The 288,358-nt window shown below is 46.4% G+C and overlaps 2 protein-coding genes and 1 long non-coding RNA gene across 3 annotated transcripts; 1 reads left to right on the top strand and 2 right to left on the bottom strand.

Moving 5' to 3' along the window:
• Positions 1 to 70,295: 70,295 nt before the first annotated feature.
• On the bottom strand, positions 70,296 to 179,115 carry PID1 (phosphotyrosine interaction domain containing 1). The gene is made up of 5 exons (XM_068117340.2): positions 179,011 to 179,115; positions 166,894 to 167,249; positions 94,667 to 94,748; positions 90,641 to 90,778; positions 70,296 to 71,978 (listed from the first exon to the last, which is right to left on the bottom strand). Exons 3-5 carry the CDS (start codon positions 94,706 to 94,708, stop codon positions 71,448 to 71,450), a joined length of 711 nt encoding a protein of 236 aa, XP_067973441.1. The 5' UTR covers positions 94,709 to 94,748; positions 166,894 to 167,249; positions 179,011 to 179,115; the 3' UTR covers positions 70,296 to 71,447.
• LOC144892252 (uncharacterized) lies at positions 82,697 to 83,414 on the bottom strand. Its single transcript, XR_013623460.1, has 2 exons — positions 83,353 to 83,414; positions 82,697 to 83,135 (listed from the first exon to the last, which is right to left on the bottom strand). It is a non-coding gene; the product is annotated as an uncharacterized LOC144892252 (long non-coding RNA).
• A 390-nt stretch (positions 179,116 to 179,505) lies between the features above and the next one.
• Positions 179,506 to 253,032, top strand: GCC2 (GRIP and coiled-coil domain containing 2). Its single transcript, XM_078777053.1, has 24 exons — positions 179,506 to 179,653; positions 180,302 to 180,340; positions 181,652 to 181,736; positions 183,830 to 183,891; positions 200,040 to 200,135; positions 200,436 to 202,221; positions 203,605 to 203,804; positions 204,621 to 204,936; positions 207,349 to 207,449; positions 207,561 to 207,659; positions 207,791 to 207,880; positions 207,987 to 208,130; positions 214,675 to 214,758; positions 215,926 to 216,088; positions 226,725 to 226,825; positions 229,039 to 229,116; positions 229,225 to 229,362; positions 233,778 to 233,899; positions 234,046 to 234,243; positions 234,874 to 235,112; positions 235,204 to 235,398; positions 239,080 to 239,219; positions 250,354 to 250,561; positions 252,711 to 253,032. Exons 1-24 carry the CDS (start codon positions 179,648 to 179,650, stop codon positions 252,779 to 252,781), a joined length of 4,761 nt encoding a protein of 1,586 aa, XP_078633179.1. The 5' UTR covers positions 179,506 to 179,647; the 3' UTR covers positions 252,782 to 253,032.
• The last annotated feature ends 35,326 nt before the right edge of the window (positions 253,033 to 288,358 follow it).

Below are 288,358 nucleotides of genomic sequence, written 5' to 3'. Positions count from 1 at the left end.
AGGGAAGGTGGGACGATGCCTGTAGACAGGGAGGAGTTTATTGTTGCAATGATAAGTGGAGAGAGAGCAGGGAGGGAGGCTTTGACAAAGCTGGAGGGGATGGGGTCAAGAGTGCAGGTGGCAGTTTTCATTCCTATGAGGAGTTCAGAGAGGTCAGTAGGGGAGATTGGGGAGAACCGAGACAGGGGATGGCAGGACAAGGGGGGGGCAGGTGGTTGGAGGGGGAGCGGGTGCGGCGGTGGTCAAGCTGTTGTAGATGTTGTCAATTTTGCGTTGGAAGAAAGAGAGGAAGGAGATGCAGTTGTCTACTGTGAATGACTGGGTGGTGGTGTTCAGGGGGCGGAGGAGTTTGTTTATTGTCGAGAAGAGTGCTTTTGGGTTTCCGGAGCCAGAGTGGATAATTTGAGAGTAGTAGGCAGAGCGGGCGCGGGAGAGGGCATCTTTGTAGTGTTGTAGGTGGTCCTTGTAGGCTTGGGAGTGAACTGTGAGACCCGTTTTATTGCGGAGACTTTCAAGTTGGCGAGCACGAGTTTTCATCAGGTGGAGTTCAGGGGTAAACCAGGGAGCAGAATGGGTGAAAGAAACTGTTTTGGTTTTTACAGGCGCAAGCTGGTCAAGGCAGGAGGAGAGAGTGTGGTTGTAGTAGTCAGTGAGGTCGGAAGGGGTATGGAGGTCAATGAAGGGAGAAGTGGACATTTTTTCAGAGAGGGTGGATGAGAATGAGGTAGGTGAAAGAGCGTTTAGCTTACGGAAGTTGATTGTGCGATAATGCCTTGGTGTTGGGGCGGGGATGTTGATGGTCAGAGTGATGGCTAAGTGGTCAGAGAGGGTGAGGTCGGAGCCATAGAGATGGTGCAAATTTAATCCAGTGGAGCAGACAAGGTCCAAAATGTGACCACGGATATGGGTAGGAAAGTCGACATGTTGAGTGAGGTTAAAGCAGGTGAGTAAATCAGTGAAGTCAGTGGTTATTGTGGAGTCAGTGGAGTCCATGTGGATATTGAAATCACCAAGGAGGAGGATTGAGGGGGAGAGGGAACATAGCTGGGTCAGAAAGTAGGAAAAGTCAGACAGGAATGATGGGTGTGGTTTGGGAGGGCGGTAGACGACAGCCATGACTGACTGCGTGCGACCAGAGAGTTTTAAAGCCAGGTGTTCAAATGATGGAGCAGATGAGATGGAGATGAGGTTGGTCTTGATGTCTTGACGGTGGATAACGGCAATTCCACCACCTCGGCCCTCCGAGCGTGGTTTATTGACGTAGGAATATCCATTGGGTGTGGTGAGGTTAAGTGTGTAGTAGTCCAGAGGTTGTTGCCAGGTTTCGGTGAGACAGAGAAAGTCCAGTTTGTTATCCAGGATGTATTCGTTCAGGATGAGGCATTTGTTGTTGAGGGACCGGGTGTTGAACAGGGTGAGCTTGATGTTGTTTTGAACAGCAGGGATGAATTCAGGTGATTTAGCCAGGGTTCGTAGGCAGGAGGTGCGATCGTGTGCGTTGCTGTGACCAGGTGCGCTGGGACGAAGAGTGAGAGTGCGCTGAGCCGACCAGAGGACGGGGATGGAGTGACCTGATTGCAAATAAACAAACTTACGACCGGAGCCACGGTGAATGTACCTGGGTCGTCGGAGGAGTCCATTTGATTTAATGGCAGAGATGCATGATGTGGTGGAGCGGGTACCGAGCAGAAGAAGCCCTGTGGCGGAGTACCTCAGAGCCATGCCAGGCAGGAGCGAAGGGACGAGTACGAGGCCAAGGTCGAGGAGGCAAAGCGGCAAACGCAGCGGCAAACGACTGCAGCCGCTAATCAAGACCACAGCGGCAAACAGCCACCGCCGCAAACAACGGGAGCGGGCCTGAGGAAACAGTGGAGGAGCCGGGCAGGCGAAGCCAGGAGCAGAGCCGGGACCGAGCAGAGGGCAGACCCAACGGTCAAAAATCCGCCACGACCACCAGAAAAGCAAACTACGTACAATGGCCCAGTCGGAGAAGCGGCGAACAAGTAACGCCAGCGTCCTCTCCAGACCGGACCGGAAGCAGAAGCCAGTTACCGATAGACTCCGAAACGGAGAGGCTCACGTGCTTGATATTTGGCATAGACATGGCCATTGTGCCTGGGACGAACATGGCCGAAACAATATTTGACGAGATCCATATTTTTTATTCATATTTACCTCAGCGCATTTCAGCGAAGTACCTGCTAATCTCAGCCAGTGCGACCAGCTCGCTGATTCGCTCAGAGCGATCACGTGATGTTCCATCCCGTCACACGTCACACGTTTGCACGTAATTCAGGGCGAAAAGCGATTGCGTTTTTTCACCTTTATGCGATCGTGTTTTGTGTCGATTTTGTGCGATATGAATTAAATTTTAATTCATATTTCGTGTTTACGAATTCGAATACGAAGGATTTCCCCTTTCGATTTCGAATACGAATCGAATACGAGCTTGAGTCGAGAGGGCGAATGTACGGGTTGGGAATGTGCGGGTCTCCCTTCCCCCACCCGGCAACGCCGGTACTGGAGGACGTGGGTCACAGGATCGGTGAGTCTCCAAAAGCCGCTTCGTGCTCTTTCGAAGATGCAGGACGATGTCGCGATTGTTGTGCTGCTCTCCGACCATGAGAACTGCAACGTCATTGTTGACTGGCCCTCCCCCTTCCCCCTCCCCCATCCGTCCTCCCCCTCCCTTCCCCCTCCCCCTACCCCTTCTCCCCTCTCCCATCCCCCTCCCTTTTCCCCCTCCCTTTCCCCCCCTCCCCTTTCCCCCTCCCCCTCCCTTTTCCCCCTCCCTTTTCCCCCCCTCCCCTTTCCCCCTCCCCCTCCCCCTTCCCCCCTTTTTGTTCGTCATGGGTATGCGATTCTGCCTGCAAAGTTTGGCCTTGATCTGTTCAGTCGTTTAGGAGAAAATTGGATTTTAGTGGTTTTTCACTCAAAACAATATGGCGTCCGAACCACGTGACCTACGACGTCATTATAACTTTATTTCTGCATCAATTTATACCGAGAAGATGCTCAAGAAATTTCATCCTGATCGGATAAAGTTTTTTACTTGTCGAATTATGACGTCATAACGGCGGCACCTATGACGCCATCATTCACATATGTTCCGCATGGAGAGTTCTTTGCAATGAGACCTGTCTCAATTATTTATGTGCAGCGGTTTTTGAGATATAGAGGTGCAAATTTTTTGTTTTTTCCAAGATGGCGCCCGTACCACGTGACCTGTGACGTCATAATATTCACTAAAATATTCTACAGGAGGAGTCCCTCCTATGGTGAAAATTTTATGTCAATCGGACCAACTGTTGCCGAGAAAATTAATTTTTAAAATGCAGACACGCACATACGTACGTACGGCGTACGGATGGACCCGAATGCTTAACCCTGCCTTTCGCTTGGCGAACGCAGGGTAACAATGCGGAACCAGGAAGAGGGGTACTCGAGCCGGTGCCTTGGTTCGACCACAAACCGAGGTCCGTAGCTCCCAGCAATGACATTAGTCTTCCTGACAGCATTAATGATTTTTATTGCCACTTTGATGTACCTGCACCTGCCCCCCAGAGGGAACTTTCAGCAGTGGACCACCTGGACCCTCCTTTTGTGATACAGGAACACACAGTCAGAGCCCTGCTGCATAAACAGAACTGCAGGAAAGCAGCTGGCCCTGATCTAGTAACAACAGCCACCCTGAAAGAGTGTGCTAACGAGCCTGTCTTGACTGACATTTTCAACAGGTCTCTGAGGCTCTGTAAGGTTCCTGTATGTTTCAAATCTGCAGTGCTAATCCCTGTACCTAACATATCCAATGTGTGCTGTTTCAATGATTACAGGCCTGTTGCACTGACCTCTGCCATTATGAAGATATTTGAGCGGCTGATATGTAACCACCTGTCTAATGTTGTATTGGACACCTACCAGTTCGCATACAGAGCTGGTAGGTCTGTTTATGATGCTGTCTCCCTTTGCCTGCCTACCATCCGACAACACCTTGAGGCTCATGCTACCTATCCACGTGTTCTGTTTGTTGATTATAGCTCTGCTTTCAACTGTATTCTGCCTTCTAGATTGTTCGACTGCCTCCTCAACCTATGTTAATCAATCTCTGGCCCTTTGGGTCCTTGACTTCTTACAGAATAGAACTCAGGTGGTTAAAATCAATAACAGATACTCTAAACCCCTAAGTATTAGCACAGGAGCACCTCAAGGATGTGTGCTGTCTCCTCTTCTGTACTCTATGCATACAAATGACTGCATCTCCCATCAGGACTCTGTCAGAATGTTCAAGTTTGCAGATGACACGACAGTTGTGGGCCTCATCTCCTCTGGTGATGAATCAGTCTACCGTGCCGAAATCTCCCTCATGGTCACCTGGTGTCACAACAACAATCTACAGCTGTCTATCACAAAAACCAAAGAGATGGTTGTGGACTTCAGGAGGGACAGGATGGAGCTTTCGCCTCTGGTCATCAACGGCCAGGTGGTGGAGCAGGTGTGCAACTTTAAGTTTCTCGGCACCACCATCTCCTCCTCTCTGAAGTGGGAGGATAACACCATCTCCGTCATAAAAAGGGCCCACCAGAGACTATTCTTTCTGAGGCAACTCAGGAAGTTCAGGGTGTCAAGGGAGGGCATGCTCCAGTTTTATCGTGCTGTCATTGACTCCACACTTACCTTCTCAATAACTGTTTGGTTCAGCAGTATTACGGCCCAGGAAAAAAGGAGCTGGACAAAGTCATACGTACAGCCTCAAAAATCATTGGAACTGACCTGCCCTCTCTCTCCTATATCCACGAGTCCCGAATGCAGAGGGTTGGCCTGAATATCCTTAGGGATGCTTCTCATCCAGCCAACCCCCCTGTTCGAACTCCTACCCTCAGGGAAAAGACTCGAGCCCTCAAGGTCAGAACCTCTAGGTTCAGGAACGGTACCTATGCTACTGCCATCCGCATTCTGAATGCACAGTACCACTCCTATAACTATTAACTACTCATGAGATTATAATGCACAGTACCACTCCTATAACTATTAACTACTCATGAGCTTATAATGCACAGTACCACTCCTATAACTATTAACTACTCATGAGCTTATAATGCACAGTACCACTCCTATAACTATTAACTACTCATGAGATTATAATGCACTTGGCACTTTAGCTACAGGCCATTTAAAATGCTCTTATACGCACCTTATAATGTATACGATGACCACTGAATGTTTGGATGTTTACCATGCCTTATGTATGTTTTTTTTGTTGCACTTTATAATGTGTACAACGACCACTGAATGTTTGGAGATTTTCCATGCCCCATTAATGTATGGTTTTTTTTTTTGTCTTTAAGAGCACACTACCTCAAATTCCTAACAACTGTCAAGTTGATGTTGAAATAAAGTATTGAATCTTGAATCTTGAAGACAGAAAGACCACCAACCTGCCTGCGGTGAGTGAGTGAAAGGCCCTCAGAGGTCGCTTCATCGCCGGAGATACCAATGATTCTGAAAACTTTGGTTTAAACTTGATTTTGCTTTGCTTTTGCAAATTTTGCTTGAAAACCTTTGGTTTTGGCTGAAGGGATTTAAATTAAAACTCGGTGCAGGTATGTATAATGATGTTGGGGTCAAGAGATCAAAGGTCAGAGGTCATGTCAGGTAAAAATGTGATAACTTGAGAACAGCTGAATGGATTTAAAGCAGACTTGGTACAAGTATTATAATGATGTAAATATGTGGGCAGAGGCGTATTGGTCGACGTCGTGACATCGAAGAGTGTCGTTCTAATTTCTGGAGTCATCTCAGGGTAATTGTACATATTATAACAGAAGTCCCTCAAAGGCATGACTTTTTCATATAGATACAGTGTCTTCAGAAAGTATTCACACCCCTTGACTTTTTCACATTTTATTGTGTTACAGCCTGAATTTAAAATGGATTAAATTGAGATATTTTGTCACTGAACTACACATAATTCCCCATAATGTCAAAGTGGATTTTTAAAAAAGAATTTTTTACAAAACTATTCAAAATGAAATAGAGAAATATCTAATTTACATAAGTATCATAATACTTAATAAAGTATCATAATACCCTGAGTCAATACTTCATAGAAACACCTTTGGCAGTGATTACAGATTCGAGTCGTCTTGGGTATGTCTGTATCAGCTTTGCACATCTGGATTTGGGGAGCTTCTCCCATTCGTCCTTGCAGATTTGCTCAAGCTCTGTCAAGTTTGATGGGGAGCATCGGTGAACAGCAATCTTCAAGTCTTTCCACAGATTCTCAATAGGATTTAAGTCTGGGCTTTGGCTGGGCCACTCAAGGACTTTCACGCTCTTGTTCTGAAGCATTCTAGTGTTGTTTTGGCTGTATTATTGGGGGTCATTATCCTATTGGAAGGTAAATCTTCACCACAGTTTAAGGTCTTTGCACTTTGAAGCAGGTTCTACTCAAGGATTTGCTTGTATTTGGCTCCATTCATTGTTCTTACCAATCTTCCAGTCCCTGCCACTGAAAAGCATCCCCATAGCATGATGCTGCCATCACCATGCTTCACTATAGGGATGGTATTAGATGGGTGATGGGCTGTGCTCGGTTTCTGCCAGACGCTTTTCATTCAGGCCAAAGAGTTCAATTTCATCTCATCAGACCACAGAATCATTGGCCTAATGCTCAGAGTCTTTCACGTGCCTTTTTTGCAAACTTGAGGTGCGTTGTCATGTACCTTTTTCTCATGAGTGACTACCGTCTGGCCACTCTCCAATAAAGTCTAGATTTGTGAAGTGCCGCAGACACTGTTGTCCTTGCGGCAGGTTCTCTCATCTCAGCCAAGGAAGTCTGTAGTTCTGTTAGAGTGGCCATTGGGTTATTGGTCACCCACCTGACCAAGGTCCTTCCTGCCCAGTTGTTCAGATTCGTCAGATGGCCAGCTCTAGGAAGAGTCTGAGTAGTGCCATATTCTTTCCATTTCCTAATGATGGAGCTCACTGTGCTCTTGGGAATCTTCAACACTCTAGAAATTGTTTTAAACCATCTCCAGATCTATGCCTCCTCAACATTCCATCTCAGAGTTCAACAGACAGTTTATTGGACTTCATGGTGGAGTTTCTCCTCTGACATGCACTGTCATCTCTTATCTGTGGGGACCTTGTATAGAAAGGTGTGTTTCTTTCTAAATAATGTCCAAATCAATTGAATTGACCACAGGTGAACTCCAATCAAGTCGTGGAGACTCTCAAGGATGGTCAAAGGAAATTGGATGCACCTGAGCTCAATTTGGAGAGTCATAGCAGAGGTGTGTGTGTACCGGTGTGTACCCTGGTTAGAATAGGTACACCGTATCCCTGCGTGTCGTAAGAGGCGACTAAGAAGGTTGGTGTCAGGAAGGGCATCCGGCCATAAAAACATTGCCTCAAAAAGAGAACCATGACAATTACAACTACATATGGGCAGGGTACAGTTCGAAGTGGAGATCGGTTTCTGAGGTTTGGGACATGGAATGTAGGGACAATGACAGGGAGATCAGGAGAAGTGGTGGAAGTATTGATCAGAAGAAGAGTGGACATATGTTGTGTGCAAGAGACGAGATGGAAGGAAAGTGGTGTGAGAATGGTGAAGGGTAGGCAGGGACAGAAATACAAGTTTGTGTGACAAGTGTGTCCAGAGGGCGTGAATGGTGTTGGTGTCCTGTTTTCTGAGGAGTTTGTAGACAGTGTGGTGAGTGTGACTAAAGTGAGTGATAGGTTGATGATGGTGAAAATGATGATTGGAAAACTCTTGGTGAACATCATCTCGGGATATGCTCCGCAGGTTGGTCGAAGCGATGAAGAGAAGGACAAGTTCTGGTGTACGATAGAGAAGCTGATGGAAAACGTGAAAGATGAGGAAGTTGTTGTGGTAGGAGGAGACCTAAATGGACATGTGGGAAGGAGTATGGATGGTTTTGAGGGAGTTCATGGGGGTTACGGATATGGTGTGAGAAATGGAGAAGGTGAAAGGATTTTGGAGTTTTCTGATGGAGCTGGTTTGTTGATTTGTAATACTCATTTGCAGAAAGAGGATAATAAGCTTGTTACATACACGTCAGGTGGGTCGACGACAACCGTTGACCACCTGATGGTGCGTAGGCGAGATAGGGGCACCTCCGGGACACAAAGGTGATCCCGGGGGAGGAGGCTGTTTCACAGCACCACTTGGTTGTCTGCGACATAAGGGTGAAAGATGCGAGGAGAGCTCGGCGGGTGAAGTACCAACCGAGAATGAAGGTGTGGAGGTTGAAAGAGGTGACAGTAAGGGAGGCATTAAAAGAGAGGCTGAGTTGGGTAGAGGATGATGTGGTTGAGCTTGAACGTGGTTGGATGTCAATGAAAGATAGTCTGTTGGAAGCCGTTGGTGAGGTATGTGGATGGACAAAAGGACCACCGAGGCACTCGGAAACATGGTGGTGGGATGAGGAAGTTGGAAAGAGGATTGTCGAGAAGAGGAAGAAGTTCAAGGAGTGGCAGAAGGCGAAGGGTACGGGAGCAGAAAAAGCAGAGCATGAAAGTTATAAGGCAGCCAAGAAGGCTGCAAAGAAAGAGGTAGCAAAGGAGCAGGAGGCATGTAGGAAAATGTTCGGAGAAAGCTTGGATTCGGAAGAGGGTCAGAGAGCGGTATTCAGGATTGCAAAGCAGATAGCGAAAGAGAGGTGTGATGTGATGGGGGAGGGTTGCTTGAAGGATGAAGTGGGACAAATCGTTGTGGACCCAGATGGAATTGAACGAAGATGGAAGAGATGTATGGAAATACTGTTGAATGCAGAGAATGAATGGGATGGCAACATAGAGAGTAACCCAGTTTTAGGACCGGCAGAGAAGATAACCGAGAAGGAAGTTGAGGAAGCGATAAAAGCAATGAAGAGTAGAAAAGCGGGAGGGCCGACGGGAGTTGTGGGAGATATGTTGAAGGCAGCAGGAATTTGGGGTGTGAAGAGAATGACAGAGATCTGCAATCTGGTGGTGAAAGAAGGCCGCATTCCAGTGGATTGGGAACTGAGTACCCTCGTCCCTCTATACAAGGGGAAAGGTGACCCTCTGGAGTGTGGCTCGTACCGAGCGATAAAGTTATTGGAGCATGGAATGAAGGTATTGGAAAGTGTGTTGGAGAGGAGGATAAGGAAGAAGGTGAAGATCGACGAAATGCAGTTTGGATTTATGCCAGGAAGAGGAATGACAGACGCGCTCTTTATTGTGAGGCAGTTGCAGGAGAAGTAAATGGAGAAGAGGAAGAAGTTGTTTTTTGGGTTTGTTGATCTGGAGAAAGCATTCGATAGGGTTCCACGTGAAGTAGTGACATGGGCATTGAGGAAGTTAGGAGTGTAGGAATGGTTGATCAGAGTCGTGATGGCAATGTACAAAAGAGCGCGCACAGCTGTAAGGATGAAGGACGGGAACAGTGGTGCGTTTGAGGTGAAGGTGGGAGTGCATCAGGGGTCGGTACGAAGTCCACTACTATTTGTAGCTGTGATGGAGGTGCTGGCTCAGAACGTAAAGGAGGGTTTCCCGTGGGAGTTGTTGTAATTGTTGTTTGCAGATGATCTGGTGTTGATTGCGGAAAGTATGGATGGACTGAAGGAAAAGATGAACAAGTGGAAGGAATGTATGGAGACAAAAGGTCTGAAGGTGAATATAGGAAAGACGAAGGTGATGGCAAGTGGTAAAGCATGTAGTGAGGTGGAAATAACTGGGAAGTGGCCATGTGCTGTGTGCAGGAAGGGTGTCGGAGTGAACTCCATTCAATTTACAATGTGCGCTGAGTGGGTTCATCAAAATTGTAGTGGTCTGAGAGGGTCATTAACCAGTGTGGAAGCTACATTCAAGTGTAAGATGTGCACAGAGGGAGCTGCAGATGGAGGAAATGTTGAGTTGGATCTTGGAGACGGCATGAAGCTGGAAGGTGTGAAAACATTTTGCTACCTCGGAGACATTCTGAATGGAGAAGGTGGATCAGACTCGGCAACGGTTGCAAGAGTGAGATGTGCATGGAAGAGGTTTCGGGAAATGAGTGGCGTGCTGATGAGGAGGGGAGTGTCGTTGAAGCTGAAGGGCAAGGTGTATGCTGCATGTGTGAGAAGTGTTATGATTTATGGGAGCGAGACATGGGTAATGAACGTGGAGCAGCAACGAAGGCTGGAAAGGGTGGAAATGCGAATGGTTCGGTGGATGTGTGGAGTATCGTTGAGAGAGAGGAAGACAAATGATGAATTGCGAAAGATGATGGGAATAGAGCCTGTGGTTGATGCTGTGAAGAGAAACAGGTTGAGATGGTTTGGTCATGTGTTGAGGAAGGATGAAAGTGACTGGTTGAGAAGAGTGATGGAAATGAATGTAGAAGGTAGTATAGAGGACGGGGAAGACCGAGAAAGACTTGGCTGAAGATGGTGGAAGAAGAAATGCGGGCAAGGGGGTTAACAAGGAGAGATGCAGAAAATAGGGCAAAATGGAGAAGATTGTCATGGGGACCGCAAGGCTAACCCCCGCTCTAGCAGGGAAAATGGCCTTAAAATGCATGTTGTTGTTGTTGTTGTTGTATAGCAGAGGGGTTGAATACTTATTGACTCAATAAATTTCAGATTTTCATTTTTAATTAATTTGTAAAACTCTCTTCGAAAAAATATATTTTACTTTATGGGGTACTAGCAGAAGTACCCGGCGTTGCCGGGCGGGTAGGAGGGTAACAATCCCTTAGTTTCCCATTACAGTAGAGCAAATGAGCCTGAAAAAAAAAATGACCTGATACAATGTTTTGTGTCCATCTGAAAGGCCAGATCAGGTTCCAGATGTTCACCAAATCAATTGATTCATTCTTGTCACACACCCAACATGTCCACCAGGTTTCACCCGAACCCATCCATAACGTTTTGAGATATCTTGCTCACAGACAAACAAACAGACAACAGTGGTGAACACATAGCCTTCGTCCACCTCAGGTGGCGGAGGTAAAAGCATGAGATGGAGGAGAAACTGACCTCAGAGGAGGAAATGAGGCCATTTGGCCCAACATTGCTGTGATGCACACCAGGGCTTAAAACATCAATCCTCATGATGGTTTACTTATGTCTAAATACAGTAATGTAACCCCATGTTGGTCAAGCGACTCAACTTGTAGTCATGAGGGTGACATTACATGACTGCTTCTGCTAATAGTAGAGGAAAGGAAAGTGAAAAAGTGGCTTAGAAATTGATTTGAAAATCATTGCATGTTAGAGACAGGCATCCAGTGGGACGAGTTAGGGCATGGGGTGGTGCATTGGGGGAGGGTGGATGCCAGCTGAATGTTTCTCGAAAAGTCATTTTTAACCCTTTTTTTGCTAAATCAGTATTTCCGAAGTGTTGAAAAACAGAAGAGATGTTTGTAACAATATCCCATTTGTTTGCCCGGCCATTTTACTCTACATGGGGTTTTTATACATCATTTTGTTGCTGATGATATTGCCTACAAAATGCATCTCAGTATTTTTAAATATATATGTATAATTAAGGGGTTACCATGGTTACAGTGGGGGTCAAAGGTCAACCTATGGCAAAAATACATAATTTTCTCACACTTTCTAATAGATCGGCAAAATGCCATATAAAACTAAATTTACTGGTCCTAATTGCTTTTATTTATCAATCTTCACATAGAAGAGCAGTTTTTAGTGAGGGAAGATTGATGTAATACCCCTCTGTGGGCAATTAGTGAAGGGTGAAAATTACCTTTTCTTCAAAAATACATAGAAATTGTGAAAAAAAACCTCTGTTTTGTATTTACCGGTACATGGAATTGTTAAGTGTGATGTTATAGCGTACAGTATGCATTTGGAAAATGTCTCCAAACCACCATGGTCAAGATTGAGCCATACTATCTCCTTGGCCTTGCAGTAAAGGGCTTGGTCAAAAGTCACCCGTGTACTGCTGTCCCACCGTGCTGATGTACTTGCATCTTGAGAAGACGGTGTCGACTGTATCTGGATCGTCTGCTTTAGCTGGAATTATGGGCATGCTGGCAACTGTAACTAACCCTGATGTCGTGTGTTCAGGCGAGACGATCTGATTAAAACTTGTCCAAGCAGGGACAACTTGGCCGTCTTCCATGTTGTTACCAGCTATTCTGCTAAGAATCCATGACAAGTATGCTGTGTTAGATTACACCTGGATTACACAGGATTACACCTGGCTTGAATGACCGACTCGTCGGTTTCATCAAACTTGAACCAGTGGTAGTCCACCAAGGGAACGATTGGACTGGGCCGTCTACCGTTAGAGTATCCAGAATCCAGGATTTCATGAAAATCAGGGGGGATTGAAGCAGTGATTGGTCGATCCTTACCAATGGTAGTGTTGCTTGGAGTGCTAGGCCTTGATACGTCATCAACACTGATATTAGCATTTTGGAACGCGACAATCTGAGTTGCATTGAACTGCCCCTTGCCATCAAGTGTTTCCTCAAGAATGTTGATATTGTCGCCAACAAACTGGACAAACTTACCAGGGATCAGATTTTGGGGTACGACAAAGGTATCATTTGCCTTGCAACGTTCTATCTCTGTGTTTGCAATACTAGTATCTACCCTCTGTACCATTGCATAGCTAGCACAATGACCTGCAGCATGAAGTAGCTCTACTAGGGATTTGCTTCTTGTAGCATGGTGCGCTGCCACCCCAATACCGAGATGTTTGGGTGTTATGACACAGCCCTTGGATGAAACAGATATAATATCTTGTGCTATACTAAGACAACATCATATTCAGTGTCGCTGATGGTTTCTTGAATATCTGACCGTATGCGACTCACTAAATGATACATAGACCGACCAAGATTGGTGTCATCATCTACAAGAAATACACTCTTAAGATTCTTCCCAGCCTGTTTTGTCTCACTAGTGTAGCAGCATAGCAAACCTGTTGTGCATTTTGTGATACAAGCACCAAATTTGGCACAAATGTACATTAATATGTTGCGAACATTTTCAGATATTGGGCCACTTGAAATTCCGTAATTTTTTTTTTCAAATTTTTTCAAATTTCGTAATTTCAAATTTTTCGGGTGACACCGTCACAATTTCGGTCTTCGAGGCCGGCCGATATAGTGGGGCGGCTTAGCCCAAATATTCAAAAGAATTGTGCATTTTGTGATACAAGCACCAAATTTGGCACAAATGTACATTAATATGTTGCGAACATTGTGTGGTCAGCAATGAAGACGAGAGTCTGAATTACATGTATGCAAAAGACCTTGTGAACCAGTGAAGCAAATACACGGGTAAGCATGAATTAAATCTAGGGCATGATATAATTTCCATGATGTTTACCTCTACACTCAATGGTGGAAGGAGGTAATGTTTTGATCCCAGCTTGTCTGTATGTCTGTTTGTCTGTTAGTCCACAAAATTCCAGACAAAGCTTGTAGTAGTGGTAGTTGTAGTGGTAGTGGTGATAACAGAAATTGTTATATAGAACTGAACTTATATTATTATTATATGCAGAAAATAACTTCATTTCTATATGTCCTGCAGTGGACAGGTTAATTGGTTTATGCACTGAAGGGGTCACCCTGGTGTGCACTGCTGTGTTCTGCCTCACTGAGTTGTTCAGGTATGATGTACTCAGCACAAGCTTCCGGTCGGCCCGGAGATGGGGGTGCGGGGCCTGTCACGGAACGTCAAAACAAACGGCCTGCCGGGGCCGCCCAAAAGTCGGGCGTGAGGGGCGCGTCCACTAATGGAACGCCTCTCGCTTCCCAGATCGAGGGCCACGTGGTCAGGAGAACCTCGTCCCTTCCGGTCACACTTTGCCTATCGGCCGGCCTCGAAGACCGAAATTGTGACGGTGTCACCCGAAAAATTTGAAATTACGAAATTTGAAAAAATTTGAAAAAAAAAATTACGGAATTTCAAGTGGCCCAATATCTGAAAATGTTCGCAACATATTAATGTACATTTGTGCCAAATTTGGTGCTTGTATCACAAAATGCACAATTCTTTTGAATATTTGGGCTAAGCCGCCCCACTACACTCTCTTGTGAAATGTCAATGAGGTTTTTTACCAATATCTGTTTCGACAACTTTGGAAGTATTAGGAGTGAATGTTGCTTTCTCTCATTTGCAACGATTTCAACTCTTTCACCAAAATGAGCCTTCAGTCTATTTCTGAATGCCCTCAGAATATTTGAGTCGGGATTAGGATTGCAGTGAGAACGACATGGGCTGCCATCTGAGGACAGCGGTTCGCAGTACCGATTTCAAACACTTCTCACAGAAAATATATTTCCTGCTTTCAGTTCAACATCAAGTTCCCTCATAAGTTCGTGTAAGCAAGGTTGGTCAAAGACATCACCAGTCTCCTTCTCGGTGTCGAGCTTTTCAGCATTTCTGAAGAATGTTACATAACATTTCAAATGGTATTTAGCTTCAGACGCAACAAGATCTGCCACACCCGCCACACGATATGAGAGCATTGGGTCCATTTCCATGGCACGCTCCATCGCTTTCGTCGATGTTGGCAAAGTGCGAATTTGGTGAAGACTGTCCGGTGTGTTCTCTTGGCAGAATATGCACTTCTCCCACTGCATGACACCTACACTTCTGCGGGTTGTGGTGGGTTGGGGCCTATCTTCATTCTCTGGTGTAACATGAGGTCCTTGCTAGTAAAGCTTGAAAAGCAGTCCTTATGCCAGACTACCTTTTCGAAATCAAGCGTTTCATCTTGCAGCCTGTCGAGGGCTTCTAGATACTTTGCACAGTTGTGTGATATACGTGTTGCCAGGGCACTCCTCAATGACTCGATGCCACGTGGGGTTTACTGACGCACGGCAGCTCCCGCTCTGTCCTTTTGGCAAATGATGCATTTGCCAAGGGACGGCGTCGATGGTCGCTTACGTTTTTGGTTTGAAATACTGGCAGCAGCCTCCATTGCCTGGAATACAAAACAAATGGTATTAACCGTTTTGCTACTGTAACTGCACAACCATGCAGTAGTGAAAGGGTTAAAAAAGTGACTGTCATAAAATTGGGACAGCTAGGCTAGGCCTACTTCTGTTTATAGCTTTGGGACACCATGTAACTTTGCACTGTCATCTTTTCATCTGGAAGATTTCTTTCGAGCACCAAAACAGGCCTAGTATTAGTAAAATCCAATTAATTGTCTCTCACTCATCGGAGATACATGTAGCTCAGCAGGTGTATGCATGCCAAGCTGTGTTCACCATGTATGTTCACTGTGCAGAGCACAAGTTAGGCTGGGCCCCGCCCTTTGCTACTTTCACTTTCGTTTTCAGTTTGTTATAGTTTAAAAGAAGTAACAATTACAAAGACCTTCATCTGCATGCATTACTTACCTCACATTACAAGAATTCTATTGATGAATTATCATGACTTCTTGAAAATTTGGAAATTTCAAAAATGTCATAATCCGCCATCTTAAGACGATGGATTATTCAGCTGCACCGCTGCTACTACCTTTATGGAAGTATCGGAACTAAAATGACAGGGATGGAATCTAGCTGCTGTGTACATGGTAAAAGGGGTATGACATCACAAGCTTTGAAATGAGGTATTGGAAACTTATAACAAATAAAATATATCAAATATTATTGCAAGGTATATCTGAAAACTACCTCCAAAGTTACAAAATCTTTGAAAATAACAATTTGGCAAAAAAGGGGTTAAAATGACCCTTTTCGGGAATATCTCAGCTGGCATCCACCCTCCCCCAATGCACCACCCCATGCCCTAACTCTTCCCACTGGATGCCTGTCTCTAACATGCAATGATTTTCAAATCAATTTCTAAGCCACTTTTTCACTTTCCTTTCCTCTACTATTAGCAGAAGCAGTCATGTAATGTCACCCTCATGACTACAAGTTGAGTCGCTTGACCAACATGGGGTTACATTACTGTATTTAGACATAAGTAAACCATCATGAGGATTGATGTTTTAAGCCCTGTTGTGCATCACAGCAATGTTGGGCCAAATGGCCTCATTTCCTCCTCTGAGGTCAGTTTCTCCTCCATCTCATGCTTTTACCTCCGCCACCTGAGGTGGACGAAGGCTATGTGTTCACCACTGTTGTCTGTTTGTTTGTCTGCGAGCAAGATATCTCAAAAAGTTATGGATGGGTTCGGGTGAAACTTGGTGGACATGTTGGGTGTGTGACAAGAATGAATCAATTGATTTGGTGAACATCTGGAACCTGATCTGGCCTTTCAGATGGACACAAAACATAAATTATTCAACCTTGCAGAGGTATGCCCTCTACCGAGTGCCGTTCCAGTTACTCTCGCCAGATGACAGGGTATTGCATTTGAGTCCAGTTGTTTGTCTGTTTGTCCGCACAGAATAAATATCATTTTCTCTGCAACCGTTGGTTGGTTGACAGCCATATTGGATTTAAAGAAACCCTTCGAAATCATTCTCTTGAACCACTTAATCGATTAAAGCAAAACTTCATACATATCGTCGACGAGCTGTGCTGAATATTACTTGAAAATATAAACACCATCAGCCACGTGGTCTGGCAGCCACGTTGGATTGAAGGTAAAATCTTTGGCTCTCAAACCGCTGAACCAATGGATGTGAACCTTCATGTATGTCATGCACTCACACTGTTGAAACGAAAGCTTTCAGAATCATTAGAATCTCCCGCGATGAAGCTGATTGTGAGGGCCTTTCACTTACTCACCGCAGGCAGGTTGGTGGTCTTTCTGTCTTCTACCGACTCCTCCCTGGCCTTGCTCCCCCAGCTCTGTCTGTGCTCTGTCCCCCAAATATTCCTACAGGTCGCACAAGATCTGTCAGCAACCCTCTTATGGTTAAACTGCCAAAATCAAGACTCTCTGCTCACCTTCACTCTTTCATTCCTCTTTTCTCCCGCCTCTGGAACAAACTCCCTCACTCTCTTCAATCCCACTACTCCCTCCAGATCTTTAAAACAGCTGTTCACCACCATCTCTTATCGTCCCCCATCTAAAACCTTGATCTTTTCTACCCCCGTTAATTTACCCCAGATCCACTTTTTTGAAATACCAACTTCTTTCCTTGAAGTCCTATCAGTATCCATTTGTTTTTACCTCTCCCTGCCCCACCCCCCAAGCCCTCTCCCTTCCACAGATCTCCCGATCTCCCTGTTCTCTGCTGTTGTACTTGTGTACTTCCCTCTCTCTCCCCATCTTGTCTCGCGCTCCCTTCATTGTATGTTTTATGAGTTTTACTTTATTATTATTATTATTATTATTTTATTTTTTAAAATTAATTTTATTTTATTAGTTTATTTTATGAGTTCACCTGCTCACAGATCTTTCCCCCTCATTTCTGATTGGTGTTCCTGTACACTGACCCCCTAGTGACACCTGGAAAAATTGGCCCTTACATTTCTGGTGTGTTGTCTCCCTTGAGATCAGTCCCAGGTGTCAGTAGCAGACTGGGTCTTAAAACCGGCCCGGGCATCCTTCACCTAGGTCGGCCCATTATTCATTTATATGTTGCCTATCTGAGAAAATAGACGAAATGCTTGAAAAAAAAACAACTAAATAAAATCCACTAAAAATTAAATTTATTTTCAGTAACACAAGCACATGTCATGTCTAAGAGAGTAGGTGCCTGCGCAGTTCGCTGCTTCTGGCAGCCACACCATCAATGATATCCTTAGTGTCAAGTTTGGCCAGGATCCCTCTTTCCAGACATCAATATGAACGCCTCAAGATGTTCTCGTGTCATTGTACTTCGCAGACGGCCTTTGGTTCTCTTCAAAGCAGAGAAAGACCGTTCACATGCCACTTGTGACACAGGCAGCGTTAGCAGCAGCTTGTAGGCAAGCCCAATGCTCTTGTAGGCATTAGTGAAGAGGTTCAACTTGAGGAGCACCTTGTAGCAGCAGAGAGGACAGGCTTTACATGACTTACATGTACTTGACAGAGTCTTCCTGTCCTGTTCAGACTCGCTGTCCGCCTGCACTGTATAAGCATCTGCTACTGATTGTTTCAGTGTTGACCGTTGTTCTCCAAGGCTTCGCAGTTCTTTTCGTAGTTGTTCCGCAGTGACACCATCATCAAATCTCAGCAAATGTTTATGCAGCTCTTCAGTAGCTCCCGATGGCACTTGATCAAAGTTCCTTGGGTGAAAAAGTGAGAGATCAGCATACAATGTTGATGTTGCTGATCTGTCAAACCGCTGCTCAATGCTGCTCACAATAGTGTCCACTATTCGGTTGTACACTTCAATGCGATACTTCTTTACTGGGTCAGAAGCTGATGTAGCCTCATCTATGGACAGTTCGCCATCAATGCGTTTGTGCCGTCTTTGCCGTTTTATAGGAAGGGACTTTTCCATAACAAGATTTACATCCATTTCATCCAGCTGGTCATTAGCCCATTGAACAAACTTTGCAGCTGCATCATGACAAGCTTGGAAGTCATCCCGTAGCATCTGCATATTCTCTAGCAATTCATCCACCATCCGGTGCACAGTCAGCAGATCCAATTGCACAGTTTGTAGATAATTGGAGAGCGCTGTAGTGCGGGAGAATACTTGCCGATATACTTGTGCAGTCAGAATTGTTTCAAACTTCAGGAGACTGTGAATGTATCCCTTTACCTTGGCCTTAACAGCTGCTTGGATCTGGTCAGCAACTAGTATGGCATTAAGAGTGGTGATAACTTCCATGAAAAGCACTCCAGTTGGGTTGTTAAATGAACCAAAAACCTTCTTCAAGGCGGCATCCTTTGACCACCATCTAGTTTCTCCGATAGCTCCCATTCGTTTCACAGTAGTGGAGTGTTGACTCCAGATGTTCATTCGCTGATAAGATTCCCGAAAGAATACTGCAATGTCATTCAGTAGTGAGAACAGTGATGCGCTAGTCACCACATCACTTGTAGCTTCGGTCACAACGAGATTTAACACATGTGCGACTGTGCGTGGCACCAAACATGGATCTGCATTGGAGCTTCCTTTGATAGCAGAGTACTGAAGCCTTTGTAGTGCCCCTGCATGTTTGCTGCACCATCAGTTGAGTTTCCAACACAGTGCTTGAGGCCAAGATTCAGTCCTAACAAGACTTCAGAAACAAGTTGCACAAAAGCTTCGCCAGTAGATTCCTCACATTTCATCACACTCACTAATCTTTCTTGGATAGTGCCAGTGCTATCAACATATCTAGGAACAACAGAGCACTGGTCTTGTGTTGAGATGTCTTGAGTGGTATCAATTTCCACAGCAAACATATCTGTTACTTCTTCAGAAATCCACTGACTTATCTTATCCCGGATAACTGTGATAACAGAATTCACTGTAGTTTTAGACAGCAAAATTACCAAGGAGCCTCGACCTCGTGAACTCTTTGCCTTCTCGTGTTGCTTCTTGCTGTTCTGGACAATGTGAGAGAGATGATCGGCTGTGCAGGAATCATACTTCCAAAGTAGTTTTACAACTTCCAGAAATGTACCATGGTCGATCTCCTCATTGTCAAGTGTGTATGCTGCTTCTTCATTACTTCCTCTGTAGCTCAGTCCCCTCTTACCAATGAGTTTGACCACATCCACAACTCTTTCCATCACTTGTCATCTCTTTATAACCTCATCCTGATGGCTACGTGTGAGCAGGTGAGAAACGCTGGACTGTTGGCGATCTACCAGGTATGCTGTAGAGCATCTCAAATGAAAAGAAGAGCATTCATGTTCTTCAACACGTGTATGTACATGTCGCCAGTCAGTCATTCTCATTCCTTCGATGAACGTGGACCAGTCTGAGGTGCTGGAAAACGCCAAGCACACTGAACAGTGAAGAGAATGATTGTCCTTGTTGTATGACAACCACCATCTGTTTGTACCATCTTTTCGCAGGAAACACCTCTTGACCACTCGGTTGTCAGTTTTTTGATTAGGGTGGTAATTCCAAAACAGCAAACAATCTTCATCACTACATGGTTTCTTAAAGTAGTTAATCGAGGGGTATACCTCCTCTGCAAGTGGAGCAGCTACAGCAGGTACATCTCTCTCAGCTGACCGCACCTGTTCGTGTTCACCAATTTGCACCAATTCTGCCAATTCAGCTGCCAATTGGTCATCTACTGATTCAGCTGCCAATTGATCAGCTACCAATTCAGCTGCTGATGGTCCAGCTACCGATTCAGTATCCTTATCCCCATGTTCACTGACTTCACCAGGCCCAGTATTAGTACTCTTGAACAGATCGAAAAGGTTTCTGCACTTTGAAGCACTATCTGACAGTTTATTTTTCTTTCGATCACGCTCCTTCTCAGCACCTCCTTTTCTTCTCTTCTGGTTTGCTTTATCCATTGTTGGTTACAGATGCAGATGCTGAAATAAAAAGAATTTTTTTAGCATCGTAAGTCAGTTCGCGACATTGTTATCAATACTATATCAGTAGTCAGTGGACCTATCTAAACTTACGAGGCCTATCGGCTCAAAATCCTTTTTACTGTTGATTTGGTAGTTTTTACAATGAAGGAAACACGTATCGGGAGTACATACGACATAGCGATTGTGAATGTAACAGCTCTGAGGCATCTTTCGCTTCGCATCGCAGCGACAGTGAGCACCAACATGGCGGCTGTAAGACGAAAATCTGGCTTAAAACCCCCTCACCTCACAGCCCACAGCCTTAAACCAGACATATTAACATGCTCCTCCCCCTTCATTCCCGTTCTTCAAAGCAAAGCGGTAAAAATTGTTGTGTCGCCATAAAAATGACGAGCAACGGTGCCCGCCCGAAGGGCGGGGCTTCAATTAGGAGGCGCGATTTATTTTAACATCCGTTAAATATCACACGCAAATCATCAAAATCTAAACAGTGTTTTTAGAATTTCAATTAAAAAAACCACATCACTGTTCATATCGGTAAATATTATTCCATCGTGTTTCAAATCGTGATTAGTGATATCAACTGTACGCTTTTTAGACAACTCTTGTATGGTGCTGTTCTCTATTGCGTTCTCATCTTGTGTAATACTGCGCATTGTCATTTGCATATTCTGTATCTATTATCTTATTCTAATATCTACCATCGCTTTCTTTGTCTTGCAGATTGATTGTTCATCGTTGTTGCTAATAAACCTGCATTCAATCGATACATTCTTGTTTATGAACAATCAATACGACTGGGGAATGAAGGCAGGAACGATTGGCTGGAAGGAGAGGAAGGTCCAACTGGAACCGGAGCACGGTCGGGCCGGGAGTGAGCAGCCGCCACCCCCTTCTCGATCGGCACGTTCTGGTGTCGCCGTTCTTCGTGGCCACGGTCGAAACTGCCGTCGAAGCTCAAAGCTGTGGTGGTTTAAAGCTGCGGTGGTTCAAAGCTGCGGTGGTTCAAAGCTCATGGGACATCCCTCTCTCCTCTCCTGGATCACGCAGCTCGTCTCAGGTGCGTCGCGTGCTTCCCAAGGGCTTATCCTCTGTCTCTCATCTGACCTGGTCGAAGGATGGGATTGGCTTCTGGCTCCTCCAAAAACACTGCAGATGCCATGGTGAAACCCCACAGTGCTGCCCCGATGGCTGGAAAATCACTCTTGCTGGAGGCCGCTTCACCCATGCAGCGGAGTCGCGCTATGCTCCGATAGAGGGTGAAGCTCTAGCAGTGGCGGACAGCCTGGAAAAAGTAAAGTATTTTGTGTTGGGATGCAAGAACCTGATTATTGCCGTCGATCACAAGCCCTTAATCAAGCTTCTTGGCGACAGACGATTAGAGGACATCCATAACACGTGGCTTGCCAACTTGAAAGAAAGGACTCTAGCATATCGTTTCCGAATTATCCACATCCCGGGAAAACGACACTGCGTACCAGATGCGATTTCACGACATCCATCGGGTGCCAGACCATCGGAACGACTGCCACTGGTGGATGACATTTCCTCCATTATGGATGTGGCCACATCGACTACACTACGACAGCACACCTTGACTGGGCTGTGGACCACAGATGACGACACTGGCATGGAAATGGCTATTTCTATGGCAGCCATCAAGACGCTCGATTCTGTGCGGTTCGTCACTTGGGACGATGTTCGGGACGAAACAGCAAGTGACACTCAGATGCTGCAGTTACTCAATTCTATTGAGCAGGGTCTACCTGTCAGTCGGGACGATTTCCCTGTGTCCATTTTGGAATACTTTCCCTTCCGTGAACACCTCTACACTATTGATGACATAGTGGTATACAAGGGGAGGATTATCATCCCACCGAAGCTACGGAAGCTTGTCCTTGAGAATCTTCATGCTGCTCACCAAGGAGTCACGGCTATGACCACCTGGGCCAGCAGCTCGATCTTTTGGCCTGGAATCACTCCCCAGATTCATGAGATGCGCAATCGCTGCTCACACTGCAATCGGATGGCCCCATCGCAACCAAGCGCTCCACCTACAGCCTCAGCTGAACCTGCCTACCCTTTCCAGTACGTTTGTTCAGATTACTTTCATCACAAGGGCAGAGTTATTTGGTCACCGTTGATCGTTACTCTAATTGGCCAATCATTCAGCTAGAGGCTATCGTGAAGGCTAGTCAACGTGGAGGATGATGAAACCCTGGTGTTGGGCTAGCGGCTAGGGTGCCGGCTTAGGATCCTAGGATCCTGGGTTTGAATCCCGGTCGATCGCTGAATTAACGCCAGGGGGGTTGACTCAGCCTGTCATCCTTCTGAGGTCGGCTAATTGAGTACCAGTTCACTGGTAATTCCCTGTTTGTCGTTAAAGGCGGCAAAAAGGGTTGGCGTCAGGAAGGGCATCCGGCCGTAAAACATTGCTTCAAAAAGGGGACCAAAAAAACAACAACAACCACGGTTCCCGAAAAAGGCCAACCCCCGCTTTGCGGGGAAAAATGGCCTCTAAAGGTGGTTATTTATATATATTTTATTCAGCTAACAACTGGCGGGGCACAAGGCCTAGTGAAATGTCTGCGGTCGAACTTCGCCACTTATGGTATCCCCGACGAATTGGCATCTGACGGTGGGCCAGAATTCACGGCACATGACACCCAAGACTTCTTGCGTCGGTGGGGCGTTAACCATCGATTGTCATCCACTGCCTTCCCACACAGCAACTGTCGTGCCGAGATCGCAGTCAAAACATCGAAAAGAATGATCACCGATAACACTGGTTCCAATGGTGAACTAGACACTGATCGGTTCCAACGTGCAATACTCCAGTACCAGAATGCACCGGATCAGGACACTAGGTTGTCTCCAGCCATGATCATCTTCAAGAGGCCAGTCAAGGACTTCATACCCATCATCCCAGTAGACTGTGGGCCCAGAGACCAATATCGTTTTAGTTTTTTGATTTAGTGACCTACCTCTGGGGTGGGGGCAAACATGCTGGTAAATGAAAGGCTATAGTACCACGAGCAACATACTTTTTTTCACAAGCGTAAATGTTGCACATAAACGAGAACCGCTGGCCCAAAATGTCATTATCGATCAAGTATACGTTATTTTAAAAAAACACATACAGAGTTCAAATATCAACACAAAGTGTGTGTAATTGAGTTGAAAATAGTATTAACATAAATATGTATTGATTCTGATTTTAAAAATATAAAAAAATGAGTGACACAAAGGTTTGCATGAAATTTTATTTCCTAAATTGCAGTGATCTAATATTGATGTCACTTTATACAAGTATGCCATCTTTCAAGATGAGAAATGCTTTTGGACCAAGAGCACAAAATAATTCTTCACAGCAGTGAGGAAATCTTTCACGATGTGAATCAATTGCATGTTCCTGGTATTAAATTTCCGAGCCTAAAATGGACCACACACACTAAACTCATTCATTTTCTGTGTCAGGTTCCTCTACTTCCCCATCACTGCCATCATCAGAATCACTATCCTCACTATCATCGTCTAAGTCATTGTGTCCAGTGATATTGCAAAAGTTATTTCGAGCACACTTGCACAGATCTGTACATGGAACATTGTTTTGAAGACAGGTACAAATATCAGCATCACCACATTTACTTTTCTTGCAGTTACCAGTGCAGTAAGCGAACTCCATAACACTGTCTGGAGCAGGAGGAAGGTTCATCCAGTTGATGACTAGCTCACCGCTTTCCATCTTCCACCCATGCCCATCAGGAACGGGTATCTCTGCATTTGGTTGTAGGCTCCTCTTGTAAATACCTGAAAATATTGAAAAGGTGAAAAGAAAATTCAGCCTCAGTTGTTGCCTTCCAATGTTATGTTATGCTGCAATGAAGGTATTGAACAGTAACATTAAATTGTGGAGTCTGCCTCATAATGAGATCTGCTTCATTCCTTTTTCAGCCTTGTGTACATAGTAAAATGCATTTTGATCATGGAATATAAGATATCTCTGAATTAAACACATATTCATATTTTGGTTTTTTTCACAATATTTGATCGTTGATTTGATGTTTAAAAAACACTAACAAAAGGATATGAGCAAGGCATTTATTTCCTTACTGACTCCCAAAATATAGTATTATTTTTGCACCTGATTAACTTTACACATAATTATGACAGGTTTACATGTTGCACACAAGTCTTACAAATTATATCTTTCAATGAAACTGGAAACGTTATGGAAGACACATACCTGCTTGGTAGTTGGCCCTGTAGTGAAATCGTATCCGTACTGAACCCGGGTGGGGATGCTCGCTGCTCGCTGTCATTGTTGTCACCGCTAGGGGCGTGACTATAAGACCCGTTGCTGTGTCAGTGCTCCGAGACTTCTCCCTTGTGACATGTTACATCAGTAGCCTCGTTTATGGTACGCCTTTATAGAATAACTAGCTTGCTTGCATTGACTGATATGAATGGCTTTATGAGATGTCGCATCGTATGCTTATTGTGTATTTCTACTTACAGGAATGATGTGATGATCTAAATGCAATTAAACCAAACCGTTGGACTAAAGTTGTGTGGACCTGAATGGTTTTCCACAACACTTAATTGCATTTAAGATCTGCTGACATGGCTGGCAACAAGACGTTGACGGTGTCCATTTTCAGCGCCGACCCACAAGCCACGGACGGAGGCTTGCAACTCAAGCACTGGCTCCGACAACTGGAGCATCTCTTTGACGAGCCTGAGACCGCTCCGACGCCTGCCGCGAAGCTGGCGATATTACACTCAAAAATCGACTACCGGGTCTACCACGCAGTCGCTCAATGCACGACGTATGATCTTACCATCGCGGAGCTCAAGCGGCTTTACATAAAAGAAAAAAGCCCTGTGTATGCGCGTTATTTGCTGCAGACGCGACGGCAGCAGCCCAACGAGCCTATGGATCATTACGCCCAGGAGCTCCGGCAGCTCATGCTGGACAGCGTCAAGGAGCCACGGACTCCCGAGCAAGCTAAAGATGATCGACTTTTAGATGCCTTCATAGCAGGGGTCTCCTCCCAGGAACTACGTCTCAAACTCTTGGAGAAGACCGACCTGACCTTCGCTACGGCGGTTGAGCAGGCGACGGTGTATACCGAAGCGCGGATGCAATCGAACGCCTATGATCGCACGCGCCTTTTGGCGGGCACCTCACTACACGCCCGGCCGGAGAGTACCACTGACGAGGACGTGGATCCGCCTGCTGAACTCCGGGATGCTCCGGAGGATGACCCTACCCTGACAGCTGCCGTTACGACCAGCAGACCCAAGGCCTTGCGCGGGGCCGCATGTTTTTTTTGTGGAGGGCCTCGTCATGCCCGAGTCGTGTGTCCGGCACGTGACGCTATTTGCCATTTGTGCTCGCTAAAGGGACATTACGCGAAAGTGTGCAAGAAATCGGCACGCGGCTCGCGGCCCTTCGACTCGCGCAGCCGCGGCCGCGCGGGCGCAGCAACCTTGAACGGGCTCGTAGCAGAACCCACGAGCCCAGCACCTTACCCGACTTCGAAGGGGAGGGCCGCTCTCTGCGGCCCGCTGGGCGCTCAGACGACCTTGATTGGCGCCACCGGACAGCCACCACCGTCTCATTCTCCATCGGGGACAAAGGCCGCGTCCTTGGCCAAACCACGGGCCACACTTCACCAAGCCCCTCGTACTCCTCGAGTCGCCCACGAGCTAACGGCGGCCCCCGCCCCGTCAAAAGAGTTAAGGCAACTTTCGAATACTACGGAAGCCTTTGTAAAATGTAAAAAGGCAATTTCGAATACTACGGAAGCCTCTTGTCAAAGCGACCAAAAATGTAAAAAGGCGATTTCGGATACTACGGAAGCCTTTATCTGCCAGGAGTGTCAAAAGGCAATGTCAAATACTACGGAGGCCTTTTCTCGTCGGATTTTGAATCGCGAAACACCGGAATGCTGGGGAAAGCCCTCTGAAGACGATAATGGGATCCCCATGGCCAACACAGCCTCCGGCCACGCTCGCAAAACTGCTGCTGGTGTAGGATCCACCCGCGAGGCTGGACCGACCCATTCGGGGGGCTCAGTCCCGCTCCCAGCTGCCTCGTCTGGCCTGGCTCAAGCCCTTATTCCCCTTATGGTTGAGGGCCATTGTGTTCAGGCCTTGGTGGATACCGGATCTACGGATAGTTTTATCGACCAACGACTTGTGCTCAGGCATGGATGGCGGATCGGGCGGTCTACGAGACGGATCTTCATGGCTTCCCAGGGACTGCGGCTCAGCACGAAAGGGGAATGCCGATTGAAACTCGTGCTAAAGGGACGGGTTTTCCCTGATGTACACCTTATGGTTTTACCCGCATTATGTGCTGATATTCTGCTAGGACACGATTTTCTTAAGCTGCATGGACGTCTGGTAATGGAGTTCGGTGGGCCTGACACTCTTGTTGTGGGGCCGGACGACGCGCTAACGGTGTGTGCCCTAGCGCAAATGGACGTCCGGCCGCTTTCGCTGTTCCCCAATCTAACCTCCGACTGTACCCCCGTCGCGGTAAAATTGCGACGCTACTCTCGCGCGGACATGCAATTCATTGCGGACGAAACGGCTCAGCTCTTGAAGGACGGCATCATAGAACCTAGCAGGTCGCCGTGGCGCGCTCAGGTCTTAGTGGTGCGCAGCGAGGCCCATCGCAAACGCATGGTAATCGACTATTCCCAAACGATTAACCGCTTTACACAGCTGGATGCCTACCCCCTTCCGGGGATGGACGCGCTAGTGCAACAGGTATCCCAGTATTCGGTCTATAGTACTCTCGATCTCCGTAGTGCGTACCACCAGATCCCTATCTCTAGGGCGGATCGTATCTATACCGCTTTCGAGTCGGGGCAGCGGTTGTACCAATTTACACGATTGCCCTTTGGGGTGACGAACGGGGTCGCTTGTTTCCAGAGGGCCATGGATGACCTCGTTGCGCGGGAGCACTTAACCGATGTTTTCGTCTACCTCGATAACCTTACGGTTTGTGGATATGACCAAGGGCACCATGACGCTAATCTGAAGCGCTTCCTTGAGGTCGCGCAACGGTATCACTTAACTATGAACGAGGATAAGTGCCGATACTCCCTACGCACCATAGATCTTCTGGGGTACACCGTGACCCATGGCTCTGTCTCTCCGGATAAGGAACGTCTGCGACCTTTGCTCGACATGGCCCCTCCCTGCGATCGGGCGTCCCTGAAACGCGCCCTTGGGCTGTTCGCCCATTACTCCAAATGGGTGCAAAATTTCTCCGCGAAACTTCGCCCCCTTGTGGCCTGCGACACTTTTCCCCTGAGTTCGGCCGCATTGACGGCCTTTGAAGGTCTTAAGACCGACATCGCCCGAGCCGCCGTAGCGACCATCGACGAGAGCGGCTCGTTCGTCCTCGAAAGTGACGCCTCGGATCAGGCCATCGCGGCGACCCTCTCCCAAGGGGGACGTCCCGTGGCTTTCTTTTCACGGACTCTTACCTCCGCTGAGCGGAGGCACTCGTCCGTTGAAAAGGAAGCGTATGCGATCGTCGAGTCTATTCGGCGATGGCACCCGTACCTACTCGGGCGGAGCTTCCAAATCATCACGGACCAGCAAAGCGTTGCGTTCATGTACGACACCTTACACGCCCAGCGCATTAAGAACGAGAAAATCACTCGCTGGCGTATCGAACTCGCCGACTTCTGTTACACCATCAAATATCGCCCAGGGAAGGATAACCAGGCCGCCGATGCCTTATCACGCCCGACTACATGTGCTGGTATCACCTCGTTGGAGGGCCTACGGGTGCTGCATGCTACTGCGGGCCATCCCGGCGTAACGCGTTTCGCTCATTTCGTGCGGAGTGGGAATCTCCCTTACTCGATTGACGATATCCGCCGTATCTGTCGCGACTGCGCTATCTGCGCGGAAATCAAACCGCGTTTCTATAACCCTCCTATGGGGACTCTGGTGAAGGCTACACGCCCGTGGGAACGCTTGGCGATGGATTTCAAGGGCCCTTTGCCGGTGTCGAGCGGCTCTCGCTATCTGCTCACTATCGTTGATGAGTACTCACGATTCCCCTTTGCTTATATGTGCGCGGACATGACTGCTGTCACGGTGATGCGATGCTTACAGAACTTGTTCTCAATGTTCGGTTACCCGGCCTATGTCCATACCGACCGGGGTGCAGTCTTCTTGTCTCAGGAGGTGCGTGGCTATCTGCTCCAAAACAACATTGCGTCTAGTTACACCACGCCGTACAGACCCCAGGCTAATGGGCAGATCGAACGCTTCAACGGGATTATCTGGAGGGCCGTCATGCTCCATCTCCGGACCCACGGCCGGGGCCTCGATAAATGGGCTTGGTCGCTACCTGCGGCGTTGAACTCAATCCGGGCACTCCTGAGTACGGCAACTAACCAAACTCCCCACGAGCGACTTTTCCACCACCCCAGGAGCTCGGGGTGTATACGGTCTTTGCCCAGTTGGCTCGCTGGGCCCGGGCCGGCCTACCTTAAACGGGCGGTTCGCGCGAGCAAGTACGACCCCCTTGTGGACAAAGTGCAGATTCTCCAGGCTAATCCTGAGCATGCTCGTGTGATGACGTCTGATGGTCGTGAGACTACTGTCTCCGTTCGTCATCTTGCCCCTTGCGGGGTCGACGACCTTAGTAGGGAATCGGACGAACCGGTCGAACCCATCTATGAGACTATGGCCTCTCCCGACGCTCCCATCGCCGACAGTCCACCGACCCTCCCCCCGTCGAGACTGCCCGGGTCCGACGACTTGGCGTTACCCCCTTCATCACCCGACCCTGTTGACGCCTCTGACACCGGGGATACAGGGTTACGAGACGCCGTACCCGGGGAGTTTCGAACGCGTGCTGGCAGAGAAATTCGCCGCCCGGCCCGCTACGGTTGGGCCGACTGATACTCCGCGCCCTATTCATGCTGACGCTCACTCGCTTTTAGCCACGCGGCCGTATAATTCTGACGGGGGGGGGGGGTGAATGTAGTGAAATCGTATCCGTACTGAACCCGGGTGGGGATGCTCGCTGCTCGCTGTCATTGTTGTCACCGCTAGGGGCGTGACTATAAGACCCGTTGCTGTGTCAGTGCTCCGAGACTTCTCCCTTGTGACATGTTACATCAGTAGCCTCGTTTATGGTACGCCTTTATAGAATAACTAGCTTGCTTGCATTGACTGATATGAATGGCTTTATGAGATGTCGCATCGTATGCTTATTGTGTATTTCTACTTACAGGAATGATGTGATGATCTAAATGCAATTAAACCAAACCGTTGGACTAAAGTTGTGTGGACCTGAATGGTTTTCCACAACAGGCCCGTTTCATGTGTTCCCTCAGAGCATCTTGGTTGAGAGGCATTGTGATTTCAGATTTCCTTGCCAGTTGGAACATGTTGTACCTGGCCTCGTTGACGGTTGTGACACTGTGTTGTCAATACAATTTGCAAACAAATACCTCCAGTGCTGCTACTAAGTCAAGCTGTATGTCAAAATGCTCGCCAAGGTCCTTCAAAGCATTGCACAGCTCCCTCTCCTTAAGAAGAAGATTAAAGGCTTTCTTCTTTCCCTTGCCGTAAATGAGCTTACGCTGTCACACCCAGTGAAGCAATGTAGGCCTATTAATGCCTGGCTGACCTCATCTCTGATACGATCACGAACAGACTGCAGGGCATGGAGCAAGTTGGCTTTGTTGGTCTTGACCAGAGACCCTTGAGAATTTGCGAGTGAGAGTGGTAACGGACCCAAGGAATACGTCAGTAGCTCCTGCAGATTAATATTCCTGTACCGTCCAATCACGACCAGTCTTGCTAGCAGATTTCTGTCGGCTTTCAGGGAGACATGCTTTCCATGTACTCTGCGTTTTACATTCTTAGACATACTGGTAAATGTCTTCAGCTTCATTTGTTTCATGCTGACAAACAAGTCCACTTCTCCTGTTTGTAGACGCTCTCTGGACAACTTGGTGAATTCTGTTTCACCCCTTTCAGATGCAGTCTGCATATCAGTTTGGACATCTTGTGTCGCTACTGCACCTGACGTGATGTGTATCAGCTCATCTTGTTCATAGTCGAAAGGATTGACCATACTGTTGTATCCACAATTTTCTTAACATCTGCCTTATCCCTTTTCATACAGCTTTGCAGGAGATCTGATCATGTTGTGCTCTGCTCTTCTTTGCCTGCCATGGCCTCACATTCTCGAGCGATTAAGCCTCTTGCATGATGGGACCATATCCACCTGTTTACAGTTCGTTTACTGGTTGTAAAACCTGTCATACCTCCTTTTATTTTTGAGTCACGGTTTGCTGTCTGTTCAATAGTTTGGTCATAAGCAAGTTTGGCGAAGGCATTATTGCTCCTCTGAACAGCAAAGTCACCTTCCAGACATTGCTGATGTATTGTTGGGTGGGTAGTTGCAAGATCAGACATTTCATGCCAGTACACTGGAAGGTATCTACTATAATTGAGGTGGTCATATGCAAACACCCATGGTAGCATACGTCTTACACTTGCCAAGTGAAGTTCCCAATTTGCTTCACGAGTACCTCTCAGGAAGAGCAGGAGAACTTCTACCATCTCAATATACGAACTCCAGAATCCAAAGGTCTGCTTCTTGTTGCAAGCTTCTATGAATTGACTAAGATGTCTCAAACTGATGAAATCTTTCTCCATTCATGATTTCTTGATATTCAGGTTTGGGGAAGGCTTGGGCCAAGTCTGCCATCAGCTGTTTTACTCTGTTTGCCTCTTCAGGAATGGTGTCCAGATAAGCATTGAGTCGCATTTGATGCATTGCCTCCACCACCAGCTTGTGCGCTCTGACTGCTCTGTTGTAGTGCTTACCAGTCATCACCCCATTTACCGAGCCTGTCGCAACAATCTCCGATTCTATCACGATATCTTGAAGGCCAGCATCTCTAAAGCGCTTTCCCAAACAACAAAGAAAGGACATAGCTGTGTGAAAACCACCAAGTCGTATGACCAGCCTCTTCATAAACTGCGCATTTCTCCACCTAATCAGTTGTGCCTTCGCATAGATTGCTTGATCCATCACAACAACAACCATCTCCAAGCTTAGATGATCGGCAATCTCGACACTTCTCTGCAGAATTGTAAGGACTGTGTCCATTTCTGTGGGGCTCCCATCAATGACAGGTCAATAGCCTATTACAGACTTTGGTGGAACCTCAACTTGGGAAAGGAGCTGGTTGAACCCAGTCCAAGAGGGCAAGATCTTGTCTGTTCTGAATTTTGTAATGTAGTAGGCTAGGTCGACCTTCATAGGATTTTGCAGCAAGGGTGCATTAGCAGACTGAAGGAGTGAAACATGCTCTGCAAACGGCACTGGACCTTCCTTTTTTCCCCCGTAGTATGTAGCTAAATTCACCACTGGCGGCTGCATTGACCTGTTTCTTGTTCTTTTCACAGCTGGATCTTTAGTGCTAGAGGACCTAGGTTGATTAGTTCTTGGACTGATATTACTCTGGACAACAATGCCATTTGTGTTGTGGGTAGTTCCACGTCCAGATAACGTTTCTTCTCCAAAGTCATTGTTATCCCATACTAACGTGGTTGGAATCCCTGGCTGTATGGTGGATGGAAGGGAATCTTCACCACGACTAACCTCTTGTGTAGCAAGTGCTGTATCATGATTTAAAATCACAGAGTTTGAAACAGAGTGTCCCAAACCATTTAACAGTCCTATCAACTGGGCTGATCCTGATAGATGACGCACTGTCATACAACAACAGGCATTTTAAGGCCATTTTCTCTGCAAGAGCGGGGGTTAGCCTTGTGGTCCCCATGACATGTCATAGCAAGTGACATATGCTTAGGCATCAGTTTCTGTCCTTTAGAAGCCAGAGAAATTATATCCTGTGATATGGACAGGAGTTTTCTATGGATTGGTGCAGATACGTCTACCATCTTCTCCGTGTCTGGTTCATCAGATGCGCCAACTGCCCATGCTAAAAAATTGTATAGGCTGCAGGGCACAATTGCTTCTGCCTCTTTAAAATTCAGATGTTCTGCTGTCGGTGGCCATGGCATAGTAGGTTTGACTTCTCTGATTGTTTGCCTGAGATCTAATGCTGTCATGTAAGTATTGCGCAGTGCATTTGGATCAGCATACACATAGCCTATTTGTGATTGGTGGCCTGCTTGTGATGGTGCTTCTGTGTCATCTGTTGTCGAATCCATTTCACTGTGGGTCGTGCTTTGCGTGGCTTCTTGAAGGTTTGTCTGCTTTTCCACAAGAGTAGCTGTAGAAATGTCATTAACATAGACGATGTCTCCTTGTGATTCATGTGAGGTGTTATAAAACATAGCTGTGGAAATTTCTTTGATAACCTGTGCTTCAAGTATCCAGACTTATATGAATTTGCCTCAACTCCATGGCTTATCTTCATTTGTTTGATGAATAAGTCATTCACTTTTTTAAGTCTCATGATCTCTTTGTTGTCAATGATGCGAGTTTTCACTGTCTTGCTGAAAACTTCAAATGCTTCTGAACAAGAAGTATCACTTCCTGTTTGTGTGTTGGCTGGCCTGGTCAGGTAAGGTGTAAAGTCCCTGCAGCATGAGCTGTGGTACCTAACTTCGATTGCCACACAATCCTTGTCTTTAATCTACATGAGAAGTGACACATTTCCACTGTCTTCTGCTGCTTGCTGTAAATGGACAGCATCTATGGTTGAACATGTGACGAGGAGTTCCTCTTTTCTCTTGCGGGTGGATCTGCATCTTATAGTTTTTTCTTTCTGGCATAGGATACATATGTTTGGTAGAACATGCTGTGATCTTGCTGGCACTGGAGGTCTACCAAAGCTGGAACAAAGAGCCCGTCTCTTTGTTGGTTTTGTATTTTCTGCTTCAACTTTTTCTCCACCGACATCAGCTTGGGGCACGGTTGCTGAAAAAAAGAAAACACACACACACACACACAAAGAAACAAAAATTAATGTGGAAAACCCATAAAACCAGTAATATAAGAACATTGGAGAATAATTGATTTTTAACAAATTTTAACCTTATAAAGTGCAAGTTTTAAACCTACCCGTAGAGGCTAAGTCATCGGCTTTCTTTTTCATGCTTTTCATCACCCTTTCAACATGTTGGGAGTCTGTAAAGCATGCGTAACACGGCTGATGGAATCCTCCGAGAAGTGGTATTGTTGGCGACAGCGCTGTGTTGGAATCTGCACTGAATCCTGCCGAGTGTTGAGCAACGTAATCTCTCGCAATTTTTGCTTGAGGACCATCCAAAGACTTCCATTTGTTGACATATTCGAAGAAACGGGACCATGTTTTGTCTGAAAATTGGACAATTTTGCACTTTTTGGACGGGAAGATGCACATAAAACACTCTTTTTCTTGCGTATTTTCGTCACTCGAAGACAACACGTCCTCATCACTAGAGGCCGCCATGTTGTCTCAAGGCCTTACCGCACCGTTCCGGTTCGGCGGTTGTCATTGGCCAATTGCCGATGATATATTGAACATGTCTTCCGATTGGTTATTTTCCGGGATTTTCCGTTCGAGGATACGCGCACATTTTAAACATGTAAATAATTAATTAAAATCTAAATTACTCATTAACGTACCAAAATCTTTCGTGTTAAAAGTGACAGAATGTTTCCTATAATATTCTCAAGAAATTCATACCAAAATCGTGTCCACCCGTTTTGTAGGTCATGCAAGAAAGCAATATATTGCAATGGCTGTGTGCCTACAGGCAGATACTTGCCATCGGACACCTGGCTGGAAACACGCAACAATCGTGAGGAAGCTTTGCGCATTCGGCATGCCAGGGAGATCGAAAGACTCTCTGAACGCACGACAAAACTACCTCCACTGGCCGTTGGGGACCATGTCCGGATCCAGAACCAGACCGGCCTGGAACCACGAAAATGGGACCGGACCGGAACCGTGATTGAGGTAAAACAATTCGATCAATACGTTGTCAAGGTGGATGGCTCCGGAAGAATCACTCTCCGGAATCGTAAGTTCCTGCGACGTTTTACGCCTTTCAGCATGACAACTCCCACTACGACTGGCAAAAGTGGCATGCTGCCAAGCGTTATGCCAAGTGTTATGCCAATCGTACCGAAATACTTAATGTCTGGTACCCAACCCATCGCCGCTCCAAGTGTCTGTCTCAATCCTGTTACCACTCCCCAGAAGGGTGAACCCCAACATGTCATTGCACCGGGCTTACCATCACAGACATTCCGCTCCACTACCGCGATGACACCACCCTCGAGAGTCGCTAACCAACCACATGTGCAGACCACCGCCACACCTCCACAGTCACTGCCTATTTCTGCCCCCTTGACGGTTCGCGTGATGATGGACAAGCTGGAGGGGACTCCGGCGTCGGACAGGGCGATAGTGAACCACCCACCGGAGACTCCCACAATGGACCAGGAAATTACGAACTGCCCTCAGAGGACTCCGACGATTGATCGGGTGGTGACGGGCCACCCGAAGCGAATTATCAAACCACCAGCCCGATTCAATTCAGAAGAATATTGTTGTGGATATGAGAATTGTGTTTTTTTTATTGTTGTGTAAATTGTTGTAAAAATATCGCCCTCCTTCTCCAGTTGTGTATAAAGGTCAAAGTGCGTCCCGTAATTAGGTCATAAACAATCACGTTAGCCAATCATAGATTTCCTCCTTGTTGGTTGTTTATTTCCTTATTCTATGTAGGTTAAGGCTGTGTCTTCCATTAATTGACACTCCATTGCACCGAATTCAAATAGATAGATCCCCTTTCATTCCCAAAGCCCCATTCACAAAGCCTCGATTGCCAACTGCATTCGCCGCCATTGCCATGTGCTCCGTGCTCTGTTTGAACAGGAGGGGCGGGGTCGCCGGGAAGAGGCAAGCCCAGGGCGCGCCACGAGGGGCGGGGCTGTTCAGCCCCATGCCCAAATAAGGGAACAAGCCCGTAGCTCGCCACGAGGGGCGCGCCGTTCGGCGCCATGTCCAAATAAGGAGGCAAGCCCGTGGCATTGCCATATAAGGTCACAGAGCACGGGGGGAGGGCGGTACCGAAACCGAGGAGGGCGTGTTACACCGGCGCTTGAGGATGAGATATGCATGCGAAGATCGCGCAACGGCAGATGAGTCCTGAAAAAGCACACGACGTCCCCACGGCAGCACGGAGAGCGAACCATTGAGCAAGACTGAGAGAGAGAAACGTGAGGGGGTGCCTGTATTGCGGCAATAGGCCGATACCCTCCAGGCCCTATTGCCGGTCGGTGAGACGCGAGGCTGTGTTTGCCGGGTTTTCGCCTCGACCCCAAAGCGTGGATCGGAGCGCGCGCTTGGAGCCGGACCTCGACGCCTACCATCTGCCTGGACCCTCCTCTGCCGTCCCAAACCATCCCTGCCATTCCATCCTTCTTGTGTACGTGAGTTTGTTCTGTGTGTCTTGTCCTGGGGTATAAGTTAAGCCTGTTTAGTTAAGCTAGAGTTTCACTGTGTCCTTCTGGTCCGTCCCTCTTTCTGCATTATTTTATTATCCTTCCTTCGCCTTGGTTCCTTTCATTGTGTAAATAATAGTAATAAATACAGTAGCATTTCCAACCCTTTTGCCTTCGTCTTCCTCTTCTTCACATCCTTGTCGTCTTTGTCTTTTCCCAATTGAATACCGGTGTCACGATTTGGCCAACGTTTGAGAATCGGGTCTAGTCTTTGTTAACGGTTCGGGCCGCGGCTGCCATCCGCTCGGCAATCCATTAACATCTTATCCGCGGTCGCGAACGAAGCTGCTCACCGGTCACCGGTCTCCATGGTGCAGCTTCAGGGACCACGTCGGTCAGCGATAATCGAGGGGACTAATCCCCCCTCAAAGGGGAACCATAGGCCGACGTTGGGTTCCGTAACAATTGGTGCCAGGAGCGAGATACGGACCTGAAGCGCTTGGTGCGCTCAAATTACGGGTGGCCCGAGATTGTATTTTAAAATTCCAAATTTAAAAATCGTGCCATGGATAGTCAAGGCGGCGGGATGCCGGTGGGGGAACTAGAAGAGGGGTTAGGGGTAACCCAGGACCAGAGGGAAGAAATGGAGGAGAGCAATGAAGAGGTGGTTGAGGAGGTGTCAGGTGCACAAAATGGCACCCTCGCGCACGTTGTTGAAGGGACACAAAATGGCGGCTCGCACATGGTTGAGGGGGCCACGGCCGCGGCACCAATGGGCATGGTCCAAATGCAAGCCTTCATGGCCCAATTCATGGTGGAAATACAGAAAGAGAACGACAGTATGGAACAAATGGAAAACAGAATGAGGGCTAATAGTGAGCAATTGGAAGCAATAACAAACGAAATGAGGGCCGATAAGGAGGGGTTGGAGAGGGACAGAGACCGCAGGTGGGGCGAGCAGGTCCCACGGGTGCACGAGGAGGTAACGCGGGTCGAGGAGCACTGGTTGGGCGAAGTGGAGGAAAGCACGGGTACAATGACGGGTATAGAGATCGCGACCCGGGGTATGGGGCAGCCGGCGACCGCTGAGGTAGGAGAGAAAATTTTATTAAAGCCAGCGGTCGTCGAGGTGAATAAAGAAAAAGCAATAGTGGGTATAATTGAAATTGAAAAGACGACGGAGGTAGCCCGGGAATTGTAGGAAGGAATGGATAATGCTCAAAGTCCCTGCTCACATCACGATGCTGTGCTTAACCCAAATGGAAGTTTGCAGGTGCGCGTGGAGAAAAGGATCCCCCAGGTGAGTCGTGCTGTGTATTGTGCGGGGAGATTTTGTGGAAGGATGTTTGGCGACAACAGGATTGTCGCGCGATTGGGATCGATATGGCACCCGGGCGTTGGTGAAGGGTCCCGTGTGAGTAAAAATGGCACGCGTGTGAGGAAAAAGTGTGCGTCAAAGAGTGAGCGTGTTATAAAGTGTGGGAGTGATACCGAGTGCGAGCGAGAATGCACGTCGGGGTGTACGGAGTGTGACACAGGGAGTGAGAGCGATACGGAGTGTACGTGCGAGGGTGGGTGTGACACGGAGAGTAAGGTGGTGGTGGAACGTGTGTGAGGAAGCACACCTGAGTTGGTTGTGGCGCGGGTGTGGGAGAGCCCATCTGAGCGCGTTAGTGGGTGGATGCAAGAGTGCACGCCCATGGTGAGTGGTACGGGGTACGTACCGAGTGGGGAGAGTGCGCAAGACGATGCGCGAGGTGTGTTAAGGAAGTGTGCGAATGGCGAGTGTGTGCAAGAGGGTGTGCGAGAGGTGTGGTGTGTAACAGGGAGTGTGGTGGTGGAATGGACGGAGAGTGTGGGATGCACTGGAGGCGCCGAGACGCCAGGTTTTGTGAGTGTGAAACGGGTCGCGTATGCAAGTGAAGCATCGACGTTGACCGGGTTAGCAGTTAGGGCGACGGATAGCGGGCGCTCGATGCGCGGCGCCCTTTGTTGGATGCTGGGCCTCGCACGGTCGAGTCCGGGCCTTGTCGGGCGAGGTGACCGGTCCGGTTCAGGGGCGAGTGGGAGGAAGCGGAACGGTGCCCCCTCGCGGGGGCGGGGTTCCGACCGGGCGAGATTGAGTCATCGGGCCCGGGACCGCAAGGTTCCGAGCCGCGATGATGCGTGGAACCTTGGCCCGAGCATGCCTCCTCCCCAGAGTCGTGAATGCCGGACGGATCCAACTGCAGGCGACCAAACCACCCGAATTCATTGCTCGGCTTTGCGAAGCCGAGTTTTAATGATGTGACGACGCACCGAGGCTCAGATAAAGCGGACTGTGATGATGATGATAGTGTTTTTGATCCGAAATTTAGAAAAGTGAATAGAATTGGCAGTAATTGGAAAATACTTGATTGGTTGCAATTGGATGAGCCAAATTGGTAGTGAGAGATGCCCGATGTGGTGGGATGGCAACTCTGCCATCTCTCACAACGGGGGCAAAGGAGCACTAGTCTTATGGGGTTTGGCAGTGAAAACTAGCCCGGGAGGGTTAGGATATCGTGTGTAGGGACTTAGAGATTGACAATAGGTAACGGTAAGGTTTAGGTAGTGACAATGATACCGGTAGTGGGGACGCAGGTAGATTAGTTGGATGATAATGACGAGGGAGCGCAGTAGTTTAAAGGGGCGACTGGGAAGCGCAAGTTCCAGAGGGGAGTAGTTAGATGAGATGATGCCGTGTGTGTGTGTAAAAATGTATTGTGAATTATATTGAGGATCGAAAGTGTATTGAGCAGGGTATGAGTAAATGATTGTGATTGTGAGTTGTATTGAGATTGCACAGGTGTGCAACTGAACAGGTGGATGGAGCAGTGTATGAGGGAGTGATGGTGATGTGTGTTGTGTTGACCAAATGGTCCAGGGAGGAAGGAGGGTGCAGGTGGCACCAGGTAAGATTGCACAGGTGTGCAACTGCAGGTGAATGGAGAATGGTTGTGTGGAATACATGGAGTATGGAATGGATGGTCGTGGAGTGAGTATGGTGGAAACTGTGGAGTGGAGTGGATGGTGCGAAGGTGTGAATGGGGGAAGAGTGGACCCCCATCATGAATACCCGGGGAGGGTAGTGTAAGTGTTAGGTAGAGGGTACAGGTAAATTGTGGTTGGATATTGGCATCTGTGGTGCGTGTGGAAGAATGGAGTTTGGATGGGTGCATTAGTGACGTGGAAATGGCTGGGCGTGTGGCCTGTTAGTGTGTGTAGTTGAATGGGCACTCCACCACTGTGAGGATGTCGGCCAGGTGAGGCCGCAGGTGGGCTCTGGGAGCCGTTAGAGTTGTTGTGGATGGGGCCCGAGGATCCGGAGGATGGACCCGGGTAGCCCAGTGCCAGAGAGGGCACCGAGGGGTGACAGAGCCAGGAGGGGCCTTCCCCAATTAGATAGGTTAGGGTGAGGAGCTAGGTAAGCTCGGGTGGCAACTACAGTGGTGGAGGTGTGCAGGTGGGTAGACCTGCTGGGAGAGCTACACGACTCAGCCCGGAAATTGTGCAAGGGCACCGGGAGATGAATCGGGGGAGTGAGACCCCAAATTGAGAAGCACCACAGTTTGGTCAATGGGAATTTGGTTCTTAAAACCGCATAGAGTGTAAGATGGCCAATGGTTTGGCAGGGAAAGACCCCGGGTAGTGTAAAGTGTGTTAAAGTCATTTAGAAGGTAGTTAGGATGGAGATCTCCTCGCACCATCTACATCCACTCACCTGAGGTGACAAGACTCCACACCATGCCATGTTTTATTATTTTTATTGTGCAGATGTTTGGAATGTGCGACGCATCATGACGTGGGTGTGACATTGTGCTGTTGTTCCATCTCTCCCTCCTTATGAGGATTGATGATGAATTGGTGATGGCAAATTTTGGTTAGAGGGATTGTGGGAACGAATTTGGTATAGGGGAAATATGGGGAAGACGACACATTAGTGACGAATTTGTAATGTGTAGATTGTTGTACATATGGGGTAAGGGCAAGGGTAGAGTAGGTGACAGGGGGGGTGACGTATGGTAAAGACGAGCTTTTCTCCGCTCCGTCTCCATACGCACCTCGCCTTGCATTGCCTTTATTGAAGCGTACCCTTGTGACCTTACCCCTCGCTCACCTGTCTTCCCCCCCCCCCTTGTCTCCCACACAAGGACTGTGCGCCACTGGGCGCCGAGGGGAGCGTGCGTGAGCGTGCGTGAGTCCGCCATTGTGTGCCCGAAACTCTCGCAACCACAGCTGTCTGCATCGATGCACCACCTTATGGACCACATGTCTGTGGCTGAGCACCACTGATGGACCCCATGGGTTGGGGCATGGCCCCTCTGCTGGAACCGGCCATGAAGGCCCGAGATCTTGCTGGCGGACCTTGGTCACAGGGCACCTATGCCCCACAGGTGAACCACACAGTCGGCCCTGTGGGCCATAAATAAATAAAAATGGATACGTTCTGTGCAGGTTTCATTTTATGTCCAAATAGGCCACCAGCAAAGAAGATGACAACACCAGGAAGATAACAAGAGCCAGCAGAGGGATCCGAAGAGGAAGACCAGCAACAAGGGTTTGTTTGGTTATTTTTATTATTGAACAGTGATGACTGTGCACCGATTGGTGCTTGAGGGTGCTTTGGTGCGTTTTGGGTGCTTTCTGGTGCATCGATGCAGGGCAGACTGTCTCCCCCCCAAAAGAACAATCACAGGTCCTGGGTTGCGTTTGTAAATAAAGTAGCGTCATTGTAAATAATACTCCCCCACCATAAATGTATAGTTTGAAGACCATTCCGCAATTCGGTTAGCTGTGGGCGTGAATCTGTTAGGCAGGGTGCAATGGAGCAGCGGGAAATATTTATTTATGTTTTAAAACTGTCACACTCAGGGTCAGGTTAAATGTAGAGGGAACTACACCTACGTGCCACACTAAACGTAAAGGTAATAGGCCCGGGACGTGCCTAAGAGGAGGAGGGTGCAGTGTTGTGGATATGAGAATTGTGTTTTTTTTATTGTTGTGTAAATTGTTGTAAAAATATCGCCCTCCTTCCTCCAGTTGTGTATAAAGGTCAAAGTGCGTCCTGTAATTAGGTCATAAACAATCACGTTAGCCAATCATAGATTTCCTCCTTGTTGGTAGTTTATTTCCTTATTCTATGTGTGAGGTAGTGAGTTCCAGATGGTGGGAGCAGCGATGGAGAAGGCCCTGTCCCCCTAGGATCTGAATTTGGTCTGGATGGGGGGGCGGGGGGGGGGGGGGGGACAGGAGGTTGGTGCCAGCAGAGCGGAGGTTGCGGGTGGGAGTGTTTCTGGCGAGGAGGTTAGTCAGGTAGGATGGGGCCAGGTTATGGAGGGCTTTGTAGGTCAAGAGGAGGATTTTGTACTGGATTCTCTGGGGGATGGGGAGCCAGTGAAGCTTATAAAGGACGGGGGTGATGTGGTCACGGGTCCGGGAATGGGTGAGTAGACGGGCAGCGGAGTTCTGAATGTATTGGAGTTTATTGATGATTATTGAGGGTGAACCATAGAGGAGGCTGTTGCAGTAGTCCAGACGGGAGGTGATGAAGGCGTGGATGAGGGTTTCTGCAGCCATGGAGGAGAGGGATGGACGGAGACGGGCGATGTTTTTCAGGTGAAAGAAGGCTGTCTTTGTGATTTGTTTAGTGTATTTGTCGAAGGAGAGGGTTTGATGAAAGATGATGCCAAGATGCCGGATGTGAGGGGAGGCGGATACTGGGAAACCGTCAATGTTGAGGGCGAAGTTATGGGTGGATTTGGTGAGCATTTTTGGGCCAATGATGATTATTTCAGATTTATCATAGTTAAGTTTGAGGAAGTTGATTTGAAGCCAGGATTTTATTTCAGTGATGCAGTTTGTCAGGATAGAGTGGGTGGCGGTGGAGATTGACTTGGTGGAGATGAAAAGCTGGATGTCATCGGCGAAGCAGTGGAATTGGAGACCATGACGGCGGATTAAGTGACCAAGGGGGGACAGGTACAGGATGAAGAGGAGGGGGCCGAGAACTGAACCTTGGGGGACATCTTGGGGGAGGGGAGCAGTGGGGGATTTGCAGTTATTGATGGAGATGAACTGGTGTCTGTCAGAGAGGTAAGATTTGATCCAAGAGAGGGCAGTGCCAGTAATGTTAAAGGTGGTTTCAAGTCGGGTGAGGAGGATGGTGTGATTGATGGTGTCAAAGGTGGCGCTGAGGTCGAGGAGGATGATAATGTTGAGGTTGCCAGCGTCAGAGGAGAGGAGAAGGTCGTTGGTGATTTTGAGGAGAGCAGTTTCAGTACTGTGGTTGGAGCGGAATCCGGATTGGAATGTTTCATACAGGTTATTGGCAGAGAGGTGATGTTTGAGTTGAGTGGCTACAGCGCGTTCCAAAACTTTTGACAGAAAGGGTAGGTTGGAGATGGGTCTGAAGTTGTTTAGGGTGTCAGGGTTGAGTCCAGGTTTTTTCAGAATGGGGGTAAGAGCAGCAATTTTGAGGGATGGTGGGACGATGCCTGTAGACAGGGAGGAGTTTATTGTTGCAGTGATAAGTGGAGAGAGAGCAGGAAGGGAGGCCTTGACAAAGCTAGAGGGCTTTGGCTTTTAGTGGGGCAGATATGTGAAAAAGATGTTCATTTCCGGCAGAAAGTGTGAAATTTCGCATACAGGGGTATTTTGGGGCGCTGATTTCAAAAATTGGCGGATCCAAGAGATCTAACCAATGGACCGGCCGCCATCTTGAATTCCAATATGGCCGCCAAGGCAAAATGTTGAAATTCCCTATCTTGGGTTCTAAATGACCTGTGGCGCTGAAATTTGGTACACAAGGGTATGTTGACATGCTGAGTTCAATAATGCAATAATTTGAAATGTCTGACAAACGGTATGGCCGCCATTTTAAATTCCAATATGGCCGCCAAGACAAACATCGATGTTTTCATTACTTTAATAGCACAGTGTACGGTAATGTCATAATGTTAAATCATTTGAGCATTATTATGATAACTGGAAAATTGTTGCTTCTCAAATCTACTGATGGGTTTGTAATTTTGTCGAAGGCAGTAGAAATTTGGGAAATTCAGTGCCCCAAAATACCCCTGTATGTGAAATTTAACACTTTCTGCCGGAACTGAACATTCACATGACATTCCAATAATTTATTTTTTTAATGTTTTTTCTCTTTCAGATCCAATGTCGAAATCAAAGAAAACATCGTCAACAATTCCAATGCCAACAGACTGGAACATTTGCGCTCTTTGCCAGAAACGTTCTGAAAATGAACCACTAAGAGATGCACGTAAGGGCAGCAATCAGTCGTGTCTAGACGTCTACGAGAATCTTGCTCAAAATCTCAAGGCATTGAATGATTTAGGTGCCTTGCCTTGCGGGATAAACATTTCCCGACTAGATGATGGTTGCGGTATTGCAGAAACCCTAGCTGCGCATGCTGCCAAATGGCACAAAAACTGTTATGTGCAGTGCAGCAGCTCTCGTGTGGCCAGGGCTGAATCAAGGGAAAGAAAGCAAAGTTCAGACCTTAAACTTGGTGAAGAAACTTACTCGCCTGTTAAGAAAAGACTCAGAACAAGTTTCAAATCTCCATCCGTTGAACAGAGTACTGCTAGCACATGTTTCTTTTGTGATAGCATTATCAGTAATGAAGAAATAGTCCACAGAGCGGCAACAAAAAATGTAGATTCCAATGTTCGATTGATGGCAACAGAATTGAGGGATACAAAACTCCTGGCTAGATTGTCTATAAGTGATATGACGGCATCAGATGCTGTTTATCACAAGAAGTGCATGACTGTTCTCCACACTCGATACAGATCATTTGTAAGAAAGAATGAGGAAGCCAGTTCAAGTGAAAATATGCCACCAGAATCAGTAGCTTTGGCCGAATTGATAGCCTATTTGGAAGAAATGAAGTGTACAGATGACAGTTACACTTTCAAGTTAGCCGATCTCACAAAGCTTTATACAGAACGTCTGGCACAACTGGGAGGTGATATCTCAAAGAGGATTAATTCAACTCACCTTAAGGACAAGCTTCTCAGACACCTTCCGCAACTTGAGGCACATAAGAGCAACCATGAAGTGGCACTGTCATTCAAAGAGGACATTGGTGAAGCTTTATTGCATGCTTGTAGACAAAGCTCTGACAACGACGCGGTCATTCTCATGAGAGCTGCCCAGATTGTGCGCAAAGATATTTTGCAAAAGCAATACCAATTCAATGGATCCCTAGTAAACGAATCATATAACAACTCACCACCATCATTGGCAGCGTTGATGGAAATGATTCTTGCTGGTACAAACATACAAAAACAAAACGCAAACAACAAGGGAGGCGTCTCTGTGCAATCCTTAACTCAACTTGTAACATTCAACACTATGAAACGAGGAAGGTTGGAAACTACAGCAGTACGTCACAATTTGAAACGTGAAACATCACTGCCACTTTACCTGGGTCTTCTCATTCATAGCAAAACAAGGAAACGGGATCTCGTTGACGTTCTTTTTCAACATGGTTTGTGTGTTTCCTATGATCGCATACTGGAGGTATCCACAGATGAGGCCAACAGAGTCATAGAAATATACAAACATGACGGCGTTGTGTGTCCAACAAAATTGCGAAGTGGAATATTCACAACAGGCAACCTAGACAACATAGATCACAACCCATCATCAGCATCAGCACAAAGTTCATTTCATGGAACCGCGTTATCACTGACACAACATGTTTCACATGACAAAAGTGGCAGCATTCGAAATCATGAGAATGTCACTGAGAATGAGAACAAACAGCGCTCCAAAACCATAGCCGCCCTTCCTGCATCTTACAGTGATGTGCCTCCTGAAACATTTCCAACTAATAATCCCATTCCAAGAAAACCAAAAGGTCCATCCACTCCAAGTGTGTCCTCCGGAATACAGGACAAAGAAAGTCAGTGGCTTTCGTTTGTACAAAGTCTGCAGGAGAAGGAAGGTCTTGAGAGTGAAGATAATATCTCCTGGTCAGCATACATGGCAAATCTGCAGGTTGAAGTTCCTCGGCCTCCTGCAATTACAGGACTGCTACCTCTGTTCCGCGAGAGTGCTCACACATTGGCAATGGTGAAGCATGGAATGAATTTAATCAAGCAGGCGACAGAACTAGTAAACCCCGGACAAGTTCCAGTTCTGACCGTTGATCAACCACTCTATGCAATTGCAAAGAAGATTCAATGGACTTGGCCAGGTATATATGGTGAAGACAAGTTTGTTGTGATGATGGGAGGACTTCATGTAGAGATGGCCTTGTTGAAAGCGATCGGCAGCTTCCTGGAGGGGAGTGGCTGGGCAAGTGTAATGACCAGTGCTGGTGTAACAACAGAGGGAAGAGCAGATAGTCTTCACAAAGGTTCGCAAATATCGAGGTCACAATGGGCACACCAAGTCACAGTAGCGGCGTTGTACGCTCTGCAGCGAAAGGCATACGATGACTACCGGAAAACATGTGAAACTGAAGATTTACAATCATTTGATCTTTGGAGCAAGAAGATGGCTACAAAGTACCCCCAGTTTTGCTACTGGAATAAAGTCCTGCAGTTGGAGTGTCTTCTCTTGGCATTCATAAGATCACAACGGGAAGCCAACTACACGCTCTATGTGGAGACTCTCACGGCGATCATTCTGTGGATGTTTGCCATGGACCATTACCATTACGCCAGATGGTTGACAGTGCATGTAACAGACCTTCAGGAACTTTCAAACGATTCCATGGATATCCATCGTGAATTTGTCAAGGGGAACTTTGTCACTCAGAAGTCATCACACAAGTTCTCTGCTATGGCACACGATCAGATAAACGAACAGCAGAACGCTTATGTGAAAGGTGATGGTGGAGTCATTGGAATTACTGAGAATGAAGGGGCTCTTCGCCGGTGGATGGTAGCTGGTGCAGAAATAGCCAGAATCCTGAATGAGTTTGAGGACCAGTTTCAAAGACAGAGGCAAACTGATGTCCGCCACCACGAACAATTGCCTAGTGTCCAGAAATCCTTTGCATCAGATCTCAATAATGCAATCAGTTCCTTTGAAAAACTTGGAAACCCGTTTGCGGAAGACAGTAATGACTTGTATGTGCTTGACACAAAGGTCATCATGCCTGATGAAGTGATAGCCGCAGTGCGATCCATGGAGGACACTGGCAAAACACAATTTGACGGATTTGTGGGGCAGCGAATCAAGGATCCTTCTGACAATTTCTATGATAGCATTTCAAAGAACAATCTGCCACTGTTGAAATCGAAGCCCAAGAAAACACCTGGAAAGTCTGAGGCGAAGATTACACGTATGAAAAGTAATGTGGAGCTCTTCTCACGAATGTACATTTCTTGCCAAACTAGAGATGGTGATCTTAACACATTTTATGAATATGAGTGTCATGGGTGGCCACCTGCATTGGCTGAAGGTATCAATACAATGCGGCCACCAACCGGCAAGGCTGATCTTTTGCCCTGTTTGGAAGCTTTAGCACAACGTCCTCGTGATGCGCCCAAAGGAGAAGTTCGTATTTTCGATGGGGCTGCCTTAGTCCATCATTTGGAGCCTAAGAAGTGCAACAGTGTGATCAGGACATTTGGTGACTATGCACAGAAACAGGTCCTTCCGTACATTGCCCGAAAGTTAAATGAGGGGACTGTGATGCGTGTTGATGTGGTGTGGGACACCTACAGAACGGACAGTCTCAAAGAAGGCACCAGGCTTGGTCGTGGCACTGGCATACCACTCCATGTGACTGAACAGACATCCGTGCCACGAAACTGGAGCAGCTTCCTTCGTGTAGATTCCAACAAAAAGACATTATTCAGTTTCCTTGCTGATTCCCTGCAAACGATGCCTATTCCAGAGGGAAAAACACTTCTTACAACCTTAGAAGAAGAGGTTAAATCAAAGCCCCCTTCTGATGTTTCTCAAATTCAACCATGTACGCATGAAGAGGCTGATTCACGAATGATGCTACATGCTTGGCATGCATATCAGCAGGGGTACAGAAGTATCGTCATTCATGCAACAGACACGGATGTGGTTGTGTTGGCTATCGCAATGGCAAGCATTATGGACGGTTGTGCAATGTGGTTGGCATTTGGACATGGAAACTATTTCAGGCACATTGCTGCTCACACTATTGCGACTCACATTGGCCCTGAACGCTCATGGGGGGGCTTCTATTCCTGCATACTGTTTCCGGATGCGATACTGTTTCTGCCATATGTGGGATTGGCAAAAAGACTGTGTGGAGCATATGGAATTCCATGCCAAACTTGGGGGAGGTCTTCAATCATCTCTCACATGCACCAGCGGAAGTAACAGATGATGACATGGACAACATAGAGAGGTTGTTCGTTGTTCTGTACAGTAGAACTTCCCCTCTGAAGAAAGTGAACGAAGCACGCAAGCAGCTGTTTGCTCAGGGAAATCGGCAATCGGAAAATATTTCACCGACAAAAGAGGCACTGCATCAACATGTGAAGAGGGCAGTCTTTCAGGCCGGTCACATCTGGGGACAGTCCCAAATTGCTAACCCAGAGCTGCCTTCACCTGCAGATTGGGGATGGGCTAAAAATGCAGATGATGTCTGGCATCCATTTTGGACAGTAATGCCAGAGGCGTCAAAAGGGTGCCGAGAGCTGATCAAGTGCAAGTGTAAAAAACGGTGTGCTGGAAATTGCAAATGTTTTGCTGCTAATCTACCATGCACAGAACTATGTTTCTGCTCTGGACAATGCTTCCGAGATGAGCAGTAGGAGAAGTAAAACGGATGGAAAAAAGCTTGCAGCATGTTACGGCTGCCAACTGGTACGAAATATACTTTGAAATGAGCTCTTTGACTTGTTATATGATTTGTCAACAAGGGATCCATTGAATTGGTATTGCTTTTGCAAAGAACCCGGGATTTTCAACATTTCGTCTTGGCGGCCATATTGGAATTCAAAATGGCGGCCATACCATTTGTCAGACATTTCAAATTATTGCCTTATTGAACTCAGCATGTCAACATACCCTTGTGTACAAAATTTGAGCACCACAGGTCATTTAGAACCCAAGATAGGGATTATCAACATTTCGTCTTGGCAGCCATATTGGAATTCAAGATGGCGGCCTGTCCATTGGTCAGACCTCTTGGATCCGCCAATTTTTGAACTCAGCATGTCAAAATACCCCTGTATGCAAAATTTCAAACTTTCTGCCGGATGTGAACATCTCGTGCAATTTTTGTTACATATCTGCCCCACTATTTGTTTTTGACAAAGTTTGTTTTTTTGTTTTTTGTTTTTTGACGACAATACAATGGCTTTGTTTTGAGATCAATAGATATTGTAGACATTTACCATGGAGAGTTCTGTTCACTTTAGGTCTCTCTCTGTCCTTTCTATGCATGATGAGACCACACCTTTAAGGGCATTTCATTGGCCTCTGGGCTCTGTCTTAACATGTTGAAACCATTATTTCTGTGCTTGTGCCAACTCACTCCAGAGATTGCAATAAAAGTGACATATGGCATCAAAATATCTGATTCCTTTCTCGTTTCCTACGAATATGTAACATACTCTGTTAAATGTCATGCAGAGGCCTCATGTGCCACTTTGCCCCAATGACAACATTCATTTTCTAGTTCAGTGGGCCAAAATCATACAGAATACCCCCATTTCAAGTAGATCCATGACATGAGTAACAAAACACGTTTTGTCGGCGAGATAGACCTGGATGTGCGACGGCCTACTACGAATTGCTTCTGTAACACGACACACCAGTGAGATGATAGATGTGTTATGTAGCTATGTGTTTCCTTGATAATCTTACGATAATTCACCAAATGTCTGTTCGAAGGTACCGTAAAAACTGCTGAACTGATCGCAAAGATATTTCCGGTGGATAATCCTGGGATCCCCAGGAGTAAAATAGGCTATTTAGTTTTCCCAATTTCAGCTTTGGTCTCCAGCATTCTCAGGTTTGGACGCCCGCCTAACATTCGCGTTCGCATAACGTCCATTGTGACGTCTTCTTACGTCGAGCAACGGTACCCTCCCTATGGGCGGGGCTTCAATTGGGAGGCCCAAATGAAAAGGCTAAATATCGGAAATTGAAGGCTTTTTAATCTTTTAAACGATTTGTATAAACATCCGGTGTGGCACCCGGGAAAATAACGTCATGCGGGAGCAAGTATCAGCAGGATGTGACAGTGTGGGAGTCCACGTTTGCACCGATCGCTGCACCGTGTGCCGCACAAACGGCTGCACCGATCGCTGCACCGTGTGCCGCACAAACGACTGCACCGATCGCTGCACAGCTGCATCGATCGGATGTGGCATGAAGGAGGATCTGCACTTCGGCATGAAGGAGGATCAGATCTAACAGATCGCTGTCTCCATCGATCTTGCCAAGGCCGTAACACCTATCGGCTCAAAATCCTTTTAACTGTTGATTTGGTACAGTTACACGTTTCAGGAATTTGGTACACGTTTCGGGAGTACATACGACATAGCGATTGTGAACACGATTATCGATCACGATTCATGATCATCACGATCATAGTGTATCGATCACGATTTGAAACACGATGGAATAATATTTATCGATATTAACAGTGATGTGGCTTTTGTAGAAATTCTAAAGATAATGTTTAGATTTTGATGATTTGCGTGTGATATGATTCAACGAATGTTTATATGAATCTTTTAAAATAAAATAAAACCTTCAATTTCTGATATTTTCCCATCGCCATATGCAGATTCGCCACGGACCCACGATCGATGTTTCTCCACGTGAACGTACCCGTTTGTTTGCGAAATGGTACGTTTTTCATCGAAGTCCTTCACGAACTTGCTGTCCATGTCTGACGTGCGACTGAAGGTGCTACAGGAATGTGAAATTTATTGGTTTCATGCTTTAGCATTCACCGTATCTGCATGGCCTGTTTGCTTCTGGCCTCCCACCCGTGCATAGCACGGGTATTTCTCTAGTTAATTAAAAAGGAAAGAGTATGCTTGGTCATGACAAGTGGAGTAGGGAAGAAGGTTCTGTAATTGTGAACTAAAGTCTAAAAGCAATATTTAGGGGCAAATTGAGAAGAGGTTCCTGCAAGATAAAACGTAAAAAATTTTTTTTTTTAAAGGAAACAAGTGCAAAGTGATAGGGAGGCCCACGACATGTTGTGACTCCACTGTTGTCAAGACAACAAACAAAACCAGTACTAGCAGAGGTGTGTTCAGTTACCAAGTTTGTTGTGGAGCATTCAGCAAGTGGCGTAAGCACCCAAGCAAGCACTCCAACAAAACCGTTGAAAAGGCCGGCTGGCTTGGCGAGCGACAGCAAGCTGATTCGGTGATGCGACGCACCTCAAATGTGCTAGACAGACGGAGTACTCTTTTCTGGTTCTGCCACTTGTGCAACGAAACAAGACCGATAGAGTCTAACAACGGCGTAGCCGGGCTTGGATCTGCTGAGTTGAGGATCTGCTATCCCCCTGTCATGTGATCAGATCCTTAGCTCTGATTGGTGAATGTTTGTGAGAGACATACATACACTGGACGGACAGACAAACGCTGGTCCAGACGGCATTGTCCTGCAGGATATGCCGTAAAAAGTTAACTTTGAGTGATTTTCAACACTTTCCCCTTTTTGTTGAGCTATGTTTCGCTTTTCAACATCGCTGGGGTTGTTTTGTTTCATCCCTGGGGCATGTGCTCTGATATTAAAAACAAGAACGTTCCACCATACGCATGGGTAAGTCCATTTACTAATGAGGGGTTGTTTTACGATTATACAATAAATTGAAGTGTGGATTTGCGAAACAATATCGATATGTATTAACATTAGGAATTATACAATTTTTATTGTGATTATATTATTATTCTGTTCGTATATATTAAGCGTAGTTACTTTTTCACTTAACCTGCTTTCTTTACTAATACTGAACTCACCCCCTAATTTTGTAGTAGTTCTCGGGGCTCCAGGAAGTTGCATGGGTTGCCTGACTCTAATGCCACTTCTGCCCTGGGCCCTCATTGAGGTTGGGGCCCTGGGCACAGGCCCTGCATGCCCATGTGTTAATCCACCACTGGTGTTCCAAGTCTCAGAACTGACCAAACTATATATGTCCAGGCGATATCAGCTAGAAGAGGATACACCATCAAGCATCCATGCGACCATACAGTGAGCGGCGTCACATTCTACTAGTACCAAGTGGAACTGCTGGCAAATCTATTAGGAAAACTTGTCAACTCAATGGAGAAACTGAGACAGTCATGATGTTACGTGCCACAGCAGCTCTGTGCACACTGGCTGAGATGCAAACCACACAGAATGTCCTGAATGGTCTTCCCACAATTGAGAGATTAGTGGTGATCATGTAGGCCATGGAAGAGCCCCAAGAGTAGCGTGGATAGTGAAAGGCAGATGTTAATTACTCCGAAAGGGAGCAGGGAAATTGCAAACATTCCACCAACACAAGACGCACTAGCCCAGCAGGATACGAGGCAGGCCATGTATGGGGTCAAGCAATGAGCAAAGCACCACAGTTGCCAAGTCCAGCAGACTTCAGGTGGTCTTGGAAGAAGTCCAGTGCTCAGTGGAAGATGAAATGGATGACTCTTCCACCTGCTGGCGAGCAGGCTGCACAGTCATCAAATGTGGATGCACCAGGGGATACAGTGGACAGTTCAAATGCAAGAGGTCAGACTTGACATGCACAACACTAAGTGTGGTGGATGTGAATGAACATTTGACAATGTTTCCCACAGAAAAAGCACTTTTGTTGCTTTCCAGCAGCAGCGACTACTTGAGTCATCTGGACTAGTAGGTCGGCAAGTCCTCGTTTCGGCTTCGGCAGTAGGTCTATCGACCGAAGAACTTGTAACCGTGTTCAGGGGTGTTACAGGTGCCGTATATGACTCAGAACACCACTGAGCTTGATCGAGAGCCTGAGCCTGGTCAAAAGCTGTGGCGAGATCCAACGTTTTATTCTCGAGGAGCCGTTGGCGAATGACATGGGACTGCAATCCACTTATGAAGGCATCCCAGATGGACTCCTCCTTATGTTTCTCAGCAGTGACAGCCTTGTAGTTACAGTCTCCACTCAAATGCTACAATACCTGCAGGTATTCATCAAGAGTTTCTCCCGGTTGCTGTCGATGACTTGCCAATAGGTGCCGTGCATAGACTTTATTCTTCGGTCTTACGTACAGTGCATTCAGAAAGTATTCAGACCCCTTCACTTTTTTCACATTTTGTAATGTTGCAGCCTTATGCTGAAATCGTTTAAATTCATTTTTTCCTCTCATCAATCTCCACTCGATACCCCATAATGACAAAGAGAAAACAGAATTTTAGAAAGTTTTGCAAATTTATTAAAAAGAAAACACTGAAATATCACATTGACATAAGTATTCAGACCCTTTGCTATGGCACTTGAAATTTAGCTCAGGTGCCTCCCATTTCTCTTGATAATCTCTGAGATGATTCTACACCTTGATTGGAGTCCACCTGTGGTAGAATTCAATTGATTGGACATGATTTGGAAAGGCACACACCTGTCTATATAAGGTCTCACAGCTGATGATGCATATCAGAGCAAAAACCAAGCCATGAGGTCGAAGGAACTGCCTGCAGAGCTCAGAGACAGGATTGTGTCGAGGCACAGATCTGGGGAAGCCTACAAGAAAAATGCTGCTGCATTGAAGGTTCCCAAGAGCACAGTGGCCTCCATAATTCTTAAATGGAGGAGGTTTGGAACAACCACGACTCTTCCTAGAGCTGGCCGCCCGGCCAAACTGAACAATCGGGGGAGAAGGGCCTTGGTAAGAGAGGTGACCAAGAACCCGATGGTCACTCTGGCTGAGCTCCAGAGATCCTGTGTGGAGATGGGAGAAACTTCCAGAAGGACAAACATCACTGCAACACTCCACCGCTCTGGGCTTTATGGCAGAGTGGCCAGACAGAAGCCTCTCCTCAGTGAAAGACACATGAAAGCCCGCTTGGAGTTTGCAAAAAAGCACGTGAAGGACTCTCAGACTGTGAGAAACAAGATTCTGTGGTCTGATGAAACCAAGATTGAACTGTTTGGCCTTAATTCTAAGCATCATGTCTGGAGGAAACCAGGCACCGCTCATCACCTGCTCAATACCATCCCAACGGTGAAGCATGGTGGTGTGGCAGCATCATGCTGTGGGGGTGTTTTTCAGCAGCAGGGACTGGGGGACTGGTCAGGATTGAGGGAACAACGAACGGAGCAAAGTACAGAAATATCCTCAATGAAAACCTGAAACAGAGCGCTCAGGACCTCAGACTGGGCCGAAGGTTCACTTTCCAACAGGACAATAACCCGAAGCACACAACCAAGACAATGCAGGAGTGGCTTAGGGACAACTCTGTGTAGGTCCTTGAGTGGCCCAGCCAGAGCCCTGACTTGAACCAAATCGAACATCTCTGGAAAGACCTGAAAATGGCTGTCCACCGACGGTCCCCATCCAACCTGACAGAGCTTGAGAAGATCTGCAGAGAAGAATGGCAGAAATCCCCAAATCCAGGTGTGCAAAGCTTGTCACGTCATACCCAAGAAGACTCGAGGCTCTAATCGCTGCCAAAGGTGCTTCAACTAAGTACTGAGTTATGGGTCTGAATACTTATGGTCAATGTGATATTTCAGTTTTTTCTTTTTAATAAATTTGCAAAACTTTATAAAATCCTGTTTTCTCTTTGTCATTATGGGGTATTGAGTGTAGATTGATGAGGGAAAAAATGAATTTAAACGATTTCAGCATAAGGCTGCAACGTAACAAAATGTGAAAAAGGTGAAGGGGTCTGAATACTTTCTGAATACACTGTACAGTACATGTTTCATAAGGTCTGTATGGCAGTCATAGTCTTCACAGTCAGCGATAAACTCGTACACACTTGGAGCAACATTGTTTATGAGCATAGTTATCTTCTCTGGTCCAAGATGCTCAATTGCTCTCAATAAGTTGTCGAACATCTTGTACCAGTGGTTCCATTCCTTTGCAGCACTGCTCGAGTTAGCATAAGAATTTGTCCATCATGAAATTTTTGCTGAGTAAATTATAATAAACCATAGGGAGTATAGAGAGGCTTGACTCGATTGAAATCATTCAAGTAGGCTCTACTCAGCAAGAACTGAACAACCTGTAACAACAGATGTAAAGATAGGGCCTAGGCCTGTCGCATTTGACAAGCATAATAATTCAACAAGCATAACATGCATAATAATTAATAGGCCTACCGTAATTATCACACACGTCTCCAGTAGCCATCTTGAAAATCGTAATGATTATGGGTAATGGGGGGGGGGGGGGGGGGAACCCGGAAATATATAGCACGTGACGCTGTTGTTGTTGTTAAAAGGGGAAGGTCGAGGGCTTACAGTACATGGGATTTGAATGACAATCTATGACAGTTGTGTTCCGCGAAATCGCTGTTTCTTTTTTTTTCCCCCTATTCGCGGCCGTGTTCCGCGAATTTGTGGGGCTTTTTTTCCTATTCACGGCCATGTTCCGCGAGTTTGTGGGGTTTTTTTTCCTATTCGTGGCCGTGTTCCGCGAATTTGTGGTGCTTTTTTTCCTATTCGCGGCCGTGTTCTGTGAGTTTGTGGGGTTTTTGTTCCTATTCACGGCCTTGTTCCGCGAGTTTGTGGGGTTTTTTTTTCCTACTAATGGCCTTGTTCCACGAGTTTGTGGGGTTTTTTTTCCTATTCACAGCCTTGTTCCGCGAGTTTGTGGGGTTTTTTTCCTATTCACAGCCGTGTTCTGTGAAATCTCGGATTTTCATCGACATTCGTGGGTTTTGCCTCGCCATTCGCGGTTTGTTCCTTTCTATTTGCGGGTTTTCGCAACTCGGGAACCTATCCCCCTTTTTCCGTTTCAACAATGCCCCGCTATTCGCGGTTTCTCCAGGAATGTATCCCACACGAATAGCGGGGTCCGAGGTTGTATCGTTTTGGCCCTGTCTCCCCATGGTGAAGAATCACTTTGTGAAAATTTAACAAGACCGATAGTCTAACAACTTTGTAGCCAGGTTTGTTTGATACTTTAGTTTAAGAGGATAGTATGCCCTGGGTGGGATACCAGCTAGCAGTTAGAAAATAATTTAAGTATTAATTTTTTTTGAATAAACGGGTACTGTAAGTCTCTAAGCTGTTTGTCACCATGGAAGTGAGAATCTCTCAACATCTCCTCTGTAAATTGAGATATTATCAAACCAGCGAGCTATCGTCATCTGTTCACTTCCGGATTCGGGAGCAAGGTCCATGTTGATCGCATTTCAAAATCATAATTGCATTGAGAAATTTCTGAAACCTCCTATCTACCCCTTATGAAAACTGCTGGGACCCCAAAAACGTTCCACAGAAGGTTAGTACATTTCTTTTTAGTAAAATATGCAACTGTAATGGTTACGAAACGCTGTGCCCCTGTCATGTGACCAGATCCTCAGCTCTGATTGGTGGATGTTTGTGAGAGACATACATACATACACCAGACGGACAGACAAACGCTGCTCCAGATGGCATTTTCCTACGAGCTACGCCATTAAAAACTCTCATATCCGGTTCCGAACCCGGATCTTCACCAAAATCTAATCATTTCGTCCTTGTCACATACACTACCTCTCTGCCAAATTTCTGCTGAATCCGTTCACAACTTTTTGCGATATCCTGCTCACAGACATCATTGGAATCTCCCGCAATGAAACTGATTGTGAGGGTCTTTCACTCACTCACCGCAGGCAGGTAGGTGGTCTTTCTGTCTTCTACCGACTCCTTTCCGGCGCAGCTCCCCCAGCTCTGTCTGTGCTGTCCCCCAAATATTCCTACAGGTCGCACAAGATCTGCCAGCAACCCTCTTATGGTTAAACTGCCAAAATCAAGACTCTCCGCTCACCTTCACTCCTTCATTCCTCTTTTCTCCCACCTCTGGAACAAACTCCCTCACTCTCTTCAATCCCACTCCTCCCTCCAGGTCTTTAAAACAGCTGTTCACCACCATCTCTTATCTTCCCCCAGGCAAAACCTTGATATTTTCTACCCCCGTTAATTCACCCAAAATCCACTTTTTTGAAATACCGACTTCTTTCCTGGAAGTCCTTGCAGTGTCCACGTGTTTTATACCTCTCCCACTCCCCCTCCCCCATTCCCACGCCTCCTCCCCCCAAGCCCTCTCCCTCCCACAGATCTCCCGATGTCCCTGCTCTCAAATGTTGTGTTTGTGTGCTTCCCCCTCTGTCCCCATCTTGTCTACCGCTCCCATTATTATATGTTTTATGTGTCCGTTTTTTTTTTTGTGATTAATGTTAACTCTTTCACGAGCCTCCATCTTGTATACACAAAAACAACAACAATAACAACAAAAAAACCAGACACACAGGGATGAAAACAAAACCTCCATCCACCTTCAGTGGCGGATGTAACAAGAAAAGACAATTTCTACGCATTTTAATGTTGTATTACATTCCATGGCATTATATTCAGGTTAAAATGAAGTGGTTGGGCAGAAATACAAAGATCTATCTCATATCAACATGTTAACAACAATTGTTGAGTAATCTTGGGTGTAGGAGGTGAGAAAATGAAAATTCCGCCGATTTTCCAGATTTGTGCCCAAATAAAAACTAGGCTGCCATTTATTGTTGCCTCCACCATTCAACTGTTCATCATGGCTAGAAATGTTCAAGAGGCATCCCCTAAGCAGCCTGAAGTGACAAGCCAACTGTGTCGTGGGTGTTGCGCAAATCCAATTTGCTAGGTCTCTTTAGAGAATTGGCCCCTGGACTATAAGAGAATCTTCAGAATCTTTTGGCCTGCCATGGCTAGTGAGAAAAAGAATGAAAGGTTAAGAGGGAGGAAAAACATCATAGAAGAGATCAAAATTATAAGGTGGAGATGGATTGGTCACTTGTTAAGTATGGAGGATCAAGATATACTGAAAAGAGCTGGAAAAAGTACTGAAAAAATCTGAAAAATAAATAAATAAATAAATAAATATAAATATTAATAATTAAAAATACTGAAAAGATATTGTTGTGGATTTGAGAATGGTGTTGTAGTTTTTATTATCGTTGTAAGTGTAATGAAATTGTTGTAATATCACCCTCCTTCCTCCATTTGGTGTGTAAAGGTTAAAGGTCGTCCCCGTAGTTATTCCATATACAATCACATAGCCAATCATAGATCTCCTTGTTCAGCAGTTATCTCCTTATTATGTGTATTAGATTAAGGCTTTGTCTTCCATTAATTGACACTCCATTGCACCGAATTCAAATAAGGTAGATTCCCTTCGCATTCCCCTTTTGTCATCAATTGCCAATTGCATTGGGCGGTTTTCTGCATTCGCCGCTGCTGCTTTGGGACCGTGTTTTTCGCTGCAAGACTCCATTGAGCACGAGGTCATCTCGGAGCAGAAGGTGGGAGGAGTCAGCCCAGCGCCAGGAACAAGGCGTGGCCTTGCCAACGCCTCCTCTGGGGGCGGGATCGGTGGGCCCTCGCGGCCAATCAGGGCCGAGGCGAGCTCGCCGATGGGCGTGTCCTGGAGGCCGTCGGCTTGATCGCCCCAGGCGCAATAAAAGCGCGCGCGCAAGCCTTTTGAGAGAGACGCGCAGGAAGATCTTTAAGAAGTCGGCAGATGCGTCAGAGAGCGAGCCCATCACGCAACGCCCCCACAAGAGAGATGAGCTTTGACTCCACGCAGCTTTGACTCCACCACGCAGCTTTGACTCCACCATGCAGCTTTGACTCCACCATGCAGCTTTGACTCCACCACGCAGCTTTGACTCCACCACGCAGCTTCGACTCGCTGCTACGCGGGAACCAGTTTGCGGTGGCATCGGTGGCTGTCGAGGTCCAGGCCGACGTCCCGTGCGGGATCAAGCCCCAGCCAGCGTCCAGCTGAACCTTCCTCTCCCTCCAGCCATCCACCTCCTGCCATTCCTGTCATCATCCCCCGTGTAAGTGTGCTTGTAGTCTGTCTTTTGTCTTGTCCCTGGGAATAAGTTAAGCTTGTATAAGTAGAATTGCACTGTCTTCTTCTTCTTCTTCTGTAAATTGCTTTCGTTTTCTTTCCTTCTCCTTGGTTACTTTTGACTTGTACATAATTAGTTAGTAATAAATTATATTTGTTCCTCCTTACTCTGCCTTCTTTCCTTTACATCCGTTTCGTCCTTGTCTTTTCCCAATTGAATACCTGTGGCACGATTTGGCCAACGTTTCGGAATCGGGTTAGTGAATGCTAATGACTCGAACTTCGGGTTGCTAAAAACCGCTCGGCCACTAGACCATCTAAAACCGGGGTTCGAGCGGGAGTCCCTCCCCTGCTTCACGGTCAGGAGTGGCACTCAGGTCCTTGGGACTTTTTGTAGACCAAATACCCTGGCTGCTCCCGACCGGAAGGAGCGTTGGGACCCCCAGGACTCACGTCGGTCAGTCACGGACAAGGGGATTAATCCCCCCTTCTTAAGGGGGAAAGGCTGACGTAGAGATCCGTAACAATATACTGGTCACCTGATCAGAAAGAGAAGGGTTGGATGGTCAAGAGACACCTGGCGACGTACCCTCGAGAAGGAAATGAAAGGACCTGGACTGGAATACCTGGAATAAAATTGTAATGTGGGTCTAAGACCAATGAAAGTGACGAAAGTTCATAAGAAGCTCCACATGCCAGGTGGCATAATTGGATAATAAGCAAGTAAACAGTGGGAATCCCATTGGGCTAATTTTCTCCAATTGGATGATGTTTCGCAATAGCTAATTCCAATGCCCGTGTCATTGGAAGGGAGCAAAATGGAAAGGGGGATACAGCAAAGCAGAAGAGAAGTGAGTGGTATCAAAGGTAGATAAGACCATGAGTATGGATGGGGGATGACCCAAGGTAGTCCACAGCCACGGAATCTCACTCAAAATGCATTTGATGTAATCCAAATGTCTTTTATGGTGAATTCAAATATGGCATTGATTTTTTGCTATATTCACTCTGAAACATTAAAAATGAAAGAAAACCGAACCACTTGGGAACGCCCCTAAAAATTCTGCCCCATACCTCAAAGCCGATGGCGTAATCCATGTGACGTCACCTCCAGAACGCAGCTCGCTCGCAAGCACGCTCCACGTACATTTGCTTGATACAATTCAAACACTTATTTTAACTCCAATTTACATTCTGTTTCCACTTTTAGTGAGAAGTAGTGGTCTGTGCAACCATTCATAAACTTTATTTGGTGCAAATCGGATAATTTTTAGAAGAGTTACCTCAGACCATGAGTTGGTAATTATATAATTCACACATAGTGCAATACGTGCAGGCTGCTCCACGGAGCGACCTTGCGGGCTTATCAACGAGGCGAGGCGTGACACACATGTGTCTCAGATACCTCATACCTCAGCATACTTCAGCATACCTCAGATCAAGATCAAGCAAATCAAAAGTAGAGTACGTACAAATTACACGGAACGGATCGCGGGCAGAAGCATAGCGAATCGAGATAGCATGGACTTCGTTCTGGAGGTGACGTCATACGTCATGTGATCTGGTAGCAGTGAAATTCTGGGTTTTTTTTAGGGCGGGGCTTAGCAGGGTGCAAGAGCGCTAAAAAGGAAAGGAAAAAAAATTATATAAAATAAAATTAACTATTACTTATTACAAGAAATCGATTTCTATTTTAAAAAAACTGATACTCATACAAATAAGTCAAAAATGTTCTGCATTTCTGTGGACCTTTAACAGCTGTCTCGAAGCCTAGAGGGAAGAATGGGACTGAACGGACTGGGGAAGTTGATTCAGAAGGTGAGAGAAAAGAGGAATTAATTATAGTCAGGTTCACTATGTTGACAAATATAATTTCGTTCAAAATTTTGGGAGATTAGCAAACCTGTACATTTTTGGAATCATCAGAGCATGGAGAATCAGAAAATCGATGTTGGCATTTGCACAGACAGATTTTGGATTTTCGAAATGGCCGCCATAAAATACATATTTTGAGCTATCTCAGCTTCTAGTCAACCTAGAAACTTAATTAAATATGCTAATCCTATGTTTTCTGGGTCAAGGAATCCAATAAAGGTCTCAAAATAGTGCTCAGGATTACAGAAAAGCAACAAACAAAGGTAATTGAAAACCATTGTCTTTATATTTGTGATATAACTGTATTACATAATACATGATATTGCAAGTCCTTTGAAGTTATAGGTATGGGTTTATAAAGCAAGGAAGCAGCCTTGTTAGTATCAGATTGAACTATAAGTCCTATACACAGGATCTACGAGGTCTATACCGTTCAGGAATATGCTTTTACAGATCTTCATCACTGTCCTGAGTGTCATTTTCGCAAAGGTGTCTACGCAAATGTAAACATTAATTTTTGGATTTCTCATGCTCTGAATATTCCAGAAATGTATAGTTTTGCTAATCTCGAAAATTTTTGAACGAAAAAACATGGTGAATCTGACTATTAGTGGAAGTGAACAGTGAGTGGAGGTGAGTAGTGAGTCTGGGAATTTTGAGAGTTCAACGACAACGGGGATACTTGCAGACCGTGTGCGCCCATTATTAGCCCCCATTGGACTTAGTTCGAAACGGGGACTTATGGATTGGGTCTCGTCCGTGCGTCCGCCATCATATCGCCGAGATGTATTGACCGATTTTGTTCATACTTGGTGTTTGTGAACAAGTTATATCTCAAAACGTTGAGGACGGATTCGGACGAAATTTGGAAGAGATGTAGCGAATGTTACAAGGACGAAATGATTAGCTTTTGGTGAAGATCCGGATTCGGATCCGGCTACTAGAAATTTTTAAGTGATTCGTCACCATTGAGGGATAGGGCCAAAAACGACACATATCGGGATATCTGAAAAAGTTATGGACGGATTTGGACGAAACTTGGTGGAGAGGTTGTGTGTTTGACAAGGAAGAATCGACTCCATTTTGGTGAAGATCCGGATCCGGCTACTAGAAAATTTTAAGTGATACGTCACCAATGGGAGATAGGGCCAAAAACGATACATAGCGGGATATCTGAAAAAGTTATGGATGGATTTGGACGAAACTTGGTGGACAGGTTGGGTGTCTGACAAGGACAAATAGATTCGATTTTGGTGAAGATCTGATTATGAATTCGGATATGATAATTATATAATTTTAAAAGTGATTCTTCACCATTGAGTGAAAGGGCTAAAACCAACATATAGCACGATGTTTCAAAAAGTTATGGGCAGATTTGGACGAAACTTGGTGGACAGGTTGTGTGTGTGACAAGGAAGAATCGATTCCATTTTGGTGAAGATCCGGATCCGGATCTGGCTAGTATAATTTTTAAAGTCATTCTTCACCATTGGGAGATAGGGCCAAAAACGATACAGAGCAGGATATCTCAAAAAGTTATGAACGGATTTGGACGAAACTTGGTGGACAGGTTGTGTGTGTGACAAGGAAGAATCGATTCCATTTTGGTGAAGATCTGGATCTGTATCCGGCTAGTATAATTTCTTAAGTGAATCTTCACCATTGGGAGAAAGGGCCAAAAACGATACAGAGCAGGATATCTCAAAAGGTTATGGATGGATTTGGACGAAACTTGGTGGACAGGTTGTGTGTGTGGCAAGGAAGAATCGATTCAATTTTGGTGAAGATCCGGATCCGGCTAGTATAATTCTTTTAAGTGATTCGTCACCATTGGGAGAAAGGGCCAAAAACGATACATAGCGGGATATCTGAAAAGGTTATGGACGGATTTGGACGAAACTTGGTGGAGAGGTTGTGTGTTTGACAAGGAAGAATCGGTTCGATTTTGGTGAAGATCTGAATATGGATTCCGATATGATAATTATTTAATTCTTTAAGTGATTCTTCACCATTGAGAGATCAGGCTAAAACCAACATATAGTGGGATATCTCAAAAAGTTAAGGATGGATTTGGACGAAACTTGGGAGACAAGTTGTGTGTGTGACAAGGAAGAATCCATTCCATTTTGGTGAAGATCCGGATCCGGCTCGTATAATCTTTTAAGTGATTCGTCACCATTGGGAGATAGGGCCAAAAACGATACATAGTGGGATATCTGAAAACGTTATGGACGGATTTGGACGAAACTTGGTGGAGAGGTTGTGTGTTTGACAAGGAAGAATCGATTCGATTTTGGTGAAGATCTGAATATGGATTCGGATATGCTAATTATTTAATTCTTTAAATGATTCTTCACCATCGAGAGATCAGGCTAAAACCAACATAGCGGGATATCTCAAAACGTTATGGACGGATTTGGACTAAACTTGGTGCAAAGGTTGTGTGTGTGACAAGGAAGAATCTATTCGATTTTGGTGAAGATCTGAATATGGATTCGGATATGCTAATTATTTAATTCTTTAAATGATTCTTCACCATCGAGAGATCAGGCTAAAACCAACACAGCGGGATATCTGAAAAAGTTATGGATGGATTTGGACGAAACTTGGTGGAAAGGTTGGGTGTGTGACAAGGAAGAATCGATTCCATTTTGGTGAAGTTCCGGATCCGGATCCGGCTAGTAGAATTTTTTAAGTGAATCTTCACCATTGGGAGATACGGCCAAAAACGATACAGAGCAGGATATCTCAAAAAGTTGTGGACGGATTTAGACGAAACTTGGTGGACAGGTTGGGCGTCGGACAAGGACAAATAGATTCGATTTTGGTGAAGATCCGGTTCTGTATCCGGCTTGTAGAATTTTTTAAGTGAACCTTCACCATTGGGAGATCGGGCCAAAAACGATACAGAGCAGGATATCTGAAAAAGTTGTGGACGGATTTGGACGAAACGTGGTGGACCGGTTGGGTGTCTGACAAGGAAGAATCTATTCGATTTTGGTGAAGATCCGGATCCGGCTAGTATAATTTGTTAAAGTGATTCTTCACCATTGGGAGATAGGGCCTAAAACGATACGTAGCAGGATATCTCAAAAAGTTGTGGACGGACGATTTTTTTTTTCTTCTTGTTTCCTTTGTCCGACGGAATTTTTTCGGTTAACCTCATGCAGCTCACCCTATTCAAGAGCGTACTATCGGGCTTCCCGTGCACCGATCCTGCGGAAATTTGAGTGTGCCAGATAAACTGCCTTAAAACCGGTTTGCTCAATCTGGTTCCCCAGGATTGCTGTCGGGCAAAAAGCCAGCAACGCAAAAGAAATGCGCAGTGGATTAAAGCCCAGAATTTGTTATTCAGTGGATGAAGGCAAACATTAACCAGGGCAGAGGTGAAATTCGCTGATGATGTAGCTCTCCTCTCGCGAAGAATGAAGATGCGATGCAGAAAACGACAAACAAAGCCGTCACAGCATGCTGATGCTGCATGATGATGCTGGCGGAACAAAAAGTGATGATAACAGAAAGTCAAAAAACAGTTACCGCAAAGGATTGCGAAAAGTGGTTTTTGCGAAATTGCGAAAAAATTGCGAAAATCCCTGGTGTTGGGCTAGCGGCTAGGGTGCCGGCTTAGGATCCAAGGATCCTGGGTTCGAATCCCGGTCGATCGCTGAATTAACGCCAGGGGGTTTACTCAGCCTGTCATCCTTCCGAGGTCCGCAAATTGAGTACCAGTTCACTGGTAATTCCCTGTTTGTCGTTAAAGGCGGCAAAAAGGGTTGGCGTCAGGAAGGGCATCCGGCCGTAAAACATTGCTTCAAAAAGGGGACCGAAAAACAACAACAACCACGGTCCCCGAAAAAGGCCAACCCCCGCTTTGCGGGGAAAAATGGCCTCTAAAGGTGGTTATTTATTATTTTTTATAAAGGATTCATCTGGACGTAATTCCCTGTGTGTCGCAAGAGGCGACTAACAGGGTTGGTGGCAGGAATGGCATCCGGCCATAAAACATTGCTTCAAAAAAGGGGACCACGGTACCCGAAAAAGGCCAACCCCTGCTCTGCGGGGAAAAAAGGTGGTTCAAAGGATTCATCGAGAGCAAAATTATATTGACAATGTTGATTGAGTCATACACTCAGGTAGCCTAGTGTGATGGAGGAATTGAAAAAGAAATCGATGGACGAATTGGAAAATGTGGAAGCAAATGATAAATTTCGATAAAATGTGGAACAAGAAAGTCAATGGAAGGGTAAGAATTCGATTGTACAAATCGATTGTTCTGCCTTTGCCTTTATATGGAAACAAAACTTACCTTTTGGTAAAACTTCCAGATTCCACAATCAGTGCTCACCTGTACTCATTTGCTCTTCTTTTCCCCCTCCTGTGGAATCAAATTCCACATTCTGGGTTGTACCCCACAATGCAAGTCTGAGGCCAAATCTTCCCCATTCTTCCCTGCTGCCCGGATTCGTCAGGACAGCGGTTTCCATGGACCAGCGTTTCCTCTCTTGTCTATCTCACTCTCCCTCTCTCTAAGTCTACTGTGGCCCTGACTTTGTGAAGGCGGATGTACACCAACCTAGATGTGGGGGATCTCTGGGTCACTCTTGGGGAACCAATTGTCTGTCTCCGTGCCGCGGGCTTGTTCAAAAGAACTGTCCGGGGCTATAAACAACAACAACAACTTCCACATTCTCTCCAATCTCATTATTCCCTCCAGGTCTTCAAGACATCTGTCCACCACCATCTCAACTCATCCCCCATCCAAAACCATGATCTTTTCTATCCTCGTTAACCTCTGCACCACCCCAAATTCCTAGTTTTTCTTTCCTGAGACTTTGCTTCTTTATCCATCTTGATTGTCCCCTACCGCTCATCCTTACCCGCGTCCCTTATTTGTCCGTCTCCTTCTATTTTGTCCCTCAGCCCTGCAGTTCGTGGCCCCCCTCTCTCTACTGTTCCTTTGGTTACGCTGTGTCCTGATCCGTTCTGTGTTCTAGCTCTTCCACGAGCCTTGACTCTATCCATAGCAAAAAAAAAAAAAGGCCAACTGACAAAAATCAGGGTAAGAGCTATCTGGACAGAATAAGAAATACTAACGTGTGTGGTACCAAAGAGCAAACACCGAACTAATCAGTGTTACAATAATTGAACACCGTCTCCGATGAATGGGGTACCTGCTCAGAATGGATGATTCAAGAATTCTAAAAACAAACTGTTACGGACACCGAAAAATAGAAACAGATGCACAAGAAGACCACGGTCACTCATAAAGGGAGCGGGTGTGGGAAGACGTGCGATACCTGGCAAGCATTGGACAATTTTGGCGACAATGGGCTGCCCAATATGCTGATGAGCACAGGATGGAGAGTAGGACAGGGAATGTGGAGTTATGTCTGTGTAAATTTTTAATGAATAGTGTAAATTTCCTCTCCATCTCAGACAAATGCACAGTAATCATATTGTGCACAATTGCACAGTAATCATAATGTCTGTCCATTGAGAACCAATTGTCCCATGTTCTTGGAACATACTTTGTACATGCCCATATAAAAATCGTCTGATTAGGTCGAGTGCAAATGATGAAAACAGTTTTTTTTGCCATTTTATTTCTTCAATGCTAGCAAAGGTACACTTCGTTCACGGGAATATTAAGAGAGTGGGGGAGAGAGAAGAGGGGGGGGGGAAAGGGAGGGGATAGAGAAAGGAGGGGAGGAGGAGAGAGGAGGGGAGGGGAGAGAGGAGGGGAGTGGGAGAGAAAGTAGGGGAAGTGGAGAAAGGACGTGAGAGGAGGAAGGGAGGGGAGGGAGGGCAGGTTGAGGTAGAGGAGACGGAGGGGAGCAGGAGGAAGCAGGGATCAGGAAGAGGGGTGAGCAGGGATCAGGGAGAGGGGTGAGCGGGGAGCAGGAGGAGTGAGCGGGGAGCAGGAGTGAACGGGGAGCAGGAGGAGTGAGCGGGGAGCAGTAGGAGTGAGCGGGGAGCAGTACGAGTGAGTGGGGAACAGGAGAGTGAGAGTGGAGCAGGAGGAGGGGTTTGCGGGGATCAGGCCAAGGTGTGAGAGGGGAGCAGAAGGAGGAGTGAGCGGGCAGCAGGTGGATTAGGAGATGGAGCAGGAGGAGTTGGCAGAGCAAGAGGAGGGAGCAGGGGTGTTCCATTACCAGGCAGCTTGTAGAGTGCTCACCAAGTAGCTTAACCACTCAAGCAAGCACTCCAACAAAACGGTTGATCAGGAAATGCTGGCTTGGAAAGAGATTCATACTTATGAAGATCAGGCATTCGATGATTCGTACTTGTAGTTAATTTGTCTTGTTGCTTTATGCATTGTAATCCTCCCATTATGGTAATCATTCTTTTAATTTGATGCTTTATTTGATTTATTTTGCCTTCTGAACTCCGGACATTTCCCCCACAGAGTATCCAAGCACGACTGCGGCAGCCTTCACGGCCATCCTGCTGATTAATTATATTCGTTGCACTCAAAAAAGTTGCACTTTTGGACAGATTCCTTATTCTTTTCTTCACTCAATATAATTGTTGCAACAGGAGGAAAAGTTATGTTTAATGCTTTGGTAATATGGAGGAGGAGGAAGGACAGCCCTGCTTAAAGCTTGGTTATAAGACATGCACTTAGTTATAACTTATAAGACTCGCTAATGTCTTTAAATTTTTGAGATTCCAGTCCAGATTTTGATACTTATTTAGTTTATGGGATTCGATACTCAAATTTGAATCCAGATTTCGATTATATACTTTAATTAGATCGTGTTTACAAAGCAAGGCGAATTTAAATACACTGAAACAAAATGGCGGCTTAAGAGGTCCGAACAAGATGTCGCACCACCATTTTGGTAAGGCTTATTTTTATTTTTATTTTTTTGTAATTAGCACCCACTAAATCATCTTCAAAAAGGTTGTTTAAAAATCCAAACACCCAATTTTCATTCAAGTCATCCCTTGGAGTTCAAGAAGTGTGCATGCAAAGTTTGGGGTTGCTAGGTTTCATGCTTTTGGAGTTATGGAGGAGACACACACACACTAACTGACTAACGCAAACTGCCTTTTATTATTATTATTATTATTATTTTAGAATGTTTCGTGGCAACGAAAGTGAAATGAGAAATTCCAAGTGAAACATAATCAACTTTAGTAATTAAATAGAAACCCCAAAATAGTCAACTTAAATCTAAGGGTTAGAATTTGATCCAGTGATAGGTAGTAAAGGCTGGCAGGATGGCCACACTTGTCTCCAAGTCTAAGCTGTCTAGCTTGGGTTTGAATTCCAGCCCAGGTATAAACTGTCAACCTGGTGTTTCACAAACAGGAAAGCAGTTTCTCGTCCAGGGCCCAGGGATCATGCTGGGTGGTGTACCATCGATCTCCCAGAAGTAACTTTGGCAGGAATTTGGAATCAATTTGGATTTTATTGACTTTATCGTGTAAGAATGGTGCCGCATCCCTCCTGCAGAATTCCAGACGCTTATGGACTCCATGCCACGGCGCATACAGGCCGCACGTGGTGGCCTAACTCCCTATTAAGTGACTTCACATGGGTATTACCAGTTTTTTGTCCACTTCCTGTATATATTTTGGTGAGCTTACAAGAATCATAACAGAAGTCGTTTCAACTGTTGTGACAGTATTGCATTTTTTTTTTTTTTGAAGGAAGACTCGTGCTTTCTTGAAATTGAACTCACTTTCAAAGGAATTGAGTACCAGTTCACTGGTAATTCCCTGGTTGTCGTTAAAAAAGGCGGCAAAAAGGGTTGGCGTCAGGAAGGGCATCCGGCCGTAAAACATTGCTTCAAAAAGGGGACCAAAAAACAACAACTACCACGGTCCCCGAAAAGGCCAACCCCCGCTTTGCGGGGAAAAATGGCCTCTAAAGGTGGTTGGTTTTTTTTTTCAAAGAAAACGAGTTCAACAAAAGGCCAATACTACTTTTGTGCTTGCCTGAGATACCACAAAATGTATCATATGGTAAATTTAGTTTTTTCCATTTTATTCATATCGTGACATATTAGTGACATGAATGCAATTTTATTTGATTTTGAGATTAAAAAAAAGAACATCCATAATATAACATTCAATGCAAAAAATAGATACTGGTAGTGGTTTTATGAGTAATAAGTAGAGGCATTTAACAATTCCTTCCTGATAATCACTGAATAATATAGATGAAGTACATGAACATAATTGTCATAAAATTACCATTCATTAAGGAAATGTTATTTAAAACAAAAAAAAATTCGGAGCATATGCTCCGAATTGCATCTTCTCACGCTAAACCATATCTCATTCCAACCTTTACTCCTTCCTCATTCAACAACCCCCTCCAACACCACCTATCTCTCGTACCACATTTTTATTTACCAACCTCCCTCCCACTTCCACTTCTTCCACTTTACCACGTCTATATCTCAATCCCTACACACTTCCCTCCCTAGAACCATCCTTTGCAACTCAAAATAGGTCGATGGCCTTTATATTGTAAAAGGAAGCAATGCAGTTGTGCAAAATAACTGCCAATAGACTTCCTTTTTCACAGTTTTCTTTTCTTACTTAACAGCAGAGGATGCACACGCTATAATGTCTGGATATTATGCAACACGGTGTATAGAGAAGAGATAAATTGCCATTTTGTCTGACTGGCCACTCTAGCATAAGGCCCAGATCGGTGGAGTGTTTCAGTGATACTTGTCCTTCTGGAAGTTTCTCCCATCTCCACACAGGATATCTGGAACTCAGCCAGAGTTACCATCGGGTTCTTGGTCACCTCTCTTACCAAGGCCCTTCTCCCCCGATTGCTCAGTTTGGCCAGGCGGCCAGCTCGAGGAAGAGTCCTGGTTTTCCAAACTTCTTCCATTTAAGAATTATGGAGGCCACTGTGCTCTTGGGAACCTTCAATGCAGCAGAAATTTATTGTAGTTTTGTAGTAGAACAGAACCCCAGATCTGTGCCTCGACACAATCCTGTCTCTGAGCTCTGCAGGCAGTTCCTTCGACCTCATGGCTTGGTTTTTGCTCCGATATGCATTGTCAGCTGTGAGACCTTATATAGACAGGTGTGTGCCTTTCCAAATCATGTCCAATCAATTGAATTTACCACAGGTTGACTCCAATCAAGGTGTAGAAACATCTCAAAGATGATCAAGAGAAATGGGAGGCACCTGAGCTAGATTTCAAGTGGCATAGCAAAGGGTCTGAATACTTATGTAAATGTGATATTTCAGTTTTTTCTTTTTAATAAATTTGCAAAAGTTTCTAAAAACCTGTTTCCTTTTTGTTATTATGGGGTATTGAGTGTAGATCGATGAGGGAAAAAATGAATTTAAACGATTTCAGCATAAGGCTGCAACATAACAAAATGTGAAAAAAAGTGAAGGGGTCTGGATACTTTCTGAATGCATGTATATGTATGTATGTATGTATTTGGGGCTACTCAGCACTGTACGGTTGTGGGGGTGAGAGGGTACCTTTCTCGGACAGAACTTTCTTTACCATTTGAGCTTTTGCTATCAAACTTTCAACAAACCTTTATGATGAGAATATGGAGAACTCTAATTAATAATTGGGCTAAATAACAAAGTGCAAAGTCACAGCAACCCAGATAGCTCACCGCCATTAGCCCAACGTTACAACTCACCATTCCAACCTTTGCCAAAGTGAGTATGCAACAGGGAAGTACAAATAGCCCTTATTAGGCCATCCATTGCTGCAAAACGCAACACGACCAGGCTTTGAAATAGCTTCCGTGTTTCTTTAGTTTGCATTTAGAGATGCTTTCTAGTTACCTTTTTGGTTGGATGAGCCTTTTCTTAAAAAAACAAACATTTGTGTGAAATGTGCTCTTATAGGACATGTAACAATGTATTACTCTACAATGTGAAAATTTAGGAACCAGTGCCAAGTGTTCACTTACAACTTACAAGTCAAACCATTGAAGATGATCAATGTCTGTTCATTATCAAACTACAACTCAGAATAATTTGGCTTCTGAAAGCAACTCGAGACCATGTGGTCACAAACCCACCAGGAACTAATGAAATAACATACTGAACGGGAAGTTATCTTACTATAATTCACGAAATGTCCGTCTGTCTGTTCGAAGGTACCGTAAAAACTGCTGAACCGATCGCAAAGATATTTTGGGTGGGTAATCCTGGGATCTCCAGGAGTAAAATAGGCTATTTAGTTTCCCCAATTTCAGCTTTGGTCTCCAGCATTCTCAGGTTTTGACTCCCGCATAACATTCGCGTTCGCATAACGTTCATTGTGACGATGTATGTGTTCACGGTAGTGTTTGACGTGACGGTGTGAACGTAATTTCGTAATGTTTTTCGTTTCGTAATCCTTTAATGAACGTTTAATGCCCTTCGATGTCCGGGGCCGCACGCGCGCTACACTGGACGGGCCAGCGTGTACCTTGCCCTTCGCCGTCATGCTCGGGTAAACCGCTGAGCCCCATCCGTGATGGGGACTGGGGCTTGAGACAGTGTCCCACGAACGAGGAATTCCCAGTAAGCGTGCGTCATCAGCTCGCATTGATTAAGTCCCTGCCCTTTGTACACACCGCCCGTCGCTACTACCGATCGGACGGTTTGGTGAGATCCTCGATCTCGGCTTGTGCCGGTGCACCGAAAAGATGAGCGAACTGACTGTCTAGAGGAAGTAAAAGTCGTAACAAGGTTTCCGTCGGTGAACCTGCAGAAGGATCATTATCGGGACAACATGAGAGCGAGTGAGACGCGAGACGTACGTGGTACGTGATCGTCCATGTAATGTTTAGCCATGTACTGTTTAGATTTTGATGATTTGCATGTGATATGATTCAACGGATGTTTATATGAATCGTTTAAAATAAAAAAGCCTTCAATTTCTGATATTTTACCTTTTCATTTGGGCTTCCCACTTGAAGCCCCGCCCGTAGGGCGGGTACTGTTGCGAGTATATATAACATACTAAACACTCACACTGGAAAATATGGTTATCAGTATTTCCTTTAGCAAAAAAAAAAAATCACAGAAGAAATAGTTGAGATGTAAAATTCTGTTGAACGCAAGTCTCTTGTGCCCTGGATGGCTTACCATGTCAATGCAATAACCTTTTTCAAACACCTATGGGCAGGTGACAAAAACTATTTTGCCTCAACGCTACAACTTTATTGCATCTATCTATAATTCCAGTAATCTCTGTACGTCTGTACGTTTGTACGTTTGTTTGTTTGTCTGTGACCGCTGTTTCTCGACAACTACCGGTCCGATATACTTGAAACTTGCCAGGTATATTGCTGGGGACCCGAGGATGTGCCTTTTCAAGGTTTCATATTAATCGGACAATTACTTACCGAGCTATGTCCAAAAAACGATTCAACCAATCAGAGAGCAGCGAACGATCGCGTGTGCCGAACGTGGAGGACACACTCTGCCTCGGATGGCACATTTGACAGCGTATTCATTTATTTCACGTTTGCAAACTATGTTGGCGTTAAACTATGTTTTAAAACTAATAAAACCGAATTTGCGATTCATTCGCTTTCCTGCGCGTTTGTGCACGCGATGGCGATTTCTTTACCAAACTCCGGAAGCCGTTCGCTTTGGACCAAACCATTGCATGTAAATAGAGGGGGGGGATTGTCACCGTACTCGCAAGCCGTTCGCTTTGGACCAAACCATTTCATGTAAATAGAGGGGGGGGATATAATTTTAGATATAGATATAGTACGGGCAATGCCCTAGTATTATCAATTTCAAGTCAAGTAGATTGGTAGATGTCACAATGGCAAACTTGCTCCAACTTCAGGAATAGCTTTATCTGAAACCGGGCCTTCTTCCACACGCTTACTTTCCTGTCCAGCCATCAGCATCACTGATGGAAGCCGTTCCTTGCTCTTGAGGCCTCGGAGAGTGCACTGGAAAGCCTTCATCATGGTGTGGGCAAGACGGCGTGCGGCAATCGGGCACTCGCACTCCACTGCATGACACCAAAGCTGTGGATCGACACCCGGTCCAGTTTCACGGTACACCCAGGCAAGAATTTCTGGGTGCTCAAGATGCTCCGCTGAGCAGAATGCAATGCGGGACACTTCAAAAGTGAGCGCGGGCTGCTGGATGGAGGTATCGGACTTCACTACATTAGTAGTGGGTTCTGTTGCAACTGGCCTGAGGCGCAGAATGAAGGGGCGGAGATTGAGATAAGAAGGAGTCGTAATGCCTCGTGTACAGAGTGCGTCTACAGCTGTTGATGTGCAGCCAGGAGTGAAGGTTGTGAGAATAGGTAGGCGCTCCTTGCCCAGATAGGAGACCTACCAGGCAAGAAGATGAAAACCCCGGTTGTTAGTGAGGCTTCACTCACAATATACACATCAATTCAAATCCAAGGCAAAAAGCACCTGAAAACATGGATGAGGTAGTTACAGCTGTTCATAAGCATGCCTCAGCTTGTAGAGAAGCAAACGCGTGGAAAGTTCTGCTATGGAGGCAAAGCCTCATTTATTGCTTGCAAATTGCAGAAATATGAGGAACTTTAGATAGAGGCATAATTGTCTTCTCAGCTTAATTGTTCTGCTGTCCTTGTTTACACATACTCATGGGAAAAAGGGAATTGGGTTGGGATGAGGGAATTCAAACTGTTGCATGCATGGTACAGTACATTACATACAGGAGTGAGAAAATGTGGATCTCAAGAAATACACAAGGCATACAACAATAAAAATACAAGGGCATAGGCACGTCAGGATGGAAAATGGGCCACGGCAGTCATTATAATGTACGTATATATATACACTGTATATACAGTATATATACAATACTAGCTTGGCTCGGCTCGCTACGCTCGCCTCACCCAAGCGTCGATACTGAGGAACAGACTTATTTTAGCTGAGGATAATGACTGTACCTGAGTTGCTGTGTTGTCATGATTTTCACCAATCATAATACAAACAATTATTTTGCACAAATGTATTTGTTGTGTTTGTGATATTACATTTTTATAGGCAATTTAGGTTGAAGATTCAGCTTGAATGTTTTTTTTTCAAGAAAGAACCCCTCAGCACATATATAGGGGAGGGGTAGGTGCAGACTGGAAGTTTCGGACGATTACACCTCACCACCACGTAATTCAAAACACCTCACCACCAAGTAATTCAAAACACCTCACCACCACGTAATTAAAAACACCTCACCACCAAGTAATTCAAAACACCTCACCACCACGTAATTCAAAACACCTCACCACCATGTAATTCAAAACACCTCACCACCACGTAATTAAAAATACCTCACCACCAAGTAATTCAAAACACCTCACCACCAAGTAATTCAAAACACCACACCACCATGTAATTCAAAACACCTCACCACCACGTAATTCAAAACACCTCACCACCACGTAATTCAAAACACCTCACCACCATGTAATTCAAAACACCTCACCACCGCGTAATTCAAAACACCTCACCACCACGTAATTCAAAACACCTCACCACCACGTAATTCAAAACACCTCACCACCACGTAATTCAAAACACCTCACCACCATGTAATTCAAAACACCTCACCACCACGTAATTCAAAACACCTCACCACCATGTAATTCAAAACACCTCACCACCACGTAATTCAAAACACCTCACCACCAAGTAATTCAAAACACCACACCACCATGTAATTCAAAACGCCTCACCACCACGTAATTAAAAATACCTCACCACCAAGTAATTCAAAACACCACACCACCATGTAATTCAAAACACCTCACCACCGCGTAATTCAAAACACCTCACCACCACGTAATTCAAAACACCTCACCACCATGTAATTCAAAACACCTCACCACCGCGTAATTCAAAACACCTCACCACCACGTAATTCAAAACACTTCACCACCGCGTAATTCAAAACACCTCACCACCACGTAATTCAAAACACCTCACCACCACGTAATTCAAAACACCTCACCACCACGTAATTCAAAACACCTCACCACCACGTAATTCAAAACACCTCAACACCATGTAATTCAAAACACCTCAACACCACATAATTCAAAACATCTCACCACCAAGTAATTCAAAACACCTCACAACACATAATTTAAAACACCTCACCACCACGTAATTCAAAACACCTCACCACCACGTAATTCAAAACACCTCACCACCACGTAATTCAAAACACCTCACCACCACGTAATTCAAAACACCTCACCACCAAAAAATTTAAAACACCTCACCACCACGGAATTCAAAGCACCTCACCACCAAGTAATTTAAAACACCTCACCACCAATTAAATCAAAGCACCTCACCACCAAGTAATTTAAAACACCTCACCACCAAGTAATTCAAAGCACCTCACCACCACGGTATTCAAAACACCTCACCACCAAGTAATTCAAAGCACCTCACCACCACGGTATTCAAAACACCTCACCACCAAGTAAATCAAAGCACCTCACCACCAAGTAATTTAAAACACCTCACCACCAAGTAATTCAAATCACCTCACCACCACGGTATTCAAAACACCTCACCACCAAGTAATTCAAAACACCTCACCACCACGGTATTCAAAACACCTCACCACCAAGTAATTCAAAACACCTCACCACCAAGTAATTTAAAACACCTCACCACCACGTAATTCAAAGCACCTCACCACCAAGTAATTCAAAACACCTCACCACCACGTAATTCAAAGCACCTCACCACCAAGTAATTCAAAACACCTCACCACCACGGAATTCAAAGCACCTCACCACCAAGTAATTTAAAACACCTCACCACCAAGTAATTCAAAGCACCTCACCACCAAGTAATTTAAAGCACCTCACCACCAAGTAATTCAAAAAACCTCACCACCACGGAATTCAAAACACCTCACCACCAAGTAATTCAAAACACCTCACCACCAAGTAATTTAAAACACCTCACCACCAATTCAAAACACCTCATCACCAACTAATTCAAAACACCTCACCACCACGAAATTAAAAACACCTCACAGCCATAAAACACGTAATAAAAACACTTCACCACCACGAAATTAAAAACACCTCACAGCCATAAAACACGTAATAAAAACACCTCACCACCACGAAATTAAAAACACCTCACAACCATAAAACACGTAATAAAAACACCTCACCACCACGAAATTAAAAACACCTCACAGCCATAAAACACGTAATAAAAACACCTCACAGCCACTAAATTAAAAACCCCTCAACCATAAAACACGTAATAAAAACACCTCACAGCCACGAAATTAAAAACACCTCACAGCCATAAAACACGTAATAAAAACACCTCATCACCAACTAATTCAGAACACCTCACCACCACGTGATTCAAAACACCTCACCACCACGTAATTCAAAACACCTCATCACCAACTAATTCAAAACACCTAACCACCACATAATTCAAAATACCTCACCACCACGTGATTCAAAACCACCACCACGTCATTAAAAACACTTCACAACCACGGAAACAAACGTTTGAGGGAGTCGTTAAGTGACAACAGACACTGCCCAGATGTGTAGATATAGAGATAAATGACTGTACCCGAGTTGCCGTTTTGTCATGGCTTAAACCAATCATAATTCAAACAATTATTTTGCACAAATGTATTTGTAATATTCGTGATATCACATTTTATAAACAATTGAAGTTGGGAAAAAAAAATTTCCCCAAAAAATTCCCCCCCAAAAAAAAAAATTTGGAAATTTTTTCAAAAAGATACCCTTAGGACGTACCAACGGGTGAGGTATGTGCATTCCAGAAGTTTGGTACGATTTCACAAAAGTTTGAGAAAGTAGTTCAGTGACAAGTCAACACAGGACAACACAACACAAGACAGACGCTGCACAGATATATATATATATATATATATATAAGCTTCCCCTCTCTCTATACTCCCCATAGCTTTGATTTCAGCAATTTCCCACAGTATTTCATTCTGGTTTCCCATTCGATGATTGTTACGTGGTCCCCTCGGTGAATACCTGGTCTCGGTGACCCCCGGACCGTGAGAGGAACTTCGCCAGAAAGCTGTATTATATATGCGCTTTCGCCACGCAATCCATATGAATTTCACCCAAGAGACCACTGATGTTCAAGGATATATTTCTATGGTAAGGATACCATACAATTTCAATGACACAACCACGGAGATTTTCCCCGAGCAATCAACAATACACAACCATTAACAATTCCCAATCCACAATCAATTCCCTATGATTAAGATGGCCATCTTATATATGTGTGTCCCGGTGAGTACTCACGACCCCCTTTTGGTCTCGGTCCCGCACAATGTCTCTGGGCCCCTCCTGACCAAGATGATGGTCGGCGTCGCCGCACTCGGGCGGTTGAACGAACCCCGGGTGGACGTGTTTCCACCGGGCAGGTATCGTACCGCTACCAGGCACTCCGGCTGCAGCCCCTCGTGGCCACGCGAAGCGGGTACGGGAAAGCAAGCCAAACCCCACGCCGCTTGCAAGGCGTGTTAGGCCCCAACGGGCGACCCGTACGCGTCTTTTTTGACGGTGTCGCGAACGGCGCCAAACGCTGGGTCGGTGCACGGCCACACGACAGTTTGACGTCCACCGGGCAGGTATCCGTCCCGGTAACTCCTCTCGCCAGACAGGCTCGGGAACGCCGCTTTTCCACACGGCTCAATCAATCCCCCCTTTCGTCGGAGCGGGGCGAGGAGGAAGAATACTCGTCCTTTTTCCTCGTGTCTTTTCCTCTTCCGTTTCCGGTCACTTCCGTTTCCGGCCACTTTTTCCGAAGGGCTCCTGACCCTCCAACCACAACAACCCTTAATATACTACACACGGATAAGCAAAGACCTGAATGGTAATTCACATACATTCACATAAATATGTAACACTCCCCCCCTTCAAGAAAGAAAGTTTGAACCCAGCGAAAACTTTCTTTGCCGGCCAATTTGGAGAAACAAACCAGATAACTCAACCCCCCCACATTATCAGTTCCCCCCGGGCACAGTTATCACTTAAAAATAAAGCAACCAAAATTTCACCACAACCCCTCCAGATTACTCACTCTGGACTAAGCACCAGCAACGACATTGTCCCTGCCAAATCAAACTCCATCTCATGACCCTCTGACTTTGACCGTCAGTTTCTTGTGAATGAAGGTTAAGGGGTTGATCAAAGATCCAAAGTTAAGCCACTCGATAGCACTTTTTCCGGGAGGCCAAGCCGAGTATTCACTACATGGATGCCTTTAGGAACGTGAAGTTCACGGTTAGTCCGTGCAGGAAAGTTTTCTACATGGGCGCCTTGAGGAACGTGGAGTTCACGGTTAGTCCGTGCATGAAAGTTCACTACATGGACGCCTTGAGGAACGTGGCGTTCACGGTTAATCCGTGTAGGAATCTCGGCGGCTCCGCCGCATTCAGTGCTTCCGCTTTTCAGAACTTCCCTAATAATTATGGGGGGACCGCTTGTCACTGTAGTCCCATGAATAGCGATCTCCTTCTCGGCCACTACTTTGACAATCCTTCCTTCGGGAGCTGCCGTAACTCAGGGAGCCTCCATAATAATATTGATTGCGGCCACCACCAAAACTACCGCCCCGTTGTACTCTCCTGTAGACCCCTCGACGCCTACGAAATGCCTTCCCTACTGTTATGGTCCGACCCTCCAAATCCTTGCCATTCCAATTCTTCTCTGCCTCTCTGGCGTCTTTTGTGCTGGCAAACGTGACAAAGCCGAACCCTCTTGACTGTTGTGTTTCCCAGTCTCTTACCAACCGCACTTCCACCAGCGGCCCATATCTGTTGAAGACAGAGGTCAGAACTTCTTCCTCTGTTTTGAAGTTCAGTCCCCCTACAAATAACTTGGCCCTTTTGTCGCCATCCCGAGCTGGTGTGGCGTTATTTTCCCTGCTGGGCTCTTTACCAACCCTCAGGTTACCATAAACTTGACCCCCGGCCAAATCATTCCCGATAACCACAGATACACCCTCTACAGGAAGCGTGGCTTGTAAACCGACGGTGACCGGTCCCGACACCAAATCGGACTCCAAATGGATGACATGAAGGGGAGCACTAACACCGCCCCCGATCCCCTGTAAACGAACACTATCCCCCGTTGCCGTCTCCTCGGACCATGGCAAAATGCCTTCAAGCATTAAAGATTGATGTGCCCCTGTGTCCCTCAATATCCTAACCGGTTTCCGGTTAGTCGAGGCTCCATCCCGTGACACAAACCCCTCTGAAATAAATGGTTGGTAACCCTTTTGATGGCGATTTCTCACAATGGCCATTGCGTTTGGAGTCGTAGTAGTCGGACTCCGCTCTGGGTCTTCGCTTTTCATGCGGTAACAACTGGACATCAAGTGTCCAGGTTTCTTGCAAAAAGCGCAAGTAGGCCCGGAGGAAAAACTCGTGGTCTGCCTCGGGCCCCCCGAACTATAAGTTTGTCTTGGGCCCGCATCCCTCTGATTTCGAACAGGTGGGGTATCATAGTTGTCCCCATAATCATCTCGAGGCCGCCGCCATGTATGGTCGTTCTCCGCACCTGCTGTTCCCCACCTCCCCTGCGGAGATCTAGGCGAGGAGTTAGGTTCGTGGACCCCTATTCGGTGGGTTAAGGCATAATCATCTGCCATGGTGGCTGCGTCCCACAACTTTGGCACTTTCTTTTCCTGCAGGTACACTTTGATGTCCTCGTGGACACACTGCTGGAATTCCTCCACCAGGATCAAGTCCCGCAATGTTTCGAAGTCTTTCCCGACTCCTTTTGACTCACACCACCGATCAAACATGTTTTCTTTCACTCTGGCAAACTCCACATGGGTCTCACTCTCCCTCTTCCTGGCATTCCTGAATTTTTGCCTGTAAGCTTCCGGAACCAACTCATACGCTTTGAGGATGTGCGTCTTCAGTACCTCATAATCTGCACATTGGTCCATTGGTAGCGCCGAATAAATTTCCTGAGCTTTCCCCACCAGCACACTTTGCACGAGTATGGTCCAGGCCTCCTCCGGCCAGTTTAATTGTCGAGCCACTTTCTCAAAGTGTGGAAAAAATTTCGCGACTTCCTTTTCACTGAACGGTGGAACCAGCCTCACATGTCTGCCCACATCCCAGGTTCTCTGGTTAGGTGTCGACCCCGTCAGCGAGGGTGGTGCCTCTCCCCGTTCTCTCATTAACTCCAGCTCCTTGAATTTGATTTCTTGCTGAAGCTCCATGTCACGTTCCTTTAATTCCCTTTCCGCTTTTCTCTCCTCTGCTTCGAGGTCCCTTGCAGCTCTCCTCTCCTCTGCTTTTCTCCCTTCTAACCTTTCCTGGAGTTCTCGTTCCACTCTCCTTTCCTCTGCTTGTTTCTCTTCTCTCCTCGCTTCTGCTTTCCTTTCTTCTTCTGCTAACCTTTCCTGGAGTTCTCGTTCCACTCTCCTTTCCTCTGCTTGTTTCTCTTCTCTCCTCGCTTCTGCTTTCTTTTCTTCTTCTGCTCTTTCCTTTTCTGCTTTCCTTTCTTCTTCTTTTAACCTTTCCTGGAGTTCTCGTTCCACTCTCCTTTCCTCTGCTTGTTTCTCTTCTCTCCTCGCTTCTGCTTTCCTTTCTTCTTCTTTTAACCTTTCCTGGAGTTCTCGTTCCACTCTCCTTTCCTCTGCTTGCTTCTCTGCCTTCCTCAAATTAGTTCGGACCTCCAAGTTAAAATGTTTGGCCAATTTCAAGAGGTCCGACTTTAGCAACGCTCGGAACTGTGCCTCACTCGGGGTTACCCCAAAGTTCTGTGCCACAAACGCCATGGTGTCTATCGTTAACACCTGTTAACCTTCACCCAAGACTTTACCCCAATTTCTCAAATTTTTTTTACCAATTAATAATTAATTAATAAATTTTAATTAATAAAATATTATTATTTTATTATGTTATACAATTTTAGATCCCGGACGTAGACCCAATTGCGAAACCGCAAATCGTAATTTGGACGAGCCCCCAATTCTGTTACGTGGTCCCCTCAGTGAATACCTGGTCTCGGTGACCCCCGGACCGTGAGAGGAACTTCGCCAGAAAGCTGTATTATATATGCGCTTTCGCCACGCAATCCATATGAATTTCACCCAAGAGACCACTGATGTTCAAGGATATATTTCTATGGTAAGGATACCATACAATTTCAATGACACAACCACGGAGATTTTCCCCGAGCAATCAACAATACACAACCATTAACAATTCCCAATCCACAATCAATTCCCTATGATTAAGATGGCCATCTTATATATGTGTGTCCCGGTGAGTACTCATGACCCCCTTTTGGTCTCGGTCCCGCACAATGTCTCTGGGCCCCTCCTGACCAAGATGATGGTCGGCGTCGCCGCACTCGGGCGGTTGAACGAACCCCGGGTGGACGTGTTTCCACCGGGCAGGTATCGTACCGCTACCAGGCACCCCGGCTGCAGCCCCTCGTGGCCACGCGAAGCGGGTACGGGAAAGCAAGCCAAACCCCACGCCGCTTGCAAGGCGTGTTAGGCCCCAACGGGCGACCCGTACGCGTCTTTTTTGACGGTGTCGCGAACGGCGCCAAACGCTGGGTCGGTGCACGGCCACACGACAGTTTGACGTCCACCGGGCAGGTATCCGTCCCGGTAACTCCTCTCGCCAGACAGGCTCGGGAAAGCCGCTTTTCCACACGGCTCAATCAATCCCCCCTTTCGTCGGAGCGGGGCGAGGAGGAAGAATACTCGTCCTTTTTCCTCGTGTCTTTTCCTCTTCCGTTTCCGGTCACTTCCGTTTCCGGCCACTTTTTCCGAAGGGCTCCTGACCCTCCAACCACAACAACCCTTAATATACTACACACGGATAAGCAAAGACCTGAATGGTAATTCACATACATTCACATAAATATGTAACAATGATCCAGTAGTTTCAGTTTCACGTTTCAACATCAGTTTTGCTTTGAGATATCAGTTTAGATTCGTCATTGCAACTTGTAATGCGATGTGAATAGTGCACGGAAAAGGTCGGCAAAACCGATTTTGGGAGGAAATTTTTTCGAATTTTCTAAGGGATCCAAAGTGTTTTTAGGGTCATAAAAGAGACTAAAGTGTTTAAAGAATCAAGGCTCTTAAAAGGGCCAAATGGGGTCTAAAGGTGTGTCAGGACAAAAGAGCAAAAGGGGTCAAAAGTGTCCAAATGGTCTTAAATTGTCCAGAGGGTCTTAAAAAGTCAATCGGTCTGAAAAATCTCGAAAAAGGTGTATATGTCTCAAAAGGTTCGAAATGGGTATGAAAGGGTCTAAAGGGTGTAAAGGTCTAACTCTAAGGGGTGTAAAAGGAGTCTAAGGGGTCTAAAGGTGTTCTAAGGGGTGTAAAGGGTCTAAGGGGTGTAAAGGGTCAAAGGTATCTAAGGGGGTGTAAAGGGCCAAAGGGGTGTAAGGGGTCTAACGGGTGTAAAGGATCTAAAGGAGTCTCAGGGGTGTAAAGGGTCAAATGGAGTCTAAGGGGTCGAACAGAGTTTAAGGGGTGTAAAGGGTCAAAGGGGTGTAAAGGGTCAAAGGGATCTAAGGGGGTGTAAATGGTCAAAGGAGTCCAATGGGTGTAAAAGGCCAAAGGAGTCTAATGGGTGTAAAGGGTCAAAGGAGTATAAGGGGGATAAAGGGTCTAAAGGGGCCTAAGGGGTTTAAAGGGCCTAAGGTATGTAGTGTAAGGGGTCTAAAGGGGTATAAGGGGTGTATCGGGTCGGGGGGGGGGGGGCAAGGGGTGTAAAGGGTCAAAAGGGTGCAAGTGTGAAGCTGTAGAAAAGAAATTACCTTGGATTCGTAAATAAATTAACTTTGGAGTGCAACGCGACAATAATGGGCCAAATGACCTCATCACGGTCTAAAACCCCTATTCAGGTACATCATGGTGAAAAATCTGACGGTAGAAAGTTCCGTTGTGATTAACCTTGGGAGCTCAAAGCAGGATGATCCCAAACAAAGCAAAACAACAACTCTCCTTGTTGTAAGGATGAGGTAATCATTGGAGGTTCTTCCCCATTGGCAAGTGGCGGTTTGTAGTTGGTGTCACGTGGGTCCTTTTTTCTACAATCTATTTTTTCACCCTTGGGAGTGATGTTGTTAGATGAGAAGTAAAATTATCTTTAAAATGATGTATAGGTTGTGTTTGTACTATCTTCAGTTTTTTAATATTTAGTGCATTTCAGAGGTAATGTGACTCATTATTTGCCGAACTTACCGATCATGGTAACATCTTAATTAAGAGTTGCTTCTCACATGTGATAACATATTTTATGATCGGAGCTCACCATCAAACTAATTATATCGATATCCTTGTTGAAATCCGAAAAATTGGGCTTTTTATGAAGAGTTGTAGATGTGGATCGACCCTCGGAGATCATGGCGACAGGTGGTGGCTCGGATAGTTTTAAGTTATGAATTGTGAGAAAATAACTGTTTTAAAACCCCTACTTAGGTGCAGGGTGGTAAAAGATGTCATCCGATAAAGTTTTCTGCCGATTAATTTTGGGAGCTCAGAGGAGTAGGTTCACAAACAAACAAACAAACAAACAGACATTTTGTATATACAGTCACGTGAAAAAGTAAGTACACCCCATGTAATGTTTTGACTTTTTCAACATATTTCAACATACAGCTATTTGATCTTCATTTCAGCAATATTGATAGATAAAGGTGATATAATATAACAAATATCATGAAACATTTACATTTTGTAGTCCATTGTATAATTTAAATAAACATAAATGCAAATTTCGCATGTGGAAAAAGTAAGTACACCCTTGGCTATAATAGGTGGTATTGCCCCTACTCCTGGCTCTGAGGGGTTGCTTGTGTACATCTCTCTTCTACGGCCAAACTTTTGATTTTCCTGTTCTATATGTTGAGACCCTTGGAAAAAATCTGGGTAACACTCCCAGATCAAGTACGTTTTTTCTGCACACCCCAATACGTGATTATGACTTGAGGCCAATTAGCCGAAATAGCAAAATTCAGTTTTCATGGAATAATTCAAGAGTAGGCAGCTTTAGATTCAAATGTAACATTTATTTATCATGTTTAGACATAACTAACACATTTTTAGCATGGTTCAATACTATAAACTGTCTTTTTTAGAAAAAAAACCCGTCATTTAGCTTTTTTTTCTCCAAAAATCACTTTCAGTTTGAAAGGCGCTCAAAATCCGATCACCTCTCATACACCCAATTATGTAGATAAAGCAACCAAAATTTGTCAGAAGCTTCCTTATGAAGCCCTTTAATAGGGATAAACATGGGTTTCTTTGTGGCTTATCAGTCTTTCACATTTTATATTTTCAGCATATGGTCCGACCTTGCCGATTTTTACAGCCGTACAAACGTAACTAATATCCATTTTTTGTTTTTCAGGCGTGGCCGCTGACGGAGTCTGTTACTCTCTCAGGACCGCCCGAAGACAGTTCGTTTGATGCGACTAACTGCATCATCTGCCAGAAAAGCGCGGGGGATAAAACTGTGAGCACAACTAATGGTTGCAAAAGGATACGAGAAGCAAGTTACATCCACAATGATCAAGTTTCCAAATGGCTTAAGCTGGTTAAAGGAGATGGGTTTGTTTATCATGTGACCAATGACTGTTACAAAAAATACACCATGACTTCAGTTCTCAATAGGAAAAGGAAGAGTCTCGCTGTATGCCAAGACCTGTCCCGTTCTGAGCAGGAAGAAGATAGAAGTACTCGTTCTAAGGCCGTCCGACATCCACCGAATACAGAGACGTCCACAACAGCCTTACGTCAAGTGAAGTGTATTATCTGTGACAGTAAATCACACAAACAACAGTACACGAAATATCGCATTAGTGAATCAGGCCGTGCTTCAGCCTTTCTGGCTGCGACAAACTTCTTTCAAGATGATGTGTTCACCCGAACGTGCGACCTTCAAGATGCGCATTCTGTGTTTGGAGCAGATCTGTACTACCACAGGGACTGCATGACTAAATACTTGTATAAGTATGACTCTCGTGATAAAGCTTCCATACCAAAAGTGTCTGAGAAACAGCTTGCTTGGAATCAGGTTGTTAAAGAGTTAGAGCAAGGCCTAAAAGAAGGGAGGGGTTATGAACTTAGTGCTATCAGAGACTCTTTGAACAATATTGATGACAAATGTAACTTTCGTAATAGAGATGTAAAAGTTTTCTTGTTGAACACTTTTGGTAATGAGATTGATTTTACATATCCCAGTTCGTTCAAAAAATCAATGATGGTATTCAGTGTTCCAAAGAAAGTGTTAGCTGAGCGCATTCGTTCCCTTGATCCTGTTCAGGTATGCACTGGTGTGATTAGGAAGGCTCTAGATGAGTATGATTTTGGCCTTGACGATAGCTTTTGTGATGCGCATGATCTAAAGCATTCCTTGAGCGAGATGAATATCCCTGAACCTGTACTACGTTTTTTCAGTCATTTGTACAATTTCAATCCTGACACATATGCAAAAGCAGCCGAAGCTGTCATGACAGAAAGTGATGAACCAGTTGATGAGGATGAAGAAGATGATGATGACTACGATACCGGTAGCAAGCCATCAGGTAACAGCCTCTCCACACAGCGTTGCAGAAAGATACAATCTGTCTTCCAAGTCATGTACTATATCCATCACTACGGTAGAAAGAGAACTCCAATGCATATTATGAATGCGGAATCAGTTCATGGTCTTGGGCGTGGTGGCAAAATTGTAACTACAGTTCTAAACCACGGAGGACTAGCAATCAGCTACCCGGAGCTGCGTAGGTACCAACATGACCTTGCCACGTTTACAGCACAGCACAACAACGATCGCGTTCACTGCCGTCACACTTTGATCCTGGGCAATTCACCTCCGGTGCAATTGACAACTGGGACCATGAGGGGGCAAATGTATCTGAACATGACACTGTGACTGTTCTCTACCAAGACAAACCCCCGTCGTCGACCAGTAAACCAAAGATTTCTGACACGCAGGTCACACATGGTCCACAGTCATTCAGTTTAATATTAAAATGCCAGGTACTGTCCGACTTTCACAAGCCTGCACGCCGTGCTGACATCCCAGCAACTTACAAAGTGGCCGAACTGCCTTACACTTCCTCCGAAGCCGATGCAGCAAAACTGAAGGATATTTCTTGGTCCCTCGCACGCTTGAACGTCATGCATGATGAAGTGTCCATCTACCCCGAGTCACAAACAATGCCATCTTGGAGTGCTAGCAACTCTGTTTGGACGGAGGAGGCCATCCCATTAAAGAATCTTGCATTTGTGCCTGTTCTGCCGCATCCAGTTACAGAGTACGCGACAGTTTATACGGCTATGAAGAACTTTATGGACATTGGTTCTCAGCTGACTCAAAATGAGATACCAATGTATTGTGATGAAGGTGTTTATTGCATCGTCCGTGATATACAACTGCTGAGACCAGAGGAATTCAAGACCCTGGTTCCATGCCTGGGAACGTTTCACTTAGTGAAAACTGTTTTGAAATGTATTGGCAAACTCCTGGATGGAAGTGGCGCGGACATCACATGGTTGCAGGCTGGTGTTTTTGGTCCAACTGTCATCGAGAATTCTGTTCTACATGGAGGTCACTACAGCCGCTGTCTTGAGGGTATGCAGCTCCTTGCTGAAGCCTTTGAACGCCTCCAGTACAAAGAATTCTTCTCCGAGAAAGGCATCGACCAATATACACATGAGCTTGCCATCCTGATGAACCTCCAGTCTAGTGTCAAGGAGAAATGCATCACAGATAGTCAGAAGTATATGGTTCAGTTTGCTGATGCATCAAAAACGTTGGTCGAAGATTTGAACAGATTCATCCAAACACGGTCTGATACCAATGAAAACTTCAAGTTCTGGACTCAGTTCTTGCAAATGATGGATATTGTCCGTGATCTGTTGAGAGCTGATCGTGAAGGGATTTGGGAACTGCATCTTGACGCTGTCCAGCGTGCATTGAACCTGTTTGCGGCATTCGATTCGACCAACTACTTGTGATGGTGCTCTCTCTACCTTGAAGACATGCGACGTCTACCTGAGACTGCACCATCAGTTCATGAACAATTTGCCAAAGGCAATTTTTCAATCAGAGAGATACCCGGCCGATTCACCGCTGTTGGAGGAGACCAGAAATTAGAGCAAAGCATTAACCTTTCATCTAAGTGCAGCGATGGAGTCATTGGACATGCAAAGCAAAAACAGTATGTCGCCCAGTGGGACCTAATATACCATGAAATGATGGCAGTGAAGAACCTACATCGGCAATACAGTGATGTGATTGACAGGACACTTGAGACTTACAGCCACCACGAATCATCTCAAGCCACAACGAACCGCAAAGAAGGACATATTCAGGAGATGATGAGATTCATTGAAGAGAAGGGGTCCCCTCTGTCTCTAGACGCTTCCAAAACACTACAAAACTTTGTGACAAAAGAGGTTATGTCCGATGATATAAAAACTGACATGCTCAATGCCTTTTCAAAAGGAAAAGAGAAGTACCTGAAATTCAGAAAGGAAAGGTTTGTCACCAAGACTGAACGAATAAGCAGTACTATTCACCGCACAAACTTGAAGACGATGAAAACTCTTCGAAAGAAGCCACAGAAGACTACCAAGACGACAGTGAAGGAGATGAACATCGCTGAGAGAAACATAGAAATAGCTCGGGAGCGTGGCCTCACCACTGATGATCTCTTAAAGTACGATGTTGTTCCCTCCCCAGTGTTGTTTGATGATGCAGGAATTGATGACTAAACCAGCAAAGAGCCAGCTACTGAAGGAGTTGGAGACGCACCTAAAACCGGAAGAATTTACATATAGTCATCGGAAAGACGCATCATTTGTAGTTGACATCATGGCCACAATCCGAAAGGTTAATGTTACGAAACTCTCCAAATTCAATGACCTTCTATCAAATTTCATGTCATTTTCGGCCATATATCATCGGTTTGGGCGGACTGACTATGTCTTTGACATGTATTCTGATGACCCATCAGTGAAGGACAGTGAGAGGAAAAGGCGAAGTGACACTCTACCCATCGAATATACTTCAATAGAGCCATCAACACCACTACCTAAGGATATGAACACATTCTGGCCTTCCAACAACAACAAACTTCTCCTTGAAAAACTGATCTACAGCCATGTTCGTTCAAATATTGCAAATACCGGTCAGTACCCAACTGTACTCGGACAGGTGACCAGAGAGAACGAGGATTGGAAATGTATGAAAATGCACAACGGAGATGAGAGCGCACTGGTACACCTTCAATCCACATTTGAAGAGGCGGATCTTCGCATACTCCTTCATGTTTTGGACGCACTCAAAGAAGGACACAAAATATGTGTTGTCATCTCCAATGATACTGATGTAGTTGTTGCCTTGCTCCACCACATGCCTGTCTTTCTCCAACATGACCTAGAGGAGCTGTGGGTACGAGCTGGAGTTGGAGATAGCACTCGGTATGTGCCCCTTCATACCTTGTTCGAGCGCATCGGATGTCAACTCTGTGCTGTTCTTCCTGCCGTACACAGTCTTACAGGATGTGATATCACTAGCAAAGTTGGGACCAAGAAAGCTGCCTTGAATGCCGAGCCAGAAAAGTTATTGAAGCACTTTGGAGGGTTGCCGACCCTTTCTCAGCCTTTGATCAAGAATGCAGAATCCTACTTGGTCAAAGTACTGAAACCAAAAAGCGATGCGAAGAAATTTTCGAACTTGCGTGCGGAGATCTTCCATCATGTCAAAGGGAGTTCTCATCACAACCTGCCACCAACCAGCCAAGGTCTCCTGCCACATATGAAGCGTAGCTTTTTCAATGCCTACAATATCATGCATGCTTTGGAGCTTCATCAAGATTCTGAAAATGTGATCGCACTTAAGCCAGAGGATTGTGGTTATACGCATGGCAAGGAACAGCTGATACCTGAGACAACGTGGAAAACTCTAGAATCACATTGGACAGTTGTCTGTTCATGCACTAAGTGTGCCAGGTCAACATGCCCCTGTAGGACCGCCATAGTCAAATGTGTAAATTTTTGTCATTGCAAAAAGGCTTCCCCTGATGCCTGCAAGAATCCTGTCGCTTGATAAAGAGTACATGTATTGAAGTTGCACGGGTGGTAAATGGTGGTAATTGACAGCACGCGCTTCCTTGTTATGACAGTTATATTGGGTTTGTGGACATGTTATGATTTTAATTCATGAATCCTTAAGCTATGTAAGTGTAATAGTTTTGCTTAAGCTAAATTTTGAGCGAAATTTAGTCAACATCATTGCCAGGAGGTGTTTGGCGGCCATTTTGAAATTATGCAAATTAGGTACATTCAAAAGGGGTTGATTATGGTTCCAATGAATAGCTTGCTATCAAAAACCCATACATAGACACCAGAATCAGCCGAATATCACACTTACTTCTAAAGTTAGACCAATTTAACCAATTTTGGTTTATACCGCTTTTTGGGGTAGGGGTAACCTTTGTTAACATTTGACCCCACTGTCACTATACAATATAATGAATCATAAATATGATGCATGGAATTATTAAAGGGCTTCATAAGGAAGCTTCTGACAAATTTTGGTTGCTTTATCTACATAATTGGGTGTATGAGAGGTGATCGGATTTTGAGCGCCTTTCAAACTGAAAGTGATTTTTGGAGAAAAAGAAGCTAAATGACGTGTTTTTTTTCTAAAAAAGACAGTTTATAGTATTGAACCATGCTAAAAATGTGTTAGTTATGTCTAAACATGATAAATAAATGTTACATTTGAATCTAAAGCTGCCTACTCTTGAATTATTCCATGAAAACTGAATTTTGCTATTTCGGCTAATTGGCCTCAAGTCATAATCACGTATTGGGGTGTGCAGAAAAAACGTACTTGATCTGGGAGTGTTACCCAGATTTTTTCCAAGGGTCTCAACATATAGAACAGGAAAATCAAAAGTTTTGCCGTAGAAGAGAGATGTACACAAGCAACCCCCCAGAGCCTATACTACCCCTTTGGCAGAGACAACCTCAAGTAGGCGTTTCTTATAACTGTCTACCAGTCTTTGACATCGACTGGGAGAAATTTTTGCGCACTCCTCCATGCAGAATTCTTTCAGCTGTGCGATGTTTGAGGGGTTTCTTGCATGCACAGCTCGTTTCAAATCCCCCCACAACATCTCGATGGGATTTAGATCCGGGCTTTGACTTGGCCATTCCAGAACCCTCCATTTCTTTCTTTTCAGCCATTCCTTGGTGGATTTACTGGTATGTTTTGGGTCATTGTCATGTTGAAAGGTCCACCTTCGGTTGAACTTAAACTCTCCGACACATTAACCTCAAGCACCCTCTGGTACAATGAAGAATTCATAGTAGATTCCATGATGGTGAGCTGCCCAGGCCTTGATGCAGCAAAGCTGCTTCAAACCATAATATTTCCACCACCATGCTTTTCAGTTGGTATCAGGTTCTTGTGGTCAAATGCTGTCTTTGGTTTTCACCAAACATGTCTTCTGGTACTGTGGCCAAATAGCTCTACCTTTGACTCATCTGTCCAGAGCACATTGTTCCAGAAGTGCTGGTCTTTGCCTCGGTGTTCATTGGCAAACTTTAGTCTTGCCCTGATGTTCTTTCTGGACAGCAAAGGATTCCTCCTGGCACACCTCCCATGTAGATCAAATTTGTGCAGTCTCTTTCTAATGGTAGACTCGTGCACTTTGACATAAACAGTGGCAAGATCTACCTGGAGGTCCCGTGATGACATTCTGGGGTTCTTAGAGACTTCTTTCAGCATCTTGCGGTCTGCTCTCGGGCTGAACTTGCTGGGGCGGCCTGGCCTGAACAAGTTGGCAGTGGTTTGGAATCTTCTCCACTTGTAGATGATCTTCCGGACAGTCGAATGATTGATTTCAAATTGTTTGGAGATCTTTTAAAATCCCTCCCCAGACTCGTAGGCATCTATAACCTTCTTTCTGAAGGCCTCAGAGAGCTCTTTTGATCTCGGCATGGTGACGCCGCACACTTCAACAACAAAGAGCAAACCAAACTAAATGTCTGAGGTTTAAATAAGACAGGTTCCTCCAAGATCCTCTCTAACGATGTTCTAATCATTTGCACCTGAGCTGGTGCACCTGATTCTAATTTTAGGTATTTGAAGTGGTGATAAATGTAGGGGTGTACTTACTTTTTCCACATGCGAAATTTGCATTTATGTTTATTTATATTATACAATGGACTACAAAATGTAAATGTTTCATGATATTTGTTATATTATATCACCTTTATCTATCAATATTGTTGAAATGAAGATCAAATAGCTGTATGTTGAAATATGTTGAAAAAGTCAAAATATTACATGGGGTGTACTTACTTTTTCACGTGACTGTATATATATATATATATATATATATATATATATATATATATATATATATATATATATATATATATATATATATATATATATATATATATATATACATACATATACATATACATACATACATATATATATATATATATATATATATATATATACACAGCACACGACACACACCTGACAAGAGAGTTCATAGAACACTTTACACTACGCAGTCTCAAGGAAAAAAATGACATGGATCGGGTTTGCGAGCAGCAAATATGATTGGTCAAGATGATGCAAAATGCTGTAATATTTTGTTCACGTCCTGCTATTACACGGGTTTTTGAAAGTGCCAAAAAGGCAATTTGTGTTCTACCGTGTTGAAGTATGTAATTGAATATAAATAAAATAAAGATATTAAAGGTTGTTGAATTTTTTTTTTCCAGAAGTTTACCGCCGTTTACCGGAATATTTTAAGAAAGTGCAGAAAAATAATCAATGTCTGTAAGTTCCTTCTGATCCCATCATTTTTAAGCTCACTTACCTGGTTGCTAGTTTGCAATTCCATCCTACTTATGTTCAAACATGAGTGAAATATAGCCTTGACGAGGATCACCTTGCATCCAGACATTCCTTTGCGATGAGGAGAGATTGTTGTGGGAGACAGCTCAATGGCCTCACCATTTGGAGGTGAGCCAGGCATGGATTGCTCTTGGCGTAGTATCAGAGCTTCCAACCTGGACTTTAACATCATCTAGGGATGGAGACATTGGAGAAAAGATGGTACTGCTAGAAGGGAAAATGCGTGGAGTGACTCAGAAATCGTTTAAACAGACAAAATCTGGGCAGCTACCTTAAAAACTAGATGATATTCATAGAATACTTACCCTGCGAAGCCAACTTGGTGCGAGCCAACTCTTCTGTTTTTGAATGTTTCTTTTTCTTTGATCCAATTTGGCTGCCAGACCACGTGAGCGATAATGTCATAAATTTATATTCTCTAATATAATTGTTGCGTAGATCATGCTCAAGAAATTACAAACTGATCAGACTAAGCGTTGTCTCTGTCGAATTATGATGTCATAATTAAGGCACCAATGACGTCATCGTTATCAACACTTATGCCCCATGCAGAGTTCTTTACAATGAGCCACATTTCAATTTTTTTTCCAGTTTTGGAGACAGAGGTGCAACGTTTTTCAATTTTTCCAAGATGGCGCCTGCATCACGTGACCTATTACGTCATAATTATCATCAAAATATTCTACAGGAGGAGGCGTTCCTATGGTGAAAATACCATGTCCATCAAACCAACAGTTGCAGAGAAAAAGATGGTATTCATGGAATACTTACCCTGCACAGTCAACTTGGTTTGAGTCAACTCTTCTGTTTTTGAACGTTTCTTTTTTTTTGATCCAATATGGCTGCCAGACCACGTGAGTGATGACATCATAAATTTATATTCTCTAAATAATTGTTGCATAGATCATGCTCAATAAATTTCAAACTGATCAGACTAAGCGTTGACCCTGTCGAATTATGACGTCATAATTATGGCACCAATGACGTCATCGTTAACAACACCTATTCCCCATATGGAGTTATTTACAATGAGCTACGTTTCAATTTTTTCCATAGAGGGGTTTTGGAGATATAGAGGTGCAACGTTTTTCGGTTTTTCCAAGATGGCGCCTGTAACACATGACCTATGCCATCATAATTATCATTAAAATATTCTAAAGTAGGAATCTCTCCTTTGGTGAAAAATTTGTGTCCATCAGACCAACAGTTGCTGAAATTTTTAAAATAATGATCGGATGGATAAGGTAGTGTTGTATTTGTCGAATTATGACGTTATAGCGAAGGCACCGATGACATCATCATTAACATATCTTATTCCCCATGGGGAGTCGGTGACAATGAGCCAGGTCTCAATTTTTTCCATGGAGTGGTTTCAGAGATATAGAGGTGTGAGGTTTTTCCAAGATGGCACCTGTACCACGTGACCTATGACATCATAATAATCATTGAAATATTCTACAGGAGGAAGCCCTCCTATGGTGAAAATTTCGTGTCAATCGGACCAAGAATTGCAGGGAAAAAATTCATGCTGATCGAATCAAGCGTTGTACTTGTCGAATTATTGTCATAATTAAAGTACAGATGACATCATCATTAACATGTATTCCCCAAGCGGAGTACTTGACAATGAACCATGTTTCAGTTTTTTTCCATGGAGCGGTTTTGGAGATATATAGGTGCAAGCTTTTTTCGATTTTTTCCAAAATGGCGCCTGTACCACGTGACATATGACATCATAATTATCATTTAAAAAATTCCACAGGCGGAGCCGCTCATATTCTGAAAATTTAGTGCCAATCGGACTAACAGTTGTAGAAGATTTTTTTTTTCATACTGATCAGTCAAGTGTTGTACTTGTCGAATTATGACGTCATAATTAAGGCACCGATGACATCATCATCAACATATCTTATTCCCCATGGTGAGTACTTGACAATGAGCCATGTTTCCATTTTTTCCATTGAGCGGTTTGCGAGATATAGAGGTGCAAATTTTTTCCAAGATGGCGCCTGTACCACGTGACCTATGACATCATAATATTCACTAAAATATTCTACAGGAGGAGGCGCTCCTATGGTAAAATTTTCATGTCAATCGGATGAACGGTTGCCGAGAAAATGAATTTTTAAAATGCAGACATGGCACACACTTTACTTTACTGAAATGCAGACACGTACATACGTACGTACCTGAATGCTTAACCCCGCTTTTCGCTTCGCGATCGCAGGGTAAAAATTCTTACTTATCGGATCACGCGTTATACTTGTCGAATTATGACGTCATAATGAAGCCACTGATGGCATCATCATTAACATATCTTATTTCACAAAGAGGGTACTTGACAATGAGCCATCTTTCAGGTTTTTTTTTCCATCGAGTGGTTTTGGAGATATAGAGGTGCAACGTTTTTCCAAGATGGCGTCCACACTACGTGGCCTATGACGTCATAATTATGAAAAAATTCTACATGTGGAATCGCTCCTATGGTGAAACTTTCGTGTCAATCAGACCAACAGTTGTCAAGACAATTAATTTTAAAAATGCAGACACACTATGCACGTAACCGATCGCTTAACCCTGATTTTCGCTTCCCAAGCGCAGGGTAATTAACAGAACCAGGACAGCGTAACAATACAAGGAAACTTAGTCACAGCAAAAGGCCATTTGGTACTTTCTGTCTGTATTGTGGGTTGGCAGGAAAGCTCAGTGGTGGCGCTCTCACCTTTGATATCTATAGTCTGGGTTTGTCTTCTGAGCCGATTATAAACTGTCATATTGCTGATTTAATTTGTATTGTCTGGGGCATTGTATCAATGTGTCTGGGAAAAATCTCAGTCAAATGAGAAGCTAAGCCAGGGACCTGTCTGCCAGCGTTGGTTGCTGGTGTAGGTTGAAGATCCCACTGTGTCTTTTGCTAAGTTGCTAAGAGTAGGCGACTGTTTCCGGCACCCTGGCCACATTACAAATCGGTGTCCTGACTAATACTGTTTTTTTTTTTTTGTATACTGAATCGAGGCTCGTGAAAGAGCTGACATTTATTTCACAAACAAATCAACCAGACAAACAAAATATACAAAAAGAGGGAGCGGAAGACAAGATGGGGAGAGAAGGGGAAGCACACAACCACAACATTTGAGAGCAGGGAGAAGTGTGGGAGGGAGAGGGCTTGGGGGCAGGAGGCATGGGAAGGGGAGGGGGGGGGGGGAAGAGGTATAAAACACAAGGGGACCGAAATTAGCGGGGGTAGAAAAGATCGAGGTTTTGGATGGGGGAGGATAAGAGATGGTGGTGAACAGCTGTTTTAAAGACCTGGAGGGTGGAGTGGGATTGAAGAGAGTGAGGGAGTTTGTTCCAGAGGCGGGAGAAAAGAGGAATGAAGGAGTGAAGGTGAGCAGAAAGTCTTGATTTTGGCAGTTTAACCATAAGAGGGTTGCTGGCAGATCTTGTGTGACCTGTAGGAATATTTGGGGGACAGAGCCCAGAGAGGGCTGGGGGGGGGGGCAAGGCCAGAGAGGAGTCGGTAGAAGACGGAAAGACCACCAACCTGCCTGCGGTGAGTGAGTGAAAGGCCCTCGGAGTTAGCTTCATCGCGGGAGATTCCAATGATTCTGAACGCTTTGGTTTCAACAGCGTGAAGACGGGCTAGGTGTGAGGCAGGAGCACCTGGGAAGCTGGGAAGGCAATGGCATTGCTGGGAATGCCATTGCTGGGAAGGCAATGACAAACCACACAGTGTAATACTGGCAAACCACACAGGTCAAATGGTTAGAGCATTCGCTCTGATTCTGGGATGTCGGTGGTTCGAATCCTGGCCAAGTCGTACCAAGCATGGACAAATAACCATAGGTTGGCAGACATTGTACAGGATTTGATGGGTCTCCTGTGTTGAAGTTCCTTATTAGGGAACTCATATGTACACCTTAAAAATGAAAGTGAACTCTACTTTAAGTTTGTAATTGTGGTATAAAAACAATGGGCAACAAAGGAATGCAAAAAGCCAATTGAAGTGGCACAGATAGTGAGCTGGTGGAAGGTGTCAGATGACTTGTGAACAGTTTACCATCGTGGATGGAACTTTTAGACACTCATTTGTCAAAGTCATCCATGAAGCTGCTCTTTCTAACACCCTTTGACTTCGCGTCCTGATAGGAAATGGGTGTGGATGGAAAACAAAAGGGGAGATGCAGTGAGGTTTGATGTATCTCCTCAAATAAAATTCAATTTATCAATCCAAAAATACATTTAAAAGAAACTAGAACATTTAAAATAAACGTCGCGACGTCGACCGATATGCCTCCGCACACATTATTACATCATTATACGTACTTGTACCAAGTTTGATTTAAATCCCTTCAGCTCTTCTCAAGTATCACATTTTTACAAAACATGCCCTTTGACCTTTGATGCATAAATCTAATCAGTTCATCATTCAATCGTAATAGAAACTTATACCGAGTTTGACGAGGATCCTTTTAGCCATTCTCAAATTATAAGCCTATTTCAGACTCTGCCTTTGACCTTTAACATGTTGACCCCAAAATTAAATCCGTTCACCTTTGCATCATAATACATACTTGTACCAACTTTGGTCAAAATCCCCTCACTGGTTCACAAGTTATTGTGGTAACAGGAATTTTACCTAACATGACCTCTGACCTTTGACCCCGTGACCCAAAATCTAATCAGTTCATCTTTACATCATTATACATACGGGTACCAAGTTTGACTTGGATACCTTCAGCTGTTCTCAAGCATCACATTTTTACCTGACATGACCTTTGCCCTTTCATGCAGAAATCTAATCATTCAATCATAATATATTCTTTTGCCATGTTTGACGAGGATCCCTTCAGCCATTCTCAAATTATAAGCCTATTTGAGACTCTGACCTTTGACCTTTAACATGTTGACCCCAAAATCAAATTAGTTCACCTTTGCATCATAATACATACTTGTACCAACTTTGGTCAAAATCCCCTCACTGGTTCACAAGTTATTGTGGTAACAGGAATTTTACCTAACATGACCTCTGACCTTTGACCTCGTGACCCAAAATCTAATCAGTTCATCTTTACATCATTATATATACCGGCACCAAGTTTGACGAAGATTCCTTCAGCCGTTGTGAAGTTACTGCGAGAACAAAAACCTATCACAGATGCATGGACAGACACACGCACGCACGGACAGAAGCACAGCCGGACAGACATCCCGAAAACAAAATGCCTCCGGTAACTTCAAATGCAAAAGTAAATGCAAGTAAATGCAAAAGGACAGTTGCACATGTGGCGACCCTACATATGAAGGATCTTCAAGCTCATGTGGAATTAAGAGCACCCGAATACCCACAGGGTAAACATGCATTAGATATTTTTCAATGCCAATAGGAATTTCAATGTGGAGGTAGTTAAAGGTGTATTGAAGAAGAAGAATATTTTATAACTTCAGTAAACTATAAAGATGCACAAAATGCTACATAGAGTAGGGCCAGGAGTTCTGTGGTGTGCACAGAATAAGGGCGGGATAATGAAACTTTTCTTTGTACTCTTTTAAGCATTCCAGGTGGAAGGACAATTCCAGATGTATCGTACGTCTTGGAAGAATTCCAGACGCATGGATTTGCCAGCAGGCAGAATGCGCCAAAGCAAACATCACAATCTCGCATTATGAATGTGGATGCGAATGAAAACACCCCAACAACACACCGATACCTAACCAAGACCCCGGATGAAAACACTCCAACTACACCCCGTTACCAAACCAAGACCCCAGATGAAAACACCCCAACTACACCCCGATACGGAACCAAGACAACAACAACAACAACAACATGCATTTTAAGGCCATTTTCCCTGCCAGAGCGGGGGTTAGCCTTGCGGTCCCCATGACAATCTTCTCCATTTTGCCCTATTTTCTGCATCTCTCCTTGTTAACCCCCTTGCCCGCATTTCTTCTTCGACCATCTTCAGCCAAGTCTTTCTCGGTCTTCCCCGTCCTCCACTTCCTTCTACATTCATTTCCATCACTCTTCTCAACCAGTCACTTTCATCCTTCCTCAACACATGACCAAACCATCTCAACCTGTTCCTCTTCACAACATCAATCACAGGCTCTATTCCCATCATCTTTCACAATTCATCATTTGTCTTCCTCTCTCTCAACGATACTCCGCACATCCACCGAACCATTCGCATTTCCACCCTTTCCAGCCTTCGTTGCTGCTCTACATTCATTACCCACGTCTCACTCCCATAAATCATAATACTTCTCACACATGCAGCATACACCTTTCCCTTCAGCTTCAACGACACTCCCCTCCTCATCAGCACGCCACTCAGTTCCCAAAACTTCTTCCATGCACATCTCACTCTTGCAACCATTGCCGAGTCTGATCCACCTTCTCCATTCAGCATGTCTCCGAGGTAGCAAAATGTTTTCACACCTTCCAGCTTCACGCCGTCTCCAAGATCCAACTCAACATTTCCTCCATCTGCAGCTCCCTCTGTGCACACCTTACATTTGAATGTAGCTGCCACACTGGTTAATGACCCTCTCAGACCACTACATTTTTGATGAACCCACTCAGCGCACATTGTATATTGAATGGAGTTCACTCCGACACCCTTCCTGCACACAGCACACGGCCACTTCCCAGTTCTTTCCACCTCACCACATGCTTTACCTCTTGCCATCACCTTCGTCTTTCCGATATTCACCTTCAGACCTTTTGTCTCCATACATTCCTTCTACTTGTTCATTTTTCCTTCAGTCCATCCATACTTTCCGCAATCAACACCAGATCATCTGCATACAACAACTCCCACGGTAAACCCTCCTTTACGTTCTGAGCCAGCACCTCCATCACAGGTACAAATAGTAGTGGACTTAGTACAAACCCTGATGCACTCCCAACTTCACCTCAAACTCACCACTGTTCCCGTCCTTCGTCCTTACAGCTGTGCGTGCTCTTTTGTACATTGCCATCACGACTATGATCAACCATTCCTCCACTCCTAACTTCCTCAATGCCCATGTCAATACTTCGCGTGGAACCCTATTGAATGCTTTCTCCGTCGTTCCTCTTCCTGGCATAAATCCAAACTGCATTTCGTCAATCTTCACCTTCTTCCTTATACTCCTCTCCAACACCATTTCCAATACCTTCATTCCATGCTCCAATAACTTTATCGCTCGGTACGAGCCACACCCCAGAGGGTCACCTTTCCCCTTGTATAAAGGGACGAGGGTACTCAGTTCCCAATCCACTGGAATGCGGCCTTCTTTCACCACCAGATTACAGATCTCTGTCATTCTCTTCACACCCCAACTTCCTGCTGCCTTCAACATATCTCCCACAACTCCCTCCCGCTTTTCTCCTCTTCATTGCTTTTATCGCTTCCTCAACTTCCTTCTCAGTTATCTTCTCTGTGGGTCCTAAAACTGGGTTACTCTCTATGTTGCCATCCCATTCATTCTCTGTATTCAACAGCATTTCCATATATCTTTTCCTTCTTCCTTTAATTCCATCTGGGTCCACAACGATTTGTCCCACTGCATCCTTCAAGCAACTCACCCCCATCACATCACATCTCTCTTTCGCTATCTGCTTTGCAATCCTGAATACCGCTCTCTGACCCTCTTCCGAATCCAAGCGTTCTCCGAACATTTTCCTACATGCCTCCTGCGCCTTTGCTACCTTTCTTTGCAGCCTTCTTGGCTGCCTTATAACTTTCATGCTCTGCTTTTTCTGCTCCCGTACACTTCGCCTTCTGCCACTTCTTGAACTTCTTCCTCTTCTCGTCAATCCTCTTTCCAACTTCATCATCCCACCACCATGTTTCCGAGTGCCTCGGTGGTCCTTTTGTCCATCCACATACATCACCAACGGCTCCCAACAGACTACCTTTCATTGACATCTAACCACTTTCAAGCTCAACCACATCATCCTCTACCCTACTCAGCCTCTCTTTTAATGCCTCCCTTACTGTCGCCTCTTTCAACCTCCACACCGTCATTCTCGGTTGGTACTTCACCCGCCGAGCTCTCCTCGCACCTTTCACCCCCATGTCGCAGACAACCAAGTGGTGCTGTGAAACAGCCTCCTCCCCCGGGATCACCTTTGTGTCCCGGAGGTGCCCCCTATCTCACCTACGCACCATCAGGTAGTCAACGGAACCAAGACCCGGGATGAAAACATCCCAACTACACTCCGATACCTAACCAATGCCACAAATGAAAACACCCCAAGTACACCCCCATAACTAACAGAGACCCCAAATGAAAACACCCCAACTACACCCTGATACCTAATGCAGACCCAAAATGAAAACACCCCAACTACACCCTGATACCTCACGGAGACCCTGAATGAAAATGCCCCAACTACACCCCGATACCTATTGGTGGCCACAAATGAAAACACCCCAACGACACCCCGATACCTATCGGTGGCCACAAATGAAATCACCACATCTACAACAACAACAACATGCATTTTAAGGCCATTTTCCCTGCTAGAGTGGGGGTTAGCCTTGCGGTCCCCATGACAATCTTCTCCATTTTGCCCTATTCTCTACATCTCCCCTTGTTAACCCCCTTGCCCGCATTTCTTCTTCGACCATCTTTAGCCAAGTCTTTCTCGGTCTTCCCCATCCTCTACTTCCTTCTACATTCATTTCCATCACTCTTCTCAACCAGTCACTTTCATCGTTCCTCAACATATGACCAAACCATCTCAAACTGTTTCTCTTCACAGCATCCATCACAGGCTCTATTCCCATCATCTTTCACAATTCATCATTTGTCTTCCTCTCTCTCAACGATATTCCACACGTCCACCGAACCATTCGCATTTCCACCCTTCGTTGCTGCTCTACGTTCATTACCCATGTCTCGCTCCCATAAATCATAACACTTCTCACATATGCAGCATACACCTTTCCCTTCAGCTTCAACAACACTCCCCTCCTCGTCAGCATGCCACTCAGTTCCCGAAACCTCTTCCATGCACATCTCACTCTAGCAACTGTTGCCGAGTCTGATCCACTTTCTCCATTCAGCATGTCTCCTAGGTAGCAAAATGTTTTCACACCTTCCAGCTTCATGCCGTCTCCAAGATCCAACTCAACATTTCCTCCATCTGCAGCTCCCTCTGTGCACACCTTACATTTGAATGTAGCTGCCACACTGGTTAATGACCCTCTCAGACCACTACATTTTTGATGAACCCACTCAGTGCACATTGTACATTGAATGGAGTTCACTCCGACACCCTTCCTGCACACAGCACACGGCCACTTCCCAGTTCTTTCCACCTCACCACATGCTTTACCTCTTGCCATCACCTTCGTCTTTCCGATATTCACCTTCAGACCTTTTGTCTCCATACATTCCTTCTACTTGTTCATTTTTCCTTCAGTCCATCCATACTTTCCGCAATCAACACCAGATCATCTGCATACAACAACTCCCACGGTAAACCCTCCTTTACGTTCTGAGCCAGCACCTCCATCACAGGTACAAATAGTAGTGGACTTAGTACAAACCCTGATGCACTCCCAACTTCACCTCAAACTCACCACTGTTCCCGTCCTTCGTCCTTACAGCTGTGCGTGCTCTTTTGTACATTGCCATCACGACTATGATCAACCATTCCTCCACTCCTAACTTCCTCAATGCCCATGTCAATACTTCGCGTGGAACCCTATTGAATGCTTTCTCCGTCGTTCCTCTTCCTGGCATAAATCCAAACTGCATTTCGTCAATCTTCACCTTCTTCCTTATACTCCTCTCCAACACCATTTCCAATACCTTCATTCCATGCTCCAATAACTTTATCGCTCGGTACGAGCCACACCCCAGAGGGTCACCTTTCCCCTTGTATAAAGGGACGAGGGTACTCAGTTCCCAATCCACTGGAATGCGGCCTTCTTTCACCACCAGATTACAGATCTCTGTCATTCTCTTCACACCCCAACTTCCTGCTGCCTTCAACATATCTCCCACAACTCCCTCCCGCTTTTCTCCTCTTCATTGCTTTTATCGCTTCCTCAACTTCCTTCTCAGTTATCTTCTCTGTGGGTCCTAAAACTGGGTTACTCTCTATGTTGCCATCCCATTCATTCTCTGTATTCAACAGCATTTCCATATATCTTTTCCTTCTTCCTTTAATTCCATCTGGGTCCACAACGATTTGTCCCACTGCATCCTTCAAGCAACTCACCCCCATCACATCACACCTCTCTTTCGCTATCTGCTTTGCAATCCTGAATACCGCTCTCTGACCCTCTTCCGAATCCAAGCGTTCTCCGAACATTTTCCTACATGCCTCCTGCGCCTTTGCTACCTTTCTTTGCAGCCTTCTTGGCTGCCTTATAACTTTCATGCTCTGCTTTTTCTGCTCCCGTACACTTCGCCTTCTGCCACTTCTTGAACTTCTTCCTCTTCTCGTCAATCCTCTTTCCAACTTCATCATCCCACCACCATGTTTCCGAGTGCCTCGGTGGTCCTTTTGTCCATCCACATACATCACCAACGGCTCCCAACAGACTACCTTTCATTGACATCCAACCACTTTCAAGCTCAACCACATCATCCTCTACCCTACTCAGCCTCTCTTTTAATGCCTCCCTTACTGTCGCCTCTTTCAACCTCCACACCGTCATTCTCGGTTGGTACTTCACCCGCCGAGCTCTCCTCGCACCTTTCACCCCCATGTCGCAGACAACCAAGTGGTGCTGTGAAACAGCCTCCTCCCCCGGGATCACCTTTGTGTCCCGGAGGTGCCCCCTATCTCACCTACGCACCATCAGGTAGTCAACGGAACCAAGACCCGGGATGAAAACATCCCAACTACACTCCGATACCTAACCAATGCCACAAATGAAAACACCCCAAGTACACCCCCATAACTAACAGAGACCCCAAATGAAAACACCCCAACTACACCCTGATACCTAATGCAGACCCAAAATGAAAACACCCCAACTACACCCTGATACCTAACGGAGACCCTGAATGAAAATGCCCCAACTACACCCCGATACCTATTGGTGGCCACAAATGAAAACACCCCAACGGCACCCCGATACCTATCGGTGGCCACAAATGAAATCACCACATCTACAACAACAACAACATGCATTTTAAGGCCATTTTCCCTGCTAGAGTGGGGGTTAGCCTTGCGGTCCCCATGACAATCTTCTCCATTTTGCCCTATTCTCTACATCTCCCCTTGTTAACCCCCTTGCCCGCATTTCTTCTTCGACCATCTTTAGCCAAGTCTTTCTCGGTCTTCCCCGTCCTCTACTTCCTTCTACATTCATTTCCATCACTCTTCTCAACCAGTCACTTTCATCGTTCCTCAACACATGACCAAACCATCTCAAACTGTTTCTCTTCACAGCATCCATCACAGGCTCTATTCCCATCATCTTTCACAATTCATCATTTGTCTTCCTCTCTCTCAACGATATTCCACACGTCCACCGAACCATTCGCATTTCCACCCTTCGTTGCTGCTCTACGTTCATTACCCATGTCTCGCTCCCATAAATCATAACACTTCTCACATATGCAGCATACACCTTTCCCTTCAGCTGCAACAACACTCCCCTCCTCGTCAGCATGCCACTCAGTTCCCGAAACCTCTTCCATGCACATCTCACTCTAGCAACTGTTGCCGAGTCTGATCCACTTTCTCCATTCAGCATGTCTCCTAGGTAGCAAAATGTTTTCACACCTTCCAGCTTCATGCCATCTCCAAGATCCAACTCAACATTTCCTCCATCTGCAGCTCCCTCTGTGCACACCTTACATTTGAATGTAGCTGCCACACTGGTTAATGACCCTCTCAGACCACTACATTTTTGATGAACCCACTCGGCGCACATTGTAAATTGAATGGAATTCACTCCGACACCCTTCCTGCACACAGCACACGGCCACTTCCCAGTTCTTAGTACCGACCCCTGAAACACCACAGCTACAGCCCGATATCCAACAAGTGAATCCTCTTGGATTGCGCTGAGGTTCGGGCATGGAATTTCGAGCCTCGATCATGGTTCGAGCCTCGATCTTGTATACAAAAATAATAATAATAATAATAAGAACCTTGGGCCGAATCTCGCGCTTCACCAGTGCGCGTGCGCGAATTTACGTCACGTCAGCAGCGAGAAGGGGTTCCCCAACACGAGCCAATCAGGAACTGCCACGTCACACTTATATGATCTCAGAATTCCTGTGACAGGAATTCGCGTTACACTGGCTGGAAGTCATTCGCTAGAGGCGCTTCCTCAGCGCTAATCTATCTATAATTCCAGTAATCTCTGTGTGTATGTATGTATGTATGTATGTATGTATGTATGTATGTATGTATGTCTGTGACCGCTGTTTCTCGACAACCACGGGTCCGATATACTTTAAACTTGCCAGGTATATTGCTGGGGACCCGAGGATGTGCCTTTTCAAGGTTTCATATTAATCGGAGAAGTAGTTACCGAGCTATGTCCAAAAAACGATTCAACCAATCAGAGAGCAGCGAGCTATCACGTGTGCCGAACGTGGCGAACAGACTCTGCCTCGGACGGCACATTTGAGAGCGTATTCATTTATTTCACGTTGGCAAACTATGTTGGCGTTAAACTATGTTTTAAAACTAATTAAAACTAATTTGCGATTCATCGTAACTGCGATTTGCGACCTTCCGGACAGTGAAGACTTCACTTCCGGCAGCCAATCACAGAACGCGTTGTTGCGTAGGCGTGGCCGATGTGAGAGCGAGCCGAGCCGAGCGCGTGCGCCATTACGGTTCGTAATTCGATTTCTTCCGGAGAAAATAATAATTTCTCGATTTCTTATGCGCATTATTTCTCCCAATTCAGTCAGAGCGAAGGGCGGAAGCGAAGAGCGTTGTTTTTTTTGTTTACGGGCGTACGGGCGGGGTAGAGCGTACGGGTAGCGTTTATTATTTTTTTTGGCAAGGAACGGGCACCCACGTACGGGCATGCCCTAGTAATAATAATAATAAGAACCTTGGGCCGAATCTCGCGCTTCACCAGTGCGCGTGCGCGAATTTACGTCACGTCGGCAGCGAGAAGGGGTTCCCCAACACGAACCAATCAGGAACTGCCACGTCACACTTATATGATCTCAGAATTCCTGTGACAGGAATTCGCGTTACACTGGCTGGAAGTCATTCGCTAGAGGCGCTTCCTCAGCGCTAATAAATGAAACCACCCCAACTACACCCCAATACATAACCAAGACCCTGAATGAAAACTTGCTTTTTAGCAGACGGCCATTCAAAAGCTCTGCTGGGGCACACCCGTCTGTACAATCCAGGGGGGTGTTGTGGTATTCTAATAGTGCACGGTATGCGGCTGTGGATTTTTACCCTGCGCTCGCGAAGCGAAAAGCGGGGTTGAGCATTCGGGTACGTACGTGTCTTCATTTCAGTAAAGTAAAGTGTGTGCCGTATCTGCATTTTAAAAATTCATTTTCTCGGCAACCGTTGGTCCGATTGACATGAAATTTTCACCATGGGAGGGCCTCCTCCTGTAGAACATTTTAGTGAATATTATGACGTCATCGGTCACGTGGTACAGGCGCCATATTGGAAAAATGTTACACCTCTATATCTCCCAAACCGCTCAATGGAAAAAATGGAACCATGGCTCATTGTCAAGTACTCACCATGGGGAATAAGACATGTTGATGATGATGTCATCGGTGCCTTAATTATGACGTCATAATTCGACAAGTACAACTCTTGATCTGATAAGTGTGAAGAAAAGAAATTCCTCTGCAACTGTTAGTCCGATTGGCACGAAATTTTCAGAATATGAGCGGCTCTTCCTGTAGAATTTTAAAAATGATAATTATGATGTCATATGTCACGTGGCACAGGCGCCATCTTCTAAAAATCGAAAAAAGGTTGCACCTCTATATCTCAGAAACCGCTGCATGGAAAAAAACTGAAACATGGCTCATTGTCAAGTACTCCGCTTGGGGAATAAGATATGTTAATGATGATGTCATCGGTGCTTTAATTATGACGTTGTAGCGGTTACCGCTGGATGTACATAATCGCCTTGCACCAGCCAGAACACGGCCAGACGCGCCTCTCCCGGGCATGCCCGGACTCACTGTTCCCGGGCACGCCCGAACCTCCCGGGCACGCCCGGTCTCGTCTTTCCCGGGCATGCCCGCTCTCGCCTTTCCAGGGCTCGCCCAGAGCGTCCGGGCATGCCCGCTATCGCCTTTCCAGGGCTCGCCCAGAGCGTCCGGGCATGCCCGCTATCGCCTTTCCAGGGCTCGCCCAGAGCGTCCGGGCATGCCCGCTATCGCCTTTCCAGGGCTCGCCCAGAGCGTCCGGGCATGCCCGCTATCGCCTTTCCAGGGCTCGCCCAGAGCGTCCGGGCATGCCCACTATCGCCTTTCCAGGGCTCGCCCAGAGCGTCCGGGCATGCCCGCTATCGCCTTTCCAGTGCTCGCCCAGAGCGCCCGGGCACGCCCAGCCTCGACTTGCCAGGCCGCAGCCAAACACGCCCGGGCAGGTCCAGACTCGCCTTTCCAAGGCTCGCCCTTGATACCCGGGCATGCCCGGTATAGCTTTTGCCGGGCAAACTTCCCGACATAAATGTGTATATATATTGTTGCCCAAAAAACGGGCTTGTCAGAATACCTGAGCTGTTTTGTTTCAATCAAGCAACTCGGACGAATTCCGTCTTTGGTCGCGTCAATTCTTTCGACTCGCGTTGGAGCGCAGTTCCTTCATTGGTGACCTACCGACATGGATACGGCAGTGACGCTTAAACTGCCTACCTTCTGGGAGGCTCACGCGGCTGTTTGGTTCGCCCAGGCGGACTCCCAGTTCGCCCTGCGAGGCATCACCGCGGACGACACCCGCTTCCACCATGTTGTGGCGGCGCTCGGTTCCGCCACCGCAGCCCGCGCCTTGAGCCTCTTCCAGCACCCGCCGGCTGCTGACAAATACGACGCGCTGAAGACGCTCCTCCTCGGCGCTTTCGCCCTCTCACCGGCAGCACGCGCACGGCGCCTGCTTGACCTGCCCGAGCTCGGCGACACGCGCCCGTCCGAGCGCATGGACTATATGCTCTCGTTGCTCGGCGAGCACTCTCCGGCATTCCTGTTCCGGGAGCTGTTCCTCCGTCAGCTGCCTAACCCGGTACGCCTCGCCCTGGCTGGCACGTTGATCACGGATTCCCGCGCCCTCGCCAGGGAAGCCGATAAGATCTCCTCGGCGGGCCAGCACATCGGCGCGGTTACCTGGAGCCCGCCGCCGTCCGAGGCGACGCCCACGACGCCCGAGCGCCCTGCGCGGTTGGAGGCCGAACTGCCGGTGCAACTGGCGGCCGCCACGCCGCACCGCCCGCTTCCGACACGACGGCCGGGGCCTCCACCTGACCAGGCGTGGTGTTATTACCACGCCAGGTTCGGACACAGGGCTCGGACATGCCGGCCCCCGTGCACTTTCGGCAGGTCGGGATATGGCCGGGCCGGTGTTCTTTCCCAGCCATGAGCGCCGGCCACTCGGGCAACTTGCTGTTTATTCGGGACAAAGCGTCTGGACGGCGTTTCCTGTGCGACACCGGCGCCCAACTGAGCGTCATACCTGCCTCCGAGCAGGACAGGCTGGACGCAGTTTGCGGCCCCTCTTTGGTCGCTGCTAATGGCTCGGCCATACGCACTTTCGGCCCATGCGTCGTCACCCTCTGCTTTGGCAGCCAGCGCTTTCAATGGACTTTTGTTACCGCCAGCGTCCCCGTGGCTTTGCTGGGCGCCGACTTCCTCTGCGCGCACGGGCTGCTGGTCGACGTCAAACGACGTCGCCTTGTCCACGCCGAGACCTTCAGCTCCCTGGCGTGCACAATGAGCAGCTCCGCGCCGACCGAACTGGCGTGCGCCCTCCCGGCAACGAACGAGTTCGCTCGCCTGCTCGTGGAATTCCCGGCCCTCACGCGGCCGACGTTTTCGGCCGTCGCGGTGCGGCACGGGAGCGAGCACCACATACCCACTACGGGCCCGCCGGTCTACGCCAGGGCCCGACGCCTCGACCCAGCCAAGCTCGCCGTGGCAAAGGCCGAATTCGACGCGTTGGAGCACCTCGGCATCGTGCGGCGCTCCGATAGCGCGTGGGCCTCGCCACTGCACATCGTGCCAAAGCCGGGGGGTGGATGGCGCCCGTGTGGCGACTACCGCCGTCTCAATGACGCTACCACCCCCGACAGGTACCCGATCCCGCATATTCAGGACTTTTCCGCCCGTTTGGCGGGACGGGTCATCTTTTCGAAAATTGACCTGATACGGGGCTACCACCAGGTACCTGTCCGGGCGGCCGACGTCCCGAAGACGGCCGTCATCACGCCGTTCAGCCTGTTCGAATTTTTGCGGATGCCGTTTGGCCTCAAGAACGCGGCCCAGGCGTTCCAGCGCTTGATGGACGGCGTGCTGCGCGTCCTGCCGTTTCTTTTCGTCTATCTGGACGACATCCTCATCGCCAGCACGTCCCGCGCCGAGCACCTCCTCCACCTCCGAACACTGTTCGGTCGCCTCAGCGAGCATGCCTTAATTGTCAACCCGGTCAAATGCCACTTCGGCGCGACGACCGTTGACTTTTTGGGCCACCGCATCACCAAGACCGGGGCCGTGCCGCTGCCGACCAAGGTCGAGGCCATCACCACGTTCCCGCGTCCCCGTTCCATCAAGGCCCTCCAAGAGTTCCTCGGCATGGTGAATTTTTATCACCGATTCGTGCCCCGCGCTGCTCAGCTCATGCGGCCCCTTTACGAGGCCCTCCGGGGCAAGCCGGCCAAGCATGACATTGTTTGGTCCGCGGCCATGGACGCGGCTTTCGCCAGTGCCAAACGGGCCCTCGCCGAAGCAACGCTGCTGGCTCACCCGGTGCTCAACGTGCCCATCGCCCTCACTACGGACGCCTCCAACTACGCGGTGGGCGCCGTCCATGAGCAATGGGTGGACGGGGTTTGGCAGCCACTCGCTTTTTTCAGCCGGCAACTCCGGCCGAACGAGTTAAACTACAGCACGTTCGACCGCGAGCTGCTCGGGCTATTCCTGGCCGTTCGCCATTTCCGACACCTCCTGGAGGGCCGCCCGTTCACGGCTTTCGTCGACCACAAGCCGTTGGTCTACGCAATGGCTAAGGTCACGGAGCCGTGGTCGGCCCGCCAGCAGCGCCACCTCTCCGCCGTGTCGGAGTTCACCACGGACATCCAGCACGTCACCGGCAAAGACAACGCCGTGGCCGACTGCCTTTCGCGGGCCAGCGCGAACGCGGTCCACCTCGGCGTGGACTTCACGCTCATGGCGGCCGACCAGACCACCGACGCCTCGGTGCAGGCACTCCGCGTGGCGGACACGGTCCTCCGCCTGGCCGACATCCCCTTCGCGGGCACCGTCCTGCTCTGCGACGTCTCCCAGGGCCAGCCTCGCCCCATCGTGCCCGTTTCCTGGCAGCGCCGCATCTTCGCCTCCATCCACGGCCTTTCTCACCCGGGCCGGAAAGCTTCTCAGAAGCTGGTGTCGGCGCGTTTCGTCTGGCACGGCCTTCGACGAAACATCCGCGACTGGGCCAACGCCTGCACGGCCTGCCAGCGAGCCAAGGTCCACCGCCACACCCAGGCCCCGCTGGCACCTTTCGCCGTGCCTGAACGGCGTTTCGACCACGTCCACGTGGACCTGGTGGGTCCCCTGCCCCCCTCGCGGGGGTTCACCCACCTGCTCACCATGGTGGACAGGACCACCAGGTGGCCGGAGGCCGTGCCCCTCACCTCCACCACCACCGCCGACGTGGCGCAGGCGTTCATCGCCACCTGGGTCGCGCGCTTCGGCGCACCAGCGGACATCTCGTCCGACCGCGGCCCACAGTTCACGTCTGAGCTTTGGGGCGCGGTCGCCCGTTCGTTGGGGGTCACGCTGCACCGCACCACGGCCTACCACCCCCAAGCCAATGGGTTGTGCGAGCGGTTTCACCGCTCCATGAAGGCCGCACTCATGGCCGGCCTTCAGGACGACGGTTGGGCCGACCGGCTGCCGTGGGTCCTTTTGGGCCTTCGCACGGCCCCCAAGGAAGACCTCCAGGCATCCGCCGCCGAGCTCGTCTACGGCCAGCCACTCCGCGTCCCGGGCGAATTCGTGCCTGACGCTACCAGTCCCTGGTCCGCCGCTCGCCAGCGCTCGGACCTCCAGGAGGCCGCCCGACGATTTGCCCCCGTGCCGACGTCCCGCCACTGTGGCCCCCAGTCCTACGTCCCCCCGGCGCTTCGCACAGCGGAGTACGTCTTTGTGCGTCATGACGCGCACCGGGGGCCACTCCGGCCGCCGTACGACGGGCCCTTCCGGGTCCTGCGACGGGGCGACAAGTCTTTCATCGTCGACTTCGGCGGCCGGCCGGACCGGATTTCTGTGGACCGCCTCAAACCGGCGCACATGGACGTCGGCCGACCACCACGGTTGGCCCTTCCTCCGCGGCGAGGCCGCCCCCCGTCCACAGTTCCCCCCGCTCGACCACCCACCACCACGTCAGACCCCTCCCCACGACCCTCCAGGGGTCGCTTCGGCCGGGTCATCCGGACCCCCCTTAAATTGACCCTGCCGGTGGACCTGGTGGGTCCCCTGCCCCCCTCGCGGGGGTTCACCCACCTGCTCACCATGGTGGACAGGACCACCAAGGTCGATTCTGGAGGGGCATGTGTAGCGGTTACCGCTGGATGTACATAATCGCCTTGCACCGGCCAGAACACGGCCAGACGCGCCTCTCCCGGGCATGCCCGGACTCACTGTTCCCGGGCACGCCCGAACCTCCCGGGCACGCCCGGTCTCGGCTTTCCCGGGCATGCCCGCTCTCGCCTTTCCAGGGCTCGCCCAGAGCGTCCGGGCATGCCCGCTATCGCCTTTCCAGGGCTCGCCCAGAGCGTCCGGGCATGCCCGCTATCGCCTTTCCAGGGCTCGCCCAGAGCGTCCGGGCATGCCCGCTATCGCCTTTCCAGGGCTCGCCCAGAGCGTCCGGGCATGCCCGCTATCGCCTTTCCAGTGCTCGCCCAGAGCGCCCGGGCACGCCCAGCCTCGACTTGCCAGGCCGCAGCCAAACACGCCCGGGCAGGTCCAGACTCGCCTTTCCAAGGCTCGCCCTTGATACCCGGGCATGCCCGGTATAGCTTTTGCCGGGCAAACTTCCCGACATAAATGTGTATATATATTGTTGCCCAAAAAACGGGCTTGTCAGAATACCTGAGCTGTTTTGTTTCAATAAAGCAACTCGGACGAATTCCGTCTTTGGTCGCGTCAATTCTTTCGACTCGCGTTGGAGCGCAGTTCCTTCAACGTCATAATTCGACAAGTACAACACTTGATTCGATCAGAATGAATTTTTTTCTCTGCAATTCTTGATCCGATTGACACGAAATTTTCACCATAGGAGGACCTCCTCCTGTAGAATATTTCAGTGATTATTATGACATCGTAGGTCACGTGGCAGACGCCATCTTGGAAAAAATTCGCTCCTCCATATCTCTGAAACCACTCCATGGAAAAAATTGAGACCTGGCTCATTGTCACCGACTCCCCATGGGCAATAAGATATGTCAATGATGATGTCATCGGTGCCTTCGTTATGACATCATAATTCGACAAATACAACACTTATCCATCCGATCATTATTAATTTTTTTTCAGCAAATCTTGGTCTGATGGACACAAAATTTTCACCATAGGAGCGCCTCCTCCTTTAGAATATTTTAATGATAATCATGACATCATAGGTCATGTGTTACAGGCGCCATCTTGGAAAAACCTTAAAATGTTGCACCTCTACATCTCCAAAACCGCAGCATGGAAAAAATCTGAAACGTGGCTCATTGTAAATAACTCCATATGGGGAATAGGTGTTGTTAACGATGACGTCATTGGTGCCATAATTATGGGACAACGCCAACTCTGATCAGTTTGAAATTTATTGAGCATGATATATGCAACAATTATTTAGAGAATATAAATTTATGATGTCATCACTCACGTGGTCTGGCAGCCCATACATGCTACGAGGCAGCCCATACATTCGCGGCCTGGTTTCGCATGTTCCTGATCGCACAAAAATAGCTTTGAGCTCATTGATCACCGAGTGTGCAGTGAGGTCAACCAAGCGTTGAACCCCTGGGAACTTGGAATAGTAATCGACGACAACCAAAAAATTGTTTCCATCGAAATGGAAGATGTCAGCTGCGAGCTTTGACCAGGGGCGGTCGGGTATCGGATGGGGTAGTAGAGGTTCTGCTGGCTGTGCTTTTCGATTCTCCTGACAAATTGGGCACTTTTATACCATATCCTTGATTTCGCCATTTATGCCGGACCAGAACAAGATAGTGTGCGCTCTTTGCTTAAGTTTAACAATTCCGAGATGCGACTCGTGTATTTTAGCAAGCATTTCGTCCTGCATGCTTTTGGTACAAGTATCCTGTTGCCCCGGAATAGTATGCCATTAATGTTCACGATCTAGTCACCGTACCGGAAGTACTGCACGAGCTCCCTCGGCAACAAGTGTTTGTTACAGGGCCACTCCCTCTGAACCTGCTGCTTTAACAACTGCAGGGCTGGGTCTTTTCCAGTTTCCTGCCTGATCTGGGCTCATTATCGGTTCTGAAACTGGCATGTCATTGAGAATGGAATTGACCTCCAACTTTTCATCAAACTCTGCAGAGGGCCTATTCAGGGTTTTGCGTGACGATGCAGCCGAGCGCATCAGGGACGAACATTTCGCGGCCTGGTTTCCACTGTATGTCGAGGTCATATCGTAACAAATGCATCCGAATGCGCTGAAGCCGTGGACCAAGCTTGTGTAGGGGTTGTTGAATATACTGACTAGCGGTTTGTGATCAGTGTATATCGTTGTTGTCTGCCCGAAGACGAAGTCGTGGAATTTCCGATAGGCGAACAATATTGCACATAATTCCACTCAGTTGCGTTCGTGATGCATCTGGTTCTCGGCCCATCAGCTTGAATGAGCACAACGCCAAATCCGTTATTTGACGCATCTGTAGCAAGGGAGACAGGGTGTTCACATCGTAAAGTTTCAGCACTGGGGGTGATGTGATAAGATGCTTCAACTTGTCTATCGCTCTTGCGTGTTTATTATCAAAATGCCAAGCTATGTTATTTTCTGTCAATTGTCTGAGGGGAGCTGTTACCTCGGACAGATTTGGGATGAACTTTCCCAAATATGTGACCATGCCCAAGAATGTTTCTACCTCGGCCTTGCTCATGGGGTATGGCATGGTAAGCACTGAGCTGACATGGTCAGGGCTTAGCGATAAGCCCTTGCTCGAAATGACATGCCCAACGTATTCCGCTCTTTCAGTACGCATGACCGATTTCGTTTGTATTCAGTTTCAGTCCCGACTTCCTGACTTGTGCAAGTAGCTTTTTAACCCTGTCATCGTGTTGGGCCATGGTCTCACCCCAAACGAGGATATCATCCACTACAATTTGAACTCCTTCCAAGTTTCCAAACTCATCTGACATGGCACGCTGCCAAATCCCGCTCGCTGATGATATACCAAATGTGAGAACGAGGAACCTCCCAAATGGGGTGTTAAACGTGGTCAAACGTGAGCTCACGTCTGTTAGTGGGAGCTGCCAATAGCCACTCGTAGCATCAAATTTCGAAAAGACCTTCGCCCCCGGCATGCGGGCTGCAGTGTCTGTGAATGTTGGCATAGGAAAATTCTCTCTTCGTATCGCGGCATTGAGATCACGTGGGTCAAGGCATATTCTCACCTTTCCGTCTGGTTTGCTTACTATGGTCATTGAATTAACCTGGTCAGTGTGATCGTTCACACGTTTTATGACTCCCAAAGTTTCCATGCTTTCAAGTTCGGCTTTTACTTTGTCTCGTAGCATGTATGGGATTCTGCGGGGTAGGTTTTGCTTGGGTTAAACTCCCTCACAAAGTGAAATATCATACTCATGCTTCTCTAAGCGACCCAACCCTTGAAAAGATTGTGATGCTGCATCATCATTTCTGACTCAAACGAGTTCTGACTCTGACCCGACACACATTCACCTCTTCAACAATCATCTCTCTCCTCAACAGGTCCACCTCTCACAAGTTTGCTTACCTAGGATCGGTTTCACTTCACCTTGCACAATTTCAAGCTTAACTGTGTATGTTTCCTTACCAAATGTAACACGAGCCCTTGTTTGTCCTATAGGTCTCATTTGATGCCCTGAGTACGATTTCAACATCACATTACTATCATCCAAAATCAAATCAGTTATTAAATATGCATTCTGGTATAATATCCACTTGGGACCCAGTGTCCAACTTAAAGGTCACCGGGATCTCACCGATGAATCCAGTCTGCATCCAATCAAGGTCACCGTCCTTGCCGTCGGTGAGGACATCCATGAAGAGGTCCTCAAAATCAAACCCTGCTTCCTCTTAATCGTCGAGGCTGACCACACCGATGTGGTGTTGTGGTGACTCGCACTGTGCGTGGATCTCTTGCACATTCTTTGTGGCGGTGCACCGACTGGACCTCATGAAATGCCCTGTCTTGCCACATACCCGACATTTTTCAAACTCGGCGGGGCATCTGCCAGGATGGTGTTCATAGGTGCAATTCTCGCATCTATGGGTGTTTGTTTGCCGGTGGTCTTGGCGTAGTCAGTGATCACCAAATGATATACGTGGGTTGCCTCTGGTGCGGAAGTCTCTGGCTCTACCAGCATTCGGAGGTGGTCGTGCGCGCTGGATGTCATGGACGTCAGAAGCCGTGGCAGGAGTGATGGTTTTCATTTGCTCAGCGCTGAGTTCTCTTATTTTGCAAACCTCGACACAGTTTTCCAACGTGAGCTTGTCCACTTGAAGCAGCTTTTCACGGACTGCGTCGTCCACGATACCACATACAATTCTGTCCGTGATTAATGACTCCTCCAGCATGTCACATTCACAGTCTTTTGCTAAACTGTGTTAGTCCGTTAAGAAACTATCAAAGTTCTCATCCTTCCTCTGGGTGCGGGAGTTGAACCGGTACCGGGACACGGTCACGTTCTTTCTTGTCTCACAGAAGGCCTGAAATTTCTCAATGAGCGGGCCGATCATGTCTTCTTATTCTGAGGAAAACGTCATCGTCGCGTGTATCTCCTGGGCGGGTGGACCTGCCACAGTGCCACATGTAGGAATGTGGCACATTGAATGTCCTCACTTTTCTTTGTAAGTTCAGCCGCCAATGCATACAGTTTGTAGGCCCGAATCCACTCCTAGTTTTTTGAGACGTTTCCTTGAAGATATGTGTCCTGGCGGCTTCAATCCGGACATTTTTTTTTTTACTTCTGACACCATGTAATGTCTTCAAAAGGCTCAATATAATACGCTCCTGCTCTATTTCGTTACAAGCACAAAAAACACAGACTCACCTGTTTGAGGTCTCAGCGCGCACTGTCTCTATTTCCGTTTCCCCTCCGTAGGGTCATGACCATAAAGTACAGTACATCACAGAAACTACTTCTGAGAAGTACAACCTACAACAGGGCTTGAACACCTTCATGGGATGGCTCCTGGGAGAGTTGGTAATTGCAGGAGTGAAGAGGCCGTGGGGGTTAATGCGGTCTCGTCCTTTTCTGATCCGGTAAATCTGTATCATGTCATCTTGCCTGCGTCTGTAACTTAAGAGTACAAATACATATTCAGGTGTCTAGGTCTCTCTTGGTAGGGGGGATTATGTATGGTAGGGACTAATTTGGTTACCCTTCTCTGTACCTTTTCCAATTTGTTGCTGTCTGCTACATATCTGGGATATCATGTCAACTTTCCATTCATACCGCAAGATGGGTCGTTTACAAACCCAATTCCATACATCATAGAAAGTACTCGTTGAGAGTATCTTTCCCAAGACGAAAAGTCTTGCATTTATCAGGGTTGAAAGGAAGTCGCCATCGCTGACACCACTCCTCTACATTGTCGATTTATCATGTACAATAATAGCGTGAGTACGTCTATAATAAGGTACGTGCTATCAGAATGTGAGTACGACCATCAAGTCCTCTGAAAGAGTATATTAAGCCCTCCATTGAGATCGCTAGCTCTTCTACGAGTCTCGTCCTTGTGTCCAAAAAAAAGAAGAAGAGAACTCCAACAGCACTCTTTGACATCGTGAGGTCGAACAATATGCCTCCACCCACATTATTACATCATCTTACTATAATTCACCAAATGTCTGTCTGTCTGTCTGTCTGTCTGTTCCCAGGTCCCGCAAAAACGGCTGAACCGATCGCAACAAAATGTTGGGTGGGTAATCCTGGGACCCCCCTGGAGTAAAATAGGCTATATTGTTTTTCCAATTTTTTCCCAATTTTCCAATTTCCAATTTTTCCAATTTTCCAGTTTTTCCAAACACGATGGAATAATATTTACCGATATGAACAGTGATGTGGCTTTTATTGAAATTCTACAAATACTGTTTAGATTTTGATGATTTGCGTGTGATATGATTTAACGGATGTTTATATAAATAGTTTAAAATAAAAAAGCCTTTAATTTCTGATATTTTGCCTTTTCATTTGGGCCTCCCAACTGAAGCCCCGCCCGTAGGGCGGGTACCGTTGCTAGTAATACTCATAAGAGGTTTGATGTAAATCCCTTCAGCTGTTCTCAAGTATCACATTTGTACCTGACCTGACCTCTGACCTTTGATGTTTGGCCAAAATTTATCAGTTCACGTTTGCATCAGAATGTAGATGCATATATATATATATATATATATATATATATATATATATATATATATATATATTGTTGCAGATCTCAACGTCGGCCCCTTTTTCCCTTACCAAGGGGGGATTAATCCCCTTGTCTGCGACTGACCGACGTGAGTCCTGAAGCTGCTCAGCTCCCTCCACAAGGCAGGTGAGCAACCTCGTTCGAGACCGCGGACAAGATGTTATTTGCCGAGCGGATTAGCAGCCCGCGGCTCGAACCATTAACAAAAACTAGACCCGATTCTAAACGTTGGCCAAATCGTGCCACAGGTGTTCAATGGGGAAATCACAAAGACGACCAGACGAGCATAAAGAAGAAGAACGAAGGTAGGAAATAACAGGATTTTATTACTAATTATATACAAGTCAAAGAAACCAAGGGAGATGGAAAGAAATGAAAATAATGACAGAAGGAGAAGACACAGTGCAATTCTACTTATCTATACAGGCTTACTTATACCCCAGGGACAAGACACACAAAACAAACTCACGTACACAAAAGGATGGATGAGGGCAGGAACGAATGGCTGGAAAGGGGAGGAAGGTTCAGCTGGACGCAGGAGAACGGCCGGGACGGGAGTGAGCAGCCGCCGACTCTCCACACTTTCGTTCGCACGGCGGCGTTGCTTCGCGGCCGCAGGTCGGACCGCCGTTAAAGCTCAACTCCACCCAGCTGCGGTGGACTCAGCTGCGGTTGGTTCAGCTGCGGTGGATTCAGCTGCGGTGGATTCTTACTCATCTGCTGTGGGGGCTTCCTCGGTTATCTGCTCCAACTGGACTCACAGCTCCTCCTTAACTGGATTGGACTCAACTGGGCTCCGGTGGACTGCTTCGATGGACTGCCGGTGGGAGGCTCCGGGCGACGGGTTATATAACCACGCCCATGGAACTTTCGCAAACCTCCTCAAACGCTCTCTCTCCGCCCTCTCAGGCCAAACCCCTCATCCTTGGTTGGTTGATCGGGGGCTGGCTCACTCCTCCTTCTCATGACGAGGTGGAGACATGCCTTTCTTCTCCGAGCTGACCGCGTGCGTAATGGAGGTTGGGGTGAAGAAAACCGCCCAATACACTGACACTTCGAAGAGAGGATTGGGGGAAACTTGAAAAGGGAACTATCTTATGTCATTTGGTGCAATGCAGAGTCAACTAGTGGGAAACAGAGCCTCAAGCTAATACACATAATAAGGAAATAACTATTTAGAAGGGTATATGATTTTCTACGTGCATGCGATGGATTAACTAAAGGGACGACCTTTGACCTTTACACACAAAACGGAGGTATTTACAAGAATTACTACAATTTACAGAGGGTGATATTTACAACACTTACAGGATTCTCAAATCCGCAACAATATATACAGACTTGGCATTTAATATGGAATTTTTTTTTGTGGGGGTGAACTTACTTTTCAAGATGACTTAGAACTAAAAGTTCATTGGAATTATGTTGTAATTATTCTAGATTTTGTTAATGTGACCTTTAAAAGAAACAAAAACCACATTTGACATTTCGAAGCAAATAAATTGATCCTTGAAAGTGATGTAAACTGATATGAAACTCAATTCATGGACAGTACTGTGTTAAACTTCTGTGCGTTTTCCAGAAGTATCTTTTTATTTTGCACATTAGCCAAAAATCTTTTTAACAAAAACAAATGTTAAATTACGACTGGGATTACGGACAGTAAAATTACAGTTCAGTACTTCGTGTAACCCCCACGAGCATTCAGGAGAGCACGTACACGTTGAGGCATGCTGTTCACGAGATTTGCCAAGGTTTGGACAGGAATCGCTTGCCATGCAGTTACAATAGCCTGCTGCAATTCATGCACAGAGGCACGCTGCTGGTCCAAGTTGTCGATTTGACGTGTTAATTCTACCCACAAGTTCTCTATCGGATTCATATCCGGGGACATGGCAGGCCACTCCATATGCTCTACACCACGGTCAGCAAGAAAGTGTTGGATCATGCGAGCACGATGAGGCCATGCATTGTCATCTTGGAAGACAGAGTTTCCTCGAAAAGGCTGCACGAACAAATGGCAGCAATGTTTCTTCCAGAATGGCCCTGTGCTTGAACTGGTTCAGGTTTCCATTCAGAACAACCAGGTCAGTTTTGCCCCCTGCATGAAAAGTAGCCCAAACGGTCACCCCACCACCTCAAGCTTGGACTCTTGGCACTATACAATCTTCGTTGTAGGCTTCATGCACTTGCCTGCGCACTCGGACGCAGCCATCTTGACGATAGACCAGAAATCTAGACTCGTCACTGAAGATCACGTGATTCCAGTGTCCTGGCTGCCATTGACGGTGCTCTCTGGCCCACTGCAATCGGCGCTGGTGGTGTTGTCTGGTCAGACATGGCTTTCTCAGGGGACACCTGGCACGATAGCCTGCTTGAACCAGTCGTTGGTTGACTAGCCTTCTGGATACAGGCACATTTGTCAGTTGCTGCCACTCAGCCCTAAGCCGATTAGCTGACTTGGTATGGCCATTGCGGACTAACCAGTGCAGCTGGTGATCATCCCTCCTTGTGGTTCTGCGGGGACGTCCTGGCCTCGGTATTGAAGTAGGGACACCCCTCTGAGCATTTCGTTTCAGGATCTTTGACACCTGACCTTGAGTGATGCCATACTGCCGAGCAATAGCACGCTGTTTCATGCCAGAATTTCGTAAAGCCACCACTAAATGACAAACAGCATTGTCGAGTTGACGGACCATCTCCAGGGGAAGCGGCAATAACTTTTGTAGACGTGCAGCAGTTGTTTTCCACTAATACAGAAAGCAACAACCCTTATATACCCGATTGTGAAGCCAATCGTCAAATGTACCTGTCCGTACATTTTGTCATGCCACCTGTGATATAATCCTCTTATTGACTTCTTGCTGCGACAGACAATCAGTGACATGGTTCTTTTAACAAAGAAATCACCGAAGCGTAAAATAAACTCACCAGATTGATATACCGAGTTCAGAAAGTAAACCCAAGTCAAGAAAAAAAAAAAATTCCATATTAAATGCCAAGTCTGTATTTATATATATATATATACTTATACCAAGTTTGGATGAAATCCCATCACTGGTTCACAAGTTAGCGCATTAACAGAATTTTTACCTAACGGGATCTCTGACCTTCCTTTCACCTCTTGACCCTATAATCGATTATGTTTATCTTTACATCATTGTATATACTTGTACCAAGTTTAACTTTGTTTCCTTCAGCGTTATTAACTTATCGTGTTAACAAAAACCTATTACAGACTCTGACCTTTGACCTCTTGAGGCCGAAATCTAATCAGTTCATCTTTACATCATAATCTACACTTACACCAAGTTTGGTCAGAATCCCATCACTGGTTCACAAGTTAGCTCGGGACACAGTATTTTTACTTAACGGGACCTTTGGCTTTTGACCTTTGACCTACTGACCTCATAATCTAATCAGTTCATCTCTGCATAATTTATGCTTCTGTTATACTATACATACTTGTGCCAAGTTTCACGAAGATTCCTTCAACCATTCTTAAGTTATCGCTGTACCAAAAAACTAGCACAGACGGATGGATGGACAGACAACTCCATTTTAAATTTGCATTCTACACTCTCCCGTTGGATTGGTAAACAAGTAGGAACTCATATTTTCCAAAAAAACAAAAGCGCTTGAAGCCATAAAACGAGAAGCCAAAACCCCATTGGTGCTCAGCTTGGCTTCATTTGGTTTGACAGTCCAACTAGCTACCAAGTGGATGTGTCGCATGAACAATGAGATTGATGTTTCAACAACCTTTTGCAGTTCTGATGAGCAACAATGTTGTTAGCAAAAAGGTCAGAGCAAGAAACATTGCTCAAAACCAGGAGTCTTTGAGGTTGCATTTTCACTTTTGCTGGTGGTGTGACTGTGCCCTTGCTGCTGTGTGTCCTGGAGGTTCGAGCAGGAATTTGGCATTGGTGCCGTCCTTAGCTCACCCGCTCTTCACAAAGGGTACTGTGGAATCTTTAATGTCCATGAACTAACGCCAGAAGAAGGGACATGCATCTTAATGTCCACCCGAGAGAAGGCACACACATTGATGCTCCGCTCTGCCTGCGAGACACCAGAGAGAACGTTTATAGTTGGCCTGAGATTCAAACACAGGCTAGACAGCTTAGAGGAGAGTGTGCGCATGTCACAGCAACTTGGCTATCCTTGTATTAAAAAATTGGTTCCTACACCTTTCCCCAACTCCAAAAAGAAAACAATCGGGACATGCAAGCCTGACATACTGCCATGCCATCAACCACCTCTCCCACCCCACCATCACCTCTCCAAAATCTACATTTCATCTCAAAAGTTCAACTTGTAGTTAATGTTTGTTTGTAATAGCACTTCATATTTTTTTCCCTCTCCAAGTTGCAGTAGTAGTTGTTTTGTCTGCCACTCAGCGGGTTGAAAGCTATACTGTCCTACTAGACTCCATTTGGAATGGTTCATGGTGTTACTCTATCATTGACTGCCGGAGAGAGAGAGACAGCGAGAGATGAGAGAGACAGCGAGAGACGAGAGAGACAGCGAGAGACGAGAGAGACGAGAGAGACAATGCCTACTAGTCTGGGAAGGGATTAAAAAAGATCTCCAAACAATTTGAAATCAATCATTCGACTGTCCGGAAGATCATCTACAAGTGGAGAAGATTCCAAACAACTGCCAACTTGTTCAGGCCAGGTCGCCCCAGCAAGTTCAACCCAAGAGCAGACCGCAAGATGCTGAAAGAAGTCTCTAAGAACCCCAGAATGTCATCACGGGACCTACAGGTAACTCTTGCCACTGTTGATGTCAAAGTGCACGAGTCTACCATAAGAAAGAGGCTACACAAATTTGATCTACATGGGAGGTGTGCCAGGAGGAAACCTTTGCTGTCTAGAAAGAACATCAAGGCAAGACTAAAGTTTGCCAATGAACACCTAGGCAAAGACCAGCATTTCTGGAACAATGTGCTCTGGACAGATGAGTCAAAGGTAGAGCTATTTGGCCACCGTACCAGAAGACATGTTTGGCGAAAACCAAAGACAGTATTTGACCACAAGAACCTGATACCAACTGTAAAGCATGTTGGTGGAAATATTATGGTTTGGGGCAGCTTTGCTGCATCAGGGCCTGGGCAGCTCACCATCATATAATCCACTATGAATTCTTCATTGTACCAGAGGGTGCTTGAGGATAATGTGAGGCCATCTGTTGGAAAGTTGAAGCTCAACCGAAGGTGGACTTTGCAACATGACAATGACCCTAAACATATCAGTAAATCCACCAAGGAATGGCTGAAAAGAAAGAAAGGAGGTTTCTGGAATGGCCAAGTCAAAGCCTGGATTTAAATCCCATCGAGATGTTGTGGGGGGATTTGAAACGAGCTGTGTATGCAAGAAACCCCTCAAACATCGCACAGCTGAAAGAATTCTGCATGGAGGAGTGGGCAAAAATTTCTCCCAGTCGATGTCAGAGACTGGTAGACAGTTATAAGAAATGCCTACTTGAGGTTGTTTCTGCCAAAAGGGGCAATACCACCTATTAGAGCCAAGGGTGTACTTACTTTTTCCACATGCAAAATTTGCATTGATGTTTATTTAAATTATACAATGGACTACAAAATGTAAATGTTTCATGATATTTGTTGTAGTATATCACCTTTATCTATCAATATTGTTGAAATGAAGATCAAATAGCTGTATGTTGAAATATGTTGAAAAAGTCAAAACTTTACATGGGGTGTACTTACTTTTTCACGTGACTGTATAGGCTGTAGCGCTCAACAATGTTGGCCTGTCCCACATTGAGGAAGAGGCGCAAGACTTGTCGCTTTCAAATTGCAAAAACCTGTCAATGGCCTATCTATTTTACCGCTTCCCTTCCAGTCTAACTCCATCTGCTGTCACAGCTCTTTGGCCCTCTCCAACAATTCCAGAATCTGCACATTCTTACAGTAACCCCATTTGTGGCAAAACTCCAAAATTCCAGGCTTACTGCACACCACAAATCTTTTATTCCTATCCTCCAGGTTATAGAACTGCTTTCCTTAGATGGTCAAATAACACTTTTCCCTCCACCAGAATTTCAAGCAACCGGTGCGCACCACCATCTCATGTCACTCCGCCGGTCTCCTTTCTTTTCGTTCATGCCCTTGCTCAGTGTCCAACTTTTGTCCCATTTCCTTACTGGCAATTCATTGCCTTTTTACCTTGCGTCACAATGCTCTTCCGGGAGCCCAGATTTTGAAACAAAAATAAAGAAATAAATAAACAAATAAATAAATAAATAAATAAATAAACAAGTTCAGATGCATTCACAGTACACCACTCCCATGCCAAATAATTAAATATCCTCCAGCGTGGCATTGCCGGGGCGCCTGCGGCACCCGGCAATACCACAGTGCAGCTCAAAGAGACTGTATTGGAAGGGAGAAGTGTACAATAATTGATTGATTAATTGCATAATTAAAATCAATAAAAGATCATAAAACATTTTTTTATTTTTTTATTTTTTTTTGTATACAAGATCGAGGCTCGTGAAAGAGCGAACATTAATCACACAGAAAGACAAACCGACACATAAAACATATAACATCGGGAGCGGTAGACAAGATGGGGAGAGAGGGGGAAGGACACAAACACAACATTTGAGAGCAGGGACCGAGAGACATGGAGACATCGAGAGATCTGAGAGAGGGCGAGGGCTTTGGGGGGGGGGGGGCAAGGGAAGGGGGCGGTGGGAGAGGTATAAAACATATGGACACTGCCAGGACTTCCAGGTAAGAAGTTGGAATTTCAAACAAGGTGGATCTGGGGTGAATTAGCGGGGGTAGAAAAGATCAAGGTTTTGGATGGGGGAAGATAAGAGATGGTGGTGAACAGCTGTTTTAAAGACCTGGAGGGAGGAGTGGGATTGAAGGGAGTGAGGGAGTTTGTTCCAGAGGTGGGAGAAAAGAGGAATGAAAGAGTGAAGGTGAGCAGAGAGCCGAGATTTCGGCAGTTTAACCATCAGAGGGTTGCTGGCAGATCTTGTGCGACCTGTAGGAATATTTGGGGGACAGAGCACAGAGAGAGCTGGGGGTGCAAGGCCGGAGAGGAGTCGGTAGAAGACAGAAAGACCACCTACCTGCCTGCGGTGAGTGAGTGAAAGGCCCTCAGAGATAGCTTCATCGCGGGAGATTCCAATAATTCTGAAAGCTTTGGTTTCAACAGCGTGAAGCCGAGCTCGGTGTGAGGCAGGAGCACCGGCCCATAGGGGAGAACAGTATTCCATTGAGCTGTGGATGAAAGCCTTGTATGTGGTGAGGAGCTCAGGTGTGCCGAGGAAGGACTTCGCACGACGGAGGATGCGCAGTCGGCGACTGGCTTTGGAGGCCAGCTTGGAAATGTGGTTTTCCCGAGAAAGATCATGGCAGATAGTGAGACCGAAAAGCTTGAGCGACAGAACTTCTTGGAGAGGATTGTTGAGAAAGTAGATGGGAGGGTTGTCCAGTCGATCTTTTTGGAGAGACATTGTAAGAGTGTGAGATTTGTCAGGATTGAAAGACATGTTCCACTTGTTTGACCAGTCTGTGATTTTGTCCAAGTCTTCAGAGAGTGAGGAGGCTGCAGACTGCCGATCTGAGGGAAGAGGAATGGAGCGGCAGAGAGTAGAGTCATCAGCAAAGAGATAGAGAGGATTTTCAAGAGAGTCAGAGAGATCATTGATGAAGACCAGAAAAAGCACGGGGCCCAGAACACTGCCTTGGGGAACTCCAGCCTGAACAGGAAGAGGAGATGAGAGAAACCCATTCAGGGCCACACGTTGACGACGACTAGAGAGGAAGTCCGCCAGCCATGCGTGGAGATTTCCATGGATACCAAAGGAGGAGAGTTTGTTGAGCAGAGCGGGGTGCCAGACCGTGTCGAAGGCACGTGATATGTCGAGGGAGACAGCTCTAATTTCCTGTTTGGCATTGAGGACCTCCATCCATTGTTGAGACAGCAGAAGCAGCATGTCCAGAGTAGAGTGACCTGGTCTGAAACCAAATTGATGATCAGAGATCAAGCCATTGGAGAAGAGGAAAGATTTCATATCCGAAGCAATGATGGATTCCATGACTTTGCTGATAATTGGGAGAAGGCTGATTGGTCTGTAGTTGCTAGGATCTGTTTTTGCACCTTTTTTGTGCATAGCGGTGATGTTGGCTGATTTCCAAGCAGATGGCAGTTGACCTTGAGCAAAAGAGAGGGTGAAGAGAACAGAGAGAGGGTGAGATAGAGCGGCAGAGCAGGATTTTAGGACCCGTGGGCTGATGCCGTCGGGTCCAGTTGCAGAATCAGAGTCGAGGGTTGACAGAAACTTTTCCACCTTGTCAGGAGGAAAGGACACTGAGTCCAGGAGCAGCAGGGTACGACTGGGTATGGTGGGTACAGAGAGGGATGGGTTTGCGACACAAAATTTAGAGGCAAACACAGAGTTGAGGCATTCAGCTTTTTCACGTGCGGAGTCAGCTGTGTAGCCATTTGAGGTAAGGGAGGGGATGGAGGGGGAACAAACACCAGAAACGGATTTGACCAGACGCCACCAAGATTTGGAAGAGGGAGACAGATAAGAGAGTTCGGTCTTGAGAACGGAGAGATATTGTTTCCTAGCTCTCCTGAGGGTGGACACACACTTGTTTCGGGCTTTGTGAAAGGAAATGAGATTTCCTTCCATTGGATTTGCTTTCCAGGAGACGAAGGCAAGTTGTTTCTGGGCAACAGCCTCACCACAAGATTTCGTGTACCATGGACGGGAGGAAGGGTATGACAACTGAAGACGAGATGGGATAAATCTGTGCATGAGAGAGAGCAATTTACTTTGGAAGAATTCCCAGGATGAGTTGATGTCAGAGGTGGTAGAGATGGGAGACCAGTCCAGATGATTGATGGCTGCTTGAAGACCGTGCCAGTTGGCCTTAGTGAAATGCCAGACTCGTCGACGCTGAGCAGGCTCCCTGAGGATGGTCAGAGAGATGTCCACTTTAACAAGGACATGATCAGATGATCCGATTGGAGCAGAAGAAGAGCAGCAGACATTTTCAGGGAAGTTAGTCATAACCAAGTCCAGAAGAGAAGATGTTCCGTTGACTGAGATCCGGGTCGGGAAATTGACAGATTGTGTCAGTCCCAGTGAGTCGCAGAAGTCCTTTGCTGAGGAGCCATGGCTGGTGAGAGAGGTACCCACACCCAGCCAACTGGCATGATGACAGTTGAAATCACCACATATGAGGAAGAGAGAGTTGGGATGAGTAGATAGAAGTTGGTCCTTATTATCAGACAGCGAGATGTAGATGGAGTCATCACTGTTTGGTGGACGGTACAACACACATATGAACAAGAGGTGGGAGCGAAGGGGAAGCCGTAGCCAGAGGTATTCCTGGGGGTGAGGTGGAGAGAGTGCAGTGCAGGGCGAGTGAGGAAGAGAGTTTTTGATAAAGATAGCAACCCCACCTCCAGGACGAGGCTCAGGTCTATCATACCGGAGGAGGGAGTAGCCCGGGAGAGATACTAAGGAATCAGAGACATCATAAAGGAGGAAAGTTTCTGTTAAGCAGATCACGTCTGGTTTGACAGAAGCAACCTGTATGGAGAGATCAGTTAAGTTTGAACGAAGGCCCCGGATGTTTGAGGTCCATACCGTTAATGAAGAGGAAGGGGGAGCATCAGATACAGAACAGGGGGGAGGAGGGGTAGGGTAAGATGTGGAAGAGGTGGAAGAGGTAGGGAGAGCTGTTGAAGGTGTGTCAGAGATTTCAGAATAGCTCTGAGAAAGGGCAGGATGGGGCGGACAAAAGGTTTGATGGTGATTGGGTGAGGCACAATGAGGTGTTATTTGAGGAGGGGGAAGAGCGAGGCAGAAGGTTGGGGGAGATGGAGGTGAGAGTTGGAAGGGGGAAGAAGCGGGGAGGACGCTTTGAGGAGGGGGAGTGAGAGGGGGGAAATTGAGAAGCAATGAGGGTGGGGAGATTTGAAGGGGAGGGGTGAGGGGGAGTTTGGGAGGGAAGGGACAAGGGGAGGGATTTGAAAGGGATGGGATATGGGGGAGATTTGGAGGGGAGGGGTGAGGGAGGAGTCTAGGAGGGGAGGGGCGAGGGGGCGTCTTGGCGGGGAGGGGTGAGGGGGTAGTTTAGGAGGGAGGGGGCAAGGGGGGAGATTTGAAAGGGATGGGTGATGGGGAAGATTTGGAGGGGAGGGGTGATGGGGAAGATTTGGAGGGGAGGGGTTATGGGGAAGATTTGGAGGGGAGGGGTGAGATTGGATTTTAGAAAGTGTACGATTTATGGGAAACGAACATTTATTGCAAAATGAGTTTCCTGTGACCTTCGAGTTAAAAATACGTTTAAGGACGCTGGATGGAGGATGGAGTGCAGGAGAGTTTAGGGAATGTAGAGAAAAGGCACTATAGGAGATGGATATTTTTTTGGGGATGAATTGATTTGGTAAGCAAGTCGAAAGCAGCCTTTTAAAGAAGAAGAAGAAAAAGGTGTTATAAAATATGACGGAATACATAACTTGAGGGGAAAGTGTAAACATTGAAGGTTAACAGTGAAAACTATCTGGGGAAATGGGGGAGAAACACGTGGTCGAAGAACGAACAAGAATGAATAAACGAATGAGAACAGAGAAGGAAATGTTTTTTTTTTGTTTGTTTTTTTGAGTTGAGATTTACACAAGGAAGTAGGCTATGAGTGAAAAGACTGGGAATACAGAGAACGAAAGTTATTGGATCACAAACGACGGACCGCTGAGAGAAAAACAAAGCCTCAAGGTTGTACAGTGTACACTGTACAAGGCCTCAAGACACGACACGAATTAACACGATTTTCAATACAGGTATGAAAGATTTGCACCGAAAAATCTTCGTCGGGACACAATATACGTACAACACCATAAATAAATACAGTTTTAACGAAAATACAAATGGGAACAATCACTTAACTTCGATTTCAAATCGTTCGCGACGCGGCAAAGGCCTTGCTCTCAACACGGCAAACAGACGATCAATTTATGAAAGATAAACACCGAGAAACAACCAAAGTTGCACACAATAACTTCACACACCGAAAGATAAATACAGTTTCGACAAAATACAATTGTGAACAGACTTAACTTCGAAAAACGTGGAGACCGTGTGGAGCTTCGAAAATCCCTCCCACCATCTCCGAGATCTCGCGAGACTCTCCAATCTCCATTCTCCAATCTCCATTTTCTTAATCAATTGGCTAATAGCATAACTAAACCACTAGTGCTTCATCCGAAGATGTAACTTTTAGAAATTTAATGAAATAAGTCATTAATGAAGAAATTAAATAATTTATTTATTAATCAATAAATAATTGATTGATTAATTGATTGATCAATAAATTAAAAATATCCTTTATAGCCACATCACTTGGTCACTATCATGTCCAAATATCAGCTTCCTAGCTTAAAAGGTGCCTGAGATATTTGCCAGACAAGAAAGAAAATAAATAAATGATTAATAATGAAAATAATTAAATAATAATCATTAAAAAAAAAAAGTTAATAAATTGGCTAATAGAACACATAAACCAACACCATTTCATCCGAATATGTAACTTTAAAAAAATTAATGAAGTCATTAATCAAATAATGAAATAATTAATCGATTAATTAATTAATCAATAAATCAAAAATACCCTTTACAGCCAAATCACTTGGTCATTGTCATGTCCAAGTATCAGCTTCCGAGCTCAAAAGGTGCCTGAGAGGTGCCCAGAGGAGAAAGGAAATATATAAGTACTTAATTAATCGATAATAATTAAGTAACTAATGAATTAATTGATTAATCAAAAAACAAAAAATATCGTTTTTGACAAAGTACTTACTCACTATTGTGCCCAAATTTCAGCTTCCTAGCTCAAATGATGGCTGAGATATCGCCCGGACAAATAAGAAAGAAAGAAAACAAACAAACAAACAAACAAACAAACAAACAAACAAACAAACAAACAACCAGAGTGAAAACTGAGTACTCCCTTTCAGCATGCGTCATTGCCGAGCCCCCTTCGGTGCCCGGCAATGACGTTATGCAGCGCCTGGAGATGGCATAGGAAAGGAGCGGTGTACAATAAATGTAAAAAAATAATAAAATAATTTAAAAAGCACTCAACCCACCCAGTATATCCCTCATACCGAGAAAATACTTCGGCAGCGCCAACGCTCCATAAAGAGTATGGTGCATCAAAATCAAATCAAAACTGAATCACATGATCGGTTTGCACCACCTGGTGGATGTTGAGTACAAACAATATGAAAGCAAATTACAAACACATGAATTCTTCACTCTTCAAATAAAAAGGAATATGTTTGGAAAACATAACTCGAAGTACTATTCGGACAACTATTCCTCTGGGACATTGGAAAAATGCTGCTTTCAAGTTACGAGTTCGGCTGAACCTGCAAAATTGTGGCTATCAGATCTTAAAGTATGAAATGTGTGTGCAACCTGTAGGCCCAGCTGGAACGAACGTCACATCCTCTCCATTTGTTTTGAATCAAAAGTTACCGATTTATTCATGAAAACATTAACATATTGAGTTGTTGTTCTCCTCCTTTTCACCCTTGAGGTCGGATGGCACCAAGCTCCTGCCACTAAAGTGTTTATATTTCTTGTTTGTTCAGCTTTAAAATGTAAATAACCCACGGTGATTCAAATAATTAATGGTGCTAATCAAGCTTGGCTCTTGGTGCTCATTAATTATTAGTGCTCCGCTTGGCTCTTGGTGGTGCTAGCTCAACTTGGCTCTTGGTACTCATTAATTTATTAGTGCTCCGCTTGGCTCTTGGTGGTGCTGGCTCAGCTTGGCTCTTGGTGCTCATGAATTATTAGTGCTCCGCTTGGCTCTTGGTGGTGCTGGCTCAGCTTGGCTCTTGGTGCTCATTAATTATTAGTGCTCCGCTTGGCTCTTGGTGGTGCTGGCTCAGCTTGGCTCTTGGTGCTCATTAATTATTAGTGCTCCGCTTGGCTCTTGGTGCTCATTAATTATTGGTGCTCCACTTGGCTCTTGGTGGTGCTGGCTCAGCTTGGCTCTTGGTGGTGCTGGCTCAGCTTGGCTCTTGGTGCTCATTAATTATTGGTGCTCATTAATTAATTAGTGCTCCGCTTGGCTCTTGGTGGTGCTGGCTCAACTTGGCTCTTGGTGCTCACTAATTTATTGGTGCTCCACTTGGCTCTTGGTGGTGCTGGCTCAGCTTGGCTCTTGGTGCTCATTAATTAATTGGTGCTTCGCTTTGCTCTTGGTGGTGCTGGCTCAGCCTGGCTCCGGGTGCTCATTAATTAATTGGTGCTCCGCTTGGCTCTTGGTGGTGCTGGCTCAGCTTGGCTATTGGTGCTCATTAATTATTGGTGCTCAGCTTGGCTCTTGGTGGTGCTGGCTCAGCTTGGCATTCAGTGCTCAGGTTGGCTCTTGGTGCTCATTAATTATTGGTGCTCAACTTGGCTCATGGTGCTCAGCTTTGCTCTTGGTGCTCAACTTTGCTCGTGGTGCTCAACTTTGCTCATGGTGCTCAACTTTGCTCATGGTGCTCAACTTTGCTCATGGTGCTCAACTTTGCTCATGGTGCTCAACTTGGCTCTTGGTGCTTGTAGTGAAATTGTGCCTAAGTTTGAACCCAGGTGTTATGCGGCTTCTGTCCACTGCGCAGCAGTTATAAGAACTCAGACAGACAGCGCTACGATCATTCCTGTGACATGTATTGTGTGTAATGTTGTGCATAATTAGATGGTGCGTATCATTCCTTTGTTCCAGGCTTGCTTGTGCTAGTTTGCAAATCCATTACTGATTCCTATGAATGCTGAATATTGATATGTTGCTTGTTGGTTTTCTTACAGGTATTGCTGGAGATCGATTCAGAATTAAACTCACAATCTGAGACAATGTTGTAACTCTGGTTTTTACAACAATTAATTCTGAATCCTCACTTGTCTTGAGCGGGCGGGAATGTCATGACTCATAAGTTGATACATGTCCCGATCTTCGGAGCGGATCCCCAGGCGCCGGACGCGCCTGCCCAGCTCCAGCATTGGCTAAGTCTGCTGACAAGTTACCTGGGTGCCCAGGAGGGTCTCACGGATGCAACCAGGCTTGCGGTGCTGAACTCCCGCGTGTCTCATATAGTTTTCACGTACATATCCCAGTGCGGCACGTACGCCGCCGCTGAGGCAGAATTACGACGGATCTACATCAAGACTCGGAGCGTGGTCTACACTCGATACCTGCTCGCGTCACGGCGACAAGACCCATCGGAGACCATCGACCACTTCCTCCAGGAACTTCGCCGATTAGCGAAGGACTGTATGATGGAAGCACAGACACACGAACAAGTATGTGATGATTTGATGAGAGATTCATTTGTTTTGGGGCTTCACTCTCCTATAATACGACAGAGATTACTTGAAGAGACGGATCTGACGCAGAAAAAAGCTCATAAATTTATTGCTCGTGTACCAAGAAGCACAGGCGCAATCGGAAGTGTACGATCGTCCGTACGTCACTGCGGGTTTAACCGGCGCGACATGACCGGAGAGAGCTACTATCGCGGAGCAAATGGATGCTGAACCTCCGCCGGAATCGGGGACAACGGACACTCTCGAGGATCCCGGCCCGAGTACGACAGCCGCCGCCGCTACCGCTACATCAGCCGGAAGTAACGCTAAGTGCTTCTTCTGCAGGAAACGAAATCATTTAAGGGCAGTTTGTCCGGCCCGAGAAGCGACATGTCATTGTCATGTCAGACGACACTCGTCTGTTGAAAAAAAGGCGTACGCCATTGTTGAGTCTATCAGGCGCTGGTGGCCATAATTGCTTGGCAAATGTTTTGAGATCATTACTGATCACCAAAGTGTCACTTTTATGTACAACACGCGCCATGCTCAGCGCATTAAGAATGAGAAAATCACTCGCTGGAGGATTGAATTAGCCGATTATTGCTACACTATCAGGTATCGCCCAGGGTGGGATAATCTCACAGCGGATGCATTATCACAGCCAGCGGTGTGTGCAAGTCTCACCTCCTATGAGGACCTGCGCGTTCTTCATGACTCATTGTGCCATCCCGGCGTGACGCGTTTAGCTCATTATGTGCGCAGTCGCAATTTGCCCTACTCCATTGAGGACATTCGTCAGCTATGTCACACTTGTTCCGTTTGTGCTGAACTCAAACCTCGCTTCTACAACCCTCGGATGGGTACCCCTGTCCAGGCTACCCGGCCGTGGGAGAGATTGGCAATGGACTTCAAAGGGCCCCTGCCGACTTCGTGTCTACCGCCTTGTCCGGGTATACCGGCTTCGGGTAGTTCTCGTTATCTTCTCACGATAGTTGACGAGTTCTCCAGATTCCCTTTTGCTTTCCCGTGCGGCGATATGTCCGCTGCAACGGTTATCCGCTGTCTGCAGTATACTTCCGTTTCCGGTCCGGTGTCTGCAGTATACTTGACTTCCGTTTCCGGTCTTGCTGGCGAGGGTTCGTTTATTCGCAGCTCTAGACGCTCTCCATCGAAATCGAAGTTAAGTAATTGTTCCCATTTGTATTTTCGTTATAACTGTATTTCCTTTATGGTGTATGTACGTATATTGTCCCGACGAAGATTTTCGGTGCAAATCTTTCATACCTGTATTGAAAATCGTGTTAATTCGTGTCGTGTCTTGAGGCCTTGTACAGTGAACACTGTACAACCTTGAGGCTTTGTTTTTCTCTCAGCGGTCCGTCGTTTGTGAAACCAATAACTTTCGTTCTCTGTTTTCGCAGTCTTTTCACCCCATAGCCTACTTCCTTATGTAAATCTCAACTCAAAAAAACAAAAAAAATAAGACATTACCTTCTCTGTGCTCATTCGTTTATTCATTCTTATTCGTTCGTTCGTTCGTTCTTCGACCACGTGTTTCTCCCCCATTTCCCCAGATAGATTGTCAAATTTCAACTCGTTATTTTATCGTCCATGCGATATTGTTTGATTAATAGTTAGTTTTGGTTTGAATTTCCTGTAACTCGTAATTAATTAATCGTGTTCTGCTCCTCGTGTGTGGCCTTGTAGTTGTACCCCCGTCGGTGTTTTGTTAACTTAAGCGTGTTTTGCTTGGCTCTTAGTTTTTTCCCTTCTACCCCGAACATAATACTCTGTCTAACGTTCTAAATCCCCGCCCCCCCCAAAAACAAACAAAACAAACAACAAAAAAAAACATTTATTTTCCTTTCTCCACGTGTACTGTTGTCTCATCCTGTATTTTCTGTCCAGGTGTGCTGTTCGCCCCGTCCCCATTATCTCTTTGCCATCCACCGTTTGCCCTGTTCACGTGACTCGTGGTGGTCCCTCTCGGCTCTTCCCCCGTTGGTATTTTGTGCATAGAAGATTGTTCACAGTTCTGTTTAAATATTATTTAAATATGTTTAACCTTTCCCCTTCTGTGTTTATTTCAGTGGTATATTACAACACGCTGTTTTTCTTCCTATTTAAAAGGCTTTTCTCAATTTCCTCTCCAACTCATTCCACTTCAAAAAAAAGAAATTCAATATCTTATACGTCTCCCTCACTACATGGTCTAAATTCACATTCATTCCATCCCTCCTCCATCGTTCTGAATCGGATTGCTAACTTGAAAATCACAACAAACCCAATTTGTTATCAACTAGGGCATTGCCCGTACGTGGGTGCCCGTTCCTTGCCAAAAAAAAAAAAAAACGCTACCCGTACGCTCTACCCCGCCCGTACGCCCGTAAACAAAAAATAACAACGCTCTTCGCTTCCGCCCTTCGCTCTGACTGAATTGGGAGAAATAATGCGCATAAGAAATCGAATTACGTACCGTAATGGCGGTCAGCTCGTAACGCGCACACTGTCCGGAAGTTCGCATATCGCATATCTATCTATCTATCTATTAATGCCCATTTATTCAATTATCGCCAACGTATTTTGGCTTTTTGCAATTTAATCGCAAGGAAAAGTAGAAAGAGAAGAGGGAAAAAAAGAAAAGCCTTGCCTTGCTGCAAACAGCTGCTGCAAACAACAACAACATGGAAGGCTGCACTGTCCGGAAGTTGGCATATCGCAGTTACGATTATTTTAGTGTTAATGGCCAATTATTCAATTAGCGCCAACGTATTTTGGCTGTTTGCAATTTAATCGCAAGGAAAAGTAGAAAGAGAAGAGGGAAAAAAAGAAAAGCCTTGCATTAACGCATTAACGCTTGCATTGCATTAACGGTTCGGCACACGTGATAGCTCGCTGCTCTCTGATTGGTTGAAGCGTTTTTTGGACATAGCTCGGTAGGTACTTGTCCGATTAATTACAAACCTTGAAAAGGCACATCCTCGGGTCCCCAGCAATATACCTGGCAAGTTTCAAGTATATCGGACCCGTGGTTGTCGAGAAACAGCGGTCACAGACACACAGACAGACACACAGAGATTGCTGGAATTATAGATAGATGTTCGTCTTTCATTAATCATCCACTTTCTAAACTCCCCTCTTGCCCCTCCCATCCAAATCCCCCCCCTTGCACCTACACTCCTAAACTCCCCCCTTGCCCTTCCCCTCCTAAACTCCCCCCTTGCCCCTCCCCTCCAAATCCTCCCCCTTGCCCCTACACTCCTAAACTCCCCCCTTGTCCCTCCACTTCTAAACTTCCCCCTTGCCCCTTCCCTCCAAAACTCCCCCCTTGCGCCTCCCCTTCAAAACTCCCCCCCAACCACTCCCATTCAATTCTCCCCCCATACCATTCCTCTCCAATTCTCCCGCCTCCCCCCTCCTCCTCCAAGCTGCCTCCTCCCCACTTTGTCTCCCTTCTATCTCATACCTCCACCCCCCCAAACCTTCTACTTTCCTCTGCCCCCCCTCAAACAACCCCTCACTGTGCCTCATCCCTTCACCATCAAGACTTTCATCCTCCTCATCCTTCCCTTTCTTGGAACTCTTCTGCAATATCTGACACACTATCAACTGCTCTCCCTACCTCCCCCTCTCATCCTTCATCTTACCCTACTCCTCCCCTCCCCTGTCCTGTACCTGATGCTCCCCCTCTCTCTTCATTAACGGTATGGACCTCAAACATCCGGGGCCTTCGCTCAAACCTGACTGATCTCTCCATACAGGTTGCTTCTGACAATCCAGACTTGATCTGCTTAACAGAGACTTTCCTCCCTCAAGATGTCTCTGATTCCTTAATGTCTCTTCCTGGTTACTCCCTCCTCTGGTATGATAGACCTGAGCCTCGGCCTGGTGGTGGGGTGGCTATCTTTATCAAAAACTCTCTTCCTCACTCTCCTTGCACTGCCCTCTTTCCTCCTCACCCCCAGGAGTACCTCTGGCTACGGCTTCCTCTCCGCTCCCACCTTTTGTTCATATGTGTTCTGTACCGTCCCCCAAACAGTGATGACTCCATCTACATTTCACTGTCTGACAACATGGACCAACTTCTATCCACTCATCCCAACTCTCTCTTCCTCATATGTGGTGACTTCAACTGTCATCATGCCACCTGGTTGGGTGTGGGTTCCTCTCTCACCAGTCATGGCACCTCAGCAAAGGACTTCTGTGACTCACTGGGATTGACACAATCTGTCAATTTCCCGACCCGGATCTCAGCCAATGGAGTATCTTCTCTTCTAGACTTGGTTATGACTAACTTCCCTGCTAATGTCTGCTGCTCTTCTTCTGCTCCAATCGGTTCTTCTGATCATGTGCTTGTCAAAGTGGACATCTCTCTGGCCATTCTCAGAGAGCCTCCTCAGCGTCGACGAGTCTGGCATTTCACTCAGGCCGACTGGGACAGTCTTCAAGCAGCCATCAATCGTCTGGATTGGTCTCCCATATCCACTGCCTCTGACATCAATTCTTCCTGGGAATTCTTCCAAAGCAAACTGATCTCTCTCATGCACAGATTTATCCCATCTCGCCTTCAGTTGTCTTACCCTTCCTCCCGTCCATGGTACACTGAATCTTGTGGTGAGGCAGTTGCCCTGAAACAACTTGCCTTTGCCTCTTGGAAGGCTAATCCAACTGAAGGTAATCTCAGTTCCTTCCACCAAGCTCGGAACAAGTGTGTGTCTACCCTCAGGAGTGCCAGGAAGCACTATCTCTCCTCACTCAAGAATGAACTCTCAAACCTGTCTCCTTCCTCCAAATCCTGGTGGCGTCTGGGCAAATCCGTTTCTGGTGTTTGTTCCCCCTCCATCCCCTCCCTTACCTCAAATGGCCACACAGTTGACATCGCACGTGACAAACCCGAATGCCTCAACTCTGTGTTTGCCTCAAAATCCTTAGTCCCAAACCCAGCTCTCTCTGTTCCCACCTTTCCCAGTCGAACCCAACTGCTCCTGAACTCTGTGTCCTTCTCTCCTGACAAGGTGGAGGAGTTTTTGTCAAACCTCGACTCTGATTCTGCAACTGGACCAGACGGCATCAGCCCACGGGTCCTAAAATCCTGCTCTGCCGCTCTATCTCACCCTCTCTCTGTTATTTCACCCTATCTTTTGCTCAAGGTCATCTGCCAGCATCCTGGAAATCAGCTAACATTACCGCTTTACACAAAAAAGGTGCAAAAACAGATCCTTGCAACTACAGACCAATCAGCCTGCTCCCAATTATCAGCAAAGTCATGGAATCCATCATTGCTTCGGATATGAAATCTTTCCTCTTCTCCAATGGCTTGATTTCTGATCATCAATTTGGTTTCAGACCAGGTCACTCAACTCTGGACATGCTGCTTCTGCTGTCTCAACAATGGATGGAGGTCCTCAATGCCAAACAGGAAATCAGAGCTGTCTCCCTTGACATATCACGTGCCTTCGATACGGTCTGGCACCCAGCTCTGCTCACCAAACTCTCCTCCTATGGTATCCATGGAAATCTCCATGCATGGCTTGCGGACTTCCTCTCTGGTCGTAGTCAACGTGTGGCCCTGAATGGATTTCTCTCATCTCCCCTTCCTGTTCAGGCTGGAGTTCCCCAAGGCAGTGTGCTGGGCCCTGTGCTTTTTCTGGTCTTTATCAATGATCTCTCCGACTCTCTGGAAAATCCTCTCTATCTCTTTGCTGATGACTCCACTCTCTGCCGCTCCATTCCTCTTCCCTCAGATCGGCAGTCTGCAGCCTCCTCACTCTCTGAAGACCTGGACAAAATCACAGACAGGTCAAACAAGTGGAACATGTCTTTCAATCCTGACAAATCTCACTCTCTTACTATGTCTCTCCGAAAAGATCGACTGGACAACCCTCCCATCTACTTTCTCAACAATCCTCTCCAAGAAGTTCTGTCGCTCAAGCTTTTGGGTCTCACTATCTGCCATGATCTTTCTTGGGAAAACCACATTTCCAAGCTGGCCTCCAAAGCCAGTCGCCGACTGGGCATCCTCCGTCGTGCGAAGTCCTTCCTCGGCACACCTGAGCTCCTCACCACATACAAGGCTTTCATCCGCAGCTCAATGGAATACTGTTCTCCCCTATGGGCTGGTGCTCCTGCCTCACACCTGGCTCGGCTTCACGCTGTTGAATCCAAAGCTTTCAAAATCATTGGAATCTCCCGTGATGAAGCTACCTCTGAGGGCCTTTCACTCACTCACCGCAGGCAGGTAGGTGGTCTTTCTGTCTTCTACCGACTCCTCTCCGGCCTTGCTCCCCCAGCTCTCTCTGTGCTCTGTCCCCCAAATATTCCTACAGGTCGCACAAGATCTGCCAGCAACCCTCTGATGGTTAAACTGCCGAAATCTTGGCTTTCTGCTCACCTTCACTCTTTCATTCCTCTTTTCTCCCGCCTCTGGAACAAAGTCCCACACTCCCTTCAATCCCACTCCTCCCTCCAGGTCTTTAAAACAGCTGTTCACCACCATCTCTTATCTTCCCCCATCCAAAACCTTGATCTTTTCTACCCCCACTAATTCACCCCAGATCCACCTTGTTTGAAATTCCAACTTCTTTCCTGGAAGTCCTGGTAGTGTCCATATGTTTATACCTCTCCCACCCCCCCCCCCCCCTTCACATGCCTCCCCCCAAAGCCCTCTCCCTCCCACAGATCTCTCGATGTCTCCATGTCTCTCGGTCCCTGCTCTCAAATGTTGTGTTTGTGTCCTTCCCCCTCTCTCCCCATCTTGTCTACCGCTCCCGATGTTATTTGTTTTATGTGTCTGTTTGTCTTTCTGTGTGATTAATGTTCGCTCTTTCACGAGCCTCGATCTTGTATACAAAAAAAAAAAAAAAAAAAAAGTACTTGTTTTCTATGTTTGGGAATCCGGCCTACATGCACACCGATCGAGGAGCGGTGTTTTTGTCCCAGGATGTGAGAACCTTCTTGCTCCAGCGTAATATCGCTTCTAGCTATACTACTCCGTATAGGCCACAGGCGAACGGACAGGTGGAACGATTTAATGGCATTATATGGAAAGCCATTACTCTGGGCCTAAAGTCCCGTGGACTAGGACTGGACCGATGGGCCTGGGTGGTACCCGGGCGCTAAGCTCGATCAGGACTTTATTGTGTACCGCTACTAATCAAACTCCCCACGACCGTATGTTTTGTTACTCGCGTCGTTCTGGCGGTATCCATCCTTTGCCGAGCTGGCTTGCTGAGCCCGGACCGGCTTTCCTCAAACGCGCAGTTCGTTCAAGTAAATATGACCCGCTCGTTGACAAGGTTCATATCCTCCAAGCCAACCCTGAGCACGCTCGAGTGCTGCCGCCAAATGCACGTGAGTCTACAGTCTCGGTGCGTCATCTTGCCCCATGCGGGGATGCTGTTGGGCCGGACCTCGGCCTGGTTAATCCGTCGATGGGGAATCCAGAGTCAACCACACCACCCCACACGCCCGATCCGGATGGCCTTGTGGAGCCACCGCCGTCACCTGAGTTAGGCGGTTATTCCGACGCGGGTGAATTTGGCCTCGTGGTTGAAGCTCCTGACACCTATCGGACGCGCGCCGGAAGAGAAATTCGCCGCCCCGATCGCTATGGCTGGGACTGACATGGACTGCTGCTAACTGATGTTTCTATGCTGCTATGGCTTGCGAGATTGGTTTCCACCACTAGGGGTAGTGTAGTTTTAACGCCGGGGAGAATGTAGTGAAATTGTGCCTAAGGTTGAACCCAGGTGTTATGCGGCTTCTGTCCACTGCGTGGCAGTTATAAGAACTCAGACAGACAGCGCTACGATCATTCCTGTGACATTTATTGTGTGTAATGTTGTGCGTAATTAGATGGTGCATATCATTCCTTTGTTCCAGGCTTGCTTGTGCTAGCTTGCAAATCCATTACTGATTCCTATGAATGCTGAATATTGATATGTTGCTTGTTGGTTTTCTTACAGGTATTGCTAGAGATCGATTCAGAATTAAACTCACAATCTGAGACAATGTTGTAACTCTGGTTTATACAACAGTGCTCAACTTGGCTCTTGGTGCTCAACTTGGCTCTTGGTGCTCAACTTGGCTCTTGGTGCTCAACTTGGCTCTTGGTGCTCAACTTGGCTCTTGGTGCTCAACTTGGCTCTTGGTGCTCAACTTGGCTCTTGGTGCTCAAGTTGGCTCTTGGTGCTCAACTTTGCTCATGGTGCTCAACCTTGGTCTTGGTGCTCAACTTGGCTCTTGGTGCTCAATTTGGCTCATGTTGCTCATTAATTGGTGCTCAGATTATCTCTTAGTGGGTTTTGTTGTGTTTTTCAATAACTACAAAATGCAATGCAGTTTATAAAATGAAACACTTGCATTGCTAAGTAATATTAACCCCTCCCCATAAACCCATCCTATTAAAAAACATATTTCATTTTTATAAAGTAAAAAGGAGAGGTTTAGCCATAAAGGAAAAGAAAAGGAGAAACATAATTATAACCTCAATTCTTCTGAACATGGACACTGTGAGACTATTAAATGGTGGTAAGTGAGAAATGAAGATGAAGTTTTAAATCAGCACTTGGTTGAAAAGTGAATTGAGAAATCTAAAGTTTTGTGTGCTTTGAAAACAACTTTGTGGTCTATCAGCTTGCTTTGTGCAAATAGACTTTTTCCACTGTTGACCTTCCCCCTGAACCTCCCTCCCTTGCAAATGGATCCATTTTCATGTAAAAGAAAAGGCCAAAACTTTTCATCCATGTTGACTTCGTCTCACGACCTGGTCTACAGTGTGAAGAACATGAAGCACCATTGTTGTAATATTGTGATAGTGAGCTTTAACACATTAGTGTGAAGTTTAAAAAACGTGTGAAATACAGTTTACAACTTTATCGAGTGGGCTGAGGTCATCTTTTGAAGTTGTAGTTCAGAGCAAACCGAGATCCGAACCCATGCCGACCTGATCTCCTGGTACCGAAAGATACATGGCAAGATTTGGTGGAATGCCCCAGGGAGCCCCCCTGATCCGAAATCCAAAAATCTAAGACCGAGCGAACCTGCGGACCATCGAGTAGAAGGGCTGTATCGGGTTGCAGAGCTATCAGTTGATAAATAAGGGATGAGTAGGGATCCAAAGTTCCCCCCTGGTGGCCCCCATGACCCAAAATGCAAATATTGAAACCCGAGCAATTGTACGGGCTCCTGTCTTGTATTCATGTGGCACGTTTCAGAACAATCAGCTGGATGATAAGGGAATATGAATGAATGAATGAATGAATGAATGAATTATCGTTTTAAGGCAATTTTCCCCGCTAGAGCGGGGGTTAGCCTTGCGGGCCCCATGACAATCATGGTTCTGTGGCGGACACGATAGCTCGCTGGCGCGGTGACATCATTCCGCGCACCAAGAGGGTGTCGGCCATGCCCGAGGGGTAGGCGTGCCCTCGGGATATACACGGGGCGCACAGCCCCGAGCACCTCCGTGCTATAGTTGAGCTTTGTAAGAAAGACTCTTTTTTGGTTACCTGCGTTGTTGCTTCTCTTCTTGGCAAACAAGTCGTGCGCATAGCACCGCACTTCACTGGTGACCTCGACGCTGGTTCAGCCGCCGCTGACCAACAGAACGCGCCATGGCCAACAACGCAGTAGCGGTGAAGCTCCCTGAGTTTTGGGAAGCTCAGGCCGAAGTATGGTTCGTGCAGGCCGAGGCACAGTTCCGACTTCGAGGCGTAACGGCGGATGAGACGCGGTATTACCATGTCATCGCCGCCCTCGGGCCCAGCACAGCCGCCAGAGTCGTGTCCGTCCTGCGGAACCCACCGGCCGACCACAGGTACGAGGCGCTCAAGCATCTCCTCATTGCCACGTTCGGCGTCACGGAGGGCGAGCGGGCCGACCGCCTCCTGGACCTTCCCGAACTCGGTGACACACGACCATCGGTCCGGATGGACTACATGCTTTCGCTACTGGGTGACAAAGCCCCGGATTTTTTATTCCGGGCGCTCTTTCTACGCCAGCTGCTGGCACAGGTACGCCTCGCGTTGGCAGGTTCCAAAATAAAGGAACCCCGCGCGCTGGCCGTCGAGGTCGACAAGTTTTTCGCGGCTTGTGACATGCGGGCGAGCTTCGGTGCGGCCGTCGCGGATCTCGAGGCTGATGCGCATGCACACCTCGTGAATCCCGAGGCTGTTGCCGATGCACACCGCGTGGCCGCCGCCACGCCCCGCCCACCACCACCGCGAAAACCGCGGCCTCCGCCTCCGCCGCAAACCTGGTGCCGTTTCCACGCCAGGTTTGGCCACAAGGCCAGGAATTGTTGCCCGCCGTGCTCGTTTGGCAAGTCGGGAAACTACCAAGCCGGCGCTCGGTAGCGGCCCTGATCGTCGGCCAGTCCGGCAGCCTCCTTTTTGTCACGGACACCTTGTCCGGGCGTCGCTTCCTCTGCGACACAGGTGCACAGGTGAGCGTTATCCCCGCCTCCACGTCCGACAAGCGAACCGCGGGCCGGGCCCCCGCGTTGCTTGCAGCCAACGGTACACCCATACGCACATTCGGGAAGCGCTGCCTCTCCCTGCGGTTCGGAGGGCAACGCTTTCAATGGTCGTTCGTAACCGCCAGCGTGCCCATGGCATTGCTCGGTGCGGATTTCCTATGTGCAAATGGGCTGTTGGTGGACGTGAAGAACAGACGCCTCGTCCAGGCCAAAACGTTCAGCTCGCTTGCTTGCACGCTGAGCAGTTCGTTGGGCAGCTCCCTGAGCGGCTCACCGAGCGGCTGGCCAAGCGGCTTGCTGAGCGGTTCGATCCCGGCAAGATTGGTCTGTACGCTTCCGGCAGCGGACGAGTTCACCCGCCTCCTCGCCAGCTTCCCGGCCCTCACGCGGCCCACCTTCTCGGCGGTGGCCGTCAAGCATGGGGTGGAACATCACATCCCCACCGACGGGCCACCGGTCTATGCCCGGGCACGCCGCCTCGAGCCGACGAAGCTCGCGGTGGCAAAGGCGGAGTTCACTACGCTGGAGCGACTGGGCATCGTACGGCGCTCCAAGAGCGCTTGGGCGTCGCCACTGCACATCGTGCCGAAGCCTGGCGGGGGATGGCGGCCGTGCGGGGACTACCGCCGCCTCAACGATGCCACCACCCCCGGCCGCTACCCGGTCCCTCACATTCAGGACTTTTCCGCCCGGTTGGCGAAAATGTCCGTCTTTTCTAAGGTGGACCTCATCCGCGGGTACCACCAGGTCCCCGTCAGGCCGGAGGACATACCGAAGACGACCGTCATTACACCAATCGGCCTCTTCGAGTTTCTTCGGATGCCCTTCGGTTTGAAGAATGCGGCTCAGGCGTTCCAACGATTGATGGACAGCGTCTTAAGTGACTTGGATTGCATTTACGTCTACCTGGACGACATCCTCGTCGCAAGCGCATCCCGTGAAGAGCACCTCCGCCACCTCCGCATGCTCTTCGAACGCCTGGGCCAGCATGGCCTGATCGTAACCCCCGCCAAGTGCCGGTTCGGCGTCGCCGAAATCGACTTTTTGGGGCACCACGTCACCAGGCACGGGGCCACCCCCTTGCCGGCAAAGGTGGAGGCGGTCAAGGGGTTTCCGCGCCCCCGCACGATCAGGGGGCTCCAGGAGTTCCTGGGTATGGTAAACTTTTACCACCGTTTCCTGCCCCGCGTCGCCCAGCTCCTGCGCCCCCTGCACGAGGCCCGGGGCCCTGCACGAGGCCCTGCATACCCCTGCACGCCCTGAGCCCCTGCACGAGGCAAGGCACGAGGGGGGGAAGTCGGGCAAAGGTGACGTTGTTTGGTCCGAGCAGATGGGCGCGGCGTTCGCGGGCGCGAAGCTCGCCTTGGCTAACACCACCATGCTCGCGCACCCGGCGCTCGATGCATCGATCGCCCTCACCACCAACGCGTCGGACTACGCGGTGGGCGCGGTGCACGAGCAATGGGTGCGTGGTGCTTGGCAACCGCTGGCGTTTTTCAGCCGGCAGCTTCGCCCGCACGAACGCCGGTACAGCACCTTTGACCGCAAGTTGCTCGGGCTCCACCTGGCGGTCCGGCACTTCCGCCATCTGCTCGAGGACCGTTCGTTCACGGCCTTCGTCGACCACAAGCCCCTGGTCTTCGCGATGGCCAAGGTCGCCGAGCCATGGTCGGCCCGGCAGCAGCGTCACCTCTCGGCCGTGTCTGAGTACACGACGGACATCCGGCACGTCACAGGAAAGGACAACCCGGTGGCGGATTGCCTTTCCCAGTCCGTCGCCCACGCGGTCCACCTCGGGATCGACTATGCCCGGATGGTGGCGGACCAGACCGCCGACCCCGACGTCCAGGCCTTCCGGACCGCCGTCACAGGCCTCCGCGTCACCGAGGTGCCGTTCGACGGTGCGGGCACGGCCCTCTTGTGCGACGTCTCCCTCGGGCGGCCTCGCCCCATCGTGCCCGTGGGCGGGCAGCGCCGGGTTTTTGACACCATCCACGGCCTGTCCCACCCGGGCACGAAGGCCTCCCAGAGGTTGGTCGCCGACAAGTTCGTCTGGCATGGCCTCCGGAAGGCCGTCCGCGATAGGACCAGGACGTGCCTCGCGTGCCAGCGTGCGAAGGTGCACCGCCACACCCAGGCCCCGTTGGCCCCGTTCACGGTGCCCGAACGTCGGTTCGACCACGTTCACGTGGACTTGGTGGGACCTCTGCCCCCCTCGCGGGGTTTCACCCACGTCCTCACCATGGTGGACCGCACCACCCGGTGGCCGGAGGTCGTGCCTTTGGCGGCGACGACGGCGGCGGATGTCGCGCAGGCGTTCATCGCCACCTGGGTTGCCCGGTTCGGCGCCCCCTCGGACATCTCGTCCGACCGCGGCCGCCAGTTCACCTTGGAGCTCTGGGGGGCGGTCACGCGGGGCTCGGCGTCCAGCTGCACCGCACCACGGCCTACCACCCCCAGGCCAACGGCCTGTGCGAGCGCTTCCACTGCTCCTTGAAGGCCACGCTCTGGGCCACCCTCCGCGACGGCGGCTGGGTCGACAGGCTCCCCTGGGTCCTGCTGGGCCTCCGGACGGCGCCCAAGGACGACCTGCGCGCATCCGCGGCAGAGTTGGTCTTCGGACAACCGCTGCTGGTGCCGGGCGAGTTCCTCCCCGACTCCACGGCACCATGGTCCGCGGCGCAGCAGCGCTCCGTACTGCAGGAGACCACCCAGAGGTTCGCCCCGGTGCCGACGGCGCACCACGGGTGCCCACCAACGCACGTCGCCCCGGAGCTTCGCACGGCGGAGTACGTGTTCGTCCGCCACGACGCCCACCGGACACCGCTGCGGCCCCCGTACGACGGGCCCTTCCGCGTGCTGGAGATCGGGGCGAAACACTTCACCCTCGACATCGGCGGTACTCCTGACCGCGTTTCCGTGGACCGCCTCAAGCCGGCCCACCTCGACGTGGACCACCCCCCGCCAGTGGCTCGGCCCCCCCCCCCCCCCGGTCCTGCACCCATCCCAGGTGCCGCCGGAGGCATCCCAGATGACATCCCGGCATCCCAGACGCCGCCAGCCGCCAGAGGGCGCTTCGGCCGGGTCATCCGTTTGCCCCGCAAACTGACCCTTCAGGTGCGCGGGAATTCTGGGGGGGCGCGTGTGGCGGACACGATGGCTCGCTGGCGTGGTGACATCATTCCGCGCACCAAGAGGGTGTCGGCCACGCCCGAGGGGTAGGCGTGGCCTCGGGATATACACGGGGCGTGCAGCCCCGAGCATCTCAGTGCTATAGTTGAGCTTTGTAATAAAGACTCTTTTTTGGTTACCTGCGTTGTTGCTTCTCTTCTTGGCAAACAAGTCGTGCGCATAGCACCGCACTTCAGTTCCCTGTTTGAGGCAATGTTGTTATGGCTGGACGCCCTTCCTGACGCCACTGGATGATAAGGGAATAGTAGCAAAAATATCCAAATGTTATCAGACAACTGGACGGACGGACTGGCATCCGGACATCAGGATCTATTTTATAAGGTCATCTCTTCAAGATCGAGATGAGATGACCTAAAAAGAGATGACCAGGCATGAGATTGAAATGTTTTGGAGGAATATAGAAATTGAAAGAATGCAAAGATTTTTATTTTTTTTGTTTTTTTTTGGTATACAAGATCGAGGCTCGTGTAAGAAATAACATCAAGAAACCATTGAACATGCAATTAAAATCCCCACCCAAACAATGAATCGGTGGAGCATCTCCTCCGAGCCTGGGAGGTCGGCAGTTTGAGCCCCGGCTGAGTCAAACCAAATAGTTTTAAAATGGTACGTGCTGATTCTTCGCTTGATGTTCAGCATTCAAAAGGATAATAGCATGCCAATCTCCACAGATTGGCATCCATGGGAAGGAGGAAATTCCTCCTTCGGAAATGCCGTGCTGAGTACGGTGAGAAACGCGGCGCCATTGTTTTGACGTCGTCGCTGGTACCCTGAGTACCCAGGGAAGTGTCAACACTTCAACCAAATTAATTGGCTGTGTTTGTATCGTCTAATTGTGTGTGTGTGTGTGTGTGTGTGTGTGTGTGTGTGTGTGTGTGTGTGTGTGTGTGTGTGTGTGTGTGTGTGTGTGTGTTGCAGGAGTGGGTGTGGTTTTGCCTGAATGTGTTTTTGTTTGAGTGGTGCATGTTGTAAGGGTAGGTGGTCGGTTTGTTCGGTGTTTTTTTTTTTGGTGTGTGAGTGAGGGGATGTGGATTCTGGGAGTGTAGGCGGTTTTGTTGTTGTAGTCTGTGTTCTCACTGGCTGGGGGTGGGGGTATGTACGCATCCAGGTGTAGCTGCTGCATGTGGAGGCATATGTGCCCCTGATGGCCCACCTTAACTGACCGTATCGAGGTTGAAGGGCCCAAACGGGATGATGCTGAGGACCTCGACTGAGCACCCGGTCAGTGCGGCACACTTGTGACCAGGTGTGTTTTGAACTTATATATATATATATATATATATATATATATACTAGCAGAAGTACCCGGCATTGCTGGGCGGGGGAGGGGAGGGGGAGGGGGGAGGGAGGGAGGGGGGGAGGGGGGAGGGAGGGAGGGGGGGAGGGGGGAGGGAGGGAGGGAGGGAGGGAGGGGGGAGGGGGGAGGGAGGGGGGGAGGGGAGGGAGGGGGAGGGGAGGGGGAGGGGAGGGGAGGGGGAGGGGGAGGGGAGGGGAACGGGGGGGGGGGGCGCGAGCCCCTTGGCAAAGTGAGCGATTTTTTTTTTTCATAGCATCATAGCGTCACAGCGATTTTTTTTTTTCATAGCGTTCATAGCGTCATAACGTTTATAGCGTTTCATAGTGTCATAGCGATTTTTTTTTTTTTCATCGCGTCATAGCGTCATAGCGTTCATAGCGTTCATAGCGTCATAGTGTCATATCGTTCATAGCGTCATAGCGTCATAGCGTCATAGCGTTCATAGCGTCATAGCGTTCATAGCGTTCATAGCGTTTCATAGCGTCATAGCGATTTTTTTTTCCATAGCGTCATAGCGTCTTAGCGTTCATAGCGTCATATCGTTCATAGCGTCATAGCGTTCATAGCGTTTCATAGCGATTTTTTTTTTCATAGCGTCATAGCGTCATATCGTTCATAGCGTCATAGCGTTCATAGCGTCATAGCGTCATCACGTGATCGCTCTGAGCGAATCAGCGCCCACCTGCTCTGATTCCGTTGATTCCGTGCGCTGAAATGCGCTGAGGTAAATATGAATAAAAAATATGGATCGTCAAATATTTTGAGTTCGGCCATGTTCGTCCCAGGCTCAATGGCCATGTCTATGCCAAATATCAAGCACGTAAGCCTCTCCGTTTAGGAGTCTATCGGTAACATTACACACACACACACACACACACACACACAAACTGTGTTATATATATATATATATATATATATATATATATATATATATATATATATATATACACAAAGAATTAAGTTAAGCACCCCCCCCGTTTTTTTACAACCTCGCACATTACAAGTTTGTTGTCGTCAAAACAGTGTAATATACCCATGATATTGCTATATTTTCTGGAGAAGTGATATTATGGTCACATAAAAACATAACAATCATGCCGTTTTCAATATTTTATTCTGAATAATTTAAGGTGAAATTTTTTGGGAATTTTAGGCATATTTTCACCTCAATTTAAGTATGGAGCTATAGGTCCATCACGGACAGTGTGGATGACGTTTATGTTTTCTAACGTACAGTCATTGTTCTGAGAAGACCTCTAGCGATCTTTGCGTCAATAACGTGTGTAGGACCCACGTGATCGGATCACTGACTCAACCAATCACTTTTTTTCACTTTGATCACTCAATTTCATCAATGGATAATTGCTAATGTCATACCAATCATTATTTGATCTCACATACCTTAGAATATATGCCAATGTATACATATACACAAAGAATATATATTAGGGGGTGCTTACCTTAATTCGTTGTGTAGGGGTGCTTAACTTAATTCTTTGTGTATATATATACATTTATTTATACAGGGTGTTTATTTCTATATATATATATGTATTTCTAAATATATATATATATATATATATATGTACTAGCTTGGCTCGGCTCACTACGCTCGCCTCTCCAAGCGTCGATACTGAGGAACAGGCTTGTTTTAGCTGAGGATAATGACTGTACCTGAGTTGCTGTGTTGTCATGATTTACACCAATCATATTACAAACAATTATTTAGACAAATTTATTTGTAGTGTTTGTGACCGTTTCAATTCAAATTTCAATTCAAATTCAAAATTCAAAAAAGAACCCCTCAGCACATACATACGGGAGGGGTAGGTGCAGACTGGAAGTTTGGGATGATTACACCTCACCACCACGTAATCCAAAACACCTCACCACCAAGTAATTCAAAACACCTCACAGCCATAAAACACGTAATAAAAACACACCACCACAAAATTAAAACACCTCACGGCCATAAAACCCGGAATAAAAACACCTCACAGCCATAAAACACGTAATAAAAACACCTCACAGCCATAAAACACGTAATAAAAACACCTCACAGCCATAAAACACGGAATAAAAACACCTCACAGCCATAAAACACGTAATAAAAACACCTCACAGCCATAAAACACGTAATAAAAACACACCACCACGAAATTAAAAACACCTCACAGCTTTAAAACACGTAATAAAAACACCTCACAGCCATAAAACACGTAATAAAAACACCTCACAGCCATAAAACACGTAATAAAAACACCTCACAGCCATAAAACACGTAATAAAAACACCTCACAGCCATAAAACACGTAATAAAAACACCTCACAGCCATAAAACACGTAATAAAAACACCTCACAGCCATAAAACACGTAATAAAAACACACCACCACGAAATTAAAAACACCTCACAGCTTTAAAACACGTAATAAAAACACCTCACAGCCATAAAACACGTAATAAAAACACACCACCACAAAATTAAAACCATCTCACAGCTTTAAAACACGTAATAAAAACACCTCACAGCCACGAAATTAAAAACACCTCACCACCAAGTAATTCAAAACACCTCACCACCACAAAATTAAAAACACCTCACCACCACGTCATTTAAAAACACCTCACCACCAAGTAATTCAAAACACCTCACCACCACGTAATTCAAAACACCTCAGCACCAACTAATTAAAAACACCTCACCACCACATAATTAAAAATACCTCACCACCACGTCATTTAAAAACACCTCACCACCAAGGAATTCAAAACACCTCACCACCACGTAATTCAAAACACCTCATCACCAACTAATTAAAAACACCTCACCACCACATAATTAAAAACACCTCACCACCACGTAATTATAAATACCTCCAAATGTATTTGTAATATACGTGATATCACATTTTATAAACAATTGAAGTTGAAAAAAAACAAAATTCCTGAAAAAATTCCACCCAAAAAAAAAATTAAAAAATTTTTTTTAATACCCTTAGGATATACCGACGGGAGAGATATGTGCATACCAGAAGTTTGGTACGATTTCACAAAAGTTTGAGAAAGTAGTTCAGTGACAACACAAGACAAGACAGGACAACACAACACAACACAGGACAGGACAGACGCTGCACAGATATATATATATATATATATATATATCTATATATATAGATACATATATACAGACTTGGCATTTAATATGGAATTTTTTTTTTTCTTGACTTGGGTTTACTTTCTTAACTCAGTATATCAATCTGGTGAGTTTCTTTTACACTTTGGTGATTTATTTGTTAAAAGAACCATGTCACTGATTGTCTGTCACAGCAAGAAGTCAACAACGGGATTATATCACAGGTGGCGTGGCAAAATGTACGGCCGGACAGGTGCATTTGATGATTGGCTTCACAGTCGGGTATACAAGGGTTGTTGCGTTCTGTATTAGTGGAAAACAACTGCTGCACATCTCCAAAGGTTATTGCTGCTTCCTCTGGAGATGGTCCGTCAACTCAACAATGCTGTTTGTCATGGAGTGGTGACTTTACGAAATTACGGCATGAAACAGCGTGCTATTGCTCGGCAGTATGGCATCACTCAAGGTCAGGTGTCAAAGATCCTGAAACGAAATGCTCAGAGGGGTGTCCCTACTCCAATACCGAGGCCAGGACGTCCCCGCAGAACCACAAGGAGGGATGATCGCCAGCTGCACCGGTTAGTCCGCAATGGCCGTACCAAGTCAGCTAATCGGCTTAGGGCTGAGTGGCAGCAACTGACAAATGTGCCTGTATCCAGACGGCTAGTTAACCAACGACTGGTTCAAGCAGGCTATCGTGCCAGGCGTCCCCTGAGAAAGCCACGCCTGACCAGACAACATCGCCAGCGCCGATTGCAGTGGGCCAGAGAGCACCGTCAATGGCAGCCAGGACACTGGAATCACGTGATCTTCAGTGACGAGTCTAGATTTCTGGTCTGTCGTCAAGATGGCCGTGTCCGAGTGCGCAGACAAGTGCATGGAGCCTACAACAAAGATTGTATAGTGCCAAGAGTCCAAGCTGGAGGTGGTGGGGTAACCGTTTGGGCTGCTTTTCATGCACGGGGCAAAACTGACCTGGTTGTTCTGAATGGAAACCTGAACCAGTTCAAGTACAGGGCCATTCTGGAAGAAACATTGCTTCCATTTGCTCATGCAGCCTTTCGAGGAAACTTTGTCTTCCAAGATGACAATGCACGGCCTCATCGTGCTCGCATGATCCAACACTTTCTTGCTGACCGTGGTGTAGAGCATATGGAGTGGCCTGCCATGTCCCCGGATATGAATCCGATAGAGAACTTGTGGGCAGAATTAACGCATCAAATCGACCACTTGGACCAGCAGCCGACCTCTGTGCGTGAATTGCAGCAGGCTATTGTCACTGCATGGCAAGCGATTCCTGTCCAAACCTTGGCAAATCTCGTGAACAGCATGCCTCAACGTGTACGTGCTCTCCTGAATGCTCGTGGGGGTTACACGAAGTACTGAACTGTAATTTCACTGTCCGTAATCCCAGTCGTAATTTAACTTTTGTTTTGGTTGAAAATTTTTTTGGCTAATATGCAAAATAAAGAGATACTTCTGGAAAACGTACAGAAGTTTAACACAGTACTGTCCATGAATTGAGTTCGATATCAGTTTACATCACTTTCAAGGATCAATTTATTTGTTTCGAAATGTCAAATGTGGTTTTTCTTTCTTTTAAAGGTCACATTAACAAAATCTAGAATAATTTCAACATAATTCCAATGAACTTTTGGTTCTAAGACATCTTGAAAAGTAAGTTCACCCCCACAAAAAAAATATTCCATATTAAATGCCATGTCTGTATATATATATATATACTGTATATATATATATATACTGTATATATATATATATATATATATATATATATATATATATATTGTTGCGAATATGGAATTTGGCCTCCATATCCGCTTGTAAATATTCCCCTATTTTCCCCAATACTCCCCAACTATCCCCAATCCCCCATTCCCTAGTCCCATTGTCTGTAAACAACAATCAGTAGAGCCGACCTTCCCCTTATTCCCCCATTAAATGTCGTGCCCAGGTCCACCGCACCACACGTAGACAACTTTCGGACATCTTGCTAGTTATTCTTAGTCTATGTCAGTTAAGGCCTCGTTTCCATTAATTATGACTCTTCGTTGCACCAGAATGTGATTATATGGCATCAGTAGTGAGTTTAGGACCTTTCCCATACCTCCTTCCATCTTCCATACCTCCTTCCATCTTCTTCCACAACTATAACTACAACAACAGAGGAGATGGGGGCGGAGCGGCGGCGCGGGGGAGGATGCGTCCTCACACCGGCTCGGCGCTCCACGGGGTTACCAGAGGGGCTGGCTGTCAGCTCCTCGTCAAGGGCGGAGCCTGGTAACCCCCCCGCACCCAATCAGAAGGGCGGACCGATTCCATCTGGGGCGGAGCTAACGAGCCGAGGGCGTGTCACTCCCCGCCGGATATACGTGGCGACTTAGCGGACGTGACGAGAGATGCGCCCCCAGCTGGAGAAAGAGGTACCTGCGAGCGCTGAGTCAGATGCGCCCCGCCTGAGAAAGAACGTTGCCTGCGATCGCTGAGAGAGAAAGACCCGCCTGAGAAAGAACGTCCCCTCCGAGCGCTGTGACCTCCCCGCATCTTTGGACCGGACTGTACCCTGCCTTGAGCCAAGAGTGCACCTTGAGCCATCGCTACTTGCCTTTCCTTGCCATCAATCCCCGTGTGAGTCAGCCGTTGTCCCGTTTACCTGTCGTCTGTCCGGGGTTAAGATAAGCCGGTGTCTAAGTGCCCATCTTTTCTGTGCTTTACCTCTAGCCCCTGTAATCTAACCTTTTCCGTACGAATATAATTGAGAATCGAAACATTGGTGTCTGTCATTATAATCCAGCCGTGTGTCTTCTTTTTCCTTATTGAGCCAGCGTGGCGCGGCTTCGTCAACGTTCGAGTACAATCGGGTAATTTGTGCGGACACGACGGCCATTCCGCTCGGCCCATCTTAACATCAAAGTCGTGTCTGTAACAATTGGTTGTCAGGAGTTGGATTCGAACCTGGGACTAAATTTATTTAGCCCAAATTTTGGACACCAATTGTGTTAGTACTGTAACAATTGGTGTCGAGGAGTGAGATTCGGACCCGGGACTAAATTAGTTAGGCCCAAATTTTGGGAGGGAAAATCGATTCGGAGCGCGTACTGCGCTCGACAAAATCGATCCGGAGCGCGGTCCCGCGGTTACTGCGCTCGCCGAAATTATAACGGAAAAAAAAAAAAAAAAATTTGGATTTGTTTTACGAAACTCGAATTTTGCAAGTCGCGCTATGGCGGATCAAGACGGCTGGGGTCCGGTAGGGGAGAGTGAAGCAGGGTCGGTCCAGGACCAAATTGAGACACGTGAGGAGAGCGAAACAGCGAGGGTAGCAAGCACGCAAAATGGCGCCTCGCTGGTCACCGCGCCGGCGACCGTGGCAGCGCCCCCGGTGGATTGGAACTTGTTTTTTATACAAATGAAGGCCCTTATGGCCCAGAATAATGAAGAAATGGCAAACAGAATGGGGAACCGGATGGATGCTCAGAGTGAGCAATTGGGGGTAATGGGAAACCAAATGGGGGTAATGGGGAACCGGATGGATGCTCAGGGTGAGCGATTGGAGGGCCAAATGGGGGTAATGAGGGACGAAGCGAGGGGTACCGGTGAGAAATTAGACAAGAAATTAGAGGGGTTAGACAGTGGGATAAAAGAGGTGAGACATGGGTTAGAGGGGGTAGAAAATAGAATGGCTGCCCAGGAGAATCAGATAGAGGGAGTGAAAAATGGGTTAGAGGGGTTAGAAAACAGTATGGAAGGCAAATTGAGGGACATGAGGGACCAAGCGGAAAGGGAAGTTAAACAAATGGAGCAGCAGATAGAGGGGGTCAGAATGGGGGTAGAAACGAAATTGGATGCTCACAGGGAGGAAATGGAGCAGATGAGGGTGGCATCTGGGCAGGAGATGCAAGTGATGGGAGAGGAGATCAGAAGAGGTGTGAGTGAGGAGGTCGGAGGAGTGCGCGAGGAGGTGAGGCACTGTAATGAGCACATGGAGAAGGAGGTGAGAAAGGGGACTGTAAAGTTACAAGGGGGCATAGAGGACCTGACGCAGGAGGTGGAGCAGCTGACGGTGGGACAGACGGAGTTAGTGGAGCAGGTTCAAAGGAACACTGCGGTAATAGGAGGGTTGAAAGCAACACAAAATGACCTAAAAAACGACTTGGTAGCGACGAAGAGGGAATGTCAGATGGTACGTGAGGGACTGACAACGAGGTTGGACGAGGTGGTAGAGGTAATGGAGACGAAGGACCGGCAGGTGAGGACGCACATGGAAACGGTCAAGGTAGCCTTGGAGGATGAGCTTGAGGAGACGTACCGGGGAATAAAAGAGGTGAGGCACAAACTAGAAGAAGTGGAAGAAGGGATGAGCGAAATTAAGAAGCGACGGAGAGGGGATAACAAAGAGATAAAAGAGGAGATAAAAGAATTGGTCCAAAGTCTGTGTTTGGATCGTGATGATGTGCTCATTAACCGGATGAGGGATTCGCAGGTGATGGAGGAGAAGCGAAGAGGAAGAGGACCTGGTGTAAGTGGTGACCAATATGGTCGTGCGTATGATGCGCCAGGGGATTTAAGAAGCTTGGCGGTCGAGATGGACCCGGGTGTTCGTGAGAGGCCATTGGTGAAGTGTGCGACAGGTCTGGTGTGCGAAAGAGGAGGTGTGCGAGAAAGTCCGACTCTGGGGTGTGTGAGGAAAAAGTGCGGGCCAAGGAGTGAGGGTGCTGGCGAGAGTGAGTCGGTCGTAGCGCGTGTGCGAGGGAGCACATGGAAGCGTGGTGTGGTGAGTGTTACAGAGGGTGTGACGGGAGAGTGTGCGCAGGAGTGTGCGCGAGAAAGGTGTGTGACGGACAGGTGCATGAGGAAAGAGTGCGCTGTCAGAAGTAAGGAAGAGTGTCCACCTGTGGTGAGTGTTACAGAGGGTGTAACGGGAGAGTGTGCGCGAGAAAGGTGTGTGACGGACAGGTGCACGAGGAAAGAGTGCGCTGTCAAGAGTAAGGGTGAGTGCGCTGTCAGGAATGGAGGTGAAAGTAGTGAGAGTGACAAGGAGCGTGAGTTAGTTGTGACAGGTGAGCGAGGATGTACACCTGGGATGGAAGGATGCACACCTGGAATGGTAGAGCGTGAGTGGGAATGCACGCTGGAATTAGTGGTGAGGCACGTGGTTGGGTGTGCGAATGAGAGCACACCTGTGATTGTCACAGAGGAGGTGACCGAGGAGGGGGCGCGAAGAAGTGTGTTGGTGAGGTGTGCTACCAACGAATGTGTGCCAAAGTGTTCGGTGGTCAGGTGTGTGACCAAGGCTGTGAGTGGAATGGGTGGACCTGGGTGTGTAAGGAAAGGTACGAGGAGCATGGGCACGGCTGGATGTGTGAGCAAGGAACGGGCTGCGGGGTGTAAGCGTCCAGGTGAAGCATCGACGTTAGACGGGATAGAGTTTAGAACGACTTATAGCCGAAGCGGGCCCTCGGTGCGTGCCGGGCTTCGCGTGCCGCGAGAACCAGCGGGGATCCGAGCCACGGCGGGTTCAAAAGGACCGCCGTGCGCGATCCGTGCTGGGCCTCGCTTTGAACGTCCGTGCTCCACTAGGCGGAGCGGGCGGCCCGATAGAAAGAGTCGTCATGGCGACCACTTTTTGTTGAGGAATTCCGGCAGGTCGAGATCGGGACATTGGATGGCTCCGTGCCGAGAAGGTGCGTGGGATCTCGGGCCGGGTAAACCTCCTTCCCTGCACCGAAGGCAGGATGCAGCCAGCCACTGGCACAGAACAACCAGCATCCATTGCTTGGCTTTACGAAGCCGGGCTTTGGACGGGAATTGGCGCACCGAGAGGTATTAGTGAGTAGACGGGTGATGAGGTTAGTGTTTTGGACCCCAAATTAGAGAAAAACAAAATTTGATGATTGGCAAAGGATTGGCAGTAGTGATTGGCAGATGATGGGCAGTGATTGGCAAATTTTTAATTTGTTGAAATTTGATGTGCAAAATTGGTAGTGAGAGACCCCCGATGTGGTGGGATGGCATCCCTGCCACCCTGCCCAAGTGTGGGGCAAAGGAGCAATAGATTATGGGGTGTATGGCAGTGAAAACTAGCCCGGGTGGGTTAGGATATTGATAGGGCCCTAGAAGATGACCTTAGGTAACGTTAAGTTTAGTTAGTGACTGATACCTGTAGTGGGGACGCAGGTAGATTAGTGTGGATGATAATGACGTGGGAGCGCAATAGTTTAAAGGGACGACTGGGAAGCGCAAGTTTCAGAAGGGAGTAGTTAGCTGAGATGATGCCGTGTTTGTGAGAATTGAACAGGTGTGATTGCACAGGTGTGCAACTGGACAGGTGTGTGGAGCAGTGTATGAGTAGTGAGTGTGTGGATCAGCGTGAATGCGCTTGGGGAGAGAAGGGTGCAGGTGGCACCAGGTGTGAGAGCACAGGTGTGCAAGTACAGGTGTGTGGAGAGAGTTGGAGTAAGTGGTACGGAGTGGTGTGCATGGTGCGAAGGAGTGGATGGGGGAAGAGTGGACCCCTTTCACGAGTACCCGGGGCGGGTAGTGTGAGTGTTAGGTAGAGGGTACAGGTAAATTGTGGTTGGATATTGGCATTTGTGGTGCGGGTGAAAGAATGGTACATGGATGGGTGCATTAGTGTTGTGGAAATGGCTGGGCGTGTAGCCTGTTAGTGTGTGTAGTTGGTTGGGCACTCCACCACTGTGAGGATGTCGGCCAGGTGAGGCCGCAGGTGGGCTCTGGGAGCCGGTAGAGTTGTGGATGGGGCCCGAGGATCCGGAGGATGGACCCGGGTAGCCCAGTGCCAGAGAGGGCACCGAGTGGGGAGAGTGCCAGAGGGCCTTCCCCAGGTAGTTAGGTTAGGGCAAGGAGCAGGTAAGCTCGGAGGCAACTGCAGTGGTGGAGGTGTGCAGGTGGGTAGACCCGCTGGGAGAGGTACACGCCACAGCCCAGAAATTGTGCGAGGGCACCGGGAGATGAATCGGGGGAGTGAGACCCCAAATTGAAGAGCACCACAGTTTGGCCAATGGGAATTGGTTTTTAGAACCCATAGTGTAAGAGGGCCAATGGTTTGGCCGGAGAAAGACCCCGGGTAGTGTAAAGTTGTTAAAGTCATTTCGGAGATAGTTAGGATTGATGAACCTGTCGCACCATACGCAGCCACTTACCTGAGGTGATGATGATGACTCCACACCTGTGTTTTCTTGGTTTGTAGCAGGAAATGAGATTGCTGTGGATTTGTGAGACGCATCACGACGTGGATGAGACATTGGGGTGATTCCATCCCTCCCTCCCTAGGAGGGACTGATGATGAATTGGTAATGGCAAATTTTGATGTTGAGTTGAAAATGGCAAATTTTGATGAGAGTTGAAAATGGCAAATTTGATTGGTTAGGAGGGAGAGAAGACGAATTTGGTTTATGGGAGGAACGGGGAAGACAGTAGGGATGTTTGTTGATTTGTAAAGTAGATGTTTATGGGTAGTGTTGTGTTTTGTGGATACAGTAAGGGGTAAGGGAGGGGCCATGTAGGTTACCTGGTGGGGGGGGGGGGGCGTACGATAGGAACGTACCTGTCTCACCTGGTTCCCATGTGCCCCCAGTGTGCACCACCTTACATTGCGTGCACTTTTGCGCCCTTACCACCTTACTCACTTGTCTGCTTCTTTTGTCTCCCACCTCCGAGGATCTGGCTTTGGGGTAGAGAGAGAGGAGAGAGAGGTGCTGGCTGCGCAGTTGTGGGCCTGCACTTTCGCTGTTTGCTGCCGGGATCGATACACCATATGGACCGCAATGTTTGTGGCCACCCACAATGGACCGCAGTTCGTTTGCGGCCAAGCACCACCCGTTGATGGACCTATGGGTCAACGTGGCACCTATGCCATACAGGTGAACCACTAATAGTTAACACCACTGAAGGCCACACGAAGAGCAAGAGACACCTGCAGGGTTAGGGGTTGTCGAATTTATTTTTATTCCAATGAACAATGGTGACTGCACCGATTGGTGGTGGGGTGGTGCTTTTGATGCTGGGACGGGGTGCTCTGCACGTTATTAAAGGCCGTCGGCCACAGAGCACTCGTGGGTTGGTGTATCGATGCTGGCAAGCGCGCTCTCTCTATGCATAACATCTGCATGTGTTCCTCCAAAGACAGGTCCTGGATCGTAGTGTAGATATCAGCGTAATCTTGTAAATAATGCTCCCTACCGGCTGTATGTTTAGTTTGCGAATTCTTTCCGGATTCGGTTATCCTGTGGGTGTGTTTCTGTGAGGAGAAGGGTGCAACGTCGCAGGGGGACATATTTACTCATTTGTGAATATCTGTAAAACTGTCGCACTCAGGGTAGAGTTAATAGTAGAGGGAACTACATTGCGTGCCACACTAAAGTAGGTAAAAATTTATCGGGTCGGGACGCCCCGAGGGTAGAGAAGGGTGCAATGTTGCGAATATGGAATTTGGCCTCCATATCCGCTTGTAAATATTCCCCTATTTTCCCCAATACTCCCCAACTATCCCCAATCCCCCATTCCCTAGTCCCATTGTCTGTAAACAACAATCAGTAGAGCCGACCTTCCCCTTATTCCCCCATTAAATGTCGTGCCCAGGTCCACCGCACCACACGTAGACAACTTTCGGACATCTTGCTAGTTATTCTTAGTCTATGTCAGTTAAGGCCTCGTTTCCATTAATTATGACTCTTCGTTGCACCAGAATGTGATTATATGGCATCAGTAGTGAGTTTAGGACCTTTCCCATACCTCCTTCCATCTTCCATACCTCCTTCCATCTTCTTCCACAACTATAACTACAACAACAGAGGAGATGGGGGCGGAGCGGCGGCGCGGGGGAGGATGCGTCCTCACACCGGCTCGGCGCTCCACGGGGTTACCAGAGGGGCTGGCTGTCAGCTCCTCGTCAAGGGCGGAGCCTGGTAACCCCCCCGCACCCAATCAGAAGGGCGGACCGATTCCATCTGGGGCGGAGCTAACGAGCCGAGGGCGTGTCACTCCCCGCCGGATATACGTGGCGACTTAGCGGACGTGACGAGAGATGCGCCCCCAGCTGGAGAAAGAGGTACCTGCGAGCGCTGAGTCAGATGCGCCCCGCCTGAGAAAGAACGTTGCCTGCGATCGCTGAGAGAGAAAGACCCGCCTGAGAAAGAACGTCCCCTCCGAGCGCTGTGACCTCCCCGCATCTTTGGACCGGACTGTACCCTGCCTTGAGCCAAGAGTGCACCTTGAGCCATCGCTACTTGCCTTTCCTTGCCATCAATCCCCGTGTGAGTCAGCCGTTGTCCCGTTTACCTGTCGTCTGTCCGGGGTTAAGATAAGCCGGTGTCTAAGTGCCCATCTTTTCTGTGCTTTACCTCTAGCCCCTGTAATCTAACCTTTTCCGTACGAATATAATTGAGAATCGAAACATTGGTGTCTGTCATTATAATCCAGCCGTGTGTCTTCTTTTTCCTTATTGAGCCAGCGTGGCGCGGCTTCGTCAACGTTCGAGTACAATCGGGTAATTTGTGCGGACACGACGGCCATTCCGCTCGGCCCATCTTAACATCAAAGTCGTGTCTGTAACAATATATATATATATATATATATATATACAGGGTATTTCTATATTTATATGCAAAAACAGGGTGTTTATTTCGATATGTGTGTGTGTGTGTGTGTGTGTAGATATATGTGTCGATATATATATATATATATCAGTCACTATGCGACCTTCATATCATCAGTGGGGAACCGCCAGCAAGGTGTCCCATACAGCTGCTGCTGCACCTTGCTGGGAGCGATAAGCACTGCCTGCCACGCGGTAACGTTATGGCGGACGTGCATGGCGATGACGTCATGTTGTCCGCTCATTAGGTTGGAGAACCAGATTACAGATACTATATATATATATATATATATATATATATAGTTGTGGATATGAGGATTGTGTTTTTTTTATCGTGTTTTTTTTTATTGCTTTATTCTGGACCCTCCTGCCTCTAGTCTGTGTATAAAGGTCAAAGGTCGTCCCGTAGTCATTTCACAAGCACCCACGTAGCCAATAATAGATTTCCTCCTTGTTGACAGTTATTTCCTTATTCTGTGTAGTAGGCTAAGGATTTGTCTTCCATTAATTGACACTCCATTGCACCGAATTCAAATAAATAGATCCCCTTTCATTCCCATTCCCAAAGCCTTTCCTGCCAACCGCATTTGCTGCAGCTGTGGGTTGTTGTTTTCACCGCGACTCCATTAGCCACGAGGTAGGCTGGGAGAGGAAGGGGGAGGAGCTGCCGAATCCTGGGCGTGCCTGCCCATCGTCATCAAGGGTGGAGCCAGAGGGCCCGTGCCGACCAATCAGGGCCGAGGCGAGCTCACCGATGGGCGTGTCGTGGAGGCCGGCGGCTTGATTTGCCCGCGGCGTTATAAAAAGCGCACGCGGAAGCCTTGGAGAGGAGTGATGAGAAGGAGGCCAAGTGAGAAGTGCGCGAGTGATGAGAAAGAGTCGAAGGAGGGTTGCGTGAAAGAGACAAGTGTCAAGAAAGAGTTGCGCTCCACCAGCAGGTTGGCTCCACCAGCAGTTCGGCTCCACCAGCAGTTCGGCTCCACCAGCAGTTCGGCTCCACCAGCAGTTCGGCTCCACCAGCAGTTTTGGCTCCACCAGCAGTTCGGCTCCACCAGCAGTTCGGCTCCACCTGCAGTTCGGCTCCACCAGCAGTTTTGGCTCCACCAGCAGTTCGGCTCCACCAGCCATTTTGACTCCACCAGGAGCTTCGACCCGTTACCCCGCGGGAACCAGATTGCAGTGGCATCGGTGGCCGTCAACCTGCAGCCAGCTCCGTGCCTTCCTCCCCTTCTCTGCCGTCCCAAACCATTCCAGTCCTTCCATTCCTGCCTGCAAATTCCCCATTCGTGTGAGTCCGTCTTTGTTCGTTCTGTCCAGGGTATTAATTAAGACTGTAATAGGTAAGCTAGAATTTTCACTATGTCTTTCTGGTCCGTCCCTCTTTCTGTCTTTATTTTGTTATCCTTCCTTCTTCCTTGGTTTCTTTGGTCCTGTAAATAGTAATAAATAATAATCGTATTTAAAACCTGTTTTTGTCTTCTTCTTCCACGTCGTCGTTGTCTCTTCCCAATTGAATATCTGTGGCACGATTTGGCCAACGTTCAGAATCGGGTCTAGTCATTGTTAACGGTTCGGGCCGCGGCGCCATCCGCTCGGCAAATTAACATCTTATCCGCGGTCCGTAACATATTAAATGTTCCATATTAAATATATCGATATCAGTACTGTCCATGAATTGAGTTCGATATCAGTTTACATCACTTTCAAGGATCAATTTATTTGTTTCGAAATGTCAAATGTGGTTTTTGTTTCTTTTAAAGGTCACATTAACAAAATCTAGAATAATTTCAACATAATTCCAATGAACTTTTGGTTCTAAGACATCTTGAAAAGTAAGTTCACCCCCACAAAAAAAATATTCCATATTAAATGCCAAGTCTGTGTGTGTGTATATATATATATATATATAGTAACGAATTTGGAAAGTGTAAAGAATGTGAGAACTGGTTTGCTGTGTTTCAACTGACCCTCGTAGAGTAAATAAGGTCGAAGGACGTCCCCCTAGTTAATTCCATGAAACTTACACACAGGCCACGATATATCTTTTTAAATAGCTTATTTCCTTATTCTATGTAGGCTAAATATGTGTTTCCCACTAGATTGACTCTGCATTGTATCAAACGAAATAAGCGTAGGCCCCTTTCAATTTCCCCAATCATCTCCGCTCTCCAAAGTTCCTTTCAAAAGCGGTGCGAGTGGTGTTCAATCCCGCAAGCCGCCATTGCCTATGTGCTAATCTCGGAGAAGAGGGGGGTAGGAGCCGCCAACTCACAGGCGTGGCACGTCGTCATGATCAAAGGGGGAATCGGACAGCCCTAACAGCCAACCAGCACCGCGGTGAGCGACCCGGTAGGCGTGCCCTCGCAGCCGGCGGCTTGATTCTGACCCGAGTAATAAAAGCGACTGGAAGGGACTGCTTCGGCAGATGACATGAGAGATAAGATGAGAGGAGAAATGAGATGAGAGGAGAGATGAGCTGTGAGATGAGATGAGCTGTGAGATGAGAGATGAGAGACGCTCCAAACCAAAAAGGAAAGGTACTTGGAGATGAAACAAGCTTTGGAGAGACGCGCTGAGAGGAGGGAGACAGCTCCACCAGAAGGAGAGGAGCAGGTGTGACCGAGCCAGCGCATGACGTCCACAGCATCAGCAGCGTCGACGCGACCGAGGGTTTTCCCGCCAAAAACGCGAAGAATTGGGAGCTGCTACCTCCAGCCCTGCCGGTTGCAGGGACCTGACCCTGCCTCCCTCTCCAGCAACCCACCTCCGCCATTCCTGCCTGCAATTTCCCCCGTGTAAGTGTGAACGTCGTCTGTCTTAATCGTTTTCCTGGGGTTAAGTAAACTGCATAGATAAGCTAACGATTCACTGTGTGACTGCTTCTTCCATCAATTGCTTGTAAATAACTTTGATCGCTCCTTCTTTTTGCTTGTGTGTATAATAAATCCTGTTATTCCTCCGAACTCTGTCTTCTTCTCTCTTCCTTCTCTTTCGGTCGCTTTAGAGGTTTCCATATTGAATATCTGTGGCGCGATTTGGTCAACGTTGGGGGAGTCGGGCTAATCGGGGATCCTGTAACGGTCGCGGTTGACCATCCGCTCGGCCCAAAGTAACATCTTGTCCGCGACCCGTAACAATTGGTGTCTAGGAGTGGGATACGAGGCCCGAACCAAATTTTTAAAACGTGTAGAAAAAAATTTGGTCAAAATTACGAGCTGCCGAAATTTTGTTGATTTATAAAACCCGAATTTTGAGATCGCGCCATGGACAATCAAGGCGATCGGATGTCGGTGGGGAAGATAGATGGGTTAGGGGTAACCCAGGACTTAGGGGAAGAAGGGGAGGAGGAGAGCAATGAGGTGGTTGAGGGTGTATCATGCGCACAAAATGGCGCTCTCGCGCACGTGGTTACAGCGGCACCAAATAGAGCCGCGCCCTTTGTACCAACGGTGGAAGACGTGCAATCATTTATGGCTGAAATGGAGGCCCTTATGGCCGAGATGAGGGAGCAATTCAAAAATGACTTGGGAAGCAAAATTGATGCAAAAACGAACGGAATGAGGGCCGATATGGAGCAGAGGGACAGAGACCGCATGGTGGGCGAGAGGGTCCCAGGGGTGCACGGGGAGGTAACGCGGGTCGAGAAGCGCTGGTTGAGCGAACCGGAGGAAAGCACGGGTACAAGGACGGGGGTAGAAATCGCGACCCGGGGTTTGGAAAAGCCGGCGACCGATGAGGTAAACGGAATTTTATTAAAGCCAACGGTCGTCGAGGTGAGTAAAGAAAAAGCGGAAGTGGGAATTAAAATTGAAGAAATGACGGAGGTAGCCCGGGAATTGCAGGGAGAAATGGATTTTGTACAAAGTCCCTGCTCAAATCATGATGATGTACTCGCTAATCCAAATGGAAGTTTGCAGGTTCGCGTGGAGAAAAGGATCCCCCAGGTGAGTCGTGCTGTGTATTGTGCGGGTAGATTTTGCAGGAGGATGTTTGGCGACAAAAGAATTGTCACGCGATTGGGATCGATATGGCACCCGGGCGTTGGTAAAGGGTCCCGTGTGAGTGGAAATGGCACGCGTGGGAGGAAAAAGTGTGCGTCGGCGAGTGGGTGTGTTATAAAGTGTGGGAGTGAAACCGAGTGCGAGCGAGAATGCACGTCGGGGTGTACGGAGTGTACGTGCGAGGGTGAGAGTGACCCGGAGAGTGAGTTGGTGGTGGAGCGGGTGCGAGAATGCACGCTTGGAATGGTCGAGGGTGTGCGAGGAAGCACACCTGAGTTGGTAGTAGCGCGAGTGTGGGAGAGCCCATCTGAGCGCGTTAGTGGGTGGATGCAAGAGTGCACGCCCATGGTGAGTGTTACGGAGGACGTAACGGAGGGAGAGGTGTGGACCGAGGTGTGCGCAAAAGTGTGCGCGAGAGGTGTGGTGTGTAACAGGGAGAGCGTTGGTGGAATGTACGGACGGCGTTGGAACGCCGGGTTTTGTGAGGATGAAAGGGGTAGCGTATGCGTGTGAGCATGCCGGTGAAGCATCGACGGTAACCGGGTTAGCGGTTAGGGCGACGGATAGCCGATGCGAGCACTCGGTGCGAGGAGCCCTTTGTTGGATGCAGGGCCCGGCGCGGATCGAAGCTGCGTCGTTTCTCTTCGAAGCGTCATTGCCGATTCGGGCTTGGCCCCGCCCCGCACGGTCGAGTCCGGGCCTTGTCGGGCGAGGCGACCGGTCCGGTTCAAGGGCGAGTGGGAGGAAGCGGAACGGTGCCCCCTCGCGGGGACGGGGTTCCGACCGGGGGAGATTGAGCCATCGGGCCCGGGACCGCAAGGTACCGCGCCGAGATGGTGCGTGGAATCTCGGCCCGACCAAACCACCTCCCTTGAACCGAAAGCCGGACGGATTCAACCTGCAGGCGACCAAACCACCCGAATTCATTGCTCGGCTTTGCGAAGCCGAGTTTAATGATGTCATGACGCACCGAGAGGATCTAATAAGTAGACGGGTGATGAGGTTAGTGTTTTGGACCCAAAATTAGAAAAAAGCAAAATTTGATGATTGGTAAAGGATTGGCAGAGTGATGATTGGCAGAGGATTGGTAGAGTGATTGGCAAAAAATTTGATTGGCTGAAATTTGGTGAGCAAAATTGATAGTGGGACCTCCCCGATGTGGTGGGATGGGCAATCCACCATCCCTCACAGCAGGGGGCAAAGGAGCACTAGGTTTATGGGGTTTATGGCAGTGTAAGCTCGCCGAGGGAGGGTTAGGATATTGTGTGTAGGGACCTAGAAGATGACATTAGGTAACGTTAAGGTTAGTTAGTGACAATGACACCTGTAGTGGGGACGCAGGTAGATTAGAGTGGATGATAATGACGTGGTATGTGCTTAGTTTAAAGGGAAGACGGGGAGCACTAAGTTAGCAGGGTAACAGGTAGATGAGATGATGCCGTGTGTGTGAGGATTGAACAGGTGTGATTGAACAGGTGTGATTGCACAGGTGTGCAACTGGACAGGTGTGTGGAGCAGTGTATGAGTGAGTGAAGGTGATTGTGTATTGTACTGACCGAATGGTCCAGGAAGAGGAGGAGGGTGCAGGTGGCACCAGGTGTGATTGCACAGGTGTGCAACAACAGGTATGGAGAATGGTTGTGTGGAATACATGGAGTGTGGAATATATGGAGTATTGGAATGGATGGTCATGGAGTGAGTATGGTGGAAACTATGGAGTGGAGTGGATGGTGCGATGGTGTGAATGGGGGAAGAGTGGACCCCCATCACGAATACCCGGGGCGGGTAGTGTAAGTGTTAGGTAGAGGGTACAGGTAAATTGTGGTTGGATATTGGCATCTGTGGTGCGAGGTGAAAGAATGGTATTTGGATGGGTGCATTAGTGTTGTGGAAATGGCTGGGCGTGTAGCCTGTTAGTGTGTGTAGTTGGTTTGGGCACTCCACCACTGTGAGGATGTCGGCCAGGTGAGGCCGCAGGTGGGCTCTGGGAGCCGTTAGAGTTGTTGTGGATGGGGCCCGAGGATCCGGAGGACGGACCCGGGTAGCCCAGTGCCAGAGGGCACCAAGGGGTGACAGAGCCAGGAGGGGCCTTCCCCAGTTAGATAGGTTAGGGTGAGGAGCTAGGTAAGCTCGGGTGGCAACTGCAGTGGTGGAGGTGTGCAGGTGGGTAGACCTGCTGGGAGAGCTACACGTCACAGCCCAGAAATCGTGCAAGGGCACCGGGAGATGAATCGGGGGAGTGAGACCCCAAATTGAGAAGCACCACAGTTTGGTCAATGGGAATTGGTTTTTAGAACCCATAGTGTAAGTTGGCCAATGGATTGGCAGGGAAAGACCCCGGGTAGTGTAAAGAGTGTTAAAGTCATTTAGAGGATAGTTAGGATTGAAGTCTCCTCGCACCATCTACATCCACTCACCTGAGGTGACGGGTACTCCACACCATGCCATATTTTGTTATTTTATTGTGCAGATGTTTGGAATGTGAGACGCATCATGACGTGGGTGTGACATTGTGCTTGATGTTCCATCTCTTCCTCCTTATGAGGAGTGATGATGAATTTGGTGATGGCAAATTTTGGATAGGGGGATTGGAGACGAATTTGGTGTAAAAGGGAAAGATGGGGAAGACAAGACGTAGTGACGAATTGGTAAAGGTGTAAATTGTTGTAAATATGGGGTAAGGGCAAGGGTAGTGTAGGTGACAGGGGGGGTGACGTACGGTAGGGACGAGTTTTTCTCACTTCGCTCTCCGTACGCACTTCACCCTGCATTGCCGTTATTGACGTGTACCCTTGTGACCTTACCCCTCGCTCATTTGTCTTCCCCCCTTTTGTCTCCCACATGACCTGTGCGCCATTGGGCGCCGAGGGGAGCGTGCGTGAGTCGGCCATTGTGCGCCCGGCACTCTCAGAACCAGCTGTCTGCATCGATGCACCACATTATGGACCACATGCCTGTGGCCGAGCACCACTGATGGACCCCATGGGTTGGGGCATGGCCCCTCTGCTGGAACCGGCCATGAGGGCCCAAAATCTTGCTGGCGGACCTGGGCCACAGGGCACCGATGCCCCACAGGTGAACCACACGGTCGGCCCTGTGGGCCATAAATAAAATAAAATAAAAAGGACACATTGGGTGCAGGTTTTAATACAAATAGGCCGCCAGTAAGAACATGAAAGAAAGACAACATCTGGAAGAACAAATAATAATAACCAGCAGAGGGAGCCGAAGAGCAAGAGATCACCTGCAGGGTTAGGGGTTGTTGGTTTTATTTTCTTGAACAATGGTGACTGCACCGATTGGTGCTTGGGTGTGTATTGGTGCGTTTTTGGGTGCTTTAATGGTGCATTGATGCAGAGCAGACTGTCTCCCCCCCAGAAAGAACAATTACAGGTCCTGGGTTAGTCTTGTAAATAAAAGCAGAGTCATTGTAAATAATGCTCCCCACCGTCAGTGTGTAGTTTGAAGACCATTCCGCAATTCGGTTAGCTGTGGGCTTGAGTCTGTTAGACAGGGTGCAATGCAATAGGGGGACATACTTATTTGTGTTCTAAAATCGTCACACTTAGGGTCAGGTTAAAAGTAGAGGGAACTACACCTACGTGTCACACTAAATTAAAGTTGTAGGCCCGGGACCGGACCTGAAGAAAGGAGGGTGCAGTGTAACGAATTTGGAAAGTGTAAAGAATGTGAGAACTGGTTTGCTGTGTTTTAACTGACCCTTGTAGAGTAAATAAGGTCGAAGGACGTCCCCCTAGTTAATTCCATGAAACTTACACACAGGCCACGATATATCTTTTTAAATAGCTTATTTCATTATTCTATGTAGGCTAAATATGTGTTTCCCACTAGATTGACTCTGCATTGTATCAAACGAAATAAGCGTAGGCCCCTTTCAATTTCTCCAATCATCTCCGCTCTCCAAAGTTCCTTTCAAAAGCGGTGCGAGTGGTGTTCAATCCCGCAAGCCGCCATTGCCCATGTGCTAATCTCGGAGAAGAGGGGGGTAGGAGCCACCAACTCACAGGCGTGGCACGTCGTCATGATCAAAGGGGGAATCGGACAGCCCTAACAGCCAACCAGCACCGTGGTGAGCGACCCGGTAGGCGTGCCCTCGCAGCCGGCGGCTTGATTCCGACCCGAGTAATAAAAGCGACTGGAAGGGACTGCTTCGGCAGATGACATGAGAGATAAGATGAGAGGAGAAATGAGATGAGAGGAGAGATGAGCTGTGAGATGAGATGAGCTGTGAGATGAGAGATGAGAGACGCTCCAAACCAAAAAGGAAAGGTACTTGGAGATGAAACAAGCTTTGGAGAGACGCGCTGAGAGGAGGGAGACGGCTCCACCAGAAGGAGAGGAGCAGGTGTGACCGAGCCAGCGCGTGACGTCCACAGCATCAGCAGCGTCGACGCGACCGAGGGTTTTCCCGCCAAAAACGCGAAGAATTGGGAGCTGCTACCTCCAGCCCTGCCGGTTGCAGGGACCTGACCCTGCCTCCCTCTCCAGCAACCCACCTCCGCCATTCCTGCCTGCAATTTCCCCCGTGTAAGTGTGAACGTCGTCTGTCTTAATCGTTGTCCTGGGGTTAAGTAAACTGCATAGATAAGCTAACGATTCACTGTGTGACTGCTTCTTCCATCAATTGCTTGTAAATAACTTTGATCGCTCCTTCTTTTTGCTTGTGTGTATAATAAATCCTGTTATTCCTCCGAACTCTGTCTTCTTCTCTCTTCCTTCTCTTTTGGTCGCTTTAGAGGTTTCCATATTGAATATCTGTGGCGCGATTTGGTCAACGTTGGGGGAGTCGGGCTAATCGGGGATCCTGTAACGGTCGCGGTTGACCATCCGCTCGGCCCAAAGTAACATCTTGTCCGCGACCGGTAACAATATATATATATATATATATAGATGTGTATATATATATATATATATATATATATATATATATATATATATATACAGGGTATTTCTATATTTATATACAAAAACAGGGTGTTTATTTCGATGTGTGTGTGTGTGTGTGTGTGTGTGTGTGTGTGTGTGTAGATATATGTGTCGATATATATATATATATATATATATATATATATATATATATATATATATATATATATATATATAAACATATATATATATATATATATACATATATATATATATATATATGTTGAACAAACAAAGCACATGCTCTCAACCTCTTTCTTCAAAGTTACATTGGTCTTAACGTTTTAAGAGTGCGACGAACACAGCTAATACGCTATTGCCCAAAACAAACACTCCACGCAACACTAGATACGTAGTGTGGAGGGCTTTTGTTTTTCATCATCTACAACGACCTTCAGCATGAACCACAAGGTATTCACATCACGCTCGGCTTACCCCGATGTGTATGTAGATCGAGGTCACGACACTTCGTCCCGAACGGCCAGGAGAAATCCTTTCTCAAACCCAACGTGGCACCAGTGGAGGGAAGAGTGCGAGGGTAGGTTAAAGGGGAGGGGAGCAGGGAGGGGGCAGGGTTTCGTCCTCAAAGGGAGGAATGAAGCGGGTAAATACTGTTTGTGTAGTGGAGTGGAGGGGAGAGGTAGGGAGGGGTTGGGTAGGGTGGAGCGATAGGGGGTGGCCGGTGGGGTACAGGGGGAGAGGTAGGGGTGAGGCAGGGTGGAGGGGGAGTTGGGCTGGGGTAGAGGGAGAGCGGTGGAGGGGGTAGGGGAATTGTTGAGTGGAGAAGAGACCTGGAGAGGGAGGGGGGGGGGGGGGGTTAAGAGAGGGAAACCAAAATGGGGAAGCAGCAATAAAAATATCAGACAACAGATGCAGGATGTCCATGAGGAGCACGAATAGTATGTTTGGGGAAAGGAAAATCGTAAATATCGGGAAAGGAATGTTGGAGTGTCCGTGCTACTTAGAGGGAATTAAACAAAAAGTGAATTTGTTGTATTAAGGGCGATGTGTTTAAATCTACATGAGAAACAAGGTTTGAGTAAACGTTTTGTTATCTCCCCCCTCCCCCCCACCCGTTCACTTTGAGCCCAGCAGAGCTTGGTATGCCATGAGCACCTATCATTCATGGTCAAAACAACGGCCGTTACAAAGGCCGGTCTGGACCGTTACAAATGCCGATCTGGACCGTTACAAAGACACCGTTACAAATGCTGGTCTGGAACGTTACAAATGTCGGTCTGGACCGTTACAAAGGCCGGTCTGGACCGTTACAAATGCTGGTCTGGAAGGTTACAAAGGCCGGTATGGAACGTTACAAAGGCTGGTCTGGACCGTTACAAGAGCCGGTCTGGAAACGTTACAAAGGCCGGTCTGGACCGTTACAAATGCTGGTCTGGAAGGTTACAAATGCTGGACTGGAACGTTACAAAGGCCGGTCTGGACCGTTACAAAGGCCGGTCTGGACCGTTACAAATGCCGGTCTGGACCGTTACAAAGGCCGGTCTGGACCGTTCCAAAGGCCGGTCTGGACCGTTACAAAGGCCGGTCTGGACCGTTACAAATGCCGGTCTGGACCGTTACAAAGGCCGGTCTGGACCGTTACAAATGCTGGTCTGGAACGTTACAAAGGCCGGTCTGGAACGTTACAAAGGCCGGTCTGGACCGTTACAAAGGCCGGTCTGGACCGTTACAAAGGCCGGTCTGGACCGTTACAAGGGCCGGTCTGGAAACGTTACAAAGGCCAGTCTGGAACGTTACAAAGGCTGGTCTGGACTGTTACAAAGGCTGGTCTGGATGGTTACAAAGGCCGGTCTGGAACGTTACAAAGGCTGGTCTGGACCGTTACAAGGGCCGGTCTGGAAACGTTATGAAGACGGGTCTGGAACGTTGCAAAGACCGTTCTGGACCGTTACAAAGGCTGGTCTGGAATGTTACAAAGGCCGGTCTGGAACGTTACAAAGGCCGGTCTGGAACGTTACAAAGGCTGGTCTGGACCGTTACAAGGGCCGGTCTGGAAACGTTACGAAGACTGGTCTGGAACGTTACAAAGGCCGTTCTGGACCGTTACAAAGGCTGGTCTGGAATGTTACAAAGGCCGGTCTGGAACGTTACAAAGGCCGGTCTGGACCGTTACAAAGGCTGGTATTTGTCTCGCTGTGAAAGCCGGTTGTCCTGTAATTGTGAAAGTTGGTTGTCCCGTGACAAGCGCTGCTTGTGCCGTGATGAAAGCCCGATCATGGGCTTTCATCACGGGGGACATGTAGGAGTGTTTGGGGGACAGAGCACAGACAGCGCTGGAGAGGCTAAGCCAGATAGGAGTCGGTAGAGGACAGAAAGACCACCAACCTGCCTGCAGTGGGTAAATGAAAGGCTCTCAGAGGTAGCTTCATCGCGGGAGATTCCAATGATTCTGAAATCTTTGGTTTCAACAGCGTGAAACCGAGCTTGGTGTGAGGCAGGCGCACCAGCCCAGAGGGGAGAACAGCATTCCAATGAGCTGCGGATGAAAGCCTTGTATGTGGTGAGGAGCTCAGGTGTGCCAATGAAGAGCTTCGCACGATTGAAGATGCCCAGTCAGCGACTGGCTTTGGAGGCCAGCTTGGAAATGTTGTTTTTCCAGGAAATATCATGGCAGATTGTGAGACCCAAGAGCTTGAGTGACAGAACTTCTTGGAGAGGATTGTTGAGAAAGCAGATGGGAGGATTGTCCAGACGGTCTTTTGAGAGACATAGTGAGAGTGTGAGATTTGTCAGGATTTAAAGACATGTTCCACTTGTTTGACCAGTCTGTGATTTTGTCCAGGTCTGCAGAGAGTGAGGAGGCTGCAGACTGCCGATCTGAGGGATGAGGTATGGAGCGGCAAAGAGTAGAGTCATCAGCAAAGAGATAGAGAGGATTTTCCTGAGAGTCGGAGAGATCATTGAAGAAGACCAGAAAAAGCACAGGGCCCAGAACACTGCCTTGGGGAACTCCAGCCTGAACAGGAAGGGGAGATTAGAGAAATCCATTCAGGGCCACATGTTGACTACGACCAGAGAGGAAGTCCGCAAGCCATACGTGGAGATTTCCATGGATACCATAGGAGGAGCAGAGCGGGTTGCCAGACCGTATCGAAGGCACGTGATATGTCAAGGGAGACAGCTCTAATTTCCTGTTTGGCATTGAGGACCTCCATCCATTGTTGAGACAGCAGAAGCAGCATGTCCAGAGTAGAGTGACCTGGTCTGAAACCAAATTGATGGTCAGAGATCAAGCCATTGGAGAAGAGGAAAGATTTCATATCCGAAGCAATGATGGATTCCATGACTTTGCTGATAATTGGGAGCAGGCTGATTGGTCTGGAGTTGCAAGAATCTGTTTTTGCACATTTTTTGTGCAAAGCGGTGATGTTGGTTGATTTCCAAACTGATGGCAGATGACCTTGAACAAAAGAGAGGGTGAAGAGAACAGAGAGAGGGTGTGAAAGAGCGGCAGAGCAGTATTTTAGGACCTGTGGGATAATGCCGTCTGGTCCAGTTGCAGAATCAGAGTCGAGGATTGATAGAAACTTCCCCACCTTGTCAGGATAGAAGGTCACAGAGTCCCAGGAGCAGCTGGGTACGACTGGGTACGGTCGGTACAGAGAGAGACGGGTTTGGGACACAAGATTTTGAGGCAAACACAGAGTTGAACATTCAGCTTTTTCACGTGCGGAGTCAGCTGTGTAGCCGTTTGAGATAAGGGATGGGGGATGGAGGGGGAACAAACACCAGAAACAGAAGACGCCACCAGGATTTGGAAGAGGGAGACAGGTTTGAGAGTTCACTCTTGAGAGTAGAGAGATATTGTTTCCTGGCTCTCCTGAGGGTAGACACACACTTGTTCAAAGTACATTACGTTTGATTTATGATGTCACATACATTGCGTTTGGGTTCCCCTTTAAGAAAGAAAAAGATGGAGAACAATGACTGAGTGAAGCTTGTCAGCCCCGAGTCTATCCACATCGAAATTTGAAATAGCCACTTTTTTGAAATACCAACTTCTTCCCTGGAAGTCCTAGCAGTCAGTGTCCATGTGTTTTATACACCCCTCCCACCCCCCCCCCCCTCCTTCCCATGCCTCCTCCAACCAAGCCCTCTACCTCCCACAGATCTCCCGATGTCCCTGTTTTCTGCTGGTGTACTTGTGTGTTTCCCTCGCTCTCCCCATCTTGTCTCCCGCTCCCTTTATTGTATGTTTTGTTTGTCCGTTTTTGTCTGTTTTTTTTTTTGTGATTAATGTTCGCTCTTACACGAGCCTCGATCTTGTATACAAGAAAAAAAAATGCAAAGCTTAGAAGGGGCCTGATATACTTTTTCAAACTGCTGAAATGTCATGAAACAATATGGGATTTTTGAAATGACATAATCCGCCCAAGAATGCTTGGCACACATGCGCAGAATCCTTCGAAGTAGCGATCTCTGGGGCATGCTTATTATATAGTATGTGCAAGATGAGAATTGTTACCTAAAATGACTCACAAAGTTGCTAAAAGATGCCAAAATACTTGGAAAAGTACCTTAGAGAAAGAGGGCGTGCCTCTTTCATAGGTCATATATGGGGCATGTGAATGCACAGTGTAGGTTTAACACCAACATTTAAAATGATATTTACTATTAATTGTGTTAGGGGGTGGGGGAGGGAGCTGCGAGGGTTCTTATAAATTTATTGATTGTTTGGTTCTGGGGCCACAAGAGAAATTATATGACATTTTTGCATCTATTGCTAAAAGGAGAAGAGTGTGTGTGGTTGGTTGTTATCTCCATTTGCCGGTTTCAGAAGGTGGATTGGAGTCCTCCCAGGACCCAAAGTATCCATCTCCTCTTCGGTAAGGGATCACGGTTCATGGACCAAGCTGTTCAACTTTTTCAGAGTTTTGTTTCAAGGGCTCTTTTCAGGATTGTCACCGAACCCCGGATTGCCTCCAGTTGTAGTTCATTTGTGGTAATATTCCCAGGGATGGTTTTTAAAATCTCAGTGAGGTTCTTCTTTATTATTCTTGTTGCTCCAAATACCACTGGTACAATTTCAATGATCTTCAGCTTTCAAGATCTCTTGACCTCGTTTTTGAGGTCCTGGTGTTTGTCATTTTCTTGATTTCTGTGTTGTTTAGGCCACAATTGCTGGATACTGATATCTCAATCATCAATGCTGTCTTTTCCTTTTTGTTCCTGAGTACAATGTCCGGACACAATGCTTTGTTTTCCATGTTCACGCTCAATGGAATCATCAGGTCGTATGTGAGCATGACGTCCTCATTTTCAATGATCGTTCTTGGTTCGTGTTTCCATGAGTTTTCTGGTACTGGGGTGTTTAAATTTTTGCAGATACGCCAATGAATCACTTTGCATGCTTTGTTGTGCAGTTGTGTGTAAAGTTGTTCTGATAATAGTTTTTTTGCATCCCAAGAGCAGAAACTTTCTGTTTCTGTCTTGCATAATCTACATTTGTCCGTCTGGTTCAGCCCCGCCAGCTTTTTAATATATTGGTATTGGTGTCGTGTCCTTGATATTGGCCATTAATAATGATTTGTTCTCCGTCCCAGTTGAGCTGACTTCTTCTTAGCCATTCCAGTGATCCTTCTTTGTCTATCCCCAGTTATATATATATATATTGTGGTGCTGTGCACACACGACTCGATTGCCAGAGAGGTAGGCCACAACGCGTTGGTACAAACAGAGTCTTTATTAAGAGCTCGCACTTCAGCACTGGGCGGGCTCGAGCTTAGAGCCCGCATATCTGTCCCGAGGCCACGCCTTGTTCCCGTGCATGGCCGATCGGTCGAAAGGCGGGGCATGCACTTTCGTTCCCCGCCTGGACGCTCGCGCCACCCACTGGTGCGCGGAATTATTGTCCTTTGTGCCTGCCACACGCGCCCCCCCAGAATTCCCGCGCACCTGAAGGGTGAGTTTGCGGGGAAGCCGGATGACCCGGCCGAAACGCCCCCTGCCGATGGGTGCAGGGCTGGGGGGTAGCGGGACGGCGGGGCTGGGGGGTGCCAGGGGTCCAACCGCCGGGGGGTGGCCTCGACGCCGAGGCAGAGCTGCTTGCGGGGGGTGGTCCAGATCGAGGTGGGCCGGCTTGAGGCAGTCCATGGAGATGCGATCCGGGGCACCGCCGATGTCGATGGTGAAATGTTCCCCCTCCATCCCCTCCCTCACCTCAAATGGCCACACGGCTGACTCCGCGCGTGAAAAAGCTGAATGCCTCAACTCTGTGTTTGCCTCTAAATCTTCTGTCCCAACCCATCCCTCTCTGTACCCACCGTACCCAGTCGTACCCAGCTGCTCCTGGACTCTGTGTCCTTTCCTCCTGACAAGGTGGAAAAGTTTCTGTCAACCCTCGACTGAGATTCTGCAACTGGACCTGACGGCATCAGCCCACGAGTCCTAAAATCATGTTCTTCCGCTCTTTCACTCCCTCTCTCTGTTCTCTTCACCCTCTCTTTTGCTCAAGGCCATCTTCCATCTGCTTGGAAATCTGCCAACATCACCGCTTTGCACAAAAAGGGTGCAAAAACAGATCCCAGCAACTACAGACCAATCAGCCTTCTCCCAATTATCAGCAAAGTCATGGAATCCATCATTGCTTCAGATATGAAATCTTTCCTCTTCTCCAATGGCTTGATCTCTGATCATCAATTTGGTTTCAGACCTGGACACTCTACTCTGGACATGCTGCTTCTGCTTTCTCAACAATGGATGGAGGTCCTCAATGCCAAACAGGAAATTAGAGCAGTCTCCCTTGACATATCACGTGCCTTCGATACGGTCTGGCACCCTGCTCTGCTGACCAAACTCTCCTCTTTTGGTATCAATGGAAATCTCCACGCATGGCTGGCGGACTTCCTCTCTAGTCGTAGTCAACGTGTGGCCCTGAATGGGTTTCTCTCATCTCCTCTTCCTGTTCAGGCTGGAGTTCCACAAGGCAGTGTTCTGGGCCCTGTGCTTTTTCTGGTCTTCATCAATGATCTCTCTGACTCTCTTGAAAATCCTCTGTATCTCTTTGCTGATGACTCTACTCTCTGTCGCTCCATTCTTCATCCCTCAGATCGGCAGTCTGCTGCCTCCTCACTCTCTGCAGACCTGGACAAAATCACAGACTGGGAAAACAAGTGGAACATGTCTTTCAATCCTGACAAATCTCACACTCTTACGATGTCTCTCCGAAAAGACCGACTGGACAACCCTCCCATCCACTTTCTGAATAATCCTCTCCAAGAAGTTCTGTCACTCAAGCTTTTGGGTCTCACTATCTGCCATGATCTTTCCTGGGAAAACCACATTTCAAATCTGGCCTCCAAAGCCAGTCGCCGACTGGGCATCCTCCGTCGTGCAAAGTCCTTCCTTGGCACACCTGAGCTCCTCACCACATACAAGGCATTCATCCGCAGCTCAATGGAATACTGCTCTCCCCTCTGGGCTGGTGCTCCTGCCTCACACCTAGCTTGTCTTCACGCTGTTGAAACCAAAGCATTCAGAATCATTGGAATCTCCCGCGATGAAGCTAACTCCAAGGACCTCTCACTCACTCACCGCAGGCAGGTTGGTGGTCTTTCCATCTTCTACCGACTCCTCTCTGGCCTTGCCCCCCCAGCTCTCTCTGGGCTCTGTCCCGCAAATATTCCTACAGGTTGCACAAGATCTGCCTGCAACCCTCTTATGGTCAAACTGCCAAAATCAAGACTCTCTGCTCACCTTCACTCCTTCATTCCTCTCTTCTCCCGCCTCTGGAACAAACTCCCTCACTCTCTTCAATCCCACTCCACCCTCCAGGTCTTTAAAACTGCTGTTCACCACCATCTCTTATCTTCCCCCATCCAAAACCTTTATCTTTTCTACCCCCGCTAATTTCACCCCAATTCCACTTTTTTGAAATACCAACTTCTGTCCTGGAAGTCCTTGATGTCCTTGTGTTTTATACTTCTCCCTCCACCCCCCCCCCTTCCCACGCCTCCTCCCCCCAAGCCCTCTCCCTTCCACACATCTCCCTGCTCTCAAATGTTGTGTTTGTATGCTTCCCCTTCTCTCCCCATCTTGTTTTCCGCTCCCTCTTTTTGTGTGTTTTGTTTGTCTGGTTGATTTGTTTGTGAAGTAAATGTTAGCTCTTTCACGAGCCTCGATTCAGTATACAAAAAAAAAAAAAAAAAAAAAAAAAAAATATTTGTCCCCGGTCTCCAGCACGCGGAAGGGCCCGTCGCACAGGGGCCGTAGCGGTGCCCGGTGGGCGTCGTGCCGGAAGAAGACGTACTCCGCCGTGCGAAGCTCCGGGGCGATGTGGGAAGACGGGCAACCGTGGTGTGCCGTCGGCACCGGGGCGAACCTCCGGGCGGTCTCCTGAAGGGCAGAGCGCTGTTGCGCCGCGGACCAAGGAGCCGTGGAGTCGGGGATAAATTTGCCCGGTACCCGCAGTGGTTGCCCGAAGACCAGCTCCGCCGAGGACGTGCGCAGGTCGTCCTTGGGCGCCGTCCTGAGGCCCAGCGGGACCCAGGGGAGCCTGTAGGCCCAGCTGCCGTCGCGGAGGCTGGCCCGGAGCGCGGCCTTCATCGAGCGATGAAAGCGCTCGCACAGGCCATTGGCCTGGGGGTGGTAGGCCGTGGTGCGGTGTAGTTTCACGCCGAGCCCTTGCACCACCGCGGCCCAGAGCTCCGAGGTGAACTGGGGGCCGCGGTCGGACAAGATATCCGAGGGGGCACCGAACCAGGCAACCCAAGAGGCGATGAAGGCTTGCGCCACATCAGCCGCAGACGTCGCCGTCAATGGGACGGCCTCCGGCCACCGTGTCGTGCGGTCCACCATGGTGAGGAGGTGGGTGAACCCCCGCGAGGGGGGCAGAGGTCCCACCAGGTCGACGTGCACATGGTCGAACCGATGCTCGGGCACCACAAACGGGGCCAACGGGGCCTGGGTGTGGTGGTGGACCTTTGCGCACTGGCACGCGAGGCACATCCTGGCCCAGTCGCGGACGTCCTTCCTGAGGCCATGCCAGACGAACTTCGCCGCGACGAGCTTCTGGGAGGCCTTCGTGCCCAGGTGGGACAGGCCGTGGATGGCGTCGAACACTGGGCGCTGCCAGCCAGCGGGCACGATGGGGCGAGACCGGCCGAGGGAGACGTCGCACAGGAGGGCCGCGCCCGCGGCGTCGAACGGCACCTCGGTGACGCGGAGGCCCGTGACGGCGGTCCGCAAGGCCTGGACGCCGGGGTCGGCGGTCTGGTCCTCCGCCATCCGGGCATAGTCGATCCCGAGGTGGACCACGTGCGCGACGGACCGGGAAAGGCAATCCGCCACCGGATTGTCTTTACCCGCCACGTGACGGATGTCCGTCGTATACTCGGACACGGCAGAAAGGTGACGCTGCTGCCGTGCCGACCATGGCTCGGCGACCTTGGCCATCGCGAACACAAGGGGCTTGTGGTCGACGAAAGCCGTGAACGGGCGGCCCTCCAGCAGATGGCGGAAGTGTCAGACCGCCAGGTGGAGCCCGAGCAGCTCGCGGTCGAAGGTGCTGTAGCGGCGTTCGTGCGGGCGAAGCTGCCGGCTAAAAAACGCCAGCGGTTGCCAAGCACCACGCACCCACTGCTCGTGCACCGCGCCCACCGCGTAGTCCGACGCGTCGATGGTGAGGGCGATCGACGCATCGGCGCCGGGTGCGCCAGCATGGTGGCGTTGGCCAAGGCCAGCTTTGCGCCCTCAAACGCCGCAGCCATCGGCTCCGACCAGGCGGTCACCTTTGCCCGGCTTGCCCCGGAGGGCCCCGTGCATGGGGCGGAGGAGCTGGGTGACGTGGGGCACGAAGCGGTGGTAAACATTTACCATGCCCAGGAACTCCTGGAGCCCCTTGATCGTGCGGGGTCGCGGGAAATCCCTGACCGCCTCCACCTTGGCCGGTAAAGGGACGGCCCAGTGCCTGGTGAAGCGGTGCCCCAAGAAGTCGATGGTGGCGACGCCGAAATGGCACTTGGCAGGGTTGACGATTCGGCCATGCTGGCCCAGGTGTTTGAAAAGCGTGCGGAGGTGGAGCAGGTGCTCCTCCCGGGACGCGCTCGCGACTAGGATGTCGTCCAGGTAGACAAAGAGGAAAGGTAAGTCGCGCAAGACGCTGTCCATAAGCCGTTGGACCGCCTGGGCCGCATTCTTCAACCCGAAAGGCATTCGCAGGAACTCGAAGAGGCCGAAAGGGGTGATGACGGCCGTCTTCGGGACATCGCCCCGGTTGTACGGGGACCTGGTGGTAGCCCTGGATGAGGTCCACCTTGGAAAACACGGTCGTGTTTGCCAACCGGGCGGAAAAGTCCTGGATATGCGGGACCGGGTAACGGTCGGGGGTAGTGGCATCATTGAGCCGGCGGTAGTCCCCGCACAGCCACCATCCCCCGCCCGGCTTCGGCACAATGTGCAGAGGAGAAGCCCAAGCGCTGTTAGAGCACCGTACGATCCCCAGCCGCTCCAGCGTGGCGAACTCCGCTTTCGCCACGGCGAGCTTCGTGGGTTCGAGTCGGCGTGCCCGGGCGTAGACCGGCGGCCCGACCGTGGGTATATGGTGCTCCACCCCGTGTTTAACGGCCACCGCTGAGAAGGTGGGCCGCGTGAGGGCCGGGAAACTGGCTAGGAGGCGGGTAAAGTCGTCCGCTGCCGGAAGCGTGCAAACTAAACTCGCCGGGACGGAACCTTCCAGCAAGCCGCTTGGCAGGCCGCTCGGTGAGCCGCTCAGTGAGCCGCTCAGCGAACAAGCGAGCGAGCTGAAGGTTTCGGCCTGGACGAGACGTCTGCGCTTCACGTCGACCAACAGCCCATGCGCACATAGGAAGTCCGTGCCCAGCAGGGCCATTGGCACGCCGGCGGTCACGAACGACCATTGAAAGCACTGCCCTCCGAACCACAGTGAGAGGCAACGCTTCCCGAATGTGCGGATGGGTGTACCGTTGGCGGCAAGCAAAGCGGGGCCCCGGCCCGCTTGTCGGACGTGGAGGCGGGGAGGACGCTTACCTGCGCTCCTGTGTCGCAAAGGAAACGGCGCCCGGACAAAGTGTCCGTGATGAACAGGAGGCTGCCGGAATGGCTGACGCTCAGGGCCGCTCATGAGCACCGGCCCGGTCGTTTCCGGTCCCGTCAAAAGAGCACGGCGGGCGACACATTTTAGCCTTGCAGCCGAACCTGGCGTGGTAGTAGCACCAGTTTGCGGCGGTGACGGCCGCGGCGGCCGTGGTGGTGGCGGCGGCGGTAGTGGGCGGGGCGCAGCAGCGGCCACGAGGGAAGCCGGGGGCGCTGTAGCCTCTGCCCCGGGATCCACTACGGCAACACCATAAACCGACCGCGTGTCGCAGGCCGCGAAAAACTTGTCGGCCTCTCCGGCCAGGGCGTGGGGTTCTGTGATTTTGGAACCGGCCAGCGCGAGGCGCACCTGTATCGGTAGCTGGCGGAGGAAAAGTGCGCGAAACAAGAAATCCGGGCGCTGGTCTCCAAGCAGCGACAGCATGTAATCCATCCGGACGGATGGTCGTGTGTCGCCGAGGGCGGGAAGGTCCAGGAGGCGGTCGGCTCGTTCAATCTCCGTGAGCCCGAACGTGGCGAGGAGGAGATGTTTGAGCGCCTCGTACTTGTTGTCGCCCGGCGGGCGCCGAAGGATGGACAAGACTCGGGCGGCAGTGCCGGGCCCGAGGGCGGCGACCACGTGGTAGTACCGGGTCTCGTCCGCCGTGATGCCTCGGAGCTGAAATTGAGCTTCGGCCTGCACAAACCAAACATCGGCTTGTGCTTCCCAAAGCTCCGGGAGTTTGACGGCGACGGCGTTGGTAGCCATGGCGCATTCGGGGGTCAGCAACGGCTGAACCAATTGGGGTCACCAGTGTGGTGCTGTGCACACACGACTCGATTGCCAGAGAGGTAGGCCACAACGCGTTGGTACAAACAGAGTCTTTATTAAGATCTCGCACTTCAGCACTGGGCGGGCTCGAGCTTAGAGCCCGCATATCTGTCCCGAGGCCACGCCTTGTACCCGGGCGTGGCCGATCGGTCGAAAGGCGGGGCATGCGCTTTCGTTCCCCGCCTGGACGCTCGCGGCACACACTGGTGCGCGGAATTATTGTCCTTTGTGCCCGCCACAATATATACATTTGCTTGTATTAAGAGGAAATGGTATAAGTATTCGACATCGCTCATCCATGGATATTTCTCGTATTTCCTATATTTTTGTGAATCTGATACGCATCCAGAAATACAACAATTATGCTTAACCACTCTGAAATTCCCACTCTTACATCGAAATGCTGAAAATTATGTTAAAAAGACGATGTGAATGACATTTCACGTTAGCAACGGCAGGCTAAATGTGCTCGGCCTGTCGGCCATCAGAAACGAGACGCTGAAAACGGCACACACAGCGCATGCGCGAAAGGCCTCGTCAGGTCAGCTTTCATACGTCATTTCGAAAGCCGTGCAATGAGCCAACACAAATATCCCAAAAGGTTATTCTTGTAAATTATCTAATAAACCCAGATGCCGATTGTATGTGAGAAAGTATACATCATTTACCAGTTGTGGACGCTGAGAGCATCGATGCTTTTATTCAGGCGAAGTTGGTCAATGTTTGAGCCAAGTACGGGGTCTGTAAAAAGGCTGACAAAGAAAATACCTTCCCCAAAATTCTTTTTGAAGCAAGAGAAAAGGGTAGCGTGGCAAAATAAAATAAATATATAGTACAGTTCATAGAAAGGCAAATGATTTTACAATTAAATAAATTATAATATTTACTGTGGAATTATTACGTAGGACTGCCAGTCTTGTTTATCTTTTTGCAATTATTCTTTTCGAGTTATTTGTGTTTTTCTTTCACCTGTGCAGGACAATTAGGCGGTATAGTTAGCGGCAGCATTGTGTCTGTTGCGTGTTCCTTTATATTTCATTTTTAGATTCGTATTTTGAGTCCATTGTCATTTTCTTCCGGTAATATACGACTACTTTTATCCATGTGAAAGTTGCGTGTAATTGTCGCAGTTTGTTCGCGCAGTGAAAAGTCACATTGCGGGTAGGCGGAGCTTTGATAGCCACGTAGCACCCTAGCAGGAAGTGTGTGGAATTGGTGTGTTTTGGGCTCCCTCTTGTCGGCTTATTACATAGCATTTGCTGTACGAACTCGTTCCCCCGAAGTACAACCACTGACCGTACCACCATGGAGGTAGGGTTGTGATTTTAATCCCTTAAGCTTAATAAAAACGGTAACCTTATCAACCTTATCATTCTCTTAATAATAATAGTGCAATGTGATTCAATGTTCGCCATTCTACGCTTATTGTTATAGTTATGATCAACAATGGAAACTACCCAAACCGGTTTAATGATGGACCTTATACAGTTATAGTTATAGTTATAGTTATATTATATAAATGCTGGCTTTTTACTTGGTGTGTGTGTGTGTGTGTGTGTGTGTGTGTGTGTGTGTGTGTGTGTGTGTGTGTGTGTGTGTGTGTGTGTGTGTGTGTGTGTGTGTCCGTGTCCGTCCGTCCGTCCGTCCCCGTGTGTGTGTGTCTGTGTGTGTGTGTCCCTGTGTGTGTGTGTGTCCGTGTGTGTGTGTGTGTGTGTCCCTGTGTGTGTGTGTGTGTGTCCCTGTGTGTGTGTGTCCCTGTGTGTGTGTGTGTGTGTGTCCCTGTGTGTGTGTGTGTGTCCCTGTGTGTGTGTCCCTGTGTGTGTGTGTGTGTCCCTGTGTGTATGTGTGTGTCCCTGTGTGTATGTGTGTGTCCCTGTGTGTATGTGTGTGTCCCTGTGTGTGTGTGTGTGTCCCTGTGTGTGTGTGTCCCTGTGTGTGTGTGTCCGTCCCTGTCCACAGGCAGAAAGCCCCGGCACACCATCATCTGGAAAGTCTAAGGTAGCCTCGGCAACAGATCCCTGAACCTTTGCTTTAAACGCAGCACTCACTCATTCAGATGTTTTCCTTCGTCATGTGTTGTTCACGTGGCTCGTCACAACGTCACGGCGTCACAACGTCACACCATTGCTTCGTTTACCTTTTCCTCGAAAGGTCACACAGTGGAATCTGAAAAATGTCCTTTGAGCTACATCAAGTCGTCCAGCTGTGCCCAACAAGCCATTCAAGTGTATAAGCTTGTCTGAGTTGCATATCTTCATGTTCTAACTCCCATCAAAATATTTACATACTTTGTGGTCTCCATTGTAATTTGTCAAGTTGCTGATTTATTTCCTCAGTCAGTCGTTTGTAGTGCTTCATCAAAGGTGATGCTTCATCAAACGTGATGCTTCATCAAAGGTGATGCTTCATCAAACGTGATGCTTCATCAAAGGTGATGATTCATCAAACGTGATGCTTCATCAAACGTGATGCTTCATCAAAGGTGATGCTTCATCAAACGTGATGCTTCATCAAACGTGATGCTTCATCAAAGGTGATGCTTCATCAAACGTGATGCTTTATCAAACGTCATGTTTCATCAAACATGATGCTTCATCAAACGTGATGCTTTATCAAACGTCATGTTTCATCAAACATGATGCTTCATCAAGCATGATGTTTCATCAAGCATGCATGATGCTTCATCAGACATGAGGCTTCATCAAAGATGGATGGTGCTTCATCAAACATGATGCTTCTACAAACATGATGCTTTTGAGATGTCCTGCTATATATCATTGTTGGCCCCATCTCTCAATGGTGAAGATCCACTTGAAAAAATATAGTATCCAGATCTTCACAAAAAATTAATCAATCCGTCCTTGTCACGCACCCAACCTGTCCACCAAATTTCATCCGACTCCATCAATAACCTCGAGATATCCTGCACACAAACAGACAGGGGTGAAAACAACCTCCATCCACCTTTGGTGGGCAGAGGTAATAATATTTGGGGTAACTTTGATCGCCCTCAAAGATTCATAAAAGCTCATCTGATAAGTAAGAGCTTTGATAGCGCTGACCACCACATTCATTCCTTTTCTAAACCTCGTCTGCTTTGCCTTTCAAAACCTTCTTTTTTTTCACCTCATATCCAAGACCTTTTTTCCTTGTCCTTTTCGTGATTTTTGCAGGTAAATTTGTATCAAATATGAGTGTTTTAATATCCAGATTGGCTTAATGAACTGCAGATTATTTTAAAGTACTTAAATAAATATCAAAAGTTAATCCACCAAGTGACTTTTCTTTCTGTCTATTTCTCTCATTCAGTTGGATTCTCTTCCCAAGGAGGACCTCATCAAATATGCCAAGAAGCAAATGGTGATGTTGCAACGTCTGAAAACCAAAAATGATGGTAACTGGAGAGTTCAAAGAACACTTTACCCCATGCAGTCTTGAGAAAAAGGACATGGGACTTTGTTGGAACTTGGACATGGGACTTTGTTGGAACTTGGACATGGGACTTTGTTGGAACTTGGACATGGGACTTTGGTGGAACTTGGACATGGGACTCTGTTGGAACTTGGACATGGGACTCTGTTGGAACTTGGACATGGGACTCTGTTGGAACTTGGACATGGGACTTTGTTGGAACTTGGACATGGGACTTTGTTGGAACTTGGACATGGGACTCTGTTGGAACTTGGACATGGGACTCTGTTGGAACTTGGACATGGGACTTTGTTGGAACTTGGACATGGGACTTTGGTGGAACTTGGACATGGGACTCTGTTGGAACTTGGACATGGGACTCTGTTGGAACTTGGACATGGGACTCTGTTGGAACTTGGACATGGGACTCTGTTGGAACTTGGACATGGGACTCTGTTGGAACTTGGACATGGGACTCTGTTGGAACTTGGACATGGGACTCTGTTGGAACTTGGACATGGGACTCTGTTGGAACTTGGACATGGGACTCTGTTGGAACTTGGACATGGGACTCTGTTGGAACTTGGACATGGGACTCTGTTGGAACTTGGACATGGGACTCTGTTGGAACTTGGACATGGGACTTTGTTGGAATTTGGACATGGGACTTTGTTGGAACTTGGACATGGGACTCTGTTGGAACTTGGACATGGGACTCTGTTGGAACTTGGACATGGGACTCTGTTGGAACTTGGACATGGGACTCTGTTGGAACTTGGACATGGGACTCTGTTGGAACTTGGACATGGGACTCTGTTGGAACTTGGACATGGGACTCTGTTGGAACTTGGACATGGGACTCTGTTGGAACTTGGACATGGGACTCTGTTGGAACTTGGACATGGGACTCTGTTGGAACTTGGACATGGGACTCTGTTGGAACTTGGACATGGGACTCTGTTGGAACTTGGACATGGGACTCTGTTGGAACTTGGACATGGGACTCTGTTGGAACTTGGACATGGGACTCTGTTGGAACTTGGACATGGGACTCTGTTGGAACTTGGACATGGGACTCTGTTGGAACTTGGACATGGGACTCTGTTGGAACTTGGACATGGGACTCTGTTGGAACTTGGACATGGGACTCTGTTGGAACTTGGACATGGGACTCTGTTGGAACTTGGACATGGGACTCTGTTGGAACTTGGACATGGGACTCTGTTGGAAACAGTTTATTGGAAGAATAAGAAGAATCTCGAAGATCCCCCGCCCTAAGAGCACGACGGGCAAATTTGATTGGTTGAGGCGGCGGACAGCTTTGCCAAAGTACTGCTAAACTGGAGGTTTTTGGAAGTGCAAAGAAGGCGATTTGTGTTCCAGTGTTCAAATATATAACTCAATTGAAATTAAATTAAGTTTTAAATGCTGCAGAAAATAACAAAAAAAACAAAACATTGAATCAGAAGTTGCCACCATTGATGCAACCTCTTTTACACCACCTGAAATGAACCCAAAGGTGTGCTTCACTGCTCCTGATTGTCAAGGATGCAAAAGCAATGTCTCATGTGATGCCTCTTACCACCCAAGACAGAAAGACCACCAACCTGCCTGCGGTGAGTGAGTGAAAGGCACTCAGAATCAGCTCCATCGCGGAAGATACCAATGATTCTGAAAGCTTTGGTTTCAACAGCGTGAAGCCGAGCTTGGGGTGAGGCAGGAGCACCGGCCCAGAGGGGAGAGCCAATTTGAGGGTTGAGATATGGAGCGGCAGAGAGTGAAGTCATCAGCAAAGAGATAGAGAGGATTTTCCAGAGAGTCGGAGAGATCATTAATGAATACCAGAAAATATATCAAATGTTATTTTAATATAATAATGTGTATAAATATATGTATACACTATAATACAAGAAAAAAATATAATTCTATGGCTTTAAAAAACCACGAGTATATTTAGGAATTTGCAAGGAAGATAAAAGGATAAAATAGAAATATAATATTTTTTAGAGAATATTATAGAGTGATTATTATTTATTAAATTGCTCCATCACATTCGAGGCCATTGTTTTTGTGCAGAAATTACAAAGGAGCTTCAAGAGAAGAAGAGCATCCATTTGGAAAATGCACAAGTTATACAGGTGACCTTATTTTAGACTTCAGAGAGATTAAATGGGTCCTCAATTGTTAATTTAGGGAATGGAATATTATGACTTGTAATATTGGTTTGTGCACAAATAAGACTTGCCATTTTGAAAATACTTGTACACCCACTCTGTATGGGACTGGCAGGAAGGGTTATGTTGTTATCCTCTGTGGGGTATTTAGATTAAAGTAGATCTAGGCCCAAAGCATATAATGCCTCAATAATGTCGGGTTTTCTACCTTTCAGTTTAGTGTTGAACAGCAGAAGTGACTGTTTACAAAGGTAATCGTATGTGTTTATGCTTCTAGTATTTCTTACAACTTGTAGGGGTGCCTCACTGAACGCCACGATAAGCTATGTATTTACACATGTTAAATTTATACAGGTTAGTGGCCTCTCGGTTTCTTTTGTTTTAATCACCTCTTCTATGCTTTAGCTCACTCTGCTTTCTCATCTTTCTGACCCTGCCCAACAACTCCAGGATGTATGCGTTCTTCCAGTAACCTTGGTTAAGCTCCCAAAATTCAGGCTGATTGCACAAATCAACACTTTTGTTCTTCCTTTCTCCTATATGGAGCAGCCTTCCTGATGCTGTGCTGTGCTATTCCCTTCCCGATGCTGTGCTGATGCCCTTCCCTTGAGAGCATCAAGCAGGTGCTTCACAACCACCTCATGTTACCCATCCACCACTTCCCTTCGTTATCCACACTCCTTTTTATATTTTGTACCCTCATTGACACTGCCCATACCGACCCACTTTCCTGTTTTTTTATTTTATGCATTGTCACGGCTCGTTGAGCTAGAGCACAGAATGGATCAAGACATAACAGAAGGAAAAGAACAGCAGAAAGGGGGGAAGGGGAGGACACAACCACAGCCAGGTTGAGGGACAAAATAGAGGGTTACTTGGAGAAATCAGGCATGCGGGGAATAATGAGAGCAAGAGGAGGACACTACAACAACAACAACAACAACATGCATTTTAAGGCCATTTTCCCTGCAAGAGCGGGGGTTAGCCTTGCGGTCCCCATGACAATCTTCTCCATTTTGCCCTATTTTCTGCATCTCTCCTTGTTAACCCCCTTGCCCGCATTTCTTCTTCCACCATCTTTAGCCAAGTCTTTCTCGGTCTTCCCCGTCCTCTCCTTCCATCTACATTCATTTCCATCACTCTTCTCCACCAGTCACTTTCATCCTTCCTCAACACATGACCAAACCATCTCAACCTGTTCCTCTTCACAGCATCAATCACAGGCTCTATTCCCATCATCTTTCGCAATTCATCATTTGTCTTCCTCTCTCTCAACGATACTCTGCACATCCACCGAACCATTCACATTTCCACCCTTTCCAGCCTTCGTTGCTGCTCTACATTCATGACCCATGTCTCGTTCCCATAAATCATAACACTTCTCACACATGCAGCATACACCTTTCCCTTCAGCTTCAACGACACTCCCCTCCTCATCAGCACACCACTCAGTTCCCGAAACTTCTTCCATGCACATCTCACTCTAGCAACCATTGCCGAGTCTGATCCACCTTCTCCATTCAGGTAGCAAAATGTTTTCACACCTTCCAGCTTCACGCCGTCTCCAAGATCCAAATCAACATTTCCTCCATTAGTGCAGGCCCATATGTCATAACAATATTGTTTGTGTTTTTTGTTTGTTAAAATTGATTTAGCAATGGATTCTGCTTCAGAATATTATAGAGATGTAAAAAAAATAGGGTTCCATTTTTTCTTTTACGTCTAATAGGTAGTAATTCGAAGAAATCCAAGATGGCCGCCATAAAATTTGGAAAATACACTTTTGTGCATATCTTTGTATCTAGATATCATATAAACATGAATAATATGTCCTTTTATATGTTTTCAGACCCAAGGAAGCCATTTCTGCCATTGTTTTTACAGAAAAATGCAAGGAAAATAAAATAGTGGACATATACCAGCCAAAGTGGGGTCGGCCGGCATGAAATCGGTTAATTAAGTTTCCACCATCTAGTTAAGGTCTGGTTTTGACTGTGTTGACGAAATGTGAATCTGAATAGTAGTATCTATCTTTGCAGGACCGACGACAGTTCAAGAGTGTCTAGAAAATTACACCTACCTTCAAGATGAGTGACTCACCACCCAGGAAGATTGAGAAGTCAGTAGATTTCGGACTTTGTTTTGTATGCCAAATGGCCATAGGGCAAACAGACTATACAACCTTTGTAACGAAACCAAAACTCTCCTCTGTCGAGAAACTGATGGCAGGTGCTGAGGAACAGTACACGTATGGTGAAACAAAGTTTGCATCATTGAATAGACGTTTGCAATATTCCTCTGCTGAAGAATTGCTCGCAAAAGGTCTCCGCTACCATAAAGCTTGTTACAAAGATGTTACCAATAAGATGCACATTGATCGAGCAAAGGCTAGGTTTGAGAAAGGAACAACATCAGGCAGTGCCGCAGAAATCCGACTGAAAAAGAGAGGACGACCAAGTTCTAGTGATCTAGGGGAAAGCACGTCAACATCCAGAAGGTGTTCCCGAGAACAGACATTTGACGCGCTCAGATGTGTCATATGCCAGGAAGACAGAGGAAGTGAACTACACAATGTGTCAACAAAGAACATGGGACTCCAGATCAGAAACATTGGCCAAGAAACAAGTAATGACAATCTGAAAGTGAGACTGAACAGTGTCATAAGTTCGCCTGACCCATTGCAAGCAATGGCTGAGGACATGAAATATCATTTACCATGTGTAGTTAAGGCCAAACGTGCTATAGTTAAGACGGAAAAACAAACAGAAACAACCAATGTTAACTTTGGTCAGGTGTTATCAGACCTTGAACTCATTGAAATTGTTGAAACTGCGTTGAATGATACTACTGAAAATGCTGTGCTGAATATGAATGAAATTCATGTAACCTATGTCAATTTACTTAAGGAGCACGACTTTCCGGTCTCAGACAACCATAGTTATAAGCCATACCTGAAACAATTGATCCTAGACAACATTGCCGATGTTCATTTCAGCCGGCCCTCAAACAAAACAAAGCCAGAGCAGATTCTTTCCACAAAGCTCAAAGACCACATGATATCAAGCACAATTACAGCAGACAGCATCAAAGACGATTTTAAAGTACTTTTGCGAGCTGCGAAAATATTGAGGAAAGACATCGCATCTTCCCCAGCATGGAAATTTAATGGAACCTTTGCTGATTACAAGCCACCCCCGATGCTCAACATCTTCTGCAAGCATGCAGTCATGGGAACAAGGAAAGTAGGAAATAGCAACAGGGAGGACTCCATTGGTGTGAGTGCATCATTGTTGGCGCAGCACTTTGTCGGTGCTTATAAATCTGACCGACAGGTATCGTACGAACCAAGAAGCGAGGATGGATCATTCAAACAACGATTTGAAACTCCATTGAGTGTGGGCTTAGCTCTCGACATACACAAAAACACACGATCCAAGGCGCTTGTAGAGAAACTTGCACATCTGGACCTCGCCATCTCCTACAAAAAGGTCATGGAGATTGAGACCAGCATTGCCAACTCCGTACTGAAGCAAATGGAGTCCACCGGAGGCATCTGTCTACCACCATGGTTGGTTCAGGACACGTTCGTCTGGTTTGCCATGGACAACATCGATTTTCTAGAGTCAACTCCTTGCGGGATGAATACCCTTCATGGTACAGCAATTGCGATCTACCAGCCTGTATCACCGGAGAAATCACCCATGATACCACCAATTGAACTTGACCGGTCATCAAAAGCTCAAATGATACATGATGCAGTTGGCTGTAAAACGTTGACCTGCAAGAAGCCAGCACCCGAGAAGAGAAAGAGCGACTGCAAGCTGCTCACATCAAAACCCGAGACAGACAAGAACAAGAAAACCGATATGACCTGGATGATTGGATGCCTGAACTTCGAGGAAGAAGGAGAAGTTGACGTCAAACTCACAGCTCCGGGGACGTGGGGAGCCTTCAATTCCTTGCTATCTTCGTCCAGTGAGAAGACCAATGTTGCTCTCGTTCCTCCGTTGATAAGGTCGCCTCCTACAGACTATGATACACTGTACACGGGTCTGATGAGAGCTCACAACATCACAACTCGTGTTATGGGGAGTGAGGCAATCACAGTCATGACTCTCGATTTGCAGCTATACGACCTGGCGATGAAGCTGTGGGTGGAACGCGAGGACATCAGGAAGCAATTCCTCTTCCGACCTGGTGAGCTACATGTTGTGTTTTGGGCCTTAGCTGCATTAGGAAAATACGTGGAAGGGAGTGGAATTGATCAGGCATGGGTCGAGGCTGGACTTTTCTCGCCAACCACAGCACACGCTGGGGAAGAAACTAATGACCCATCAACTGACTATGAAATCTCAAGCCAAAATTTGCAGGAACCCTCTCAGATCAGCCAAAACCCAGACACAACCACAAGATCAGGAGTGATCAATGAAAACGAGACTACTTCTCGCCATAGAGTGATAATCATTGATGGCATGGCTCTTGTTAACGGGATCTCCAAAACAGAACAAATGATTACATGCAGTGACTTTGCTCAATCGTTCATTGAACGCCTCGAAAATATTGCCGTGCATTATGATGACGTGAGGTTGGTATTCGACCGATACATCGATAACTCACTGAAAGACAAAATGCGCCTAAAGAGGACAAAGGGGAAATCAACATACTATCACGTCAGGGATAGTACATTGATCCAGAAGATTTCACTCAAAGATTTCCTTTCCAATGTGAAGACCAAGGCAGAGCTTACAGAGTACTTGGCTGTGAAGTGTCTATCTTACAGCAAGGCTCATCCAAACAAGTTGAAGAAGTTCATGGTGACATCAGGAACTAAGACCACGGGCAACACTGAAGTTCCAGACAGTCTACTCACGCACAGCCAAGAAGAGGCCGATACACTCTTAATTCTGCATGCTCTCGCAGTCGACAAAGATGCAGAAGTTATCATTGATTCGCCAGATACCGATATCTTCCTCCTACTGATTCAGAGATTTCACGATCTACCACCTGCTACGAGGTTTCTCACTGGGAAGGGAAAGTTGAGGAGGAGCATTGCAGTCCAACCTATTCATGGCATGCTAGGAGAGAAACGTGCGTCTGCAATACTTGGATTCCACGCATTCACGGGAAGTGACATGTCTGGAAGGTTCGCTGGCAGGAGCAAGGACTGGTGCTTTAAGGTCTTCATGACATGTGACAACAAGATATGGGAGGCTCTGGAGTCTTTGGGACAAACTGATCCGTCACCAGAAGTGTGTTCCCAGCTGGAACGCTTCGTCTGTCTGCTGTACAAGTCTAAAGTTCACACGAAAGTAAACGAGCTTCGCTGGTTCTTATTCTCCAACCGTGCTGCTGAGGGAGAGAGTCTTCCACCTACCACTGGTTCGCTAAAGTTACACGTTCAGCGAGCACATTATATCGCAATGATATGGAGAAAGGCAGCAGAAAGCCATCCGTCCCTTCCATCACCTGTCGAGTATGGTTGGCAGTTACTTTCGGATGATGGGGTTTATGCCCCAAGTCGATGCCTGAATCCTCCAGCCCCAGAAGCAATAATGAATCTCGTGAACTGTGGGTGCAAGAAAGGGTGTATGGGAAGATGTAGCTGTCGCAATAACAATATTCCTTGTACTGAAGTTTGTGGGTGTGTGGGTTACAGTTGTAACAACAAAGCAAACATCAATGAACCGCGTGTGATAGATATGGATGAGGATGAATGAGGCATTCGTTTATGTGATCGTTTATGTTCATTCATCGTTTATGTTTAGGTGTGTGTGTATGTGTGTGCGTGTGTGTGTGTGTGTGTGTGTGTGTGTGTGTGTGTGTGTGTGTGTGTGTGTGTGTGTGTGTGTGTGTGTGTGTGTGCGTGTGCGTGTGTGTGTATTCAAAATAAATGTTATCAGTGAAGATTGTTTATTGAATCGATTCTAATTGGGAAATTATACGATCCGATTTCACGACGGCCGTCTCCATTTTGGCTGGTATATTGCCCACTATTTTAATTTCCTTGCATTTTTCTGTAAAAACAATGGCAGATATGGCTTCCTTGGGTCTGAAAACATATAAAAGGACATATTATTCATGTTTATATGATATCTAGATACAAAGATATGCACAAAAGTGTATTTTCCAAATTTTATGGCGGCCATCTTGGATTTCTTCGAATTACTACCTATTAGACGTAAAAGAAAAAATGGAACCCTATTTTTTTTACATCTCTATAATATTCTGAAGCAGAATCTATTGCTAAATCAATTTTAACAAACAAAAAACACGAAATTACTAATCGCCCTAGACTACATCTGCAGCTCCCTCTGTGCACACCTTACATTTGAATGTAGCTGCCACACTGGTTAATGACCCTCTCAGACCACTACATTTTTGATGAACCCACTCAGCGCACATTGTACATTGAATGCAGTTCACTCCGACACCCTTCCTGCACACAGCACGCGGCCACTTCCCAGGTCTTTCCACCTCACCACATGCTTTACCACTTGCCATCACCTTCGTTTTTCCAATATTCACCTTCAGACCTTTTGTCTCCATACATTCCTTCCACTTGTTCATCTTTTCCTTCAGTCCATCCATACTTTCCGCAATCAACACCAGATCATCTGCATACAACAACTCCCACGGTAAACCCTCCTTTACGTTCTGAGCCAGCACCTCCATCACAGCTACAAATAGTAGTGGACTGAGTACCGACCCCTGATGCACTCCCACCTTCACCTCAAACTCACCACTGTTTCCGTCCTTCGTCCTTACAGCTGTGCGTGCTCTTTTGTACATTGCCATCACTACTCTGATCAACCATTCCTCCACTTCGAACTTCCTCAATGCCCATGTCAATACTTCGCGTGGAACCCTATTGAATGCTTTCTCCAGATCAACAAACCCAAGAAACAACTTCTTCCTCTTCTCCATGTACTTCTCCTGCAACTGCCTCACAATAAAGAGCACGTCTGTCGTTTCTCTTCCTGGCATGAATCCAAACTGCATTTCGTCGATCTTCACCTTCTTCCTTATCCTCCTCTCCAACACCCTTTCCAATACCTTCATTCCATGCTCCAATAACTTTATCGCTCGGTACGAGCCACACTCCAGAGGGTCACCTTTCCCCTTGTATGGAGGGTCGAGGGTACTCGGTTCCCAATCAACTGGAATGCGGCCTTGTTTCACCGCCAGATTACAGATCTCTGTCATTCTCTTTACACCCCAACTTCCTGCTGCCTTCAACATATCTCCCACAATTCCTGTCGGCCCTCCCGCTTTTCTACTCTTCATTGCTTTTATCGCTTCCTCAACTTCTTTCTCAGTTATCTTCTCTGCCGGTCCTAAAACTGGGTTACTCTCTATGTTGCCATCCCATTCATTCTCTGTATTCAACAGCATTTCCATATATCTTTTCCATTTTCCTTTAATTCCATCTGGGTCCACAACGATTTGTCCCACTTCATCCTTCAAGCAACTCACCCCCATCACATCACACCTCTCTTTCGCTATCTGCTTTGCAATCCTGAATACCGTTCTCTGACCCTCTTCCGAATCCAAGCGTTCTCTGAACATTTTCCTACATGCCTCCTGCGCCTTTGCTACCTCTTTCTTTGCAGCCTTCTTGGCTTTTTTTTTTTTTTTTTTTTTGTTTTTTGTATACAAGATCGAGGCTCGTGAAAGAGCTATCATTAATCACACAAAAAGACAAACCGACCCACAAAACACAAAAAACAAGGTGAGCGGCAGACAAGATGGGGAGAGAGGGGGAAGGACACAAACACAACATTTGAGAGCAGGGACATCAGGAGGACTTGGGGGGAGGTGGGAGAGGAATAAAACAAATGAACACTGCAAGGACTCTGGGGTGAATTACCGGGGGTAGAAAAGATCAAGGTTTTCGATGGGGGAAGATAAGAGATGGTGGTGAACAGCTGTTTTAAAGACCTGGAGGGAGGAGTGGGATTGAAGGGAGTGAGGGAGTTTGTTCCAGAGGCGGGGGAAAAGAGGAATGAAAGAGTGAAGGTGAGCAGACAGCCGAGATTTCGGCAGTTTAACCATCAGAGGGTTGCTGGCAGATCTTGTGCGACCTGTAGGAATATTTGGGGGACAGAGCACAGAGAGAGCTGGGGGTGCAAGGCCGGAGAGGAGTCGGAAGAAGACAGAAAGACCACCAACCTGCCTGCGGTGAGTGAGTGAAAGGCCCTCGGAGTTGACTACATCGCAGGAGATTCCAATGATTCTGAAAGCTTTGGCCTCAACAGCGTGAAGCCGAGCAAGGTGTGAGGCAGGAGCACCAGCCCAGAGGGGGGAACAGTATTCCATTGAGCTGCGGATGAAAGCCTTGTATGTGGTGAGGAGCTCAGGTGTGCCAAGGAAGGACTTCGCACGACGGAGGATGCCCAGTCGGCGACTGGCTTTGGAGGCCAGCTTGGAAATGTGGTTTTCCCAAGAAAGATCATGGCAGATAGTGAGACCCAAAAGCTTGAGCGACAGAACTTCTTGGAGAGGATTGTTGAGAAAGTAGATGGGAGGGTTGTCCAGTCGGTCCTTTCGGAGAGACATTGTAAGAGTGTGAGATTTGTCAGGATTGAAAGACATGTTCCACTTGTTTGACCAGTCTGTGATTTTGTCCAGGTCTGCAGAGAGTGAGGAGGCTGCAGACTGCCGAGCTGAGGGATGAGGAATGGAGCAGCAGATAGTGGAGTCATCAGCAAAGAGATAGAGAGGATTTTCCAGAGAGTCGGAGAGGTCATTGATGAAGACCAGAAATAGCACAGGGCCCAGAACACTACCTTGGGGAACTCCAGCCAGAACTGGAAGGGAAGATGAGAGAAATCCATTCAGGGCCACACGTTGCCTACGACCAGAGAGGAAATCCGCAAGCCATGAGTGGAGATTTCCCTGAATACCATAGGAGGTGAGTTTGGTGAGCAGAGCTGGGTGCCAGACCGTATCGAAGGCACGTGATGTGTCAAGTGAGACAGCTCTGATTTCCTGTTTGGCATTGAGGACCTCCATCCATTGTTGAGACAGCAGAAGCAACATGTCCAGAGTAGAATGACTTGGTCTGAATCCAAATTGATGATCAGAGATCAAGCCATTGGAGAAGAGGAAGGATTTGATATCTGAAGCAATGATGGATTCCATGACTTTGCTGATAATTGGGAGCAGGCTGATTGGTCTGTAGTTGCAAGGATCTGTTTTTGCACCTTTTTTGTGTAAAGCGGTAATGTTTGCTGATTTCCAAGATGCTGGCAGATGACCTTGAGCAAAAGAGAGGGTGAGAAGAACAGAGAGAGGGTGAGATAGAGCGGCAGAGCAGGATTTTAGGACCCGAGGGCTGATGCCATCTGGTCCAGTTGCAGAATCAGAGTCGAGGTTTGATAAAAACTTCTCCACCTTGTCAGGAGAGAAGGACACAGAGTCCAGGAGCAGTTGGGTTCGACTGGGAAAGGTGGGAACAGAGAGAGATGGGTTTGGGACACAAGATTTTGAGGCAAACACAGAGTTGAGGCATTCGGCTTTGTCACGTGTGGTCTCAACTGTGTAGCCATTTGAGGTAAGGGAGGGGATGGAGGGGGAACAAACACCAGAAACGGATTTGACCAGACGCCACCAGGATTTGGAGGAAGGAGACAGGTTTGAGAGTTCAATCTTGAGTGTGGAGAGATAGTGCTTCCTGGCACTCCTGAGGGTAGAAACACACTTGTTTCGAGCTTGGTGGAAGGAACTGAGATTGCCTTCATTTGGATTTGCCTTCCAAGACGCAAAGGCAAGTTGTTTCAGGGCAACTGCCTCACCACAAGATTCAGTGTACCATGGACGGGAGGAAGGGTAAGACAACTGAAGATGAGATGGCATAAATCTGTGCATGAGAGAGAGCAGTTTGCTTTGGAAGAATTCCCAGGAAGAATTGATGTCAGAGGCATTAGAGATGGGAGACCAGTCCAGTTGATTGATGGCTGCTTGCAGACCGTGCCAGTCGGCCTGAGTGAAATGCCAGACTCGTCGGCGCTGAGGAGGCTCTCTGAGAATGGCCAGTGAGATGTCCACTTTAACAAGCACATGATCAGAAGAACCGATTGGAGCAGAAGAAGAGCAGCAGACATTTGCAGGGAAGTTAGTCATAACCAAGTCCAGAAGAGAAGATACTCCATTGACTGAGATCCGGGTCGGGAAATTGACAGATTGTGTCAGTCCCAATGAGTCGCAGAAGTCCTTTGCTGAGGTGCCATGGCTGGTGAGAGATGAACCCACACCCAGCCAGCTGGCATGATGACAGTTGAAGTCGCCACATATGAGGAAGAGAGAGTTTGGATGAGTTGATAGAAGTTGGTCCATGTTGTCCGACAGAGAAATGTAAATGGAGTCATCACTGTTTGGAGGACGGTACAGAACACATATGAACAAAAGGTGGGAGCGGAGAGGAAGCCGTAGCCAGAGGTACTCCTGTGGGTGGGGTGGAGAGAGGGCAGTGCAGGGAGAGTGAGGAAGAGAGTTTTTGATAAAGATAGCCACCCCACCACCAGGACGAGGATCAGGTCTATCGTACCGGAAGAGGGAGTAACCAGGAAGAGATATTAAGGAATCAGAGACATCTTGAAGGAGGAAAGTTTCTGTTAAGCAGATCAAGTCTGGATTTTCAGAAGCAACCTGAATGGAGAGATCAGGTTTGAGCGAAGGCCCCGGATGTTTGAGGTCCATACCGTTAGTGAGGAGAGAAGGGGAGCATCGGGTGCAGGACAGGGGAGGGGAGGGGTTGGGTCAGATGAAGGGTGAGAGGGGGATGTAGGAAGAGCAGTTGATAGTGTGTCAGAGATTACAGAAGAGTTACAAGAAAGGGAAGGATGAGGAGGACGAAAGGTTTGATGGTGATTGAATGAGGCACAGTGAGAGTTTGTTTGAGGGGGGGCAGAGGAAAGTAGAAGGTTGGGGGAGGTGGAGGTATGACATAGGAGGGAGAGGAAGTGGGGAGGAGGCAGCTTTGAGAAGGAGGTGGGAGGAGGGAGAATTTGGGAGGGATGGTTGGGGGGGAGATTTGAAGGGGAGGGGCAAGGGGGGAGTTTAGAAAGTGGATGATTAATGAAAGATGAACATATATAACAAATTGGGTTTGTTGTGATTTTCAAGTTAGAGATTCGTTTAAGAACGATGGAGGAGGGATGGAATGAATGAGAATTTAGAGCATGGAGTGATTTGGAATCATAAGAGATTGAATATTTTTTTGAAATGGAATGAGTTGAAGAGGAAATTGAAAGGAGCCTTTTAAATAAGAAGAAAAACAGCGTGTTGTAATAAACCACTGAATAAAACACTGAAGGGGATAGTTGAAACATATTTAAACAGAACTGTGAAGAACAATCTTATATTCACAAAAATACCAATGGGGAGAGGAAGCCTAGAGCGACGACCACGAGTCACTTGAACAGGGAAAAAGGTGGAAGGCAAGGGGAAAATGGGGGCGGGGCGAGACAGCGCACGTGGGCAGTGGCAAAAGCACACGAGGAGAAAGGGAAATAAAAGTTTTTTTTGTTTGTTTTTTTGTTTGTTTTTGGGGGGGGGGGGGGTGTGGGGGTTACAACGTTAGACAAATAGTAGATGTTTGGTGAAGCTTGGTGGAGAAGGGGAAATCAAAAAAGCTAGCAAAACAGCGAAGGAAGGAACAACCTTCAACGGGGGAAGCCTGAGGCTGCAAGACCTTGCTCACGACGCGACAAACAAACGATTAATTTATGAAAGATAAACACCGAGAAACTTCCAAGGGGGACACTATAAGTTCACACACCGAACGATAAATACAGTTTCGACAAAATACAATTGTGAACAGACTTAACTTTGAAAAACGTGGAGACCGTGTGGACCGTCGAAAACCCCTGCCACCGTCTCCAAGATCTCGCGAGAAAGCTGCCTTATAACTTTCATGCTCTGCTTTTTCTGCACCGTACCCTTCGCCTTCTGCCACTCCTTGAACTTCTTCCTCTTCTCGTCAATCCTCTTTCCAACTTCATCATCCCACCACCATGTTTCCGAGTGCCTCGGTGGTCCTTTTGGCCATCCACATACCTCACCAACGGCTCCCAACAGACTATCTTTCATTGACATCCAACCACGTTCAAGCTCAACCACATCATCCTCTACCCTACTCAGCCTCTCTTTTAATGCCTCCCTTACTGTCACCCCTTTCAACCTCCACACCTTCATTCTCGGTTGGTACTTCACCCGCCGAGCTCTCCTCGCACCTTTTACCCTTATGTCGCAGACAACGAAGTGGTGCTGTGAAACAGCCTCCTCCCCCGGGATCACCTTTGTGTCCCGGAGGTGCCCCCTATCTCGCCTACGCACCATCAGGTAGTCAACGGTTGTCCTTCGACCCACCTGACGTGTATGTAACAAGCTTATTATCCCCTTTCTGGAACTGAGTATTACAAATCAACAAATCAGCTCCATCAGCAAACTCCAAAATCCTTTCACCTTCTCCATTTCTCACACCATATCCGTAACCCCCATAAACTCCCTCAAAACCGTCCATACTCCTCCCCACATGTCCATTTAGGTCTCCTCCTACCACAACAACTTCCTCATCTTTCACGTTTTCCATCAGCTTCTCTATCGCACACCAGAACTTGTCCTCTTCTCTTCATCGCTCCGACCAACCTGCGGAGCATATCGCACCTGCGGAGATGACATTCACCAAGAGCTTTCCAATCATCATTCTCACCATCAGCAACCTATCACTCACTCTAGTCACACTGACCACACTGTCTACAAACTCCTCAGAAAACAGGACACCAACACCATTCACGCCCTCCGGGCACCCTTGCCACACAAACTTGTATTTCTGTCCCTGCCTACCCTTCACCATTCTCACACCACTTCCCTTCCATCTCATCTCTTGCACACAACATATATCCACTCTTCTTCTGACCAATACTTCCACCACTTCTCCTGATCTCCCTGTCATTGTCCCTACATTCCATGTCCCAAACCTCAGAAACCGATCTCCACTTCGGGCTGTACCCTGCCCATATGTAGTTGTAATTGTCATGGTTCTCTTTTTGAGGCAATGTTTTTATGGCCGGATGCCCTTCCTGTCGCCAACCCTCTTAGTCACCTCTTACGACACGCAGGGATACGGTGTGCCTATTCTAACCAGGGTACACACCGGGAAAGAGGAGGACACTGGGTCAGCAAAATGGATACATTTGCAAGCTCTAAATCATAGAAGTGGAAGGAAGGAAACCTGGAAACACAGCACATGCGGGACACAAGGGCACAAATTTAGACACAAACAGAAGGGAGGGGTCACGGTTATCATCTTCAAACACAATCTTCGACATGTGACCTATCGTTTTCACACAGATACCATACATTTGCGCTAAACATGTTCCACGGGCATAACTAGTCTGTATTACACCCCCTATTCACGTTCTCGCAACATTTCCCACTCTCCACTTCTCTTCGGTCCATCTCAGACCTGGACGGATCGTGATGGGTACAAGCTCCCACCTGTTCTAATTATATGTACAAGCTCCCACCTGTTCTAATTGCACATACAAGCTTCCACCTGTTCAAATTACATGTACATGCTCCCACCTGTTCTAATTGCACATACAAGCTCCCACCTGTTCCGATCCCACACGTATAAAATGTTTCCCTATTCCACGTGTTGAGAACATTTTTTACTTGTACTCTCGCTGTGCACATACTTAAGCAGTTCTACCCCTGGTATTTTAAAAATTAAATTAACAAGGGCCATAAATACACAGTGTGGCCGGTAGGAGGGCAGCATGATCATTTATGACATTCAAAAAATGTTGATTTCTCTCAACACGATGAGCCTTTCATTTAGCTGACCCCTCCCATCCAGTGGCCCTAAGTTCACTGTTCAGTGTTAGGACCTGAGGGGTAAGTTTCCCCCTCACAGGCTCACGTTGGGGAGTCTTGTTGGCAAGATGGACATGGCTGGCATGTGGCAATCATCGTCACAAACGCAGGTGGCCGGAAAGTCAGGTGATGGTGGTGTGTCTGGCGAATTTGTGGCGATAGCTTTAATTGCAGTGTATGAAAGACAGAATCGCCCACTGCAAACCAGCTGTGTGTAGGTAGCTGCTACACTGCTGCCCACAATGTCAGGGGTAGCAAAATTCTCCGTGCTCAAAGCACGTTCTGCACTTGTCCAGCGAACCGCTAACTGTCTCTCTCCGCACTTAGAATGAGAAGCTGTCATCCGCCTTTCCTGATTTGTAGAGCCGCTATTGGTCCAAAAGTTTTGAACCCATTGGTCCAGGACTTATGACCACGTCCAAAGGTCACAAGCCCTGATTGCTCCTGCAGGCTGACCACTCATGCCCTTTAGTAGGGCCATACACTGACATTCAAACTGTCCAATCAAGATGCGGCTGGTGTGATTTTTTTTGCCTGCCCCACTGTTCCCTCCTTTCTTCTTCCCAACTACCCCCCTGTGAAATGAAGAAGATGAATTGATAGATTGACTGGCACCTTTTTCGACTGGCACCTTTGATGTTGGCATAATGTATGTGAACAAAGCAAGTTGATTACGTAACTTCAAGTTCAACCACCCATTTAGAACCATATTAGGAAGTAAAAATGCACCAAATGTTAGTCAAACAAGAATGACCGCACTGTGGTCACAACCTGTGGCACAAAATATGTATTTATCGCCTCCTCTGTACACTCGACTTCCTCATCCTTGCTGTTGAAGGTATTATACAATTCATCTCCTTGGGTCTTCAGGGTTTGGTTCGGTATCAATTTATGAGTCTGACAGACAGCTGTGTCTGGCTTAACACACCCTAAGATATTGCATAACTTCCAATCAACACTCGACTCAAATAAAGCAAATGGAAATCTGACATTAATCTGAAATTAAATTAATCCCTAAAATAGATTAATTAATTATGTAAAATGATTAAAAATCACGGGGCAACCTGGGTTACCGCGTGGTGGCTCATTTCATCAGAATCTGTAACTTAAAAAATTTTTTTAAAAATTAGTCATTGATCGAATAATTAAATAATTAATCGATTAATTGATTAATTAATAAATCAAAAATATCATTTGCAGCCAAATCACCTGGTCATTGGAATGTCCAAATATCAGCTTCCTAACTCAAAAGGTGCCTGAGTTAATGGTCAGAAGAGAAAGGAAATTTGATTAATTAAATAAGTACTTAATTAATCGCTAATAATTAAATAACTCCTCAATTAATTGATTCATCAAAAAACAAAAAATAACGTTTTTGACAAAGGACTTGCTCACTATTGTGCCGAAATTTCAGCTTACTAGCTCAAAGGATGGCTGAGATATCGCCTGGACAAACAAGAAAACAAACAAACAACCAAGAAAACAAACAAACAAACAACCAGAGTGAAAACTGAGTATTCCCTTTCAGCGTGCGTCTCTGCCGAGACACCCTTCGGTGCCCGGCAATGACGTTTTGCAGTGCCTGGAGATGGCATCGGAAAGGAGCGGTGTACAACAACCGTGCGGAGCTCTTGTAGACCTGTGACACATCGCAGGTAAAAATGAAATTGCAGTGTTAATTTTGGTAAATTATCAATATACACAGTAACCCATTTAAGATGTATCCTTACTGTAATTCATGGACCGGTATGTGTTTGTCTCGCTACTCCTCCAGTTCTGGCCCCATTACATCCAGACTTGCTACATAGGATCAGCATGACCCCAATTAGTGTATCTCGGATTGTTGTCTTTGCTGGCGGTATTGGGTAGTAGGGGGATGCAAGGGGGGAGGGGTTCGCCAATTCTCTATGTAAATGTGTGTTGTGTTGTGCCGACTCCAGGTGGGAGCAGGTATTACAAGTCCCCACGTTTTCCAGTACAGTGAGGTGTTTTGAATCATAAGCAGTCGGCATGTTTTTGATTCACGTACGTAACCTGGGTTATTTTTATTTTATTTTCGGAGGAGCTGTCAGTTGCTTATACACCACCCATATATAAGATTATCTGAATAACGTGTTGCATGCCTAGAACAAGGTTGCCCGTAGGGCCGTACTCTGCTAGTCTTATTAATGTAAGTATTGTTGTAATCATTCCAGCACTCACTTATTGACCATTCCGCGTGTCTCGTTTTGAAGGATGTCACCGAGAGATTGAATCAAGTCTTGTCAGAAAAGGCAGAATTGGAACTGCGACTTCGGGAAGAGCATAAGCGGGGCCGTCAGGAAGCTGAGGTTTCTTTTGCGTTTTCTTGCTTTGTTGCCTTTGAGATGTTATTCAGATAAATCTTTTATGTACCGTTTTCTTCAGAAATATTTGCAAATCCACAGGTCTTGCATGAATGCCACTTCAAGAGAAGGAAAAGCTAGTTATTTAGCACTAAAGCACACTGGGGGCTCACATTTTGTGGCACGAGTTGTTTAATTTGCCAATGACAGCTAGCAGCAGAAGATGTTGTGCAAGTTGACAGTAGGAAAAAAAGTACAATTCTTGAATTACTCTGACAATGTGACTGTCTGACTATGTGTTTGCAGTTTGAGATGGAGAAATCCTTGCTGCAGGAGAGGAGTGAGTTGGAGCGGCTATCTGGAGAGGTTGAGGACCAAGCAATAAAACACGCAGACCAGCTTGCTGAGTTAAGGGCCCAGCACCAAGAGAACATGCAACAGCTTCACCATGAGTTGGAGTCGAGAGCTCAAGGGAAGGAATGTGAAGTGGCAGATCTACGAGAGCAGGTCAGGAGAATGAAGCTGGAGCGAGAAGCTGCAGAAGCGAGGTGGAAAAATATGGACGAGCTTTTGGAGAAGACTCGCGTCGAAAAGGAATTTATTTCTGCTGAAGTGGAAGATCTGAGGTCTCAGTGGGAAGTGGCGAATGAAGTAAAACGGCATTGTGAATTGGAGACGGTGGAACTAAGAGAGCAGCTTAATAAGCTGATGATGCAACACGAAGAAGAGCAAAAGATGTGGAAAGAACACGTGAAGGAGGAGCGAAGCAAACCTGATGGAGAAGTTCAACGATTGGTGGAAATGTTGCCGTCCATAGAGCGCAATTCTAATTTTGTGTATGACCAGGATGAAAAATTTTTTGCATCAGAGTCGGTACGATTGGTTGAAGAAGGACAACATCTTCATCGAACAATACCAAGTATCACAATGGAGCCAGATAGACTTGAATCCCACCTTCCAGCCACGTTGGAAAACCAGATGCAAATGGAAAGGAAGTCAGGTGGGGAGAGGGAAAATGAGGTGGAAAAACAAACTGAGAAAGAAAATGATGTGAACGAGAATATTAGGATGCAAACGACCAAGAGTCTGACTTTTCATAGGGATATGGACAGCAAAGAATCAAAGGAAGAATTAGGACAAATATCTGAAGAACAAATGCAGACATTGGAGGATCAAGATCGGGAGCTGTTTCAGGAACATCGTCATCTCGAGATGAGAATTATGGATGAAGAATGCAACAAAGAACACCCATCTCAAAGAATATCCCTGCCAGTAAAAAGGGCCAACGATGAGGAAGACACTGAAAGATTTCTGGGTCAGATGATGAGCAGTGTGGACCTGAAGGCACAACAGCATGAACTGGCAGCTCTGACTGTGTTGGCAGCAAAGAGGGGAGAGCTGGTTATGGTGTTGGAGAAGCAGCTTGAGGGTCTAGCAGAGGAACTACGGGTAATTAAAGATGAGAAGACTCTCTATGGGGAAATGAATCACATTAAGCATCTAGAAATGCAATTACAGAATTGCGCAGAAGAGTTGAAGGACAGTAAGGCTTTGGTGCAAGAATTGCAAACTGCATTGCAGAGCCAAGCTTTAGAACTGAAGAGTGCTCAGGCTGTGGTTGTGAAACTTGAAAGCACAATGGGAAATAGAGCATTGGAGGTGGTTCAAAGGTCATCTTGCATTTGTGAGGGTGGGGGAGAGGTGGAGGAGCACAGGAGGGAGATGGAGGTGAGCAAGAGGGAGATGGAGGAGAGCAAGAGGGAGATGGAGGAGAGCAAGAGGGAGATGGAGGAGAGCAAGAGGGAGATGGAGGAGAGCAAGAGGGAGATGGAGGAGAGCAAGAGGGAGATGGAGGAGAGCAAGAGGGAGGTGGAGGAGAGCAAGAGGGAGGTGGAGGAGAGCAAGAGGGAAGTGGAGGAGAGCAAGAGGGAGGTGGGGGAGAGCAAGAGGGAGGTGGAGGAGAGCAAGAGGGAGGTGGAGGAGAGCAAGAGGGAGGTGGAGGAGAGCAAGAGGGAGGTGGAGGAGAGCAAGAGGGAGGTGGAGGAGAGCAAGAGGGAGGTGGAGGGCAAGAGGAAGGTGGAGGTGGAGGAGGGCAAGAGGGAGGAGGAGGAGGGAAAGAGGGAGGTGGAGGAGAGCAAGAGGGAGGTGGAGGAAGACATGACGGAGGTGGAGGAGGGCAAGAGGGAGGTGGAGGCGGGCATGAGGGAGGTGGAGGCGGGCATGAGGGAGGTGGAGGCGGGCATGAGGGAGGTGGAGGAGGGCAAGAGGGGGGTGGAGGAGGGCAAGAGGGAGGTGGAGGCGAGCAAGAGGGAGGTGGAGGAGATCAAGAGGGAGGTGGGGGAGAGCAAGAGGGAGGTGGAGGAGGGCAAGGGGGAGGTGGAGGAGGGCAAGGGGGAGGTGGAGGAGGGCAAGGGGGAGGTGGAGGAGAGCAAGAGTGAGGTGGAGGAGAGCAAGAGGGAGGTGGAGGAGAGCAAGAGGGAGGTGGAGGAGAGCAAGAAGGAGGTGGAGGAGAGCAAGAGGGAGGTGGAGGAGAGCAAGAGGGAGGTGGAGGAGGGCAAGAGGGAGGTGGAGGAGGGCAAGAGGGAGGTGGAGGAGGGCAAGAGGGAGGTGGAGGAGGGCAAGAGGGAGGTGGAGGAGGGCAAGAGGGAGGTGGAGGAGGGCAAGAGGGAGGTGGAGGAGGGCAAGAGGGAGGTGGAGGAGGGCAAGAGGGAGGTGGAGGAGGGCAAGAGGGAGGTGGAGGAGGGCAAGAGGGAGGTGGAGGAGGACAAGAGGGAGGTGGAGGATGGCAGGCACAAGGTGGAGGAGGGCAAGAGGGAGGTGGAAGAGGGCAAGAGGGAGGTGAAGGAGGCCAGGCACGAGGTGGAGGAGGGCAAGAGGGAGGTGGAGGAGGGCAGGAAGGAGTTGGATGAGGGCAGGAGGGAAGTGGAAGAGGACGAGGACAGGAAGGAAGTGTTAGGGGGTAGGAGGGACGTGGAGACGGGCAAGAGGGAGGTGGAGACGGGCAAGAGGGAGGTGGAGACGGGCAAGAGGGAGGTGGAGGAGGGCAAGAGGGAGGTGGAGGAGGGCAAGAGGGAGGTGGAGGAGGGCAAGAGGGAGGTGGAGGAGGGCAAGAGGGGGGTGGAGGAGGGCAAGAGGGAGGTGGAGGAGGGCAAGAGGGAGGTGGAGGAGGGCAAGAGGGAGGTGGAGGAGGGCAAGAGGGAGGTGGAGGAGGGCAAGAGGGAGGTGGAGGAGGGCAAGAGGGAGGTGGAGGAGAGCAAGAGGGAGGTGGAGGATGGCAGGCACAAGGTGGAGGAGGGCAAGAGGGAGGTGGAGGAGGGCAAGAGGGAGGTGGAGGAGGGCAAGAGGGAGGTGGAGGAGGGCAAGAGGGAGGTGGAGGAGGGCAAGAGGGAGGTGAAGGAGGACAGGCATGAGGTGGAGGAGGGCAAGAGGGAGGTGAAGGAGGACAGGAAGGAGTTGGATGAGGGCAGGAGGGAAGTGGAAGAGGACGAGGACAGGAAGGAAGTGTTCGGGGGTATGAGGGAGGTGGAGACGGGCAAGAGGGAGGTGGAGGAGGGCAAGAGGGAGGTGGAGGAGGACAGGAAGGAGTTGGATGAGGGCAGGAGGGAAGTGGAAGAGGACGAGGACAGAAAGGAAGTGTTCGGGGGTAGGAGGGAGGTGGAGACGGGCAAGAGGGAGGTGGAGACGGGCAATAGGGAGGTGGAGACAGGCAAGAGAGAGGTGGAGGAGGGCAAGAGGGAGGTGGAGGAGGGCAAGAGGGAGGTGGAGGAGGGCAAGAGGGAGGTGGAGGAGGGCAAGAGGGAGGTGGAGGAGGGCAAGAGGGAGGTGGAGGAGGGCAAGAGGGAGGTGGAGGAGGGCAAGAGGGAGGTGGAGGAGGGCAGACACGAGGTGGAGGAGGGCAGACACGAGGTGGAGGAGGGCAGACACGAGGTGGAGGAGGGCAAGAGGGAGTTGAAGGAGGACAGGCACGAGGTGGAGGAGGGCAAGAGGGAGGTGAAGGAGGACAGGCACGAGGTGGAGGAGGGCAAGAGGAAGGTGAAGGAGGACAGGCACGAGGTGGAGGAGGGCAAGAGGAAGGTGAAGGAGGACAGGCACGAGGTGGAGGTGGGCAAGAGGGAGGTGGAGGAGGGCAAGAAGGAGGTGGAGGAGGGCAAGAAGGAGGTGGAGGAGGGCAAGAAGGAGGTGGAGGAGGGCAAGAGGGAGGTGGAGGAGGGCAGGCATGAGGTGGAGGAGGGCAGGCACGAGGTGGAGGAGGGCAAGGGGGAGGTGGAGGAGGACAGGCACGAGGTGGAGGAGGGCAAGAGGGAGGTGGAGGAGGGCAAGAGGGAGGTGGAGGAGGGCAAGAGGGAGGTGGAGGAGGGCAAGAGGGAGGTGGAGGAGGGCAAGAGGGAGGTGGAGGAGGGCAAGAGGAAGGTGGAGGAGGGCAAGAGGGAGGTGGAGGAGGGCAAGAGGGAGGTGGAGGAGGGCAAGAGGGAGGTGGAGGAGGGCAAGAGGGAGGTGGAGGAGGGCAAGAGGGAGGTGGAGGAGGACAAGAGGGAGGTGGAGGAGGGCAAGAGGGAGGTGGAGGAGGGCAGGAGGGAGGTGGAGGAGGGCAGGAGGGAAGTGGAGGGGGGCAGGCGCGAGGTGGAGGAGGACAGGCGCAAGGTGGAAGCTTTTCATGAAAACCTAGAAGAAAAGAGAATGCGAGTCGTGGGTGAAAGAGCTGGACCAGATGGTGGAGAGCTGGATGCTGATGGTGTGGCCAATCCAGAGAAACAGTTCGGGAATGAAGCTGCTCTGGACGTGGTTGATCATTTGAAAAGTCAGATTTGTAAGTGTCACCAACAAATCACATCATACATTCATTACTTTTTAGCACATTGCATTTGCTCTGAGCAACAGTGATGAAGTGTGGTGCTGCGCACACAACTTGCTTGCCAAAGAGGTAGGCCACAACGCGTTTGATAAAACCAAAAGAGTCTTTATTATGAAACCTCGAACTGCAGCACTGGGCGGGCTCGAGCTTCGAGCCCGCATATATGTGCCGAGGCCACGCCTAGTCCCCGGGCGTGGCCGCTCGGTCGAAGGGCGGGGCATGTACCATCGGTCCCCGCCTGGGCGCTCGCGCCACCCACTGGTGCGCGGAATTATTACCCCTTGTGCCCGCCACAGTGACATTATTTGCTGATTTGTATTTATTTATTTATTTATTTTTCTTATTTGTTTTTGAAAGACAATCATATTTATGGAAACTTACACGTATTATGAAAAGTATCCAGTGTACAATTGCTTGCATTTCACAAAGTGTATTGCAGTGCTTCGTCAGACTGTCCATTCTCGAGCTATAAAGGGGGTAATAATCACATTTGTCAATCGCTATTTACCGGAAATGGGGGACATTAAAAAGAGCTCTGTCCAACTGATCGATCATCCGTCCATGTACTTTTGTTTACGCGATATTTCAAAAACTGTTGACCATTTGCATTTAATATTGTAGGTATCTGTTCCTCATGACATGATTTAGAATTAGATCACGGCTTTGATTGACTGTATTAGGTTTCCATGGCAACCATCTCGGTAACTTGGCTTGCGTACGAGATATTTCAAAAAGGTTTAAAGATTTAGCTTTCATATTGCACACATCTATTGCTCATACCACCCAAAATGTGTGTGGGGGCAGGTGTGGGGTGGATGGGGGAGGGTGAAGAAATTAATGGAAATAAATGGAAACAAACTTTGCACTGTCAAGTAACAAATCCATCGCTATCATTTCATCCATAGGACATCGTTGTATTGTATTGAGAGGAGTGCTGTGGCCTACTGTACCTGTCAATGCAGGTTCGGACGAGGTCATGCATCATCCATGGGATTGATTTACCGACACTTGATGCAATGCAAACTTGTCCGAGTTCCGAGCCAACCCAGAATTTTTTTTTGCCCAAAATTACCGAGCCGGATCCAAACCGAGTTTTTGCTACAAGGTCACAGACCTCCAAAGCCTAGTGGGAGTTAGTCAGGTCTGTATTTTGCATTAAGCTCGCATCAAAGTCTAGTCGTTGTCTGGGAATTATTCATAGAGTCGAGCATTACTGAGCTGCACTGAGCTCACTGCAACGCTCTCATATGGAACTTAATTTAGTGTGACTCCCTACTCTGGGCTGGTGCTTCTGCGTATATATATATATGAATAAGATTGTAAATAATCAATCGACATATGTGGGAAAATTACACGCCCAGACCAGGAATCAAACTGGGCGACCCTGGCTGAGCATGCAATTTTCCCACACATATGATTGCCACTCTCTTTCTGTCAATGCTTCCCGGACACTCGCTGCCACCATAGGAGCACCAACGGCCGAAACACGAGAGGGTCTTCCCCCAATGGGGGGATCCATGTCCGCTATTATAGGGGGACGGGTGGCGGGGGGCATAAATTCTCTGTGGAGATGTGTACCATGTAGTGATACCTGTTGGTGGTGGCAGAGGGTATTACAATTTCCTTTTACCTGGGCAACGCTGAGGTTAGAGCAGTACTCTTTGCACTGGTAAATTTGGCCTCCTTTCCTCACTTCCCAGGGTAATGTTGAGTAACGCTGAGTACGTGTGTGTGTGTGTGTGTGTGTGTGTGTGTGTGTGTGTGTGTGTGTGTGTGTGTGTGTGTGTGTGTGTGTGTGTGTGTGTGTGTGTGTGTTTATATATATATATATATATATATATACAGTATATATATATATATATATATGTGTAGGCTTTGAAGAGGTAGAGGTATCGTATTTTTACCAATGTCAGGGAATCCCTTTGCAAGGGAATAAACTCATGAACGCATTTCTGGCTGTCACGGACCATCATCAGCCTGGAGTGGATTTCCCCCTCCCACCCCTCACGAATCCCTCTCCCGCCCTCCTCAAAAAACAGATTTTTCTCAATTTGCTTCATACAATTAAAGTGGCAAGAGTAAACAAAGGTCTGAACCCCCATGAATTTGAACACAGTCACACCAGCATCACCTGTTTGATGATTGAGGGTGGACTCATGTGGACCATAGGCCACGCGTTTTTAACCCCGACTCGAGGTCGAACATTCTGAGCCTTTTCTGGAATGCTCGTTGGTGGTGTTTAGTTTCTGGTTCAGGGAAGTGGTCAGAAGCTTCACACCGGAAATGAACCATTTATAAATGATTTTCATCGAGGATTAATTTGTCTCATTGTTTTGTGTTCTTGTGTTTCCCACATAAATGTTACAGCGCAACTGGAGAGTGAAGCCCAGCAACAGGAGGAGAAGTTGGGAAAGCTAAAAGCTGTGGCCCTGAAGGCCAGAAAGGAGCTGGACACCAACAAAAAGCAGGTGTGAGCCAACCGACCATCTTAGAACTCAAGATGGATTGCTGGTCACCTCCAGGTTGCATTGAGTTTAATTGCTGTACGATCACTCCAATCTGTCATCTACCTGCTACAGATGCAGGGTGTCTCGGAGGAGCTTGTAGGAGTGAGAGGTGAGTGCGAGAAGTTGAACGACCTCCTCAAAGAGTCCAGAGAGCAGGCGGAGAGCTTAAAGGTAAGAAGTTTGGATTAAGGTTTATTTTACATGAGCTGAGACATCTTTATCTGACATGTAACCTCTCGCTCTGTCCTGAACGGAGACTTTGTATTCAAAAAGTCCATGCCTCATTGTGATTGTTCATCCAGTGTGAACTGAAATTACACAGCGAGCGTGCTGAGGTCGCAGAGGATCAAGTGAATGACTTGACTCGATATCTGCAGGAAGCAATTCGGGAAGTGAGTCCTTCTGAGCGTTTTTTTTTTTTCCAGCTCTCATCACCTTTCTTCCATCACCACCTGCTCTCTTATGTTCACCTTCCTTTAAAACGTTTCCCTTCCAAAGGCTGATGCAGTGAAGGCTGAGCATGATAAGTTGCAAGGCAGCTTGGCCTTGGCCAGAACTGAGATTCAGCAACTGGAGACGACCATGGCTGAAGTGCATAGCGAGTTGCATGCAGAGACCACCAGCCGGGAGACCAGCGAAAAGGCAAGCGACATCATGTTAGTGTTAGGTTTTCATCGTAGGAGAGCTGTAAGAGCTGTGGTTAAACTTGCTGTGGGCCGGTTATATGTTTAGTGATTTGTCAGCAATTTAAACAACCCATACACAGTAAGTGATGTAATGAATCATTCTGACTGTTTTTATTGCAGGTATAAACATGAATGTAACGTTAATAACTCGAACGGCACTCAGAAGACAGCATACCTCCACCAGGCTTAACAGTTTACGTTTTGTATACCACTGATAGGCCAAATCTGGATCCGGACCTGAACCAAAATCGAATCGCCTTGTTCTTGCCACCTACCAATCCATCCACCTCGTTTTATCACAACTCATTGAAAACTTTTTGAAATGTTTTTTTGGGGGTTTTTTTTAATAGCTTGGTTTTTGGCCTTATATCAGTTTTGAATGAATGATCGTTTTGAGGCCATTTTCCCCGCTAGAGCGGGGGTTAGCCTTGCGGGCCCTATGACAATCATGGTTCCCTGTTTGAGGCGATGTTTTTATGGCCGGATGCCCTTCCTGACGCCAACCCTTGATCGCCTCTTACGATGCGCAGGGATACGGTGCACCTATTCCAAACCCGGGTACACACCGGGATCATTCATCCCAGCAAGCTGGTACTCAATTTGCGGACCTCGGAAGGATGACAGGCTGAGTCAACCCCCCTGGCGTTAATTCGGCGATCGACCGGGATTCGAACCCAGGATCCTCGGATCCCAAGCCGGCACCCTAACCGCTAAGCCAACACCAGGCTCAGGCTCATTCTTCAGTTATGAAGAATCATTTTGAGAATTAAAAAAAATTCTCGTATCCGAATCCGAATCTTCACCAAAACCGAATCGGCTTGTCAAATCTTGTCACACACCCAGCCTGTCCACCAAGTTTCTTCCGAATACATCCATTACTTTGAGATATCCTGCTCATAGACAAACGGGTGAAAATATAACCTCCATCCACCTTCACCTTTGGTGGTGGAGGTAAATATCCTGCTTCTTGATGCTAACTAAACAAAAGTAATAAGAATGGCACTCGGTGGAGCAGAGCGCATACCTCCGCCAGGCTAGGAACAGTTTATGTTTTGTGTCCTACTGATAGGCCGGATCAGTATTCGGACCAGAACCAAAATCTTTTACATGATTCTGAGGGCCTTTCCCTCGCTCACTGCAGGCAGGTTGGTGGCCTTTCTGTCTTCTACCGACTCCTCTCTGGCCTTGCCCCCCCAGCCCTGTCAGTGCTCTGACCCCCAAATATTCCTTCAGGTCGCACAATAATCTGCCAGCAACCCTCTTCTGGTTAAACTGCCAAAATCAAGACTCTCTGCTCACCTTCACTCTTTCATTCCTCTTTTCTCCCACCTCTGGAACAAACTCCCTCACTCTCTCCAATCCCACTCCTCCCTCCAGGTCTTTAAAACAGCTGTTCACCACCATCTCTTATCTTCCCCCATCCAAAACCTTGATCTTTTCTACCCCCGGTAATTCACCCCAGATCCACCTTTTTGAAATACTGACTTCCTTCCTGGAAGTCCTAGCAGTGTCCATTTGGTTTATACCTCCCCCGCCCCACCTCCCCCCCCCCCCCCACCACTTTTCCCTGTCTCCTCCCCCAAGCCCTCTCCCTCCCACAGATTTCCCAATGTCCTTGTTCTCTACCGTTGTGCTTGTGTGCTTCCCTCTCTCTCCCCATCTTGTCTCCCGTTCCCTTTATTACTTGCAAAATCGAAGATTTTTCAAATATATTGGTCGGTTGCGTTTGTGGTTCTGTCTTTCTGTTTGTCTGTCTGTTTGTCTGTCTGTTTGTCTGTGTGTTTGTCTGTCTGTTTGTCACCGGCCTACAGGGCACAATTTTCAACCGATCTTCACGAAACTTTGCCAAATGGTAGAGTTGGTCAAAATCAAGAAGACTATTGTTTTTGGGGTCAAAATGTCAAAAGGTCAACATAGGCCAAAGGTCACCAATTTTGCTAAATTTCTAAAATCCTCAATTATCATCCGATTGACTTGAAATTTGAAGAGGACTTGCATATCTGGTCACTGAATTCAACCACCAAGTATTTTTGAGGTCAACATAGGCCAAAAGGTCAACATAGGCCAAATTTCTAAAATCCTCAATTTTCATCCAATTGACTTGAAATTTGAACAGCATTTGCACATTGAGTCACTAAATAGGGAAACTAACTATTTTTTTTAGGTCAAAAGGTCAAAGGTCAACTCAAGGTCAGCCTTCCAAAATCATAATTTTTCATCTGAAAAATCATCACTTTTCTTCCTATTGACCCGAGCTTTGATCAAGATTGTCAATTTTAATCTTGATGAAATGGACAATTTGCTGTATCAATGGAATTTTTTTTCTTGTGGGTGGGGGGGGGGGGGTGGATTTTGCAAGTATCGTGCTCCGCATGACGTCTTCTTGTTATATGTTTTATGTGTCCGTTTGTTTTTTGGGATTAATGTTAGCTCTTACACGAGCCTCGATCTTGTATACAAAAAAACCCAAAAACTAATCAACTTGTTATTGTCACCTAGCCAACTCGTCCGCCAAGTTTTGTCATAATCCGTCCACAACTTTTTGAGATAACCAGCTATATATAGTTTTCTCCCTATCTCTCAATGGTGAAGAATCACTCTTAAAAATTCTTGCAACCGAATCCCTTTCTTCACCAAAGTCTAATCATTTCGTCCTTGTCACATATACAACGTCTCCACCAAATTTCGTCTGCATCCGTCCACAACTTTTTGAGATATCCTGTTCCCAAAGAGACAGACAGGGGTGAAAACATAACCCCCATCCACCTTCGGTGATGGGCGTAATAATGGAAATCGAATACATTTTAATAATAGACATAATACCAATATCAATATTAAAGTAACTTGCCTAATGTAACTTGAGAGATTGCTTCCTTTGGATGATGAGTGTCCACGTTGAGGGGAATACTTGTTGTTGCTATTCTTGAGTTGTTGTCTAGTTCAGTGGTAATAGCTATGTAAAATATTAAATCTTTACTACAGGGGCCGGATTAAAACGTGTCATGGGTCTGAGGTTCGCCACGCCTACCCTAAACCAACAACAGACTGTAAACACGACCACCAGATATTTTTGATGAAAACAATAAACCCAGACAGGAATTGGTAGTTGTGTGTGTGTGTGTGTGTGTGTGTGTGTGTGTGTGTGTGTGTGTGTGTGTGTGTGTGTTGGTGTGTTGGTGTGTTGGTGTGTTGGAGAGAGAAAAATAGGGAAGACAGTAGTAAGTTGATTATGAGTTTGTGGTGCAGAAATTAAATGCAGACTGTGCAATGGCCTAACTGCTGCAGCCTTCCTGGCCTGCAGCCATCTCTCCCTCATCCGCCGTCCCTGCACAGCCACCCGAGGCCTCAGGCCCTGCTCACCCTTTCATCCCTCCTTCCTTCTTCCAGAATAACACATATAGTTACTCTCCCAAAGCTGAAAACTCACCTTCATTCCTTCACTCCTCTCCCCTCATCTCTGAACCAACTTCCTGTGTCTGTCATGTCATGCCCCTCCCTCTAGTCTCTCATTTTCCCATACAGCCACATGCCTGCTTTCTTTAACTCTAGCTGACCTTCCCCTCCACCCCCTCATCCCTCACCCTCTCGCCCCTTTTCTTTCTGCCACTCACCCACTCATGTGCAATGCCTTTGTCAGTTGTCACCCTCTTCCTCTTTTATCCTCTGTTCGTTTGTGAATCACCAGCCCTCTCTCATTCAAAATGAGATCACCAGCCCTCGAAACAAAACAAAATATGGATTTTTGTTTTTTTGTTTTTCAATGTTGTGGGCTCCAGTCACGGACTATGAGCCATCATCGAGGCCAGGCCTTAAATAAAAGAACTGCATTGACAAAAATAATGAAGACAAAGAGATTGGTCTAAGAGTTTTTTGAGGAAGTAAAAAAAATCTGCTTTTTGAAAAGGGGAGGCCGTAAGTGTTTGGAAATGCATGGGATTGCAAAGAGTTCCAGAGTTTAGCAGTGCAGGGAAGAAATAAACCATAACGAGCCACCCTTGAGTTGCCAATGGCCACACAATTATCATGAGATGTATTGGCTTGTCGAGTATTCCGTGGTCTAGTTAATGACGAAAGTACACAAGCAACAAGTTCTTGGGAGTGGAAACTGAAGTAATATCTGTAGAAAAGAGAAAGCGAGCCAACTTTGCGGCGTAATTAGAGTGGGTTGAACTTTGAGGTCAGATTGGAAGAGTTGACAAGTCTAATTACTTTGGATTCAATTATGTCCAGTAAGTATGTGGAGCTAGTACCTCCCCAGATGTGAGAGCAGTGCTCTATACAAGGACGGATCAATCCTTTATATCGTTGAAGCACACGTTGAGAGGGGAAGAATCTTTGACATCTGAACAGGACTTCCAATTTCTTCAATGCAGACTTGGCTATTTGTGTAATGTGTGGATTCCAGGATAAATTTGTTGTTAGGGTAATACCTAGTAGGTTTATTGAATCACATGGTGTAATTGTTGAGCTTTCAAAGGAGATTGGAGCGTTGAGAGGAGTTTTATACAGAGAGACAGATGGGAATAAATTGAGCGGAAGCATCAAACTTAACCTGATTACATTTACCCCACTTGGAAATCTTGTCCAAATCCGAATTTAAAGATGTGGCTGTGATAAAACGAGATGTATATCGAGTGAGGGAAGATGGGGCAGATGGGAAAAAGATGGAGGAATGTAATGTCGAGTCATCAGCATATGAGTGCATTTGGTTATTTGTAGAAGAAGGAAGGTCCTTGATAAAAAGAAGGAAGAGTGTTGGCGACAGAACAGAACCCTCAGGGACGCCACTCTTGATAGGGAAGGAGGAACATGTTGAACCTTCAACAATTACAGAGATAGAGCGGTCGGAGAGACAGCATGATATGAGAGTGAAGGAGGAAAGGCAAAATAGGGAAGCTGGGATATCAGTAAAGTCAAGTGATGTTCACATGATTGTGGTCAGAATAACCAATTGGAGGTGAAATTGTGTAGCTGTAACACAACGGATTGGAGGTGAAGATCAAATCCAAAGTATTGGAAGAGTGGTAATGACGATCTAGGATATGGGTAGGATGGGTAATAATTTGTTCCAAACCATTGAGATTGGAAAATGTAAGAGTTTCAACTCCCCCAACATCCGTGTAGGAAGATTTCAACCACTCCCTGTGCTGTACATTGAAGTCTCCTAAATAGAGGAATTCTGCTTTAGGGTGTTTGGATGTCATGGCCTCATTGCAGGAATTATCGATTGTTTCATTCCATAAAATCAAATGCATTATACAGGGTGTTCCAAAAAGACCAGGACAACTTTGCTTCTTAATATTTTTAGTACCACAAATGACACAACGATACTCTTTGTTTTATATGATACAGAAACTCGTAAAATTTTCTTTATTTTCATCGAGATTAAGATGAGATCCGATACACAAATTCAGTGTAATTTCCATACAAGGTATGGAAGGAATCTGCTATTGCAGTTTAGTACCAGTGGTACAAGAGGTTTAAAGAGACTGGGAGTTGTCAAAAACAGAAAAGTACCGGTCGACCAAGCACAAGTGCAGCAGACGTTGAATGAGTGTGTGAATCATTTCAACAAAGTTCCAGAAAATCAATCAGACGCACATCCAGAGAACTGGGACTACCAGCCACCACTGTACATAGGATTTTGCATAAAAGACTGAAGCTTTATGATTACAAGGTGCAGATTCTGCAGGGACTCAAATCAAATGACGGACCCAAATGCAAGGAGTTTGTCTTGGAAATGCTCAATCGCATCGAGGACGGTGAAGATTACCTGAAAAAGGTCATGTTCACAGACGAAGCTTGCTTTCATGTATCAGGGAAAGTCAACCGGCACAATGTGAGGATCTGTGTGTGAAGATTTCAACGTGGTCATTGAACACATACGTGACATTCCAAGGTCAATGTGTGGGAGTGGCCTTCTCCATGACCACTTGGTGGGTCCGTTTTTCTTTGCGGAGGATACAGCGACCTCACAAATTTACATGAAAATGTTGCAAGGATTCACCTTCCCACAAATTGAAGACCTGCAACCCGATTGAAGACCTGTAACCCGATTGAAGACCTGCAAATAATTTTTCAACAGGACGGGGCTCCCCCCTCATTGGGCCTCAGTTGTTCAAGCCGTCCTGTTTACTCTATTGTCATTGTCATTTACAATTTGAACAATGACTCTGACTACTGTCACACTGTCCTTCATACCTATTGTTTATGCTGCAAAATTATACTTGCTCAACAGGTTCAGGAGGTGTATGTGCACTTGTTGCTCTTGGAAGAGCATCCATCGCCGAGCAATACTACGTTGTTTTTGAGTGCTCTTTTGTCATCAGGCTGGCCTTGTGGGAAACGTTGGCTCAATATCATGTTATTGAGTAATACAGTTCATATGCTACAGTTGATATTTAAGTCTACCTGCTCACCTGCATCACTTTTCATCCTATGATGCTTGGGCAATAGGCATCCCCAACTATGAGCACATCTGATTTCCATTGCTTCGGCAGGAGGCTGCGGAGCTTCAGAAGGAACTGGCTCATGAGAGGGAGCAACTGCGTGCCTGCACAAAAGAACTCGACCAAGCTCGAAAGGTATGCGACTAATTATTGTTTTCGCACCGAGTTTAGTGGAGGCCACGTCGCTGATCACCATGATAGCACGGGTCAATTGGTAAATGAAGGCATCACTCCAACACAGCTTCAATGTTGTAGAGTGGTGCTTTGGAATTTTTACAAGTTCCTGCATTTGGATTATCATATGCATTATATTGTCATTGTATTGTAAAGCAGCTTTATGTCAATCACTCAAGTTATTTATTTGATCAAGTAACTGGTGTCTCACTTGCCTTTCTCACTATCTGGTCACATTGCTCATGATGTTGAGGACTCCAAGATATCTTGTTTATTCGTCCATTGTCCATGAATGTCCTGGTTTATCCATGTGATGGTACAATGATATGTCCTAATGTCTTTGCGTTGCACATATAGGCCTCTGTTGAATCTCTGCCACAAACCTGAGACACTGTTGAAAATAAATTGGCCTGCCCACTTGGCAGCAGGAGACGGGTTTTGCAATCACTTCTGTGTCTGTGTCTGTCCAAGCCGTAACTTTTTTACCATTTGAGTTTTGTCATCACATTTTCAACAAAGGTTTATAATGTGAATATGGAGAAGCCAAATTAATAATTTTGTCAAAAGGTCAAAGGTCAGACAGTCACCTAAAATCATCAATTTTCATCCAAATGACCTGAAATTTTAATTTACCATTTGAGTTTTGTCACCAAATTTTCAACAAAGCTTTATTATGTGAATATGGAGAAGCCAAATTAATAATTTTGAAATACCGAATTCTTTCCTGGAGGTCCGAGCAGTGTCAATGTGTTTTTTACCTCTCCCTCCCCCCCCCCCCCCCCTTCACATGCCTCCACCCCCCAAACCCTCTCGCTCCCACAGATCTCCCGATGTCCCTGCTCTCCATATTGTCTCCCGCTCCCTTTATCATACGTTTTATGTTTTATGTGTCAGTTTTGTCTTTTTGTGATCAATGTTAGCTCTTACACGAGCCTCGATCTTGTATACCAAAAAAGAAAAGAAAAAAGAAGAAGACATCTGAATATAAATGGCTGCGGACGGGATTTGCATTTTCAGATGCTTTCTATTTGCTATTTTAGTTTGACAAATTGTTTGTAGATACATATGGAACAAGAATGTGATCTTTTTGCCACAAATGGTTCGCCTAAGTAACACATCCGTCTGTAGCATGCCCAGAAGAATGCGGTGATGGACATGGAGATTGCGGACTTTGAGAGGACAGTGGCCGATCTGCATGAGCACATAAAGGAACGTGAAGTTCGGGCTGCGGAATTGGAGGGCCAGCTGCATGAGGCTGAAGACCAACACAAGGCGCTCGAGGATGAGATAGGTGCCTTTTTGCATTTCAGTCTATGGACACGTGTTGTAGCTTTTAACTCTCATTCGTAGAACAGCAAGTAGTCTAGTAGGAAGACTAGGTCCCCCTGCACCCCCCGGAGATATACTTCTAATCAGTGTTTCTAGATTGGAAAAAATGTGTAGAAAATGACTAGCTATGGCCCCAAGCTGAAAAAATGTCCCACATACCATTTTTATGCAAATTACTGCTGCCATTATCAAAAAAACGATTTTTGACATATCTCAGCCAATATTGCAGATAATTGAAAAATGAAGGTGTCTAGACCCATGTTTTGAAGGGCATAGATCATGATAGAACTATTCATAACATGATTACATGTGTCTATGGTATACTAGTATGCTAATTAGTGCTTTATTTACAAAATAATCACAGTTTTACGAAATAATAGACTCATATTAAGGTCCGTCTACACAGACGTTAACACAAAGTTTTATTTTTCTAAATATTACAACTGTCAAAATAGTCCTAGCACTCAATGTGACCACTCTTCTCTTGCTTGTTTTAGATAAACATCATTAGCATTAGTGATTCTACACTGAGTCAGTCATCATCATTTTCATCGAAATCGTCAGAGTCAAACTCTTCTTCTCCTTCCTCTTCCTCCTCCTCTTCGTGCTCTCCTGTGTTCAGAAGATCCACCAGTGAGGTTGGTAGGATGGGACCACTGGACCACATTGGTTTCAACAGTCCTTCATCAGTCCTTATCCATCCTTGCTCCTCATAAGGTTTTGGCTTTTCGATGATAGGTTGATCGGCTCTTTTGTACAATGCTACGCGGTGGTTCACACGCTGGATGTGCGGCTTCAGGGCAGACTGGCATGGAGGAAGGCGAGCCAGATCAACCTTGGACTTGGATGTGAGGGTCTTGTCCTCTCCCACCATTTTTCGTAGCAGCTTGGCACGGACAATGTCCACTGATGACTCGCGACTCTGGCCGTACATCACACAGGTGAATTTTTCTAACTGCCTCTCCACCTCAGGGTTGGCATCCCAGTTGTCACCCAGTTCACCGAATGCCCTGTGAAACCTGGGACAGGTCAGCCAGGGCTTTCATGCAGACACCCAGATCAAATGTATTCAGGACCCATCTCTGACCCACCTCAGCAGTTGCTGCCTCGGAACGCTTCAGTAGCTCACGAACAACTGCGTTGTCTGTGATCGGTTGGTGGATAGGCGTGCAGTAGTCGACTGTTGATTTGCTGGGTGGGGGAGAACCAGTTGCAGAGGTGAAACCCCCTAGCCCAGGCACAGGCTGCAGGCCACAGCTTCCGATGTATCTGATGAAGAGCCAGATGTAGTACTCTTGCATCGTAGTGGCATAGACTGTGTCATTCTCTGCTGGCGGTGTGAATGATGAGCCTTCAGGGAACTTCGGGCCAACGCGAGTAAAGTGCAAGGGTGGGAGAGTTTTTGGTGTGTCGACCTTCAGGCTACGCTGTTGTGACCTATTGATGGTAGGTAGCATTCGGTCCTTGCTGCTCTCGAACCCGGGCTTGACCTCCTGCACCATGATTCCTCCAGCACTGTTTACAATGTTGCTGCCGTGCACACTGGTAGTGGTTTTATTCAAGTTGTCCCACTCACAGTGGAATACAAGGTTGCCCTCTCCTGTCACAATTTGTGGTGTACGATAAGTTGAGACTTCATCCAGGACCTTGGCGAGAGCAGTTTCCAACTCCAAGGCGAAATCGTAGCTCTCAGAGTGTCCAAGCCTGTGTAGTATTGTGGTGAGCTGTTTGCTTCGGAACAGGTGCCTTACAGTCACACAGAGGAGAATGTGCTTTGGTAACTTCCATTTTCCATCTGACACTGCACGGCACAGATCTTGTCCAATGGAGAAGACCAGACGCTTCACCTTTTCTGTCTCGATGCCCTCCTTGCCAGTCATTAGCACGCTGAGAAAGCGGACAAGGTCTGGAGGTAGGATGTCTTCAGGATTGAGCTCCATGTCTTCAGCTGTTGGTGGCCATGGTTGGTCTTTACACTCTCTGAAAGCCTGTAGAATACCCTGGCGAAGTTGGAGGGCAACATTTTGGTTCTTGTTTGTGCTTCCGAGTGTGAATGCTCGTGCGAGAGCATTGGAAACTGTTATGTTTGAGCTGTGCACAAGCCAGAAAGAAATGACATCACATTTGTCATGATCAACCTTCGTGAAGTGGATATGCTCCTTGATTGGGTCATTCTGTAGGCGTTTCAGTAGTTTCTCTGACCGATAATTTGAGTTCTCATATCCATTCAGTTTCAGTTCCTCGACATAGAGCAAGCGCAAGGAAGAAAGCTGTAGAACTTTATTCTGCTGGATGACCTGGGTTTGAATGTGTTCCAGTACTGAGTTGAATGCCTTTTCATGGGCGGCTGACATGCAAGCCTGCTCCTTTGGTGCTTCGGCTCTGTGAATCGCACGCTCATAGTTGTAGAATGCTGTGCGGAAAGCTTTAAAACATGACGGATGGTGTTTGGCCTCACATGCAAAGAGGTCTTTGTTTTTCACCTTTCGATGGAGTCGATAGAGACCCATTTTCTCAGCCCGTGTTTCGATTTGCTCCCATGCATTTTCTTTGTTTTTAAAGGATGGGAAGGTTGTAGGCCTCTCAGTATTGCGATGAGCATCTTTGGTCTCAACTTTCTCACAAAATATACACTCTGGCGGGAAGATGGGTTCAGCAGAACCTCCTGGTTTACGAGGAGAGTGATGCCATGATGAGGTTGATGGCCCTGGTTCTGTATCATCTCCCAGACGATGAAAGTGGCGGACAAAGTGCTTATAACACTTGCTGTGATATCCTACTCTTTCTAGGTCATCAGGAAGAGTTGCCGGGATCTGATCACATACTGATTGCATACGACATGGGGAGTCATGCGGTTGGTTGAGACGTCTATCCCGGATCTTTTGAAGCAGTTGCAGTTTTTCTGAAGCAGATCCTTTAATTTTACGGAGGGGCGTGAAATCCCCATGATCAGACATGGATGGTACATGAAGGATGCATGTAGGAGGAGAGCTTTGGGCTGCAGGTTCTACACTCCGTTTTCTTTTGGGCATGCTTGCTGTCGATGTCTACCATCACTGTTAAATGACAAATAAGAAATCACGAATGATGTTAAAAGTGCCTGTGAAAGGAGGCTCTGAGTTTTCAGTGAGGTAACAGAGGTTCTGAGTCATGTTCTACACTAGGGTACTTTTTAGCTGACTAAACCATGTTTAGTGGCATCAAAAGTGCTAATAGCTAAAACATCTAAATTCTTCCACACTAACGTTAGCTATCTAGGCCAATGAAACATTGTGCTAAGTTACTGTAGCTAGCTCAGCTGTCGTGCCTCTTTCTGGTTCAATTCATATACAGAAGTCAACAGATATGTCTCATGTTTGGCATTAACAAAAGTTTAAGTTACACCGACATTAGGAACATACTGTACATAGATGAGGCTAGCTTTAACGTTAGCTAACATGGTGCTAGCTGGCTCAGCTGTTATTCTGCCTGTTTATGATTTCATGCAGAAACTGAAGTCAAGAGTGTGAGTAACATTATAGTTAGCATCTTACCTGGCTAGATTGGAGGATGAATACCAAGAACAACACACAGATGGAATGGAAGACTGAACTTTCAACTGAGGTATTCAATAACATCAACGTTACCAATTGATACGAGCGCGCGACATTACCAATTGATACGAGCGCGCGAGCGCGCATGTTACATGGATGGAAATGTAAAATGGCAGCTATAGCAGCACTAATTTGGATCTCTAGTCTGTCATTTCTGCACTGTGATTGGATAACATAAAAAAATATGTTTGGGAGTTAACAGCAGGAGTTGGTAGATTTTACGTGGGCTGGGTGAGAAACCTTTAAATAAGCAAGTGAAAATCTCTCGCAATACAAAGTCAATGGTGGGAAGAAAAGTTGAGTGGTACCAATGTTACTGCCAATGTCCCGCCCCTATGCAAGACTCAGGAGCATCTTGTTGACATTTAACCTTGAAAATACCTGGGTTTAGACCCCTTATGTACCATGTTAAGTTATCTGCAGTATTAACGTATCCTTATCATTTGTAAAACTGATTATTTTGTAATTACAGCATTAATATGCATACTAGTATACCATAGACACATGTAATCATGTTATGAATAGTTCTATCATGATCTATGCCCTTCAAAACATGGGTCTAGACACCTTCATTTTTCAATTATCTGCAATATTGGCTGAGATATGTCAAAAATCGTTTTTTTGATAATGGCAGCAGTAATTTGCATAAAAATGGTATGTGGGACATTTTTTCAGCTTGGGGCCATAGCTAGTCATTTTCTACACATTTTTTCCAATCTAGAAACACTGATTAGAAGTATATCTCCGGGGGGTGCAGGGGGACCTAGTCTTCCTACTAGACTAAAGCTAGTTTGTTTGTTGTGTTAAGTTAGGGTTTGAATCTGCATGGAATTTTTAATGCAGTAATATTCTCATGGAATTGTGGGTGTATTATCTCGGTATGTGGTAGCTTTGCAGCAATGAGCTCGGCATATAGTCATAAGCTTTTGTCAATGTTGGTTTGTAAATATTTAATACGAGCAGAAGTACCCGGCGTTGCCGGGCGGGGGAGGAGGGGGGAAGGGGAGGGGATGGGGGGAAAGGGGAGGGGGGGAAGTGGAGGTCTATGCCAAAAATCAAGTACGTGAGCGAGTCTGGCGGCGAGGATGGAACATCACGTGATCGCTCTGAGTGAATCGGCGAGCTGCTCTGGCACAGGCTGAGATTCAGTGTATAATGTTCCTCGCTGAAATGCGCTGAGGTAAATATGAATAAAAAATATGGATCTCGTCATCGGAGATCATTTTTAGGTAGGCCATGTCCTTCCCAGGCCCATTGGCCATGTCTATGCCAAAAATCAAGTACGTGAGCCTCTCCGTTTAGGAGTCTATAGGTAACACACACACACACAAACTGTGTTTTTAACTCAACTGGACTATGTCCAGCTGAGTTTTTGTCGACACCTAGTGTCCGTCGTCTGCCGTCCGTCGTCCGTCGTCTGTCTGTCTGTCTGTCTGTCTGTCTGTCGTCTGTAAACAATTCGACGTCTACGCTCTAAAAGTCACAAATATTGATTAAATTTGATGAAACTTGTTATGCAGCATCTTTAAGACATAAACTAGTTTGGGATTGCATTTGGGCGTTGCACGTCCAAAAATGGGCGTGACAGGGCGGCCATATTGAAAATCAATTTTTGTCATATATTTTTAGCACATATAAACTATATAGTTTGTGGTTCTATTATGCATATTCTAACCATATTGATATAGACCAGTTGAGTTCAGGTTCCCTGGAACCTCTCTAGTATTTATATAGATGAGGGTGCTTCAAGGATAATGAAGCGTGGTGTTGGCTTGAGATCTCAGCGTCCTGAGTTCAAGCCCCTGTCATGCCGTTGAATCAACACCAGGTGGGTTGATTCCTCCCGAGGTTGGAAAAATGAGTACCAGCTTACTGTGAAGAATGAGCCATTCAAGTATCCTGCGTCGGCGTGGCGATCCATTCAGGATTCTGCCCAATAGCTTAGGCAGCCCTATGCATCTGAAGATGCAAAAGGAGTGGTCCTCTTCTTCCTCATCTCTCCACTTTTTGTTCTGGATAATCTTAAAACAATGATAGATTGCTGGATGTTTGTGGAGTGGAAGTGATGGCATTTGGCAAGTGCTGTGTAAATACTATTTGAGTTATTTCCAAGATGGTGGCAGTAGTGTTCCATTTGTAGTTTCTGGAAAAGAAAATTTGTCAAACCAATGAAATTCAGTATATAAACTGCTACAGAGGAGGTAGAAGCAAGAAGAGTCCAGAATCTGTGACACGCGGTCTGCCTGAAATCCCCTCCCCCGCCCCCCTTCTGGTGAAACTCCCAAAATCCAGGACCTCACTGCTCACCTCAATTAATTCGTTCCTCTTTTATCCCGCCTGTGGAACCAACTTCCACATTCTTTTCAATCTCATCCTTCCCTCTAGGGCAGGGGTGGGGAACCTTTTTCCTGTCGAGGGCCATTTCGATTTTTAGAACATCCTTCGAGGGCCATGCTAAATTATTGAATACATATATCGGACTCACCTAATGCGATGGCTGGAACTGTTTCTCTTTGGCGAGGCGTTTGGTGTCAGGTGGTAGTGATGATGATGCTACTCGCAGCTGGTTTTGCAGGTTTGGGTCAGTCAGTCTTGAGCGAAACCGAGTCTTTGCAAGAGTCAGTTTTGAAAAGAACTGCTCACAGCTGTAGGTCGTCCCAAACAGTGATGCAAACTTCAGTGCATGTCTCCTCAGAATGGGAAAATCCTCAGCACGTACATACAGTTTGTAGAACTCCAGCAAAGGGAGGACAAATCTCACACTCTTACTATGTCTCTCCGAAAAGATCGACTGGACAACCCTCCCATCTACTTTCTCAACAATCCTCTCCAAGAAGTTCTGTCGCTCAAGCTTTTGGGTCTCACTATCTGCCATGATCTTTCTTGGGAAAACCACATTTCCAAGCTGGCCTCCAAAGCCAGTCGCCGACTGGGCATCCTCCGTCATGCGAAGTCCTTCCTCGGCACACCTGAGCTCCTCACCACATACAAGGCTTTCATCCACAGCTCAATGGAGTACACCTAGCTCGGCTTCACGCTGTTGAAACCAAAGCTTTCAGAATTATTGGAATCTCCCGCGATGAAGCTATCTCTGAGGGCCTTTCACTCACTCACCGCAGGCAGGTAGGTGGTCTTTCTGTCTTCTTCCGACTCCTCTCCGGCCTTGCACCCCCAGCTCTCTCTGTGCTCTGTCCCCCAAATATTCCTACAGGTCGCACAAGATCTGCCAGCAACCCTCTGATGGTTAAACTGCCGAAATCTCGGCTGTCTGCTCACCTTAACTCTTTCATTCCTCTTTTCCCCCGCCTCTGGAACAAACTCCCTCACTCCCTTCAATCCCACTCCTCCCTCCAGGTCTTTAAAACAGCTGTTCACCACCATCTCTTATCTTCCCCCATCCAAAACCTTGATCTTTTCTACCCCCGCTAATTCACCCCAGATCCACCTTGTTTGAAATTTCAACTTCTTTTCTGGAAGTCCTGGCAGTGTCCATATGTTTTATACCTCTCCCACCCCCCTTCCCATGCCCCCCCTTCCCATGCCCCCCCCTCCCATGCCCCCCCCCCCCCAAAGCCCTTTCCCTCTCACAGATCTCTCGATGTCTCCATGTCTCTCGGTCCCTGCTCTCAAATGTTGTGTTTGTGTCCTTCCCCCTCTCTCCCCATCTTGTCTACTGCTCCCTATGTTATATGTTTTATGTGTCGGTTTGTCTTTCTGTGTGATTAATGTTCGCTCTTTCACGAGCCTCGATCTTGTATACAAAAAAAAAAAAAAAAAAATTTTTTTTTTGTTATAGATAGATGAATTGCCTCGCGGGCCGGATCAAACGGTCTCGCGGGCCGTATACGGCCCGGAGGCCGGAGGTTCCCCACCCCAGCTCTAGGGCTTCAAAGCAGCTGTTCACCTGCTGCAGGTAATCATCTATCCACAAAACTGATATTTTATACTCCCATGAACCTTACCCAAGCCCACCTCTTTATGGGTTTCCAGTTTTTTCTTCCACTTCTGTGACTCAGAATTTGCAGCTGAATACATCTTGTTCACCCCCTGTGTCCTCCCCTTGCTCTCATTCTTCCCCATGTCTATTGTCCCTCCAACTCACTATTTTTTTCCCCTCAACCCTGCTATTGTTGTGTCGCCCTCCCCACCCTCCTCCCTTTCTATTTTTCCTCTCATTCTGTTACATCCTGGTCCATTCTTTGTTCAAGCTCGTCTACGAGCATCAATACCGTATACTACAAAAAAAAAAACAGGAGCATTGTTTGTGGAGAGGTCTCTTATGTGCATTAATCAGATTTGTGGACATGGTAGACATCACAAATACACAATACGTTGTTGTGAAGAAGCGCACAAAGCCAAATGCATTATACATGGTTGGGGATGAATAATGAGGGGCATGGGTTGTGTGGGAGGCAGGAATTAACATGCACAATGACAGCACCAGTGTGGAATCAGGCTCGTCAGAGCAGAGGAAACAATATCCAGGAAGATGCACAGAAGAGTCCACCATATCCTGTGAGAGAAACGTTTCCATCAGCCATCCAATGAGAAGAGGGCCAAGGATCTGATGTGTCGCAGTACTATACACAGTGACGAGGGGGCAAGGATCTGATGGGAAGAGGGACTCTTGGACATTTTATTTTCTATTTGGTCTTGTTTAAACAATAGGTGGCTGGCAAGATTCCCTAGAGGTATGCACACTCACCTCGAAGCTGTAGTCTGAATCTCGACCGAGCTATAAACTGCCAGCCAGGTGTTTCACAGGCAGGGTGGATCATCAATGTGTGTGCAGTGTGTCGGCCCTCGGATGGATGTTAAACTGGCCGTCCTATCCGCCGCCATTAGTTGGTGGACGTTCAAGATCCCACGATGTCCTTGGCTAAGAGTAGGCAAGCTATCGCCGACACCATGAACAAATTCAAAATTCCTGCCCCAACTACCGATGGGAGAAGGATGGCAAACAGCCGAGCACGACCCCTGGCCTGGAAACGGCTTCGGTGGGACCAACACTCTGTACCACAGAGTATGATACATGGAAATGGAAACCATAGGATAGCTGTGTAGGAATGAAACCAGGCTTGCGATAATGTTGGTTAAAACAAGACCAAAAGTCTAACAGCGGTGGAGCCGGGCTTGTAAAATATTATAAACCACAAACACGTATGATTAGCTTTTTAAACAGTCGCTAATGCTGTTTATAACATTAAACAAAGAAATTTGGAGGAATCCCGACAACCGTGAGGTAAGTTTTACTTACAGAACTGAGCGAAGATCTACTGTAATCTATATACCCCACAAAGTTGGAGGTGTGCTCATTAACCAAGCAGCTAGTTAGCGCTTGCCAAGCAAGTTGTTCCTTAACGGTTTTGAATGGAGCGCTTGCTCAAATGCATAAACCACTTGGCGATCTCTCCACAAGAACCTTGGTAAATGAACACACCCAATGTTCTTGAGACCCGACCATATATCGACTGTAATCTATATACCCCAAAGAGGAATGACCCTTTCTGCAGCTCCCATAGTGAGCTGGTGTAGGCCTACTAGTAAATTAAAATGTCGGTCGGTGGAGTCAGCCGTTGTAATGATATCACAGACGTAAATACATAACGGACACAAAACTGCCGCTTCTTTAATATGTAGAAGATTATATATTTTAACTTCCAGTACGTTTGCAGTCACTACGAAGGGATTCGTGTTATGATTAGATTTACTATAATATTCACGTTATATTTCGAAAATGATATTACCATTAAAAAACCGAGGATAATTCCTTACTTCTGCGATTATTATTATTAGTACCGTACACCGCTTAACACTGTTTCATGAACCATACACCGTTTTTGCCTACTAAGCATTTGAGCATTTGAGCTTCTGTGCTTCTGTGCATCACCCTGTGCATCACCCTGTGCATTTGAACTTCTGTGCATCACCCTGTCAAATATGTTATGTTCATATTTACTCTATTATTATTGTTATGATAAAAACGATACAACTGAAACGATACACTACAGTATTAAGAAACCTGGGCGTAATTTGTCCGAAGCGGTCCAAAGGTGAGGCTTAACGCCTAGGGCCTATACGTACCATATTATTGGAAGAGACGTAACGCCAATGCTTTCGATATTTGATGATCATTTTAACAATCAGTTTGTTTGTGTTTCACACTGAATGGAAAATGTGAAGGTAGACCATGGCGATTGTGACATATGACATGTTCGACATTATGTTCGGCATCAACGGCATATAAATCAAAATGGCTGTGTGTGGAGAGTCGAAGTTTTTGAAGTCGGGAGTCTTCTTTCCAACGAAGGCTGGAAAGGGTGGAAATGCAAATGGTTCGGTGGATGTGCGGAGTATCGTTGAGAGAGAGGAAGACAAATGATGAATTGCGAAAGGTGATGGGAATAGAGCCTGTGATTGATGCTGTGAAGAGGAACAGGTTGAGATGGTTTGGTCATGTGTTGAGGAAGGATGAAAGTGACTGGTTGAGAAGAGTGATGGAAATGAATGTAGAAGGAAGTAGAGGACGGGGAAGACTGAGAAATACTTGGCTAAAGATGGTGGAAGAAGAAATGCGTGCAAGGGGGTTAACAAGGAGAGATGCAGAAAATAGGGCAAAATGGAGAAGATTGTCATGGGGACCGCAAGGCTAACCCCTGCTCTAGCAGGGAAAATGGCCTTAAAATGCATGTTGTTGTTGTTGTTGTTGTTGTTGTTGTTGTTGGTGGTGTGTGGAGAGTCAGCCGCTGTACCGCTGTAATGACATCAGACGTAATCACATCACCCTGTCAAGTGACCAGATCCTCAGCTCTGATTTATTTTCGTTTGAGGGGACATACATACATACATGCATACATACATGCATACATACGGACGGACAAACACTGTTCTAGACGGCTTTGCCTGATGGGCTACGCCGTAAAAACAAGGCAGACATCAGAGACACACACACTCTGAAGCATTTGTTACTCACAAAGTTACTCATACCAAGGGGTCTGTCATTAGCGAGTGTGCAGGAGAGCTTGCGCCGGGCTGAAGAACGTGGTGGGAAATTGAAGCAGCTCGTGGCGAAGAGCAGGAATGAACTTGCAGATGTCCGCAAAAGGGTGCGGAGAACACTTGGCACGACAAAGTACACAACCTCATGATGAAGTGTTTGTCACTCCACCAGGGCCTCATATTTAGTGGCATTTTCTCAAGAAGTCTTTGTAGTGTTTGTTGCAGACTTTGAGTTGAGTTGGTAGTGTAATGTTTTTGGTAAAATCTATTCTGTTAGTGTTTTCTCTTTCATCAGTCCCATGATTGGAAGACCCGTATTAACTGGTTGGTTTTTTGGCACTCAATTTTTGAGGTATCGTGCTCACAGCCAAACAGACAGGGGTGAAAACATAACCTCTGTCCACCTTTGGTAGCGAAGGTAATAACAAGAACAGTGACACCAATAACAAAGCATTTACCAATGCACAGCCTCACTGGGGTATCCTGTCTAATTCTTTTTTTAATTAACTTATATATGAACTAGCTATACCCCGCGTAACATATGCGGCCTAGTGTTTTTGAATACGTTTATTCATATATTTCAATATGAATACAATTAACAATCTTGTTCTCTTCCATGTTGATTACAGCTTGTTGATTATTCGCATGCATTAGTTCAACTTTATTAGGCCTATGGCATTTTGCTCTTCTCACTTCCTGTGCTTCTATCTTCAATCTTCTCTGTCCGTCCTTGTCGTCCGTAGAGTTCCATTTCGATCTCTTAGTCTATTTGATCTCTCCACTGATGTTTCATTGGTATACCTTCAATGGTTCCTCAGAGTTCTCTCAGACGATTCAGCCATATTTACACTTCAGGTGGTGTAGCAGGTGGGAGTAGCGGGCAGTGTAGTGTTATCGTTTTAAATAAAAGAACTTTGACATAAAGAAAAATACACATATTATATGGCTGTGGCTTCCAATCAGATGCAATGAGAGGTATGTGTGGGATGAGAAAGGTTTCTGAGTTCCATCCACCTATTACACGGGCCTCTATGATGTGTCTTTGTAGATGCTTGTGGAAACTTACCCAAGGCTTTTATATATTTATATATACTAGCATGACTCGGCGCGCCTCACCGCACGTCGTTTCAGAGGGATAGGCATCTTTGACTATTTCGTTGTCTTTTGGGTCTTTTGTGTCTTCATGGTGTTTTGGGTCTTCATGGTGTTTTGGGTCTTCATGGTGTTTTGGGGCTTCAGGGCCATTTGGGTCTTCAGGGTCTTTTGGATCCTCTGGGCCTTTAAGGGTATTTTGGGTCTTTGCGGTGTTTTGGGTCTTCGGGGTCTTTTGGGTATTTGGTGTCTTCAGGGGCTTTTGTGTCTTAAGGGTCTTTTGTTTCCTCTGGGTCTTTAAGAGTCTTTTGGTTATTTTGGTTATTCGGGGTATTTAAGGGTCTTTAAGGGTCTTTGGTGGCTTCAAGGTGTTTTGGGTCTTTGGGGTCTTTTGCATCTTCCGTTTTGGGTTTTGGGTCGTTTGCTCTATTGTAATAAGATATATATAAACTAGCAGGATCTTCACCAAAATCTTATGAATTCGTCCTTGTCACACATCCATTCTATCCACCAAGTTTCGTCCAAATCCGTCCATAACTTGTTGAGACATCCTGCTCACAGACAGACAGACAGTCAGGCAAACAGGGGTGAACAAATAACCTCTGTCCACCTTCGGTGGCGGAGGTAAAAACTGACTTTGTAACACAGAAGTCAAGACTCGTGGAAGAGTGCAGTTCGAGTGAAAATGTAAAGTTGTCAAGGAAAACAAAAAGTTGTAAAGGATAAGGTAGGCACATGCATAAACACGAATTTCCTATATTGGTGTTGGGCTAGCGGCTAGGGTGCCGGCTTAGGATCCTAGGATCCTGGGTTCGAATCCCGGTCGATCGCTGAATTAACGCCAGGGGGGTTGACTCAGCCTGTCATCCTTCCGAGGTCGGCTAATTGAGTACCAGTTCACTGGTAATTCCCTGTTTGTCGTTAAAGGCGGCAAAAAGGGTTGGCGTCAGGAAGGGCATCCGGCCGTAAAACATTGCTTCAAAAAGGGGACCGAAAAAACAACAACAACCACGGTTCCCGAAAAAGGCCAACCCCCGCTTGCGGGGAAAAATGGCCTCTAAAGGTGGTTTTTTTTATTTTTTATTCAATGATAATTTCTAATAATGTTTGATTTTTAAGTACATTTGAAACATGAATGCATTGACTTTTTGTACGACAGTTTGTTGTGCACCTGTAATGTTCCTTTTCCTCCTCGCTGTTTTTTGTTCATCGGTTGCTGTATATACAGGAAGCAGAACAATTGACAGCCTCCCATGCTCTGCAGAAACAGCTGGAAATAACCAATCAGCAGCTCGAGGAGCACAAGGTAAGACCCGAGGCTTCCGCTTTGCTCTCTGCAGCACCAGGCATCTCCCAATCGCATCACAATATCGTGCTCATCACGTTACGGAATGCGTGACCGATTTGGTTGCAGTTGCAAGTGGCGGATTTGAGCGCTGACCGGCAACGGCTTCAAGGGCAGCAGAGGCAGGCGGCCGAACTGCATCAGCGAGCGGCACAGACTCATCGCCAATGCTTGGTGGAACTACGGGAGGAAAAACGCCAGATGGTGGTATGAAGGGTGATGCTCTCCTTGTAATGTGGTGGTGTCTCTTGTGAATAGATGGCATGACTTGCAGCTTTTGCACTAAACAGTAACACCTTGCTGTTCTCGATAACATTCCCTTTTGATTGAAACCATTTTGGTGGTCTTTAAAACAGTTCTTACACGTTCCTTTCTTTGTGCAAGTATATCTATATATAAGAGTGAGTCTGTTCGTCTGTTGGTTTGTTTGTTCCTTGAACGTTTCCAAACACCTGCACCAATTTCCCCGAATTTTGATGTGCTGTATATTGCTTTCACACGCGAAAAGTCACCGTCGCCATAAATACTTTCAATTCTTAATATAATGGATGTAAAACTTGAAATAATGGTGCGATTGGCAAGCGAGTGTCATACGTCGTGTGCCCACCCCTTGTCTCACGTTGGCTCGGCGGTGGCACGCCATCCCCTTGGTCGGCAGAGGGGCGGAAGCTTGGTCTGCGCGTTAGCGTTCGAAGGTTGATGCCCTGTCGGAATCGAACCTAAAGCATTTAAATATTTGTTTTACGTGTGAATGTACAAAAGGTCGATATAAATAAAGTGCACCAAGCTGAATGAGTTGACAAAGCGCACCAAGCCGCACAGCTAAGCCATGTCTCAAACGCCTCGGCCTCACCGAAGCTTGGTCCCACCCTCGAGCCCTCTCTGCTGCATGGCCAGGCCTTGCCCCAAATGCATGTCGATCTGCGAGACACTGGGAGCCACGTGTGTGACTCTCGGCCTCGTCGAAGCTGCCGCAGCTTCAGGTTTGGGCCGCATCGCAAACACATGTCGAACGGCGCAACACCAGATGCCACGTGTGCAGTCCTCTATCACACCAAAGCTGCCGTCCTCGTCAGTCTTTGCTCCAATCGATTATGTTATTCAACGTGATATTCCGTCCCATCAGTTCATGACGAGAGGGAGGTCACAAAACGATCCGCATCCGCCTCGCCATCATCTTGGTGTGTGTGTGTGTGTGTGTGTGTGTGTGTGTGTGTGTGTGTGTGTGTGTGTGTGTGTGTGTGTGTTTGTGTGTACACACACGTATTCATCTGTCTATAACAAAAGGACAACAACAACAACATGCATTTTAAGGCCATTTTCCCTGCTAGAGCGGGGGTTAGCCTTGCAGTCCCCATGACAATCTTCTCCATTTTGCCCTATTTTCTGCATCTCCCCTTGTTAGCCTTGCCCGCATTTCTTCTTCCACCATCTTTAGCCAAGTCTTTCTCGGTCTTCCTCGTCCTCTACTTCCTTCTACATTCATTTTCCATCACTTTTCTCAACCAGTCACTTTCATCCTTCAACACATGACCAAACCATCTCAAACTGTTCCTCTTCACAGCATCAATCACAGGCTCTATTCCCATCATCTTTCGCAATTCATCATTTGTCTTCCTCTCTCTCAACGATACTCCGCACATCCACCGAACCATTTGCATTTCCACCCTTTCCAGCCTTCGTTGCTGCTCAATGTTCATTACCCATGTCTCGCTCCCATAAATCATAACACTTCTCACACATGCAGCATACACCTTTCCCTTCAGCTTCAACGACACTCCCCTCCTCATCAGCACGCCACTCAGTTCCTGAACTTCTTCCATGCACATCTCACTCGAGCAACCGTTGCCATGTCTGATCCACCTTCTCCATTCAGCATGTCTCCGAGGTAGCAAAATGTTTTCACACCCTCCAGCTTCACGCCGTCTCCAAGATCCAACTCAACATTTCCTCCATCTGCAGCTCCCTCTCTGCACACCTTACACTTGAATGTAGCTGCCACACTGGTTAATGACCCTCTCAGACCACTACATTTTTGATGAACCCACTCAGCGCACATTGTACATTGAATGGAGTTCACTCCAACACCCTTCCTGCACACAGCACACGGCCACTTCCCAGTTCTTTCCACCTCACCACATGCTTTACCACTTGCCATCACCTTCGTCTTTCCTATATTCACCTTCAGACCTTTTGTCTCCAGACATTCCTTCCACTTGTTCATCTTTTCCTTCAGTCCATCCATACTTTCCGCAATCAACACCAGATCATCTGCACACAACAACTCCCCCGGTAAACCCTCCTTTACGTTCTGAGCCAGCACCTCCATCACAGCTACAAATAGTAGTGGACTTAGTACCGACCCCTGATGCACTCCCACCTTCACCTCAAACTCACCACTGTTCCCGTCCTTCGTCCTTACAGCTGTGCGCGCTCTTTTGTACATTGCCATCACTTCTCTGATCAACCATTCCTCCACTCCTAACTTCCTCAATGCCCATGTCAATACTTTGCGTGGAACCCGATCGAATGCTTTCTCCAGATCAACAAACCCAAGAAACAACTTCTTCCTCTTCTCCATGTACTTCTCCTGCAACTGCCTCACAATGAAAAGCACGTCTGTCGTTCCTCTTCCTGGCATGAATCCAAACTGCATTTCGTCGATCTTCACTTTCTTCCTTATCCTCCTCTCCAACACCCTTTCCAATACCTTCATTCCATGCTCCAATAACTTTATCGCTCGGTACGAGCCACACTCCAGAGGGTCACCTTTCTCCTTGTATAGAGGGATGAGGGTACTCAGTTCCCAATCCACTGGAATGCGGCCTTCTTTCACCACCAGATTACAGATCTCTGTCATTCTCTTCACACCCCAACTTCCTGCTGCCTTCAACATACCTCCCACAACTCCTGTCGGCCCTCCCGCTTTTCTACTCTTCATTGCTTTTATCGCTTCCTCAACTTCCTTCTCAGTTATCTTCTCTGCCGGTCCTAAAACTGGGTTACTCTCTATGTTGCCATCCCATTCATTCTCTGTATTCAACAGCATTTCCATATATCTTTTCCATCTTCCTTTAATTCCATCTGGGTCCACAACGATTTGTCCCACTTCATCCTTCAGGCAACTCACCCCCATCACATCACACCTCTCTTTCGCTATCTGCTTTGCAATCCTGAATACCGCTCTCTGACCCTCTTCCGAATCCCAGCGTTCTCCGAACATTTTCCTACATGCCTCCTGCGCCTTTGCTACCTCTTTCTTTGCAGCCTTCTTGGCTGCCTTATAACTTTCATGCTCTGCTTTTTCTGCTCCCGTACCCTTCGCCTTCTGCCACTCCTTGAACTTCTTCCTCTTCTTGTCAATCCTCTTTCCAACTTCATCATCCCACCACCATGTTTCCGAGTGCCTCGGTGGTCCTTTTGTCCATCCACATACCTCACCAACGGCTCCCAACAGACTATCTTTCATTGACATCCAACCACTTTCAAGCTCAACCACATCATCCTCTACCCTACTCAGCCTCTCTTTTAATGCCTCCCTTACTGTCACCTCTTTCAACCTCCACACTTTCATTCTCGGTTGGTACTTCACCCGCCGAGCTCTCCTCGCACCTTTCACCCTTATGTCGCAGACAACCAAGTGGTGCTGTGATACAGCCTCCTCCCCCAGAATCACCTTTGTGTCCCGGAGGTGCCCCCATCTCGCCTACACACCATCAGGTAGTCAACGGTTGTCGTCGACCCACCTGACGTGTATGTAGCAAGCTTATTATCCTCTTTCTGGAACTGAGTATGACAAATCAACAAATCAGCTCCATCAGCAAACTCCAAAATCCTTTCACCTTCTCCATTTCTCACACCATATCCGTAACCCCCATGAACTCCCTCAAAACCGTCCATGCTCCTTCCCACATGTCCATTTAGGTCTCCTCCTACCACAACAACTTCCTCATCTTTCACGTTTTCCATCAGCTTCTCTATCGCACACCAGAACTTGTCTTTCTCTTCATCGCTCTGACCAACCTGCGGAGCATTTCCCGAGATGACGTTCACCACGAGCTTTCCAATCATCATTCTCACCATCATCAACCTATCACTCACTCTAGTCACACTCACCACACTGTCTACAAACTCCTCAGAAAACAGGACACCAACACCATTCACACCCTCCGGGCACCCTTGCCACGCAAACTTGTATTTCTGTCCCTGCCTGCCCTTCACCATTCTTACACCACTTCCCTTCCATCTCGTCTCTTGCACACAACATATGTCCACTCTTCTTCTGACCAATACTTCCACCACTTCTCCTGATCTCCCTGTCATTGTCCCTACATTCCATGTCCCAAACCTCAGAAACCGATCTCCACTTCGGACTGTACCCTGCCCATATGTAGTTGTAATTGTCATGGTTCTCTTTTTGAGGCAATGTTTTTATGGCCGGATGCCCTTCCTGACGCCAACCCTCTTAGTCGCCTCCTACGACATGCAGGGATACGGTGTACCTATTCTAAACCAGGGTACACACCGGGATACTTATATAAATGTAACTTATCGGATACTTATAGGATACTATAACAAAAGGACAAAACTGCAAATTTTGTATTTGCTCTTGGATGAGTCAGACAGAGCTGGAAGCATGCAAGACAGAGTTTGAAGCTTATAAGGTGCGAGTGCACTCGGTGCTGAAGCAGCAGAAGAGTCATTCTGTTGTCCAATCTGAATCGGAAGCAACTCCAGAGGAAAGGTTTGCTTGGCTGATCAAAAGGATTGAAATAGGTTGCCTTTCCACACCAGCACTCAACCCTGTACAACTAGACTTGGATCTGAGCTGTAATTTGTCGTACGCGAGATTAAGAGAATTCTAGTCATCAATGGCTTCTTATCATGCAGGGAAAGGATGGAGCAGCAGTTGGAGCACCTGCAAATGCAACTCGGTCAAGCCAAGGAGAGGCTCGTTGCAGCACAAGCCGAGGTTGAAGGCTTGCAAGAGGAAGTAGCCAGCCTGCGCTCCGAGCGGGGTGCTCTACAGCAGCAATTGCAGCAGAGCACTCATGAAGGAACAGAGCGGGAATCTGACCTCCGTCAAAGGTCGGTTGCCTACCATGCGCGTTCTCACAGTGAATTTGTGTTTTGTCCTGCAAACCCTTCATGGGTTTTTTCGTGATGATTTGGTTGTTCAAACAATATATTATTATGTCTTTCAAGCGCCTGAGCAATTTGTCTTTCGAAATCGTACTATAACAATTTGGCTTGGCGGTGTGTTTGTGTGTCTGTTTGACTTGCATGCACTCCTAAACCACTGGACAGAATGAGCTGAAGTTTGGTGGTTGTACTTAGAGTGTGCCATTGAAAGTTTTAGGTGTGAAAATAATGTTTGTAGTCGCTGAGGGTCAGGAGAAGGAGCGGGAGACTTAATGTATCTTTGTAAATGTGTATCATATAGCGCCACCCAGTGGTGGTGGTAGAGGTATTACAAGTCAGCTGTGGAGATGACTTGCAATTTTGCATTGTACATGTGGCGTCGTGTGAGTGATTTCCTGGCCTCTGCCAGAGGGAAGGGGGTGTTTTTCGTGAATATAATTCAGCAGTAGATTTGGTGTTTTCTGGAAAAATCTGTTCGTATGGTAAAGAGAGGAGCATAATGCTGCGGAAGGCCAATTCAAAACATTGTCCATAATCTTCATTTATCTTCCGGTTGCTCTTTCCCCGAACCCAAAGACTGTGTTCTGCATACAACGAGGTAAGCGAGCAGCGTCTAAAGCTCGAAGAAGTCGAACACAGACTCGCAGAAAGCACGTCTGAAGTGAGAAGCCTGGAGCAGCAGCTGTGCAAAGCTCGAGAGGATGTCGGGAGATCGCAAAGTGAAGAAGAGTCGGTGGTGCGGAAAGAGCACGCCTTGCATTCAAAAGTAGTTGCGCTCGAGTCCCAGCTGGCACATCTGCAGGCTGAGCAGGCAGGTGGGTGACAGGTTGACTGACCTCATGGAGTTTGCCTGTTTTAATGCATTTATTGTTTATAACAATTGCCTTTTGTGATTTATTTCCGCAGCCAGTACACCAGGCCAGCTCTCAGCAGACATTGTAAGGCACTTGCGGCATAATTCTCAACCTTCTGGCCAATATGCACCCTCACATAGTCCAAGAGAAGACAATGGAGTGGACACAGATGTGGAATCTGTTTCTTCTTCCTCCCCTGCTCCTCCATCATTGGATATCTTGTTGAACTCCAGTGTTGATAAAACAAGTGAGTGTGTATCAAGAGGGGAAATTTTGCTTGCCCTCAATGAGGTGTAAGATTAGCAAGGTCAAGTCTGAATGACAGAATAAGAGTTGATCCCTCTGCCTCGTATTCTATCGGTTTTTCCTTTTTAGGTTATTTCCCCGAAATAACCTCATAGAGTGGGTCCCATTGTCCGTCCGTCTTTTCGGACGTCCATTAAAATTTGACTAAAACATTCCGCAAACTACCTGACCAATTTCAACCAAATTTGGTGTGATGCATCAGGACAGCAAGGTCTCATGGGGTTGTGCTCCCTATCGGGATCTGCCCATTTGAAAGGGTTGAAAGGAGTAGTCAGGTTCACTATGTTTTTTCGTTCAAAATCATGGAAGATTAGCAAACCTATACATTTTTGGAAACGTTATTACATGGAAAATCTGAAAATCAATGTTTACATTTGCCAATTCCGACCAATTCGATTCGACCAATTGGACCAATCGACCAATTCCATTCGACCAATTCGACCATTCGACCAATCGCTTCGATCGACCGATTCGATTCGATTCGATTCATCGAATTCGATTCGATCGACCATTCGACCAATTCGATTTGCCAATCAATTTGACCGACCTTTGCTTGTGTGGAACGGACTGTGAAAACGATGCGGACTATATTGTCGGATACGACACACGGGACAGTGATGACGAACTCTAAATGGCATATTCTGTAATCGTGTATGTTTGATGCCATTGACTGCCTGTGTATATTTTGTCATTGACTGCCTGTGTAGATGTGAAGTTATACTGACTGCATGTGTATAAATGATTTTGCTGACTGCCTGTGTATGTTTGGTGATATGAATTATTGTGACACATTTTCATGTTATTAACTGCCTGTACAAAATGATAACATGTATTTGATTATGCAACTTATCGCGAATATGAAGACAGTATTTTGCAATTCAAAACCTTTGATTCGTGTCTTACCATTCCCCATAGCACTAATTTGATACTTTCATTGGATTCCTTGTCCCTGAAAATATAGGTTTAGTATATTTTTTAAAGTTTTTCGGGTAATTAGAGGCAGAAATAGAACAAAATATGTATTTTACAGTGGCCATTTTGAAAATCCAAAATGGCCGCCATACAGGTATCTCTCCAAATGTAAACATTGATTTTTAGTTTCCTTATGCTATAACCTTTCCAAAAATGTATAGGTTTGCTAATCTACCATGATTTTGAACGAAATATAATTTATTGACATAGTGAACCTGACGAGGGTTTGCCCCAAATATTGGTATTTCATTCAAAAATCTCCTCAGAAATCGACAATCGGATCCAGACGAAACTGGCCATGCGGCATCGTTACCATGCCCTAACCTCAAGTTGTGTGCACCATGGCCGTATCTCCCCTGGACAGGGGGCCACGGTCTCCCTTTCTTAATCCTGCATATTTACTAAACCATAATTTTCTCACAAACTACCTTACCGATATAGACCAAATTTGGGGTGATACATCAGAACAGTAAGATTTCATGGGGTTGTGCTCCCCATCCAGATCCGCCCCCTGTAAGAGGCTGGAAAGGGGTTTTTACCTCAAATTCAGGTAATTTATTTTAAAATCTTAGAAACTGTGGGGAAATACCTCGGTCTCCCATTGTCAGTCCCCCATCTCTCTCTTCCATCCTCTCTCACCCCTTCCTCTCTCTCCCCCTCCCCCTCTTCTTTCTCTCTCCTCCCTCCCCTCTCTCTCTCTGTCCACCCTATTTGTCCCTCCCCCTCTTTCACCCTTGTATCATTTGTTTCTACATATACCACAACTAATGTCTTCCTGCCATGACCCGACACAATGTCGCCCAACATTCCTTCAATATCCCTCATATCACACCTGCTCCTTCGAAACAACACAAAATTCGATGTCTCTGATCCTTGCTGCAAAATGAGCAATTCACATATTTAATATTTTCATCTCTGACATAACCACCTCCATAACCTCATTCCCACCCATCTCCACCCTAACCCCACCACTCCATGTATCCGCTGCACAGCCACCATCACCCGTACATGCAGCACCCCAACCACTCCCTGCAGCACCCCAACCGCTCCCTGCAGCACCCCAACCACTCCCTGCAGCACCCCAACCACTCCCTGCAGCACCCCAACCACTCCCTGCAGCACCCCAACCACTCCCTGCAGCACCCCAACCGCTCCCTGCAGCACCCCAACCGCTCCCTGCAGCACCCCAACCGCTCCCTGCAGCACCCCAACCGCTCCCTGCAGCACCCCAACCGCTCCCTGCAACACCCCAACCGCTCCCTGCAGCACCCCAACCGCTCCCTGCAGCACCCCAACCGCTCCCTGCAGCACCCCAACCGCTCCCTGCAGCACCCCCAACCGCTCCCTGCAGCACCCCAACCGCTCCCTGCAGCACGCCAACCTCTCCCTGCAGCACCCCAACCGCTCCCTGCAGCACCCCAACCGCTTCCTTCAGCACCCCAACCGCTTCCTGCAGCACCCCAACCGCTTCCTGCAGCACCCCAACCACTTCATGCAGCACCCCAACCACTTCCTGCAGCACCCCAACCACTTCATGCAGCACCCCAACCGCTTCCTGCAGCACCCAAACCGCTTCCTGCAGCACCCCAACCGCTTCCTGCAGCACCCCAACCGCTTCCTGCAGCACCCCAACCGCTTCCTGCAGCACCCCAACCGCTTCCTGCAGCACCCCAACCGCTTCCTGCAGCACCCCAACCACTTCCTGCAGCACCCCCAACCATTCCCTGCAGCACCCCAACCACTCCCTGCAGCACCCCAACCATTTCCTGCAGCACCCCAACCGCTCCCTGCAGCACCCCAACCGCTCCCTGCAGCACCCCAACCGCTCCCTGCAGCACCCCAACCGCTCCCTGCAGCACCCCAACCGCTCCCTGCAGCACCCCAACCGCTCCCTGCAGCACGCCAACCGCTCCCTGCAGCACCCCAACCGCTCCCTGCAGCACCCCAACCGCTCCCTGCAGCACCCCAACCGCTTCCTTCAGCACCCCAACCGCTTCCTTCAGCACCCCAACCGCTTTCTGCAGCACCCCAACCGCTTCCTGCAGCACCCCAACCACTTCCTGCAGCACCCCAACCGCTTCCTGCAGCACCCAAACCGCTTCCTGCAGCACCCAAACCGCTTCCTGCAGCACCCCAACCGCTTCCTGCAGCACCCCAACCGCTTCCTGCAGCACCCCAACCGCTTCCTGCAGCACCCCAACCGCTTCCTGCAGCACCCCAACCGCTTCCTGCAGCACCCCAACCACTTCCTGCAGCACCCCAAACCATTCCCTGCAGCACCCCAACCACTCCCTGCAGCACCCCAACCATTTCCTGCAGCACCCCAACCACTTCCTGCAGCACCCCAACTACTCCCTGCAGCACCCATACCACCATTACCCACATCTGCATATTTATATTTTAGACATGTTTCAGCTTTCAGCATGAATTGAAGTTTGTTACCTAGGTGCTGTTGTCCAGGATAATTGTTTATATTTTGACCATTTATTCGTATTAGCGCATGTTGCTTAATTGCTCAATAAGCTAAGATTCTTCACGGCTGTGAAACGAAAGGCAAAATATACTTTTATGCACTATTGCTTTGCAACGTGCTCTCTTCATATTGCCAGAGAAGGTTTGATTTGATTGCATCCCTGTTATACTTTCGAAGATGCAGCACCATGGCGCGAGGACTTGTCTCTGAGCGAAACGATGAGACGACTGGCCGAGGCAGAACGTCGCACTGAGCACGTTAACCAGCTACTTCGAGAGACCGAGGCTTCATCCGTTCTGCTGACTGAACAAAATAAGGCATGGAGATGGGAAGGGAATCGTGGGAGCGCTGTAGTGGTGCGGAAGGGGTAGAAGGTCTTTTGGTGGTCTTTCTGTCTTCTACCGACTCCTCTCCGGCCTTGCTCCCCCAGCTCTCTGTGCTCTGTCCCCCCAATATTCCTTCAGGTCGCACAAGATCTGCCTGCAACCCTCTTCTGGTTAAACTGCCAAAGTCTAGGCTCTCTGCTCACCTTCACTCTTTCATTCCCCTTTTCTCCCGCCTCTGGAACAAACTCCCCCACTCCCTTCAATCCCACTCCTCCCTCCAGGTCTTTAAAACAGCTGTTCACCACCATCTCTTATCTTCCCCCATCGAAAACCTTGATCTTTTCTACCCCCGGTAATTCACCCCAGAGTCCTTGCAGTGTTCATATGTTTTAATCCTCTCCCACCTCCCCCCAAGTCCTCCCGATGTCCCTGCTCTCAAATGTTGTGTTTGTGTCCTTCCCCCTCTCTTTTGTGTCCTTCCCCCTCTCTCCCCATCTTGTCTACCGCTCCCCTTGTTTTTTGTGTTTTGTGTGTCGGTTTGTCTTTTTGTGTGATTAATGTTAGCTCTTTCACGAGCCTCGATCTTGTATACAAAAAAAAAAAAAAAAAAAAAAAGGTAGGACATGGATAGAGAATGAGATTGGGGGATGTGTGGAGGAACATGTGGTGTTGGGGTTGTCATCGTTCACTATGTCAGTTGAGATTACGAAAGGGATCTCGAGGTTTCATCTTGATGTTCCTTCGTGAATGTGTCTGAAGCCCATGAAGGAGTTCAGTGCAAACTAATACCTGCAAACGAATGCAAATTATGGGTGGGGGAAAAAGTTGTTTTTTTTGTTTTTGTTTTTTGTTTTACTGGTTTACTCTGCAATTAATGCACAAAAGGTTGGGTTTTTTTTCAGGTACAACACCCAGTGCCATTCTTCTCGTAACTCATGTCCATCTCATTAAATGCTTCGATTACGGTGAAGTGAAGAAGCCGTAAGTGTCCTTCAGTCAGTCTGTCCTTCCGGCAATGGGTCTATTAACATTTTGTGCACCGCTCCTTTACTATTCCATCTCCAGATGCTGCATGACGTCATCTCCAGGCACTGAAGGAGGCCCGGCGATGACGTATGCCGAAAGGCGGGGCTCGGTTTTCACTCCGGTTTCTTGCTTGTTTGTCCTTTGAGCTAAGATGCTGAAATTTGGGCACAATAGTGAGCATGTGCGTTGGCAACAACAATATATTTATTTTCTGATCAATCATTTATTGATTGATTACTTAATTATTATTGATTTACGAAGTACTTGTTTATTTTTCTTCTCATCTGGCCATTGAACCGGGCACTTTTTGAGTTAGGAAGCCGATATTTGGACACGACAGTGACCAAGTGATTTGGCTATGAAGGGTATTTTCGATTTATTGATTAATCGATTAATTATTTAAATTTTTCAACTGCTTAATTAATTTTCAAAAAGTTACAGATTCGGGATTGATGCTATTCGTGGTTTAGGTATTCTATTAGACAGATGATTAAGAAATTAATTATTTTACGGTTATTACTTATGCAATTTTACTTATGCCTGGTGTTGGCTTAGCGGATAGGGTGCTGGCTTGGGATCCTAGGATCCTGGGTTTAAATCCCAGTCGATCGTTGAATTAACGCCAGGGGGGTTGACTCAGCCTGTCATCCTTCCGAGGTCGGCAAATTGAGTATCGGTTCACTGGTAATTCCCTGTGTGTCGCAAGAGGCGACTAACGGGGTTTTTTTTTTTTTTTTTTTTTTTGTATACAAGATCGAGGCTCGTGAAAGAGCGAACATTAATCACACAGAAAGACAAACAGACACACAAAACAAATAACAGCGGGAGCGGTAGACAAGATGGGGAGAGAGGGGGAAGGACACAAACACAACATTTGAGAGCAGGGACCGAGAGACATGGAGACATCGAGAGAACTGTGGGAGGGAGAGGGCTTTGGGGGGGAGGCATGGGAAGGGGGGGGGTGGGAGAGGTATAAAACATATGGACACTGCCAGGACTTCCAGGAAAGAAGTTGGAATTTCAAACAAGGTGGATCTGGGGTGAATTAGTGGGGGTAGAAAAGATCAAGGTTTTGGATGGGGGAAGATAAGAGATGGTGGTGAACAGCTGTTTTGAAGACCTGGAGGGAGGAGTGTGATTGAAGTGAGTGTGGGAGTTTGTTCCAGAGGCGGGAGAAAAGAGGAATGAAAGAGTGAAGGTGAGCAGAGAGCCGAGATTTCGGCAGTTTAACCATCAGAGGGTGGCTGGCAGATCTTGTGCGACCTGTAGGAATATTTGGGGGACAGAGCACAGAGAGAGCTGGGGGAGCAAGGCCGGAGAGGAGTCGGTAGAAGACAGAAAGAAAGTTTGGCCAGGATCCCTCTTTCCAGACATCAACATGAACGCCTCAAGATGTTCTCGTGTCATTGTACTTCGCAGACGGCCTTTGGTTCTCTTCAAAGCAGAGAAAGACCGTTCACATGCCACTTGTGACACAGGCAGCGTTAGCAGCAGCTTGTAGGCAAGTCCAATGCTCTTGTAGGCATTGTGAACATCGGTAGAAGTGGTGAGGTGAATAGTATACTGCCATAGGGGAGAAGTGGTGAGGTGAATAGGTCGGTAGAAGACAGAAAGACCACCTACCTGCCTGCGGTGAGTGAGTGAAAGGCCCTCAGAGATAGCTTCATCGCGGGAGATTCCAATGATTCTGAAAGCTTTGGATTCAACAGCGTGAAGCCGAGCCAGGTGTGAGGCAGGAGCACCAGCCCATAGGGGAGAACAGTATTCCATTGAGCTGCGGATGAAAGCCTTGTATGTGGTGAGGAGCACAGGTGTGCCTAGGAAGGACTTCGCACGACGGAGGATGCCCAGTCGGCGACTGGCTTTGGAGGCCAGCTTGGAAATGTGGTTTTCCCAAGAAAGATCATGGCAGATGGTGAGACCCAAAAGCTTGAGCGACAGAACTTCTTGGAGAGGATTGTTGAGAAAGTAGATGGGAGGGTTGTCCAGTCGATCTTTTCGGAGAGACATAGTAAGAGTGTGAGATTTGTCAGGATTGAAAGACATGTTCCACATGTTTGACCAGTCTGTGATTTTGTCCAGGTCTTCAGAGAGTGAGGAGGCTGCAGACTGCCGATCTGAGGGAAGAGGAATGGAGCGGCAGAGAGTGGAGTCATCAGCAAAGAGATACAGAGGATTTTCCAGAGAGTCGGAGAGATCATTGATAAAGACCAGAAAAAGCACAGGGCCCAGCACACTGCCTTGGGGAACTCCAGCCTGAACGGGAAGGGGAGATGAAAGAAATCCATTCAGGGCCACACGTTGACTACGACCAGAGAGGAAGTCCGCAAGCCATGCATGGAGATTTCCATGGATACCATAGGAGGAGAGTTTGGTGAGCAGAGCTGGGTGCCAGACCGTATCGAAGGCACGTGATATGTCAAGGGAGACAGCTCTGATTTCCTGTTTGGCATTGAGGACCTCCATCCATTGTTGAGACAGCAGAAGCAGCATGTCCAGAGTAGAGTGACCTGGTCTGAAACCAAATTGATGATCAGAGATCAAGCCATTGGAGAAGAGGAAAGATTTCATATCCGAAGCATATCCGGGTTGGCGGCAGGAAGGGCATCCGGCCATAAAACATTGCTCCAAAAAGGGGACCACGGTGCCAGAAAAAGGCCAACCCCTGCTCTGTGGGGAGAAATGGCCTCTAAAGGTGGTTCTTTTCTATGCAATTAATCAATTAATTATGGTGCACCTCTCCATCCCAATTCCGTCTCCATGTGCTGCATGGCGGCACCGCTGGGTGCCATGGGCACCCTGCCAATGCCGCGCACTGGAGGATGTTATTTATTTATTTGGCATGGGGGCAGTATACTTTGAATGTAGCTCTGCTTGTTTTCGTTCTTTTCCCTACTACTCTGAGGCGACTCAATGGACGGTTTTGACACTCGGTATGATGTTCCATGACGTCGATGCACAAAAACTAAAGGAGCCCTTTTTATAATTTCCATCCAGGTGGTGAGATAATTAGCTAATCAATTCAAAATGGAATATATTGTTACAGATCGCGGATTAAGATGTTAGTTACCGAGCGGTTTGGTATTGCCGCGACCGTTACAGGATCCCTGACTCACCCGATTCACCCAGAACCTTGGCCGTATCGCACCACAGCTGCTCAATGAGGGAAAAGACAAAAACGACGCAATGCAAGAGGAAAAAGGAATAAAACGAGAAGACGTACAGACGTGTAATGGGGTTTATTATTTACACACACAAGCAAAAAGGAGCAATCAAGTTTTATTTACAACACATAAGACGCAGGTGACACAGTGCAAATACTAGCTTATCTACAGACTTAACTTATTCCCAGGACAGAACAAACAGAACAAACTCACGTCCACAAGAAGGGTGGAAAAGCAGGAGGTGGATGGCTGGAGGGAGAGGGAGGTCCAAAGGGGGTCCCGCAGCACAACCGGCGCGTTTAGCAGCCGCCGTTCAGGCCAGGCCCCACGCTGCTGTTTTGGCTGCTGTGTACGTCGCGTGCTTTGCCAGGCCTTGTCCCACTCGTCTGGTCCAAACCCTCAACTCTTTCCTGGTTCACTCACTCCTCACCACCGACTCCTCACCGCAACCAACTGACCACCGACTCCTTACCAACGCAACCACTGACCCTCCTCTGGCAACCGACTCAGACCAACTCCTTGTGACCAACTCTCCACTCACTTCCGTTTGCGCCTTTTATAGCGCCTCCAGCGATTACGCCGCCGGCGTTTTGGACACGCCCATCGGGGTGCTCACCTCGGCCCTGGTTGGTCGCGCGACCCTCGGGCTCCGCCCTGGATGACGACGGGCGGGCACGCCCCTCCTCCCCTCTGACGAGGTGGAGACACGCCTTTCTTCTCCGACTCAAAGCACATGGTCAATGGCGGTTATTGGTGGGGAGGTGATTGGGAATCGAGGGCTCAGCAGTGACGAGAGGGGATGTAATATGGAAATGGAGGTTTTGGGGATGGGAAGGAAAGGGAGATTTTGGGGATGGGAAGGAAAGGGGATCTATTCTCTTTCACTGGTGCAATGGAGTATTTCAATTAATGGAAGACACAGCCTTACACTAATACACATAATAAGGATATAACTGTCAAAAAAGATATATCGTGTCCTGCATGTATGTTTTATGGACTAACTACGGGAACGCCCTTTGACCTTTATACAACCACAAACGGAGGGAGGAGGGGTGATATTTTACAACAACCTTTTACAACAACATTTTACCACAACAATAAAATAAAAAAACATTCTCATATCCACAACAATATGTTTGTTTGTCCATCACATATCGCATATACTCAGCATACAAGGCCTCCAAGATATCTGATTTTTCTTGGTTTCACATCAATTTTATCCCATTTATTCTGTATTTTCTGTTTGAGGTGTTTTTATTTTTTGTTTTTATTCTTGCAACATTTGTAAATTGACTGTAGTTCAGCTTATGGTTGTGAAACCTTTTCTTACTTTGCTGATTGTGCACAGTTGTTTCTATGTTACCACACTCTAAAAGGTCTTTATGTAACCCTGCTCATCCATGAGCCTTTTGTAGAGAAAAAAAATCACACCCGTGTCTGAAGGAAGCGTTTCAGTTTGGCATTTTTAATATGAAATAGGCAAAGCCTAAAAATGAAAGAACCCCCTTTCGAATTACCCTTTAGAATTACCCTTTAGCATTACCCTTTCGAATTACCCTTTAGAATTACCCTTTCTAATTACCTTTTGAAACCCCTTAGAATTACCCTTTAGAATTACCCTTTCTAATTACCTTTTGAAACCCCTTAGAATTACCCTTTAGAATTACCCTTGAGAATTACCCTTTAGAATTACTCTTTTGAATCACCCTTTCTAATTACCTTTTGAAACCCCTTAGAATTACCCTTTAGAATTACCCTTTCGAATTACCCTTTAGAATTACCCTTTAGAATTACCCTTTCTAATTACCTTTTGAAACCCCTTAGAATTACCCTTTAGAATTACCCTTGAGAATTACCCTTTAGAATTACTCTTTTGAATCACCCTTTAGAATTACCCTTTAGAATTACCCTTTGGAATTACCCTTTAGAATTACCCTTTAGAATTACCCTTTGGAATTACCCTTTAGAATTACCCTTTAGAATTACCCTTTAGAATTACCCTTTAGAATTACCCTTTAGAATTACCCTTTAGAATTACCCTTTAGAATTACCCTAGTTGGAATTACTCTTTTGAATTACCCTTTAGAATTACCCTTTAGCATTACCCTTTAGAATTACCCTTTCTAATTACCTTTTGAAACCCCTTAGAATTACCCTTTAGAATTACCCTTGAGAATTACCCTTTAGAATTACTCTTTTGAATCACCCTTTAGAATTACCCTTTAGAATTACCCTTTAGAATTATCCTTTGGAATTACCCTTTAGAATTACCCTTTAGAATTACCCTTTAGAATTACCCTTTAGAATTACCCTTTAGAATTACCCTTTAGAATTACTCTTTTGAATCACCCTTTAGAATTACTCTTTAGAATTACTCTTTAGAATTACCCTTTAGAATTACCCTTTAGAATTACCCTTTAGAATTACTCTTTTGAATTACTCTTTAGAATTACCCTTTAGAATTACCCTTTAGAATTACCCTTTGGAATTACCCTTTAGAATTACCCTTTAGAATTACCCCTTTAGAATTACCCCTTTAGAATTACCCTTTAGAATTACCCTTTAGAATTACCCTTTAGAATTACACTTTAGAATTACCCCTTTAGAATTACCCTTTAGAATTACCCTTTGGAATTACCCTTTAGAATTACCCTTTAGAATTACCCTTTAGAATTACACTTTGGAATTACCCTTTGGAATTACCCTTTAGAATTACCCTTTGGAATTACCCTTTAGAATTACCCTTTAGAATTACCCTTTAGAATTACACTTTATAATTACACTTTAGAATTACCCTTTAGAATTACCCTTTAGAATTACACTTTATAATTACACTTTAGAATTACCCCTTTAGAATTACTCTTTTGAATTACCCTTTGGAATTACCCTTTAGAATTACCCTTTAGAATTACCCCTTTAGAATTACCCTTTAGAATTACCCTTTGGAATTACCCTTTAGAATTACCCTTTAGAATTACCCTTTAGAATTACACTTTGGAATTACCCTTTGGAATTACCCTTTAGAATTACCCTTTGGAATTACCCTTTAGAATTACCCTTTAGAATTACCCTTTAGAATTACACTTTATAATTACACTTTAGAATTACCCTTTAGAATTACCCTTTAGAATTACACTTTATAATTACACTTTAGAATTACCCTTTAGAATTACCCTTTAGAATTACCCTTTGGAATTACCCTTTGGAATTACCCTTTAGAATTACCCTTTAGAATTACCCTTTAGAATTACACTTTGGAATTACCCTTTGGAATTACCCTTTAGAATTACCCTTTGGAATTACCCTTTAGAATTACCCTTTAGAATTACCCTTTAGAATTACACTTTATAATTACACTTTAGAATTACCCTTTAGAATTACCCTTTAGAATTACACTTTAGAATTACCCTTTAGAATTACCCTTTAGAATTACCCTTTAGAATTACCCTTTGGAATTACCCTTTGGAATTACCCTTTAGAATTACCCTTTAGAATTACCCTTTAGAATTACCCCTTTAGAATTACCCCTTTAGAATTACCCTAGTTGGAATTACTCTTTTGAATTACCCTTTTGAATTACCCTTTAGAATTACCCTTTAGAATTACGCTTTAGAATTACCCTTTAGAATTACACTTTGGAATTACCCTTTGGAATTACCCTTTAGAATTACCCTTTGGAATTACCCTTTAGAATTACCCTTTGGAATTACCCTTTGGAATTACCCTTTGGAATTACCCTTTAGAATTACCCTTTAGAATTACCCTTTAGAATTACCCCTTTAGAATTACCCCTTTAGAATTACACTTTAGAATTACCCCTTTAGAATTACCCCTTTAGAATTACCCCTTTAGAATTACCCCTTTAGAATTACCCTTTAGAATTACCCCTTTAGAATTACCCCTTTAGAATTACCCCTTTAGAATTACCCCTTTAGAATTACCCCTTTAGAATTACCCCTTTAGAATTACCCCTTTAGAATTACCCTAGTTGGAATTACTCTTTTGAATTACCCTTTTGAATTACCCTTTAGAATTACCCTTTAGAATTACCCTTTAGAATTACCCTTTAGAATTACCCTTTAGAATTACACTTTGGAATTACCCTTTGGAATTACCCTTTAGAATTACCCTTTGGAATTACCCTTTAGAATTACCCCTTTAGAATTACCCCTTTAGAATTACCCTAGTTGGAATTACTCTTTTGAATTACCCTTTTGAATTACCCTTTAGAATTACCCTTTAGAATTACCCTTTAGAATTACCCTTTAGAATTACCCTTTAGAATTACACTTTGGAATTACCCTTTGGAATTACCCTTTAGAATTACCCTTTAGAATTACCCTTTAGAATTACCCTTTAGAATTACCCTTTAGAATTACCCTTTAGAATTACCCCTTTAGAATTACCCTAGTTGGAATTACTCTTTTGAATTACCTTTTTGAATTACCCTTTAGAATTACCCTTTAGAATTACCCTTTGGAATTACCCTTTGGAATTACCCTTTAGAATTACCCTTTAGAATTACCCTTCAGAACCTGTTAGAATTACCCTTTCGAATTACCCTTTAGAATTACCCTTCAGAACCTATTAAAATTACCCTTTAGAAGTATCCTTTACAACCTATTAGAATTATCCTTTAGAACCCCTTAGAATTACCCTTTAGAACCTATTGGAATTATCCTTTAAAACCCCTTAGAATTACCTACCCTTCAGAGTTGCCCTTTCGATTTACCCTTTAGAACCAACCTGTTAGAATTACCCTTTAGAATCCCTTAGAATTGCCCTTTCGAGTTACTCTGTAGAATTACCATTTAGAATCCCTGAGAATTACCCTTTAGAATTACCCCGAAAGGTTCACCGTAACCTTTTACGTTCACCGTAACCTTTTCCCCTAATTACTCCTAAAGGTTGCTGCACTGTTGCAGCCTGCTCCCAATCATCAGCAAAGTCATGGAATCCATCATTGCTTCTCCAATGGCCTGATCTCTGATCATCAATTTGGTTTCAGACCAGGTCACTCTACTCTGGACATGCTGCTTCTTCTGTCTCAACAATGGATGGAGGTCCTCAATGTCAAACAGGAAATCAGAGCTGTCTCACTTGACATATCACATGCCTTCGATACGGTCTGGCACCCAGCTCTGCTCACCAAACTCTCCTCCTATGGTATCCATGGAAACCTCCACTCATGGCTTGCGGACTTTCTCTCTGGTCGTAGTCAATGGATTTCTCTCATCTCCCCTTCCTGTTCAGGCTGGAGTTCCCCAAGGCAGTGTTCTGGGCCCTGTGCTTTTTCTGGTCTTCATCAATGATCTTTCCGACTCTCTGGAAAATCCTCTCTATCTCTTTGCTGATGACTCCACCCTCTGCCGCTCCATATCTGATCCCTCAGCTAGGCAGTCTGCAGCCTCCTCACTCTCAGCAGACCTGGTCAAAATCACAGACTGGTCAAGTGGACAATCACACAGACAATCACAAGTGGAACATGTCTTTCAATCCTGACAAATCTCACACTCTCACTGTGTCTCTTCGAAAAGACCAACTGGACAACCCTCCCATCTACTTTCTCAACAATCCTCTCCAAGAAGAGGTGCAAAGTGCAAAGTGAAAAGCGACAAAGTGCATGAAGTGCAAAGCGACTGAGAAACAGGTGTTGCGGCTGCTTCCGTGTTACAGATTCGGCGCGCACTCTTCACACATAACCGTGCGACTGAGAAAGACGTGCAGCGGCCGCTTCCGTTTTGCAGAATTCAATCTTTTTTTTAAATGGGCGCCATGTACTGTTTAGATTTTGATGATTTGCGTGGGATATGATTCAACGGATGTTTATGTGAATCGTTTAAAATAAAAAGGCCTTCAATTTCTGTAATTTTGCCTTTTCATTTGGGCTTCCCAATTGAAGCCCCGCCCATAGGGCGGGCACCGTTACTAGTCATGACAATTTAAAAAAAAATAGGTTTAAGAGGATGACATCCCTGACTCATTAACACAAAAAAAAACTGGGAGAATAATATAAGGCAATTAATCGTCTTTTTAAAATCGGACTGTTGTCACTGGCATTATGCAAACTACTTCTACTACTACTTCCTCTTTTCACCCCTGTTCTTAAAGGTTGTGGACGGATTCAGGTGGAATTTGCTGGGCATGTTGAATGTGTGACAACGATACGATTAGATTTTAGTGGAGATCCACATCTGGATACTGTAATTGCAAAGTGATTCTTCACCAGAGAAATGGAGCCGATATGTAGCACAATATCTAAAAAGGTTGTGGACAGATTCTGACAACACTTGGTGGATGAGTTTGTTCGATGACAAGAACAAGCCGATTTGATTTTGCTTCAGGTCAGCAGATCCGGCCTATCGGTGGGATACAAAACGTAAACGATTCAGCCTGGCGGAGGTTTGCGCTCTACCGAGTGTCATTCTAGTTTCCAATGCTTTAGTATATCTTTACCTCCACCACCGAAGGTCACAGGAGGTTATGTGTTTTAGATTTTGTTCAGGTCTAACCTCCTTTCCCAAGAACCCAAGAACTACTTAAATTCTGCCTTGGATATTCATTACAAACCTCACCCTACATCATCAAATTCTCCAATTGCAAATCATTATGGGTATCGCATTTATCAATTGGACAGAATATTCCTTCCCATCCACAACATGCATACTTGACATATTGCTTCAAACCTTTCGATGAATGTTTTCCCCCAAAATTCTCGAGTTCATTGTTGAAAACATAACCTCCGTCCATCTTCTTCGGGGGCGGAGGTGATTACCCTGACGACCTTGTTGCCTCGTTACACCATCCAGCCTCATCTGTTTCCAACCACGACATCTCGAACACGGATATTGTTTTTTAGAGGCGTCATGGTCAGGTTGGTTAAAGTGGCCTATCTGATTAGTTGTGCTCATCAGTGGTATTCTCCCCATCCCCAGGTGTTGAAGAGTGAGCTGCGGCGTCTGGAGAGGAATGAAGAGAGGCTACAAGCAGGAGAGAACCTGGAATACTTGAAGAATGTGTTGTTGCGCTTCTTTGTGTTGGCACCGGGCAACGACCGCTGTGCCCTGATCCCCGTGCTGCACAAATTGCTGCATTTGAGCTCCGAAGAGCGCACCCGCCTTACCACCGTTGCCTCGGGTAATGGTTAGTTGTGTGTAGTGGTTGTCGCAGGCACTAATCATCATGCTTTGGTCGAGGTTTCGTTCCTGTGGTTATGGCTTTTTCAGTGTTGTCGCGATGCATTCTGGGGGAATTATCAGTTTTCTCATGGTGGATTTTTTCCCGCACGTGCCATTTGTGTGCATGTTTTTCCAAGTCCTGTAAATGTCGTTCGCTTCATCTTTATTCTGAATTTCTTAGCTTATTGAATGCCCTGTAGGCCTCGCTCAACCCCTGATCACGTGACAATTTGCATTTTGAAAAAAAAGACACCATTGTGCAAATCTACCTCAGTTGAGTTCTAGGTTCCTGCCCTGGACTTCAGATGGGGATGCATTGGCAAACCAGTACATTCCTTATCATAGAAACTGCATTGGCAGTACCTCTCTGATTGGTGAATGTTATTTGGCAAACCAGATCAGATATGGGATGGATGCCGTTGACGTCTTGACTCCATAATATAATCACAAACTGCTCATAGCTTTGGAACATATCTTTCAATCCTAACCAATCTCACATTTTCACTCTTTCGCTCTGAAAAGACCATCTGGCAAATCCTCTCATCTACTTCCTGAACAGTTCTCTTGAAGAAGTTCAGTCACTCAAACGTTTAGGCCTTACTACCAGCCATGATTTTTCTTGGGCAAACCAGATACCTAAGTTGGCCTCCAAAGGCAGTCATTGACTGGGCATCTTCCATCGTACAGTCTTCCCTTGGCACATCTGAACTCTTATCTACCTACAAGGCCTTAATCCGCAGCTTGATGGAGCTCTCCCCTCTGGGCTGGCGCTCCTGCCTCACACCTTGCTCAGCTTGATGCCATAGAAACCAAGGCCTTCAAAATCATTGGAATCTCCAACAGGGAAGCCAAGTCTCCGGTCCTATCATTTCCACATTGCAGATAGGTCGGTGGTTTTTCTGTCTTCTGCCGCCTCCTTTCTGGTCTTGCACCCTCTGCCCTTTCTGTACTCTGCCTCCCACCCACAGCTTTGCAGGATGCACTTGGTAACCCCTCGTGATGAAACTCCCAGAATCTACTCAATCATTTGTTCCTTTTTTTTTTTTTTACACCTGTGGAACAAACTTCCCCAGTCTGTTCAATCTCATCCTTTGCTCCAGGGCTTCGAGACAGCTGTTCATCACCATCTCCCACCCGCAGCCATGTTCGTTTCTACGACGACCATAACCCCCCTCCCCCCCCCCCACCCCCCCTAGAAATGCTCAGAATATGCTAATTTATCAGAAATGCTCCAGTGATAATGCTATGAGAAATCCATGCACGACATGCGGCATTAAAAAAACAAAAACACAGACAAACCTATGGGTTTGGCCTATCATGGAGGGGAGTGGTTTGGGGGGGGGGGGGGGGCGGTCAGAGGGTCAGAGGTCCTGTTAGGTAAAAATTCTGTTACTGCGCTAACTTGTGAATCGGTGATGGGATTTTGACCAAACTTGGCAAACTTGGTACCTGGTGTTGCCTGGTGTTAAGCCTGGTGTTGGCTTAGCGGTTAGGGTGCCGGCTTGGGATCCTAGGATCCTGGGTTCGAATCCCGGTCGATCGCTAAATTAACACCAGGGGGGTTGACTCAGCCTGTCATCCTTCCGAGGTCGGCAAATTGAGTACCAGCTTGCTGGGATGAATGATCCCGGTGTGTACCCCGGTTTAGAATAGGTACACCGTATCCCTGCGCATCGTAAGAGGCGACTAAGGGTTGGCGTCAGGAAGGGCATCCGGCCATAAAAAAAACATTGCCTCAAACAGGGAACCATGATTGTCATGGGGCCTGCAAGGCTAACCCCTGCTCTAGCGGGGAAAATGGCCTTTAAAAAACGATCATTCTTCATTCTATTCTTGGTACAAGTGTGTATTATGATGCAAAGATTAACCGATTAAATTTCGACATCAAAGGTCAGAGGTCATGTCAGGTAAAAATGTGATACTTGAGAACAGCTGAATGGATTTGAAACAAACTTGGTACAAGTATGTATAATGATGTAATAATGTGGGCTGAGGTATATCGGCGGACAGATATTGAAGATATTGAAAGGTACAGACAGAAATAATCTGAAGTTGAAGATGCCGCAGATTACAAATGTTGGTGATGATAATGGAGCCTTTGCTTGTTTTTGCAGGAACTGATGAAGGAGGACCGGCAGCAGGAAGATGGGTGTCCTATTTGCCCAGCTGGACTGGGCTGCATTGAGACAGGAACAGAGCATGTACACTGAGACCTTTTTTTCTTTTTCTTATATTCCCTGCTATGATACCTTTTCACTTCTTTAAATCTCCAGGCCTAAGGTGTAAACTTTCAGACTTTCTCACTGTGCTTCCATGAAGTAAATTACAATTGGAGACCTTGATTTTTTTTTAAGTTATTTGAGGAATTACGTTAATATTCATATGTCCTTGTCCGACCGTCTGCGTTGTGATTAATAAAATTTCACCTACTTGTAACTGTCGGCTTCTCAGGATTAAATCTCGTGCTTATACAATCCGTGTTTGCGGCCGCAATACTCATTTCACTGAACTGGCCTATCTGCCACGCTGTAGTAACAGGTGCAGACAACATGAGCTTCATTGTGGAGATTCCCAATGATTTTGAGAACCTTGGTATCCATGGCATCTAGATTATCATGGTGGAAGGTAAGGGCACCAGCCAAAAAAGGGGAGCACGACTCCATCGAGCTGCCAATGATGGCTTTGGAAGTTGTTAGAAGTTCGGATTAGCCGAGGAAAGACTTGGCACGAATGAGGATGCCCAGTTGGCGGCTGACTTTGGAGGCTTTGGAGGCGGTTGACTTTGACAAAGCAGATCCAGCTTTGGATCTGCTTTGGGCAGATCCGGGCCCTTTGATTTTGAAGAGGGGGGAAGGCAAGGTAAACAACACGACAGTGAATGCGGAGCGTTGGCTGGCACAACGTCGCGTTTAACGACCTGCTGTACGAACCCTGGTGAGGGCCCATGGGGCAAAGTCATGGAAGTTATAATAAATCTGCGTTGTTCTACGCAAGCAAGAATCATAATAAATTGCATCAAATCATATAGCATATGATAAATTAATGTCATCCCAAAACTTCAGAACCCTGAGGCGGTTATCGGACTCATATGATATATAATTCCAGCTTTGTGTGTTTGACTTATGTGCACACCTGAACCATTTAAAATGGTGGTTTTACTCGGGATGTGCCTGGGGAAGGTTTTTGGTGGTAAAAATTATTTTATAGCCAAAGTGCTGCTAAACTGCAGCTTTGTGTTCCGATTCTTTTCCGATTTGTGTTCCGATTCTTTTCCGATTTGTGTTCGACAATGTTCAAAATATAACATTCAATTGAAATTAACTAGTTCCTCAATCCTGGTGTTGGCTTAACGGTTAAGGTGGTTGGCTTGAGATCTTTGGGTCTTGAAATAACACCAGGTCGGTTGACTCAGCCTGTCATCCTTCTGAGGTTGGCAAAATGAGTACAAGCTTACTGGTAACAGGGGGCACTGCATCAACGGCACAGCCACGCCTTTAAAGGTAGACAAGTTCATATCGGCCTTTCATAGGCTGCATACGGAACCACCACCAAGTAGTTCCTCGATCAAAGATGGATGTCTGTCGGCCAGAGAGGGTGAGCCATTTGCTTAACCCCACTTTGCGCTATGCACGCGGGGTAATAAGATCTCTTCTGCTCGGTTTCGTCTTGGTGAGTATAATACTTGTGGCGTGACACGTGGTTGATATTACATTAGCTACTCCTGACATCTAAAATTCCCACAGTATGGCATGGCGACTGTTCACATGCCAAAATCATCCATATTGTAATTTATTTAAACAAACCATCTATCGATAGATCAACACTATAAATAATACTCTCCTCCAGTCTGTCTGTCCGTCCTTCATGGCGAGGCTTCCACCGTTCAGGGAGGGGCTTCACCAGTTCAGGGAGGGGCTTCACCAGTTCAGGGAGAGGCTTCACCCATTCTGGGAGAGGCTTCTAAATCAAATCTCCAATTTGTGCGCTTTCTGACTCTCTCACAACTTTACCTAAACTCTAATTCGATATCTGATTTCATTTTTCATCGCCACTAGGATGGTTTAATACTCAGTTGCAAGGAACGGAAAGAAAATTGGACAAAAGTTAGCGTTGTTAGACAAAAATGCATTTTGAAATGAAATTAAGGCCTGTAGCATAAAGTCCATTCAGACTCCCTCACAGCTTTATCTCGACTCTAATTCACCCTCTGATTTAATTTTTCTAAAAGAGGAATGAATGAGTGGAGGTGAGCAGTGATCCTGGATTTAGGTAGTTTCACAAGCATGTGGTTGATGGGGGACCGTGTGAGACCTGCCGAAACATGGTGGGACAAAGCATGAAAATAGCAGAGTGTGCAAGACCAGAAAGGAGGCGGAAAAAGACAGAGAGACCACCGACCTGTCTGTGATGGCGAAGTGATAGGCCCATAGACTCTGCTTCATCGTGAGGGATTCCAATGATCTTGAACGCCTTGGTTTCCATGGCATCATACTGAGCAAGATGTGAGGTACGGGAGCCAGCCCAACGGGGCGAGCAATATTCCATCAAGCTGCCGATGAAGACCTTGCAGTTGGATAGGAGTTCAGGTGTGCCAAGGAAGGGCGTTGTGTGATGGAGGATGCCCAGTCGGTGGTTGGCTTTGTAGGCCAACCTATCAGCATACTTTATGGTCGCCATGTTGGTGCTTACTGCTATACGAAACCAAATACATCTTCGGAACTGTCCTATCCACAATTGCCAAGCCCTCCCTATAAGTTTTCCCTTCAAGATAAACAACCAAAGCGACAGTTAAAGGTATGCCGATGGGGGGTCACGAGCCTTGCGAAGGTAGACATCAGTGATCGCGGCAGCGGTATGTTGCCTGGTACACCGCACAAATACCTATGTGGCATTCTCTCAAGCAGGGCTTAAACCCATGTCATTTTAAAGGTCTTTGTCCAAGGTCATTATTTACTTTTTATCGATGTGTATATATACACATCAGGAAGAAGGTCACTGGTTTCGGGTCGTTTATTAGCACAATTAACCTGTTCATGGTCACATATATTTTCTGTATATCTCCCGAGCTTGTGAAAAAGGGAATCTACCATATAAGAGAGCCGATGGTCTGTCTGTGTCGCCATATTTCTCAGGGATGGCTGAACGGAACTTGGTGAAACTTTCAGAGGTTCATCAGTGACTGTTTGGGAGTGTTATAGGCAAAAAAATTTTTTTTTTTTTAAAGTTCGTTTTTTGGATTTTTTTTAAAATCGCTCTATAGTGCCTAAAACTTTTTGATTAATGACAGTTGTATACAACTACACATTGGCATAAATAAATACAAAACAATTACCAGACAATTGAGCACAAATTAAATATATCAAACAATTCCGGAAGCGGTCGAAGTTGGTGGCGAGGCTTCGTCTTCTTCATGAACGCCATCATACTTAACTCAGAAACGTGATGAATGGTGCATTCAGCAGCATATAATGAACAAAAAGGTAAAATGATTATTTGACATTTGCGATGAATTCTGATTTGGATGTAATTGCCTTTCCAATATATGTTCTCTCGTTTCAAATATGTGAATGTTTCTTTTTCGCTTGAGTAATGCCGGGTACTCCAGCTATAACCACTTTTATACTTTACTCGGGATACAAATACAACTTTGTCTGGGGGGTAACATGGGGTACGTGGCCGCTGCCTCATGCGGGGGTGTGGGGGACCGGGAGAGGGGCGTAAATTCTCTATGTAAATGTGCACTGCGTGCGTGGCGCCACCTGATGATGGTGGCAGAGGGTATTACAATTTCCTTTTTTTACCTGGGCAACACTGAAGTTAAAGCACACTTTGCATGGGTAATTTTTTCCTCCTTCCCATCCCCCCCCCTCCCCCAAAAGGGAGGCCCTGTCAATGCCACTCCCCCCCCCCCCCCTCATTCTAAAGAACTCTGCAATGGGACGAAAAACATGTTTATTTAGGATATTAAAAGTGCTGATGTTACGAATTTTGAATTCGACAAATAGACCCCTTGATGCCATGAATTTTTTTTTTTTTTTACGTGACCTTGGTGAAAATAAATTCAGAATACAAAAAATTGATGTCATATGTCACATGGTTCGGCCGCCATATTATTTTTCATTAAAAAACACAAACCCCTTTTTCTCCAACGGCTGAACAGATCGAGCCATAACTTTGCACGCAGAATCGCATGCCCATGGCGAACAAAAAGTTCCTGTATGACGACGTCGTACGTCGCATCGTTTACGAGTTATGACGTTTTAAAGCATAAACTTTAAATCCTATCTCCTCCCTAATTTTTGAACATATCGAGTGGAAACTTTACCCAAACGTTCCCCATGTGGGGAAGTTAAAACGTTACTTGGGAAGTTTTGATAAGTCACATGGTTTGGTCGTGATAAATAATTGAACGTATATCTTTAAAAGTTTATATCTCTTGAACCGCTGCATTGATCGACTTGAAACGTTAATGTAATGTAGCTCTCATCAAGGGGAATAAGTGTTTAATATTTCAACATGATTGGTTGTACGGTCTGGAAGCTGGAACTAGAAGTCGTTATTGTTGAAAGAAGAAGAAACAACACATTTTTTTTTCTCAGGCCATGTAACTGATTGGTTTCCTGCGTCGCAGCTTCGCATGCCCCTGGTGATTTCGAGAGATAAGAACACGATGAGAAGAATAAGGTAAGTTGGAAGTTTGTGGGATTTGTAGTTTTTAAGTTATCGTCGAATCCAGAAATCACGTCTTTGCTGAGGGCCGCACCTTAATTTTCACTTGGCACGATTCTTGCAGGCTGGCCGTATGGCTCCTTGTTTCAGCTTGGATTTGAATTTGGTTTTCAAATTTGGCAGTGGTTCGGAGGTGTTAACACCTGACCACTACAAACCCGGGTCAAATCGGATAAAATTTCATCGAGTTACCTCAGATCGAGAGTGGGGAATTAATTAATTAACACGCTGTACACGACCTGCAGGCTGCGCATGGAGCGACCTCACGGGCTCATTTCAACCTCATTAAATTGTGATTTCAGATTTGGCAGTCGCTAGGGTGTATACTCGCACTCGACCAAAATTAATTTGGCAAAATTCTGACTATTTTGGACGATAATATGACACTATCGCATATCCCGTGTGTGTGTGCGTGTGTGCGTGTGTGTGTGTGTGTGTGTGTGTGTGTGTGTGTGTGTGTGTGTGTGTGCGTGTGCGTGTGTGTGTGTGTGTGTGTGTGTGTGTGTGTGTGTGTGTATAGGGTATGAAATTAGCAGTAAAATTAGCATTCGATTTATTTCGAAAGTATTTCTGTTATATATATTTATTTCGATCTGTCGAAAGCGGGAAGGCAGAGGAAACCGGAAACCGGTCAGTTATAAAGTGGCAGTTCTAGTTTCATTTTAAATTGTATTCATTTGTTTCTGATTTTCCTGAATTCCTGCTGGGAAGTCTGGATGGTTGATGCTGAGAGAATGGTCTTGTTTCATGTAACTTCCACACAGCTTTGTATGATGAATTTATTCCTTCTTCATGTCACCAATGACTTGGTTAATATTTGCATGTTTTGTAATGGCTTGTCCTTGTCGCCTAAGCAGCTCATCCACCGAGTTTTGTCATAATCGGTCCAGGACTTTTTGAGATATCGTGCTATATATCGTGTTTGGCCTCATCTCTCAGCACTTTCGCATAAAGACAAAATAACCCTTTGTGACGTATGAGCATGCGTGGTCCAATGGCATCATCGATGCGCAGACAAACGCACAGGCTGTCTAAATGTCTGTCAAACCCGGCGACCTTTTTCCTGCTCTTCCGCCGTGCGTCACGAAGCTGTCTCTCTTGCCAAGCCTGTGCAGAACACGCCGGGAAAGTCGTTCTGAACTCTGATCACCTTTCAGGTAAATACGGCTCCGATGTCTGACCGGCAGGGGGTGCTGCATCACGGAGAACGCCGACCTGCACTTGTTCTCATCTGTTCCGGTCTCTTTGCCGTGAATCGCCTTGAAGCATGCAGCACAAAAAACATCCGTGTTATTGTCATTATGTCGTGTTTGTTTTCTTCTATATTAAAGTTTTGTAGAACCAAACATCTGTTTGCTTTGAAATTTTGAAAAATTCTCGTTTTCGGATATTCGCTAAAATTAAATCGCTTCTTCCTTGTCACACACCCAACCTGTGCACCAAATTTCATCCGAATTCCGTCCACAACTTTTTGAAATGTCCTGTTCACAAACAAACAAGAAGACGTCGTGCAGCGCATGATACTTGCCCAATCCAGCCCCCACTCCCAGATTTTTTTTTGCCATGGAGACATGAAATTGGCCATTTCATCAAGATTAAAATTGACGATCTTTAATCGAACCTCGGGTCAATCAGATGAAAATTGATTATTTTTCAAATGAGAATTGATTATTTTAGACATTTTACCTTGAGGTGACCTTTGACCTCAAATAGTTGCTTTCCCAATTCAGTGATGCACTATGCAATTGCTGTTTAATTGTCAAGTTAATAGGATGAAAATTGACAATTTCAGATGAAAATTGATTTTAGAAGTTTGACCTTGAGTTGACCTTTGACCTCAAAAAGTTGCTTTCCCAATTCAGTGATGCACTATGCAATTGCTGTTTAATTGTCAAGTTAATAGGATGAAAATTGACAATTTCAGATGAAAATTGATTCTCGAAGTTTGACCTTGAGTTGACCTTTGACCTCAAAAAGTTGCTTTCCCAATTCAGTGATGCACTATGCAATTGCTGTTTAATTGTCAAGTTAATAGGATGGAAATTGATTATTTTTCAGATGAATATTGATGATTTTAGAAGTTTGACCTTTTGTTGACCTTTGACCTCAAATAATTGCTTTCCCAATTCAGTGATGCACTATGCAATTGCTGTTTAATTGTCAAGTTAATAGGATGAAAATTGATGATTTCAGATGAAAATTGATGATTTTAGAAGTTTGACCTGAGTTGACCTTTGGCCTCAAAGTTGCTTTCCCAATTCAGTGATGCACTATGCAATTGCTGTTTAATTGTCAAGTTAATAGGATGAAAATTGATGATTTCAGATGAAAATTGATGATTTTAGAAGTTTGACCTTTTGTTGACCTTTGACCTCAAATAGTTGCTTTCCCAATTCAGTGATGCACCATGCAATTGCTGTTTAATTGTCAAGTTAATAGGATGAAAATTGACAATTCCAGATGAAAATTGATTTTACAAGTTTGACCTTTTGTTGACCTTTGACCTCAAATAGTTTCGTTCTCAATTCAGTGGTGCACTATGCAATTGCTGTTTAATTGTCAAGTTAATAGGATGAAAATTGATTATTTTTCAGATGAAAATTGATGATTTTAGAAGTTTGACCTTGAGTTGCCCTTTGACCTCAAATAGTTGCTTTCCCAATTCAGTGATGCACTATGCAATTGCTGTTTAATTGTCAAGTTAATAGGATGAAAATTGATTATTTTTCAGATGAAAATTGATGATTTTAGAAGTTTGGCCTTGAGTTGCCCTTTGACCTCAAATAGTTGCTTTCCCAATTCAGTGATGCACTGTGCAATTGCTGTTTAATTGTCAAGTTAATAGGATGGAAATTGATTATTTTTCAGATGAATATTGATTTTAGAAATTTAACTTTGAGTTGACCTTTGGCCTCAAATAGATGCTTTCCCAATTCAGTGATGCACTATGCAATTGCTGTTTAATTGTCAAGTTAATAGGATGAAAATTGACAATTTTCAGATGAAAATTGATTCTAGAAGTTTGACCTTGAGTTGACCTTTGACCTCAAAAAGTTGCTTTCCCAATTCAGTGATGCACTATGCAATTGCTGTTTAATTGTCAAGTTAATAGGATGAAAATTGACAATTTCAGATGAAAATTGATTCTCGAAGTTTGACCTTTTGTTGACCTTTGACCTCAAATAGTTGCTTTCTCAATTCAGTGATGCAATTGCTGTTTAATTGTCAAGTTAATAGGATGGAAATTGATTATTTTTCAGATGAATATTGATGATTTTAGAAGTTTGACCTTTTGTTGACCTTTGACCTCAAATAGTTGCTTTCCCAATTCAGTGATGCACCATGCAATTGCTGTTTAATTGTCAAGTTAATAGGATGGAAATTGATTATTTTTCAGATGAAAATTGATGATTTTAGAAGTTTGACCTTGAGTTGCCCTTTGACCTCAAATAGTTGCTTTCCCAATTCAGTGATGCACTATGCAATTGCTGTTTAATTGTCAAGTTAATAGGATGAAAATTGATTATTTTTCAGATGAAAATTGATTTTAGAAGTTTGGCCTTGAGTTGCCCTTTGACCTCAAATAGTTGCTTTCCCAATTCAGTGATGCACTGTGCAATTGCTGTTTAATTGTCAAGTTAATAGGATGGAAATTGATTATTTTTCAGATGAATATTGATTTTAGAAATTTAACTTTGAGTTGACCTTTGGCCTCAAATAGATGCTTTCCCAATTCAGTGATGCACTATGCAATTGCTGTTTAATTGTCAAGTTAATAGGATGAAAATTGATAATTTTTTTGAGATGAAAATTGATTTTAGAAGTTTGACCTTGAGTTGACCTTTGACATCAAATAGTTGCTTTCTCTATTCAGTGATGCACTATGCAATTGCTGTTTAATTGTCAAGTTAATAGGATGAAAATTGATTATTTTTCAGATGAAAATTGATGATTTTTCAGATGAAAATTGATAATTTTAGAAATTTGACCTGTTGACCTTTGGCCTCAAAGTTGCTTTCCCAATTCAGTGATGCACTCTGCAATTGCTGTTTAATTGTCAAGTTAATAGGATGAAAATTGACAATTTCAGACGAAAATTGATTTTAGAAGTTTGACCTTTTGTTGACCTTTGACCTCAAATAGTTGCTTTCCCAATTCAGTGATGCACTCTGCAAATCCTGTTCAACTTTAAAGTCAATTGGATGAAAATTGACAATTTTTCAAACGAAAATCGATGATTTTAGAAATTTGACCTTGAGTTGACCTTTGACCTTGACCTCAAAAATTGGTGGTTTCCCAATTCAGTGATGCACTATGCAATTGATGTTGTGTGAAAAGTGAATGGTGTTTGCGAGAAAGAACGATTAAAGCTAGCCCGGTAGCTATAGTTTGAGTGAGACATAAAGTAAGACCAGCAATCCTGACAGAGTGTAAGATGGTTCCGGGTACCACTTTAACGCTCCTAAGTCAGGGCGGTAGTACTACCCTGGGCAGTTGCTGTCTACAACCTACTACCTAAAGTTTGCATGCACACCTCTATGCCAAGTTATACCACTTTGGACTATTTTGAGTCGCTCGTTTATATATTGTTACTGATCGCGGATTAAGATGTTATTTACCGAGCGGTGGTATTGCCGCGACCGTTACAGGATCCCTGACTCACCCGATTCACCCAGGACTTTGGCCGGATCGCACCGCAGCTGCTCAATGAGGGGAAAAGGACTAAAACGACGAATGCAAAGAGGAAAAGGAATAAAACGAATAGACGGACAGAAGAGTAATTGGATTTATTATTTACACAAGCAAAAAGGAGCAATCAAGGTTTATTTACAACACATAAGACGCAGGTGACACAGTGCAAATTTTAGCTTACCTACAGACTTAATTAAATACCCAGGGACAGAACGAACAAAACAAACTCACGTACACAAGAAGGGTGGAAAGGCAGGAGGTGGATGACTGGAGGGAGAGGAAAGGTCCAAGGGGGTCCTGCAGCTCAACCGGCGCGTTTAGCAGCCGCCGCTCCTTTACGGTCCTGCTCCAAACCGCCGTTCAGGCCCCCTTTGGCTGTTGGGTGTTCTTGCTGCTGCGGCCTCCCCTGCGTTCCCAGGACTTGTCTGACTCGTTGGTCCACACCCTCAACTCTTTCTTGGTCCCTCACTCTTTACCACCGACTCCTCACCGCAACCACTTGACCACCACCTCTACTGACTGACTCTTCACCACTCTCCACTTGACGACCGACTCTCAACCAACTCAGACCAACTCACAACTCACTTCCGTTCGCGCCTTTTATAGCGCCTCCAGCGATTAAGCCGCCGGCGTTTTGGACACGCCCATCGGGGTGCTCACCTCGGCCCTGGTTGGTCGCGCGACCCTCAGGCTCCGCCCTGGATGACGATGGGCGGGCACGCCCCTCTTCCCCTCTATGACGAGGTGGAGACACGCCTTTCTTCCCCGACTCGAGCCTCGTGGTCAATGGCGGTTATTGGAGGGGAGGTAATTGGGAATCGAGGGCTCAGCAATGACGAGAGGAGATGTAATATGGAAATGGAGGTTTTGGGGATGGGAAGGAAAGGGAGATTTTGGGGATGGGAAGGAAAGGGGATCTATTCTCTTTCACTGGTGCAATGGAGTACTTCAATTAATGGGAGACACAGCCTTACCCTAAAACACAGAATAAGAGATAACTATCAACAGGGGTATTCTATTACTTGGCTGACGTGTATGCTTGTGGACTAATTATGGGATGCCCTTTCACCTTTACACAGCTCCGGAGGTAGGGGGGCGCAGAATAAACAATAATAATAATAATACAGCACACAATAAAAAAAATACAGTCCTCATCTCCGCAACAATATGTTATTGAACAGCTCACATAAGCATGCATGAAAATGTTAGGATGGAACAAAAAGGCACAGGATGAAGGTTACATTAGTTGGTCTTTCACATCAATGTCCAGTCAATCTACTGAGGTTCGTTTGAGGTTGTCCTTGCTGTCACAACAATTCGCAAGTATGCAGACGTTGTATAAATATTTACCCTGCGCTTGCGAAGCGAAAATCAGTGGATAAGCATTCAGTTGCGTACGTGTGCCGTGTCTGCATTTTAAAAATTCATTTTCTCGACAACCATTGGACCGATTGACACAAAATTTTACCATGGAAGCGCCTCCGCCTGTAGAATTTTTTATGCATAATTATGATGTCATAGGTCACGTAGTACGGACGCCATCTTGGAAAAAAGTTACACCTCTAACTCCCAAACCGCTCAATGGGAAAAATTGAAACATGGCTCATTGTGATGTACTCACTATGGGAAATAAGATATGTTGATGGTGATGTCATAGGTGCCTTAATTATGACGTCATAATTCGACAAGTACAACGCTTGATCTGATCAGTATGAATAAAACAAAAATTCCTCTGCAACTGTTAGTCCGATGGACACGAAATTTTCAGAATATGAGCGGCTCCTGTAGAATTTTTTAATGATAATTATAATGTCATAGGTCATGTGGTACAGACGCCATCTTGGAAAAAATCGAAAAACGTTGCACCTCTATATCTCCAAAACCAATGCATGGAAAAAATTTGAAACATGCTCATTGTGAAGAACTCCATATGGGGAATAGGTGTTGTTAACGAAGACGTCATTGCTGCCATAATTATGACGTCATAATTCAACAGGGACAACGCTTAGTCTGATCAGTTTGAAATGTATTGAGTGTGATCTATGCAACAATTATATTCGAGAATATAAATTTATGATGTCATCACTCACGTGGTCTGGCAGCCAAATTGGATCAAAGAAAAAAAAAAGTTCTAAAACAGAAGAGTTGGCTCGCAACAAGTTGACTGCACAGGGTAAGTATTCTGTGAATACCATCTAGTCGATTGGGTATCTCCTAACTGGCTTGGAGATAGATGTATGTATGCAAATAATAAGACAAAAAGACATGCCATCGTCCATATTACAGCTATTCCCACGTCTCACAAATCCCAAGACCTCGCTGAATTCCTCATCTCGCGCCAAACTCCTTTCATTAAAGGGTTAACTCTGTAGGTCATCGCCGCAGGTCCCGATTTGCCAATGAATCATTAAGTAAAGATGCCTCCGCTCAGCACGTGTCCCTGAGTGGGTTCCTTAACATGGACTAATTACATTTTATAATATTAACCTGGGCGTCAAAAGGGGCTGCATGTGGTTCAACAGTTCTTACTTGAAAGCGCTTTTCCTGATTTACCTTTCATAACAGCAAATGATTAAAGAAAATAAAATGAAGTTGTAAACACTATGGGCAACAAGGAATCTGTGGAAAATGTGGGATTGGATGGAAAGTGCTTTGTGTGGAATGGTTGATGAGAGTGTGTTTAACACATCATGTTTGTGTAATATGTATCGTATATGTATATCTATCATAATGATAAAAGAGAATGTATGTCAGTGTGTCTCCCCCATAACTCCAAAACCATGAAACCTAGCGGCCCCAAACGTTGCAAGCATGCTAAGAGAGCTCCAAGGGAGTGCATGAATGAAAACTGGGTGTTTGGGTAAATGTAAACACCCATTTTTTGAAGATAAATTAATGGGAGTGTGCTCTGCAGGCTGCTTTTGCAAGCCATGGCGATACAGTAGACGGCGCTCCTTTATTTTTCACTTACGCAGTTTTGTATTACATGAGATCGCATTGTTTTACATTTTTGTGCGGTGTACTTTCATTATGTTAGTATACCTATAATATATACCTCTAAAAAAACAACATCTAGTCAAACCTCGTGTTAAAGCTTTCCTTTGGTGAAAACGTGGTTTCTTTCTTCAAATGGCCTCACACCCTCATTTTAACTCCTATTCGATTTATGTTTCCATTTCATGCAGTCGCTAAGATAGATAAAGAATCGGTGAAAACAAATTGTGAAAATCCATGCAGTTTTGATTGATTTACCGTGTCGAGTGATTTTACACGGTGCACTTTACATGATTTTGCATGACTTAAATGCTCCTTGTGCTCTTCGTGTTGGCCTTGCCTCCCCTACTCCACCTTCCATTCTCCCTACCCAATCCACCCTTCCTCTCACTCCTGCCTCCACTCCCCTCTTCTCCTCATTCCCCCCTCTCCTTATGACTTCCCCCACCCCTCCTCCCTCTTCACCCCTCCTCCCTCTTGCCCCAAACCCCTTTCCTCTCTCCCCCCCCCCCCCTCTCTCTCCCTCTCTCTCTCTCTCTCTCTCTCTCTCTCTCTCTCTCTCTCTCTCTCTCTCTCTCTCTATCTTTCCCCTCCATCCTCTCTCATCCTTCTGTTAATATTCCCGTCAGCAAAGCGACTGCGTTGCCCGGCAATGCCAGGTACCTTTGTCGGTATATACAGTGCCCTCCATAAGTATTGGAACACTAAAGTCAAATAGAAATGGGAAGTTCTCAAGGAAGGAATTTGATCGATATCCATTTGTGCATGCACAGCATCCTGAGCAGGTTGCTGTCTTACCGTGAAAATCAAAGTTAAACGTATTGTTACTGATCGCGGTTTAGATGGTATGATGGGCCGAGCGGATGGTCCAACCGCGACCGTTACAGAATCCCCGACTCACCCGATTCACCCAGAACTTTGGCCGTATCGCACCGCAGCTGCCCAATCTGGGAAAAGACTAAAACGACGAAATGCAAAGAGGAAAAGGAATAAGACGAGAAGACGGACAGAAGAGTAATTGGATTTATTGTACACACACAAGCAAAAAGGAGCAATCAAGTTTATTTACAACACATAAGACGCAGGTGACACAGTGCAAATACTAGCTTATACAGACTTAATTAACCCAGGGACAGAACAAACAAAACAAACTCACGTACACAAGAAGGGTGGAAAGGCAGGAGGTGGATGGCTGGAGGGAGAGGAAGGTCCAAGGGGGTCCTGCAGCACGATCGGCGCGTTTAGCAGCCGCCGTTCCTTTGCGGCCCTGCTCAAAACCGCCGTTCAGGCCCCAAGCTGCTGTTGTGGCTGCTGTGGACGTCGCGTGCTTTCCCAGGACTTGTTTGACTCGTCTGGTCCAAACCCTCAACTCTTTCTTGGTCCACTCACTCTTTACCACCGACTCCTCACCGCAACCAACGCAACCACTGACCACCACCACCGACTCCTCACCGCAACCAACGCAACCAAATGACCACCGACTCCACTGACTGACTCTGACCCTCCGACTCCCTCTCACTCTTCTTGCGCACGCGCCTTTATAGCGCCTCCAGCGATCAAGCCGCCGGCCCTCAGGACACGCCCATCGGTGTGCTCACCTCGGCCCTGATTGGTCGGCACGGCCCTCTAGCTCCGCCCTTGATGACGATGGGCGGGCACGCCTTTCTTCCCCGACCCGAGCCTCGTGGCCAATGGTGGTTGAAGAAAACCGCCCAAAATGCAGTTGGCCATTGAAATGAAATGAAAGGGGATCTATTCTCTTTCACTGGTGCAATGGAGTACTTCAATTAATGGGAGACACAGCCTTACCCTAAAACACAGAATAAGAGATAACTATCAAACAGGGGTATTCTATTATTTGGCTGACGTGTATGCTTGTGGACTAATTATGGGATGCCCTTTCACCTTTACACAGCTCCGGAGGCAGGGGGGCGCAGAATAAACAATAATCATCACCAATTTACCCCAATACAACACAATCAAAAAAATACAGGCCTCATATCCGCAACAGTATATTGTTGTCTGGTGTCGACTATAGTGGGAAATCTTCTTTCGGAGAGTGTTAAATCGTCTTTCCAACACTGCATGTCTATAATACTCCACATGGTAAAATATGTGACCTGTACGCATAAGCAACCAAATGGCCTTTTCATATTGCCCTGTTTAATTGCACACCTGTTGGCTTTCATACATGGTAGAGAACCGCACAACAAGCCACGTCAACAAGGATACCGATCTGGGTTCGATGACCAATCCGACTATCAAATGTCGAATTGCTGCATCAACTCGTGCGTCATCCCAGTGTCGCCTCTGACAGTATTAGATGGTGGACGTTAAAGATCCCATGGTGTCCTTCACGCGGAACAGGTGAGTTATGCCTGCTATCAGTCAGTTTCATGTACTTGCTCGAGATCATCTGTAGCCCGCGTGCATATCTTAAAGCGAGATTAAGCAGTTGGTTCACTTTGTCTGTCTGTCAGTCAGTCAGTGTATTTCTACGATCGAGGAACTACTTAATTGAAATATATTTATATGTTTTAAACACTAGGACACTAATCGGAACATGAATTGGAACACGAACCTGAAGTTTAGCAGAACTTTGGCTTTGAATTTGGCAAATTGTACTCGTCCGGAGTGCATCCAAACAGGGAACTCACTGGTTTTTTGTTTGTTTGTTTGTTTTTAATACAAGATCGAGGCTCGTGTAAGAGCTAACATCAATCACAAAAAAATTTAATAATAACCGACTCACAAAACATTCAAAAAAGGGAGCGGGAGACAAGATGGGGGGAGAGAGGGAAGCACACAAGTACAACAGCAGAGAACAGGGGCATCGGGAGATCTGTGGGAGGGAGAGGGCTTGGGGGGGGAGGGAGAAGGAATGGGGGGGGGGGAGTATAAAACACATGGACACAGCTGGAACTTCCAGGAAAGAAAAAAGTCGGTATCTCAAAAAAAGAAGAAGTGGATCTGGTGCTGTTTTTAAGGATGTCATAAATGACACAAACAACAGGCACAAGGAACGAATTTAACGTGTTAAACAAGGTGGTGTAAAAGGGGGTGCATCAACGGTGGTAAAAATCCAATTCAATGGTTTGTTTTGTTTTTCAACAACTTTTATTTTATTTAAATTGAATTATATATTTGAGCATGTAGAACACAAATCACCCTGTTTGCACGTCTAACAATTTTCAGTTTAGCGGTACTTGGGCAAAATTGTACACCTTCTCGACCAATCAGATTTGCCATGGGGCAGTGTATTTGTGTGAGGGAGCAGAGCAGTGTATTTGCTTGAGCGTGCTGAGGGTCGAACTAAGTGGCGGGCATTGATTTTTGAAAATAATTTACTCTGTTTACTTTGAAAATGTTACCTTGGTTACTTTGGAAAATATATTTTGAGAAGCACTTACTTTAATGAGAATGGAGAGGAACGGGCCGAAAGGAAGAGAGAATGATGGAGGAGGAGTAGGGGGGAGGAGCAGGAGGAGAAGGGAGGAGCAGGAGGAGGGGGAGGAGCATGAGGAAGGGGAGGAGCAGGAGGAAGGGGAGGAGGAGGAGAAGAAGGAGAAGGCGAATGAGCTGAGGCAGGCAGTTTGGAGGGTGGAGAAGGAAGTGGAGGGATGGCTAAGTGGTTGAGTGTGAGGGAAGAGTGAGCCAGATAGAGGAGAGCAGTCAGGTGGGGGAGAGGAGTTGACTGTTGAGGGTGAAAAGGGTGGGTGCGCGAGTGGAGAAAGAGCGGTGTGTGATGGCGATACATGGCTCGTGTAGTAGGTCCAGCAGGTCAGCCTTGGCATGCCACTGATTAATGACCAGAATATCCAAAACTGATCAACAAATCAGAGATAGTTGATAAATAATGTCTATTCCAGCCATCTGTTCACTAAGTCACAGCCTGAGCTGGATTTCCGCATAGGCCAAGCAGGCCCCAAACAGGGCAGCAAACTGAAGTGATGGCAGCAAAAACGCTGAATCGACCATATCTGTGATTTCATAACTTGTGAAAATTTCCTGTGTTCACACAAAATTGTACTTCATAGAAAAGCATTTCCAAGCCTTGGTGGATAACGCCCTTATAATTGTCTTGCTTACATAATCGGATGCCACAGAATCAGCGCCGCCCAGGATCCATGGGAAACTGAAGCCACAGATACGGAGGGTAGGCCTGACATACAGATAAATAGTATGGCGATGCACCAACACATCCGAGTGCACGAACGACTGAAGGAATTTGTCATCTCAGTTTCATCATCTCACAGGTTCCATCAGATTTTCATCTCTTCCCCAAAGATGATATCAATGCCGCAGTGAAGCGCCCGTTCTGTCAACTGAACGCACAGTATTATCGTGACTGCAACACAGAACTACTTGAAAATTGGCAGAAATGTATTGACCGTGGTGATGATCATGTTTTGCAGCGGTTAGGGTGCAGACTTGGGATCCTAGGATCCTGGGTTTGAATCCTGGTCGATCACTGAATTAACGCCAGGGGGGTTGACTCAGCCTGTCATCCTTCCGAGGTCGGCAAATTGAGTACCAGCTCACTGGTAATTCCCTGTGTGTCGCAAGAGGCGACTAACAGGGTTCGCGGCAGGAAGGGCATCCGGCCATAAAACATTGCTTCAAAAAGGGGACCACGGTGCCCGAAAAAGGCCAACCCCTGCTCTGCGGGGAAAAATGGCCTCTAAAGGTGGTCCGTAGAATAAACATTGATGTAAATATCTGGGTTTTTTAAAACCAGTTTTTAAGTAAAAAAATAAAATAAGTACGAGGCATTACTTTTCAGCATGCCCGTCGTCCGCTCGCCTTGAACTCGTAAAGCTGAAAAAGAAACCGCAGCATCAGCACCCAAAATATTAGATCTGATCTAGTTTGTAGAGAATAAATTAGTGTGTGAGTATGGGTGGGCGGCTTTAAAAATTGGCCTGGAGCAGCAGAGAAGGTAAATCCAGCACGGGTCACAACCGTTACCTCTCCTGGGCCAACCACGTAGCAAATATGGCATCCACAACTAGCCGTAGACTTGCCGTACTCTATCATTCCAAGTCTTTCCTTGGAGAATCTGAATTACTCAGTCTACATGGCTTTTGTCCATAGCTCAATGGAGTACTGCTCTCTGCTATTGGCTGGCACCCCAGCATTACATATCTCTCCTGGGCCAACCACGTAGCAAAGATGGCATCCAAAACTAGCCGTAGACTTGCCGTACTCTATCATTCCAAGGCTTTCCTTGGAGAATCTGAATTACTCAGTCTACATGGCTTTTGTCCATAGCTCAATGGAGTACTGCTCTCTGCTATTGGCTGGCACCCCAGCATTACATATCTCTCCTGTGTTGTGTGCAATTTAAAGTTCTTAAAATCATTGGAATCTCCTTTGATGAGTTGGTAGCTACTAGGACTTCCTATGCAGGGATAGGAAGACTCACACATACCTTACCTGTACCTTACAGCAAGTGTCCAACCATTTTACGGCTCCTAACAGTTTTTTTTATTGTATTTGGAAAGCTAGCTTTGCCGCAAAAGCTTGTAAAGCCTTCAGGTTGTGGATAATGGTGTCGCAGCTGGCACTGCCTTCAGTAGTTGGTAATTCAGTATCTTTCAGGTGGAGGCATGTCAGGCACCCTTGATGGCATTTGCTGTTGTGGTGCGTAGGTTTGTCGTTCCTAACAGGTGAAAGGTGATATACGTTAGAGACTATAGTCCGCAAAGGTGTGTGCATGTGCTATCCATAATCCGTATACATGACCTGTCGAGGCTTCACTTGCTTACTTTTCACCTTTAGAGCCACGCCATGTTTCACTTTATATGAAACAATGTTGTCAAAAGGAGTTTTTGGCACGTCAGGCTCTATGGGCAATCAGAACAGACTGTTGGGTTTGTGGAATGTCTGGCTGCATGTCCGTAATATCTTCCTCAAGGACTCAATTTCATATGACATCTCGTGTGCAGCTTGCGCAGTAAATAACGCGCACGTGCGATTAGGTGCATCCTGCGGGATAAGGTGATGGATCACGAGTCGAAAGCAGTTCAGGTCTCGGGGAACAGAGCCCCCTCACCTGCAGGAGAATTTTAGCATCTTCAGGTGGTCCTTCAGGTAGTATGCATAGAAAAGCATATGATGTACAAGTGATTACATAGACTTGCAGGAAAATTACAAACAAACGAACAGGATCACAACTGAGGATTTTAGAAATTCCACCTTAAGTTGTTGACCTTTGACCTATGTTGACCTCAAAATAATTGGTCGTTGAATTCATTGACCCGATATGCAAATCCTCTTCAAATTTCAAGTCAATCGGATGAAAATTCAGGATTTTAGAAATTCCACCTAAGTTGTTGACCTTTGACCTATGTTGACCTCAGAAATAATTGGTGGTTGAATTAAGTGACCGGATATGCAAATTCTGTTCAGGTTTCAAGTCAATTGGATGAAAATTGAGGATGTTAGAAATTCCACCTAAGTTGTTGACCTTTGACCTATGTTGACCTCAAAATAATTGGTGGTTGAATTAAGTGACTGGATATGCAAATTCTGTTCAGATTTCAAGTCAATTGGATGAAAACTGAGGATGTTAGAAATTCCACCTAAGTTGTTGACCTTTGACCTATGTTGACCTCGGAAATAATTGGCCGTTGAATTCATTGACCTGATATGCAAATCATCTTTAAATTTCAAGTCAATCGGATGAAAATTGAGGACTTTAGAAATCTGACAAAGTTGACCTTTTCATCTCAAAATCAACGGGCTTCTTCTTTATGACGAACTCTACCATTTGGTGAAGTTTCGTGAAGATCGGTGTAAAATTGTGACCTGGAGGCGATAGACAGACAGACATACAGACAATAACGCACAAGACCAACCAATTTTGTTGATAAATCCTCCATTTTCACAAGTAATAATCATAATTTCATGTTTGGGCCCTGCGAGCGGCCATCGCTGTTTATGCCTGTGGTGTACGTGTACTAATCATCCTTAGGTCACAAAGGTCGTGCCGATATGAGTCACTTGTACAACCACTGCAATAAAGCGGATCGGTTGGAGGTCATGGCCCAAACGGTATAAAGTCCCGATCCTCATCCATGTAATTCTTCACGAGATTCTCGTTTACACGTTCTCGGCATAACTAGTATGAAAAGGCTCCAAGATGGCGCCGTTTATGCGGGACCCGTACGGGTCGCGTTTTCATGTTTTAAACATCAACAAATGCACACCGGCTGTGGAGATTCATAATTTATCAGCTCAAAATCGCGCGAACCATCGAAAGGTTATTTTATCTTCGAGGAAAGGTCTTCATCGCGATCCGGGTGTGGTGGTTCGGCATATCAACAACTCACCAAACTCTGCATTGTCAGCCGGATACAAGACCGGATGGAGGATCGATGTCATCTAAATGGAGGAAGAGGCGAGGTGAGGGTTGAGGACTGAGGGATGATGTGATGAGAGGCGTGAGGTGAGGGGTGAAGAATTACGTGAGGGTTGAGAAGTGACGTGAGGAGTGACGTCAGTGGTGAGAAGTGAGGGATGATGCGATGAGAGGAGTGAGGTGAGGGGTGAAGAATTACGTGAGGGGTGAGAAGTGACGTGAGGGGTGAGGGATGATGTGATGAGAGGAGTGAGGTGAAGAGTGACATGAGAGGTGAGAAGTGACGTGCGGGGTGAGGAGTGACGTGAGGCATGAGGCGTGACGTGATGGGTGAGAAGTGACGATGGGTGAGAAGTGACGTGAGGGGTGAGGGGTGCAGCGTGACGTGAGGGGCGAGGAGTGACGTGAGGAGTGAGGGGTGAAGAGTGATGTGACGTGATGTGTGAGGGGTGAAGAGTGATGTGATGTGTGAGGAGTGACGTGAGGGGTGAGGAGTGACGTGAGGCTTGAGGAGTGAGGACTGAGTGAGGAGTGACGTCAGTGGTGAGAAGTGAGGGATGATGTGATGAGAGGAGTGAGGTGAGGGGTGAAGAATTACGTGAGGGGTGAGAAGTGACGTGAGGGGTGAGGGATGATGTGATGAGAGGAGTGAGGTGAGGAGTGAAGAGTGACATGAGAGGTGAGAAGTGACGTGCGGGGTGAGGAGTGCCGTGAGGCATGAGGCGTGACGTGGTGGGTGAGAAGTGACGATGGGTGAGAAGTGACGTGAGGGGTGAGAATTGCAGCGTGACGTGAGGGGCGAGGAGTGAGGGGTGAAGAGTGATGTGACGTGATGTGTGAGGAGTGACGTGAGGGGTGAAGAGTGATGTGATGTGATGTGAGAGGGGTGAGAAGTGACGTGAGGGTGAGGGATGATGTTATGTGAGAGGAGTAAAGAGTGATGTGAGGGGAGAGGGGTGAAGTGCGATTCGCATGGAAATATCGACCAACTTGGAACCGAACGTCTTCACATCAAACCGTTTTACAGTTCATGGTTTGTTGTTGTTTTTTTCACATCAAACCGTTTCACTGTTTATGGTTTGTTGTTTTTTTTTTCACATCAAACCGTTTCACTATTTATGGTTTGTTGTTGTTTTTTCACATCAAACCGTTTCACTGTTTATGGTTTGTTGTTGTTTTTTCACATCAAACCGTTTCACTGTTTATGGTTTGTTGTTGTTTTTTCACATCAAACCGTTTCACTGTTTATGGTTTGTTGTTGTTTTTTCACATCAAACCGTTTCACTGTTTATGGTTTGTTGTTGTTTTTTCACATCAAACCGTTTCACTGTTTATGGTTTGTTGTTGTTTTTTCACATCAAACCGTTTCACTGTTTATGGTTTGTTGTTGTTTTTTCACATCAAACCGTTTCACTGTTTATGGTTTGTTGTTGTTTTTTCACATCAAACCGTTTCACTGTTTATGGTTTGTTGTTGTTTTTTCACATCAAACCGTTTCACTGTTTATGGTTTGTTGTTGTTTTTTTCACATCAAACGGTTTCACCGTTTTATCGGTTGTTGTTTTTTCACATCAAACCGTTTCACTGTTTATGGTTTGTTGTTGTTTTTTCACATCAAACCGTTTCACTGTTTATGGTTTGTTGTTGTTTTTTCACATCAAACCGTTTCACTGTTTATGGTTTGTTGTTGTTTTTTCACATCAAACCGTTTCACTGTTTATGGTTTGTTGTTGTTTTTTTCACATCAAACGGTTTCACCGTTTTATCGGTTGTTGTTTTTTCACATCAAACCGTTTCACTGTTTATGGTTTGTTGTTGTTTTTTCACATCAAACTGTTTATGGTTTGTTGTTGTTTTTTCACATCAAACCGTTTCACTGTTTATGGTTTGTTGTTGTTTTTTTCACATCAAACGGTTTCACCGTTTTATCGGTTGTTGTTTTTTCACATCAAACCGTTTCACTATTTATGGTTTGTTGTTGTTTTTTCACATCAAACCGTTTCGCTGTTTATGGGTTGTTGTTGTTTTTTCACATCAAACCGTTTCACTGTTTATCGGTTGTTGTTTTTTTTTTACATCAAACTGTTTCGCTGTTTATGGTTTGTTGTTTTTTCACATCAAATCGTTTCGCTGTTTATGGGTTGTTGTTGTTTTTTTCACATCAAACCGTTTCGCTGTTTATGGGTTGTTGTTTTTTTTTACATCAAACCGTTTCACTGTTTATGGGTTGTTGTTGTTTTTTTTTACATCAAACCGTTTCACTGTTTATGGTTTGTTGTTTTTTTTTCACATCAAACCGTTTCACCGTTTTATCGGTTGTTGTTTTTTCACATCAAACCGTTTTCACTGTTTATGGTTTGTCGTTGTTTTTTCAGGCAGAAGAGGGAGGGGTGAGGAAGGGAGTGGAAGGGGGAGGAGAGAGAGAGGTGAGGGGAGAGGGAGGGGAAAGATATATGACATATACAGGTATATCTTTTGGGGATGGGGGTGGGGGCTTTGACAGGCTCCTCCGCTTTGGGGGAGAGGGGAGGAAGGGAAGGAGGAAAAATTTACCCATGCAAAGAGTGCTTTAACCTCAGTGTTACCCAGGTAAAAAGGAAATTGTAACACCCTCTGCCACCATCACCAGGTGGCGCTACACGGTACACATTTACATAGAGAATTTACGCCCCTCTCCCGGTCTCCCACACCCCCGAATGAGGCCGCGGCCACATAGCCTATGTTTCCCCCCCCCCCCCCCCCCCCCTTCCCAGACAAAGTTGTATTTGTATTTGTATTTGTACCCCGAGTAAAGTTTCTAAGTATTTATAGCTGGAGTACCCGGCGTTGCTCAAGCGAAAAAGAAACATTAACATATTTGAAATGAGGGCAAATATAATGGAAAAGCAATTACATCCAAATCAGAATCCACCACAAATGTCAAATCATCATTTTACCTTTTCCTTGAGTATATGCTGCTGAATGTGCCGTTGCTCACGTTTCTGAGTCAAGTGTGATGACGTTCAGGAGGAATAAGAAGCCTTTCCACAAACATCGACCGCTTCCGGAATTGTTTTATTACTTGTGTTCAAATGTCTGGTAATTGTTTTGTATTTATTTCTGTGAATGTGTACTTGTATATAACTGTCATTAATCAAAAAGGCTTCGACACTGAAGAACGATGTTTATAAAAATAAAAAATAAAAAATTTTTTTTTCCCCCAAATGTTTTTTTGTTTTTTTTGCCTAAACACTCCCAGGCACTCACTGACGAACCTCTGAAAGTTTGACAAAGATCCATTGGTGACAGACACAGACCGTCTGTGACAGACAGACTGATAAAAATGGTGACAGACACAGACCAACTGCTCTCTTATACAGTAGATCTCAGCCAATATGATCATAGAATGTTCAATTGAAAGGCGAGCGAAGTGGAGAAGGCGAAACAAAGAGCAATAGATGTATAGTAGATGCAGGCAACCACAAATATTATGTAGGCCATTTAGGTATTATGTAGGCAATCACAAATATTATGTAGGCCATTTATTTATTATGTGGGCAATCACAAATATTATGTAGGCCATTTATGTATTATGTAGGCAACCACAAATATTATTTAGGCCATTTATGTATTATGTAGGCAACCACAAATATTATGTAGGCCATTTATGTATTATGTAGGCAATCACAAATATTATGTAGGCCATTTATGTATTATGTTGGCAACCACAAATATTATGTAGGCCATTTATGTATTATGGAGGCAACCACAAATATTATGTAGGCCATTTATATATTATGTAGGCAACCACAAATATTATGTAGGCCATTTATGTATTATGTAGACAATCACAAATATTATGTAGGCCATTTATGTATTATGTAGGCAACCACAAATATTATGTAGGCCATTTATGTATTATGTAGGCGACCACAAATATTATGTAGGCCATTTATGTATTATGTAGGTATCCACAAATATTGTGTAGGCCATTTATGTATTATGGATGTATCCACAAATATTATGTGGTTGTTGTTATGGGTTGTTGCCTACATTGTATTATGTAGGCCATTATATTATGTAGGCCATTATGTAGGCAAATAACCACAAATATTATGTAGGCCATTTATGTATTATGTAGGTATCCACAAATATTGTGTAGGCCATTTATGTATTATGGATGTATCCACAAATATTATGTAGGCCATTTATGTATTATGTAGGCAACCACAAATATTATGTAGGCCATTTATGTATTATGGATGTAACCACAAATATTATGTAGGCCATTTATGTATTATGTAGGCAACCACAAATATTATGTAGGCCATTTATGTATTATGGATGTATCCACAAATATTATGTAGGCCATTTATGTATTATGGATGTAACCACAAATATTATGTAGGCCATTTATGTATTATGTAGGCAACCACAAATATTATATAGGCATTTATATATTATGTATTATTACCCTTACCAGAGGAGAGGTATTGCATTTGAGTCCGTTTCTTTGTTTGTTTGTTTGTTTGTTTGTTTGTCCTCGCAGAATAATTATGATTATCTCTGCAACCGTTGGACCGATTGACAGAAATTTTCACAATTCGTGTAGCTCCTCCTGTAGAATTATTTAATGATAATGATGACGTCATCGGTCACGTGGTACGGGCGCCATCTTGGAAAAACTTTGCACCTCTATATCTCCGAAAGTGCTGCATAGAAAAAATAGAGACATGGCTTATTGTAAAGAAAGAACTCTCCATCATGAAGAGAACATCGTACTCATTGTAAAGACTCTCCATCGGGAATAACATGTGCTAATGATGATGTCATAGGTGCCTCCATTATGACGACATAATTCGACAAGTACAAAACTTCATCCGATCAGGATGAAATTTTTTGAGCATCATCTATGGATAAATTGGTGCAGAAAAAAAGAAAAGAATGATGACATAATCGGTCACGTGGTTTGGCCGCCATGTTTGTTTTAGCACAAAAGCCTTAAAAAACACTTTTAAAAGTCCTGGTGAAGGTCTGCAATGTCTGATTGCTTTTTCTTGTTCGGTATTATTTTGTAGGCCTGATCCACCGGGAGGCCCCCTGATATGAAATCTAAAATCTAAGCCCGAGCGATCCTGCGGACCATCAAGTAGAGCTGATGGTGCCCACCATCAGGGCACCACCCCGTGGTGCCCGGGGTCTCAGAGTAATCAATTGGTAAATAAGGGACGAGTAGGAATCCAGTGCAGGATAGTTCAGGAAGCAGTGCAGGATAGTTCAGGAAGCAGTGCAGGATAGGGATGTTTGGAGAAATGTGATCGTGAATGTCACCAGAAGTCGGACATCACTTGATGGAACTGGATGAATAGAATGATGCCATAAATCTTTCGGTGCAAAAAGGCAACGGCAATGGTTGCCAGCACGCACCAAGCAGAGCAATCTTTTTAATGCACATTCCCCCTCTTAGTCGTTCGGTGCACACCGCGAGGTGCTTCACATGTTTAGCCAAATACCATTAGTCGGGGAGGGGAGTTATGGGGTCAGGAAATCAACAATAAGAAGCCATCAAGCTGATTGCCTCGCTCTGCGTCCGCAACGACCTCATGTTACGAGGCACACAAAGTGCAAGGTGGAAAAGTACAGTAAAACATGGATGTTATTTCGAGGCACAAACATGATATTACTTTAAACAACATTACCAATTTTGTACATAGTATTTGCTTGAAATGAAAACGAAATGTATGAACTCGTAAGTGGTATGAAATGAATGTGTTTCATTCATTGCACCATCTCTGTTTCCAATGCAGTCTGGAGATGGTCGATGTAACCTGATGCTTCCCTCCTTGTGACGTTCCCATGATGTTCATGATGAGAGGCTGTACACGGTGTCGTGGAAGATGTTTCATTTTTACATCTGCTCCCGACGGTGGGCCGAGGTTATGTTTCCACCCTTGTCTGTCTGTGTCTGTGTGTCTGTGTCTAATTGTCTGTCTGTTTGTCTCTGTTTGGATGTCTGTCTGTTTGTCTCTGTCTGTTTGTCTCTGTTTGGCTGTCTGTCTGTCTGTCTCTGTCTGTCTGTTTGGCTGTCTCTGTCTGTTTGGCTGTCTGTCTGTCTCTGTCTGTCTGTCTGCTTGTCTGTCTCTTTATCTGTCTGTTTGTCTCTGTTTGGCTGTCTGTCTGTGTGTCTGTTTGTCTCTGTCTGTTTGTCTGCTTGGCTGTCTGTCTGTTTGTCTGGCTGTCCGTTTATCTCTGTTTGTTTGTCTGTCTGTGTCTGTGTTTGGCTGTCTGTCTGTCTCTGTCTGTTTGTCTGGCTGTCTATTTGTTTGTCTGTTTGTTTGCCTGTCTGTCTGTTTATCTGGCTATCCATTTATCTCTGTCTGTCTGTTTGTCTCTGCCTGTCTGTTTGTCTCTCTTTGGCTGTCTGTCTGTCTGATTGTCTCTGTCTGTCTGTCTGTTTGTCTGTCTGTTTGGCTCTGTCTGTCTTTGTCTCTGTTTGGCTGTCTGTCTGTCTGTTTGTCTCTGTCTGTCTGTTTGTCTGTCTGTCTTTTTGTCTAGCTGGCTGTGTGTCTGGCTGGCTGTTTGTCTCTTTCTGTTTGTTTGTCTGTTTGTTTGTCTGTCTGTTTGGCTGTTTGTCTGTCTTTCTGTGAACAGGATATCTCAAAAAGTTGTGGACGATTCTGACAATTTAATAGACAGGTTGGGTGTGTGAAACTGGAACCTGATGTTTCGGGCATTAAACTTTCTTTGGAGCAAGAGAGGGTTAAAGTAATAGTTGTGCGTGGTTTGTTTTGTCCTCCATCTCTCCTTCCTCTTTCTTTCTTTTTCTCTGTCTATGGAGAGGTGAATCTTGCAAATAGTTTCTGTAAGGGTCACTTGGCTGCACCTGGAGGGGTTTGAGGGTAGAGGAGTATCAGTCGAAAATCTAATCCTATCCAGGTTCCTCCTCCTGACTCCATCTTCATCTAATTGGGTTCCTCCTGATACTCCAGTGCTGTATTTGGTCAGTTGTTTTATTCTCAATGAAAAATGCCATTCTACCAACTAACGCCACAAAAATCCTTCTTAAATAAGCATTCTGAGTATTGCGCTGCAATACATGTCCCCTACCGGCAGTCTGTCGTCCGGAAAACTGTTGGGGAAATTACACGTATTGCACTGTGTGAATTATATAATTACCAAGTCACGGTCTGAGGTAACTCGGCTAAAAATGATCCGATTTGCACCAAATAAAGTTCATGAATGGTTGCACAGACCCCTACTTCACACTAAAAGGGGAAAAAGAATGTAAATCTGAGTTAAAATAAGCCCGTATAGGCTATGAGCCGAGGGGTCGACCATGCTCAATCAGAGGGAGGATGGCTAACAGTTATTTTTGGCAAGGCCAAGGTCCCTAGTGCTGAAAAAAATGTGATAGCAGTGTGAAACTCTTAGCCGTATCTGTGTTATCATCACATTTGTCAGATCACCCATTTATCGCTTTTCGGGTCATTTTCCCCGCTTAAGATTTAGGGGGTGGGGTTAGTTTTTTGGCTCTCAAATAATATCACGTGTATATATCAGCTAGTGTGGTATATCAGGTAAAAGGTTATTGAATTACCTTTCAAATGATGTATAGAAAGTGCCTGTGTGATCTATAGTAACCTCTTTATAATGATTATTAAAACATAATTATTTCCACCAACTCTCAAAACTTCATCACAAAATCCCGGTCGGTCTTACTCGTTGAAACGGTCTTGCTTGCTCTACTGCGCGCTTCCCGAGAAGGTAATTGTCCATTACATCTATCTGCTATCCAAGCCATGATTCCTTGGTGCTTCGCATACGACAAAATCAACTATGCACGGTATTTATCAGCATACTACGCACAAATGACAAACCTTCCAACGCAGCACCCTGGCATCTTCCAAGCGTTCTCGGATGGGTACTTCTCAGTTCAAATGTCAAAAAGCAATCCGTTTGGACGCATTCCAGTTGACCAAACTACTGAGGTCACTGTCAACAAAGACACACAGACACCAGGTGGCACTACCAGGTTCAACTTGAAATCTGGAGCAGTGAAGCGCTACTATGTCACATCCGAATACAGGAGTGCGTTTCTCCGCCAGATGAGGGAAATGGTGAATGTGAGCAACACACACGTACAACACGCGGATCTGCAGCAAACACGGATCAAGAAAGATGAGGACGCTGTATCATCACTGATAACTCTGATCCAGAGTTGGGTGAACCCATTCACTATGGCCAGCTCTCTCATCAGTATTTCCACCGCACGCGCAGCCCCTCCAAATATTGCCAAGGATCTGGAGAAAGCATGGGAAGTCGGACACAAGTGCTACACAAACTTCAAGATTGAGCGACTTGAGAGCAACCCACCAATCAAGAAATTCCACGACCCTTTGCAACTGAACAAGCTGAAGACTTTCAGCAACCTCACTAAGAAGAAGGAATGCAGAAGCAATGGCAGGGCAGTAATTCTTCAAGCAGACAGAGCTCTATTTGGTAGAATTATCGTGATGGCACAGGGCCGAGATCTTCACATGGCAGAGGTGCTATCTCATCCTCTAGGTCCCTTGCCATGGGCCCTGGCGACACCCGAAGGCCTTCTACGGAAAACCAACAAAGCTGCCCTAGCCACGGCCTTGCAAAGGACTGTGACCCCGGCTGAAAGGATACCCGACAATTCGGCAACAATTATTGACGGGATGCTCCTTATACAGAAGGTGGCAGGTGATCAAACTACATTTGCCGAAGTGGCCATGATTGTCCTATCCATGGCCCTGAAGGATGGATGCAGTAGCCAGAGGATCGATGTCGTCTTTGACACCTACAAGGAGACTTCCATCAAAAACAGCGAACGGTTAACCAGGGGGGAAGAACTTGGACTTGAGCTGAAAAACATCACGGCATCTCAAATTGTAAGGCAATGGCGCAAGTTTCTCAGCTATGTTGGGAACAAGTCAAGTCTTATCATGTTCCTGGTCGAAGAGTGGAAGAAACCAGAGTACATCAGACGCCTACAGGGAAAGGTTCTCTTTGTAACATGCGATGACAAGTGTTATCAGATCACATCTGATGCTAGCCAAGAAGTAGTGGCCCTGGAAAGCACACACGAGGAAGCAGATGGTCGTCTGTTCTTGCATGCTGCCCATGCTGCCGCACATGGATACCAGTCTGTGCTTATTAGCTCAGATGACACCGACGTACTTGTCATTGGCTTGGCATTTCATACCAAGATTCATGCCAAGTTGTTTCAGAAATGTGGCACCAAAGCAAGGGCTAAAATCCTAGACATAGGGAAAATAGGAAAGTCAGTCGGCACAAATGTATGTCAGGCCCTAATTGGAATGCATGCCTATACCGGATGCGACACAGTCAGCACGTTCGCTGGACGAGGAAAACTGACCACTAAAACTCATCAGAACCAACAAAGATGTGCAGGATGCATGTACACAGCTGGGAGAGGACTGGGACGTCAGTGAGGAACTGATGGATAAATTGGAGAACTTCACTTGTCTCAGTTACGCACCGAAGTCGGGGACAGTGAAGGTGAATGACTTGAGATATCACCTGTTCTGTGCCAAGAGGGGAGAGATCGACAGTCACCAGCTACCTCCGTGCAAAGACTGCTTAACCAAACATGCACAGCGAGCCAACTATCAAGCCGCTATTTGGAAGAGGAGTCTCAAGATGGATCCAGCAGTACCGAGTCCAATCGGGAAAGGATGGCACTGGGATACCCAGGATGGTCGCGTGCAGCTGGCAGTCGACTGGATGCAAGGACAGCCCGCACCGCAGGCGGTTCTGGATTTACTGGCATGCACCTGTTCGAAAAGATGCACACTACCCATGTGTGTCTGCATGGCCAGTGGTTTGAAGTGCACAGACATGTGCAAACTCACCACATGTGACAACCAGAGAGTGTATGGTGAGAGTGATGACAGTTCGGCAGAAGACGATGAAGAAGACGACGACGATGACGAGGATAACTTCTGAATTGTAGAACTGTATGGAGAAAGATCATGTACATATGTGTAACAAATATGGTGTCCGCTGAATTGATAACTCGTGTACTTTATGGTATGATGTCTATAAATATATGTTGCTTAAATAGAAAGTACATTGTTTTCCTTTGGTTTACTTTATGTATAGCTGGTAATATAAGAGAACCATACAACACTACAAGACTAAAAACGTTTGCATGAATATGATGTAAATTATCTCGCCAAGTTAGGGTACATCAGGATACATACATATACATGGAGTAGGTTAATCATCACATGCATCATACGTCTGTGGTATATTCAAAAACACCACATACAGTTTGGTCATAATGCCTTCATATTTTTAGAATTAGACATTTCTGACACCAATTTCAGTACTTTTTGGCCTATATATGGCTGACATCCCAATATTATATATACTATTTTTAGACCAATGATGGTATACAAACTATATACATGCTGTCGGTCAAAAATCGTAAAATGTAAATCAATATATCATAAGAGCGGAAAGATATACATTTATGGATTTTAGGTCATGGTTACAGCAACTACTGTATATTGGATTTTCTCATCTTTATCAAGGTGTATGAGATTTAAGGCCCAAATTTGACTTTAATCATACTGTGTGTTTCTCAAATTCAAAAATTCATTTAATATCCGCCAAACTGAATTTTTGCCTAATTTTGTTTTCATTGGGGATTTTGTGATAAATTTTTGAGGGTTGGTGGAAATAATTGTTTTAATGATCATAAAGAGGTTACTATATATCACACAGGCACTTTCTATACATCATGTGAAAGATAATTCAATTACCTTTCACCTGGTATACAACACTAACTGATACATATAGGAGATATTATTTGAAAGCCCCAAAACGAACCCTACCCTCTAAATCTTAGGCGGAAAAATTACCGAAAGCGTTATTGGGGTGGTCTGACAAATGTGATGATAACACAGATACGGCTAAGAGTTTCACACTGCTATCACATTTTTTTCAGCACTAGGGTCCCTGGCCTTGCCAAAAATAACTGTTAGCCATCCTCCCTCTGATTGAGCATAATGTCGAAAATTTGAGGGTCTGGCTCATAGCCTAGTAAGGTCACACTCCACGGAGCAGCCTGCACGTATTGCACTGTGTGAATTATATCATTACCAACTCACAGTCTGAGGTAACTCGGCTAAAAATTATCCAATTTGCACCAAATAAAGTTTATGAATGGTTGCACAGACCCCTACTTCTCATTAAAGTGGAAATAATGTAAATTGGAGTTAAGCCCGCAAGGTCGCTCCGTGGAGCAGCCCACACATATTGCACTGTGTGAATTATATAATTACCAACTCACGTTCTGAGGTAACTCGGCTAGGAATTATCCAATTTGCACCAAATAAAGTTTATGAATGGTTGCACAGACCCCTACTTCTCACTAAAAGTGGAAACAGAATGTAAATTGGAGTAAAATCAAGGAATATTAACAGCTTTGACTTACCGCACTCCAAATTATAGTCCGGAAAACTGTTGGGGAAATTACCAAAGTTAAAAGTGCCATAACTTTGTCAAAAATGATCGAAATGTCGTGAAGTTCGAACTTGATCTGTAACTTATCATGAGGAAACCATGTACCAAGTTTGAAATCATTAGCATTAAGAGTTTAGAAAAAAAAGTCCAGAAAGCTGTTCTTTGTGTGACGGATGGACTGACTGACAGACTGACAGACGGAGGGAGGGAGTGCAAACCTATAGTCCCCTCCGGTGTACACCAGTAGGGGACTAACTAGCAGGTTCTCGTGTGGTATCTTATCAAATTTTCCTGAAAATATCACTAAATTATATAAATTGCCTACCCTGATCATAAAAGCCATCTAAGAGTTCATATTGTCGAGTGTACAGTCGCTCCCTGAACCGTAAGTGATTATAAGCCGGCTTAAGGCTTAATTTGGATGATGGGCCACCCGAGCGGTAGTGTTCTCAGTATGTATAAAGACGTGTAATTAGCCAAACAAACAGATTATCCGAATATATTTATTTCCCTTCAGGGGTTATTAATTAAACAAATTGGTCAACGCAGGAAATATGGTGGAAACCAAACACGCATGCAGAAACTTGTACAAAATCTATTTAAATTAAATTAGAAAACAGAAGAGGAAAATAGAATTTGACATGAATGTGTCAATGGATTTACCTCCGGCCAGTTTGGATGTCAACCCACTGTTACGTTTTAATGTCAATTAAAAATTAAAGGTCAAATTAGAGGGGGAGTATGAAAGCTAAGATACATAATATGTAGATTAGAGAAAAACATCAGATACTTTCAACTCGAGTTATGGTCTGCCATACGATTTTCAAAGTGCACTTGACCTTTGACCTGTTGAACTAAAAATTGAATCGGTTCATCTTTGTATCACAGTCCATACTTGTGCCAAGTTTGGTTGAAATCCATTCTGAAGTTTGCAAGTCATAGTGGTAAGAAAGACTCTCAATTAAGGGTCACATGACCATATGTGACCATATGTGAATTAAAGGTCATATCAACCCATGACAACTGTCCTTACACAAACTTGTACAGATAGTTTGTCATCCAATCCACCATCAATGACCTTTTTATGGCAGAGTATTTTTATTATCCCCACACTTTAAAAAGAAAATGGCGGTATATTGTACTCGGCGATGACTGTCTGTCCTTTTTCACGTCCGTCACACTATCTCCTCAACACTTGTGCAAATATTCACTGAATTTGGTAATTTTTATCCTCAAAAGACAAGAAGGTGCGAGAGCAGTACCATTTTTTGCCACGCCCACTGGGGCCATGGGAAAGGGGTCAAAAGGTCAAATACCAAAAGAAAATGCAATTACAGGCACATTTTAAAACATTTTTTTAATGAACCCTCGTATATTGTCATGTGTCTAACCTGTAGTGAACACCACAGGGCGACAGATGACCAAACGAGCTTTAACTCCGAGGCTTTCAGTGAAGAATGGCGGACCTTCGTTTATACGCGTGGTGTGGGGAGGGGAGGTGGGGGAGTCGGGGAAGAGCCGCGAGCGCTTACCTGCTCGGGTCCAGCGGACGTATTCGAGCCTGCGATAATTAATTCCAGTCAACACAGGATTTAAAATGTACAAAAAAAATACACCGGCTTTATTGAAGAAATGCCGGTAACAAAAAATGCATGATAACAATAAGATTCCTAAACAGGACGTCCCCATACAGACTCGTATACAACACAAGGGGAAATATAAAAGAACAGAGGTAAAAATGTGTTTGTGTGGGCAGTTAGCTCTGAGCGGCTCCTGAACCCCGTCGGGAATCGTCCAGGCCCCGAGCGCGCAATCCAGACACAGCACAGGCCCTGGCGGGAAGTAGACCTCAGCGCGCCGTCGTTCACTCAGCCGCGCTCGTCCTCTTCTTCCCCCTCATCAGCACTCATGTCTCTCAGCACAAGAGCGCTATGAACTGTGACTGGTTCGTCGTGAAATCCCAAAGCAGAGAGAGCTTGTCGGCGACCGTTCGCTATCAAAGCCAGAAAACCGAGAGAGAAACCAAGAGGAGACAACACGAATGGTGGTCGCTTCCTTTGAAATCCAATCATGCAAGAGAACAAAATGTCGGCACTCAAGTCTTTTATTCCCTGGTCTTCCAACTCCTCCGATGACGTTCGCGCACTCCCCAATCAGCGGCCGCCATCCCATCACTCCATGGTCCCGGACAAATCTCTGCTCTCAGGGGCGTGGCCTTACGGAGCTGCCTGCTTGATGTGGTAGCGCCAGCGGTATTGTTCAATGTCTCGTTCCGGTTGCTTTTATTTAGTGTCATTAATGCACAATTTCTTAGCTTGTGTGTGTGCTGCGTTGTCATAAGGAACAGAGGAAAAATAACAGATGCCATTACATTCAGGGGATTCATTACCCATAATCCCTAACTAATTAACATAACCCCACTCCTCGTGATGGGAATGAAGATACGTGCTTTCACGACATCCAGTCGAAATGAATTTCCTACTTATGATAAATGGGGTTTCTTCTTCTTCATAACAGTTGGAGCACACCACCTATACAATTCTACCTGACTCTAAGGTAATCATTGTCTACCCCCCACAAATGTGACAATATGCAATAAACATTGGGGGACACATGAAATATGTAACGATTTTTTGGGGGTTTGACCCCAGCTCATGCCCCAAGGAGTGGGGACTTGGGGTCACAGGGGTCAAAACAGAAGACTGTTTAACTTAAAATTTTATTATTTCATTCTTGGTGGAACTTTTTGCCATCTTTCAACTTTTCTTTAGGTTTAAAGCGTGGGGATTCGTGGTTAAGCGTGGAATCGGGGAGGTTGGTGGTTCAAACCCAGCCGAGTCACACCAAATACTTTTAAAATGATACGTGCTGCTTCCTTGCTTTATGCTCAGTATTTTAAAAGGACAGAATATGGACAAACAACCATAGGTTGGCAACAGTAGCACAACTAGTGCTTTAATGGGAACTGCCCATGTGAATTTAGTAGGATTTTTGCCCGAAGGGAAGTCCTTCCCTTGGAAAATTCCATGGAAATAATTAAATTCTCCATCCGGAAGCATGTATCCCTATTGCTTTTCCACATGCGAGAAAATTGGTTCCATGAACCGCCAATGGGAATTCAATGGGAATTTTTTAGGACATTTACGAAAGTGATTTTCCTGGCAGTTGCAGTAATTCTTTGACTCTCCCCTGAATCTCACAGGAATGTCTTTCCTTATGTCATATAATTTTTTTTCGCATTTGTCGTAAAGTTCTATTTTCCTGGAAATATGTAAAATTATTCGTGTCAAAGTGAATGTCTTGAAAGATCATTTCAAGATGCACACATACATATCCATGAGTTCAAACAAAGCCGTCATGCTCACGAGGTTCCATTGGAATTTCGTTTTTAAATAACATCTTCTTCAATTCAACAAAAAAGTGGATAACCAACAATCAATGAATATCTGTGATGCATTTAAGCCTTTCTTCCAGAACTCTACCACAACTACTTCATTCAACGACCAAATTGATTGCACCTTCATGGAAGGTCGCCCGGGGAGATATTCCGGCCCTTCTTTTGTGAAGCGGATGGCCAGACTTGACATTGGAAAGGATCCTTTTGGCTGGCTCTTGTTTTTAATAATAATAGCTCGCAACTTAATGCAACTCTCAGCTGTCACTTCAACTGCCACTAGGAAGAGGACCTTTAAAAAGAGTTGGCAGATTGACTTGATATTACCATATTGATGGCTAGAGGGGAATACTAACATCAGTTGACAGACACACACATAGACATGTTACATATATGTATATATATACACAAAGAATTAAGTTAAGCACCCCTACACAACGAATTAAGGTAAGCACCCCCTAATATATATTCTTTGTGTATATGTATACATTGGCATATATTCTAAGGTATGTGAGATCAAATAATGATTGGTATGACATTAGCAATTATCCATTGATGAAATGCAGATGAGTGCACTCATAGGGTTGAGTTGGGTTGAGTAGTGATCCGATCACGTGGGTCCTACACACGTTATTGACGCAAAGATCGCTAGAGGTCTTCTCAGAACAATGACTGTACGTTAGAAAACATAAACGTCATCCACACTGTCCGTGATGGACCTATAGCTCCATACTTAAATTGAGGTGAAAATATGCCTAAAATTCCCAAAAAATTTCACCTTAAATTATTCAGAATAAAATATTGAAAACGGCATGATTGTTATGTTTTTATGTGACCATAATATCACTTCTCCAGAAAATATAGCAATATCATGGGTATATTACACTGTTTTGACGACAACAAACTTGTAATGTGCGAGGTTGTAAAAAAACGGGGGGGGTGCTTAACTTAATTCTTTGTGTATATATATATACTGCCGAAGCAGTTTAATGGCATGGTTATACGAGGTAGCTTGCCATTGCCTTCCCAGCAGTAGTTGGAATTTGTTCAGGGTGCTGGCGATAGCTCATCTATTCTTCACGAAGGACACCGTG

The sequence above is a fragment of the Myxine glutinosa genome, chromosome 5, assembly GCF_964187855.1.
Source record: "Myxine glutinosa chromosome 5, kmMyxGlut1.1, whole genome shotgun sequence".
Taxonomy (NCBI): domain Eukaryota; kingdom Metazoa; phylum Chordata; class Myxini; order Myxiniformes; family Myxinidae; genus Myxine; species Myxine glutinosa.
This window is presented reverse-complemented; position numbering and strand designations above follow the sequence as displayed.

Coding starts and splice junctions, on each gene's coding strand:
- GCC2 (XM_078777053.1), top strand. Junction 233,900..234,045: donor GAAGCAACTCCAGAGGAAAG/GTTTGCTTGGCT, acceptor CTTATCATGCAG/GGAAAGGATGGAGCAGCAGT. Junction 234,244..234,873: donor GAATCTGACCTCCGTCAAAG/GTCGGTTGCCTA, acceptor CCGAACCCAAAG/ACTGTGTTCTGCATACAACG.
- PID1 (XM_068117340.2), bottom strand. CDS start 94,708: ATGACTTTGACAAATGAGTGTCTAAAAGTTCCATCCACGATG. Junction 90,779..94,666: donor TAAAAGTTCCATCCACGATG/GTAAACTGTTCA, acceptor CTCCATCCCTAG/ATGATGTTAAAGTCCAGGTT. Junction 71,979..90,640: donor AAGGAATGTCTGGATGCAAG/GTGATCCTCGTC, acceptor CTTGCCTGGTAG/GTCTCCTATCTGGGCAAGGA.